The sequence below is a fragment of the Melopsittacus undulatus genome, chromosome 8, assembly GCF_012275295.1.
Source record: "Melopsittacus undulatus isolate bMelUnd1 chromosome 8, bMelUnd1.mat.Z, whole genome shotgun sequence".
In the NCBI taxonomy this organism is placed as follows: domain Eukaryota; kingdom Metazoa; phylum Chordata; class Aves; order Psittaciformes; family Psittaculidae; genus Melopsittacus; species Melopsittacus undulatus.
This window is the reverse complement of record NC_047534.1, coordinates 41,608,595-41,828,579: the sequence shown is the minus strand read 5'-3', so window position 1 is coordinate 41,828,579 and position 219,985 is coordinate 41,608,595. Positions and strand designations below refer to the sequence as shown.

The 219,985-nt window shown below is 38.4% G+C and overlaps 1 protein-coding gene across 2 annotated transcripts; it reads left to right on the top strand.

The window, feature by feature from the left end:
• The first annotated feature begins 59,448 nt into the window (after positions 1–59,448).
• Positions 59,449–212,154, top strand: RAPGEF4 (Rap guanine nucleotide exchange factor 4). 2 transcript variants are annotated; one of them, XM_031052201.2, is made up of 32 exons: positions 59,449–59,594; positions 72,112–72,254; positions 73,381–73,469; positions 81,314–81,460; positions 128,061–128,133; positions 129,196–129,260; positions 152,326–152,379; positions 152,678–152,784; positions 154,665–154,786; positions 156,258–156,441; positions 164,077–164,161; positions 167,157–167,217; positions 167,955–168,031; positions 169,149–169,295; positions 170,549–170,664; positions 173,911–173,999; positions 176,678–176,756; positions 180,936–181,086; positions 182,435–182,523; positions 182,986–183,016; positions 183,260–183,338; positions 185,149–185,295; positions 186,507–186,604; positions 189,461–189,586; positions 190,079–190,257; positions 194,798–194,888; positions 197,062–197,112; positions 197,748–197,835; positions 198,166–198,230; positions 207,677–207,731; positions 209,239–209,409; positions 209,741–212,154. In XM_031052201.2, the coding sequence occupies exons 1-31, from the start codon at positions 59,530–59,532 to the stop codon at positions 209,364–209,366; spliced, it is 3,081 nt and encodes a 1,026-aa protein (XP_030908061.1). In that variant the 5' UTR covers positions 59,449–59,529; the 3' UTR covers positions 209,367–209,409; positions 209,741–212,154. The 2 variants fall into 2 exon arrangements, with proteins under 2 accessions (XP_030908061.1, XP_012985381.1); XM_013129927.3 differs by having other exon boundaries at positions 209,239–212,154.
• The last annotated feature ends 7,831 nt before the right edge of the window (positions 212,155–219,985 follow it).

Below are 219,985 nucleotides of genomic sequence, written 5' to 3'. Positions count from 1 at the left end.
AGAGCCTGTAAAGAGGGTGATCACTGGAAAATCTATGCTCGCTGATATGCTGAGGAAGGGAGAGCGTGTACATCCTGTGGCTGTGGGTCAGCTATCCTCTGAGGTTCCCTTTCTACAGCGAAGTAGCAGATAGAGCTGCAGGAAGCATGACAAGATTTTATTATCCTCTGAGACCAAGGGGAGCACATAGAGTTCTGCCACGCTGGAAGCCACGTGCAACAGCCCAGGGCTCTTCTGCCGAGTGCTTCACCATGGCATGTGACAGATGTGCCAGGACATTTGCAGTTGAGTGCCTTCTCCTCATAGATAAGTGATCTAGAAGTTTAGCATCATGCAGTCTAAAGCAAAGACATGCTACAGTAAAAGTCTTTGTTCCCAAAGATGTATTTTTCCCCTTCAATAAATATTGAATAGAGACCTATGTAAGTAAATAGCATGGACCTATGAATATAAATAGCATAAGCAATAGGGTAAAGAAAATAAATCTGGGCAGCTTCAGAGCCAAGCTTAAAGTAGAAATAAAGGGAAGGAAGCATGTCCAATGAAGAGAGATGAGGCAGCTATTCCAGTAGAAGTGGAAAACTGCCAAGCTGAGATTTGCCACAACAGGCACTGGAAGTCTTCAAATGAAAAGGCCTGGGAAGCATTGCAATTACTGCGCCTTGGTTCATCTCACATGCTGCACATTTTAGAAAGCTAAATGCCTATCACATGTTTCTTGAATAGCATCCCTCATCACAGAGTTCCAGAACTGTTTTGAACAAGGAAGCTCAGAAATAAGTTCATATGCTTACTAAATCATCAATTCTGCTTGATTAAGGGGGGGGGCGGGGGAAGCAAACAAAAAAACTCTTCAAAAAAACTACATTCATAACTTCAAATAAGTTTATTTTTAGTTCATAAAAATACTGCATAAGCTCTTCAATATTAAAAAAATAATTGAAAATAAGCCTAATTTCAGTTTTGTGAAGGTCAGTATTTCAGAACAATGTTTTTGAGTATGTTTGGGGCATTTAGTAGTATTAATGTTTTTCCTTGGTGATTTTTAGATTTAATTTTAAATAACATATTGAAAGCAATATTAAAAGTTTAATGGTTAAAGGACTCAACCATTAATGTTAGTAGTGTAAGGGCACTTAGCCAGAACAATTCCACAGATTGCGATCTATATGGCACACTTTAATACTCAATTAGAACATACTATAAAGGCAGCTCACTAAGAGGTCTTTCTTTATTAAAAACTGCCCAGAAAATTGTTCAGAAAGTAGAATGATTTTCTTTTAGCGTATACTAATCAATTATAATTTATAGTTAGATATAATTTATAGTTAGACAGTTAGACTAGGAAGGCTATTCTTTAGTCTTCCAAAGTTGTCTTTGTTCTTTGGAAGATGTTTTGTCAACAGAAGACTGTTTGAATGCTTCTGTAAGGAAGGAGAAGAAGGATTAACACATTTTCATCATTTGTACCCTGCAAAGCCCTGATATAGGGATTTAAATGTTTGTTTTCTTCGACAGTGAATATATTAAGATATTATCTACTCTAGTGATGATTAACATAAGACTTGAAAAGTATTTCTCACCAAGCAGTCATCAAGAAAAAACAGTTTAAGAGGTGTGATAGGATGGCTGGACTGCCGTATGAGATATATCTGTTTCCCTGAGAATCACATCCAAATGAAGTAGCTTTGAGTACATTTTTAAACAGGGCATAGACTTTTGCAGATTGACACCATTTTAGGCAATCCCTTGCTAAACAGACAAACACATCTCAGAACTGAATTATTGTGCTGTACCATATGCTTACTAATCCTTAGGAGAAGTTGAAGGACCTAGATAATTCAGTGTTAGTCACCAACCATTATTAATCTTTCTGATATTCCTTCATTTCTTTCTGGATTTGGCTATCATAAGTAATGTTAGTTTTCCTCATGTTTCTTTTTACTGGATCATGAATACATGAAAAAATACTGGTTGCCACATTAATATATATTTGCTCTGCTTAGTATGTTATTAGGAGATTAATAAATGGAGAAAAAAATCCCAGTTCCTGACTGGTATTTGGTCAACAAATTACTGTTTGTGTACAATAATCTATGAGCTAATTTCTAGATAACCTTTACATGTAGGCAGATAGAAAAAGAAGAACCATTGGGATATGCAGTAGGAAGAATTCTAACCAGGCATTTATTTTGTTACAGATGTCAAATACAGAGGTGCTTCTAGGTTGTTTCCAGCTTGCAGACTTCAGCTATTGATTTAAAGTATTTCTACACTTACAACAAGGAGCTTTTTGACTAGGATCTGCATCAAATTAAAATGCCATTCTTTGGCTTTCAATTTACAGAAAGATTTAATTATACTTGTGAGGTTTTTAGACGCAGAAAACATTTCCAACTATGTTCCTGGATTCCTGGCTGTGCTGCAGCTGTTTACTGGCTCTGCTGTTGCATGCCCAGAAGCTGATATAGCTGAACATGGAGGGATTGTCTGTCACCAATACCAGTATGGGGCTAACTTTCTAAATGGGTCAGCTTTGTTTTTACTCTATAGTTCTCTGAGATATGGAGAATATCCACCCTGCTCTAGGATCCTTGCATAGCTGCTTTGAGAAGGCTTTGTGATTACTGCTAAAAAAGCTCTGAGGACCCCATCTGGGTCAGCACTTTCATCCAGGGGCATGGCTGGACGTAACCACGAAATCTGAGATCCCTCAGGTGCTTGGCTGGCATACAACCAAGCATGCATCTGTCCCACTAGCAGACAGTATCTGCTGCATAGAGGTACTGCTGGGTAAGAAGCATAGGCATAAAGTCATAGTATAGACTTTAAGCAAAGAGAATAACATTGTCCCTAGATCAGCAGTCATCTGTCCCCCTACACAGAATTACTTAAGGACTGCCAACAACAGAGAAAAATCTTTTTTTTCCCAACTTGTATTGTGCATTACTTATAGAATATAGGACTTGTAGAACAGTTGAAAATAAAGACATGAAAATAAACCTTGATTATTTAAATACACTGATAACTGTATTTTCTCTTTCTCCTGTGACATAAAATATGGCTAGAAGATGTGTTGATTCTTGCAGGAACCAGAATTAATTTCATTCTATCTGGAAGAAGTAAAAAATAGTAAGAATTAAGTTTTTACAGTTTATGTGGCATACGCAATACCAGTGCTTCTATGGCTTGCTTCGTGTCACACCCAAGCACCGCACTGAGACACTAGTTTTAAATGTCAATAAAGTTTTGAAAGAGATCTAGGTTCATTACTGAGAATAAGCTAAACCTTCTTTATTCTTGTGGTTTAGAGTTCTAGAAACAAAACCAGAAATGTTTTCTCTCGTCACTGGTTGAGCAGACTAAGGATTGATGTGGTTTTGTGGTTTCCTTAGTTGTACCAGGAACTAACCAAAATACCCACTGGTCTTGCTGTGTCATTCTCTTCATTAGTTTTCTTGAGTCATTGCTACACATTACAATATGAAATGGGAACCTCTTAGGCACCAAGGTTTTTTTGTTTGTTTCTATTTTCATTATATTGATCTTCTCTTTGTTGTGGACTTCAAGCTTGCAGTGTATGGATAGTTCAAATGTCATTACTGAGTCATAATTCAACATGTACCATAGAATTGTAAGATGCTAAATATTAATCTCAGTGAACAGTCTGACAAGATAAAAGCATTAATTCTTAAACACTCATCTCCTACCCTTATGCTATCTTGGTTTGAATTTAATGGTGACTATGTCTATGGCACTTTCCTCATGCAAGTAGGGCATCTGAAATTGAAGAAAGGGAGCTAAATTAAATGTTGCTCCTTAAAATCAGTTTGTATTTCCAGCGCATGTATCAAAATAAACAAGTAAATTGTAGGTGAACTGGAAAGTATTTAATGTTCACAATACTCTTGGTTGATGAGAGGGTAGTCTGGGAAAACATCACTAAGGTTTTGTTTTGCCCTGTTTTATTCTTCTCTAGGCATTTGCTACTAGTGCTGGTGATAATAGGCTAACACAAACTGTTGACCTGAACTAATATGGCTTCTGAAGAGGTGAAAGAGAACTTCAGATGTTAAGCTGAAAGAAACAAAAGACTCATGAAGTGGAGTCTGAAGTAAATGCAACTCAAACACAACTTCTGTTTTTGGAACAAAAATCTAAGATACCAGAGAAAGAAACACAAATCTACAAATAAGTCCAACACTAAAACAGATTGAGAAAAGGATTTTAAACTGAAGGCAAAAAAGGGAGCAAAGATACCATATCTATGAAGAGCTCATATATATACACAAACATCATGTAGGTAACATTTCTGGCTAGCTAAGGTTCTGTAGAATGGACCTCCTCCTCAACATTCATGAGCGTGAGTTACCCATGTGCATAACCAGTCAGAAATGTTGAATATATTTTATAAATCCTAAGATATTCCATTCTTGCAAGACATGTATACTGCCATGTCAGATTATTGTTTTTGAGGGTAAAATTTCCAGTAACAGGGAAATTTTATAATTTCCCAATAAAATTTCCAGGGAAGAGAACACAAAAGAACCAATGAAACTTTATGAGGTTCCTAATTGTTCTTGGCCCAAAGCTAATACAACTCTGTTTGAATTAGACAGAAAATAATACCTTGTATCAGTAGAGCGTAGTTTACATATGTGAGTAGCTGCATATTAATACTGCACTGGGAATCAATTTGTTGTCACTGCAGGGTGGCCATGATTCAGTATGTTCTAACAATTCCCAAGTGGCCCATTCTTGCACTTTTGATTTCAAGCCCACCATTTCAGAGTGAGTCCTAAGGAGTTATTAGAAAGGGCCATACCAATGGCAAATAACTGATATGGGCTCTATGAGATTAAACATAATTATTTCTACGTAACATTGGATAAAATAGTCAAATATACTTCACAAAGCTTTATTAGCTGCTTGAGGATTTTGTGGGATGAAAGACAAAAACCCTAATGGCAAAATTTAACAAGCTCTGTGAGTGAAGAAAATTATCTGTAACTAAACTTTAGGTGAAGCAAGTAAAGAAAATACTGCAAGAATGCCAAAAGGCTGACTTCATACCAAGTGGGAAAGAAAAATTCACAACAGAAAAAAGTTGGCTGTCTCTAAGGTACAAGATCATACCAAGGCAGTTTGTCATACACATTTTTTAGAGTCTTTCCTTTAATAGGAAGAAAAATAATTGAACAAACCCAAAGTAAGCCTTAATTCTCTCAAAGAGAACTTTCTGGTGACAGATGCAGGATGTGCTGTAGGGTCACGGAAAAGCTCTGGCTCATCAATCCACCTCAGTGATGAAAGAAAATACCTTTCCAAAAGCGTTCCTTCTGCACACAGTAGATATGGAGATCCTAGAGAGAAGATCAATATGAGTTTCAACATCCTGTGCCGGGCAGGGACACCTTCCATTAGACCAGGTAGCTCAAAGCCCCATCCTGCCTGGCCTTGAACACTTCCAGGGATGGAGCATCCACAACTTCCATGGGCAACCTGTTCCAGTCTCTCTCACCATAAAGATTTTCCTTCTAAAATCTAATCTAAATCTACCCTCTTTTAGTTCACAGCCTTTCCTCTTTGTCCCATCACTACAAGCCCTTGTAAAAAGTCTCTCTTCAGATTTCCTGTAGGCCCCTTTAAGTACTGGAAGCTGCACAAAACAGGTAAATCTGCACTGACTCTTCCACAAAGACCTTCAGTGATGGTGGCGGTAGCACTGAACACTGCCCACCTCAGCTGTGGTGAGCTGTCCTGTGTTTTGTGTATAGTGTCAGCTACTGTTTCAGGGGTTTTTGCTCCTCAACACTCTTCTATTTCCTTTTTGGAGAAGGAAATAAAGAACACCATTTCTGCAGCTAGAATTCTGTTCCAGTACTGTATGAAAAGTACTTTTCTTCCTCATGCCAACTACCTGGTATTGAGACATCGTCTCCCTCTAACCTGAGTTAATTTATATTTAAAGTTTTGTTTTGCCTTTTCAGCTTTTTAAAACTTTCATTAGAAGGTTTACCTAGTCCTCCAAATTATGTGAGTAAGTCAGCATAGTTTGTTTGTATAAAATCTTTAGTAAATGAACAACAAATTAAATTTGTTGCATAAATGAAGTGTCTTTTATGAAGTTAATATTAATTCATACCTCTCTCTGTCCAACAGCAAAATTTGACTGACTCAAATGGTAAACCTTTTCCACTTGCCTTTTTTACATCTATATGTACCCTTTATTTATTATTTAAAACTAGCTCCTTTGCAACTTAATCAGATTAATAAACTTTTATTTGTAAAACTGACTACTGTTTCAGTTTTTAACCCTTTCATGTTGCTTTCTCCACACAGAAAATCTACAAAATCTTGTTTTTTTTAATGTTTGCCCTTTCATCCACTTAAAAAATTCTTTAGAAATCTGTTTCAGCTCCACCTCTGTTTTCAGCTCCTTTCGACAATGCCCGAGTTCTTGTAATTGCCTGTTTCTATCCCAGGTGCACCTCAATGCTCAGACTTGTGGTTAATTGGCTGTGCAGGTGTACTCACTTGGAGTCACCCACTGTTCCAAGTCAGCAAGCCTTGCAGAAAGGTCAATCAAATCAGTTCAAAGGGGAAGTATGTTTTAGAAGTGGCCATTATAGAAGTGTACCTGGGTTGTAAAGCTGAACTATTCAAGTGCTACTTTTGAGTGCCTACATGAAGATTTTGTGATGTGACTCCTGCTCCTTCAAGTGATGAAGCACTCTGTAGCACTGTATCTCCTTGAACAAATTTAATTTCATTCCAGTTGTGAATATTTTTGTTAATTGGGTGGAAGATGTTTAAAGACTAAGAAACAAAATAACTGTAACTAAAATTTCCATTTCAACATAACCAAGAATTCGCAAAAGAAAGACACCGTCAACTCTGGCGAGCCAGGCCAGGTGAAAACTGGGTTCTGTTCTTCCCATCTTATTTGCATAGTCATTTGTTTTGTACTTCATATCTTAATTCTTAAAGAAAAAAATACTATTTTATTTCAAGCTAAACAAAACTGTGAAGTTACGTACATACACATCCCTGTTTGTTGTTGCCTTCTCTGGTTATTTTTTCCCCCTTTGTAAAACAAGTAGAAAAGGAGCAGAAGCAGTATAAAGTCAGGGGTTAGCATAACCAAATCAGAAGAATAATTTATTGCTTTGCTTTGCATGGATCTAATACCTTGTACACATGGAGTGAAGCAAAGAATCCTATTTGTTTTTCAAACACAGGTCAGGCATGCTAACACATGTTAGGACAGTTGTAGAGTACATGCTGTGTAAGGGTAAACAACAAATAAAAAAGTGGGTAGACTTGCTTGTTTGGTATGCATGAGGACAGCATAAACACCCCATTGCTCTCATTAGACATGCTTTAACTCTGCTTATTTGCATTAGTTTTCAACTAGATCACACTGTACAGACCTGGCAGAAAACACTGGAGTTAATAAAACCTAAACAGTATTATTCAAATACCCTCTCCATATACAAACACCTGAGAAGGTATTTAGCATATAATACCTTCCTGTTTCTTAGAATTGTACCTATAGCCCAATTTATTTGCAGAAGTTCAAACACTAGAAAAATGTTAAAATAGTTATGGAATTATGGAATCATTCCTTCACTCCCTCCACCTCTTCCTGAATCACAAACAAAGTAGCTTGGTTTGAACAAATGCGTGGAAATGATTTGCTATAATGAGAATGTGTGAAAGGTTTTGAGTTTGCCTCACTCTGAATGAAACCAAATGCAAGAACTTCAGATGTTCATGAGGTAGATGGCAGCTCCTCAATCCATTCTGTGCTGAGCGAGGCCTGTTTACACACTCCAACTGCCATGCAAAGGGGTCAATGTGGCTTGCTTGAGAGAGTGCCCTTGAGCATGCATGAATATAGCCATACCCTAGAGTGGTTTGTATTTATGTTCATATATTTAATGATGATGGGCTTAGGTAAACTTAACATGTATGTGTTCTAGCTTATGCTTTATATAAAAATCTCTAAATATTTTAGAAATATATTTATATAAATATGGAAAATCTTTATTCAGTCTGGTTGTTGTCCATTTATATTTTCTGTCTTGAGGGACTTTTATCTTAACTATTATTAAGAATATGTTCACTTTAGGCTCCTGGAATTGCAACTGGAATATATTTTATGCAGAACTGAAGATGCATTTTTCCCTAGCTTTCTTCTTCAGTACAATGTCTATCTCTCATTTAGCCCTGTTTTAAATACATACAATCTTATTTTTTAAAAGAGACCGAGCACTTCTTACAACATAAAAAAAAATAAATAAAATAAAGAGGTAGTAGCCAGTGTTACCCTAATGATTTAGAATTATTTTGAGGTTAGTGTTGATTCCAATAAAGTTGATGGGAATTAGTTGTTTCAGCTGGCTTGTGATCAAGTCACAAAGCTTTAATTTACAGACACACACACACAGAGATCTGATACGACTTGGACTATGACATAGTCATAAGTTTTCCATATATGCTGAGGTCTGTTGGCAAATGGTCCATGTTGTTGAGTCCATGTTGTTGATTTTTATTGAAGAATGCGGGATACATTCTTCCTTTATACTAGAAGGAACAAATAAAGTGCTGGATTGTAAACTATCTCCCTTTGGCATTTGTCTGCAACTGTATCTCTAACTTTGATGGCTGTTCTATCACTGCACTGCAGTAACTGAAGAATGAAATACAGTAATGGGTGAATTATGCCCAGCCACTTCACTGTAATTCCACTAGTGTTCTATTCTCACATCCTCTGCAAGAGATGAAATATTAACCCAACACCTACGTCACTAGGGGAAAAAAAGGGAGAAGTATTCTCATTAAATAAACAAGGGAGGAAAATGTTCAGCCCATTATCCTGAAAGCTGCATACTACAGGAGCTGCAGTCAATGCAGTTTTCAACTTCAGTGTTTTGCACATAATCCATGTTGCTGAAGTATTCTGCTTTTATTTGTTATTTCTTCTGAAATCTTTAGCCAGTTCTTGTTTCTGTGTATGTTATACAGGTCAAGGTGACGAAGTAAGTTTTGGTAGAATACAAAATGCATCTTTTTGCATTTATTATGTTAAACAGAATTCCTTAAGCAGAGTTCCTCAAAATTAACAGAATCTTCCAGTTTTATCTAATAAATACTTTTGGAGTGAAAAATAAATACTATCATAATGTTTCTGTCCAACTCAAATGTGTAACACCTGATGTTACAGAAAGGTCATATATATACAAAAGCACTTTCAGTTTGACAAGTGGGTTTCCTTCACTCTGAAGCTCTGCAATGCATGGAAACACTCAGCTGGGATTGCTCAATTTCCGGTGAGAGAAGACCTAAATCAGAGGACTTGGCTGCAACAGTGCAGGCTCCTCTCAGCTTCTTTAACCTGCGGCCCTGTGTGACAACATGTAAGTTGGCAACTGTACAATTGTTCTCAAGCTTTGGACAGTTTTTTTGCTTTTTTTGATGTTCTAAGCTGTTGAATATACTGTTGAGCAAATGTTTATTGACAGAAAAAGCAAGCAATGATACAAAGAAGTACTGTGATCTGCAAGAATGTTGTGATGGGGTAAATAACAACTTGTAAAAGCTAAGATCATAAATGGAGACCTGGTGTTGAAGAGTAACAACTGATAACATTGCCACCTTATTTACATCCCTGTGTACTCTTTACATTAGTGAATTCAAATGGAAAGATAGAACAGACTGGATGTGAAGAGAGATCTGGGCAAAGAAAGTCATTTAACAGAGCCAATCAATGTGAGCTTCACTACAGAAAACAGATACCTATTTAAAAAAAACAAACAACCAACCCTTCCCCCATCAGGTTTTATCAAATTACCTTAATGTTTTTGGATAAGGGGACAAACTTCTGTCATGATATAGAGATAATAAGCAAAGATTTTTATAAGATTTTTTTACCTGTGGCATTTTGATTAATAAAACAGAATAACAAAGGAAAAACAAACAAGATGAACATCAAATGGACTACAGCTGTCCCAGTGATAATTTTTAACATGTCACTGTAAGCAGCATTCAGAGGTACTGGAAGGGAAAGGAAGATTAGGGGATAGTAAGACTTTCCCTCTTAGCTCTGTTCCCTCCTGCTATGAGCACTGGAGCAGCAATATGACTGCTCTTGGTCATGTAAGGCTGTCACAAATGCTCAGAACATTTCAAATACCTTTCCTCCATTCACTTGCAGTAGGGAAATCGAAAGATCTAGAGAGCTGCTACATTCACAGTGGTACAGAAAAGAAATAGAAGTAATTTAAGGGCTGAAACCCAGCAGCAGAATCTTTAATGAAGTTCACACTATTTAGCTTTTAAAAGATAAGGTGCTTGATGACAATATATTAAAAAATATAGAAAGCACAGAAGTTTTAGACTAAGGATCTTCAGCCTACTGCTCAAATATAAAATAGGAAATTGTAGGTAGACCAGAAATTAAGGATATATTGTCAATGGCTACAGTGATTAATGAACTGGTAAGCAAAGGCAGTGGCTACCAGTGGTTCTGGTAACCCTCCTTTACTAGAAAATATTGAATCAAAAATGGATATTTTAGGAAAAGTGAGCTCTGATGCAAGCACAGCTATTGAAACTGAAGCAGGACTCAAATCACCATAGTCTGCTTACTGAAACTGAGACTAGATGAGTACATTTGTCCCTAAAGCTTTAATAATGTCCAGCATTTCAGGTAGAAGCCGTAGAGCTTCCTAGAGAGGCATTTGAGGATCATGGGGCCATGGCTTCTCACTTTGGGATGAGACATATTTGGAATTCAATGAAAATCCATATATTTTCTTACATGTGATGGGTACAAGCCCATTAATAGGACAGGATATGCAAGCAGTCCTTCTGAGTGATACAGAATGTTTGCAAATTCCCCCAGCATAAAAGACATGCCCTTGTTACTGGGCTGAAGGACCAGTTTTAGTCACGTGATTGATGCATGTGTGCTATGGAGGGCTATGGCTTCCTCAGGAAATGAGAGGAGGAAATAAGCGATATGCTCTGAGTCATCCCCAAGGCCAAGAAGGACACAAGGTACAAGCTGCATTGATTTCACTGCTAGTGTGTGGATTGAGAACTCTTGCCTGTATGCATGAGAGTAAGGATTCAGGAATCCCTTCTTGATTCCATCACTGATACCTTGCGTAAGAGAGGTCATTATATATGCTTTGAAGACAAAAACTAACATTAGTACTATAAATAGTTAATATCTGAAAACTTATTATTGTATATCAAAAGTATATCAGTATGGTTTTAAGTGATATAGGATGATTCTCTGTTCTAGCTCCTTAGAAAAATTGCTGCCTGGTAATGGCTGATGCATCTTTTGGAAGCCAAAGGCAATAGTACCCTGCAGAAAGAGTTGGACTGAGATTTTGTAGGTGAAGAATACTTGGCCCAGAAAGATGCTGAAGCAGTCATGTTTATCTTCACCACACACATTTTTCAGTAAAGACTTGCTGGTGGAAGACTCAAAGCACTCAAAGATAAGTAAGCATTTTACAAAATGATTAAAAGCAAACTCTATTGTCAATATCCAGTTTATAATTTCCCCGTGATTCATTGTCCTTACTCATCTTACTCACTTGAATCACTTACTGGCTTTTCTGACTCAGTTGTAATTTCTTCCTGACCAGTCTTCCAGTATCCAGCTAAATTCACAAATTTTGGGTGCACTTCTGTGTAGTAGGCTCCAGGGAGATCAAAGTAAAACATACAGGTAGGAGCACAAAATCCAAACGGTTCCAATTGCCTTTACCATAAGGCAAGACATAAACAAAGGCTACTGATATAAAAGCTTTTAGAAGAAACATAGAGCTCTGTTAGTGACCAAGGTGTTGCAGGACAGAAAGAGAAGATTAGGTAATGTAGTGGTATGTGATATTTCTGTTGTATGTTATGTTTGTCTTATATGGTACTCGGAGGAGATAATAATAATAGATGTACCAGGAAGGCACATTTTTCTGATACGAGATTAGACCCAGTGAGATGGGAATGAAAGGGATTTGTTGTCCTGAATGTTCCCTTGAGACTAAATAATTCTAATGGCTTTTCATGTTTTAGCTCTAAAACCATATGTATTTATAGTATTCAATTTGGTTTTAATCTAAATATACTGTACTTAAATAGTATGTAATTAATAATAAATAAATTAATAATAATTATTAATTAATAATAATTAATAAAAAAACATGTTATCTTTAATGAAAAAAGTACACCTGGAGTTACAGATTTAAATAGAAGGAAGAGAATCAGGGTGTACATATTTTGATTCAGCTGTGTTTGAGAAGGGTTTGGAAAACTCTAGTTCCTGGAAACAACCTGTTTGCATAGTTGATCTCAGGCCAGAAAGGATTCCTGTCAAGTGAAATATTAACCCAAAGGAATGCAGTTTTCTCAGGGCAATGAGCTCTTGGCTACAAACAAATCTTTAATGCAGAGCTAAAGTGACCATTAAAAAACATATATGCATCTAAAGGATTGGATAGCTGTCAGACCAGAACAGGATTATCCTATCTTTTAGCTTTAGCTTACCTGTTTGTAACTGGCCTGGTTCTGTAGTGCTGAAAAGTAATTTCTATCTGCTGAGTGGCCAAATGCCTATTACTTTGCTTGTGTCATTGCAACAGGCAGGTGTTCATATTATACAAACTATCAGAGCAGCTGGGAGCTCTATCAGTAATCATAATGTTTCAGGATAGAGAGAGCTCAAGGAATATTTCCTCCAGTTTCTCTCCTGGGCAGCAGTCTGTTGGGATTGATGGCCTTCCTGAGCAGGGTCAAATTTACACGGGATGAGAAAGGCATAAAAAATGCAGCAGGAAAAGCTCTGAACCTGCTGAGGGTGACACGTATAAGGTCCCAAGCCCCATTCCTTTGCAGCATGATGTGCTAGATCTGATAGTGAGTGCCAGGTTCAAGCTGCACCCACTGAACCCAGGAAATGGATAGTTGCTGCTCCAGGAAATGCTTTTTACTCCCCAGGAGGCATTTGTGATAAACTGCCAAAATACCAGCAGAGCAACTCTTTATTCCTCCTGTCAACTGAGACAGGCATAAGCCCCTAAAGCACAATCCAAACCATAAAGTTCATGGTAAACTGGGTGTTCCCTCTTTTTTCTTTTGTTCAGAGATCCATGTTCAAAATACAACTTTCTGTCCATGTGGACTCTGATGTGCTTTGCAGGTGTTCCTATGTACAGTTGGGGGAGGTCCAAATGTGCTGGAACTCACAACTGTGGAACTATATACGTGAATATAAAACCTCTGTTTCTCTGCAGAGTGGGTTTCTTCCTCTGAGTACCCTTCACTTCCCAGTGTCTTGGTGGCACTCTGGAGACACTAACAGTAGGACTGGTTTGCTGCTTTCTGTGGTGGGTTTCAGTTCATTCATAGGTTCTTGTAGATTTCTCAAGGCCCTTCTTGACTAGGAAGTTATGGAGAGGGAAGATGGGAGGAAGTAAGCATTGCATCCTAAATCCTACCCACTTGCACATTTCCCCATGGAAGTTATATGGCCTTGCAAGAAAAAATGAAAGGCTTTATTAATAGCAATGTTAAAAGTATCAATGATAGAAAGCTGGGTTAATCCACTCAGAAGAATGGGGTGTCGCTCTCTGCTGAGCTTTTGTTTTCTGTTTTTCACAGGGTAATTCCAACATTCATTCACTTTGGATGATTTTGCAGTCAGAGCAGAGAGAGTAAGAAAATATTTCCTCTGGAGTTTCTTCTCACATTAAATGTGTGACTATAGCCTTAGAGCAGGAGTGTTACAGACAGTGTCCAGGATGTGCCTCAGCTCTCATTAAACACAGATCATTAAACGTATTGCATGAAGAATCACTGTGGCTATCACATACGGTTAAGTCATGCTTCTGCTGCTACCACTATGCAAAATGCAAATGTTAAGTTTTAGTGTCATTACAGTTTTGACCCTAAAAAGATGGAGAAAATGAATCAAAGCAGACATTTTGCTTTCCCTTCCTTTTCCTTTTATCTCATATCTGTTAACATTGACTCACTGAGGAAATTCCCTCCTCAGCAAATAACTTGATTAGTGGCTTACAGGCAGAATCAGTTAAAAACTTGGCCCGTAATTTGTGTTTCTTTCCATGACGGGGAAACAAAGACTTCTAAGGGGCTAATTCTTTGGAACACTAAGCATTCCTGGCAAGGCCCTTTGAGTAGAAAATGGGGACCTGATCATCTTGCAGAACCAAAATGAGTGAAAGTTCCTTTAAAAAAGAAAAAAGGAAGACAATACAGCCTTAAAGGTTATTTGTAAATGCGTTCCCAACAGGAGGGACTACAGAACTCTTCTGACAGCATGCAGAGTTTTCATAAGATCAACTTTCATTTGGGGGTATATGGAAAATTTAGTGTCTGAAACTGCACCCTGTGCAGTCAGTGATAAAATTGCCATGAATTCCATGGACAGAAAGGATCCTAATGTGATGGACATCATTGCTACTGTTTTTAGTCTATATTTAAATAGTTCCAGAAGTCTTAAGCAGTTTACATCTCTATCCCTATCTCAGGAATTTTGTTGTACTGGCAATGTTTGTACAATGCACACTGCAGCTGGGATGCAAGCTTTCTTCCAATATGCTTCTGGTAATACAAGAGCAGAGCATTCAGTAACCTGTGATCCAAGTACCTCTGGAGGTTAAAGTTATTGCAGCATAACTAGTAAGAAAAGAATAAACTGTCTGAGGCAGGGAGTGTATGTTTGAATGGACAATCTCTTTCCTTAAAATTCCCAACTAAACAAAATCCTTCCAAGCCCCCAGATCTCACTGATTCTGTGTTCCATTTAGCTAGCTCTGCCTTTATGTAAAAAAAATTGCAACAAAATGGAAATCCCACCTCAAAACAAGCACCTTTCCCAAAGCCCCCAATTAAGGTGTTAAGGTGATTGATAAATTAACTAGTTGGATTTCACCTTGCTTAGATCTATGTGATAGCACAGACCTTGTAACTTGGAATGCCAAATATATGTAAAATAAAAATAAGAAAATCTAAATTTCAAAGAGAATGTTACCCCAGAATTTATGGAAATGGCATTTTGTTGTTTTGTCTTCATTATGATAGAAGATAAACAGATAATTCTGTGATCCAAATAGAAACACATTCTGGCATCTGTTCTATGCCAATAGTTGCTCTTGCTATGAACATGCTTACATTTTACTGCATTGGGCTATTTGCCACTTTATGTAAGCTACAGCAGCTGCTCTTGCACAACAGATTACTGTGTGCAGCACTCTTGTCTTCCCTAAAGCAGATAACACTTTGTAAAATCTGGATAACTAAGTCTCTAGGAAGTGACTGTAAGTTATATTAAAACTGAGCACAGAAACAGCCTTGAAGAACTGCACTAAAAGCTGCTACTCCAAAGGAAGATGGTGGAGTTTTAGTGTGCCTAATGTATGTTCTTGCATTCTTTTACCTAATACACTTTTTCTAGCACTTGCTGCTTTCCTTAAAATTTCATCTATAGTGCATCATGATGACAAATGTTAATAATAAACACCGAGCAAACCTCTGTTTTTATTTTTATGGCAATGAAATACACTGAAACCAGTTCAAATCTACCTGAAAATGAAGCCCCTGAATCTCCTTTGTTGCATTTCAGTGACAGGTTTTGTGCTCTGTTTTCTTGGCAACCTTTTGCATAGGAAGAGCAGCATTATGCAAATAAAAATTCAAATGGCAGCCACAGTGGGAAAATACAACACAATTTTTTTTTGACATCCTTGGTGGTATAGGTCAGACCATGCTACCAGAGAACCAAGATCTTTTTCTCAGGTATAAACTTTCCCTCAGCTACACTTTAAACACAGTTTTCCTAAGATTTGGATGCAGCATGGCTACAAAATTGTACTAATTCCAAATTTACAAATGCCATGCTTAAGCAGTAGTTGAACTTTGCTGGTTTTGACTAGGGGCTGGTGATTAAAGTGCTCATGAGTATAAGGTTGTGTATGCACTGCTGCTGCAGGAAGAAGTCAAAGTATAATTGGTCTGAGGGTGTGGAGAGAAGCAGCAGGGGATGCTGGTAGGGATAGTAAAAGCTCAACAGGGTTACGGAAACCTGCCAAATCTCCATTCCCACTGCAGAGAGCTCCTGCTGCTGCCAGGGAGTAAGGAAAACAGATGGCTGTTCCTTTTGAAGACGTTCACATTAATTTCTGTGCCTGTTGTGTATTTTTGTTCCTTTCCCTCAAGTTTCCAACTCCCGCAGTAGCTCCTGGAGCAACCAGGCATTGGCAGACATGTTGGAAGGCAGCCATGCAGGGGGGTGAATTTCAGCTGAAGATGATGGTTTCTTTGTTTTGTTTTTCCTTTTCCCCAAGTGGCTTCCACAATTTGGCAGAGAGATGTCAGGATTAGAAATAGCGAGATTGGAGGATATGCCAGAATCTATTAGCGGGAAAGAAGCAGAGCTATAGAAAATTAGGAGATGGAGCAGTGCCAATGGAGTGTGGGCTTGGGGGTTTGGATGCAATTAGCATAACCGGCCAAACATACCCTAACACGGACATTTCACAGTTATGTGCCGAACAGTCCTCTATATTTGTGTTTATTTTCAGTGGGGTATAGCCGATACCTGCAGATGGGGCCTTGTTTTTTTCCTCAAAACCTTCATTATGTGGATCCTGGTAAGTCTGCTAGAAGCAGTTTCACATAATGCTCTAAATCTGTTTCTAAAACAGAAAAGCATGAGAGCAAAAAGAAATTAATGTTTATGTTTCCATTGTATTTCAGCTACTCTCAATGACTGTAAAACCTTTTTTTTCCCCTTAGCTTTCTGGAACTTCGAATGCATTTGTATGCTCCTGTGAAGAGTAATAGAGCACCGGTTTGAAGGGAGACAGAAATGTGTAAAATGTTTAATTTTAATTTTGGACTAATAATAAAAGAGCTCAAAGAAAGATGCAAGTTTGGACTGAATTAGCAATCAAGTGAAATACATGCATAGGATGACATGCAGCGTAATGATAGCATATGACTGACTTGTCACCTATCTGAGGGGAAAAATCTGCCCTTGTGCAGGTTTCTGACTGTTGGTTTCAACCAATGAGTGATTCATGCTTTTAACAGATGTTTTTGATTTAGGCCAATGAAAGCTTAGGGGAGCTTTTTCTAGTCTCTGAGGACAGAATGCCAACCCAATCAAACAAGCAAATTTGGAGCTTGGCATCCGAATCAACTAGTGTAGCTGATAATTTCCTCTTGCAAAAGCCGTGTGCCATCATTATTGTATGACACCCTAAAAATTTGATAATTAGTACTGACTTGTTATTTTTGCTGTCTCCTGCATTTAATCATTTAGCCACTATTGCCATCTACCAAGAAAGACACTAAAGCCACTTTTTCAAAAGGCCTGTCTGGCTTGTCCAGAATGGTACACAATTCCCAAACCAGCAAAATATGATGCATACAGCTGTTCCAGCTACGTGAGTAATCGTAGAAAACATTTCTAGATGCACAGCCACAGAACAAACTCAAGATGGCTCTGTGTTAGCTGATATTTGCCTTTTTAAATTCAGTGCTATTGTCATTAACATCATAAAAGCAAAATAATGGTATAGGCCAAACACATCTGAAAGAAACTTGGTCAGTAATATAATATAGCAATAAAACCAAATTCATAATCAGGAGCTACACCTTGATTTTTGTCAGCTACACAGTTACTGCAAATTTTCCTCAAATTTCATTCGGATGATACTTGAATCTAGTATTTCTTGGATTTTTAGTTTGGCAAGGCATAATATCTAATTTGTTTCACACCTACCTTGTAAAATAGCCTGAAAATCAGTGACAATTCTGGAAGACAGTTTCATAATATTGAAAAAGATATGCAGTGAATCACTCTTCTCGTTGGAATCTTCAAAAGTAATTTGACAACAAATTTTTGGCACAAGATTAGCGGAAGTCCCAAGGGACTATGGTCCCTGTCTCCCTGTCATGGTGTATGACAGGCTTAACAGCTCATGGAAAGGGAGAGCAGCTTGCTTCATTTGCTTCCACTGCACTGCTGCTGCATCTCACCTGAATCTGTCACTTCAAGCACTCAGAAAACAATTCTAAAAAAACGTAGGTGTCAAATTTTGAAAATATTTCATGAATTTCACCAGCATCAGGCTCTATGTTCACAACAACACTTTGTGTGTGTAAATATTTGGAAGCCAAGCTGAAACTAAGTGTAAGGTCTTTAAGGCGGACCAACAAATGAAAGATAATGAGGGGGTTGTGGAGTACAGTTATTGCTATGGTCAAGGATCTCCAATGGGAGCATCTAAATCTTTCACATATTCATATTCTTTTACATTTCTCTGTGATGGCATAGTTTATCATTATTCTTTTGTCTGCACTATAGTTTATGAGCCTCATGTGGGAAAGCAAAATATAGCATAAAATAGCCATACTGCATTAAATCACAAAAAGAAAAAAAAAATCACATTAAGTCCTATTGAAATGGGACTTATGACTCAGTGCTAAGGTATTTTAGAGCTATAGATCAATATTTTTCATTAGTGCTGCAGAACATGCTCCATCAAACTACCGGTAGGTATATATGAATAGATTAAACCACCTGTAGACATTGATGGAGTCTACTTAGAACTGAAATTATCATTCTGTAAAATGCATAATATTTCTCAAAAAAAGGCTGTAATATAGATACAGATCCTTAATTTATGGTTTCCACTTAGGGATGGTCTGTGATTAAAGCACTACATTATTTCTTTGCTTGTAGCCCTGAGTAACCCTGTCTCCATTGCAGTCTTTGAACCAGCAAGCTGCTGAAGGATCTGATGCAGAGTGCAGAACACGCAGGAACATTTGAAAATGAGTGGCAAGGGTTTTCTTGGCTCATTAATATTAACATCATCACCTTGTGGAATTAGAAATAAGAGAGGCGTTGCTTTGTTACTCTCGGTTCTCAACAGTCTTGGAGTTTTATTTTTTATGTGCCATAGATGCAGGCTTTATTCCCCTGCAGAGGGAACTGACATTTTCTCCAAGCCCTTAATTTACAATGAGTCATAGTGGTATATGAGATAAGAGATAGTGGACCTCCTGAAGTGTATCTCATGACCAGTTGTGATGCTGCTGTTTATGTCCTCTCTCTGAGCCTGCATTTTTGGAGATGTACTCATGACTGCAGTTCCTATTTTGTGCAAGCATATTGATACATGCAAATGTGCTCTCATTTTTTGGTTGGGTGAGACAGGCAACCTTGTTCATTACTACCATGTCACTGCAGCAGTTGGTGCTGTTTCTGTGCAGGAACATAACTGTTTGGGTTTTGTGGCACTGATCCTTTAACTGTCTTTTGTGTCTAAATGTAATTTGTATATGAATTAATGCTTCATAGAGGTGCTGTGTAATGCCTTGTCCAGGCAAAGCATTATTACCTGGGTGGACAGGTAGGCTTATGAAATTTGGGAACTCTGAAATGCAGTGAAAAGCCTCAGTTTTTAGTTTGTTGTAGTTGTCGGCTTGTCCCTAGAGTGTAAAAAGCCCAACTCATATACCTTTTACCCAGCAGTTGAGGAAGATGAAATACGTCATGGTGGTGGGCTCAGGGCCTTAAAGGGCATTAATTTAACCAGTCAGAAAATGTGGAGTAAATTACTTGACTCCAGCCTACAGAGGGGGCTCAGCGAGCTGTGTGCTTTCTCACTGGTTTGACTTTGGGATGGGAAAATTTTCTCACAGCTGGGGAATTTAATAATCTCCTGGCTGCAGGCTCTGAACTGAAAATACACACTGCTATCAGAGCTAGGGTCCTCAGGCCCTAATGTGGGATTATGGTGATAACTGCATGGTTTAATAAAATGTCACAGCTGGGATTTGAGCAGGAGCTGTTCAGACCATGCTAGCATAAGCACCGGCCATGACAACAGAACGTGCAGCTCCTGGAACTGCTTAGAGCAGAAGGCAACAGGCCAGCAAACAGGCAACGCTTCTGACAGCTGCTGGGGTTTTAAAACTTACAGGTGTTTAAACCCAGGTTTTTATAAAAGCTGACATGGCAAAGCCTTGTGAGTTTATTTACAGCCACACTGCTTATAGTAAGTAGGCAGTTCGTGTAGACACTGAGACCTGTTCCAGTTCCTCGGGGCAGAAGGGGAAATCAAATGCTTGATTGAGTCACTGATCAAATTCACAGTGTGTGTGAAGAAGGAAAACCTGTTTGAAAATACTTGTAGTTCTAGAGGCAGAGAGTGAAATCCTGCAATGATTACTTCAGGGGAAGAGAAACCCTAAAGCTTCCAAGGTTTCTTTCCCTTCAGTTTATGTTCAGAGATAGAAGTGGAGGAGAGAAACACAACCTGAGCTTTCCTCCTATTGCTCATGTTGTGATGTACAAGTGCTCAAAAGCTTTTGTTTCAGTCACAAAGAAAATCGTGATGTCTTCAGAAGGAAATGTGTTCATACAAGGCAATGAGACTGCTCTCATTGCCTGAACCTTTCCTGCATTATAGCTGCTTCTCATTTTGACTCAGTTAACCAGGCAGTCCTTACTCATGGGGTCACCCTGGAACATTTTCAAGACAACGTGCTAAAATCCAGGATTCTACCAAGCTGCCCAATGACCAAATGTTGCTGAACTAATTCCAAGCATTGCTTGGAAATGTTTCTTCTTAAATATAGGAAATGTCATGTGGCTATAATGGGAAGCTGGAAGTGTCCTGCAAACCTATCTCTCTTAAGTTTTAGTGTATGTTTATTATTAAAAACAAGCTGCTGAGATTCAGGGTCACACCAGCAAACCTCCCTTCCACGGCACCCTGAAAGGCTTGCTTGTGTACTATAACCAAACCATTAGGAATTGTTTTTGAGGACAATACAGAAATAGGACTAAAGTAATTGTATGTATACAGGACTCCATAAGAATTTCACCTGGCTGTCTGCTGGTTGCTACTCTCTTGGGCTGAACTTAACAGGTAACAGAAAGACGAAGGATTATTGTACACTTTAATCAACCCCTCTTTAGCAGTGCTGTACAACAACATGTTTCTAGCTAGGAAGTAGCCATTATTAGAACACAAGACGCTATAACTGTGTTTTAGTTTAGTTTGGTTTGGTTTTTTGTTTGTTTGTTTTTAAATAATACTCATAAAATAACCACTTTCTGGTTACGTTTGTACTTCTGCATCTTATTTTTAGACATGATCTGGGACAGTGATGTTGCAGGCTGCAAGCTGTTCTTCCTATTGTATTCCTGTGCTCTCCTATAATTTTTCATGTGCATAATCTCCCTGTTGTTGCTTTTTTTCTTTCGTGTGTGTATGTGCATTCCTTACATAATATGATGATAGATTTTTGACTGGCCTGGCTTACTGACAAATTGCTGTTGTCTGTATGTGAGTATAACCATGTATAGTTTCTTTATTGAGGCTATTGGAAAAATCTGGTTTTGGGCAATGAACAAGCTTGCAGTGAAGGGATTATTTTGATTGCAACTTTTTAGCATCTGGCTCAAGTCCTTCCGTCTTTTTGGATAGTTCAGCCTCTCTGCCTACATATACAATTCATAGCACAGCTGTTGCTGACCCCTGCAGTGGACGCATAAAGTGACCACAAAGGTCATACACTCTGGGAATTCTTTTGTTTAAGAAAAAATGTATGAATATCTGGTTACAGAATATACTTTACATTGAATTGCCTATTTTGTTACCTAATATTTAAGAATTATCTAAATTGGTACTGAAAAGGAGCTTAGCTACTGCATGTGGCTGATGTGGAATTCCTTGTCATTCAGAATAAGGGCAACCTTTCACTTTATTATAGCTCTGAAATTCTATATGATGATGTAAATAAATCTGTAAGGTATAGATTTACAATTGCCTTAGTTACTTTTTGAAGCCTTAGTGACAGTGAAGTGTCATGTGGTTCAATATTTGGTTTTCAGTCAGTCAATTAACCAGGTATCTCTATGTATTTTTTAGTGTGACACCACTGGGACCACAGTCTCAGCTGTTGAGTCTTTCTTGTGCTTCATGTTGGGTGGTATACACATGGATAGGCAGAAATACTACAAAGAAACAAAATAAGCATATTCCACAATAAATGAGCATTTCTGTTTCTGGCTGGCTTTTAAATTTGGATCTGCAAACCCTTGGAGATCAAAGGCTGAGACTTCTGTATTTCTTTATCTAATTTTATATCCCATTCTTCAAATAGCAGAAGTATTCAAATTTTTTACAGATATCTGGACATCTCCCTTCATGGAGCACATCCAGGGGCATTCAGGAAACCTTATGAAGTGATGATCACATCTGTTTTCTGGGATGTTCTTTGTTCTTACAGTTAAAATTTCACATTTAAACTCCATCCTAAGATGCACTGGCAACTTCTGTTCAAAGAAGATTCATGTTATATGGTCTTTTTGGCATCAACAGATGCTTTTCATTTAAAATGTTTTCATATTGCTTCCTTTTTTGCAGCATTACTGGACAATAGTACCTTGTAGAGTTTTGTAATGAAGTGTATGAACACCCTGAAGCAATGTTTACAGAGGCTATGCTTTGTACTAGGTGAAATTATGTTGGTGAGGGTTTGGTAACACACAATTAAGTGATATACATCATACAGGCTTTCTTTTCTGGCAGACTGGTAGAAAGTGAAGAGAGAGGAAGGGTGCGCAGATAAGGGTAGCTAATAGTAAGCCAACTACGATTTCAGAGAGATCACATCTGATTTTATATGACGGCTCCCTCAATTTGCACCTGGGTATCCTGTAGAAATAAGGATTTCTTAAGTCCAAAATGCTGAAAATGTTAATAGTTTCAAGGTTTTCCATATATTTTTTTTGAACAGTAACTTTCCAGAAACCATTATAACAGGCATGGAAGTGACAGAAATGCTGCTAGAAGCGTTGCTCCACATGAGCTGCCTATTTTGGCAGGGTTCAGAGTTTCAAGCAAATTAAACAACTGATCTATGGGTCACATCCCTGGTTAGGCTTAGGGCCAGCTGTCACTCTGCATACATTAATGCATATTATGATGTGAGTCATCTCAGTGCCTAGGGAGGAAGTAGCTCCATGGGTTGGGGTAGCGTGACAGCTTGCTGGATATTAGAGCCAAGAGAGGGGCCCTGCAGAAGTTTATAAGCAGAACAGGTGACAGAAAGTCAGGGGTAATCACACCTTTTAAACTAAAATGAAAAAGAAATAATCTGTGAGTGTGATACGACCCCAGAATCTTCTGCTAGGTGCAGGAAGGCTCCAGTGAGATACAGTGCATCAGCCACCTTTGGCAGGCTGCTGTGTATCCAGAAAGCCTACTTAGTCCTCAGTAGGTGATTTACATGCTTCACTGCATGTCCACCTGCTGCATGTGTTTGCAGCAGCCAGCTCCTGAAGAGCCATTGTGAGTGCAATTGGGTTCTGGTGGTGTTTTTTTTGTCTTTGGGATAGACTTTTGTGATATATGCTGCAATTTCTTGGCTGCATATAAAGTATAATGAGAAATTAAGGTAAGAAATTAGCTGGAGAGTCTTGCTGCTTCTTATAATACGGGGTTCTAGGATGCAGGTCCTCAACTGCATGATGCACTTAGATCTTTTTTTCAACACTGACTGTTAAATTTCTGTTACTAGTAGGCCAAATTGGCCTGGTGAAACGGATTAGTGTCTTGTGCTGTCAAAGTAGCAGTGATCCTGAGCAATATAGGGAAGTCTAGAAAGTAACAGCAGTTCTATTTCTGACGAGCTGCAAAAACTCAATTTTCCTGTATTTTAAGAGTCTCTCCAGGTCTCATTGACAGGATCTCAATGTGGTAAGACTCTATTATTTCAGAAAACATTTTATTCTTGCATGCAGTTTATTTGGCTGTTTAATAAGAAGGCAAACAAAGGAATTTATTAAAAGCCTTGATTTCATTTATAGTACTTCCTCTTCTTTTCCCGCTTCCAGTTTGCCATGGCTTCAGCTCTAGGTAGCTGTGGTCTTTCTACTTGCCTTATCTGAACAGTTGTAAGAATTTTCTCTGTACCTTTCCATTTTTCTTTATTTTTTTCCCTCCTTGGTTGTTTTTTTTTTTCATCCTTCCTGACCACTGCTCATAGTGACTGACCATTCAACTTTTGATATATTGCTGGCATTTTTATTCTCCTATTCACTCTGCTTCTGAGCGCCCAGACCCTGAAAGTCAAAAAGCCAATGCTCAAGCGGCAGGTGGACAAGTGCTTCTTGTGCAAATACATTCATTTGCATGTGAATGTACTCATTTGCACACAAATACTTTCATTTATAGGAACAAAAGGATTCTCTCAATGTGCACCATTTGTGCAAACAAAAACTGAACTCATGAAACTGCTCAGAAAAGCCGAAGAGGTCAGGTTTCCTACCATTTTCACTTTAGTAGTATATTCACAATCTGATAATATACCTCTGAAAAGATAATCAAAATTCTATCTTCAAGTACTGTTGACTTTCCAACTTATTACTGCACAAGGTGGGGGTTGTCTTTCCATGGTGTGCATACAGTGCCAGATGGTGTGGATCTAAAGTGGTCTCAATCCAAACTGGGACCAATCCAAACTTCTGCAAGGAAGTACCATTGCATAAATAGAATAGAAACAATAATTATAGATATGAAGAAAGTAAAATACAGTTTCTTCTGAGAATGGTTGATATACAGCAGAAACTCTGAAGGTCTTTTGCCAATAAATACGTACTTTTTAGATCTATGCCAGATAAATTTATACTTAAGGATGTGGTTTTGTAATAACCCTTTACTCGATATCATCACTAGCATATTCCATCCTGCTTCCTTACCTGACTCACAATTCTCAAGTATACGAATCACTTTCCATTGGAAATTACCAGTCATGCAAATGCAAAGCATGGCAGGGAACCCAAACATTAGTATGTATCTAAATAATATGGGTGATGTCATCAGCAAAGAAGCAGGCAATGGTTAAGAGATGAGGTCAGCCAGTGCTAGATAACAAACTACTGGAAGCTCTTTTTAAGATGATTTGTACTTTTTAATTGGATTTTAGGTGGGATGGGAAGAAATGTTGGACAAGAGACCTTGTTTGAATTTTGGAAGTTTCCTTTATGAAGAAGATGTTGACCTGTCCAAGAAGTCTTAAAAAAAATCTAAAATTACTACTGCTCATCTTTGTCATGAACATCCCAGAGCCTGGAATCTTTCACTATAGAAGATCCTCTGAAATGTTTCCTTTTGGATTCTGGTTGTCATGGATCTGCTCAAATCAAAATGATCCGAAGGAGATTTTGAGGTAGGAAGTGGTTTTGCTGTTTCTTAAGGCATTTCATCCCAACACCCTGATTTTTTTTCCAGTGTTGGTTTAGGAGACTATATAGATTATGGAGAGGATATACAATTCTGTAGTACCAGTTTATTTCTGACATGCAGCCTCTAAGCAATTCAACTACATTGCTAGGTCAACAGCCAAAGATAAGTGCTGAAGATGCATATTCTGCAAGGTTTATTAATTGGCTTTCTGTATTCTGCAGTATGTTTGTGTGTAATAATGCATCCTGAAAACTTCTACTGGTTCAGTACTTGTGGTGATTTTAGAGTAGTCAGTACACTACAGTAAGAGTGACTATAGCTGTGTTACAGATGCTCCTTTTACATATGCAGGTTCCAGTGGAGTTCAGTAAAAGCTTGTATCTAAAACTTAGAAGCCTTTCTTAAGGAAGATTATCACCCAGAAGTTGACCATCAAGATGGTGACTATAGGGAGGCACTTGGCAGAGGTGACGTTGGCTAGCAATCTACTGCTACTTCTGGTGAAGAAAGAGCTTTGTCCACAGCCCATCAGGTGGGAAGTGATGTGGTGACACAGTCCTAAAATCCAGTTAACTTACAAAATTTTCAAAAGTTAAATATTTGCAGTGGTCTAAAGCAGAAGCAGGCATGGAAGAAGAAAGAATCTATCTTGTGGCTTGTACCTTCTCAGAGGCACCTGGTAGCAGCGTAGAGGAGCTCTAACACTTTTATAAATCCGACACATTAACCAGATGATTTATAGTCATTACAGTCAATATGTGTTTCAAATACCCAAGAAATGAATAGGATGGGGTTATTCCTGGCCAGTGTTTGGAAAGATGAAAAAGAAATAACAGGAAGACGTTTCACAGCTTTTTCAGAACCACAACTCAAAGGAATCATTATAAAGTGAAGAAGTAAAGGCCAGTGTCACAGCCTTGCACAGAAGGATCTAAAAAGTTTTTGTATTTTCTATCTCTGATTTCATCACTCCTAATAACTCGTTTCCTGATGGAAGGTAAAGAGGCACCTGAAATATAGATTTGAGTCCTTTTAGTTAAACCTTTATCCCTTTGTCATTGCAGGTTTTTTCTTCTGTAGTTTCATTCATCTGCTCTACTGGAACTTTTAGTCGCACAGTGTTAAAATATGGCTGTTCTAAGCTAATATGCATTAACTTTTTAAAACCTGTTTTATACATAACCTATTGTATTAATATAAAACGTTAAGGCCATTTTTTCGTTTCCTGGGAATGGCCCATTACATTGTGAGCAATCTACTCTTGCTTTTTTAGAAAAGACTTTGAACTCAATACAAAAGGAAAATATAATCATGTACAACTATAAAGACTGCTTTTTTCCCTTTTGTGCAGTTTAACAGAGGTGGATGAGTAGCATGGTAATGAAGAGATGGACCGTCTTTATTAGCAGGCTCGGTGAAAAGGGTTCTTTTCAGAACTTCAACTTTTCTTATCTTCTTAGTTTTCATGACGTCTATTCGGACTCTTTCCTTTTCTTGACTTTCTTTTAAATGTCTAACAGAGTGGCAAAGACAAGCTAGTTCATCCTTCTTTCCAAAGAAGGCTAGGTACAAAGTCTAGTGGTTTAGACACATCCATAAAAGTTTTTCATATAGAGTATTGCTGTTTCCATTGCTTAGGCACTAGTTACGTGTATATCTCATAGTTATTCTTTAATTTCTCTAAAACCAAACACAACAAACCCCTTCCTATGATATTTTGATACTGTAGTTAAAGGAGGCTAATGATACAGGAAGGTTCTCTGAGTAATGAAATTGGACTAGAAATATCACTTAACCCTCTGACCTAGAAATTGGTTAATATAGTAGATTTGTAGAAGACTATTTGATGATCTCTCGCCCTCTCCTACAATGTGCTCTACAACTCTTTTTGATATTTCTCTGCTCCTCCTCCATGCTCCCTATTTGTCTGGTGTTCCTTCCACTCCTGCTTCAGTATTCTTTGTTATATAGACAGTTCACTTTTAATCGTGCTCAGTTAAGGAATTCCACTACAATAAAAGGAAATGGCCATGCGATTGCAAAAATTCAATCTGGGCGGTAGAACAAATGAAAACTACATTTCCTACTGCCATTCTGGTGTGGAGGAAGTATCCCATCATCACTGTGTTAAGCTCTGAGGAAGGAACCTCAAAAATAACAACCAAGAAACAGGAAACACTATTTATTATCTGAGGCTGGAAAACTGGAACCTGAGTTTGTTGACTGCCATTCACTTTTATTACTATAAGGAATATCACAGATACATAGCATGTGTAGTTATATTACAGTCCTCTGTGAAGGTCCACTATTGTTGTACTACGCAGAGTGTATATTAAGTACAGGAGTGTTGCTGTTTAGGGTGTATATTTTCAGTGAACTAAGCTATTAGTAGATGTTGGTCTTGAAGGAATATGGCTTTTATACAAAGACTAAAGAGCAAAATTAAACTTAGCGTGGTGAGGTACTGGAATGGGTTGCCCAGGGAGGTTGTGAATGCTCCATCCCTGGCAGTGTTCAAGGCCAGGTTGGATGAAGCCTTGGGTTATATGGTTTAGTGTGAAGCCTTGGGTTATATGGTTTAGTGTGAGGTGTCCCTGTCCATGGCAGGGGGGTTGGAACTAGATGATCTTAAGGTCCTTTCCAACCCTAACTATTCTATGATTCTATAAAGAAGAAACAAATTGTGTAGACTGAAGAGGTGGAAGGATATAAATAGTGTCATTGTAAAGTTGATTCCAGTTAGATCTTAATGTCATTAGCATCTCAGAATAATGAGTATGATTAGTTAAGTTCAACAGATGATATGTTCCAAAGAAACCAATTACCTGCTTTGTATAAGATTTCTGAGGCACCGATCACATAAGGTACAGAAATGCATTCAAATTGTGTGAATATAGAAATAGCATTAAAAGTTGACTTAAAGCCTTCATTGTAATGGGTGAAAAAAGTGAAAAATTGTCAAAGTGTGAATCAATAAGGGGCATTTTGATAAGAGTCACCTAGTACATGCTTTAAGAAGGAACGTGGACTAGATGATCTCCAGAGATCATTCCAATCCCAACAATTCTGTGATTCTGTGAACCATAATTTTGTTCTACATATGAAATAAATCAATGGTCATGTAAATCTCTATATTTGACCATTTACAGGAATTTACCTGGAACAAACAACTTAAGAGCATGAATATATGTATACATTTCACCAATGGCATTACCATCCCAGGGAATTATATCTCCAAAACTGACATTAATTGGAAGCTTATCAAATCAACCAATGCAAAGTGATTTACACAGATATGTGTGAATTTCTCTATATACATATAGAAATCTCCTGTCATCACTGGAAATAAATCTGCATTTAGCCTTTCATCAAAAGATTATTTAAGTTATTGTTATTTAAATTAATTGGATGGGGTGGATTAAATTAGATAAAAGACAATTAAAACAATTTTAGTTTTGCTTTTAGTTTTAATCCAGAATGGTTACTATAACCTGCTCTATGTAGCATGGATTTGTTTTCAGGATGAAAAACATTTCTCCAAAAGAAAACAATTAATTATAAAGCAGACATTTTTGCCAAATCTTATGAATTGTTTAGGTGATCATCACTGTTTAAACTTGTCTTTAGATATAACAACCACATGTAGTTAAAATAGGATTTTTCTAGAAAATTTGAAATTATTTTATTGGAAAATAATTTTTCTTGGAAATATACTATGTGTTGAATGTTTAGGCAAGTGTCGATTTTTGTTTGACATTTGAATTCATGATACAGAACTAAAAGTACTTTCTGTTTCCTTTGCTGTCTTCTGCTCAGAGATATAAAACTGTTGTATACCTAGTGATGGTGGAGAAATATCAAGATGTAACTTGTGCACACCTAGCATGTACGCTCACAACAGTGTAACAAGGCCAGAGGTGGTTCTTTCAAACTGCCTACAGGACGTATAAAGTCATCATTCACTGCCAGTTCCCACTCTATTCTTCCTTAAGTGTAGCATGTATATTACTGTGTGGAAGGGGTTAACTTTTTAGTACAAGTACTCACCTGGTATAAGGCTTTTCAGGTGATTATAAAAGCTGTTGAGACCATTTTATTATACTGATATGATAATTTTTGTGCCATTTAGAAAGGAATATAAACATTCAGATGTAGTTTTTTTTCTAAATTCCAGATTATTAGTCTCTCACTGAGATGTAGGTGAGTTGATGAAGAGTTGTCTGGAAGGTAAAGCAAAATCTTTTATATGCTCTCCACAGAATCCCTGTTGTCCCAAGAGATTTTCTTTCATTGGCTCAATCCATGCTAAGAAGGTATCAACTTTTTTGCTGATATTTCATTTGGAAGGAGAAGGGCATAATGACAATTTGCATAATCTCTCCAAATGCTTCAGTATCCTTAATGAGAATTTTCTCAGCATTACTCTATTTATTGCATCTCTTTAGGTCAAGTGGTATGAATTCCTCTGTACAAAAAAAATGTGAAACTTGAGTGGAGCAAGAGGTGTTGCAACCACCATAATATTGATATACCATGAAGATTATGAAAATAGCTTTGTTTTAGTCTGTTGATCTGGTGAATTGGGCCTGTACTATCTCAACATGCAATACAAGCCAATACATTGTGTCTCAGATCTATTCACTTACATTTAAAAGCATTATATCTGTCAGTTCAAATGAACTGCAGCAAGAGCTGTTCAGGTCCAGGCAGCCCATTGGGACAGTATGGTTAAGGCATATCAGTTTCTGCAGCATGTAGCAAGCTTTGTATCCACCTGCCTTTTGCTTCCTGTAATAAGCATTGATGACACAATAAGGAAATCCCCACATACTTTGTACTAGTCTAAACAAGCCTGTGGACAGGTATAGTGAATATTCAGAAGGTAAAGCTGCCTGGAAAGACAGAGTATGGACACATTCCTTTTGCTCAGAGAAATGTCTGTGTTTCTGGGAATGTGCACATTACACATTACAAAATGTTTAGCCTAGCCACACAAACTGTAACACTGTGATTCCCCCTTCCAGTAACAGTAGAGATGAAAATGGATATGATCGTTTACAAAATTACTTCAGTCATAATACAATTTATGTAGTGTCTGTCATTGCAATCTCATGTATGTCCTGTTACTTACCAGCAGAAAATTCATCTCCCTAATGAAACCACAGTGTGTGCAGACTTTTCACTTGTATGGATAAAACTCCATAAATCTTTCCTGTGCCTTTAATGCAATAAAAGCATCAGGTTGGGTTGAATCAAAAGGACACAGATCAGTGTAGTAGTCAGTTCTTAGTTTAAATGGTTGCTAGTTCTTGCCTGACTGACCACATTGGTTCTTTCTAGCTAGACTAAAAGATGGTGATACTACAGCAAGTGGGCCTTATACAGGACCAGCAATTTAGATTGTCACTAAACAGACTCACTGAAGGTTCAGCAATACATTGTTAGATGATTCACCATCCTCCAAACAAGTATGACTTGGCATTTGGCACCACATCAATGCTGCCTGAAGGCATTGGCTTCTGGTGCTCAGATTTTGGACTAAGAGATGAAAGGGACCCCATGACGGCCCATTCTCATCAGATGGTGAACGTACCCCAAGTCCTGCTTGTCTGATGTGCAGCTGATTGGGCTTGGGCAGCAAATCTGTTTCCCTTAGCTGCTTGCGTACATGCAAAGACCTAAAATTTTGATCCTCTCTGAAACACTACATTTAAATTTTGAACACCTAGTATCAAAAAGCTGGTAAAATAAGAAAAAGGATCAAACACAAAGCAAAATGAGTAGGTTTCCAAATGAGATGGACTGAAAATCTGGAACTGTGTAGCTTTATGAAGATCCACAGACAAGTAATGTAGAGATATTAAAAAATAGGAAGATAGATTTTCTGCTTTCAATTACTACTTCTCCCAATCCAAGATCAGAGCAGAGATGAAACAGAAAAGCATCACACATTTGAAACCTAACTTTAAAGCTGATGAAACATATTTTAGATGCAATGTGTAAATAAATGAAATCATTCAGTAGTACAAGATATCTGCAAGCACAATAGATTAGTGGGACTGAACAATAGAATAATTTTTAAAGGATAATAAGAACAGCCACAGATATCTTGGACAAAATGGCAAGGTAAGTATTAATGGATTGGGCTAGAAAGAAAAAATATCTAGAATAAGGTACTTTTTATTGTCCCTTGTAATGAAATACCTTGTGATGAAATACCTAGTACTTGCTGCTGTTAGAAGCTGAATTCATGGGCTGGACAAACCAGTAATTTGATGAAGAGAGGCAAATATTTCTGTTTCAGAAGAATCACTTAACAGGCTAATTCCTGAGTTCTATTTTGGCATTCTCTGCTGAAACTACTGACAAAGGTTATTCCTTCTGGCAAATATCTGTTTGCTTATTGTTAAGCACTTAGAAGGAAATGCATTGACTGTGTAGTTCTCTTCAGCCACACACAAGTAATCTTATAGATATGGAAATATTTGCTGTGTATGGACTAGTGCTGGCTTTGTGACACACTGGTACATTACATTCCCAAGGAACATAGCTCATTCAAGGGGCTGTTCAAACCACATGGAGGTCACAGGAGAGGGAAGAGATAAGTGAGGCTAAATGGCACAGGCAGGTGAACTGCGAAAATCATGAATAGTGAAGTAACTCCTGGCTTTTTGTGGTGAGAAAAACAGCAAGAGTTTTCTGATAGTGACTTGTTTCATTTTCTATATCTCAGTTACAGTGGTAAGTATCCAAATATGGAAATAAGGTTAAATTTGGCTCAGCTTCTGAAAATTTGAGTTTGAATTTATGCTTTAAAATGCAGCTGCAGTGTTGCTGTGAAATATGCCTCTAAAACTGTACATCTACAATGAAGGAAAAAAGCATTCGGAATTTAGTGAAAGATAAAGCTGCTGGCTGAAGGGTGACAAGCTGCTGTAGCAGCATTTTTTTGATGCTAAGCTCTTGCTTGCTCTTGTTAAGTAGTCTGGTCACAGCCTTTTAAATAAATTCATAAATATTTCATTTGAAATATAGGCTTAGGTAAGCCATGGATTTAATCACTATAATGATAGGATTTTGCAACTAATTTGGATTCTCATTTTTAGCTGAATGTAATACTATTTTATGAACATGTATTTCACAAAGATTCCCTCAGACACTTGTAATAAATTCATTTATAGCTACTTGGTTGCATTCAATAAATAAACCACTGGCTTATTTATTTGGGAGAATGTGTACAAACTTTGTGTGATGTTGAACAACTGCAAGACAAAAGAAACAGAAAAACAAATATAATCTGTTATTATTCTTCTCTTTCCTAATCATTATTCAAGGAGTTGAATTATTCTAGTCCATATAGGGTAATTGCAAGTCCTGAATTAATGGGCTAGATTTATTGCTTTTTTAATATGAGGTCTACTGCAGGTGGTATTACATTATGCAAATAATGGCACCCTTTTTTTTTTTTTTAGCCAGGATGCTTGTGCAGTATTCTTTCCCTTTCTAACTGCTGGACCAAAAATTCATGGGACTGTGTATCCTCAGCTTGGAATTTTAAATCCCAAAAATTCTGAAGGACCAGAAATCCTGTTCTCATTGCTGATGATTGAGCTAAGTGTACTGCATCACAAATGTAAACCAAAACAGATGAGAATATTACTGAAAGGTAGTAGTACAGTTTTTATTCACTGGTATGTTGAATCTTAATATGAGTTCCTGGTTTCAGTGAGGAAATTGGGAAATAGTTTGTGTTAGAAGTATCTTTTTTACTGCTGCTTCGTGTAAAGAACAGAAAACACCAGCTTTCAAACAGTTCAGTGTGTTACTTGTGCAGGGTTTTGTATCGCTGTCATGCTCAGACATAAATTGTCTCACCTTCTTTCTTTTCCTCTTTCCTGCAGCTTCTGCCATCTGAGTGGGATTACCAAAACTATGTAACACATTTTAAAATGTGATTAAAATTGTTAGAAATGGCCTTTTCTTTGGAAAAAAATAGCCTCTTTTTTAGCATTAATATAATAAAACAGCATGTTAAAGGTAGCTATTTCTCATGGTGTATTCAGATGAGGGCTCTTCATGCTGTCTGGAGATCACTGATCATCAGGAGAGCAATTCCCAATAATGAATATCATGTGTGCAGGTATGTTAGCATCATGATCAGTGTAAAGAAAAACACTTAAAGCTTTGGAATTAAACTTAGGAAGTATTTTAAGTACATCTTTTTGTTAGTAACTTTCTCAGCCTTAGCATTAGTACATGTATAATGAAGATCTGAACAGTACTAGTATTTTGATATCCTATCTGCTTACATGTAAATGGTGTTTTGTGAGTGGAAGGAGAAGTTAAACATGGTGTAGGTAGTATTTAGAGTGCCTGCTTTCTTTTATACACCTACACAACTGGAAATATTCCATAACTTTAAAAGCAAATCTGAGGTCAACAAAAAGTCAGTTTTATTGTTCTAGTTCCAACAGTTCTATACTATCATTGTTTGCTCTAAAATTGTATTTTTGCAGAGGGGGAGCACTGTTCTTGAATGTTTTAAATTGTTGTTCACTTTAATTATGAAGCTGATTGGAGGTGAGGGAAAAGCCTAATGGATGGATTTAAAAAAAGAAAAAGAAAGAAAGAATAGGGAAAGAAAAGGGAACTAGCTCTGGGCCATGATCTGATAGCATGAAACTTCTAGTGGCTCTCAATTTGGACACACTGGACAGATAAGTAGGTTGAAGTACTAGCACAATCAGTAGTAGCACATATAATGCAACGGTAATTAAGACATTAAGCCACAAATGTAATATATGATCTGATTTTCAATTACTGAGTGACTTATTGCCTCTTCAGGGTAAATGCAAAAGATCCATTTGAAAACCTTGTATTTCAGTGATTAAACAAAAAGAGATTATTATTGATTGATATCTAGACTCTGGACAAACTTGTGCTGAAGGGAAACTAATACAAACTGAATGTGAGCAGAATCAGAATCTCCTCGTTCAGACATGGTACACTCAGGAAATTTCACAACTTACAAGGGAGGTTCATGTCTTAGTATGCTATCACTCCTCATGAATCATGGAACCATAGACCTGTAGAAACCTCCAGAAGTCACATACCCCATTCTCCTGCCCCATAAGTGGATCAGTTATAGTTCTGTCATTCCTGACAGACATTTACCTTATTTCTTCATGAAAAAAACTCTAATAGCAGACAACCTACAATCTCTCCAGGCAATCTATCCCATTCTTTCAGTATGTGCACTGTTACATTCCCCTTGTCAATGTAAAATTTTAAACTTTGTTCACTTCATTACTTCCTGCTCTGTGCAAAATACACAGGGAAAACACTCCTCTTCTATATCCTTGAAGACTGCTACCCTGTTGCTTCTAGTCCTCTCACACTGAATCCTTTCCAAAATACAGTGCCCAAAATTGGACATGGTGCTTTAGCTGTGGCCTAAGCAATGAGAGCAGAGGGATTATTTCCTGTGCCCTGCACATTATTTTCCTCTTTATGCCTCTCTCAAGATCATGTTGCCGTTCTGCTTTTTTTTGCTCATTAAAAGCTTTCCTTTTTGTTTTGCTACAGTGTGCTCAGATGTACAAAGATTGTTTTCTAATGCGTGCTGGATGTTGTACATTCCCAGGACAAATGTCAGTTATTTTTAAAATATGTCAAAATCAAAATCTGACTCTAATTTTAACCTTCTACATGCTGATTGTGAGCAGCACTACATGACTTGCCAAAGATTTCAGCTGCCTTTTTTGTCATTTTCCAAGCAATGAGAACACACAAAATGTTCTGATCTGGCAGCCAAGCCTGAATGTTAATGTGCAGAACAAAGTGTATTATATTTATTTATTTATTGTAAAGAATAACTGTGCAGGCATATATTTATATACTTTTACATAGGTTTCTGCATGGGTACATCCATACATAACCACATTTTGTTGTATTCTACCCTATGGGGTAAACAAGGCAGAGTAAATGCAGAAGTGCTGGAGCTTGGTTGGTCTGTCTTATGCTACTCTGCTTAGACTCCATTTTCCATTTGTTTTTGTGGAATCTGCTCAGTGCCTTTTACTTTAAGCAGCAGGATGTCAACATCGCATATTTTGTTCAGCCAGAAATACATCTGAATTTTAAAGTCTTTGAACTCTAACCCCTCAGTTGGATAGTTCCAAGAAATTCTTGACTAAGTGCCATTTGTATATGGTTCCATCCACGCTGGAGCTGGTTTTGAGAATGTTTTTATATCATATTCCCTTTAGGGTTTTCCCTGACCTCTGTCTCAAAAGAAAAAGTATTTCTTTGTTTAAAAAATATCATAAACTGTTAGTGATCTTCAAGTTATCAAAGTAGTGGTTATACGGAAGTGTTCGGTTCTGTAAGCATTGTCAATAGGTTTAAATGTGTCATTTTCATCTGAATCCAAAGCAGGTGAAGGTGGATTAAAGCTCAGTCTCAAGGAAAACTGCATTACAGGCAGTTGAGTCCTACTCAGCTCTTCCTCAAGTAGATGGAAAAAGTTCCCTGTATCCACACAGAGACTTCTAAATTTCTGTCCTGTGAATGTAGACATTAAGATCTATGTGGGTCTTTTGACCCACTGGACTCCAGAACAACTGGACTCCAGAGAGATCATACTTGTTCAGAATAGATCCCTATAGCATAGCAGGGATTTACCTATATTTTATATATATATAAAGGCTAGCCTTCACTAGGTACTATAAAAGAAGATATTATTTCTCTTCAAGGATTTCCAAAATATATTTATATCAAAAATTCTGATAGACCAGAACTCACTTGTCATGAGTTAATCATGTGATACTTTGCAATGTCAAAAATTTTTAACATTTCATGCATTTCCAAGTATTTCTGGAAGCACAGAATGGATTATAAGTGTGGTTTTAGCATTTAGTAGTAGTGACCTCGAGCTATATGATAGGAGTGCATTACTTTAAAAGACAGATAACTGCTTGTGGAAATATTCTTCCAGGAAGGAATACAAAGACAACTTCAAGAGGGTTTAGAAATCTCTTCAGCTTATCTCCTGGAAAACTTGGCTGCTCATCAGTCTCTCTTTTATACTTCTGGTTCTGAGTGATGTGTTAACTTCTAGTCATGTAAAAACAACTCCCTTTGTATATTTCCATGAGATCAGTACAGATGCATTCTTATAGCTCAGTGAGGTTTGCTTGACAGTCTGTTGAAAATGTAATTGCTGAATCACCACTGCCTGTCCATTATGAGTAAATCCCTCTTACCTTGTGAAAAAACATAACTCATTTTGAGGGATACAAAAGGTATTTATTATTGTTAGCACTTCTTAGCCTAAGTGCTTATCTGGAACTTAAGATTCTGCAGACTGTTTCTGTTGGAAGAGAAGCCCATGATAAGAGAAGGGGATCTCTGTCAAGAGCTGCATTGAAGAATGCATGAAGATCTGATTTTGTGCCTATAGGTGGATCTCAGCAACAACCAGCAAATTCTTTTGCCTGCAGCATCACCAGGTTTCAGCACAAACTGTATGGAAGTTTTACTAACAACCATACTCCTAGAGCTATTTTAGGATGCATTTCATGTTTTCATATTGTTTTTTTCCTGCCTGTGTGTTTTTCTTGTTCCTCCCTTATATAAATGTAGATAAGACATTTCCCCAAATCACCTCTTCCCAGTGCATTTCAAATCATCACAGTCTCACATGTACCTTTAGAATCATTACACATGCTTGCACTGTGATTTGAAACCTCTCTTGCTTAATTTACCTACAAGGCATTTGCTACAATAGCATACTGAACACTGCCATGCAATTATTATTCTGTAGCAGATTGAAAGAAAAGAGCATGGTGCCTGTGACCATCACCTGGACCACTGGCTCAGATTTATCATTGTCAAAATTCAGTCTCTTTTCATTCTATCTTAGATGTTCTGCCTTCTCCCTCTGTCCAGACCAGCAACCTTGCTGTCATATCAGATGGATTATGGATTTGTCTGTCAAGTCTATGAATTGCCCCTCTTCTGTTCACTGACCATCTTGTCTCTATAATGCCTTACAAAATGTACTTCTGAAAGCATATCAGTTCTGGTCTCCAAAAGAAAGTAAGCGTGGAAAGGATGGAAATGATGCTGCCATGAGACTGCTTCTACAGACAATATGCAGTATACAATGCTTTAACTGAATTTCAGATCTCTGTACTTCAAACTGCTCAAATTACATGGTGGGGGATTTCATGTCAGGACAAAAATTAGAAACAAATCCCTGTGCTTAAGCTGAGGTATTTCACTGATGTGCTGCTGGCTGATAAGCACTTGCACGAAGTGTGAAAATGTTAGTTTTGTGGTAAGGAAACACAACCACCTTGTGAATCCTGGGCCTTTTAAGTGAACACCTGCAGGCCTTGAGAGCTGATCTCCAGACCTGTACTACTTCTTGCAGTTTCTTCCCTCTAATATTTTACTTGCACCACCACTCACCTCTTCTCTCATTCCCCTTCTTAGATCTCAGCTGAGCAGTAAACAGTTCCTTAACTAACTCTGTCTGTGGTTTGGCCCTGGCTCCTCCCCAAGCCCTTTTCTGTCACAATCTTTGGCTCTACCATAAACAATCTGCAAAGGATCCAAGTTATCCCTTGCTCTTTTCTTCTCATCCTGCATCACACAACTCTCATGAGCATATGTGCACTTCAATCCTCTGCCTCCATTCCTGTGTGTGAGCCTTCTTTTCACTTACAAGGAGGCTGAAAGGTGGTCTAAAGAGGCCAGGTTTGCATACCCTTGCTTTTATTCCCTGGTGGGCTGGAAGGCTAGGACTTGATTGTGCAAATCATGAGGCAGAGAAATACACAGTACTTACACTGCAGGATGAGACAGTTGGCCAGACAGTGGCGGTTTCCTCTCTTGTTTCAGGCCATGCCTCAGACTCAGCCAGAATCGCAGAATGTGTGATGGAAATTGCAAATTGTATGGCTACAGGCCAGTTAAATCTGTAACTTGGTCAGTGAGAGCAGCCCACCTGCCTATGGCAGATGATACTACTGGATACTGCAGATACTGCTGGACAGTGATGGTTACCACTTTTCAGACAGAAAAAAACCTAATGTTTTTGAGTGAATGGATGTTGAAACCCATATAAATTGTTGTTGATCACTCTGCTTTTTTCCCTTATATTCCCAATTCAGCAGCCTGTAATTCTAGCAGAGGTAGATCCTATTGTCAGTAGAATTTTCACCCGAGGAAGGATTTTGTAATAGTGGTTTTTGCAAGGCACATTTGCAGCAAACAAATGCCGACCATTCCTCTTCTCTACTGCAGGGTAATTGTGTTACAGTGAAAGGCTTTAAACTACAAATCTGACTGAATTGCTCAACCCCCCTAGGAGACATTCCTGAAACATGAATTTCAGTCTGGCATGCTGAACGCACTGTTCCTGCAGCTGCTGCTATTGCTGACCAGATCCCCTGTAGGAGGAGAGTACTTAAAGACAGTAGAGGCAACGCAAACCTGAGAGAGTGTGAGAAAGAACGGTGCTGCTTTGGAGCCTGAATGGCATTGATTAAAAGCTTTGGCACAAAAAGTGGTATAAGAAGTAGCAATTTTATACGCTAAACACCCATCTATGTAGTCAGAGTTACTGACTGTCATTCTGCTGTCAGCCTCCTAACTGCTTCACTGTTCTATTAATCAGAGTAATAGAAAAAAAAAAGGATGCACTTTTAACTTTTCAAGTTAATTTCAAACCCAAAATCTATTAAGTTCTCTCCTGCTCTATACTACTTACAGTGATGATCAACTGTGCATCAAAGATTGCCTGTTCTCAGCAGCATCTGGTTCATATATTTATTTAATGAAAATAAGCAAGAAAAGGTGTTTATTACAGAGTAACTGTCATAATTTTGATTTATTCTTATGAAAGCATGGTGTTGGCACTAAGTTCCTGGAGCCTTTTGCCTTTCATCTTGATGCCCTACCCAAAAGAAATAAAAAACCCCTGCTGCAGTTCTAATTTTCATCTGGAAAACACTACAGAAACTTATTTCAACTGATATGATTCTCTGTCTCTAAATAGCTGAACACATACAGAAGAGACACAAGACTTAGAGAATTTTTCTATGGATACTGTCTTTTAACAGCTCTTTATCTGATGTCAATTACTGGATTTCCTTTGTGCTTTCCCAAACCGAGTTTGCTCTTTAGAAAGTTCAAATTAGCATTTAAAATGCTTTTGGCACAATTTAGGAAGCTCTGTACTGCTCAGAACCCTCCTGTCCCTGTCTGGGCTGACCACTCTCAAGCGAGAGTCTGTTCATGAACTAGTCCTAGCATACAGCACTTTAGGTAGTAAAACACAGCTAACTGAGAACAGTGTTTTAATTTCCTTATTGTATCATCTGTATACAAGTGTGTTTGTGTGATTAATCTTTTCTTATGTTCAGGAACAGATAGGTGCAAACCTAAACAAAGTGATGTACCACAGAATACTTACAATAAAGTTACTCTTCTCTTTATGGTTACTGGCCTGAGATGAAAAATAAAAGGCTTCTGAAGCCTCATGACACACAACCAGTGTCCTTCTCTGAGGGTACTTCAAAGAACAGTAATGCATGAGAAAATCCCTAAAACTGTCTAACAGCATCTTTCACATGATCAACTATAAGTCCATTCAGGGCTGAATATTGTTCTGATAAGCAAAACGTACCAACAGACAGAATTTTAAGGTTGCACTGGAAGATAAATGAATGGGCAAGGGCAATTTCAGGACACTTACCCACTGTCGCAATATCACCAAATCCTAGAGGATGTAAGGGCTCATTAATGCTCATAGGAACACGGGTGCCCCAACAGGCTGAAAGACAGAAAATGGGCAAAATTATGACAGCTTCAGACTGGAAGTCCACAACAAAAGTGTATTTGAAATACAGGATAATAGAGGAGCAGGTTAGGGAGCCAGGGGCATGGGAAATAGTCAAGATTGAAGAAAACCCATGACACACGAGTCTGTGGCTAGACTGGGATCAAGCAAGTTCTCTGTATCTTTTGGAGGCCTGTTATAAATGTAGAGGCCTTTATCTGGTTGTTGTAACTCAGGGAGGATTCATCTACACTACGATCTATCTATCTTACTCGCAAGGACCCATCTATCAATCTATCATCTATCATTCTTACAAGGAAATATAAATGTGCTTAAATATGCATGTAGACTATTAAGGCATATTTATTTTGTCATTTTCTCTGAAAAGAAATTTATTTGCTGTTTATTTTAAAAGATTATCCAAGAACGTAGCATATATCCTATGAAAGGCTGGTTTTGTCCATTCAAATTTGGACTCTTTCAGTTTTGTATGGTAATAAACTGCTGTCATTACCGGGGTACGAAGTGTTATCTCAGGGTGTGCATTGTAACTGCATCCTCATTCAGCTTGTGGGTGAGATCTGAGCACTGCACCAGCTACTAAGGAGACAAATGACTGCTACAGCTGAACCCAGGACAATTGGTCTGATAGACAAGAAAAGCTGAAAAATGTTTTGTTACATTACCCTTGGATATCAAGTATCCATGTTCTGAGCTGTAAGGAATCTGCCAGAACTCACACTTCCACTTTCAAGCTTAGTAGGAGTGACACCTACCTACTTTTCTCAATCCCATTGAATGACACAGGTACAGGTTACAGAGACACAAAGAACATTCTAGTTGACGGGATTGTTTAAAACCTAAACCTGGCTTTTGCTTGAGGTAGGAGGAAGAGAACTTTTATTGGCCTGAAAACAAGTCTCTGAAAAGCTGCTGGACTGCAACCAAGGAGAAGGATGACAGCCTGAGGAGAACACTAAGCTTGTAATTCTTTTATTTCCCACTTGCACCATTTACAATTCTGAAATCTCCTTCTCTTGTTGGCAGGTCTCTTTCTGAGCTGAGCCAAAAAAGCAGCCTATTTTATTTGCTTTGTTGAAGCTCTTTTTGCTTACAGTATCAGTTAGGGTGATGTTAGCTCGTAAAGGTAGATCTGAACTCTTTAGAAACCACCATGTTAAGTACCTGTCCTACAGAGGTACAATGACAATGATAAAAAAGAGCATAGAAAGGAACTGCCCTCTTCCAAATATACCCCAACACACCCCCAGAACTGAGCTATCTTATGGTGATATGATGTGTGTAGCCCATACAAATGATATTAATACATAATAAGTAAAGGGCCTGTGTAAGGTTAATTACTATGCCTGAGGAACACACATTATCCAACAGAGAACACAATAGCTTGATACCACTGGAGCTCTCAGTGAGCTAGTCAAAATACATGTAGGTCAGCACCAATGTTGTGTTTTTGCTCCCAGGACCCAAGATAGCTCAGATATCTCAATCTGTTGTTCAGTCTCTTAAAGAAGTACTAAAAACAGTTAGTACCATTGGTTAAAAAGGGATTTTTTTCTTAATGAAAAATATTTCTTTCCTATGAAATGCAAAATCACACCTTTTTAACATTTATATCAAAATACGAAAACAAACCAAGTTCTTAGGTGGACAAACAAGCTATTTTTAATTTTTATTTTAAAAATCTAGTGTTTTTTTTTAATCTGAAACTGTAATAAAAATTGGTATAAAAATCCAAACTCTATAACTTGTCCCAGAAGCAATTATAACAGCAAATAAAGGATGTCCTTGAGCATTTTTTGAACGCCCATTCTGTACCTTGACAGTTTGGGAAAAGAGATACAGTATTCTTCATACACACTAAAGTGATGAAGGCAGAGACACTGTCATATTTTAATGAGATGTTGAAATATAACCACATGTGCAGATGTATTTCTTTTTCAATTAAAAATCCATTCTGTTTCCACTTGAAAAAGACAAAAAATGTCTACCAGAGACCCTCAACAATTAAGCAGTAGCTGTAATTGCACATTTTCATACGTGAATATACGTACATTTCCACACAAGAGCTAATTTGATGTGACATCTGTGAAAAGCAAAACAGATGCTTTTTGTGGTTTTAATGACCTTTTGAACTTTCTATATTTGAGCTGATATTATAGAAAACACCTAACAGGTACAACCCTGCAGAATTCCCATAATACTGGCATTATTAATTTTTCTCACTTGGACTTTGCACATCTTCCAAAGCAGCAACTCACGCAGTTGGTAACTTCATGTCTGCTTAAAATCCTGGACTCAGAAGTAAATTTCAGGTGCAGCCCCCATTTTTTCTAGTGCAGTTGTAAAGTTATGACACTCCCTATAAACCCACTGGTGACTAGTAGCTTGGAAAGTATGTTTCACTGTGCAATGCTTACTTGTCCAGAGTCAGAAACTGAAATACTGGTGGAGATTGTAGAAATGTGTAATTACATATAGAATGACTCACGGGATAATTAGCATGGTGTTCTTATGGAACAAGCATTACTGACCATCTGAATCTCCCTATACCTGAGAGGTATAGAAAAAATTTGACTTCTCAATAAATGCTTAGATGACTCAGTTACATAAATCAGTATGTATACTATCCTGCCTTTGAGAGAAGTTGCTTTCTGTATAATGCTAAGTGCTCTATAAGAATTCCTAGCTCAGGACTGAGTTGAATAGTAGCTCTGCCTACCTTCCTTCATCCAGTGAGTCCCAGAGAAAGTGGAGAAGGAACAGGATTAGTAGGGATGGAGAAACAGCAGGACAAATATTTTGCATAACATACTGCCTTAAAATCACAGTAGATGACCACAAAAGTTCATACTGCCAGTGCTACTGTATTGTTGGAAAAAAGGTTTTTTGACCTGGTTCAAGCGATGGGCTACTGTGTCAGGCACAGATATAAGTCTGTGCTAATGGGACAGTAGTACTCCCATTGCCTGTGAAGGTGTCCTAAACCTCTAAGTAAAAAGTCACTTTCAGTTTTATAAAGAAAAAAATGTAAAGCATTTCTTTAATTTATTCCTTATCATGTTCTCTATATAATCATGTGAATCTATTTTAAGTTTATGAAAATGTTGTGACTGGATGCAACATTATCAAACTGTTCTACTAATTTCTGTGGTGAGGATGATTCGGTGTCATGTTGGCTTTTAAGAGTTTTATATATAACATGTTTCAGATTAGTGAAATAAAGCAGCCAAGTAAATCTGTGCATTTGAGTTTTAAGGTGAGGAGTAGGCAGACACTGGGTAAATTGTGTTTCTGAGTAATGAATAATTGAAGTGGTGTTTCTGTGTTGCTTAGTTACAGCTTCTGTTTAGCTGGCAGTGGAGTTCACTGAAAATATTTTAGCTTCTGCTCCTGACAGCTATAAACATGCATTCACATGTAACCCTCTAAACTCAGATACTGATAAATGCATGCCTAATATACCTCCTAAAATGTGAGCAATGGACAGATTGCCAAGTTGCAGAGTCAACACTGAACAGCACAGTCATGCTCAGCTAATTACAAGAAGTTTTCACTGGTTGGTCCATTTCTTCAGCTGTTAATAGTCTGCCCTGCCATATGCAGAACAAAGTTCAAGAGTAAACACGAACAATTTGCTGGTCTGGTTGGCAGAAGTCAGGCAGTACTAATGGCCTCAGGAGACTGATGCTGACTTCCTGCCAGCTTCAAATCTCTGCTCAGCCTCCCCATTTTACCAAAAAAGCTACTTTTCCTTACAGGCACACTGACAAGGGCAACATGCAGAAGCCTGGTATATGACTAATGCTTACCAAGTGTTACAAGGCTTGAACGGAGGGAAATATGAAACCTTGTGACCCTGACTCAGAATAGCCAAACTCCATCTGCTCTGGAGTTTCAAATGGTAAGATGCCTCTGTTTCTTACCGTGGACATGTTTTGAGGTAGTGTGAGGAATGGTGGTGATTTCAGTCTTGTTCATTTTAAGCTACAAAATTCATTAAAATAATAATAAAAAAATATTCTTAACTTTTCCGGGAAAAATTAATCTTAAAGAGATTAAGACAGCCCTCAGATTTGAAGCCTAAGTGATGTGTCAGATTTAAATGCAGTTAGAAGTCTTAAAGTAACCGGTAGACAAAAGACTTGGTTGTACTGTCTGAAGTTCAAGTAACTTCAGAGTTGAGATGGCTGCAAGAGCATAAAATGCAAATGGAGCAAATGGATCCACTTCCAACATACAGGCTACAAAGTATTATCATGAGGGATTGAATGACATACCCCACATGCATGTTGTCAGGACTGAAATATCTTTGGAATTTTAAAAGTTTTCTGGGAGTGTTCCACAGCTGAAGGAGTTGCATTCAATACAGGGAAATTCTGAGATCCTATTTTGAAAAATAAAGAGGGACAAATCATAGTGTTTAAAATTAGTGTCAGCTTATTTTGAAAGGATCATATGATCACACTTATCTGCAAATGGGAACTGTGAGAACTACTTAAATACGTACAGTTGGTGAACTTGCGGCTGAGACAAACAATCATAACAACGTTCTCTAACTTTCTTGGAGTATGAATCATCTTTCACATAGTTTTACATGGTAAGACGGTGATACTTTAAGTCATGATAAAATCAGTATTCATTTATTTATTACATATGACTTTATCTAGCAGGGAAAACTCAGAAACTGCAATTCTTGTAAAACTAGAGAAGAATGAACAGGTACTATAGGTTATAGCATATTTATCAGTGGCTGATAGGGCTGCAGCAAAATCTGGTATGATCCTTCAAGTTGGTATTTGAGTGGGGAAACATTATGACAGATATATTAAAAAAGCATTAATTTGAAATACCACCAATACCTCCTTACACAAGCTAAGTCATCCCAAGCTACTGTCAGTACTGCTGAAGCCAAGTGTCTATATCCACACTAGAGGTTGCCTGAAATCTCATTATTTTTTCCCCTGAAATACAAATATAACGTTTCTTTCACTATCTGGAATACTTAGGTAGTTTTAAAAAGAAAAATACTATAGGATCAATATGCTAGATAGGAAATACTAGTAACAATTCACTGTGATTGTGCCATTCAATCTTTCAATTGTTTTGTCATTTCCAAGTATGACAGTTGTCACTTTCGTGCATCTTGTTGGCTTCTTTCAAACTACTAATCAGGGAAATACTAATCATTGTGTATCATCTTTACAGGATGGGTTCTGTTTGGTTGAGGTCATTGGTTTTTTTTGGCAAGAAATTATTTATTTGTAAAATTAAATAACATCAATTTCTACAATGCTTACAATCATTGACAAAAAGTAGGTTTACTAACTGTAGTACCTTTCAGGTTTGGCTCTAATAAACTGTACAATAGTGTCTGATATTTCTTGTTGTTACTTTTAAACCATCACCTTTATAGTGATATGACAACAAAAACTTGAAAAGAAGTTACAAAAAGATAGGAATGACCTCCCTGGTCACATACAGATTTCAGCATATGCATACTTGACTCTCCCTATTCAACTGAAATCCAGGGAATTCTCAAATGCTCTAGTGCTACAAATGTGTAAAAATTTTCAGAAATGAACATAAAATGTTTATTAGTTTCTGTCTGATTTTAAGAATCATTTGTAGATCCTCTTTGAAGGATTATTTGTTGATCCTCTTAACACCCAGAATGAAAAGTAAAACACGTGTTTGGCTTAGAATAACCTAGGAATATGCTTCAATAGCCACTATATATAAATCAGACAATTATTTCCTAGTTCTGTATTTTTCCATATTCTTTTTCCTTGTTTCCACATTATTTGCAAAAGTGTAGGCTCCTACTGAAAGGCATTCTAATCCTACTTTTGGAGGCAGGACAGAAGGTTGGCTTTTTTTCTGATGATTATCAAGTCAGAGCATTCCCAGTGACAGCCAGAGCCCTCCTTAGCTCCAGCAAGCTATTGCCCAGCAGCTTGTGAGCTGATAGGTGTATCTGTCTTCAAACAGACTCTGATTTAGCTTTATCTAACTTTTTCAGTCTAAGAAGATTTGTTCTTTTTCTCAGGAATTGAACAAACCCTGTTTCATAAATGTAGAAAGTTATTTTCAGATACTTTCTTTTGAAGAGGATTTCTGGAATTCTCAGGATTAGCTTCTCAACACATTTCTCAGTCAGATGGTCTTTTCATTTCTGGTTTGATACATAGCTGAGCAATTCACTTAAAAGTTCTTCTGTCTACTGTCTGGAAAGCTAAATTTAATTATATTCATAGAGTAAAGAATAAAAGCATGAACCATGCACACTAGTGAATGCAATTCATTTTGCAAATTGTTTTTATGGTAATGTTGGAAAAGGTAGCAGGTATTCACTTTGCAGTGGTAGGAACAGGGAGAAAGTTCTTTTTCTTGCAGTGGAATATTAAACAGCAAAAACATTGATAATAATGATAATTATCATCATCATCATAATGATTTTTCTACAAAGTACCACTAAGGTCATGTGGCTGATAAGGTCACTTGGCCACACTTCTGAACTAATTCACAGTCAGTTCCTCATTGTTCTTTTTAAGTAATGAGAAATCTAAAAAGCTGTTGTTAAGATTGCATACAAATCCTACTTTGTGCACCCTAAGGAGATAAGTGGTTTCAGTTAAAACTAAAATTAGAAAACCAAAAATGACCAAACCAAAGAACAATAGTTAAAATTTCTAAACCAAGACAGAGTAAAAATTCATAGAAAGCAGAAGGAAAGCATTATCAGAAGTGATACAAATCTCATAAGCTTCTTGCACTACAAATGAAGACAAGTGAAGCACAAATATATTACTTCCAAATCCTTCTTGTACAGTGTCTTATAATTGAAGTGTCTGTTATGGCTTTAAGTATTCTACCAGAAAATGAGCATAATTTTCATAAACTGTGCTTTTGAAATAATTGAAAATGTAGAGTATATTAGAACATAGTATTAGTTAATCTGATTTCCTATTGTAACAGTTGCAAGTGCAAAAGCACTGTGCAACAGTACATACAATTTATATCAAGCATGTTAATCCTCTGAGTGCTTGTTAATAGTACCAAAACGATGGTAATTTTTGTACCTACAAAATGAATGTGTTTTTATTTCTTGTACACAGCAGCCTTGGGGTGATGGATTACAGATTCCATTCCACATTCTCCAAAATCCCAAACAACATAGTGATGAGCAGTGTTGTCTCTGTGTCCTGCGTTTAGGGTCTACAGCATCTACAAAGCCACTTCTGCATAACTGCCATGGGTGTAACATTTATATTCCACTCCTACTCCAATCTTACTTGGCTTAATGGCAAAACCTGAGTGTCCCTGAGAGCTTTTTCTTGGGCTCTTGGCACAATATGGAAGCAGTGCTGCTAGCTTGGTGTGGATCCCCCGTCAGATTGCTGCTGCACACTTGCTTCCCAGACAGATTTGTATAAAACAAAAGCTTTCAAGGTTTTCTTCTTCCTGTGCCCCATCCAGCTATTAAATAATATCTTATGAATAAATTTACATATTCAAAATAAAAAATGGGTACCCATGTCAGCTAGGAACATGTAACAGGTTTGTGAACATAAGTAGCTCTAGAAGTGAAGGCTGATGGCCCACTGGAATGCTTTTTAATACTGAGGATATTGCATTAGTAAAGTACGTAGTCAATAGAGGTGGGTGCTTCCTACTAAATATCTCCACTAAATATAACTGTGTTAAGTCTTCTAGACTCATCAGTGAGCAAACATAACAGCCTTACCTTATAAGTAATAGAGTTTACTATTTGGGAGTCACCACTCCACTGCTGCCTAAGATTGTAACTCATATGTGCTTGAAGAATTAACACCAAAACCCAAGCATGTACCCCAAAAAAGGCTATGTCATAGGATCAGTGCAGGTGCACTTCATCACCAGAGATAGTATTGTGACATCAAATATTTTCTTTGTAAAGAACAATACCAACAAGCTAAAGCCTGAAAATAATTTGGTAGGAAGTGTGTGTAGTGCTATGGCACTTCTATTTTAGTTTGATCTCACACCATGCTGTCCCTCCTTTCCTTCCTGCCCAATACTATTTTAGCAATATTCAAGGTTTTTAAAAGATCAGGCCAGCAATCAAGAGCCAGGACTTATTTCCATACTACTCACAAATGACAGCTGTAGGGCAAACACAAAATGTCAAGTGATCACAATCAGTGCCTTTTTTCCTACTGAAAAGACTCTTTTCGTATTCACATAGGGTAAACTCAAAGGAAAAGCACATAAAAATGCATTTTCTCTTCACAGTATTCCTTTGGCATGGATAAGAAGTATTTAAAGTACAGCAGATGTGCTTCTGCTGTACAATGGAAATGGAGTCTTTTATAACATCTGTTTAAATATTTTTACTTCAATACATATATAGCTGTAATTGGGCAGTGGCATGTTATCCTCTTTGTCTTCTTCCCCAGAAGGAAAGAAGCCCTGTGCTAGTTTCAAATATTTAAATGTTTTACCCAATTATAATAAGATGACATGATATTTCTTGGGTTATTGAGGGCAAAACCAAAAATGTCTTTAAAAACCAAAAGTTGTGAAATTTGCATATTTCCCTGGTTTGTCTGCTAGCAAATATTATCTGAAGCATTTTGGTGTATTTGTGTAATGTTCTCAGTAGAAGAATACTGTAACCTCATCTCTTCCAGAGAGTAGGAAGCCTAGAACTAATCAGTTAAAGTGAAATGAGGTGGGTTAATCAGAGGCAATGTGTGCTTATACACTATACAGCCCTAAAATCTTTTACATAAGTAAGCCTGAAAAAGATCAACAATAGCAGTGAATCAGCACTTTGCTTTTTTAAGCTTTCCTGGTATCATGCTGCAACAGAAAGAAATGTATAGTATTGTATCCTTAATCTGATTTTACCCTAGAAAATGTATTAGGTTGTGTAAAAGGCATAAACATAACAAAATTCCCCAAACCTTTTAATTACATTGTTTAGAAACTGTTTTGGTAAAGGTGGGCTAACAAACTAATGCCATTTTGAGGGCCCAAATTACTCAGGAGAGCAACATAGGTATTTTTATGAGCTTCTCTCTTGAGAGCTCTGTTAAGGAGGTAAAGGAGAAGGATGGGCACATGTGCTTCTAAAAAATGTCTAGGGGTGACAGGGTTTTCTGATCATAAATTGACCAGTTTTAGCCCTCATGCTGGGGCTGTGCCACATAACCATCCCTGGGGACGATGACAACATAAGGGCTGTTGGGTAGTCTGAATATCCAGTGTGGGCTGGAAGCAAGCCAAGATGGTTGTCTGAGGGCAATATTGCTGGGCTGTACATACTGAGATCTAGCCTGTAACTCCGGCTGTGAAGTAAAGGAATCACGGGATATCCTGGAGTGAACTGTCACCAAGGATCCTCTTCCACCCTAGCCCTCTGAGGTAGCCAGTAGGTTCATTTTGTCACCGGCATGATCAATGGTAGCTCTGGCAGTACTATCCATGAGAAGTCTGGCAGGTGAGGTCCCGGAATGCTCCCTCAAGTCTTACTTCCTTTGCAGCCTCCCATGGCTGGAATACTTTAAGAACTGTACAATGAAGTTTAAACTTTCTAGGAACAGTCATTGGAAGCAAACTCGTGGAATATTGCCTTTCCACAGGGAGCTGAGTGTGCAGGCCTTGACTTGTGAACTACAATGCCTTTCAAGGTCCAGGCTTGGAATAATGAAAGATGTTTCCCATATCCATTTTATCTCATTTTATTTGAACATGAGCCAACAAAGCACCTTTTTAGCACAGAAAGCCAGCAGCATTCTGGGCTATATTAGGGAAAGTATGGCCAGCATGTCAAGAGATGTGATTATTCTTCCCCACCTGGCACTGACAAGGCTGCATCTGGAGTGCTGCATCCAGTTCTGGGCTCCCAGTACAAACCATTGACTTACAAAGGAGAGCCCAGAAAGGGCAATAAAGATGATTAAGGGACTAGAGCATCTGACATACAGGAATAGGCTGAGAGAGATGGGAATGGTTAGCCTGGGGAAGAGAAAACTCAGAGGGAACCTTATCAATATTTATAAATACTTGATGGAGTGGAATACAAAAGACAAAGCCAGACTTCCCTCAGGGATGTCCAGATACAGAAATAGAGACAAAAGGCACAATTTGAAGTGTAGGAAATTTCACTTCAATGTTAGAAAAAATAATTATTGTAAGGGTGACTAAATAATGGAACAGGTTAGATTGAATAGAACACAAACACAGAAACCAAAATGTCAAAAAATGGTAATATGGAATGAAGCCCTGCCTTGTTAGGAAAAAGTTGTGGCTATGGGACAATAATACAAGCTGCCAGCAGTCATGCAGTATTTTGTCACTTCTCTTTGCTTTTTCAGGAATGCTTCCAAATACTGGATATTGATGAGCCCTTAGGTCAATGAGGAGATACTTCCTTACTGCATTTCCTGTCTGCTTTTAGAAACTCAACTTTGGCTTAGTGCCAAAGAGGTCTTTTGTCTCCTGTTACTTCCCCTGTAGTAACTTTATTTTTGCTTTACCTGCATGGAATTTTCTAAATGAGATTCTTCTCCACTGTCCTTGACAAATTCAGATCCTGTACAAATTTGGAATCAATGAACTTCTGACCCAGCAATCTCTTTTCTTTCCAGTCTGATGCTCACCTCTTGCTCTCCTTTTGTGTGGGCCTCTTATTTGCTTTTTTTCTTAGCTTTTATTTATCTGCTCTTCCTATCTTTCCACTATGAAAGAAGCATTAGAAGAATGGGCACTTTGAGATAATTTAAGAGCTGCTGTCAGGCATGAACGTTGCTAATTTCAGGGGACAAGGAAAAATTTGAAATGCGGGGTCTTTCTTCCATCAGGAAAATCAGAGAATACTGAAGACAACAGGGCATCTCTAAAGATTTGCTGTATGTTGTACAGTCTTTGCTTAAAGCTTTCAGATTTGTATAACTTTTCTCTAGAAACAATAGCACTTAAGTGTGAAAAAAACCCAATACTTCAAACTAGGTATTTATTGTATTTATGCTACTGTTTTGACATTAACATATTTCTAATCATCCAGGTCTCCTCTTGTTTTTACACACATGAGGTAGCGCCTCATGACTTCTATTTAACTACAGGGCTGCTATAGCCAGGTTTCCTGTTACACAACTCAACAACCTGTTTTTTAACCAACAGCCTGTACCAGCCAGGATGCAGCCCACAGCCATGGCAGATTCTTTTCCCACTTACAACTGGTTTGCTTTTTCTTCCCAGAATACATTACTAGGGCTGCCTGTGCTGTATTCAGCTCACTCTAACCATTTGGTTTGAATTATTTGCATATATAAGCTTTCAAGCAAACTTATTGCAAGGTGTATTTTCAAAGCTATTGAAAAGAAGACTATAAACATTATACATAATCTGAGATGTACTGTATCATTCTTAGTGCATAAATAGATTAGTCATTTTTTCTATCTTGATTTTCTATTCCATTATTTGATTTTTATGGGTGTGTGTTGGTGCCCCCAGCAGGCTCCCAGAAAAACTAAGTCTGTAACTCTGTGAACCAAACCTTGCAGAAAGAATTAACTTGTTTAGTGTATTGTGAGGAACAGAATAGCTGCACTGAATGTATATGTAGCTGCTCAATGACTTACTATATAAACCATGTGCAAAAGAGCTTTGACAAAGCTTTTTAGAAGTGTTTGGTTTATGATATGGACAATATTTTACAGATCTCAATTTTACAAACAAGGAATCAGTGGGACAACTAAGGTGGCTCACTTCTATTTAAAAACAACAGGCACTGAGAGCTGGCAAGGGAAGGCTATTGAAATTACCTGTGAACCACATGACAAGAAATTTATTTGCCAGAAATCTAAGTACCATATCCCTTTTTCCCTTGAAAACCTCTTAATTCTAATGAGAGGTGTGGTACATAAATAAAACTCTAATGCTAAGAGATAGTTTCATGCATTATCATGAAGGAGCTCAAAAGGGACTGCACTCAACTCATTTGATACCACACATCTCTTGAGCAAGACAAAAGCTTTGTTTTTTAAGTTCCTATGCATCAATACAAAACACAACTGAGAAAATAATTATAAATAGATAATATTTGATTTCTGGAACTGATTGCTAAGAGAAATGGGCAACAGGCTGCAGGAAAAAAATATCTCCTATAGCAATCAAGTAATCTTAAAACTGAAACCTATTTTAATTTAACCTGGAAAAAATCAATATGAAAATAAGGGACCTAAGAAGATTTACCTTCTACCCATTACAGATTTTCTTGCTGAGCTGCCATCTATAAGGACATAGCGACCACAAGGATGTTCAATGGGTACCCTGCTCCTAGGGATTCCCAGGCTTTCCCTCAGACTCCATCCAGTAAAATGATAAAAACTGGTTATTTCATAGTAACAAATTATGATAGAAAATGGCTTCAATAGAAGCTGTAGCAAATTTAGCGGCAGGCCACAAACTCATGCTCTTTCTGTATATCCATCTGTACCTAGCAGAGAGAGCTGACACTGAGTTGTAAACATAAAACTTGCCCCGAAAAGTTAAAAATACATTCATCTGTATCTGCAGCTAGGCAAACCCACCTTTCCTTCCAGCCTTTGATGGGAATTTATGATTGTTGGAATACAGAAAAACTGGCAAGGAAGGATAAAGGAGTAAGGAATTACACATATAGACAATAAGAACTTATATTTGCTTTTGTACCTTGCATGAAAGAATTAATAAATAATGACAATCCAATGATTAATTCCATTAGCCACAGTAAGCTAAGTATGTTCCAGAGACATTGCATGGTGGGTAAGATACACTGGAGTTTCTAAGTACATGCTGTTGTGTTACAAATGAATATTTGTATGGCCAGGTGAGGCCCACAGGCAGCACAACTGCTTTCAGGCAGTGAGAAGCTGAAATAATGTACCTCTCAGGCCCTTGTGAGTATGTGGAAAGCCAGTCTGTCACTCCATGAACCCTATTCCTATGACTGGGCATGACGTCAGACTCTTGACCACATCTGTGATTTAGCCCAACTAACCAGTTTGACTTGGGTCTGCTAAGAAGCACTGATGTGACTGTCTTGTACTCATATAGTACAGAGCATGGTGACAGGCTGCATGGGTCTAAGCATGGCATTAAGTTCTACTGCCTCTTGAAAGTTTTACAGGAAATGTACATAGTAAGGTCTGAGTCCCAGCCTACCTCGTATCTTTGGCAACTGCAAAGAATTTTCCTGGTGTTTATAATCTTGAAAATCCTTATGTTGTCCTGAGTTGTGGATAGAAAGTTACGTTTAAACCCATTATGTTGTTGTGTTTGTACATCTAGCCACTAATAAATTAGAAGAACATCTATGTAAAGCATTGCATCTTCAAAGAACTATACATCATCAGTTAATTAATCTTTGCAATACTCTTGTGACTAAGAATTTGCTGTTTATTTCCATAGACATTATTTCCCCTGCAAAATAGGATTCTGAGATTCAGCATTCTGTTCCCAGCCCAGATACCCAGGTCTTGACATAACTGGGGAAGTGGACTAAACATAATAGCCCCATTTATATTTTCCCCTCCTCATCTAGTTTTGTAAGACTGGAAGAATTTGACAAAAATCCTATGGAGGAAACTCTATTCAAAATCAAATAGTTAAAGTAAAAATATGACACCTATGCATACCCCTCATGTTGTCAACATTAATAATTCAGAGCGTATTTATCTGAGTCTTTTCAAAATTAATCTCAGGATATGGGCTCATATTTCAGGTGTGCAAATCAAATGACCATCTGTTCAAAATGCAACTCGATAGAAAGGCTTTCATATTGCTATAAACCAGAAAAATGTTTATAGTGCTTCTATGCAACATGCTGTTAAACCTGTGCCAACTAATAATACAGAAGGTGATTGCTGCATTATGTTTTCTTAACGAGAAATGGTATTGCTGAATCGTTGTAATTCTTGGTATTAATTTGAGAGTATTTTGTTTCAAGTATAAAAATCCTCCTTATGCTGGCTCTTGCTATGATATGGACAGTGCTTTTATTTTACATTAATTAGGAAGGACAATGTCAAATAAGGATGGATCAAATGATGCAGAACACATCACTATATGTAATGAATAAGTGGTCCTTCATTGTTTAGAAAATATACGTAACTAGTAAGACATATAAAATTGGACATATGCTGTAATTCCAGTTACTGCTCTTGCTTTCAGGAATTCAGGAAACAGTTCTGTTCCTGCTGAACACAACAGCGAACTGCCACCTAATTTTAAAGAGACCAGAATCTTAACTTCATTGATTCACATGAACATAGCTCAGTGGTGTTTTCTCCTCCTTACACCTGTGCTCATGCTACTCTTCCCATATAGGACACTGTATGTTTTCTTTCCAGTACACCTGTTTCTTACAAGTTTATCTGTATCTATTTTGTTGTTGGCAACACTGAGACCTTTTCAAGACTAGTGCTTGATAGAGCTGTCACTGGAAGTGTTTTCTGAATGGTGGAGGTGGAAAGGCTTGTGCTGTCAGTGGATTTCTGAAGAAGGTGCTCTTAAGGGAACTGGGGAGTTGTCCTGAATCAGTGAGAACAGGAGCAAGAAAAAGAGAATATGGAATCATGTAGAAAGTTAATTTGGGAAGGAAGTCCTTACTTGCTCTAAAAACCCCTTTACTCTTTCATTATATGCTGTGTTTAAGGATTAGCATTGGAAAAGAGAATCAATACGTTACTTATAGGCTTTACAGGACAGTCTAATTAATACATACTTTGGTTTTAAGTTTGTACATCATCATATCTTTTACAGCCCTCACAGTATACAAATCCTGAAAGAACTCATATGCAGGTTTCTCTGTCTTTATTCCACTATATGCTGATTAATCCTTTGAAGTCAGTAGGTGTTCTGTATGTACAGCTGAAGATACATTTTGGTTCCTACAACCTTAACCACACTGAATATGACACTGCTGGATTCTAAGCGCGCATCATAGTTCTGTCAGTCTTGATCTTACTTCCAGCACTTCTGAGTGATACATCAGCTTAAACTATTGTTTGACGTAGAATTTATGTTCTCATTCTGGACTTATGCTAATTAATTTGGATTCCATATAGCAACACAAAACATGCTTAAAATCAGCTCAAGTGACAAACTTGAGATTTCTATTAAGAAAGCAAATATTAACTGGTTTAAAGCTGCTGGAGCTGGCCTTATCTTACCTTGTCTCCCAGTTGTATTTTAGGATTGTAGTCAATGACTTGTGCTATCAATTAGATTCTGTACAGTCAGTCTGAGTTAGAAGAATTCTGAGGCTGAGCAATACTTCAACAAGACACAGAATAAGGGGAGCACATTGGTGGCTGGAAAGCCAGCTGTTTCCCCTAGGTACTCTTTAGAACAGAGACGGCCAGAACTGAGGACTGAGCTTCTGGGGTTTTGTGTGAGTTTGCTTTGAAATTAAACTGTTTTATGATGCCAATGGGCAGGTTATATATTCTGTGTCCACTAGTTCCTCACTATATGGTAACTGTAATCTCATTAGCATTGAGTATTATACATAGTATCCAAAACTGCTGTAGAAAATAGGGCAATCCCTACTGTTCTTTGTTTTAACAGTATTTTGCAGTTGCTTGAAACTTCTGAAAGTCCTTGATATAACTAGTAGTATAAAGAGGTTTCCACAGGAGCCTCTTTTGTACCCTATTACTGTGTAATGCACACCTTAATTAATAGATTTAGTATTTTTTTTAAGCTTTAACAACTGTCATTTAGTCTTTTGGATCAAGTTTTTCACAGCAGGCTCCCTTCTGAGGGGAAATTACTTTTCAGGAAGATTTTAGCAAGAGCTCTTCAGCTGATTTCTCATTTTCTGTGGCTTAATGGCTTCTGCATGGCCCTGTCACTCCTTTGTAAACTGTGGAAAGTTAAAAGGCTAGTTGATATTTCACATACCTCAGCTGGCAAATCTCCATTTCCCAGCAGCAATCTCCTTTGAAAGCAGCTGCCATTCCAAATTTTTGGCTGCATAATCAAGTCTCACAAATCAGATTCTAAAAAGTCCCATTAGCCTTCTGTTCAACAGGGATAAATTAAACCTGAAACATTATTGTGGAGTTCCACAAATGCTGAAAAAGAAGGATCTGTTTCTGAAAAAGATATTTTCACACCACTGGTCATTTTAATGATGCTTAATCCTTTATGTTTTCTCAGGTGAAACTTCATAAAAGGTATAATAGAAGACATATGTAGATATAGGTGAGACTAAGCATAAGTGGATTTTTGGCCATTTACAGTCCTGGGTCTCAAATATCTTTTGGGTCATCTCTTTTTCATACCAGTGCATAGCTTATAAAAGTAATGAAGAATGGGCATTATGAGGCACCAGAAGGAGCTATGGTCCCTACACTAATGAAGTGTGCTTAAGCATTTTCCTTCTAGCACATGCTCTTACAGGTGAGTGAGCACTTGACCCCATTAACATAAGGCCAGTACTCTCAAATGATGTTTCCCTACACTTGTTATGGTCAAAATCCTTAAGAGTCACAGGATAATCTGCATTCTATTTGGCTTGTTTTCATGTGAGCTACATACTGCTTATTTGGTACATTTTATCTCAGAACATGCACTGACCTGGAGTCCAGGATTTCTGATTTCAGTAGCCAGGAGCTCCTGACATTTCTGTGCAGTTTGGAGACCCTTTGTTGACACAGGCTGATATCTGAACCAATAACGTGCTTATTCCCTGCTGCTAAGTTTCACTGAGAAGTTTCACATGTCTTAATCAGAAAGCTACATGACTGCTCATAATTCAACTGCCAGAGGTATATTTTGCCTGTCTTGCTCTAACTGCTCTCTAATTGAGACACTTCTGAATGAAGTATGAATATATCCTGGGTTCCTAGCCCACTCTGGGCCTGTCTACACAGCCCACAAATTGTTAAAACTCTCGTTTAATGGTTACTCCACAAAAAGGCACATGTGATATCTGCCCACAGACAGACAGTGGAGCAACCTCCCCTTTGTGCCTATAGGCCCTGCATTTTTGAGAATCAATAGCATTGGTAACTGTAGAGGACTGTCCCAAGGCAGGTAGGTTGCTTGGTCAAGGGTAGGTTCATGATCACTGACAAAAGTTTTCACAAGTTGCATCCCAGGAGAGCATTCCAGAGGTCTTGTTCATTTGGACTCAGGCTATTTTGAGCTAGCTGCTCACTTCCCAAGGAAATATTCCTGCTTGCTACCTTTTATGGAGGCCTAGCCCGTCCTCTAGTGGTTGGGTCATTAAACATTATATGGATGGGAGAGGACAAGGGGTGGCTTGAGTGAACACTAAGCAGCTGCAATTGCGGTTTTGCTGACTGAGCTACACTGTTGCTATGTACAAAACTGCTGGTACTAGTATGTGTAATGCTGTTTGTGTCAGTGAAACAGCCCGTGAGAAAAGATAAAGGCCTACAGCTAAGAGTGATTTCTGGCTTCTTCTTAGACCCAATGCCAGTTAAGACAGAAGAACATTACTGCAGCTTAAACCAGGTTGAGGGGAAAAGGGCAGAAAGGGCCGCCTTGTGTGATTGCTCTGGAGGGAAACTATAATTATGTGGAATAATGCGATGAATGTTTTATAATGGAAGTACAAAATTAGTGAGCTTTATTGATTCATCTATAATGTACATACTATGCTATAAATCATTAATTTGAGAATTTAGGGTTTCTCACATTTGAAGCTCTTGTTCTGTTGGTTCCCAAACACTCACATATTGAGGAATGAATAGCATTGATTTTCCTCAAGTAAATTGATTGCTTAGATGCAAGAATTTCTCTTTTCCCCCCCCCCATGGACTATTGCAAAGGAAGAGCTGCAGCTTTGATCTCACTGACTGGCAGCCTATGCTATTCTTCTGGCATGCTTTTTAATTTTTTTAAGGTAAAATAAAGAATTGTCTTTTGTGGCATTCTCCTCTGCTATGCCAATTTCTTAGCTGCATTTTGTTAGCAAAAGGGATTTTTTTAGATACAATTCCTCATATTTTTCAGCATATTGTGCAGTGTCCTGATGGTAACATTTATTTCTCTTAGTTGCTGAAGAAGCTGTGGCAGCAGTGAGGCTCTTAAAAGCTAGATCTGAAATATGAAATGTGCATGTATGTAAGAAAATTACACTTGGTACAGCAAGAGACTAGAACCGAGGGCAGAGAAAACAGCCCATAGAGCACTGTAAAAGGCACTGGCAGACTATCAACATCTGAACAAATACTTTGCGTCCACACTGTAAAGCAGAGAGAAGTTAGAAGCCTGAAGGAAGGCACAGCTTTACTTTACTATCTACACCTAACTCCAAACATCCTGCTGAGATTTGTGGAGCTTCCTACCTTTCTCCCACGCTACTCAAGGCAGGTTGTGTTGACTGCAAGCTGAAGCTTATAGTTATTTATACACAGATTACTTGGGAAGATATGATCTAGATCCTAAAATATTTTGTAGAAAATATTTCACTTAGAACTTTGCAAAACAGGGAGACAGGGAGACCTGCTGCTCTGCATTCCTTCCTCTGCTCATCAGTTTTTAAATCACGTATGCATTAGCCCACTTAAAAAACCTGCATCTTGAAGGCCACACCATCACAACAGAAGGATGTGAATGGTTTCATCATATACGAGACTCACCTTTTTTGTACTGTGTGTTGGGTTCCTTCCAGTTGTTAAATCCTATTCAGAGGCTGTACTACGCAGCTCATTTTTCACCTACAATAAAACCAGAGCCTTTAGGACACAGTTTTATGGGTGATAACAGGATGGACAGCAGACTGGATCAAGGCTTCTGCAAAATTCCTGAAATGTGGACTTCACCTTCCTTCCACTCAGCTGCTGTGGGCTTACTACCAGGGGAAGTGTCACACAGGACTTCGGAGAGCTCCTAAAATACTCCCGAGCTGCTTATTATAATTAAAAAGCGTGCATTTCCTCCACCCCCTAAACCCAGTCAAGGACATCTCTGGTGAAGCAAGGGCAGAAAGGACCACTTAGCTGGGCTCAAGTGTGCGCACTGAGGAGCTCACGAAAGCCCGAGGGGGACGACTCCACCTTCCAGGAAGGGAGTAACTCCTTTCATCCCCCTCCCTGGTCGCTACCTGCCGGCTGCGGGTGCCTCGGGAGGCCGAGGCGGCGCCCGCTCACATCCCCGCAGCGGGCCGGGGCGGGCGGCGGGGAGACGGCCCCACAGCCCCACAGCGGGCAGGGCGGGCGGCCGCGGGGGCCTGGGCGAGCCCATCGCGCCGTGCGCGGAGGGAGCGAGGGAGGACGGACCGACCGACCGGCGGGCGGCGGGGGGGAGGGGCCGCCAGCCGGGTGCGCGGCGACCTGATCCCTGTCCAACATGGTCGCCGCTCACGCCTCCCATTCCTCATCCTCCGGCGAGTGGATCGCTTGCCTGGATAAAAGGTATCGGCACCTTCACGGGAGCTGCTGCGGAGGGATGGTGTGTGCATGTAACCTGCCCCCTGCATGCGTACGTGCGTGCATATATGTATGTATGTATGTATACGTGTGTTTGTGTGCGCGCTTACACCCGCTCCCCATCAGATCCTGCCTTACATAAGGAGGGTGCAGGTGGGAAGCAAAATGCCCGTAGGAAGCAGAGCTGGGGCAGGCGGGCAGGATGAGGGCTCTCTCTGCTCCGCGGACGCGCAGTTCCCGCTGGGATAGCTGCTCACTGCCGGGCTGCGCTGCCCGAAAAACGTGCACGTGGTGGAGGAGGGGGAGCTCCAGGGCGGGGAGAGGGCGCTGCGGCCCAGGGACGCCGGCCGGGGGTCCTCTGTGCGGCTGTGGCAGACCCGCTTCCCGCCGCGTTCGTGCCCCAGTCCGCACTCCGCCTCTCCTTACAGACCCTCACCCTCACCTCACCACCCTCTGGCCTCATATCGCCTCACCTCAGCGCACCGGCTCTGGCCTCATACCGCCTACCTTCACAGACCCTCACCTCAGCGCACCGGCTCTGGCCTCATACCGCCTCCCCTCACAGACCTCACCTCACCGGCTCCTCACACCGTCTCCTGCCCCCCACTTCACATCTGCCCCCAGAGCCGCCTCACAGGTCGGGCGGGAAAGGACAGACCCCCGCTTCTGAGCGCTCCGTGGCCAAGCAGGTGCAGGACTGTTAGCAGGAGGCGGACATAAACACAAATATCCGTTCCGAAAGAGGCGGATGCAGGCTCCCCTCAGCGGGGTCCTGGGGCCTGCGGCTCTGCCCCCGGCTGGCGGCAGCGTTTGCTGCGGGTCAGGCAGAGTTGGGCGCCAAGCACCGTGTGGGTGTGAGTTAGGGCTGGCTAACGTGTGCTTACTTCTAAAAATACAGGCAGATCATATATATATATATATATGTATGTACATATATATATAAATTTGGAGTTATTTCCCCGGGTGTTGCAGCAAAAAGTCTCGCAGTGTCGAGTTACACGGTGGGTGGTTTGAAAGTCCTTTGCAGTATTCCTACATTCAACGCTTACTGTATTAGTTCAGAAGTTACTTGGTTTCTGAACACTCATTGTGTCTCCTGTAATCTTGGAAAATAATTGACAAAAATTTACATCATAAATATGCTATACAAGTCAAATAAAGTTATTGGAGGGAATTCACTTACATGATGTAGAGCAGTTTAAAGAGCAGCATTAACCAGCGTTTGACAGTCGGTGCCATCTGGGGCTTCACTGTGAATAGGCGCCTTTGTGCGCACAGAAGGAACCATCCTCTTCTCATTTCTCCCATTTCCAGGTAACCTCCTAGTGTTACAGGGCTGCACCTCTAATTAATTTTTCCTTAACAGTCCAGGCAGGAGGCTGTAAGAAGTTAATGGAACTTTTGGTTTAGATACTGATCTAGATGCTGATCACAGTATCACTGACCCCCCTCTGTAGCATGGGATAAAAGTAGGCTAACCTTTTAGACATTAAATAATGTGTATAAATGTTGAAAGCTTTCTAAATGTAAATACAAACAACTGGTGATGGTAACATAGCCATATAAAAACTGAAGTAAAGCAGAGGGCCTGATTCTCTGCTCTGTAAATTGACATTGGACGGGTGTGAAGAAGCAGAGTGTGAGCCCTAGTATTTTTAGATAGATGATCCTGGCATTTCTCAGGTTTCTTAAATGCTATACATTGTGAGAGGTTCCTGCTTAGTGAGGTGCATAGTCTTGGGGGGTTAATGATAATTTTGCGAAACACATGTGAGACATTTAATTTAGAAATCTCTCTGCCATTATGTTTGTATCAAATTATTTCAATGACCATTTTTATAATGGGAATTTTATTACAGCTACTGAGATGAAACTTTTTCTTCAGTGGAAAGAATCAGTTCCAAGTGCCCTGAAGGATTGTGTATTATTGTCCTCCTTTTCCAGAAGGCAATCTGGATGTAGGACAAACCCAGGACATGAGAGATTGTAGTTTCCTGGTCGCTGTCATGCTTTGTTTTGTGATCATAGGAAATATACTTTTTGTTCTGTTTTTCTGTTTTAAAAATGCAGTTAAAGTTATGTTGGAAAAGTACTATAGGAATCTAAGTACTATTAGATAAAGCATTTTTTTATTTGCACACTCGTGTTAGTAGAGTGTATTTCTTTTCTGTAGATGATCTATCAGTGTACTCATTTGAATTAGTATGTAATTTGTATATATTTTAGGCCTTTAAAAATCTTACAGCATTTTCTAATTCAGTGTGGATTCTGTAAATATAGGATCATTTACTGAGTCAGTTCTCTGTAGGATACCATGTGTTTATTAAATAATAAATATAGGTTTAACATTTTTTAGTAAATATATTTTCTGGAGCAAGGCAGTTCTAAAACTGGAATGCTTTAGAATCTTAGGTGAGCTTCAACAAAAACAATTAAAATGGCTTATAATATGGATTATCCAACTTCATTCTTAAGAAAAAAGTGAATTAAACTCTAAATGGAAATAATAAAATACATTATAAACAGAAATTATGTATTTTGTATATGTTCTTTATGTTTTTCCCTACATCACATATAAAACTGGAACTACCAACATCCAAAACAGGAGCACATACGAAAATGAAGACCCACCAAAATATTTCTGGAGAAACATTGTTACTGTGTAGGGCCTGTGGGCTGGGACCACCACCACTGCTTTGAGCACGCAGCTTCCATGTATCATTACTAACCACAAAAGCCAAAGATCAGCACTTGAAATCAAATACACAGACAGTATTAATATATAAATTCACAGTGCAAAGGTAAGGAAAAGCAGGAACAGAAAATTTCAGAACACTGTGCTTTATCAAGAAAGCATTATTTTTGCAGGTGAGAAAAAGGATCAGCAGAGAGTGACTACATCCAAGTTGTACCTGGAGATGTAAATAGTTTTTCTTTTAAGGAAAACAGTCCTTTTATCTTTGAAGCAAACAGTTGCCTTACCACTGATTTCCTAGGGAGCAGACACATTCCTACCATCTTAGCATTTTTCCGTATGTCCGATCTGCACAGAATGAAAAGAAGTTTGCTGATTTCTGCAAGTGTGTATAATTAGCTTAGGAACAATGTATTCTCTCATCATTTCTTTAACACCAAAGACTGACCAGGAAATTTCCATGTTGACATATCTTCACTGAATGGTAGATGAAGTTTTTTTATGTAACTATTATTTCTCTAAACCTGATCACAGTTATAAACTCAGGTAAGTGTTTTAACTGGCTTGAAATGCAAACTTGTTAATGATGTACAGCATCCACAGCAGTCGGGGATCCCAGGCTTTCATACCTGCCTCTGGGATTTTGTGTTTTTCTCTGTACTAAAATAACCATCGGTACCTAAGCTGACTGAAGGAGCAGATCACAGAACAAAGCATGTAATTTTGCTAGCCTGTTGTGCTAAGAAAGTTATGATCTTTGGTCAGCTATTTATAAATTATTTAAATATGAATGGGTGTTTCAAGGAGATATTGTACATAGTGAGTTTTTATCTCCTTGTCATCCTTGTTAGACTTTTGACTTGGATCATTTCCATCTAACAAAACCAAAATAACACATACAGGATAGCGTCTCAGATCTGTACCTTAAGCCAAGCTCCTATAGATTTGAGTGTGAATTCAGACTGAAGCTATGTAGCAGCAACATATTTGAATTAGATTTTAGTTTATTGTAACATATATTTGAGATGTAAGTTATCTGTATGTGCTTAGTAGCCAACAGGTCTTTTGTGCATATACAGATATACTACAGATATATGGGCTAGAATGAAGAACTGATATTCTGAAAGAATTGTGAAAGAAATATGGAGACTGCTTGTCATCTTCTGTAATTTACAATTATGTCAAAAGTAATGGGATATAGGTTTACATTCAGGCAATATTGTGAATATTTTGCAATTGCTTTATGATGATATTTAATTTTAAAATGTATTATTATGCAATTGGTAAAACTTAACACTGACATATATATTTTAAATTTCCACCTTTACTTTTTACTTATAACAAATCCATAGAAATAACACTACTATTTTCAAGGAGTTTGGATCTGAACAAAATCATGGACATACACTGCAGCTGCTATTGACCTCTCTGCTTGGCATTTTCTTTCTGTATGTAGCTTGTATCAAGTTTGTGTGAGGATGTATCAGCAGCAGGCACTGTGGTGGGTGTGGAAACTTGGAGACAAAGCAATATAGACATAGCCTAAATGCTTTCTAGCGCTTATGCAAAGGTGCAGTCTTCTGAGAGTGATGAGTAATAACAAATTTGTCTTTCCACATCAGGCAACTCATTTTGTAGTTCAGTGCAAAGGTGGAGTCTTTAATGAATGTTAAAAAAGCCCTTTTTCTTTCTGTACCTCCTCAGAGATACCAAAATAACTGTTACTATAGCTTGCCATAAGCTTGTAGATCTGTACATTTTATTGAATATATGAATTCAGAGTAAGTTACAGTGAGACCAAGAGTTGTATTAAAACCAAATTGCAGCTTTTTTATTCTCTGCTCATGGGCTTAGGCATTACTAGTATCTGCTCCCTTTTGTTACATGGGGTTGCAGTAAGTTACACACTTGTTCTATGGACAAGTATTACAAGGAAAAGGAAGTGATTGCCCTAGTGTGCATGTGTATAAACATTGTCAGGGCCCATCAGAGCAAACTAGCATGTGCATATGCCTATTAGGTCATGATATTTCAGATTTAATTGGTAGTCTTGTGGAGTGGCCACATGATTGGTGTGGTACTTGTGCAACTCTAAGTTTTCTTTTACCAGATAATTTTGGAAACATGTCTAAACTGTCATTGCCTGAGTTATTTCTGGCAATTTCAGTTATTTCAGTTGTTAGGATTTGGTCTCTAAAATCCTGTATTCTGAGCATATAAGTTTCTTTTATTACAAAATCTCATGTTCCATCAAAGAAATAAAACCCCAACATGCCACCTGATTGAAACCATGCCCTCAAAATCAGGTGTCCACCAGATATTTTTCAAATACAAGTATTTTTCTTATCCAGGGTGACATCTATTTTCATCTACGTCTTACAGTTTACTGCATTTAACAAGCTCATCATTCTTGTGATAATTCCTTTGCTCTGTTAGCGCTTTCTGCACTTACTACTCCTTTTGCTTTATCCTCAATGAACATTTCCTAAACTGACTTTCCACTTCATTTTTGAATCCAACAGCTATCAAAATGTATGCCAATGTAATACTGTAGAAGTTATTTCATAGTTGCTGTAAGCTTTAAATTTACATTGGCTGTAACAATGCAGGTCCCAACTAGGTTAAGGTACATTTAGCATAGGGTATTGGTGAATGGCAGTGGCCAGAGTTCGAATCACTTGTGCATATTGTTCAATTATAAATTTAATTTGCAATGTATTTTGGAGTCTGTCTTCATATTGAAGTGCTTTTAATGTCTATTATGAAGCTGCAGTGCTGGTTAATGCAATTTCATCCAGATCTACTTCTGTCAAATGGAATTTTAACTGTCCTGAGCTCCAGTTCATGTTTATGAGCATTAGAGGGTTTATTCAGTGAGGTTTAGTCACACCTTGGTTGCAATGTATGCACCATACATAAAATTTTTCATAAATTAAAGGAAAAACTTTCCTTGCAATTTTATTTCTTCTCTTGAAGTATTTTGTCTTTTTAAAGAACATATAAAGGTGAAAAAAGTATTTTTTTAATGTTTTGTTTCCTATTATAGCTGTATTGTTCAGGTAGTGTAGTTAAACTTGAGACAAACCTTTATGTATATCGTTACTTAATAAATACATTTTTGCCTTTCCACTGTTGATACTGATCTAAAAATTGACATAGTGGAAGGATTCATAATTTTTAGAGCAGGGTAAGTATAGAAATGAAGTGCACTTGATTGCCCTGTCTAGCCCTCCAGTAATTTTCAGTGCATTGGCCAAAATGAGCTGAAGGCACGAATATAATCGAGTCCAATAATAATGAGTGTGTAGGTAAAAGTGAGTCCCTCATATTTTCATTCTTTTGGCTCTTACTGAGGAAGACAGAACTGTTATTACAAATTCCATATGTGCAGCTGTCACCCAGTTGGTCTACTTTTAACTGGCTGGTCAGTAAATGCCTGCGCAGATCAGGATTATTTGCAATATTTCTTGTGCCTTGCATAGCAGCACATGAGAGATTATCACAAGGGTTCTTAGTGTAGGTGACAGTAGTAATTTGTTGGAAACTAAGCATCAGCAGTTGTTCTTGTGTTGCTTTTTTTTTTTTAATAAACTCTGGAATGGTTTGTATGGATAAGAATCCCAGGAAACAGGCTTTAAATAGTATTTTATTTCCTGTGTGTCAGAGGAAATGTGAAAACTGGAATCCCAAATTCTCACAGAATGGAAATCAAAATAATTGTAATTTGATTATTGTTTGAAGGCTTCATGGTGAGGCTTTTCCCATGACAAGGGAAAGGGGAGTTGAAATGTGAATTTTGGAAACATGGATTTGGTAATACTACTGTAACAAGTGCAAAGTGCCTCTTAGGGAGAATTGCTTGCTTTCTGTCTCCATGGAAGTAATCCCTTATCTGGACATTCAGGTTAAAAGTGTTTTCATTTATATTTAGCATTAAGTCTGTTACCACAGGTCTAAGGTGCTTTGGTAGACCCCTGGTATCCCTGTCTTAAACTTGCCTTTCTCAAAAAGAAATTGAAAGTCAAAGAGTCTGGAGGAGAGAGGTCATGCTCTCACTAAGGGAAAATAGTATCTTGATACTGGTATTCTTCTGCATCCTCCTGCTTTGCTTTTCAGCGTGTCAGGAAAGAGTAGGGAAAGTACAAGATAGCATAGAAGAATGATCTGTTTTCAATGGTATTCCTTGCTGTTTTCTCCTTGCTCATGTTTCAAAGCAGAATATACCTTAAAATACTATTAGAATTCACCAAATGGTCCATGGTAGTGATTACTGGTACTTTAGAATTTGCCTTTGCATCTTTGAATAGAGGTTTTGGTTTTAACCCAGAGACGAGCTAGTTTTATTTGTCTATTACATTAGTATGTTGCTGTGTTTTCTACAAACAGCCTCACCAGTGGAAAAAATGCATCATATCTGACCATCATCTGTGGGCTGTTCATCGCTGTCTGAAATTAAATGTTGCCCTTTTAAAGAGTTGAAAAGACCAGGGGAAGGAAATAGATTTCAGTGTTTTCATTCAGTTAGAGCAGGGTTCAGATTTTTTAACAGATGGTCTAGAATTAAACATTTAAAAATTCTGGAGTCATCTTTGCAAAGATGGTAAAATTACGCATCTTCTATTTTTTCTTTTTCAAGTGTCAAACCAATTATGAGGAAGAACCTAAAAAAGGGCATATAGCAGAGAAAGTAATAGGTTATAGTTAGATAAACTTGATAAAGACAAAAAAACCCCTCCAACTTATTTCTTTCTTGTAGGTTAATAAGTCTTTTCATAGCATACATGAACATTCAAATATTTTATCTTAACATCATCAGAATAGTTTCTTTTATAAAGCTATACATGCTACACATCAACAGGAATACTTGCCCAAAATGTGTGAGGAATTGTAGCAATTGTCCTCTGTCTGTATTTAAACTTTGTGCCTGAATAGTCTGTATTCAAAAATATGAAATAGTCTTTTGAAGATACACTTTTGGCAGCTTTTTATTTTATGATCTCCTTTTCCAGATAGTCAAGCAGACATTGTCAATAAAATTGTTTTATCTCTCTAAAATACATGCCTAAAATCTTCACAACCAAGTAAATCAGGGGTAAAATATTCTTTAAAGAAACCTTATTGACCTAATTGAATAGAGATGTATAACTAGCACTTGTATATATATGCTGTGATGTTGTTGAAAAAGTGGGAGGGGATAGATGATGTCTTGTGTGAAAACATTATTGCCAGATAAAACTTACTATAGTTTGAAGAGGCAAATTAGTAGTAAAAGTAAGGAGCTGAGTAAAGTGCTCAGTGGTTAAGCATAAAGGCTTGTAGGGTAGTGAAAATAAATTAAAAACTCTTGCTGATTATTTTATAGCCCTGCTTTGCGACACTGGAAATGCCCACCTCAGTTGGGCAACACTGAAATGGGATGCCAGCTCAGTGCCTTCTTGAAGTACAAATTTAGGGACAAGCAAACTGAAGACTGGAGAGAGGGTGTAGGAGTGTCACTCATACATTATCCTTCATGGTAAGAGATACCAGCTGTGGAGTTTTAATTTCCATATCAATCATTTATCCTTCATGGTTTGGTTCTGATATTTCCTATGGTCATGGCATGATACCTACTCAATTATGGTTGCCAGGGCAGTTTGTGAAGTATAGTTACTGCAGTAGCTGCTAAAGCTCTCTCTGGGCTTGTACCCTGCAGACTTAAGGAAAATTGAGATATAGCAGCAGCTACCTCACAAAAATGTGAAAAGTTGGGAAAAAGGGGTGAGATGCTGGTTTTTTTTTTTTTTAAGTAAAAAAGATGAAGACAAATGTAACATTTCCACGATTTGTTTTACTTGTGGGGCAGCCTAGGGAGTGGGTGCTTCACTGAATAGAGTTACAGATCTAATTCAGGAAGTATAGCGTTGCCTTAAAATACTTCTGTTCTAGATCATGTGTTTACCAAACTGTTGAAAGCTGAAGAATTTTAATTGATTTAGGAGAGTTTTCCACAGTTTTTAGATTCATCTAAGCTAGAGCTTTCAGAAACAGGAATACACTTAGGAAAGGACAGCTTTAGCAGAAAATCCAGTGGTAGCTGAAGTCTCACTGAAATGCAATTTTTAACATGTTAGCTAATGGACATCCAGTTATAATTCTGCAGCATCAGCAGTGAGGGGACATTTCAGCAGCGTAACAACACCAGTCACAAAATACAACAGGAGAGCATCCTTATCAGCCCTAGCTTAGCAGGTGCTCAGTGGGATTGCTCTCTAGTGAACAGCAGTGGTGCTTTGATGCAGTCTCTGGAAAAGCCTTTCCAGGGGTGTAAGGAGATTCACCTCCTGGGGGTTGACTTCTGTAGCACATTGCCCTGTTTTGGGGAATGGTTCCTTTCTGAATTAATAGCATTGCCTCCTACTAGTGTGACTACAGTGACATTAAATTCTGCATCTGTCATCAGTAGCACTTTTCTAATTAATAGGTTTAATCATTAATCTTCTAGGGAATATATTATAATATTAGCTGTTTAAATATTATTCCAAACTGTACTTTTAAAAAGTCAAGTTTACAGCAATATAGTAAGATAGCTGCAATGAAGAAGTAAAATTATATTGTCCTGTACTGGTGGTGTTCCATGCTAGGCAGCTTGTACTTAGGAAATAAAAACCAAGATATGGCAGCATAAATATATTCAAAAATGTTAATTTAAGAGTTGCAGTGATGATAATTTTATTAAAGGGTGGTTTGTAGAAAGTGGTCAAACTTTGCCCGAGTTTTACAGGCATGTGGAAAAACAGTTAACTGATGTCATGGTATTTTATTATTCTTGTGCTCTCTCACTAAGTGAAACTGTTCCTTTGCTTTTCATAAACACTTAATAGAAATGAGTTTCAATGCTACTAATATTACTTTTATGCTGCAATCTGGAGTTTTTACACAGGCAAAATTCCATGTCCTAGTAGGATTAATTGCACCTCAGTTTGGGATACCTAGTATTAGTGGATTCCTTACTCCTAAACATCGAGGACATTTCTCAGGAGCTCTGATCAAATCCAAAGGCACTGTATTGTCAAACAATGTGGATCCTAGTTAATTTGGGTGTTTATTCATGATCTTAACGAAACAGCCAATTTTTACACTAGATGTTTGTATGTGTGTCTCATTTGAGAGACAATAGTTATTCCTGATACAGTTAAGACTCCTGGCATGTTTTCATGCTGGCTGTGGAAATTTAGTTGCACACAGTAACATTGCACTCCGTGTGTTTTGAAGAGAGGGTATTGAAACAAATGGTTTGCAGTACTGAATTATTAAGAAACATTGTAAGGAATACAACAATTTTCAGATTACTACTATGCATATTACTTAAAAGTTTGGATTCTTCTTTTTGTTCAAAGCATGTCTGTGTGTACCCCTTCAAATGTCCACTTAATGTACTAGAGGTGGAAGTAGCTATTGCTAATACAAAGTACTGTAGCACAGCTACTTGCTAAAGTAAGCCACTAGGAACACATGACTGTAATTTGTCTTTCCTGATAAATACGGAGTTTGATTTTTCACTGCTGTGCTGATGTTTGCAACTCTGAAGAGCATGGTTTAGCTACCTGTGAGAATGCTTTTCCTTCATGATGACTCAGTTTACTGGGGTCATGAAACAGTTTTGTCAGAAGAAAGAGCTTTTCCTGTACTTCATCTGTCTGACACATGACGCTCCTTGCCACACCAGTGGAAGTGAGCCCTGCTCTCACCTTCTGAACTACATGGAAACCCTGTTACTTGAGCCTTCAGCAGCTCTCAGGAAAAAAAGCTACACAGTCTATGAATTAAAGCCCTGCAAATTTTGTCTTTTTGACAGGAACAGAGTGGAAGAGGTTTCTGCACTCACATTTCAAAAAGAGCACTGAGAAAACGGTGTTGATTTAAGTTTGTACAACATGATGCATGTTGTTTGCTAACCCTGTTTACTTTTTCCCTGTTCAACTGCATCAATTAACAACTGCTAAACACTTGAGATCCTACAGTCAGTTCTATGCAGATGAACTGATGGACTTGAACAAAGTCAGTATGAGCAGTTGTATGTGTGAAACAGTTTATCTAGGAAAAGGAGATATTCTCAGAATTATTTCCCTTTTTCTTTTTTTTCTTGTAGGATTTTGCGGCTACTTTTAGGAGTCCACAAATTAAGGGAGTTATTGTTCCAGGTGCCAGTGTAGTTTGGGTAGGGATCTTGTAAAAATGTATTTTAAATCTGTTTGCAAGCTACACGTCCTAATCTTCTTAAAAGGCTTTTGACAAGAGATTTAATGCTTATTAGTACCTGTCAGCTAATGCACAGTTAAAAAAAGAAAAAAACGAGTGGGTAAAATTCTTACTTGAAATACTTAAAAAGGGAGCTACTTCAGTTGATTGTGGTTTGAGGTGGTAAGAGGATGGCACTGTGATGTAGAAGCAACTGTATACGAGGGTAAATTGGAGTATAAATTGGAGTATAAATGGAGGATACAGACTTAATCCCTCCTAGACTTAATTTACTAAGAAAGATGAGAGATAGAGATTCAATGTGAGTAGGATCTGCGCTCTTCCCTAGGACAAATTAGATCCCTTAAGTCTTTGATTCTGAAGAGGAATCTTTAAAAAAAAATCCTGTTGGAAGAAGTGCTTACACTGTGGTGTAACAATAAGATGATAATGATCTGTGTTTGTGAACTTAGCCTTTGCTCATTGTAAGCTACTTGACTTCTGTTCATTTAGATGTTCATCCACTGGCTAAAAGAATGTTTTTGTCAGTAAAATTAACTAGCAGCATTTGAGTGATTGATAGGTCTAATGATCAATGACAGTTGTCTATTGTTCTGGTACCCCTTTATACATAAATGATTTCTTGCATCCGATCCAGCATGATCTCCTGGGAATGTTCTGTGTTTTTTTCTGTGTGTAGTGGTAGGCATTTAATCTGTTATGAAAGATTCTTTCTAAAGCTGTCAGCTAGTGGTTGGCTTACCTGCCGATTCATAACATTTGATAACCACATTTAAAATGTATGTTACAGAGCTAATTTACTTTAGTTTCACAAATCTGTAGTAGTTTTCTGAGCCTGCTGAACTGCTGGTCTACAAGCTACTTTTGTTGGAGGGAGTTCTACAATTTCATTTTTCTTGAAATCTTGGGTTGGTTTTTTTTTTTTTTGAAGTTGTTGCTATCATAGGTGTAAGTATTTTAAATGTTTGAATTAAAACTCTTTACACTTACCAATGTACAGTTTAGATTCTTGCATGCATATTCAGTTTGTCCAACATTAAGAGACAGGAATTGCATGGAAAATTATGTACTTAGAACCATCAAGTTAGTTTGTACCTAGCAAAATGCAGAAGGGAAATGTGGGTATAGGAGTTACTGCTGATATCTGAAGCTTTTTCTTTTAGCCAGGTAGAGAACTTCCGTTTTGGGCACTGATTTCACAAACATATTTTTGGACATCTGTTTATTTGTGCTCCATTACAAATGTAAAACTATATATCATTCCAAGCTCTTTAGAATAAGGACTGTATCATCATATGTACTTTCACCGTAATTGCTACAGCAGGACTTTGTTGCTAAGTGAGGCTTCTGGACTCCGCCTGTGTTGAAATTATAATAATCGTGTTCAAGTTGATAATGGGCAGTTGTTAGGATGTTTTGGAAGGGTTTCATTATGTACCTGTGAAATGCATTTTAATTTGTTTATCTTATAGTGTAACATGTACTGCACAGATTTGTAAATTTGGTGCAGGTGGAGATGTTTCTCTGATAAAACCCTTGAGAATTTTGTCCTTTGTTTTCTTGCAGACCTTTGGAACGTTCTAGTGAAGATGTAGATATAATATTCACACGACTGAAAGAAGTGAAAGCTTTTGAGAAATTTCATCCAAACCTTCTCCAGCAGATATGTCTCTGTGGATATTATGAAAATCTGGAAAAAGGAATCACATGTAAGAAAGCTGCATATAATGAACTGTTTTATGTAGATAAAAAGGGGGATAGTCTGGGAATGTCTCTAAGAGATCAATGAGAAAACACAATCAGTGGAACTGCCATAAGAATGTTTACAGTCATAGTCATGTGGGGAGGCAGGACTAAAGTGCTGCTTGCTCTACAAATACAGTGTGTAGTGAAGCTATGGTAACAAGGCACTCATTATTTGATTTGGGACTCTGCCACTATTCTGTTGAAAGATTAGAAGCAAGCCATTGCATGTATGTCCCATTCTTCCCCTGTAAATGTGTTATTGATCTCTTGTAGGTGCTTTTTTGATGTCGGGGCAAAAGTGTATCACCTAGGTATATCACTAACAGTGTGTGGTTTGCAGTCACTCAGAATAACACACGACAGATTTTCAGAGCTTCATACTGCTGTGGGGTGCAGTAGCTCTGTGCCTGCTCTGGCAGCCCATCTGCCACATGAAGGTAGACAGCTGTGCTTGGTCTGTGAACCTGAGATGGAAGTAAGTGGTGGTCCTGTGATGAGGATGTGTATACCAGAGCTATACCAGGTGAATAGGTCATAGAGACCTGTGGTATTTAGTAGAGTCTTAGCTACCTCTTGGGTAAATCTGGCAGGCTTTAGGCACACAGCTCTGGGGTTTGCTTAGAATAATAGGAATTCTGATACTGTAATCACACAATTGGAATGCCTGAACATCAAAGTCTTGCAGTTGCTTCTCAGCCAGAACTCTTACTGAAGTCAGTGGGAGCTGTATCTGCATTGAAAGATTCTGAATTTCAAAGGGACATTGTTCAGAAAGGTTTTTTTTTTGTTTTTTTTTTTTTTTTTTTCATTTGTTAACTAAGATAGTGGTAAAAAAGAAGCAAACTGGGGAGAAGAGCGAAGCAATTCTATGTATATTAATTGTTTCTATAGTTTATCAACCAGTTTACTAAAATACATGATTTATAGTGTCATTGTAAATATTATTGGAACAGTAAGTGAGTAGTCTGACATAGCAAATTCTCTACTTCCAAAAGTGACTATAGTAGTACAGTAATACAAGGGAAAATACTTGTTAATGTTGCTGAACTTAAAGAGGTAGCTCTTATTTACAAGATTTAATCTTTCCAGTGTTTCGTCAGGGTGATATTGGGACAAACTGGTATGCTGTTCTCACAGGATCGCTGGATGTGAAGGTTTCTGATACAAGCAACCACCAGGTAAAAGAGATTTTTAATTGAAACCATCCAGTCAGCAGTAAAAAGAAAGGCTATGACTTATACTGACGTAGATAACATTTATCTACAGGTATTTTGTCTTACTACATGCGTGTTTCTCTGAGTCTCCTTTAGTCTCAGCTGTCCTTTGTTTATGGGGGCAAATCATACCATTGCCTCGAAGAAAACTGAAATGTAATGCTCTGGAAAGGGATCTACATTTTAATATGAAGCAAGACTCCACTGTCTTTCCTGATAGAGCCATATGAAATCACACTAGAGATCTAAGAGCTGTTAATTCATTCCCTATAAATGTGCCTTATTCAGAAAGTTCAAACCCCACCAACAGTGCAGTCTTATAACAGCATACTACAGTCTCCAGTGCAAGGAGTGGAAAGTATTAGAGTACTGGGACTGCTGCTGCACTAGACCAGAAGCCTGGGGGCAATACTTATTTAGTAGAAATAGAAGAACAAATGAAATTCCCAACAAATTACAAGCAGTTTCTCAGTATCTTGGCACTCCTTTATTTTAAAATTAGGAGTTTAGCGTAAATACAAAAAATAAGGATGAGATATTTTTCCTGGAGGAACTCTCCCACCTCTGTCATCTGATATCATGCTGACAAAGTCCTGCACTTACTGCTGTGAGCTGAGTCTTCTGGGAAGGCATCATGTCCCATTCCCTGCTCCCATGTCTGAGATATGGGATTGTCCCATCATATAGCTCAGCAAAAGGTTGGACATGTGACTCTGTGCCTTCACATGAATAGTATAGCTAACCAGGACCCTTTTCCCCACCTTGATTGGATGTACCATGTGTAGGGGATGTTGGTGATTTATTCTTTGCCCAAAGTTTGGCTGAATGGGGAAGGTTTATTGCTCACTTTGCTGAGCACTGCCTCACTAGTGAAATTGGATCAGAATGCAAGCCAGGGCAGTGTGTGAGCACTGGGTCTTTCTGCTTCTTACGGTAAAATGATAGATACAAAAGGATCTTCTTTCATATAATTATTTTTAGCAACCTCTTCACTGTAATAAGTAGAGACTGATAGAAAGTATAATTAGTCTAATTTTAGCAGTTCTCAGCATGGCCTGGCTGTTGTCAGTATTGTTACAATTTGGAATAGTAATGGGCTCTTGTGATAATACCTGTTTCTGTGCAGGTCTAAAGCAATCATGAATATTTTCCAGTATTTGCCAAAAGATGGCACTACACTGTGGTTAAGAACCAATGCTCTTTACTGAATCAGAAAGAAGTATATCCACAGAAGTGTTCTAGATGTGGAAGTTAAATTAAGAATCTGTTTGGAGTGTTGATTTATGACATTAAATGGAGGCTGGGACAGTTCAGCCTTTTAAGAAATCTAATGTAAATATTTTTTCTTCTTGTCGAGGTTCACTCCATTTTCCTGCCTATTGGAAACTACAGAACGACAGTTCTAGTTCTAGAAATTACATTCTGCAGTAATTTCTTAACCTCACATTTCCTTCTCACAGGAACAATGAACCGAGTTCTTACTACTGACTAGTTGCCATAGGATGCAGCCTCCCTGCCAAAAGAACAGCAGCTCATTAACCATTCCAGTGCTGGATAAGTTTAATTGTTGGGGAATCCTAGATGCTATTTTAGTCTAATATTTTCTCTGGTTTTGCTCCAGCTTGGTGTTTATACCATGTCCCTCCTTGTCCACCCTTGATCTCCTGCCTTTAACTGCTGGGTGCCCTGTTCCAGTCTTGCCTGTACTTCCTTATTGGCATGCTGCTGGTCATTCTTGAGCTTGAAGTGCTTGCTAGCACTCCCTGCTTGCTGTGCTCACTACAAACCTGGATGATGGAGGAAACAGTGGACAACATTATGCTCCCAACCAGGAATGGATGACCCATGCTTAAGATGTAGGGATGCTTGTAACCTACCCTGGAGCACGTCTTCCAGTAACAGCACCCAGGAGCCAAAGCTTCCTTTGCAAAGTCATAGTAGTGATTAAGTGCTCTGCTGTCACTATAATATTACAAATGGCACTAATGCTAATGAGAAGCTCCCAGCAGAGGAGAAGAGATACAGAAGTTTCAAGTTTAGTAGTTTGTAGACTCATGTAGTACAGAAGGACTATGACATTTTTTTTCTAGGAAGAAAGAAGCTAATTCTATATTCAGGTTCCTATTGGTTAAAAAGTCTTTAAGCATTACTAAGAATCTTTTAATACATAAGATGAGCAGGAGGTTGTACTAGATGTTTTCTTACAGCTTGAATTATCCTACGGTTATATGATGATGCCTATAGTGTTAATGTAAATATGAAAAATCAATTCTCTTGATGAAAAATATTGGTCCCTCTTTTACTAAGTGTTTATTTGTCTAACTGGGGAACTTATATTTCAGAAATCCTGGGAACAAATGGGTTGTGTAGCAGGTACCATCTGCTAACTCTCTGTGCAGACACCTTTGATGTTTGGTAGCTTTCTTCCATTAAATGTGCAGTAAGTTATTTTGCATTTGGTGCTTACTAAGAATGTCTTAATGGCCTTTGAGCCTACAGAGGCATGTAGTTACATGTCTTGCACTAGAAATTGTATCTAAATGCACTAATGGATCAAGATGTCAGTGTAGCTAGTGAAGTATTAATTCCTGCACATTCTTGCTGCACATTAGCTTACTCATGCAGACACCCATGATTTCTCACAGAAAATGTCACTAATACTGATAAGGACCAAGTTGAGAATGCATATAAACAGAAATGTTAAAATTACTTATTATTTGCTATTGTTTGAAGAGGAAGTATCCCATATACTGATTTAAATATTTTAATGCAAACATAGGTATTTAGGACCTCATAGATAAAGCCTTGCTTTCATATTGGTTTTGAAAAATCCTTTCTGACTGCTTGCTAAACTGTATTATGTCACAAGAGGGCAGTGTTAGAATACATAACAGAATGCAGGCAATGTTTGATACTAAAATGGCTAGTCTGAAAATCGTCTTCACCTGTTTACAATACACCTGGTTTGAAGAGTTTGAAGAGAGAACAGATTTCTCTGTTACTGTTAGTTCTGTGCTACTAAGGTGCCAAAATAGGCTAGCTGCTGCTGATCATGATGGTGATTTCATTTGCCATTGAAATAGACACAGAGATCTGGCAGTATTATCCATCCAGTACCTCCTGAGTGGTAACTGGTCTGCTTTCTACAAATTATTTATGAGTTTTCTGATTATTCAACAGTCAAGAAGAGACTGAAGAAGACTTTAGTTTTTAGGTAAAAAGGTCACACTATGAATTGCAGCGGTAAGTGAATGAACTCAACTTGTTTGTAACAAATACGATCGATATGGCATTTAAAAGTCATACAGAGATTTAGTAAGTCCCTTTCAAAATAAACAAAAAACACAGACTATTTAGAATCTGTCACAAAAAGGTCTTTATCCTCAAGTATGAATAGATTCAGAATTTATTTTTTGTTTGACATTGTTACCTATCTGATGTTACAACCAAGGTATATACTAATGGAAGTTCCTCTTCGAGATATTCCTAGTTTAGTGTAGTCTTAAAAATACTGCTGACTGCCCTGTGTATGTTTAATTTTTGAACTCTGTTTTGAAAATTAACAGGTTCTGAAAGATACCTGATGATCATGTCTCAGAATAAAGCTGGGAATAAATGCATTATGACAAAAGCATCAGTGTGACATCTTTGTTAGATTACGCAACATTGTGTTTTACTGAATTACATTCTGAGCCTTTTACCCCAAACGATTAAGATTTATCTTCCTACCTGGTAAAAGGAACGGAATGAAGAGAAGAAAGACAAAGACCAAATAGCATTTTAATCTGCAGTTTTGCTGTAGTCTGATGGATGAATCATCATGTGTGCTGGGGGCTTTTGCAAGTTTATCTTGCCTGTGTTTTGGTGGAGTTTTTTAAGTTGATCAGTTTTTAAAAACAGACCCAGCTGAACAGAGGGCATTGACTTTACTTGCCTTTTTTAGAAAAGCTTTAAGGAAGGAGCTGTGGGTGCTTAGGTGGTACAGCAGCATCAGTTGTAGGAAGATACAGAGGACTGGGCATCAAAAGCCAAGAAATTAGTGGAGTTGCTGAAAAGACTGTGAAGAAAGAGGCTCAGACGTCCATGTAGGAAAGAGAGGAATATCCTGGCTGTGATAAGATGAAGTGGAAACAAGGAAAGGGACTTAAACAGGACAGTCCTTGCAGTACTGCTTTCTACATGTAAATGCCCTTATGTACGTATACATAATACTATGTATTTTGGAGATGAAACAGTGCGAAGCCACAACATAGGTTTGTACTGTGGTCAGTCTGTAGTGTAGTGTAAATATGGCCAACCTAGCTTTAAATTACTTATTTCAGCATGAGAACTGCCCTACCCATCCGAACAGAAATTGGCTGGACTAATATACTCAGCTGAGAAGCAGTGTGTGTTGGCCCATGCTGAGCTCCATAGTGTTGTTGTTGTACTAATTTTGGGTTTGAACTTACTGAGAGTTAATATAGAGAAAACATTTTACTTATGTCTACTGGGTAACCTAGGAAGTAGTCCAAGACATTGCAGGTTGCTTTTAGAGGATTTGGTAGGAAGGTGCGGAAATAATGAGTATTTTATTACAGTACAGTTAATCTGATCTGTAAATAGTTTAATTAGGAACTAGAAGAGATGTTGGTTACAGTTTTTCTAGAATCATAGTGCCTACTTTAGGCAAATCAACTTGTATTGTGTAAAGAGGATGACCTAACATATGTTGTTAAACTGCAGTTCTGGAGTGGGAAGATATTTCTGTATTGTCATAAGAAGTAGTTTATTAAGGATTTCCTATCTGAATGGCTGCAACATACTTCAGTGGAGGTAATAGAACAGGAAAATCACATAATAGAACAGATAGTTTAGTTCATTTGCGTCCTTTGGTTTCTCTGTTATAAAAGGAAATTTTTGCTGAGTACAAACTGAAGTGAGTCAAAGTAATAGGAAGCAAACTTTTCAAAATGCCAGCTTTTGCAGTTCTATGATTAAACATGGAGATGGTATAGAATCCCGGAGGGGCACAGGTGCAGAGGTAAGATAAAGGTATAAGGTGTGAAAAACTTGTGACATTAAAATGAACCAAGCAAAATGATGAATAATATTTAAATGAAAAGTCTCAAATCCCTTCCAACCTAGCTCTCATATTTTTTAAACCTATTTTGAACACTACCATTTTATGATCCTTTTTTAATGTCACATTTTATAGTGCATTCAGAGGACAGATAGCAATGGAAACAATCACATCTTTTTAAGTCTCTACTACTGCCTTTTAAATAGCTGTGTGAATTTTAGCTGGTTACTAGCAGCTAGAACCCCCTGCTGTTCCTGGGATTGCAGAGGGGAACAGCAAACTGAGTTTTGAGCTGCCAGCAGTCCTCCTGAAGTCTACACTGAGCAGCAGGAGATTCTTGACTGTAAGGTTAACAGGTGTAGTACGAGATGCACACCTGATTCCTCAGGAGGCTGGAGATGTATAAACAAGGGGCAGAGGGAAAATGGGGCTCTGAATTCTTTAAGAAAGCAGATGGACTTGCTCCCTAGCTAGCTGCAAAACTGCATCTCTATGGAGAGCAATGACAGCTAGGGAAAAAGCCTGAATGAGCTTTCACTTGATAGAAGCCTGGACTCTAATGGATGTAGATAAGACTATTCCAGCTCCTTGACTTAGCACCCCACAACTGTTAATCTTAGGCTGAACAGCTGCCTTATCATTGTCTTAGGAAGTGATTGATTCCTTAACTGACACCCTTCCTTTTCTTCTGTGTTCTGTCTTTAAAGATATGTTCTTTAATGCTGTCTTTACAAAGGTGAGGTGTTTCAAAGGAGTTTATTTTTTTTTGAGTGAGGGAAGGGAGTGAGAAAGAAGCTGAAAAATGTAAATATTGCTGATTTACAATATGGAAAATTTTCTTTTTCTGCCAGGCTATTTGGTTATTCTGCCCTAAACAGAGATCTTTTGTCTGAACTTTCTAAATGAAGTTGAGAATAATGGAGATCTGCAGATTAAATTTTATGAGAGCAGTAGGTACATTTTATTTGTAATTCTTTTGAGTGCAATTGTGAGTATGGTAGCCTGCATATAGTATTTCATATCTGAAAGGTAAGCTTGTTAAGGCAGAACTTTAATGTGTAGCCTATGTTTTAGGCTATTTGTAGACACTTCTGTTTAGGTGTCTAGGTACTCATTCCCAAATATTGTTTCTTTTAGACAGTGCCTGTTCATATTTACCTTCCTTGAAAATATATTTTTGATAGTTGGTAAATTTTTCCTTGATCTTTTCTAAGAGGTAATTGATTTTTGTTTTCCTGAACACATGATTTTATATGGTAATATCTGTGCAAAAGCAATTTGCTATGGTTCAGGGAACTGGACTATTATGGGCATTTGTCTTTGTAATGCAATTATAAAGCTCCTAACTTGATCTTAATAACATTTGCCTATTACCACTTATTAGATGCATGAAAGGAAAACAATGCAATTTTAAACACAAAAAATAAGGCTGAAATATGCTCATGCGTCTTTCCTGGATTATCAGCCACAAGGATGTAGTGGATGGGATGGCAAATTTTTCTGCCTTTGTTTTTGTAGACATTTCATGAATCCTACATTTTTAGAGTTAAACTATGTTCCCAATGTTGTATCCAGTCAAATGAGCATGTGTTTTTGTAAGTTTATGTGAATTTGTCTGTGTGCATGTATGATTTCTTTAGTAAAGTGCCTTTTGTATCCATTTAAATTTTTAATGCTGTTGCTGTCTTTTTTAATTACTCAGAAGGCAGTCAGTTAAAGCCCAGCTTAGAAAGAGACATACGTAATCGTTCAGCTTCAAGCCTGTACTCAGGAACATAGCAATTTGTAAGCCTAAGCAGAACATGTATCTGAAGATCTTGATTCAGCAAGTTACTTAATCGCTAGTAATCTTGATTTTTTTTGGTTTTTTTTTTCCTCTACTGAGGCTCATAATTTATACTAGAACTATTACAGAGGAGTTCCTGGTCAAAGAGGCTTGATTTAGACATCTTTCTGTCACTTGAATAGCATGTGCTCATGTAGGCTCTTTTCCCCATGTTTGGGACCATCCTGAATATTCTATTCCAGGTTGTTTTGGACTTCAGTAGTTTTCTTGAAATCCCTGATTTATGTGAAAAGAATACTATTTTTCTTTTTGTTAGTCTGGTACTTAACTGGCAGGCATTAACAATTGAGAGATTTACTGTCATATTCAACAGAAGGGCCAAGAGTTGGTTAAATTGTACGATTGCACTGGGCACAGACCTTACACGGTAGAGAAATGCATTATAAATACAAGAGAATATAGCTGAAAGTTATGTTTGCAAAGAAAACAGTTAAATTTCCTTTGTAATGAGGGTAGTCTACATAGGGCAGAAATTTATATTCCAAGATTGCATCTAGTTATCTTCTCATCACCTCTGACATTTCAAAAGAATCCCATCATCGCAACAGTCTTTAGAGGTAGATGGACAGAGGTCATAACTTTCTTTCAAAGGTGAAAGTCACTCTTTTGTTCTCTGCTTTGCACACAGAAATGTCTAATACAACTGATGGTCATAGTAAACAGAGCTACTTGCTTCCACATTGAAGCTTTCTGTGTTGTTAATCTGTGTATGGATTTTTTTTTTGGCACTTTTATTTTAAAGCAAATTGCTGAAGAGTCTTAAGGCAGTATTATCAGTGAATGTGACATAAAGACTCTTAAAGCATCCTGGAATATTTAATATGTGTCCTTTTATTTCTTTTATTATTCCATAGTCCCTTTATTACATATTTATTAATTTTATTATTATTTGTTTCAAAGGATGCTGTGACAATATGCACTCTGGGAATAGGAACTGCTTTTGGAGAGTCCATTCTGGATAACACTCCTCGCCATGCTACCATTGTTACAAGAGAATACAGCGAGCTCCTTCGAATTGAACAGAAGGATTTTAAAGCACTTTGGGAGGTAGGTTCAAGTTTATTTGCAGTTTATGCAGAAAAAGTGATTTAACCTTTAAGTGTTTGTAATGAAATGTAAGCACATTTATTCTGTAAGCAAAGTAATAACCCTTTTAAATTAGTTTGGAGAAAAAGGAAAGTCCTTTTCTTTTTAGTACTTCATATTCTGCATTATTACATACTCCTGTATTTCTTTCTTGCAGGCCTGTTCTAATGAAATAACAAAGGTGAAATTTCTGGTGGAATTTATTTGCATACAGCAGGTGTTGCTGTTTTAGCCTTGAACATGCTTTTATTGTCAGCATTTCTGAGGAAAGTCTATCCTTAATATACTCTGATATTGAGAGATTAAATATGCTAGTGGCCTCATCTGTTTTAACATCTGCTACATTTGCCAATAGTCAGAAAGTTTTAATGTATGTATTGCTTTATAAGTTCATGATGGAGGACAATAAACCCAATTGTAGATTTCTCAAGTAACATGTTTACAATTCAGTTTTAATTGGTATAAGCATAGTCATTTCTTCTATGTATATGACTTTCCTGCTAAGCATTCAATTTGCTGGTTTTCCATCAGAACTACTGGGGAAGTGGGGGATAAGTTCCCTTCTCAAAAATTTTGAACCTTCAAACATTCAAAGTTGTTTTAAACCAAAAATGCCAATGTAATTTGCTCTTCTATCACTAATGCAGTGTTGTTTAACAATTTTGCTGATTTTGATGACTTTTTTGAGGATGCTTTTGGAAAAGGTCATGTGCATTGCAAGTATTGAGCTATTATAGAGAACCTTAGCACACATCTTGTATATTGCAGGTTTTATGAAGTTGTGCAGTGAAGCCTGTCCCAGGTGCTGCACATGTAAGAGACCACTTTTTAGTTTTGTGGTGCTTCTTTGCCTTTTGTGTGCAGTTTTGCAGTGAACTTTTAATGTATTCTGGTGTGCTTGTTTTCAAGGATGCTATGCCTGTGCTCTTAGTGAGTGGAAAATTATGCCACCAGCTGGTTATACTAACCAGCTTTGCTGGTTAGTCTGAGGCAGAATTAAGTTTTTTTTTTCAAGGCAGTATTTGTTTCTTTGCAATCTTCAAACCCCAAAGTCTCTGTAAACTGCAGCTAGGGTGTGACAAATAGAGAATATTCAAGACAAACAGAAAATTATTTAATAAATTCCCCCAAAATGCACTAGTAGTAGCAGCAGTTGGTTATTAGTATTATCTAAAATAAAGGAAATACTTGTCTTCAGGGAAAACTTTTTGCTAAGTTACAGATGCTCTATTGTTCTGCCTGCATTATCCTAAGATTCATATGTCTTTGCTGTGACAAAGCCCATATGGGGAAAGAGCTGTTGATACAATGACATGCCATTCAGGTGACTTTTTAAATTTGTTTTAATGAAAACGCACACCACGTCAAGAATGGACCACGGATACTTAATATCAGTGGTATCATGGGAAAAATGGGAAAAGGCACCCTTTTACTGTTATCACAATCCAGATACCATAAAACCTAAAATCTTGTGCATACAAATTTAAACTCTTCAGATAATGAGAATTTGATTCCATAAGGAAGTAGTTTCTTCATAAAAAGTAGTTGAATAATTCCAAAATAATGTAATACTGTAGTTTAAGAACAATCTAGATAAATGAAGGGTTGGAATCCTTCAAATGGTTACTGCTTTTATGAATGTAGGATTTTTACAATTAATAATAGGAGTGCAAAAAATGTATTTTATATAGAAATAAGATTAGTTTTGGGTTTGTTCTGGGGTATGGTTTTTGTCTACTGTTTTTGTTTTTTTCCTTTGTGAAATTTACTTTGAAGAGTGCAAGATATAATGCATAGCTATTTCTAAGTTTGGATAGACTTTTCAGAATCTATGTAACTTCATATTATGAATTTACAGACTTCTGAGTTTTGTTTAAATTGAAAAGTAGCTTTTCCTATATTAGCTGTGTTATGCTAAGAGACAAGTGCATTGATTGAATGTTTCACAGAGGTGGCTTATTGACATATTTAATGCATGATATGCAGCAAAGTGTATTAATTGCTATTAGTAAAGGAAGGATATGCTTTATCAAAAATAGAATAAGATGCCTCCTGTAATATACAGAACAAGATAATCAACCCTTTCAATACAGAAACTTTTTCTATGATCTTAAATTATAACAGTCAGGGAACACTGGTCAAAACAAGTTATTGACCTGATAAGAGCAATTACCAGTTAAAATGGCCTAGTATTTTCTCCTTTAAAGTAGCATCCTGTTTGGGAACATCTGTTAAACTTCTAAGCTTAGTCATCCTTGGAGAGTTGTTTTCTGTCAACAGCTGTCATAGCAGCTTGAAGATGATATCTCTGGTTAGGTTCTCACACAGCTGAACACTGTTTCCTGATGAGGAAGCTCTAGGAGGTTATGGGAATCACTGGTGACATGCCTTTGTGCACCCATTGTCTCTGTCCTTCATCTCTGAGGAGTATTAACAAACATGAAAAAAGTTATTCATCATTTTACAACATTGTGGACTTCCAAGGTACACTACGTATCTGTAGGAAGAAGTACTCTTCGTGTTAAGAACTTGCTTTTCCCCCTTCAGCATCAGTGAGTGTGGTTCTATCTACCTCGCCCTGAAATCTGTTTCAAAGCACAAAGGAAAATGCATCCAAAAATAAACATGAAAGCAGAAGGCTACACACGAGGTACGCTGGTCATGCACATCCTGTTGGGTTACTGACTTGCTCCACCCTAATAGCTGGATTCTTTTAAACAGAGTAGGAGTGATGTGAATGTATGTGAGCAGTGTTATCGTTACAGAAGTTCTCTGTAGTTCATCCTAAAGCTTTGTCCTTTCATGCAGTGGCAATCAAACCCAGACAGGAAGGGAGTGAATCTGCTGAGAGGTGACTTATTTTTAGAGGTCTTTCCTACCACAGTGAATTACTCAGCCTTCCTTGGATAACATGCAAATAACCAATTTCCTTTTGTGTGGAATAAGATTATGTTAGAAGTTACTGAACATGCCTTGAGAAACATTGGATCTTCAGGTAAATGGACAACGGCTATTACTTCGGCATGCAGTAACTTTGGAGAGAGGGAGACTTGATCCCTGTAAGGTCAGAATTAATACTTTAATTCTTTTTCTATTCATATTCAGCAGCACTTTGCAGATCTTGTAGTCTGGTAAACTGTAGCGTAACTGGCTTCCTGCTTTAGATGATCTGATGATAATTCAGTAGCCCTCAGCAGACTTCACTGCTCGGAAATAATAGCTTTGGGAGAAGCAATTTTCTTGCTGTCTTTGTTTTCTGAATGCTGGGAATGTTGGTTTTTAATGAGCTGGTTTAAAAACAGGTCATCTGTCAGAACAGAAGAAATTTTGCATACTGTTTTAGTGGGATGCTGTCCAGGAAATACACAGATGAACTGACTTAAATGTTGTAGCAGTTTTCAGTGAGATTCCTGAATAAGACTTAAATTCATCAGAATTGAGACCACAGATCTCGGTGCACTTGCATGTAATACTGGTTAGTTTTTTTAAGGTGTATCATATCCCTTATCAAGGTATAATATAATCTTACACCTCCTTTTATGTGTCAGGATTATGGCAGTAGGAATTACAGAGGCACTGTAAAAATGCATTCATGAAAATGAACATGTAAGGATTTTAATTTTTTTTAATCCATTTGGCCATGCTGTAAGTACATTATTCATCAAAATATGTTGCTGAATCTCATGTAGGTGTTTTGCTGTGTGAAGTGAGGCAGCCTTTTCCTTGCCTTAGGCTGCTGGAAAATATATGTTGCATTGTTACTTGAGAATGTTCTTGCTTCTTTCTCTAGTTGACTCCTGAATACTTCAACACATTTAAGGAGTATTAGGACTCTCATGTAAATGTCAGTACTTTCTAATGCACCAGTAAGTATTGCATGCCAGAAATTCTTTCCAGTTCATTTGAGTGAGAGATTAAATTTGATCTGAGAAATGAAATATTGGGAGGGGAAAATCAAACAAAAAAAAATCAGATTCATGTCCAGCCCCTGAACTATCAGCTTGATTTATGGTATACTACTCTGCCAGTTTATTGCCCAGTAATCAAATGCAGAAGTCTTTGCTCTGATTTACTGATTTCCCATAGGCAAACATAGTAGAGGTATAAAACTATAGTTAATAAAATACAGAATATTAGGTTTGCAGGATGGGTGATCATGTGATTTAAAACAGTGAAGTGCTTGGAGACCCACAAAAGTATAAAAGGTGGTCATGGAACACTCAGCTGTCTTTACCCGCTTCATGTCACACTCTCCATTGACTGCTCAAACTCTACGTTGATGATTTGTCTCTCTAATGGGGTTTTATTTGAGAAATGTAAAGGTGATCAAATTGTAGTAGCCTGCATTTTTAATGTAGCTGGAATACTGTGTTCACCAACCTCTCAAATAGCCATCCTGTCAGAATAAGGAAGAATTATTCTGTGTTATCAGACACAGAATTCAAGACAGCAGGAAGACATGAAAGGACCCAAGTGTGTGAAATCTGTGGCTTTATGTTGTCTGCAAATCTTCAGCTGATGATCAGTTCAAATCTGTGTGCAAAGTAACAAAGCTAGTGTGAGAGACATTGAAAAATGAAGTGATGATAGGCAAGCAGGAGATTTTTTCATAGAGTAACATGTGGAAGGAGGAGGAATATAAAAAGTCCTACTCCCCTTCCCAGCATTAGACAGTAAACACAGAATTGGCAAGATGTGAGCAAAGCCTTGAAAATAACTAACATCCCACCTTCATACCTTCTGGGTTAATACTGATAAAACATGCAAGTGAGTAGCAGGACAAGATTCCAAAATTGTTATCATACCAAAAAGTGCCAGATTGCACTCCCAGTTTTGCTGGTGTGAATTCAGCATATTTCAAGTGAATACAGTACCATTGCTTTGATACAGATGGTACTAAGTGGGAGCAGTCTGTCCTTCAGTGCTGCTGTTATATTGGTTTTGACCATCCTTGCAATATGCTTTTAGAGTTTTTTCTCCTGTTTTGCTTTGTCAAACATTTCTAATTTTAACAAATGATGCTCTGTCTGGTAGTACAGATTTAAACAAGTATGGAACGACATTCTATCCTCTGTAGCCAGACTTACATCAGAACAAGCTATGTTCATCAGCATAGAAACACAGTGGTTGGTGATTTTTATTACTTGTATTCAACTTATACTTTAAAAAAATGGATGCAAACACTGGTTAAGACACTGTAAGGTAACTACACTCCTAAGGTAACCTTCCTGGCCATTGGAGTGGACAAGCATATTTAGGAACTAGTTATTTCACTTCAGTAATGCAGCTTTTCTCTTGGCATGATATGTACTCATGGAAGCGTACAAGTCTTTTGATACAGTCTTGCTATATGTTCTTTGCTAAATCGTGGCATTATGACTGAAAAGTTTATTATCAATAATTGTCCACTGTGTTTCAGATATTTTGCTGTGTCATTATGTGTGATATTCAGTATTGTCAATGAGCTGAATGTCTGCAGAAGATATGGGGATCTAGTTAGTCTTAACTTGAATTTCCCTTTCTTTGTTGCTATCCTTGGTATACAGGTGATAGACACAGACACTTCAGACACCCCTTAAGTGACTGAAAAGATTGAAAAATAAGCTGATTAGAAAGACCTGATTCTTCCTTATGTCTCTCTGCAACAAACATTCTTGGTGCATGTTCTTGATCATCCCTACAATCAGTTTGCACCTCAGTCTCCTGGTTTATTCTGAATCTATTTCAGTAGCAATATTTTGTGAGTATGCCACTGATTACCATGCAGAGATGGAATTAGGCTTTGTAAACCTGAATTCTCTTAAACCATATTAGCATGTAATTTCTCTTAGGTACAATTTTTTATAACTGTAGTAATGTCCATCTGCTTGCAGTCCCCGTTGAATCCTGTTATACCAGACTGTGCAAAATTATATTGTCATTACTCTTTACAGCCCTTGAAAATGTTTATATGTTTATTAGCACTTCAAAGAGTCTTAAATTATATTGCAGAAAGCTTGACTTATTTGAAGTTCTTTCTTGGATAAAAAGAAATAGAAATATCCAGCGAGCACATCAGTCTCTCTGTTAAGTAATGCCTTTATTGGTTTCTTCATATTTTAGCATGGTTAGAGGTGAAGTTGAAAAATATGAATTCATCCAATTTTCAAGAAAAGAAATTATTTTGATTAATTCCTAAAATATTTAAATTATAGAAGAACATCTGACAAACTGAAATGTACACACTTAAAGTCTGCAGATGTTTTTGAGGCTGCTATTTTTCTTTGAAGCTTTACTGCCAAACTTGCACTTTCTATAACCAGCTTTTTTATTAGCAAAGAAACTGCTTTTCATCCTCAGCAGATTGTATTATTGAATGTGGTATCTCTAAGCATGATGTGCTAAATGGCAAAAACATATATTGCAAAGCACAACTGAGAGCCTGTGAATCTTATTTCAGGGAGCAAACTTCTGGTCTTTCATTAGTTCATTTTCATTAGGTAAAAATGTCTTTCAGAAGAATAATGAGATTTGAAGCTTATAAAATAATTTGTGGCTTTTTTTCCAAACATACATTTTAACTATCAAGCATGTGTCTCATTCTCACCTGTCACAGAAAGAAAAAATGCATAACGTAGAATTGTCTTTGTTGATATGTGTGTATATGATCTGGTATCTGGTATGTGTTCTGTATATATATTACTATGTTATGATCATATTTGCCTTGTTATATTTCTGAGTCAGATTGCCTGGAGCTTTGGTTAACCTACATGTGTGGTTGGCAGTATCTTTTCGTGCCTTTGAATGAATACCAAGGTGACCAGCTGCATAAGGCTTTGCTTATGCTTCTAAACTTTTCAGTTTGGCACAGACTGTTCCTTAACTTCATCCATGGGGTATATGTGGCTGAGGTTATTTTGGAGATTGATACTTTCTGATTTTCTGGTCTTCCTTGATTTCTTTTCAGATGAGTTGTATTTTTTCTTCCTTACACAAAAGGTTAATCTTTTACTACTGGTTCCTCCAGGTTCTTGAGAAAAATAGTAAGCCCTGGGAAGCTTCCATTTAGCACTGACGTTTTTGTTGCTTTAAAGCAATGGATATGCTTGTGTGTTCCTCCAAGGCATTCCTACAGAATGCATGCTTACGTGCTGCATTTGAGTAGTTGCTTTCTGCTTGTACAATATAATGGGTCATGCAAATAATGTGATACCACTTATTAGATCGATGGATATGTTTTAAATATTGACATTTTAAAAAATCCATTAGCTTAAACATGCTAGCATTAAAAAAAAATAGAAATCTCTAACAATAAGATTTGTGCTGTGGAAGATCTTACACAGATTACCACAAACCAAAAGCAAGGCTATTTTGTTTTATATTATTGTTTTGTATCCTGACAGTCTTGTTTAGTTTATAAAATATTTTGTAAAAATATTCACTTTCCTGTAGCAAGAAAAATAAAAGTTACAAGTTCTATTTAGTTGAATGTAAATTCTTCCTTCCTTAAGGAAGCATCCCTTGAATGAGCATTCAACACCTTAAAACTAAAAATGTGCTAAACCCCAGACATTATTAATTTATTAGGTATATAGATTGGTAAATGGGCTCAAAAAGAGAGTGTCATTTGCTGGCCTTTGATAGTACAGTTCTGATAGATGTCTTTTTTTGGTCATAATCAAAGCTGTAAAGGTCAGTGTTTGCCCTGTCCCTTAGACTGTTCCCTTCCCTTGTTTCATCCATGGTGAAACCCTACCTTATTGAAGTCAGTGAGCATTGTGGGATTTCAACCCAGGTAATTGCTTCCTTCTCCGTATATAATATGCAGCACAGGCTGCTGGCAGTAGGTCTAAATCCTCTTTACCCTCTTACCTTCTGTAACAGTTTCTATCTACTGACATAGGTGATGCAATATAAGAGCAAGAGGCTGAAATCACCCAAGTGATTTTGTGGCTTATGAGTTCAGGGGTGTTTAACAAAATGGTCAACTCAATACTTGTATTGAGGTAAATTGTATCAAAGACTTAAGAACCCTAGGCATCCCAGAGGTATGCTTAAAAATGAAAACATAGAAGTCTAAGAACTGAATGTGGAATATCTATCTGTGGCAGAGAATAGGAATTATAGGGCCTAACTTGTCATCTGTGCTTGTCATCTATGGCCAGTTCCAGATACTAGGAAGAGAAAGAGATTTAAATAACCCCAAATAATCAATGTGCTTCCTCTTTAATAAATCCTTGTTTCAGTCAGAGCAGTGGAACTCTAAGTCTTACAGTCCTTGGGGTTAGTGGGTGTTGCTCTAATTTCATTGGGTCAGGGAGCTGCAAAAGTCCATAAAATTGCGGTTTTAATATTTCTGTTACACACTATTGTTAAAATCAGTGGTTTATCAGAATTTGTGGACTCTTACCATCAATCTGATGTGACAATTAAGGCCAGATTTCTTTATCCTTCATCTCATGCCTGATTAGATAAAACCATTAATGTGTATTTTCTCTGAACTCTGCTTAAAATAGTTTCTCACTTAAATCTCAAATGAAGAAGTTAAAAGAAAAAGGAAACTCACAAATATGTTCTGACTGAACTTGACTTCTGTTCATTTTAAATTACGCTGGTAAAATACTCTTGTCCTTCTAGATGCTGTGCTTAGATCTGAGCCAGATTTATATATCATTTGTTTGAGAGTAATAGTCAACATTTAAAATTAAGCCTCGCCATCCTGCATTTAGTATTTATTGATATAATATTGATATAATTGTGTGCTTACATTTTAACCTTTGTTTCCTGAGTAATTTCTATTTAATTTTGCATTCCATCTCTGTCTTGACCTTTGAAAAATATATTTTCTGACTACCAATGCAAGCCACTTCATTTTCCAAAATAGACAAACGTTATTCTGTTAATTTCTACAAAAATCTATCCAGACATTCCTAAGTACCTATTAGTGGAAACAGGCACAATATCATCACTTTGTTTTAGCAGAATAAAAGTATACATTACAATACGATTTTTGTATGACCTAGTCTTTAAGAAACCAAGTCCTTCAAAGAAATCATGCTGTTCTGAAAGGACCGAGTTACAAGGGAACTTGTTTGAGTTACTTAGGCTTTTATGCTTTATTCTCTCTGGGGATAATGCTGGAGACTCTCAGTACAATTAAGGAAAGATTAAAAGCTCAGTGCAGGCTTATTTTCTCTCTTCTTTCTTTCTGCCAATACCCTTCAAGTCTGTATCCTCTCTAGAAGCATGAAACATTTTTCAAAGACCTTTTTTTTTTTTCTGCTATCATTTCTCAGGCTGTTTTCTCATTTCTTCCACAGACTTGGGATTATGGTTTCTCTTTCTGCATTTATTCCTGCTAGCATTTAAAGCCAGTTTTGTTGAGCTGTTTTTAAGAGTTCATTGGGTATTTCTCCTTAAGTTTACCTGTGACATTTAGATCTTATCAGATAACTAAGGATCACCGAGCAGTTAGGAAAATATTCTTGCACCATTGGAGTTGGTGAGAATTATGTCAAGACCTGTTATTTCTTAGTACATTCACTCTGCAGAGCTAAAGGAGTGGAATGTAGTAAAAGTGTAAACAATGAAGCAGATATGTCTGAATATACTGGTGAGTATCAGATTTTATTACTGAGAAGGTACCAATTTTACATAGTGCTTTATCAAAGAAGACCTACTTCTCAATCTCAGTATTTAATGCTGTTGCTATGGTATGGTTGAAAGATTATATGCTCTGGGATTACAACAGAAGTTCACAGGTTGTTTCTCTTCAGTGTATTTACATACATCTGCCATATGGAGTTGCCTTACAGAGGGTGTTACTTCGATTTGATCTCATATGCAAAATGTACTTTGTGTCATTTTATTATGAGAGACAGACCTTTCCTGTTTTAACAACAGAGTGTGGATTTTTCTGCCTTTTAACCTTTCTGAAGAATTATTCGATCTGACTTCAAAAAATGATGCATGTTACCAGTCAGTCCACAAGTACTGATAGTGGAATGGGTTGTTGTTGATTTTGTACTCTAGAATTGTGTAAAGGCATGAGGCACAGGAAATTGTGGAAATGCTTCAAGCTTTAGCTATGATAGGAATACCAGTTTTAGTACCATAAGAAATCTATAAGGGATTGATTTTACATGAGCATCCATACTTTTAATGCAAGTATCATTACAGGAGGGTAGGTAAATTACCTTTCCAGGTATCAATTATTAACAGGACAGTCTCTTTGGATGAGAATTAAGTTCATCTGTATTGAGTAAACTGTAATGAATGGTTGTGACATCCAGAAACAGACTCTGAGTTATTTTCCTTCCCTATTTAACAAAATAATTCATACTACTAGTATGAATTTTATGGGCTTTAATGTGTGAGAAAACAGTAGCTCCACAAAAACCAACCCTTCTGATGCTGTTCTGTGGCAAGTAGCTGTTACAGGAAGATGGAGAGGTACTTCGTATCTGCCTGCTTCCCTGAGGGGGAATAATGGCAAAGCTCATCCTTTATGGTAGCATATGTATGTAAAAATAATATCAAATGCCTAGAAAGAAATAGTTTCTTTGCTGTGATTGACTATTTATTCTTCCTTGTACTCAGATAATGCAAAGCTTTAGCATGTTTCTTCTGTCCCTGCCAATTAACACTTCTATTGATTGTTCCTTTTGAGTATACCTTTACTGCTAAAACTTTCTCTTTATTTCAGTCTACATATGCATATCTTCATTATCTGATAATGCTATTGCTACGTGTACAAATGAAAGTTATTAATTGAATATGCTAAAGAGGTTTATACAGAAGGAAAAAGCAACTCTCATTTTGAAAGCTCTTAAAGTAATAATGAATGCTATCTTTATATTAGCTGTGTTTTGTTTAAAAGAACATTTTTGAATGGCTTGCTTTGTGTGAGTAGAATTTGCTATAAGAGTTGCCCATGTGACTGTTCAGAAAATCAGATTGCTTAGCATGGTGGAAATAAAGAAGTTTTGATAATATAGAAAAGAAAATCCCTTCATAAGCAGGGCATGTGCTGTATTACTGGTCATGAACGCGCTGCCTTCTGTAGGGACCTTTATCTTGGCATTTGACTGCCACTGCAGTGCTCACCCATTTACACTGGGCATTAATCATAACCTGCTGCATAAGAAAAATGGGGGGGAAGATGTCCTTATTGTGTTAGAGACTCTGTGTGGTGAAAGAGTAGCAGCCTGGATTAAGTATTTGGAATCTTGAAACAAGATGGTGGTTTTCCATTGAGTTTTGTTTACTTTTGTTAACAGTATATAGAAAGGCAGAATATTCTTATGCCAAAGCTGTCCAGCCACACTAATTTAATTGCAGTAATGGACAGTAGAGTTTGCCATACCTGTGGCAAAAGGCTCCACATACTGTGTCTTCCATATCTTGCTGTGACCGATACCTGCTGCAGTTTCAGAGAAGCTTGTAGAAGACCCCTTGATGAACTGTATATGTACTGTGAAAATTGAGTGTAACACCATAGCCTACTGCATAAATAAGAAACTGTCATGCTTGCTCTTCATCAGTCTTTGAGAGCAGGACTGGTTCTGTCCCTTCTTCTGGAACTGAAATGATGTCTTTATTTAATGAGCTCTTTATTTCCATTTCTCTCATTCCATCCACTCTCTTATCTCTCTTCCAGAGAGCTATTGGTCTGCACTGTATGCTCTCTAAAGTTTTGTCTTTGATCATCTTAAATATCCATGCCAAATGGCTTATGAATAGGTGCTGCTTTTGGAGAAACATTCCACTGCCAGGTGCGTTGCATGCATAGATTTATTCAGATATCTTCTCTAAAATTTGTTTTCAGAGTTCATTCTTTGGTTTTTGTCCGTACTGCTTTCATGCCTCTCATTGATTCCTCTGTGTCCTCAGTATTTATATCCTTCACTATGCTTCTTTGTATGAGCTCTCTGGAACACAAAATTATATAACTTTGTCTTTCATGCATAGCTAGAACATGCCTAATCTGATGTTTACTATCAGTTTTACATGTCAGAATTCAATAATTGCTGAGACTACAGCTTTTTGCTTTTGTATTAAGAAAGACTGTCAGTGAAGTCAAACTTACAGAAATATCTGTACATAGTTAGGAACTATGGCAGTGGGGAGATGTGCTATATAGTCCAACTATGTTCAGGACTGTTGCTTCCTAGACTTTGCTCACTGAGTAGCTCTATATAAATGATGTCTCCATTGAATTTTTCCAAATGAATCTTTTCCTGAACATTGTTAATTCCCTAGAGACTTATGTATTATAATTATTTTTGGCCCAGTGTTTTTATCTTCTCATTCTCTAGTGTTTTCATGACATGTTAGCAAGTTGTTTATTCTCCCTTTGAGATTATGAATTAAAAAAAAAAATCAGAACCCAGCTCTTCAGTACTTCTTTAGACACCTCCTTTTTATGTGTTGCCATGTTTTATTATCTTTTGTTTGCAGTCATTTAGCCAACTGTTAATTTGCATGACAGTGCTTCTACCCACAGCATTTTCAGCTTTTTTAAGATGAGGTATGACTACTAAATTTTTTACTGATATCCAAATATGTGACAGATACTGCATTCCTTTCTTCAACTACTTTAGTGGTTAAAAAAACCCCCAAACCAACAACAACCATACGTAAAGCCTTTAACTTTGGTTAAATCAGTTTTGCTGCTTTACAGAATTGTTTCTGTTAACTGAGGGCTCTCTAACTGCAACGATGCTCACTGCTTCACACATGAAAAGTAATTTCCAAGTACTTTTGGTTTTATGATAATTATAAGGTACCTTAGTACAGGGTGCTAGATACAGCCTGGTCTTAACTAAAGTAGTTAGTGGTGATGTAAATTATTGCATCTGTGTATACTGGATGGAAAATAATGGAAAATTACTGCAGTTCTGGTTTTGTAAAGATTTACAGAATTGATTGTGAAAACTCACCCTCAAATGAAACAAGGAAAAGTATATTAGAAAATAAGGTATTGACAAGAATGCATAATTCCAGTTCTTCTTCTCTCATGTTCACCTCTCCTGAATTATTCCTGGCTGTCCCAGGACAAAATTCACCACAGCATAAACTGGTGTCCATTCCATTATCCTCTGCCACGTCTGCTAACATTTAAATTAAAGCAAATTAAGTTTTTAATGGCACTGCCTCACAATGACCTCTTAACCAGGATTATTGTTCTGCTACATTTGTCCCTCTACCAGTAAGTATATCATTAAATAAATTAAAAACCATAAACTTTGAATGATCTCTTGTCTCAGTGAATACTCTTGGTTATTCTGAAATATGATGAAGTCCACATATGTTGTGGTTGTGGAGTATCCCTTTGTGCCCGTCTTGCAAGAAAGCATGAAGAGGAAGGAGTAACCCCAAACTTGCCTCCAACTTCAGCTTTTGCCTCTTGACATATTTTGATGTCCAGTTGAAAACTGACCAGCTAACTTCTTAGTAGTTAATCAAGATCAGGAAGACAAAGCAGAAATATAATAATTGCACAGTATATTTTGCAGAAGCTGTAACATTCAAAATATGCACAGGTGATTTCAGTGACCAGTAGAAATTATTTCCAGTCTCCTTCTGTGCAGGATTTCTGTAAATACTTGAGTGTAAGTTAAAGTATAATGAGAATTAACTAATGATTATTAATGTCGTGCTCATCCCTTTGACATGGCTGAAGCAAGTAACTCTTGCTTCTGTGCCCACTCAACAACCCTGAAGCTTGTTGGCCTCCTGACAATTACTCATTTATGTTCTCACGATGTCTCTGATTTCCAAAATGCCATAATGTTAAACAACCATGGCTCATTTTTCAATAACATTTTGGTGCTATGTTCAGGTCCAATTTGGACTCTTGGCTTTTTACTAGTGCTTGATTGCCTTTACCTTTTGCAGCACACTTCTTTGAGAAGATTGCCTTATACAAGTCTTACTGATTGAGATTAGAGGGTGGTGCTAGAAGCCAGAAATTTATAAAAGCTTTTCTGCACAAGAAAGGAGAAAAAACACACTAGGTGCCATGAGTTCTTATAATCAAATCATAGAATCATAGAATGGTTTGGGTTGAAAGGACCTCAAGGTCATCTAATTCCCACCCCCCTGCCATGGGCAGGGGCACGTCACACGAAGCCATGTTGCCCAAGGCTCTGTCCAACCTGGCCTTGAAAGCTAGGCTTGTTTTTGCTTTAAAAAAAAAAAAAAAGTGAAAAGCATAAAGCATCCCCACTGAAAGGAAGCAGTGTACTTGGCATGTCTAGATTTGTGTATTCCAGACTTGCAGATGGAGAAAGCTATCTTATGAACAACTCATGGCATTTGTCTCTGCATAAGTAACCCGTCCCACATTCACTGTATGTAATGTTACCTCTTTGTCTAGGGTAGCTGTCTACATTTGCCAGAATTTTTTTTCCCTCCTCTCTTCACCCAAGTTTGACCTCTCTATTTTTTGTAAGTTTGGTCTAAAATATGTCTGACAATAGCCTTTAAATATGAGCTTTCTGAAGCTTAACATCTTCTGGTGAGGCCGTACCTGTCCACTGGGCAGATGCACCATTCTCAATTGAGGAAGCTGCTTCATCTGGCTGGGTTTGAAGGCTTTAAAGCTAAGTTTATCTCTCTTGGTTATTAAATATACATTTAATGTTGTTTTCAGCATGCCAAAAATTCTTTTAAGGGAGAACAAGGAATAAGCCACTTATAATATTATGTTGCCATGCATGCAGTAAGACAGTTTATAACTGTCATCCTTCATTTCATCTTCAACCTGTAGTCTGATCTACAGTGGGAGGTGGAAAAGGACATTTCACAACACTGACACTAAAATGCAAGCAGACATATAAGGCCATTTTGAGATAAGTGAGAAATTCAAGTTTGTTGTGATGCTGTTGTAACACAAGCTCTTGGTGGAAGCCTGTTGGGAAGGTCAGCATCGTTCTGTCCCCTCTCTGCACTGAATCATGAATTTGTTTTTGGTATTGTGGCATGTTTCTCTATAGAAAGAAAGGAGCACTCCTAGAGTAGTAGCTGGAGCACTGCTTCTGTAGCAGAGCTCTTTCTTTAGGACACTGTGCTGAGGCGTAAGAGTTGGGAATTCGAATCTCATTCCCCAGAGAAGATAGAATTACTGCTTTTCGGGTGAGTGCAGTCCTGAGGAGGGTTCAAAGCCAGACAGAAGTGCAGCACCATGCCTCCATCTTTCTTGAGAGACCTTCAGTTCTTTGAATGTGTAGTGGTAGGCCCCTGTCATCTAGAGGGACTTAAATTCAGAATCATAAGATGTTTGCTTATTCAGCATTTGTAAGGAGCTGCATGAAGGCTGGGAGGGCATGAGGCTGGAGTTCATTAGCTCCTTGGTGTTTCCATTCAGCCAGCTGCTGCCAGCTCAGTATGAGGGATGCTTTGAAACTTTTTTTCAGGTACCTTTCCTCAGGAGATTCTCACTGTGGCTTCTAGATGCGCTTCTGCAGTGACCGACAGAATCCCAGAATCCCAAGGGTTGGAAGGGACCTCAAAAGATCATCTAGTCCAACCCCGCCCAAGAGCAGTGTAACCTAGAGTACATCACACAGGAACTTGTCCAGGTGGGCATTGAATATCTCCAACGTAGGAGACTCCACAACCCACCTGGGCAACCTGTTCCAGTGCTCTGTCACACCCTTTTCATTCCTTCTCAACATCACACAAGAACAGGGGGAAAGCTGGGGGAACTTGAAGAAATCATGTGTGGTCCCACACTTAGATCTAAAGCTGCCATAGAATAGACAATTCTATGCTAATGAGTATGCTTAGGTCTTTGTTACATTCTGTTCCCTAGGTTGCTGTTCTCCTGTGGCAGGTGTAAATATGAGTATGTGTAAAATCCAGAAGATACTTTAAAATGGATGTTGCTGCATTTTGCCACAGTAGATTTTCATACTGGAGCAAAAATAGCCCATTATTCGGTTTAGGGTTTATTATAAAGTAATGACTTAATCCTACTTCTTTCTTTCATTCCTGGTTTCACATTTGAGACACATGGGATGTACTACCCTAATATTTTCCTAAAATGAATGCTGGTAATAGAGAATAGGTCTTTATTAGTAGCTGAAATTCTTCTGATATTCAAATATACTAGTGTTTGAGAAAACATATTTCTTGTTTAATATTCAGGTATGGTGTTTGTTTCTTAAACCCAGGAATACTTATTTTCTGTGATCAGAAGAAGTAGCAGCTAGGAACAGCAGTGATGTGAGTCATTTTGACAGTGAGCAATCTTGTCAGAATGTTCACATTTTCAAGACTAGATGGTCTAAGGCATCCATTTTTTCCTAAATATTTTTCAGACTCCTAATGAAATTTTAAACAGCTGTGTCTCATGGTGTCTTGAATTGGAAAGATCATGAATTAACAATTACATTTTACTGGTAAAATACTATTTGTTTACTGGAAAGTCAAAATAGTAACAACAAGATTCAGTCAGGTTCTTTGTAATACTTTTAATAGCTGAATTTGACAATCCCGTAGTGTAAAATATGTCAATCCTAAGGAGAAAAGAGAGAATATGTAATGAACAGTTGGACTATAAAAAGACTGAAATAATTTTTAACCAAATGGAGTTCATGTTATGTCCCTTTAACATACAAGGTGCTAACTTGCTTTTTCCATAAACCCTGTTTGCATTAATTAATTTCACATTGTCCTCTTCTTTGGGATTAACTCAAATTCTACTGTGTGTATATAATACCTTTATGTTACAAAGTGATTATTGCATGGTTTTGGCTGAAATGTGGGTGTATTACATCCATCTCTTCCCTAGGGCCATCTGCATAGGATAATATTTCTTTAACAGAGCAAATCACAAAAAGACTGTAGCAGACTTATTGGAACTATTTGTCTGTATCTCTGACTACTGTTCTTACCAAATATGTTTAAAAAGAGGCTCAGGGGGTAAAAACATGGTATTTGTGTGAGACTATGTGCTTTAGTTTCAGAAAGAAAAAAAAAATTGTGCTACATTGACTGGCTCTTTAATTTGGATTGCCAATGATAATGCAGAGTCTACTGCTAAAGAAAGGTAGGATGCAGAAGCAGAAACATTAGTGCTAATCTGCTGCAGAAGGACAAGATAAAACAGCACAGCTCTCATACATCACTAAGAGAGAAGCTGATTGCAACTTGACCATGTGCCTAAGTGGTCACATCAGTAACGAGAACGGAGCATGGATAAAAAACCTAAAATGTACCCTTAGGGCTACTTGCTGTGCAGGACCTATAATAACACATCAATGTAAGTTTAAGATTTCTTTATTTTTTGTTGCCTTCTGTTGTAGTTGTGGTTGTTTACAAGGTTATTTTTGTATTTTGCATAGATTTAGAGGAAATATAATGGACCTAAGTATAGTACTAAGCAGATAATAGTTTGATACTGTTTATGTCTGTGAATAATAATGTGCTTTATTGCTGTGTGTCTCAACATCGCTCTTTCTTTGGAGATGTTTTAATTTTTAAACCTAACAATCATATCTCAGAAATTGAGTAAGATTTTGGGAAAGATGATAGTGAGATCTCTCTTCTGTCATCCTGTATTTAAAAAAGATTTGAAAGACAATGCTACAAATATATATGTTTATATTACTTCTACCATGAGAACTTCTGCATTTTAAAAAAATTCTTTCTGTTAAGAAAAATGCTCATTAAGAGTGATTTCTCTGGACATTTTATCCCTGAATTAAGTGCAGATGGTAATTTTCCTACAATTCTTAAATTTGTGCAATTGTTTAATGTCACTTAAGCATCTGCAAAAAGGGAGGGAAGGGATAAGATGGAAACTGAATAAGCATTGATTGCTAGTCTGAAAATTGAATTTTAAAAGTTTTTGCAGTAAATCTGATTTCAGTTCATTTTTTACCAAATTAGATTATCATATTTAAATTGAGGCTACTATGCAGCAAACTAATGTGTGAAACTATCCTGGATAGCCACATTTCCTGCTGTATCAGACTGTAAATATGTTGTTGATTGTAGCTACCCAGGAATACCCTAATTGTAGAATTCAGAGCAGCATGTTTAAATAATGCATGGGAAAATAAAAAGGTGGAATTTTACTATTCAGATGTTAGTGATGCTTTGTTCAAAGAGAGAAATGTTCAGTGAAATCTCTTGATGTGGAATCTCAGGCTTTCTCTCGTGGCTTTAGGGAAGGAGGCAGGGAAACCCAAGACAGGTCTTGCTGTGCAGTCTGAAAGAGGGAAATTTGGAAGCACTTCTAAAAACAAACAAACATTTCAACCCCCAGTAACACTTTATTTACTTATTTCTAAGGAAAGATAGAGGGCTTCAAGCAAAGAAATTTATGAAATATGAAAAGGAGTGAAGGATGCTTCAGTGATAGGAACTTGATAAAAATACAGAAGAACATCCATTCATTTTATAGTATTGTAGCTGTGGCCAAATATACTAATGTGAGGCTTAGAAACAGAAATAGTCTGTGTGTGTTTAGCCTACAAATATTTTTATTTGTGGCAACTGGAAAATGTAAGGATAGTTATATGGCTATTGTCCCCTTCACAGAGTTAAAATACTGATAATGTGGGCCAGTTTCAGTTCTTGAGATACAGATATTTTGTGTAGGTCTTGGCAAAAACAAAACTTAAGATTTATTTATTCATAGTTGCAACTTTACTACAAGAATGATAGATGGGCATGAAGAAAGGGGAAGGGAAGGCTTTATCGCAAAAAGGATGCTTATTCTTCCCAACAAAATAAATAACCAACCTGCCAAGGCAGATGAAACATGGATGGAGAGTTTGTTTTGTACAAAATGATCATGCAGGCTCCTGGTTGTTCTTGTCCCGTGAGGCTGAGGACCCATTTAGGAACCCAAAGCTTTAACATTCTGACTTAGAAAATAATAAACACAAAAATAGTGGAAAGCTGTATGGTAAGAGAAAGCAAAGAGGATAGGTGATTTCTTTGACCTTGTTACTTCTGTTCCTATATACCCATGTGGTATTAAGTTCTAAACTTCATGGCAAAGATTCCTGTATTTTTGTCCTGTATAATAGTCTCCTTTCACATGTGACTCAGTAATACAATCAATCTGGCTCCTCTTAATGGAGCTGGGCTTCTGTTGGTAAAATAAAGACATCCTTTTTTTTTTCTTTTTCCCCTGTGATCTGTGTTCATTGGAGCAGCAAGAGATTATGCTGATTTACAAAGATGACTAATAAGTAGTTTTCCTGTTCTTTTAACTGGACACAATTTGTAAAGATTCCTACCAAAGTTATTTTGAACAGTTAGAAGTGGAATGTCTGCTAAGATAGTCTGAAATTGTGTTCATATTGCGATCTCGAACATTTGCTTCTGTGTTTCTGTGGAGTTTCATAATGCAGTCGCACTAAAATTGTATGCTAAATGAATTGCATTACATATGACAGAACTGGACTTAGGTTACTGCATCTTTTAAGTTTCCTTTCTGGTTGAAGAGACAAAAGTCTGTTGAGTGTCTTTTGTAGGCTGAATTTGATCTTGGATGCAGTTTCTACTAGTCAGAACAAGACACATTCCCTAGAGTGAAATTCTGATTTAACTGTATATTATGGTGAATGCTTCACTGTTTACCTGTAAGCTCTTCAACTAGACTCCAACCTGGTCCTCATTTCCACCTTCAGTTTTAGTCAATAAATTTATGCTAAGTATACCTTCTTGTGCTCTGGAGAAAAACTGGCTAATGGACACTAATCCCTGCACTTTCAGAGCTGCAGGGGGCTCACTAATGCCAATTGCAGTATATTGAATTTGCTTATAGCTACAATATTCAGGCAAGCAACATAAAAAATATTCTTGCTCCCATTGAGTTTAATGGCTCCTATTAATCAAGGTTACCAAGGCATGGCCTGAACCCTTAAGGCAACATAATCCCTGTGATAGTATCTCACACATACAAAAAGGCTGTTCTGAGAAAATTGCCAGAATATAATCGTAGGGGTTCAAACTGTTTTGATTAAATATCATGTTTTCTAGTTCTCTGTCTATAAAACAGCACAACTTCCACTTGAAGTATGGCCTCTGCTATCTCTGTGATGGTCACGAAAGGAAACACCATTTCCCCAAAGAAAGGACCTTCAAGTTCTATGGTACTGCTGTGTTGCTGCAATGAGTATGTGGTGTTCCCATCCTGAAGCTTACAGGTTCTGCTGGCCAGGACAAGGAGTGACATGGCTTTCCTTCTTTCTGCTTCTTGTTCTTTCTGGGCTCTAGTTGCTTCTGATAAAAGGAGACACCATTTCACAACTATTCCAAGAGGCCCAAGAGCTCTTTGAAATATGCAGGAAAAGCTCCTATCTTGCTTTATGCATGCAGGCCTAAGAGCTTTCGTGGAAAGATGAACTTGTGGAAGAGATTTCTTCTACAAGTTCAATAATCACTAATCCAATACTCCATAGCACAACCACCTTCGGGCATAAAATATTAACTCCCAAGCTGCAGTGTATAAAGCAACCGCATGTCAACTCATGTACTTTCATAGCATGGAAAGGGCAAGAGAATTTTACATGCAAGTTGACTATGAAAGAAATACTACCAATACAGCTTACAAGAACAAATTATTTTGTACCGCAATTGTGTCCTCTAACCAAATATTGGAACCAGATTTAACAATTTGGAACCATTTAACAGGTATAAACTGTTATGGAAGATCATACCTGGAAACAGATTTCCTTGGTATCTCTCCTTCTAGCTTTCAGATAGCCTTCCCAGCTTTTCTAAATGCTGTTTCTGAAGTGGATTTCTTCCAGAACATAGTGAACTACAGGGTATCAGACTCTGCTGGGGCAAAAACAGCAATGACCTCAGACAGGTAGCTCCTAAGGACAACTGCTTGTCTGATCTTTCAGTCTTGTTTAAGGGAGACTTACAATGAAAATATGTTCCAAAAGGGAATCGTGCAAACTGATGTCTATAACTCTATTCAGTGAAAATCAGAGACTCCTAGTTAGGGGGACAATGCCTCATGAAGTTTTGTGAAGCTTTTAACAGTTTTCATTACCTCCCTGTTATTATCCTGGAAAGTAAATAGTTACATATTGGATAACCATATGGATGATGTGTTAGTGTATTTTAAGAAGATTGCTCAGATGGCTCAGAGCCCATAATGGCAATGCCAGGATTTTTATGTACTGAAAATCTAAACAAATAACTGAAAGACGGATAGAGCAATCATTGAAAGGAAGAGTGTACAATAAAATGTAGAATTCACCTTTAGCATCGGTGACACAGATCAAGGCTGTGGGACAAGTATAGTGTGTCTTCTCATACTGCACTTGGACCAAGTCCCTGTTAGCTTTCCAATTTGAGCTGGGGGAGCAGTATGGATGGTTTGTTCCTTGTTTCCAGTCACAACACTAAGCTGCCTTTTTAATGCTCTTTTTAAAACTCCATGTTACTGCCTCTGTTTTTTATTTCCTCAGTGGCTCCAGCTGAAATTCCCAGCAGGAGTGAAGACCCAGATTTCACTCTTCACAAGTCCATACAAATCCCGTTTCTCAATTTACCTGCTTACCGTAACAACTTCTTGTGATGAGATCATTGAATAACCTGGCATTATTTTCCTTGGGTGGATGATGAGTGATGGGAGGAAGAAAGGAGGCAGAAAGAAAGGTGTGAGGAATAATGCAAGGAAAGTTGTTGAGGGGACTAATTCCTTCAGGGAGGTGTCTGTCATAATTTTTTATTTGGTGCTTGAACACTGCTTATACAACATATACCTATATTTTCCATCTGTCTGAAAAAGGACCCTGTAATCCAAGTCCACTTATTGCACTGTAAATGTAACATCACTGAAGGAAAGGAACTGTTTGAAACGCTGACACTTTCATATTTTTGAGTCAGGATTTGTCATAATCTGTAAAGCACATAATTCTTACCACGGGAAGGCTTCAGATGTTTTAAACCCTGGCAAATTTTCATCCAGCAAAGAGATATGAGAAATACCCCGGCAGCAAGCCTTCTCTCAGATGAGACAAAGTGGGATGTTTTATATCAGGAGCTGCATTTCCTACTTTGCTTCCTCTGCCAGAAATTTCTTGCCAGAACCTGTAATTTCAGTTTTTATCTGGTTTTGTGGGGAAGGAAGTTAACCATCCCAGTAACATCACCATCACTACAACAAAATGCCTGCAGACAGTGAAGGGCTGTGGAAAACGGGTAATTGCACACCAATGCATGATTTCCCTAAGCCATGATAAGCAGTGCTAAAATTGCCTGCTCCATTTTACAGTGGGGAGGTACTTCAGTACAGATCTGTGCCTTTAATATTAATCTGTGGACAATTCTGAAACAACAGGCTGGCAAGTATGTTTGGCTTATGTCTGTTACTACTTCTGCTGCATTGCTATGTAGATAATTAACTATTACAGCCAGTACCATGTTCTGGTACTGGATCTGTGTCTTTGAAGGAACATGCAAGCACAGGTTAGATTTTTCATGAGCTTAAAAAAAAGTAAATCTAATATTGAAAATTTCCAGTGTTTGACTACAGGAATCAAAAGTTTGTCCTCTGTGATCTAGGTGTGTATGCACAGAGATTGGCTTCAGTAGGAAAGCCATTGAATGCATTTGATGGAGAATTTGACCGAGAGTGGTTGATAACCAAGCAAGCAAACTGAAAGCTTAAACACACATGAGACAGCCTATTTTTTTATACCAGGTGCTAACAATGTTTCTGATGACTGAGTTTATTACTGTATGGGTAGGCTGTGTGTTAGTAGAGAGTGTATAAATGTAAGTGTGGAGCTAAGCCTGCTGAAAGTTACTGCCTTGTCTCAGCAATCAGAGAGACCTTGCTGAGTTTCATTTGTTGCTAGTCATGTTAAGAATTACTGCTGTGGTGAATGGCAACATTCCAGCTTACATCTCTGTCAAATGGATTATTCTTCAGAGCAGTGCTTTTCTGGGGAAGAGAATATCCAGGGTCCAGGTTTGAAGGGTCTTCTGCAGTTTTCGTGAACTCACCTGAGAAGTCAGTACTTCATGCAAGTGTAACTGCTGCAAGTCTGTAATGTATTTGCTGTCTAAGCCAACAGGCAGTCAGTGGATGCTTGCAAAGTTAGTTTTTTAGGTGAGCAATAAAAACGTGTAACTGGAGAGAGACTGTGGCAGGGAATAAAGTAACATACAATGTATCACATCTATGTATCACCTTTAAAAAGAAATGAAAGTCTGTAGTGTGCTAGTAATTTCATGGCAATGATGATTAAAATGTTTATTATCTTTGTTGTACATGCATTGTAGCCAATTTTGAAAGTACTTTGCACCTCTCTGAAAGATTCTGTGTCATTATACAGCAGTGGTGGTAGTAGTGATAGTGGTGTGGGGTGCTGCAAAACAAGGGAGTTGAACAGGGGTGAAGCACAGACATTCTGAAGGATCTGGAGCACTGGACTAACAAACAAAAAACTGTTATTTCTCTTCAAATATGCAGAGAGCCTGCTTGTGTTCTTTGTTCTCGGAAAGCATTTGTTGCCTTTGCGTACAGTTTTGACGTCTTTTCACCCCAATACTGCTTTTCACCTCAGTATGCTCTCCCTAATTCACTGTATTTTTACGTGTGTATTGAAAGTCCTCCGAATAATCTAAGCACAAAAATCCTGCAGAGAAAGGATTTTATAAAAAAAGCTGGATGTTAATGCTCCAAAAGAGACCAGAGTATCTCCTGGGATTAGTGAGTAGGTGGGAGGAGTTGATTGCCTCAGGCATAACCCAGGGCCATTAATTCAAGCTAGTCATTAATCCCCCTGTAATGCCCTATGCTGATGCCACAGTTCCTGTTATACAACAGAAATAGAAAGCTGACTGACCTATAGAATTTGATGGGCTATGGTATTCATATAATGATTGCTTATATTCCCAAATGCTTATCACTGTAGTGTTAGACAGTTTCAGTTTGTAAGCCTCATGTCTTTCCAGAGAGTTAATGCTTAGTTTGCTACTCACAGAAAGACTGCACCAGTGTTATTAGTATTGCATTCTGTCTGAGCCTTTAAATAAATCTTGAAAATGTTATAGCCTGTACAAGGTATGCTGCATGTAGTGAGTCCTGGGAAAACAAAATTCATACTAGTACTTTGTAAAGATAATTAGAATACATTTTTCATATCTAGAGAAAAAGAAAAATGGGCATGTGGTTCCTTTACTCTGTGGTTGCCACATAAGGCAAAGTGTGGCCTAAGCTGTGTTTATTTTAGGGTTTTGTTTGATTGTTCAATTTTTTTTTAAAAAGTCCACAAATTTTAATGGATTTATTTCAGTACCCAAAGAAATAGTAATAGAGGATGGGGCACTGCCATCACATGCCCTTTACATGCATGTGCTTGTACTCAGCAGTACACAATGAAAGTGTTGCTGGGCAGATCTTAAAGTGCAGGAGGAAAAAGTTCAAGAGCAAGGGACAGCCCCCAGCTTAGCAGATCATGTGAACACACATGACTCTAAGCACCAGAGTTTAGGTAGCAAATAGCTGCTATGAGAATTTCCAGAATGCTAGACTTGTGTGTCTTTAAATTTTCCTGAAATGATTTTGCTCAAGAGGAAAATCATTAATCTGACCTTTGTGCAGAGCCTTTCTTTGACAGGGATCCTAAAGTGTTTTACAGATGCAGCGATTTAGTACTGACATGCACATGTCAGTGGGAAAATTAACAGGCTGACTGTGCCATGGTTGCACAGAACTTTGGCAATGCAGGAATATGACTACAGATGGGCTTCACTACTACATTCCCCGAAAGACCATACAGCAGTACTTCATAGCAGCTCAGGTCGGGAAGTGTGGGATACTTTACTCAGCTGAAAACGTAGGTGAGTTAACAACAGTAGTCTGTAAGAAAACAATGGTACTAGACTACTTTAAAAAGAGAAGAAGAAGTGGCTGAGCTCTCTATAATCAGCACTTGTGGTGAGCCATAGATAGTATTGTTGAAATGTGAAATTCCAACATTACACTGATTCCAAGAAAGAGGGTATGAGGTTGTTTGAGGGTTGGTTTAGGGTAAATAACCACTTCCTATGGTACTGTCTGTGTTCATTATTTACTCAGCTGGGCCTTGTTTAGTTTATGAATTCGAAATTGATCACAGCAGAATGTTTTGGCATATTAGAGGTGGCTTAGGATATTCAGAATATCCTAAAATGTCCACACTAAAAATGTCTGAACTTATAGACTATATTCCCAGGAGAAATTGTACTTGAAAGTTTAGCTACAGCAGTCCAGTAGAAGGTTGGTATACAGATTTTTTTTCTTCCCTCATATGTGAAATCTCATTGATCCTTGTTCCCATCTCATATACACAGAGGGAAAAGAGCCTAGAACAAATGTACTTTCATTTTAGAAAGACTAGTTGGAATTCTTTTCCATTTGGTTCTAACATTTCAGTATCTATCCCTAAAAACCAGTGTTTTCAGAATGAGTGTTTTTCAAATGCTTTATGGCATTCCTTTTCCTTCCTCTGGCTTTACTGTTGTAGTTTTGCTTGCTGCTGTGCAGGAAGAGGAGAGATGAAGGAGTGAGGAGATGGTAACCTTACTGCCTATTCTCCCCCCTTTCCACTAGCTCAAAATAAAAAGAGGGGTAGGGGAGAGGAAGAGGAGAGGAGAACAAAGTGAGAAAGGGAGGAAACCTTTGCCCTCTGGGGTCATTGTGAGGCAAACATGCATCCATTCACTCATCTGAGAGTCACTGTAATGTAAATTAGACCATTTTAGTGCATAATGAAGGTTTACTCTCCTACAATGGGGGATTTAGCTAATAAAGTCTTAATTTAATTTCTCTCTGGCCCAAGAATTTAAAAACTGGAAAAGTTAAATGACGAATTGACTCAGCAAACTAGTCCCTTAGAGACTGCATGTACCAGGTGCATCAGGGGAGCTGACTGAGGTGATGTTGCTGATGTTCCACAAGGGAGTGGGTGAGGCTTTATGAAATATTTCCTATTGGCTTGAGCAGTCCTGCGGAAACCCGTGGGGACTGTGCTAGGTGGCAGTGTACTCTTGTGGAATTAGGGGGTTGTGTCTTTATTCCAGAAACCTGAAGGTAGCTTCCTCTGTTATGATTCTTTCTCTTAGCAGATCCCCTTTTCTGTTAGCTTTGATCAACTCTGGAGTCTGGAGAATTCCAGACTCGTTTTTCAAAGGTTATTCTATAGATAGGAGTGTCTGAAGGGAGGGTGTATGGAGCTCTGTGCAGACCTCAGCAGAATTTAATGAGTGTTGGACACAAATAGAGGTCTTCAGTACTGGAACAGCATAAACTGGAATTCACTGTGCTAAACCATTCAAAGATAGTAGTGACTTCCTGCTCCCTGACCAAAATGTTCCAGAGAGGGACGAGCAATCTGTGTGCTGTTTCCAAAAAGACATGTCACAGCAGTTTGGTGCTTACTTTCTGCTATTTGAATTTATCTGGTTTGAGTTTCCTTTTTCTTTGAAAGGTCTTTTTCCCAAATATTTTTAAACTTCCTTCCTGATGTTTGTCTTTTTTCCAGATTCCAAAATTAGAGCAAATCACATTTCCTCATGGAACTTCTGCTGCAAGGAGGCATTGAGCTTTTGCAGACCTAGTTTGAAGGTGCCTGCTCCAGTGGATGGCCTGCTCTGTCATGCACAGCTATCCCAACACAATCAGACAATGGCAAACTTTAAAAATTAATGCATTTCCTGATTACTGTCCCATCCCCCTCAGCTTGTGCTTTCCAACTCTTGCTTCATGTTGCTGAGTCCTATTTGTTGAAGGTGCTACTTAATCTATTACTTGCCTGCTGCATTCTTGTTTGACCTCTTAACTGTTAAAGCAAAAAAGTTATTTTAAAATTTGGCTTGTCAAAGAGATCTAATCTCCTCCCTTCAAAGTCCTCTGATGATTAATATTTGATTAAAATGTGGTTGCAGCATTAAAATGGGTGCCCTGTGTCTTTTGTAAATGAATGACTAGCAAACCTGTGGATTGTCTCGTTCTTCATTGGCAAATTACCCAGCGAATGTTTCAAGGGGAATTGCAGGGGAGGGTGAAGAGTTAGTTAACTAAATAATTTCAGATAAATTCAGATAAATTAATTACTACTTTTATTCCTAGATACAGTCTGAAGATATCTAAATCCCCAGATCCATCCAAAGATTCAGTTTTAGTTTTTTCTCTGGAAATGAGAAAGAGGACATGCTCTAAAACATAGGATCCCAGCTCCCATAGGAACCCATGGGAACCCAGGTCCCAGCTCTCATAGTCCCACATCAAAACCAGAAGGTTAGGTTTGTGGTCATTATAGTGGTGGCTTATGCATATGACCTGTGCAGCAGCTGCACCATTCTTCTCGCCTGCTTCTGTTTGCTTGCTGCTTTCTTAACTCCAGTGACTGGCTGCTGATGAAATCTGCTCTCGAAAGGGCTTGGAGATCAAATGCCTGTCCATTTTAATACTCTGATAGATCATAAGGACAGCCAAATCTTTAGATATGAATATATGCTTTACAGAAGACTTTAGGACAGTCAGTACAGAGAGGGAAAATAATGGTCAGGCAGACTTATTGTACAGCTACTGAAATGTTACCAGTGGAACTCATCAGTCTACTGGAAAATACTGTAATATGGGGTATCAGGATAAGGAAAGAAACATAGCTTGAATCTGTTTAGTTTTGAGTTTGAAAGTCTTCATAGCACTTTGCAAAGAGAAGAGACTGTCCTCGTTGATGTTTATGAGTTTGTCCTGGTCTAAGCTGTGGAGTTTGATGTTGCTATCTTTGCTTCTGTAAGTAATGTAACAGAATATATCAGCTCCTGAGAACTAAAAGGGCTCCTGCAAAGGTCTTAGACTGATTTTGTTGTCTCAATAGTTGGCTCTTGATTTCTTAGAAACAGAACAGCAGAAAGTATTTTAAAATGAAAGAACAAAGCCTGAAAGGCTGCTGTTATTTCCAAAGTACTCTCTTTCAAATCAGAAAGCTTGGTAGAAGTGAGATATTTGGGCAACCTCTAGTGCCTAGATTTTCCCTGTCCTGTGAACAGGACAATGAGTACTGGTGCCAGGTAGAGATTTTGTCTTTACATGCTCCATGATCTGGAAGGCAGATTACTGGGTTAGAGACAAAGGAGACATGCATGCAAATTCAGGGAGGACAAGAGTCAACTCTTGGTTTAGCTTTTCTTTCAGTGGAGAAGGCACCATTATTTTTAATGAGAAGAAAGATTATAGGAATAGATCTTGAGTTGCCTTCATGTTACATTTTTATTTTCTGGCTAATGTTAATGAAATTGCTTCAGTGAGGTACTCTGAAATGCAGTATGGACTAGAATATATGCAGTATGTGCATATGTGTTCATCTCTCTTTCCATTGAAAGACTGCCACAATGTTACATGTAAGATATAAAACCAACTTATTGAAACATTGGAAAGCAAAACTAAATGCTCTTTTGCCTTTTTAAAGTTTAATTCTGTTCTTTGATTACCTTTGTAAATGGCTAATTGTTTTTGTGCAGAAAAATGTGTCTGTTTTCTGAAGTTACAAAGAGGCAGGTGTTGTTTTAAAATTTGCCTTGCCCATTTCTGGCTATTCTTGCTCAGCTCTGCAGCAATTTCTTAAAGACCCAAAGCTGTTCTCTGATCCATGTTCACAGTAGGGGTGTCTCCCCAGTCTTTGCAGACCTGGCCAAGAAGATGACATGATGGGCACAGGAGTAGGAGCCAGTGGCTCTAATAGGCCATTGTTGCGTTAAATACTTTGTATTGTGAAACCATGGCCATTGGCTGTGGGCTGCATAAGAATGTGTGAAGGGGTTGGATGTAATCTGGGTTTGCTCTGGTTCTTTGGAAAGGGAATTCAGGGAAAAGAGATTTACAGACACTGTAATGTCTGTAAATGTTACAAGAGTAACATTGTGCATTGCCTCTTGATGTCATAGTGTCTGCTACAAAGTTTTAAAGCTGGGAATAAAGGCAATTAGATGCTGATGAAGAATAGACTGCAGAAGGGAGGGAAGGGGGTGCAAGAGGGTTACGAGAGGGCAGTATTGAATAGCTGCAGCCATTACTGACTTGAACTCCTTGAATAGTAGAGTTTATCTGAATTAAAGCTTAGCATCTGAGACCTTTGTTGAAGTAGGCCTTTTCCCATATTATGTTAAGGGGAAAAGAACATTTCCAAAATTGTTTTGTGACAATTTTTATTTAGAGTTTCAAGCTTAAAAAAAGGTGCAGCTGCCATAACTTCTATAACTGACAGAAAAGTCTCAGCAGGTTCATTCCAGGTGCACTCCCCTCTTAACACTCCCTGATTTTAGACAGTAGCTTTGGTTTTACTGATATTGATGATTTCTCTCACCTCTTAAGAGGACACTGAAGAGTCAGGAATGGGTTTTCCAGTGATCTGCAAGATATATTTTGAAACATCAGACGAAGGTTTTGAATCTGGGCTGACCTTCTGTTGGGTTGCAATGGCCCAAACACAATAGACTGGCTGTTATCATCTTTGTAGGGCTTCTCCTCCTGGAAATTTCTAGGGTTGGACATATGGCCTGATCATGAGACATATGCAGTAGCAACTAATTGTTTTTAACATTAACAATTAGAACTCATTGTCAGCTGTATGTATCATGTACCCTTGTAATTGAAATTGTAATGGTGTGCAACAACAGCAGTAGCTCAGTGAAAATGTATTTAGAAAAACATGCATATGGTGGATTAAATTATCAGTCTAACTAAACAGGTATGTTGTGCTGAATTTGGACAGAATGTGTTCTTGGAAGGAATATATAGTTCTTGTAATGCTGCTGGACAAGAAATCTTTTTAGTCACAATGGAATTGTATTTAAAATTCCCACTGACCTTTTACAGCAGGTCCTGGCCATCCTCTCTGCAGAATGCTTCTGAAATATAGTTTATCATAATAGAATTTCTTCAGTTTCCCCCCAGCTTATTCACAATGGGTAAAGGTTTTCCAGACAGCCAGGAGAGCCTTGTAAATCCCTAGTTACACTTGCACCCAAGCTTCAGTTTTTGTGACAGCTTGCTTGCTTACCCTTAGCCATATTAGTCTCCTGGGAAGGCTATGCTGGTTTGCCAGACTGGAGTTGCCTGGAACAGCCAATGTAATGCTTCAGGTTAGGGCTACTGTTTTTGGAAGCTGCCTCTGACATTAAAGGAAACAGAACTGACCCTGTGCTTACCACTTTGGAGAAGCCATCCTCTTTGGAAAAAGCATTTTAATTCTGAATAAAACATTGGGTTGGCTTTTAGCTCATGAATAGCACTTTATTCCGCCTCAATAAATATCAGTACTGACAAGTAACCACATCATGTCATAGTGTTATGTAAGTGCATGGCAACTTTCCAAGTTAATTTTGGCTATTATTTCCACAGCTGTGTGGGATAGGTTTTTGTAGGCTTTTGGTTCCTAGTTTGATGGTGCTTTTGCAGATAGGGGCTGTAAAACAACCTGACAATATCCAGGCTTCATGGGCTAGTTCGGGCTTCAGACACAAACAGTATCTCAGGTTCTTCCTTCGTGGATCCTCCTAAGGAGTTTGCTTCTTCGTGGAGCACATGGCAGTTGAGTGTTGACAGACAACTGAAGAGTTAGGATTTTATGGAAAGATCTGGAAAGCAACATCACCTTACTAACAGGGTAAGTTCAAGCAATTAAAAGTCACTGGAAGACAAATGCCCTCTCATCCTACTTGTGCTTTTCAGAGCCCAAGAGGATAAGGTATCTACTAGTGTGCAACCAGGAAAACAAGTTCTCTTCTTGCCTCACTGGGCCTGTGATTCAGGCAGCCTGCTGCCTGAAGAATGAAGCTTCTAATGCTGCTGTAGGATTACTCCTATCACAGTCCCGAACTGGCAGTTGGATGCCCTTGTCGTGTGCTGTCATTGCAAAGGTGAACTTCTCCATCATGGTTCCCCTTTTTGATTGTATTTGAATAGAGTTATTTCTGGAGTTGGAGGCTTGGTAAAGATAGGAGTTCATAACCTCACATGGAAGCCCTCTAAGTTGTAATATGCTGCTTGTGGGATTGTTAAGAGGGTCAGTGCTTAGGTAACTGTGTCTCTGAATGCTTAAATATCTCAAAATTGTGTCCCTGAGGTCACTGAATGTCAGTGGTGTGTAGCTTCTGAAGTGCCTAAGTCATTGCTATAAATGGAATGTGGTTACTTAAGTCATTCTGTTGCTTTGGGATATTTTGTACCCCCAGCTTGTTTGCCAGTTAAATAGGGAAGGTTATTTTGTTGCAGATGCTTTGTGTAGGCTATCACTCAAAATATTAACATTAGGAAGTGTAGGCTTCTGCCATATTTCTCTTGACATTTTTTATTGGCAAGAGAAAAGCAGATTGAGGTTCATCATTTAGCGTTTGATGGAAGGCCCTCTCTATCTCAGTGCTCTGTTTCTATACAGCAATCAAATCCCACATACTATACTATATTCTGCCAGGAAATCTGCTAACCTTTCATATAATATGTAATAGATTTTATAGCCAGTGCTGTAAAGCCATTTTTCATACACCAGTTTTTTCAGCTATTTTTTTCTGCTGCCTTGGTAAGATTTGCAATGGTTCTTTCTACAGTGCCAGATGTTGTACATAAAACAGGAAATTATATACTGTTCTCTTGCTTATTGAGCAGAGAGAAGAATCTACTTTTAAAACCTAGCTGGGAGAGGTTGCTAGAAGTGCCAAGTTTAAAGAGACAGATCAAGTATGTGAGATAAGAAGGCAAGACAAAACTTACCCGAATATGATGATGAATGCTAAATCTCGAAACACAGTTGATGTACTGACATTAAAGGGAATGTACTGAATATATAATCATTGTGGATATATGCATGGGGTTTTGTATTATAAGATAATCAGATGAATAGTTCTTTGTACATACATTTACTGAAACTGATGGAATCTCAGGAGAGATCTGATGATCTCCATTTAAAGAGATATCAGCCTGATTACGTTTGTCTATTCCTGAAGGAATGCAATGTCAGAATGATTTTATTTTGGTTAGCAGCTGGGATCATTAATCTACAGATATTGAAGTGTTTTACAAATATTAAATACTTAATTCAGTAGCATTCTAGTGGGCTGTGTACACAGGAATGGTGATGCATTGTTTATAGGGTTCCTCATGAATAACCCGGTGCCCAACTGGTCATGCCTGGCCTGCATGTTCTTTTTGCTTGGCCTGTGGCTTTTTCCTGTTGAGTAGCAGGCAGGGAGCAGCTGTCTGGCCACCATGATGCATAAAAGCCAAGTGCCTCCTGCTGCCCTTCAGGCTGTTTCAGTGACTGCAAACTGAACTCTGCCAACTGTCCATGCAGAATGAGAGCATGACTGTGTGACAAGGGGTCACCAAAAAACTGGCCTCTGGATGCTGTAAGTGCAGAGGTTTGACCATTCTGCCACAAGGCATGAGAAGAGAACTGTAAAGGAACGTATCAAACATAGTACTAATTCTCATTAGTAAGCAACACCTTACATGTGACACTGAGAATTACAGCTCCAAGGGGATACAACTTTTATCTTTCAGAAACTTCAGAAACATACTGATAAATTCAGATTATTTGGGTCAGGCTCTTTGTGGAATTTCTACTAGATAGAGCCACTTTAGGAATTGTCCATATGCAAGTGTGTTACTGTTATTCATACTGATTAGGGCAATGGTGAGACATCTTCATAACATGTAGCTCTGTGCAAGTTAGAGAAAAGACAATCAACTTCTCTAGTGGGAATGCTGCTCCAACAAAAAAAAGTGTCAATAGAGTCCAAACTCTTACTATTTTTACCTTTCATCTTCTGGTCACTTGAAACAGCTTTTTTGGCCAACATCATCTCCTTCTGCTACTAACATACACTCTGGAAGCCTCTCCTGAATTATATATCTGTTGCTGTAATTAACCTTACATGTGAGCATTACCTTAGTCTCTTGGAAAAAAAGTCACACTGGCATGAAATCAGAGTGACACGCTGGTGCTTCAGACCCTTAGTTTCTGTCCTGAGGCAGAGCAAATCAGCAGGCCTGTGCTGACAGTGCTGTTCTTGCTTGACATCTCAGTTAATTTTGCATCCTCTTCTTTTTCCTTTTTTTTTTTTTTACACTTCTTTTTTATAAAGGCACCTTTGGACACTTATAACAATTTTACTTTCTAAGAGGCCAGATTTGATCCGTACTGTAGTTGACAAATGCCTCCCTATTAAGTGTTCAGGCACGTGCACTTTTCTCTCTTGTCTGGATTTTTCTCTAGTCTCTGTTTTCAAGAAGGATTAACTCTCTCGGAAGCTCATGCTACTGACATCCGCTGAGCAGTGCAGTCGTTCAGTAGGTCTGCAGGCCTGCTTACACTGCTCTTTCTAATCATGTCAGATTTGTAGTACCTGTCAAGTTTGCTAAATTTAGGTGATATCAGTGATGTGAATGTGTTGCGATTTTACCATGACAAAACACCACCAGGTGTTTTTCAAGACAGTGGCAAGAGCTGTCGTACCTGCTTCACAGAGCTTTTGTTTACTACTTTTGGATCCAACTGTGATTTCCTAAAGCTTGGAGGTAAAAATTTCTGAAATTGTTCTGAAATTATTCTGTGGCGTCAAGGCTGTGATGGGGCCTTTTAAGACCTTTGCTTACCTGTTGGTAAGGGTGTCTGCATGTGGCCATTCCCAAGGATGAAATTGCCCATTGCAGAAATGAACAGGAAGTCTCCTAAGAGCTATAGGGTAGTCAAACTGTCAAGCTTTGTATTTCTCAGTTTGAACCTTTTTGGGTTCAAGTATCAGTTATGGTTTGTGAGTGGCATACGTGAGAGTATGGCAGAGCTCTCCTTTGGTCTAGTCTTCAGTACTACACTGGTCAGTATGCTTTTCCTACAGAAGACATGTGATCATTAGTGCAATTGGAACAGGTCAGTAAATACAAGTCAGTTTTGCTATGCCAGTGAAGCTGTTAATTTGTGTCAGCTAAGGGTCCATTCCAATGCAGGTGTGTATCATTTGACTTCCACTCCATAGGAGTTATGCAAATAATAATCTTATATTAAAGACAGAAATTACAGTGGCTATCTCATTTAAAAGATGAGATTTCCACAGAAGTCTGAGGTTTATAAAACTGAAGAGATAGTATGATATGAAAACTGTGTTTTGTGATGCTCCCTAAACAAGCAGCTTGCAGTGTGTAGGGGAATACTTCATAATTGAAAACTAGTCAGTCAAATCTGTGAGATGTATGTGTCCAGCTTCCTTATTCTGTAACATTGAATTCCCCTCAGTACTATCAGACAGCAGATAAACAGCAGTTACCATGCAAAAAAAATAAAACTTGTATGGAAAAAATATTTTGCCTTATTTCCAATGTATTTCATTTTTATTACAATATGGCTTGCAAAACTTGTCTCTAATATGTTTTTAGAGTTGTAAGTTAACAAAAGAATTATGTGAAATGGATTTAGATGTTAAGACAGCTTTTTCTCCCTGTTAATGAAATCTTTCTTAAAGGCTGTTCTATAATTACACTTGTGGCTTGGTGGATAATGTCTGTTCTCATATGCAAGTCATTTGATTCCTCTGGTGCCTCATAACACTCAAGAAGCATGGACTTTTGCAGTGTGACTCATGCTGTAGCTTATTTTACTGAATATTCTATATAAAGACTTTCTTTGAGCGGTGAGTAGGTACACAATATCAAAGTGACAGTAACAAGCTTTGTCCATCCTGCTTCTCAACAGAGAAGGAGACCTACAAAAACAGAGTGGAGTGCAGGTCATTGCAGATTAGGTAGCCCTTCAATTAAGAAGTGTTCTATCTCTAGTATCACCAGTGACCTTGTCCTGTCTTCTAGAGTGACTGAAAGTCTCTTCCCAGTATAGTAACACGCTTGCTTCAAGAATTAATCATTCTTGCTATCATAAAGGGCAAAGTATAGCAGATTACTTCTCAATAAAACCTGCCTCTCTTCTATCAGGAGTGCAAAAGAATGTCCATATATATTTTTCAGCGCTGCAACAGCAGGTGATGTCAATGCATGACAAGCCAGAGCTGTCTGTTTTGGATGTGTCCACAAAAACCTGAAAAGTTGCAATTTTAGGACATCCGTGCATGGCCATAATGAAAATGCATAGAAGAATTGCTGATAGTAAGAATTGAAGTTGCCAAATAAGCTTAGAATATGGATATAATCACAGTCAATGAAAATGTTTAAAAACTTTTTCTGTCAGTGGAAGGACTAGAAAAACTTCCTTTCAATTTCTGCTCTTTCCTGCCACCAATACTTAGCATGACTTCCATGATATATCTACTTGATGGTGGACTATGTGTGTGGTGTTAGGAGTCATATGCTCGAGGAGCTGAGTACAGGAGGTCTGGCACATTGTGACCATGACTGTAACCCAAACAACTACTAAAGTTTGTTCAGATATGCTTTCAATGAGAAGGCTGGGAAAATTGTTAGGGACAGTTCAGTGTAAGAGAAATGGACAGAAAGATGAGTAGATGAGATACACTCTCCTCTCAGCTGCCACTGCACAGCCAGAGCCAGGGTTATTTACTGCATCCTCCTAGCAAGGTGTTTTAAAAAGAATTTTGAGATGTCCTTGTTGAGTCTCTTCAAATTTTCAAAATGTGCTCACTTATAAGACTTACAATCCATTCATCTTCATTTGTTGTTCTACAGGAATGATTTGAAATCATGGTGCACTAATACTGTGCACTGTTATTTTTCCTTCTCTACTGAAAACCAATTTAGTTAGCTCTATATGTAAAACCAGTGTATTTATCTAGTGCTGCTCTTTGCTTTGTGTAAATATCCCTTGTAGTACACTGTTTCCAGTGGGTTTGGAACAAGAACAGGCAAACAGGTGGTGGAGCCTCCCCAGCACAGCCTGATGTATTTATTTGAATACCTTTTTGTCATCCTTTAAACAAATAAATGAAAGGTGATTTCATAAAGAAGGAGCAGGAAATACAAAGGTATCTAAGAAGTGAACAGTTGAAAGCAATGGACTAGAAAGATGCTTTATTTTAAAAATTAATGATCTACTTGTACATCCTGGCTGTATTAAGCCTGTTCATCTAGTGGGGTAAGTTAAGATTTCAATATGCCAATGAAATTATTTTCAGCCATGTGCGAGGGAACATCCAGAATAAATGGCTGCAATGGGATGGAAACATACAGGTTCAGAAAATTAATTCAGTTCCTAGTGAGATTCCTATGAAATAGATTACTTTTTAAGCCAAGTATAAGTTTTAGAATATACTTTTAAAAGCCAGGCCTTTCAGGATGCCACAGACATTTCACTGAGAGTATCTTTAAGCCAGCTTGACAGAAGTTGTCTCTCACTGAGAGACCAGTACTTGGGCGTTTGTGCTGACAGGTTTTGGATGCTGGGGGTTGACAAATTGTTTCTGGAGGAATCTTAGCGCAGGAATTGGCTTTTCTCATTGCCCATCAGATGTGGGATTTTTTTGTTAAACTGCTTAAAGGGGAAAGGGACCTGGGAGTCCTGGTGGATAGGAGGATGACCATGAGCCAGCAATGTGCCCTTGTGGCCAAGAAGGCAAATGGCATCCTAGGGTGCATTAGAAAGGGTGTGGTTAGTAGGGCAAGAGAGGTTCTCCTCCCCCTCTACTCTGCCTTGGTGAGGCCGCATCTGGAAAATTGCATCCAGTTCTGGGCCCCTCAGTTCAAGAAGGACAGGGAATTGCTTGAAAGAGTCCAGCGCAGAGTCACGAAGATGATTAAGGGAGTGGAACACCTCCATTATGAGGAGAGGCTGAGGGAGCTGGGTCTCTTTAGCTTGGAGGAGACTGAGGGGTGACCTCATCAGTGTTTACAAATATGTAAAGGGTGGGTGTCAGGATGATGGAGCTAGGCTTTTTTCAGTGATATCCAGTGATAGGACAAGGGACAATGGGTGTAAACTGGAGCATAGGAGGTTCCACATTAACATCAGGAAGAACTTCTTTACTGTAAGAGTGACAGAGCACTGGAACAGGTTGCCCAGGGAGGTTGTGGAGTCTCCTATGTTGGAGATATTCAAGGCCCACCTGGACAAGTTCCTGTGTGATGTACTCTAGGTTACCCTGCTCTTACAGGGGGGTTGGACTAGATGATCTTTTGAGGTCCCTTCCAACCCTCGGGATTCTGTGATTCTGTGCTTCACACAACTGCTGTGTTGTTAACATACGTAGTATATGACCAAGTTTAATGGTCTGTTAGTGAGTCTTTAAGCAGCCCCCTTTTTCTTTTTTCTTACAGTTCATTGCTTATAGACTTCGATCATCATAATTTGTATAGTCCTCTCATGTAAACTTAATAGTAATAACTGATGTACTGTTCATCTCAGTCTGCAGAATCTTTAAGCCTAAACTGTCTCAACTACAGCCAGATACAAAGAGCCTCACTTCTGCCTCTTTTAAAATTCCTTATCTGTTTCTAAGACCTCAAAAGGTAGAACTGCTTCTCCAGTGGCAACAAGAGAGGAGAAAGTTCATTTGTTCAGCCTGTCAGCCAGGTACATTGTCTGGTTTTTATTTCTTTTTTCTTACAATGTGCCTTTTTCCCTGAAGTCTCTCTACTCCCTGTGATAACTATTCAGTGGACTGCAGGAGTCTTTTTAGTCTGTATATTGCACTCCCCCACTACCCTTCACCCATTGCTCCCAAACACATTTTTACTTATTATTTCTTGTCAACATTTATTTCTTTCCTAATGTTTAACTTTCTTCCTTCTTCCCATCCCTGCTTGCCTCCTTTCCTCACCATTCACTCTCATGATGAGGTTTGAAAATGTTTTTAGCACTGAGGTGAAATGAATAATGTTACTTAACTTTTTGCCTAAAGAGAGGATTGTGTGAGAAACAGCCACTGCAAGACTCTGGAATCACAGAACAGCATTTGGTGTGCAGGCTTTTTTAGTCTCGGTGAGGGACTGGCAGATCAGTAAAATGTCTTTTTGAGAAAGTCACTTGCACTGACTCCGTTTAGAGAGAAAAACCTTGAACTGCCCCATCCAAATAACGCTGTTGCATTGCTGGTTTAATGCAGTTTACCTGATCCTTAAGTCATGGCACAACTGAATTGCTGTTATTAATGTTGTTTGCATTTCAGTTGATAAAAGTCAATAATTTCCATTTAATACATTTTGGTTTCTTCAGATAAAATGGTGTTGAACAAGTCCGTCATGTTTCACAGGCCAGGTTTCACATGCCTTTATATAGGGAGCTTCAAACTCGAGGACCATGAGATGTTGGACTGTGCACGTGGATGTAAGATAGTATAACTAGGCACTGTGTTATAAAATAACTGAAATATTATTGTAATCTCTGGTGAGAAAGTACCACAATGCGGCAGCATTTACTATACAGCACTGTGCAAGAATGGGACTCTGGATTTGAGCAGCTGGACCCATGAGAGATTTATGCTAGCAAGGTAATTCCAGTGGTGCCATTGCATTGACTGCTTGGCTGAGTTGGAGGCCTAGGTTAAGTGATACCAATCTGATTATGAATGATTTTCTGTGTCATAATGCACTCTTTTCCATGCACTAGGGGGAGTGGACTATGTTCAATCATACCTTCTGAATTATAATTATTTAGTTTGTCTTTTATAATTATTTAGTTTGTCTTTTCCCTCTTATTTTGTATTGTACTTGGTTTGATTTCATAGCAGTGTTACTGAGTGAGCTGCACAAACTGCTTTTAAAGCAGCTCACATTGTAATCAAAATAGTATTTTAAAAGCATTAAAGAAAGGATAATGTTATAAGGGAAATTCCCTTGTGTGTTTGTTTATTTACACTTATGAGATATCCTTATTATTGTAAGGCACAATTGAGTAGAAACAATCACTTTGAGGAATTATTGATGAAAAGGAAGCCTTTAATATTAGAAGAGTATTGGAAGTTGATACATGCTTGGTTCTGTGAGAAGCAAAAGCACAGTGTTAGGCTGACCCCACTGAACTCATTAAGAGGTTTATATTGATTGTACAGAAATTAATATTTAACCCAGAGTTTCCTTACAGATGAAAACGAATTTCTAGTCCAACATACTTCTGCGCTTAGAGATTTTAAATATGACAAGCAGAGTTACAGATCAGCTCACCATTTTGCTGCTTCTTTATTTGGCTCAAATCTCCTCCTAGAACTATATAAGGGGAGGGAAGAAAAGAAGCTGTTTATGAACACTGGAAAAAGGCATTGCTGCTCACATTGTCAACATAAGGAAAATGTGTCATTTCAGCTGCACTTAAAACTTATTTTTAGGACTTAAGTACCCTACAGGTCTGGTGCTGACCTTACAGAATTTCACTAGACAGGATCATGAATTCAACTCGCTGTCAGATCACAGCCTGCACAGGGAGGTTTGCAGCGTTTCTCTAATTTGGTTGTACACACCTAGTGCCACGTATATTTCTTTAGATGAAGCCTTTTTCAGAACATTAATGCAAAGATATGTTGGCCATTTGTGTCAGGCCTTGTGTATTTGCAAGGTGGCAATCTCAGGGTGGAAGGATAACTTTGTTTAGAGGCTCTTGCTGACTTCTGAGTGGTCTAGTATACACAATCCTTGCTTTTTGCTTGATCTGTAGGTTAAGATATGTCATCAGAAACAAGACATGTATGTTGCTGTGATTGCAGAATTTGTCATTGTGTCAAAACACTTTACAAACATAAATGTCTTCCTGGTGTGACCTTTTGTCTCAGCTGAATTACTGCTCCAGAAAAATGCTAAAGATCAGTTTAGGAAGGCACACCATAAGGAAGAAATAGTGTAAGAGGCAGCCCATAGGTGCTGAGGTGAGGGGCTGAACAAAGCCAGCCCCATGCTGTATTTGCCAGTCTCATACTGTCTCTGATCTTCCTTGCACACTGTCTTCTTGCAGCACACTCAGACTGAGCTCACCTGAAAAACCACATATTTACTTCTCCCATCATTAAACTAGTGTATCTGAAAATAGGAGGTATGACTGCCTGAGGGTAAAAGGAAGTATTTTGTGCTCAGAACTTTAGGAAAATGTTCTATGAACAGTTTTTTCTTGTGCATGACCTATGAAATGATGCCAGACTTAGCTTGATCTAAGTCCTGTCAATGTAGGTTTAAAGGTCGGCTGTAGCAGTTAGAAAAATTATGTTAAAATGGTACTTTTTTTCTTAGTAGTTTTGATCTTTGTTCTTGAGACATATCTGCTGGCTTTGCTAATAAAGATGCAGGTTTACAATTGGAGTCACAGAACAGTTTGAAAAGGAACGAGGTACTTGTCTGCAGCTTCCCTCATTCAGAAAATTCCAGCTAAGGTGTGATTTGCTGCCTCTTTCCTACAAGTGATAATGAAAGGGGAAGAAAGAAGAGCACAGCTTTATTCTCTGATCTTGCAAAGCACTGCTATTGACAGTCATCATCATCTGATTTTAAAGTGACCAAATTCAACACAGATATTACTGGGAAAAAGTAAACATGGAATTATATAATGCTCTTTTTCAGCCACTTTTAAAAACTTGAACTTCATGTTAAAGGCAGTTAAACAGTTATATTTTTTTTCCTGTAAATACATCTTCTATTCTATAGTTACAAAGGTGTAGTAAAAGAAAACACGTAAATCAAGTGGCCTGTTTGTTCTTTGTAGGTTTTCTTTGCCCTTTTTAAGTACATGCAATCTTTCCCACCCCTCCCAACCAAGTTCTGTCTCCACCCAACTGCATTTCCTGAGTGGATTCCTCTAGGAGACAGAATTGGAGGGCTGCATGATGGCATTTCTATATTTAAATTAGATGGAGCAGAATAGGCTGTGTAATTTGTTTAATCACTGCTCATGCTCTAATTTCCTTGGATTTGATTTTTGCAGTGCAGTCTTATCTTTGGGTTTCTATCTGGTAGCCAAGCCTGCTATTTGGCATGATTTCAGGGAGCTGGGTGCATTTTTCTTTTCGACTAAATAGCAAGGGGATTCTGTGATCAAGCAAGCTCTGCATACAGAGCTTTTCAAGCATGATAAATTGATTTAAGTGGGAATGTGACAGAAAACTATATGCCTCCAAAACAAAGATCAAATAAAATCTAAAGCATAGTTGATTAGAGCCATGCAGGCACATGCAGAAGATGGTAAATGGAAAAGATGCAGATTCATCTGCTATTATATAAACTGTACTGATTCTGGGATCAGGATTCAGCAAATTCAGTACAGGCATTTCCTGTATTTATTTTGTCTAAATATGTCTAAATGATACTTCACTTCTGCTATTTCAGGCTTTGTCTCTCTCATTGCAATGACTTGATGGACTGACGTATACAAAACAGTTTCTGTTCAGTAAGTTGTGGTGAGATCTTCACATGGTTTATTTTCTGTTTTTCCACAATATGTAAAGATATGTTCTGACTATTGTAGAATTATTTTTTCCTAATTTGTCTTTATCTTTTCCTTTAGAAATACCTCAGTTCTGTTCTCTTACCTATACTGTGACAGTGAATATACATATTTTGTGAATGACAAACACAAGTATTTAGTAATGGACAGGATACTTGGTGTTCTAGAGTGAAGCATCAGCTTCAAGCAATGATTTGCTATGCGATGTTAAACAGCCAATTGTCATGTTCTTTTTGTGATATCCAGTTAATTGGCATTGACCTGAAAAGTTGGAAGTTTTCGGACTGAGCTTGATTAGAAGAAATACACTTACTAATTCATAAACATACTAAGGTGGCAGTATGTGAAATCAGAATTATGCCAGAGTCTTCTTGTGGATGTCAGCACATACTATTGGGCAACAGTGTGTCATTTGTTTTCCCCTTTGTAACAAGATTTGGGTAATAAACAACTACGAATATGATTCTCAGTTATTGCTCTTGTGAAATTCTGTAAGGACACATTAGGCACTTTTTGTTGGAAAACACTAACAGATAACAGGAAGATGATCTAGGATTTAACCTGTCAGTTCAGTGAAGAGCAATACTTGGACCATCAGATCTAAAGGCAAAGATCTAGACTCTGAGACAGCAATCTTTGCTTGGTTTGGTGAGTGGAAAGGGGACTTCTTTCACATTTTCAGGCGCTCTTTCACATCTCTGCTTTTTGTTCTGGGGAAAAAAAAAAGAAACAATGCACCATGGGAGTGATGCACCCTTCTGAGTAATGCTCACAAGGGAGATGGTTCCTTGCCAAAATGGAATGACTGGCACAGCAAACTTAGAGGAAGAAGAGAGTTGTACTGAGAGCATCAGTAATCAATTATTTATTGTCAAACGAAAATAGAGAAGCTGGCCCGCATTGTCAAGCTACAGCATCTATTCCCCAAGAGAAACCATTGCAGCAGTATGAATAGCTAGTACAGGAGGCCTGCAGAACTGGGATAACAGTCAAAATAACAGCATTTAATAAAATAGTTAACGTAAGTTTTTGAAAAACCTTTGTGGAAGGGGCACCTCAATGTTTGGTTTAGGATTTCTACAACTGAAATGAATTACTTTGTGTTACTCCCAAGTTTGCAAGTAAAGCAAGCTCTCCCCTGTCACCTTCTCAGGTGCCAGTGGTAGGCAGGACAGGAGGCAGCAGAAGTGCGTCTGGTCAGAAGTGACACTGTGGACTGAGGTTGTGAGTGGGCGAGAAAGAGGAGGAAGAGATCTGTTGGACATTGGACAAAACCTTGCCCAATGTTACAAGACAATTCCTAGTATTTGGCCACATGTGGGTTCACCTTGGTATGGGGAAGCATCAGAAGCCTGACTTCCTAGTGCTACAGAACATCATTACCTGGGTCCTTATTACACAGCCCACCAGATACTCTTTGGGGACTGGAGAGCTGCTATGCTTGGGGGTATAGAGGAGTATGTGGTGTGGAACCTGTGTTCAAAGCTGTACCAAAGAGAGGTAGCGAAGGAGATTCTTCCCTTCATCAGTCTTTCCCATTAGAATGCTGTGGTTTAGCTATGCAATGCTCATGGACAGCAAATGCCCATCTGTTTTATTCACATCTACCTGGCTTGTTTTGGAGTGTTTGTATTTTTAAATCTCTTTTTTTTTGCTCCTTATTTCCCTTTAAACATGTATTAGCTCTGCAATACTTGCAGTAGAAGGGGCTAACTAGAAAGACATATTTCATATACCCTATATACACTAGAAAAAATTATATGGAATTTAAGAGATAGTTTGCAAAAGAATTACAGTAACTGCCTTTCTAAACATTAGCATATAAAAATGTACCAAATTATGTTCATGGAGTAGAAGAAAATCTTTTGTAGTCATGAAAACCTTCAAGACTTAACTCCAGGTAACTGCAAATAAAGTCTAAATAAAAGCATGAGAAGGAACACACTGAAAAGCTTGACAATGAGTGGCCTTAAAAACTGTTGATATGAAAATTCTCCCACAGTACCTCCCCACTAAAGCAAGCATGTGATTTTCTCCCATCACCAACTGTTCCTTGTCAGCACTCTTCTGTACTTCAGGCTATAATAGTGGCTGAAAAGGTCGTGTTAATTTTCACCACTGTGTGGATATGAGGTGATCAGTAAATGGAAGGAAAAATACTGCAGGAAGTATCTGATCTTTTAGCTGTTGCATGATAGAGTTGATAAATTGGTAGAAATTTGGGGACAAAGTGAATAGGTCACTGAATATAGTTTTAAAACCTGCTGTCACGTTGGATTTACAGAACTTGAACACTTCTGGCAACAAACAAGCTTATGATGATTTGATAACTATTGCTGTCTTTTATAAAGAAAGCTTTTCCATGCTTCATACCACCAGTAGAATACATTTTCAAAAGCCTTTTGTCAATATTTAGGCTGTTAATCTTCAGGATGATTTTAAATGCCACCTAGGAGTACAATTTAACTTTCTGCATTATCTTTTCATTTAGAGATGTTACAGTAACAAGATAAGTCTCACAGTCAGGATTGTGTTTTCCTCATTATCTCAGCTTCCAGAGATCTAATGCCTGGAACTTCATTACACCATCTGATACTGTAAATCTTTATGCAGTTACTTAGGTGTTTCTTTACATAGTTAGGCTTCCCAGCAAATAGTGTTTGCCTGATTTCTTGACAAGTAAGTGTCCCTTGACATTTAATTTAGCTAATGAGCTGACACAATTTTAGGCATGAATTATAGCTTCTGTGTCAGCCCACACCCTACCGAGGTACCTTCATGGGAGACCATGTGTAGGCAGTCATATCAGCCTTCTCTCCAGATACCCAAATATACAAGTTAGTTTCATTTCTGCAGAGGTCCCCTGGAGGAGTCTGAACAACTGAGCTTTCTGAGGGCATATCTTGAATTAGTACCTCTTCTGGTAATGCTGCCTGAACTCCTTCATAGGCAACACTGCTCACAGGGCTTGCTCTGTCAGACTTGTAAGTAGACTCATCACATAGCATGAAGTGGGACCTCCATATGGAAGATGACAGAGTTGAAGTCCTGGGCAGTCTGTGCTTTTGCTCCTGGTGGGTGTTGGCATCCTGAGCATGAGGTGGGGCTGAATGGGGTTAGGTGCCTCCTTTAAAGTGTTATAGCAGTAATGGCTTATTCCACCTGTAGGTATTTTTGTTAAGCTAAGCCCCCAAATCTTTTGGAAATTATAAGGTGTTCTATGGTTTGTTTCATGAGAATAATGATCAGGAAAAATATCTATTAATAGATAATTAAGCAGAAGGGAAGCTGGCATACAGTGTATGATGGCTGTGGACGTGCTATAGGAAATAAAAGAGAAAATGACTGTCTTCCTACAATTCAAGTTCATTATCAAGGTGGATTAAATGTGGACTAATGATGTATTTCTGGGAAAATGCTATTTAGGGAAAAAACAGAACAAAGAAACTAATACAACCTGAATGGTGAGGAAGAGCAAAAGAAAAAAAAGCTATAAAATTTGATTTTATCATATCTCAAATGAAACATTTCAATTTGCCATTTCTAAATCACATTTCAAGACCAAATTCAGTTGAAGGTAGAGCAAAATGCTTATCTACTGTTTGAATAAAACAACCCCTTGTGACATGCTTTCCTTTTTTCATTTGGCCAAACAAAATGAGTTTTTTTCCTTGGTTTATGTGTGTGATTTACTAGTTGAACTAAGAAAATAATAATCTTTCACGTTCTTCCTCTCACTGAGTTCCAGGCATAGGACTGGGGCAGTGTATGGAAAGTGAATGGTTTGGAAAAGAAAATAGGAGAGTTTTATCCTCAAATGAAGTAGCATTTATTCTTTGTGACTGACCAGGGATATAACATAGTTTTGCTCTTATGAGTTTTCAGCTGGATTATGGGTAAGATTTAAATAATATTTTAGTAAGCTTTAGGATGCAATTGCTTGTCTAAAAATAGGATTGGATTATTAAGATTAATGTAAGCTTTGTAGCTTTTGTTATTATACATAATGCAAGACGTTGTCTTTAGTGGGAGAATTAGTGATATTTGCATATCCACTTCCAAGACAAATAAATGTTAAAAGGATAATTCAAGCATTGTTAAAATCCAGCAGACAACATTTTAAAAGTGAATGCATCCAAACAGCTCCATAGAGCAGAGGATAAAACTTCTAAATTAAAATTGCACTATGAGGGAAATTTTCTGTCTCAGTTATTCTGTGTGCTTAGTTGAAACCTACATGCATTTCGGCTGGTTGGTTGCTCACGCTCAGCTCACTGCACATCCTAAGGGCTGCACGACACATTTATACTGATCATCAACATCCCTGTTGTGCAAACTTGTTTTCTGACAGTTCCAAAAGGGAATTGTAATTGTTTACCCTTAAGAATGACAGTAATATAGTTTGATTGGAAACAAAAATGTGTCATTTATTGAATGATTTGTATTTGATAAAAGGACATTTTTTTCCTTTGGTGTCATTTTTTTAGCTTCTGTGAATTGAATTTCTTAAGCCCTAGACAGAGCTTTGAACTTTATCGATCATGTCACCAGCATTCACTGAAGAAAAATACCAGTTACTGGCATTAGTTACCATTATGTAGTTTACAGTGGTACGAGGAACATTATTTTTACAGTTACAAATTTTCATCTCTAATACAGTTTGTGTGTGTGTACACATAACATGAAGTGCAACATTTGTGTGTTTCATAAGCTTGTGGTTTCTGAAAAGCAAACTTACTGAGGTGTTGGAATTAAACGTTTAGAGTTTTTGCACTAAATTCTGTCTATTTCAAATCTGACCCCAAACTTGTAGTGATACATGATGCTGATGAATCCTTAGTTAACAACCTTGTCTCCATCCCTACAATAAAGTAGCTTTCTAGCTTGAGTTCAGCTGAGCAGTGTAATTTCAAATAAGCTATAAAACAGCCTTTATGGGAAGTCACACAACTGAGTACAGTACTGATTTTGTAGAACCCTCAAAGTCATGCTTTGGGGAAGATGAAGGAGGGAACTGTTTTAGAACAACTTTTGATAAAGGCAGTGTGCGCCAGTCAAGAAAGTGGACTTTGTAATATTAAGAGGAAAGACATGTCTGACTGCCTCATATTGCATGTGAGCATGTGAAGCACAAGACAGCAGACTCACAAATGTAAATACCACATAATCCATCGTATGGCTTTATACATCTGTACCTGACTTTATGTGCCATCGTTGTCTTTCAGAAATACCGACAGTATATGTCTGGACTTCTCACTCCTCCTTATGGTGTTATGGAAACTGGCTCTAACAATGACAGTAAGTATGAGAAAATAGACATCAGATGTCAGAGAAAAGGGAAAAGAGGGGAAGATGAAAGTCCTCTGGTTTTGGCTGTTGGAATTTAAAGTTTAAATTCAATTCAGTATTGCAATTGTATTAACACTGCATATAGTAGGGAATACTTTGGAACTTGGCTAATTGCGTTCCCACTGAACAAGTGCACATAGAGCTGTACACAAAATCTTCACTGTGGGCCAGGCCTATTGATTAAAGCATACTGTATGATGTCATGTAGCATTTAGCTAGTTCTAGTTATTACATGAATTCCATGGAACACGGTCATTAGTGTTGCTAGTAAATTAAATACAACAAACTGGCTTATATTTTTAGTTAGGATGGGCTACACAGCTTGCTTGGGAACATAGGCTAGTTCTTGGGCAGGCAACCTGCAGTAAACATACTGCTGTCTAACCTTAGTTATGTAGCTAAATAGATTTGGGTACATCTGCCTCATGAGAACTTGTTAGGCTGTGGGATAGTGCTGTAAACACGAATCCAAGGGCAGCCTTTGGAACTTGTCACTTCTGTAATGAAAGTACTTTTATTTAGTTTCCAGAGGATTATGTAGGTGCCAATCAGGGCAATATCTGACAGCTAGCAATTTCATCTGCAAGTTTTGTCCCGTATGTTATATGTTCAATGTGTTCCATTCGTGAAACCATAGCATAGCATAGCATAGCAATGCTAGTTAGTGCAATTCAATGTTACATTTGGCTTTCAGGTACTAAATCACAAATAATGTTAAATGACAAAATACAAATAATTCCTGTAAACATACTTCAAATATTAAGATGTGAGAAAGTGCTGTGTTTAGTAAGCTGTTTATAGTATTTGTACAAATTAGCTTTTTTGTCTTTTTTGTGTTCACAGGGGAAAAGCCTTTGTCTGAACAAATCTGTTTTGCTCTTAAAAAATCATAGATTAATGTTTGCCTTGTCAAAGTATTGAGCCCCCCAATTCCATCTTCTATTTATAAATATCTCCATTGTTACTGAAAGAACGCACAGTACACATTTGTTTTTTGTATTCTTCTTTCAGGAATGCCAGATAAGGACAGCATGTCAAGCGGTGCTCTTTGCCAGGTTTCTAAAAACTGCAGTAAGGTAAACCACACCTTTGATTGGGGGAGGGAGATTTGGTAATGAAAAATACTGAAGTACAGCATGAAATTGAAAAGAACTAGGTGCAAATGCAAAGCATGTGGTTGATGCATGTGAGTACAGTATATGAATTGTAAGGATGCTTTAGACATTGTATTGTTTAACTGGAGAAAGCAACTGGTTGAGGATCAGCATTATTAGAAAGCGTGCTGCTGACGAAGTTTGTGTCATAGTCTGATTGTCCTGTCTTTGTCAGAAAGTGCTAAGGGTAAAGAAGAAAAGCAGCACTGTGGCAATACCAGTGCTTAACCAATGGATCATAAAATTCACAATTAAATCCTATTTTGAGGCTTAACCAAGTATTAACTGGTGCACAGGCATTGTTCTGGCCTGTTGCTCAGGGTGAATTTTCTCCTGTGTTCACGGGGTAGCTGTTCTGCTTTGTAAGATAGGTCTGTGCCTTCAGTCTCACCAGATGAGGACCCACATGAAAGCACTCATGAGTATAAACTATGCTCAGTTTAAAGTGATTATAATAGTGGGAAGAAATACTATCAGACATTGCTCTAAAGATTAATAATTTTTAGAATTTTTTTATGGCAGAAGTAGAAAAGTTAGAGTAATAAACACCTCCTTGGATGTCTTCTCTCTGGACGTAAGAGTTTAAGTGGATGCATGTGTGATGTCTTTAAAAGGTTAAAGGTATTTTTGTTACACAAAAACATCTCTTGACAACAGATAAAGACAATGAATATTTTAGTGTGTTTCCTTAATGCGAAAATAACTACTTCCACCTCTCCCTGTCTGTCTGTCCTGCTTCCTCAAGGGTACTGACCTTTCTTAATTGTCATATTCAGCCTTTATTAAATGTATAAATGTAACAGTTCCTTTCTCTAGAATCTTACTAATGCTATACCATTTCCTGACACTGCCTTATCCTGTAGGAAAATAAACATTTTTTCATGCACAAAGTAATAATTCTTAGATAGATAGCACCTTTCTTGCTGTAAGCATTTTACAGTTAGTTATGAGTTACATCTCAGTGCTTCTTTGAGTTGTTGGCATTTCAATGCTACACTTGGAGTTAAGCCAGGGGTCTTGCTTGACTGCTCACTGAGAGCACCAGGCATAAAATCCAAACTAAAATATTTTGTTGTATTTTCTGAAGCAGATAGAGATAACATGGTAAAAACATCCATCTTTCCTAGAAGGTGGTATGCCCCCCAGAATGGGCAGTGATGCTCAGCTAAGGGTGGTGTACACTTTCAAGTACAAACTATTTTAGAAACTGAACAAAATTTGTTGATGAATACTGCTGCCAATAGCTGGGCTTTTCTAGCACAACAGGACTCTTTCTGCACCTGAACCAGTGAACCAGTGTTCACCTGAGTCGGAGACAGAATGTGTTTGGGGTAGGCTCAGACAGTCCACTGACTTTTACAGGAATAAGGTCCTTTGTAAACCTTATTAACTTCCTTTCCAAGACACATACAAAAACCAGCCATCCTTCTCCCTCCCACACTGCACACATTTCTGTGGAGAGAAGCTGAGAGGGTAAATATGTGACAGATGCTTCTCACCTTGTTTCATCCTGGAGGAGCTCAGACAGTCCCATGACAAATGTGGCAGAACCTCGCAGCATAGAAGTGTTTCATGAATCCTAGTTTTGTGGTTTTGCCATATGGCCATGGATCTCTTTAATTATACTAAGTGAAAGGTAAATGTAGGAGAGATAAATACCTGAGTATTTTGTTTACTGCATGCAATCTTCATTCCCTCAATTTTAAACTGTACAACTGTTACAGTGCTTACACAACATGTTGATCTTCATGCCTTGCAGTCAGTTTTGAATGATCAGGGGTATACTGGGACTGCAGGGCCAAATTCCAAGAACTGTTGCAGTTATTCAAAGTACAAAATAACAGGGTACCAGAAAACAGCCCTGTTTGTAGTTTTTATATATTTTGTTTTTTTTAGGATGATACATGACTGTCAAAATGACTACTGTATCAGGGAAGGACATTCATCCAGGGAAAGGGAAGTGTCTGTTAGACATCTTTAGGCTACTTTAAATTGCCAGAGTGATGCCTGTGGGACTGGCCGCAACTACAGCTCAGAGAAGCCTGCAGGCTACTTCGTGATGTCCAGAAAAAGACCGAGAGAGGAATTTCCCGAGATTCAGAGAAAGTTCCTCAAAATCTTTCATATGATAAGAAAATATTACAGTCTTAGACAGAAGGCGATAACGTCTTCAATAGTTCTGATCATGATGATGCATTTATTTTGGGAGAGAGGGCGTTGTTTTAATTTTCCAGGGAAATTTATAACTATAAATAATTTACTTCAGAAGAAATTTAATATATTCCACTGTTGAAATATGAAATGTGTATTTTTTCGCTTTTAGCCTCTGCCAAGCCTTTTATAAGCACTGTAATAGATGATTCTCCATATTTCTTAATTATTTGAGTTTCATCTTCAGCTTATTTTTTTTTCTCCTGTCACATCTATTAGTTTTTGATGAGTAACAAGATCTTTCTTTTACTACGTGCCTTGAAATTTTCTTACCATATGGGGATGTTTGGTTTTCCTAGTTCATTAAATTCTATATTAAAAAAAAATCTGTTTGGAGATGGCAGCAAAGAGATTTTATCTTTTTTTTTACTGAACATGAATTCATTTGCATTAAGGGTTACATTATTGCACATCATTTAATGCAATATAGCAGTTAAATTGAGCATAAAATACTGAGACAGAGTATACTACTGTCCTGAAAACAAAGTCAATTTAAAGCTGTCTTACATAAAGGAAAATAACACAGCTTTGGTCTTTTTAACTAGGCTGTCTAATATCTGTACACTGTTCTTTCTAGCTCTAGTTTTCAATAATTCTCATGGGGTACAGTTGGATATAGCTGGATCTGTGAGACAAATATAACCCTAAACCCAAAATGACAAAATCAATAATAATTTCAAATACATTTTTGGAAAAGATGCAGAAGAGTACTTGGAACACAGGGGAGGTCGGGTTCCAGCGTGCAGGCAGAATAGGTAGTGGTTCTGTTTCCATCTATTACCAGCAGAGCTGGCAGCAGGGTTGCATGGTACTTCCCACTACAAGATCCTGTTCTTACAATTTGGCCACTTTTTGACTGTTTACACTGAATTTGCCATGCTGAGAGTGTGCTCCTGGCTGATTTTTAAATTGAAATGGATCAAACCTCCCTGACATTGAGTTTGGGGGAAAACACATAGCACATATCAAATAGCTTTCCCCAGTGGTACACTAGCAATCCCATCCTTTGAACTAGGAGCTTGACATCTGGGGCTTGTTCTGACAATTAGGGGTGTCATTTGTGACCCCCTATAAAATCAAACATATTGAAAAATCTCAGTTGAAACTGGCTCACTAGAGGCTTATTACAGTTTAACTGCAGGCTTATATACACAGGCTGTGTGCATTGTGTCTGAAGAATCCCTACACTGTTCATCTTTGGTCCTGGGCTGCTTGGGCATTCCTCTGTTGAAGCTTAACAGTGTGGATTTTCTCAAAATCACTCATTTTAGTTGCTGGAGCAACATTTTGGTTATTACCAAGCTGGACACTGACAACCACAGTTGTCTTCTCTGTGCTCTTACATCCTCTACTGGTGCCCAAGTAGGAAATGAGTAAAGAAATAGCTCATTCTACTCTAAAAGACGTGAGATACATGATCCCTTTAAAGAAGATAGCATTGCAGAAATTAATTAGAGAGGCGCAGGAATGAATATGGGAAAGAACAGAGGACAAACCAACCCATCAAAAGCATGAATCTCCACTCTGTTATGGAGTGTGGTGCTAAATACCTTTTTTCTGTTAAGATGTCTAAAACTCCTTTGTGGGTGCTATGCCAAAGAGCATAGAAAAATAGGTATCTGTGATGAATAACAATTATTGTATTTATTCAAGTAGTTGATAGTCAAAACATCCTAACCCTGCTAATGATCCTAGCTGAAGTTTTATATTGTTTTCCATAATGGAATCTCTATATTGCAGTTTCCTTAAAAAACTCCAAAACCAACAACACATCTTCAAGAAACTACACACACACACACAAAATCTACTTGAAAGGAAGGCTGAAAAATTAAGTGCTCAAAAGCAGAATATTTCAATACTGGAGGCTGACTGAGCAGTGTTAATGAAGTCCTCTTACCTATATTTGCTACAGTACAGACTTTAGTTCTTTGTGTTTATTATGGTACAGACTGATAACTTGCTCACATATATTTTTTCTGTGACACACTTGATTAAAATTACATCACATATCAAAACCATGCTAGCTTTGTTTTATGCAACTTGATCTCTGTGACTGTTTAAAACCTACATAAATTCATGCTTTTTTCATTGGGAAGTGTGCATCCCGAAAGGGGAAAAGTGCTTCTTCATCTCCTTTGTACTGAGGAAACCATACTGAGCACAGAAGATATAAGCAGATTAAGTTGTGCAAATTCATACAGTCATTCTTGCTAGTGGCAGAAGAGTATGTCTTTTTTCAGAAATCTCTCATGCTGTATTTCCATAATGTTGCCTATGTTGTCCCCTGGTTTCTATTGTGCTAGAGAGTTGCAGGAGCTCCCCCTAGTGCACGAATTAAGATTCGAGAAACACGTAAATCGAGTCAGTGAAGCTTGCAAGCTGAAATATCCCCTTTATGTTTTTCATATAATGATTCCAAATCCCTAGCTTATTGGACGTGATTTATTTGAAGGTATTTTGTATAGAAAAACCGCTATAGGATATGCTGAAATACTCCTGAAAGTCACCTTTTCATCCATCCATCATTTTCTCTGGTTAATTTGATGTGATAAAATGTAAATTGCTTTTCTTTACTGAATTTTCAATAAGACTTAGGTTCTGTGCTGGTATTTATGCATTTAAATAATTGAAGCAATTGTGAAAGCATGATTTGCTATTTTGTCAATTCTAAATGCATTTACTAAAATTATATAAAAAAAATCTTTCAGTTGACAGAGAAGGACATAATCTGTGTGTTAATCCTCCAAATATTGCAAGTTTCAACATTGCCAAGCAAATGAATATTCATTTATTTCAATTTTCAAGCACTTAAGTATAGCTCTGGGTATTTGAAAGTATACTGTTTGTAAAGAGGAAATTACAATTCGCTAGATGCAGTCTTGAAGAGACCACACAAGACACCAGTAATAATTGTGTTTGTTCACCATAAACAGCAATAATCACAATAATTTTACTTCTGATTTCCTTATATTTCAATTTACTTTTCCCAGATGACCAAAAAGAAAGCTTATCTCTTAACACATTCAGTAGATTGTCAAATATGGACTTTGACAGAGCGTTATTAGACTGCTAGGGGAAATGTTTCACTCGCTCATGAACATGTGAGCCTACAAGAAAGAATGAACAGAGAGCACAAGCAGAAAAGAAAGCAGTGTCCTAGCAAGGTGCAATGACAAGGTGTTTGTCTAGAAGTAACCTCTCCAGTAGTCACATGAAAACTGTTACAACAAAATTGATTTTCTATGAGGATGGTTTATATAACTGTCCAGTGATAGGTGATAATTCCTATCCTCTCCTGGGCTCTGTGCAAGGGTCAGTTCTCTTATACAGTGTTAGCATAGGGTTAAAAAAACCCTCCCTTTCATTTTCTGGTTTTGAAGTGATTGCATAAAGCACTATGTGCAGATATTTTTAAATAATGTCTTCATGCAGTCCTAACAGTACCAATTACTTTTAGGGGCTGCTCTGATATCTTGGCACCAATTTCATATATATGAAAATAATTTGCTTAGAGGTCTGTTAAAGTTCTTCATTTCACTCTTAGTGGAAGTGCTTAGGGTTCAATCATTATCACAGCCTGTAACAATTTGGCTAGTGCAGAGGCTGTGCATATAGTCCCTGGCAATGAGTCACATGGTGACAACATATGGCAGGAGAGATAACAAAGACAGGAGTGTGAGATGAGTAGGAGTCTGTGAAAAATACATTTTTCATATGTTAGTAATAAACTTCATCATAAAAAATGTGAAGGTCTTTATATGTCATCAGAGCTCTTTAATGTAAAAAGATATTGTTAGTAGGTTTGCTGGCTTATATAAGTAAGCTTTGCATAAACTAAATTATTGCAGAACCACCAGGGGAAGTTTTGGTACATCACTATCTCCAGATCCAGCCATATGGAGGTGGTACACAGCTGTAGGCTTCCCTTCCAGATTTCAATGTGAATAGCGATGCCTTAAAGAAAAGGTTGCACTGTGCCATCTTCTGTTAGACAATTCAGCTACCTGATAATCTGTGAAATATCTATGACCCATGATTTTGTTGTGTAAGCTGAATTCTGGAGACCCTAAAGGCAGTTTCTACTGGCAAGATTTTCTTCTACTGTATCTAATCATATAATTGAGTTCAAATCTGACCAGTACAGATCTAGCCACATTAGTCCCAATATGAAACCTGCAGGTGTGATTAGTGATTCTCATTTGATCTCTTACTATGTAAGAGTGTGTAGCATTGTGGAGAAAAAAGAACAGAATCTTTGTTCCGGGTTGCTGTGCATTTACCAGTGTGCATGTCAAAATAACTTCATTTCAGTGCATACTTGATCAAGTTAAAGGATCTCTGGCCCTTGAAGCCTTTCCATGAATTTGGAAGAAGAAAAATATGGTCTCTTCTTTCTACAGTGAGCAGTTTCCATTGTGGTGGTTCTAAGGGGGGTCTGAGGATGAATCAAGCTGTCTACAATTCTAGTGAGATTGGTAAGAGATGGAGGCAAGATCTCTGACGAATTAAACTTTTTGCAGAAAAGGGCAGAATTTTGCAATCTACAGATGCTAAAGAAAAATTCTTATTTTAAATTTTACTCTCATTTTCAAAGAGTAATAACAACAAAAGGTTAAATATATGTGGGTATGTTTCAGGTTTTAAATATAAATAAATTGCTACATTTATTCTGAGAGAAGATGAATAATGGGAAAAATAGTTAATAGTGTCCAATAGCAGCACAGTTAGTAGTCAGCACCTGAAGGCAGCCTCCCTTTCCTGTCACAGCTGCAGAAAATTCCAGTCTTTGATCAAAACTGAAAAACCAAGCTTGAAAAAGTATATCTGCATCTGTATCCTCTTTTAAGTGCTGCAGCAACTTTCTGAGTCATTGTGAAACTACCTGTGAGATCCAAATCAGGGGAGTGTGGGTTTTTTTCATGAGGGAGGAATGAAAAGGTAGAGAATGAAAAGTATGGGAGAGAGAGATAAAGAGACCTCCTCTCTTAACAGCAGGACAATCTATGTACTCGAGTCAATGTTAGAGCTAAACTATGTGAGGTTTTAATTCCGTGACTTTTACATCTGAGTATTAATATGTATGATCTCCAGGGTACTTGTCTCAATGAGGAATCCCCTCAAGCGGTTACTGTTGTTATTTTGATGCTCTCCACTTCTCTTGTTTTGTTTTTTGAACTATTTTCATGTCAGTTTTTATTGCAATTTATGTGTATCCTAAAGCCCTGCAATTCTTGTTTGTGCTGGGTGCTGTGGTGTAAAGGAGAGATGGATGTCCCTGTTAAAGAGCTTGCAGTCACAGAAAAGATGGAGTGACTGTCAGAAAGATGCTGCTATACTCAGAACATTGTAAGGTGTGGGATTCATATGTGTTCATACATTCCGAATGAGTTGTCTTCCAGGAGCTTATTGTAATCAGACTTTGACGTGAAAATCTTAAGTGACACTGGGAGTGGGAGGAAGAAGTTTGGAAATCAGTAAACAAATCAAAACCTGATGTGTTTATTTGTTAATCTTGTAATTTGGATGGGATCTAACACACACTGTTGGCCTCCTTCAGAGTAACAGAGTAAGCAAGTACTGGCCTCCTCCCTGACTAACCTTCTCCCCATAAAAGGGTTACAGAGGTGCTTGGGGTAGCATGGAAAAGACAATTTGGCTGAAGAGATGTTTTCCCTTTCTGACTTCTCTTTCTATGTGACTGTTACTATCATAGTTTACATAAATAAAGAACAGAAAAATGAAAGAATTTATAGAAAATACTATAATTTGTAAAATACTCAATATTGTGAAGTGGTGTGGGACCTTCTTTCAATAAGATCATCACTCTCAGTTCCAGTTGTCTGGGGAAACAGCATATTGCCTTACCTGCCAGTGCTGGCAAGGGCAGTCTGATAATATATACTGTGGAGGCACATTTGATGACTCTTGCTCTTTGGCTGTGTCTTTTGTGTGATTCTGTCCCAACCCATAAAAAACATGCACATATGCTCCATTTATCTCTGCAGTTGAAAGGCAGAAAGAGTGGGTAATTATGCTGAGAAAAAAAGATAGTCCTTTTCAAGGTTCATGTCTTCAGACAAGTCAAGCGTATACAAGTAACACATTTGGCAGTTATATTTGAAACAGCAAAATGATTTTTTTTGAATCTTGTAATTATTTTCTCAAGTTTGGCAGAAAAATTGGATCAAGGATCTTAAAATCAGATTCCTTCTAGTCACTCATATAATCTCTTGCACAGCATTTTGACTGCCTGTCCTACAATCCATGTTGGAAATTGGTATTCCAAAAAGTCAATTATAGTTCTGAGTCAGTAAGAAGTTATCAATATGTCTGATCTGATCATTTAGCATCATCTTTTTTTTTTTGTCTGTGTACAGATGACAAAAATTGGAGAGGTTAATAAATGGTGGGGAAAAGCTGTCCAGTGATTTTGTCCTTTCTGTGTTAGCTAGTCAAGAGCAGGAGCCTGTTGTGCTGGCTCCATGTGGAGCAGCACCACCAGAACAAGTGTTTGGTTTGTGGTGCTCATTTAGAGCTATGCTGAGTTAGAATCGCTAAGACAAAAACATCCAATATCTACAACAGAGCCGAAAACCTAATTAGGACCATTATCTCCAGTGATGGCTAAGGAGAAAATGCTTCTTAAATATTTAAAGATTTATGGCTTACGACTTTTATTTATTCTTTTTGTAGATTTCTTTCTGGAAGAAAGCTTGGCACAAGACTGTGAATACATTTGATCTTGTGTGCTTTATCATCAGTAATGCAGCTGTCTTAAAGATAGCAGTTAGTGAGGAAATACAAATACACATAGCTGAGTTGACTAGTAGAGAAATGAAAAGAATATGTAATTTAGGTTCCAAAATAAAAATGGGAAATAAAATCATCTTTCTTCCTGTACCAGTTATAACACTGCTTCTAATTAGGGTTACCCAGCGATATTTGTTTTCATTTTAGGAAATGAAATTATAAAAACAATTTGTATAATAACCTTAAATATAAACTGGACAGAGAACAAACCAGTAGCTGTACAAGGAAGAGTTATGACTAAGTCTTTGTAAACGTCCCAGTACTGCTTTGTCCATCCTCACTCTTTAATATAGCTAACTTCAAATACTTGAATCTGAGGGGGCTAAAGAAATAGCTTCTTTCATGCCATTCTTTCCTTGTAGCCTTTTTCAGAGTGGCTCAGATGTCTGCTTTTCACCTGAACCTATTTTCTGACCCAGCCCACCTTAGAGCCGCATGAGGGCCAGCATTGACACCAGGAGTGGTTGCTGTGCAATAAGAATATAGTGGAAGCATCAGCTCCCAGAGCAGAACCCATTTGGGCCTAGGAAGAACTGTGTGGGGCTGTGGTTGCTGCTCCACAGCAGCTTCCCGTGACCTGCACTGGGACTGTAGGGCACCTGTCCTCCCCCATGTCCTTCCTCCAATGTCCCTTCCCTCTGCATCCCTCACATCTACACCTACCCTGTCCTTCATCACTCCTGCTTGTCTGGTGGTAAGGGAGCAGAACTGTCAGAAACATGTAAACCTTTTATGAGAGGTTAATTTTCTGCTGGTTTGGATGAAAATTAGCTTCCTAGCCAGGACCAGCATAAACATCAGTGCAGAGCCTGGGTGTAGGGTTCAGGAGCATAGTGGTCTTGTTTTAGACTGCTGTGAACTGTCTGCAGCCTTATATGTCCAACTTTCACACAAAGCACTATCAGGTCTGTCAGCTATAGATTGAGACTCTCTCCTGCCCCAAACCTGGCATTTCTGCCAGCTCACATCAGCTGCAGGGGACGCAGAAGGACAACTGGCAGGCGATTGTTTTGCCAGGCCAGATTGCAGTTCTATTGCAATTCACTGCTAAATCACAAATGAATCTGTGTGATTTCAGTTTCCTGTGTTTAAATACAGATTTGTATGATGTATTCATGTTATTGCTGTATACACATACAGATCCAGGCCAATATTTGCTCCTCTCTCCCTCCCTCCTCTTGAGTTGTCTTGTCTTCAGAGCCAGTCTAGATTAGGAAGTTTTAGCTTGTGGTCTCCAGGCTGCTGGGTTCTGGCAGTTATTCCAAATGAGTCTGGGAAATGAACTGAAGAAAAGCCTATTCTGTGCAGGGTTCCTTATCTTGACTGGCAAAACTATAGGGGTCCACATGATAAAGGAGCCTAACACACCATTCTCCCCTTTTGTTTCCTCTGATTCAGTTCACACTCCTTTGAGTGTCTGTTACCTGCTGCAGATTCCAGGGCAATGTTGGAAAAAACCTGTGTTGACAAAACTGTAGCAGTAAGGTTTATGGCTTTCCTTATAGGAGCCACTGCTCCACAGCAGTCCTAGGCCTGTGTAATAGAATGGCTCTCTTGTCTTCCTGCCACACTGGTGGGAACTGGGAGAAGGAGGAAGAAGAAAACCAGGAGGTTGCCTTGCTAGAGCTCCTGAATGCTGCTTAGTCTGTTCAGTTTCTTCAGTGCTACAGTCAGTGTTCTTGAAATGCTGGTTTTTGTGTTTTGTCTGGCTTTTCTGCTATGAGGTGTGGGGTAGAGAACCAGGATTGCTGCCCAGAAAGTGCTGTGTGGCCTCTTGGCAGTATGGGCACAGGACAATCTGCAACAATATTGGACTACATTGTACCATAAATTCTTCTGGGGAGGATGCATCTTCCTTCCCCCAGGGCAGACTGCTGGACCAACTGTCATGTAGAAGTTGAAGATTCCTAAGAAAAAAATCTATTTCAGCAAATGATGGAGTTTTTAAACACTGTTTGGCTGGGAACACATTCAGTATTTCCAGGCAAGATGGTTTGGATTGCAGTATTTAAACTTCTCTGGAACAGCAAACACTTTCACACTGTGATTGGCTTAACATGGTGCAACAGTCCTTATCCTTTATACAGCCCACAAAGAGTCATTGAGGAATTGGTTAAGCCAAAGGCGATTTTGAGATTATGTTTAAAAAGGAGAAGAGTGCTTTGACAGATGGCAGGACAGAATTTCAGCTGGACGAAGCAATATTTTTAGCAATGATGACAAAATTAACGCTAACATTAAAGAGAGATAGGAGAAAGAGGATAAATTACAAAATACATACAATAGGTCCCTTTCCATTTCACAAGGACAGGGCTGGTTCTGTGATATCCCTAAAAGCCAGACATCACAGAATTTACACAGCTTCGGCTACATACTGAGAGAGGTAAAAAGAGGTCATCTCTTTCAGAAGCATACTGTGGTGAATTATGATGTAAAGAGATGAAGCTAGCCAGGGAAAATGTCAGGTAGAGTAATTCCACCACTCACTGTCTGTCCTGGGTTAATTATTGCAGTGGTCTGTGTGCATTTGTGGAGCAGATTTGTTCTCAAGTTGCAGTAAAGATTCATTTAACAAAAAAAGTAGTTCAGAATATGTTTGGAAATGTCTGTCCTTCACTAGTAATCAGGGAAGATGAGGTGAAATTAGAAACAATAAGAACAAATGTGAACAGACCTTGTTTAAATGGTAGCAATTTAGGCGGCTGCAAGCTCTGTAGGAAGTTAGGAGGAGGGAAGGAGCAAATTTACAAATATTTACTATTTTCCAATCTAATTAAATTTGTTCAGATTGTGAGGAATTAATAATATTATACTTTTACTCTTTTCTTGGGGAAACTCGCTGTTCACACAGATGCACGTTAACTCAATGTTTGCATTTTAGGTACTGATTGTTTCCATCACATTACAGAATTAATGTGAAAACCAGCATTTTAATCTGTGTCATTCAGATCTAATAATTTGATTCCAAATGCCTTTGTGTGTTTTCAGTCAATAGTTACTACCACTAAAGTATCTGGAAAACACTGAATTAACTGATTAATACAGCAGTTATGAATTTCATTTTAAAATAGTTACATGTGTGAGACTACAACTGGATTTTACTGTAAAAGAAAAGCCCTTACCTTTCATAGCCAGTATTTTCCCCCTGAATTTATTTTTTATTTGCTTTACCCATTACTGAGTCAGATAATGATGTGCTCTCAAAGCAAGAGGAAGTAATGAGGTTGATGAGTTGTCTTCAGAAGATGCATGCTGTCCCTTGTGGCCAGGTCCCTTCTGTTTTGGTTACATCTGTCTGGCTATGAAGGTTCACTGTGGTTAGCAGAGCGGTGGTGATGCTAATGCATCACTGTCAGGGACTTGAACTGCATCTTACATCAGAAGCAGTAAGAAGAAGGCTACAATCTAGTTTTGAAAACCACACAATAGATAAACTACACAGTCTGAGAAACTTGAATGTAACAGGGTAGGTAGCGGGCTCAGCATACCAGCACCCTCCACTTTGACAAGCTTTTTTGTAGACATCATGGGAAAGAGAAGTTTTAAGGAAGATAAGAGGGTTGTTTCGTGGATATTTGCCAGGAGCAGAATGCTTGTCTTTTCCACTGACGCACAAATATGTAAATTAAACAGAAGTGCTTGAGTGGTTTTTATGTTTATGACAGAAGACTTAAAGCTGTTGAAGTAAAGAAATAGTTGGCTGAGAGTAGAATGTGCTTTTTCAAAATGTGTTCTGGTCTAGCTATCAGTGTGGTATTCCTTTCCTCTGTTTACTTTCATATACTACAGGAAAAAAAAACATTTACCTTTTTTAGCGAATATGTTCTATGTAGTTGGAAAGCACCAATATGAATCACTAAAAATTTCCTTCCACGAAGTAGGATAACAAAGTTTTGCTCTGGATATTGTTAGATTATTCTTTCCCAGTTTCATTTCTAGCAAAAATTTATTTCTGAAATGAGTGACAGAAAGAAGAACAAGGAGTAGACAGGGAAGCTGGAATCTGAGGCAGATGTGCTGCACTCCTTCAATGCTTCTTCATTTCATGTATGCTCACACAATGTACTGTCCTGAACTTAGAGAAGAAGGAATGTGGAATCACCCAAAGAGACACAAACCAGGTTTAAATTAACTTCTTTTTCCTGCTTGCCAGCGACTACCTTGTTGCTGCCCTCCCCAGGGAATTCAGGAGGTAACCTGCAATGCCCTCTAGTCTTGGCTCACTTTGACGACTTTTCCTTTCTGTGTTATGAATCATTATAAAATGCTTGGAATTAATTTGTAGGCACTAGACTTCCAGGATTTCAGTTGCAGCATTCAACAGTGTTTTCAGTTGCTCATTCTTGCCACTTGTCAGAGATGGAAGTAGATACTGTCATCCCCATTTTACAGATGGAGAAGTTGAAATACTCAGAGGTGGAATCACTAGCTGTGTCACGCAATACCTACACTGTTATCAACCAGGAGGCAGTGGTGCTCTTGCCTTACTTGGGTGGTGTTTTGACTATACTAAAGAGTTTCACCATCAATTTTAATAGGTTCACAATTTCACCCCCTAATTCCCACTCCATCCAGTTTTTGTCACCCTTACGTTTATCATGAAACAACTTCCTATAAAATTGCACCACCTAGTTCTCAGAGGGCAGCTCTGGCATCTGGGTGTAATCAAACCATAGGAGAGCCCATCCACGTGTGCAGAAGTTATAAAGGTGTCTGGAAACAACTGAAATAAATCCTCCAGAAGCTCATGAATCTTTAACTTCCCTTCAGTTTGCTTTTGAATAGTTACTGTGTACTTACAGTATGGGCGAGGAGCAGGTCTTAAAACCAGTAACCTTGCTGCCTAGTACATATAATTTCTCACCTGCATCATTATAGTTTGTTTCTCAAGAAGTGAATAATTTTGGGTAAATACACTATTAAAGCCATGGATACCAAGAAACCAGTAATTTTCATGAGAGATAATGAAAAAAATGCTTTGTTCTTTTATAGGTAAAAAAAATTTGCAGCAGCAGAGAAACCTGTAACAATGCTGTCTTGAAATTCCTTATGACAACTGTAGTCACACCTCCATCAGAATATCAGGAATGCTCACAGCCCAGTTAGCATTTCCTGACATTTTATTCAATGCATGCAGTGTAGTTATAGCAGCTGTTTCATTGTAGCAGGGAAGCAGAAAAATGACAGGAAAATAAGACATCATTAGCCATGTTCTGGGGTTTTTTGTGCACTGGTCATAGTCTGTTTCAACATTCTTTTTCCCTTTGACATTCACAGTGAAGTATCATTTTTGGTAATGGCTGAATCATTTTGTGTTAAAAGGATGGACATTTACAGTTTGTCAAAAAAAAAAACATCACAGAAGTGTTAATAATGCGATTTCAATTTAACTTTCTAAAATAAATTTGCTACACTGATTGTATTTGAGAATTTAAAGGGACACATTTTCCTGTTTATTCTATTAGTACATGTAGATTACTGAAGAAAAGCAATTTTAGAATGGATTTTAAAATACAACTTTGTCTTCACACTGTATTACATCTAAAGAATACAGATTTTTAAACAGTCATCATTCTCTGAATATTTTGATAGTAGCCCATTTGCTGACAGTATTCAAAGCATTTTACAAAGGTAGAAATTATTAGTATTCCTCTCTCCAAAAAGAAGAAAATGAAACCCAGTGTGATTACATGATTTGTGAAAGGTCATGCAGTCAGAAAAAAAAGAATAAACCTGAGCTGTTATAACCACTGGTCCTGAAGATTTCTGCTAGTTAATTTTGCTCAGTTTAGTTAGTTTGTAGTTAGCTAAATATATGGGTATTTAGACTGCAGGGGCTGTATCTTATGAAACTCTGAGGATTTTAAAAATGTGATTAATTCCTCTTTCTGTGGAAGTTCCCTGATGTTGCAAATGTCCTTGTGTCTGTGTGTTCCTCTGTTCATACCTTCCCCTGCTTCTCATTTTTGCTGTTTACAGATACTTCTCAAGAAACTGTGGTTGTTTTTTGTGATTATGGGTGGTTTGAAGATGCATTGGTAATACAATTTACACTATCTAGACTGGCTACAGGTTCTTTAAATACTTTCATTGTTTGGTAAACATAGATAAAGAGCAGAAACAAGTGCTCTTTCTGGGTAATTTGTCCTTTGTTAATTGCAAAGTGTTGTTAAGTCACTTACAGGCCTGGCATGAGGTCAGTCCCTGTCAGTTTTGGACTTTTCCACTTAGGAGACATGAGCAGGCACTTTGCTCTTTGGCTGCCAGTGCTGTCTTGTGCAGTGTGCTAGGGAGCACAGATTGGATTTCTCAGATGCTACATGTATTTATGAGAAGATAGTGAAGAGGTGACTGAAGTGGTTCCAGCATGGTAGTGATGATTGCATTTCTATTTCCACTTTTTTTGTCTTCTGGAGGAGCATGGTGAGGTCTCCATGTAGATAACAACTGTGGTCTGGCGTGGACAGAGCTCAATCCTGGTAGCGTGTCCCATCCATCTGAAGTCCCTATGGCAGGGAATGTGTGTCAGGGTTTCTTACTGACTGCACACTGCAGGGTTTGTTAGAGGTCATGACATAGGCTGTTTTCTGATTACAAGAGTTGTGATCAGCGTGTTCTACATAATGCTGCTACAGAGATCCAGCACAGGATATCAGAGCAAAGAAATTTCTACAATATAGGTTACATCTTCCTTCAAATGTTGTCAAAGATGATTTTCAAATGATCTTTTTTTATAACAGTGTCTTTGGTCAGCTGCTTCTGTAATGTTTTTCAGCAAACTGCATTCACTAAGTGTATTGTTTTACCTTCAGCATCCTAGCAGAGGTTGGTGCAGTCTGCATAGGTACGCTCTTTCTCTCTATAGAAGCTCGCATCTTTGCAATTCTTATCTATGCCTTTGGTCTGATGTAGCTTAGGTAGATGACATACTGCCAAAACAAGGAAACTTTTGAAATAGGTATATGGTTTTGAGAAAGAATGGTAAGAATAGAAAGAGGAGGTGTTGTGTGGGAGGGCTGTGGAGACTTCTGCTAATTGTCAGCTGTATCTTACTGACTGGCTATACTTTCACTAGTGTTGTGGGAATGGTTTTTTGTATGTTTTATTTCCTCTAGTGTGAACAACATAGGGCACTGACAGCCTTTCAGGAGACGTATACTAGGATATTCAAGCATGTCAGTCATAAATGGCAGTCATCAGAAATCTCTGGGAATCATTAAGAACTGAAGATGCTCAGTTTCCTGAAATACAAAAGGGAATCAAATGCGGTGGGCCTGACCCAAAACCCTTTGAGGCAATTAAGGACTTGCCAGTGATTTTGGTGGCATTTGGATTAGGCCTTAAATCACCAATAGCAGTAAATACTGAAGATGTAAAACAAACAGATTTCATAGTGATGTGGCTGTTGCTGCTGCCATCTTTTGTCCTTTGTTCCTTCTGGATTCCCTGCCAGCCAGCAGGAAAGCACAAGTCACTTGCAATTCTTTTCAGTGTCTCAGTTAGAAATAAAGGGATCAACAGCAGTGCACAGGTTTATCTAATCACCCAGGTAACTTCACATGCCACACTTAACTGCAGTAAACACCAAAACTTGTTCTATGTTCAGAGATGAGCTACATGAGGTCATGGGAAAAACATGATTCATTTGCTTTAGTTTTATTTCTTCTTAGTTCTTTGCAATACACATCTCCTGGGTTCAGCAGTAGCAGTCATTTTTTCTCCTTCTTGGTAGCTGGTGCAGTGCTGTGCTTTGACTTTCAGGCTGGGAACAGTTGCTGATAGCAGCGATGTTTTTAGTTACTGCTCAAATGTTTGGTTTGTCCAAGGACTTTCGGAGCCTCATGCTCTGCCAGGGAGGAGGGGAGGCTGGGAGGAAGGAGAGACAGGACACCTGACCCAGGCTAGACAAAGGGGTATTCCATACCATAGCACGTCATGCCCAGGATGTAACCGAAAGTTACCTGGAGGGGCTAGGCTCAGGGGGTTAGAGGAGGTATTGGTCGGTGCTCGGTCAAGCAGGGTGGGGTGAGTTGTCTGTCAGCAGGTGGTGAGGTGTCATATTCTCTTCACTTGTTATTTCCTTTATCATTATTGTTATTATTGGTGGTAGCAGTAGTGATTTGTGTTATATCTTAATTATTAAACTGTTCTTATCTCAACCTGTGGGAACTACATTCTTTGGATTCTCCTCCCCAGCTCTCCGGGAGTTGGAGGAGAAAGGGGGGAGTAAGTGAACGAGACTGTGGTTGGGTTTTAAACCACGACACTATGCTAACATTTGAGAGTAGTAAGTTAGGTCCCCTCCATAATTTGATTCTGTAGATCTGAAGCATTCATTCACATGTAAAGGATCAGAAGAAACATCCCTTTACAGTTATGTAACAAGGGGAATAGAAAAATGTATTTTTATAAGAGATGTTCTTGGTTTTTATTTAACTGATTCAAATAACTTGACAAATACAGCCCTCATGTTGGGTCTTTATTATCATTGTTCATTATATTATTTACTTGTTTGCATATGGCTTGCTTGGTGATATAAGAAGCACAGAAATAAAGGAAGCCCTTGCTGCCTATAGTTTGAAATCTAAGACCTATTTCCCCAAAGATTAAATGTGTGCATGAAATTATATACATGAATAGTCCTATTTAAATCTATGGCATTGCTCTCATGCGTAAATATTTGAATCTTCAAACAAATGGAGGCTAAAATTGTTACTTTCCCTGCTTCACCTCAATTTAAATAGGGAGTTTTGTGATTGGCTTCATGAAGGGTTTGTTTGAATGGCCCAAATGTGATTCCATAAATGTACAGATATGGATTTTGTCAGTATTAACGCTGAAAGCCATTTTGTTGCAGTTACTCATTATCATTTTCTGCTTCCCCCTACCAAACACCTGCATTTTTTCCCTTCTCTACCTTCCAGACCCATATGCACCCATATGTACAGGGGGAATCAGCAGATCATAGTAAACTGTGTGCGTACTGGCTGTAAAAGGGCATGAAGTAGCTAAAACTCAAGATGGTACTGCTGTGTTGCTTTATCTCACACTGAAGGACAGCTGAGAGCAGGTACACTTGTCACTGCTGTGACCAGGAGATGGGTAATAATTTGTAAACTTGACTTGTGTATTTGAGCTCCTCACATGTTAACTTTTCCTTTACCCAGATGTCTTGTAAAATGTGATCATCAAGTAGCTTCAGTCATACAGCTCTGTGCAACATGTATGTACTTTAGTCACATTAATTCTTCAAAGATATCAGAATGTGTTAGGAAGGTAATTAAACACTTTGCTCACTCTCTGCTGTATAGGAGGGAAAGCTACTTCTTTTTCCTAAGTGCTTTCTAAGTATCCTCTAATGGGCGATTCGAGACTGTAAGACTTTCAAAACATTTCTTGGTCTTCAGCCAAGTCGTGACTATTATCCTAAAATACAATCCCTTACATAATCCATTTTTTATCTGATGGGAAGTTCTTGCTGGAACACTGTGTCTCCTATTAACTAGCTGATGTCATATTTCTCTGCCTTTGAAGCATGACTTGCCTTCCTATAGCAAACTCAGTCCAAGCCTTGTCCATTTGTTGTATTTCAGTTCATCGCTAGTGCAGCCAGAGTTCACTGCAGTAGCTTTGAAAGGCTGTAACCTTGAGGGGACTCTGTTCTGGGCAGGACTTTTGGACGGCAAGGAGGTTGTTCCTCAGTGGGAGTGACTGCCTTGCTCTCTTGTCCGGGCCTGCAGCTTTGGGGGTTGTTATTGCTGTTCATCTCTTTTAAGCACCACCTTGTGGTTGAACTTATTTTAGGCATGTAAAGTTGTCATCAAAAATTGCACTGTGCCATGCAGTGAGGCTAAAAGCACTTCCGGAAAGCCTCCAGTTTATCCCTGAGCCACATGCCACATTCACAATTCACTGTAGCTGTGTCTCTCCTGGCAGATACCTTAACATATCTTCCCAAGCCTCTGGAGATGGAGGAACTACTCCTCTCTGGCAATCTGTGGCAGTATCCACTGTTCACACCGTTAGAAAAGCTTCACCAACGCCTAACCTGAATCTTTCTTACTCCGATTGAAACCATTTCCTGAAGTCTGAACTGGTGGACTAGGTCACTTTCTTCTTTTCAAAGGCTTTTTAAATCTGAGGACTTTTTAAGCACACTTCTACTAAGACTTGCTTTCTCCTTAGCTGAGCAACTTTGATTATTTGTGTTGTGCTTTCTGACTGTTCTTGTTGCTCTTCTGTTGTATTAGATGCTCTTAAAGTGGGACACAATGCTTTAGCTTAGGTCTCATCTTGGATGACTAAAGGTGAGGTACATTATATATCTAATCTCTTATTACACCCCAGTACAGTATTTGTTGCTTTCACACAAGTATGGCATTGCTTACTCAGTTCTGTTGAATATCTGTTATGAGCCTTCTTTTTCAGTGTAACCGTTAGAACACTAGTTCCCTACCCTGTTCTTATATAGCTGATTCTGCCTGTTTCAGAAATGTAGTCAGAACCGTCTGTGTTTCATAACAGCATTGTTTTTTCCAGACCAATGTCTGAACTGTATCAGATTTTAACCTTACTCTCCAGTGTGTGTACAGTCCCTTCCATCCTGAAATCTTCAGAGTCAGTGTACATCCTACTTCATCCCCTGTTAATATTTAATGTTATCTGATGGGATATAGTCTTGAGAACGCTGCTAAGAGCAGACCTCTGGCATTAACACCAGCCTGACTTTGCTTCACTGATAATTGCTTTAAAAATGTACTTTTCCAACTGGCTTTGCACCTATTTTGTAAGAATTTAATCTTCCCTTTGCAGAAGAGAGCATCTTATGAGGCAGTTGTACTAAAGTAGAGGGTTGCAAATCTACTTTTTCTTCCCTAATCTATCAGTGTTGAAACCTGGTCATGGGAAAATAATTAGGTCAGTGCAGCATGGTTTGTTCTTTGTTAATATACATTCTGTGTGACTGATCTTCCTGTTCTTTTCCAGGCACTTACAAATGGACTTTTTCTAGGAAGACAAGTTTAGCTGATATGTCTATATTTTTTCAGCTCCTCCCTTTTCCGTATTTCTGATTTTTGCTGCCTTCTTTAGTCCCAGTGAGTTGTCAGAGGTGGCTGCTGATGGTTCCAAGATGGCTGCAGCCCTCTTTAAATTCCTTCAAACTTTTCAAGTTCCTGCATGAAATTCTATAAGCCCAGCCAAACTGACAATAACAAATTTAACTCATAGCTAGTTTAATATTCAGCCTTCTTTTTTCTTTTCATGCTGAGATTCTACTCCTGTCACTCTATTACTTAGGATATTAGCTGTCTCTCTGCCACTAATCTTTCTGATGAACGCTGGTACAAAAAATATGTAAATGGTTTCTGGCCTTCTTGAATTATCTGTCAATACATACAGCAGATCAGCACTTGTTTTCTTTGTATTACTACTCAAGAACTTGTGGAATATTTTTTGTTCCTCTAGTATATATTGTATGTGTGGTTAGTATTGTTTCCTTAAGTAACTTACCAGCTTCTTTTAACTCCTTTTACCTTACATGTGCTCTCCCATAACCTGCTTCAGGAATTCAGCTATCAGTGTTCAGGCTTTAATGAAATTTTTCTTCCTAGTCCATTGTTTCTACTTTGATGTTCTTACTTCCTCCTGTAAAGTTCTGACACTGGATCAATTCAGGATCATCCTAACCAAGTTACCTTCTGTCTTTGCAGCTGATCCTTCTGTATTGGTCAGGATCAAATGTAGGTGAACAAGCAGCTTTCCTGCTGCTTTCTGTGCATTCTTGTGCTGTGTCTTAGTTTTTACCTTGTTTTTTTTTCTGTACTTCTGGGTTAAATCAGATTTCTTCTAAATGCTCTCTTTTATTCTGTTTTGATTAGGATGGAGATTTATTGACAATTTTTTTCACTTATTAGTTTTATGCATTTTTGTTGGAGCTTAATGGAAACTCTAAAGACCAAAAATGTGCATTCATTTTCACTAGTCTATTGCTGTAAAAGTCTCATATTTTTTGTCTTACACATTTTATCTCTTCTGTGAAATATATTCCTAACTAGAGTTAAAATCTGGAAGATGGATTGAATATATTGAGCTTTATTGATCTAAAATATTATATTTTAAGAATGCAGAATTTAAAAATAATTTTCATCATGACCTCTGTGCCAATTTAGCCAAGCATATAAGTGTGTATTTACCTTCAGTCTCATTGAACTTGATGAGGACTTGAAATCCTTTTAAAAGAAAATGGAAGAAAAATTATTAATACTCCGAGTGATATCACTGACTTCATTATTTATATATCTGTTTGAAACTGTTATTTGACGGTTTTGTTTCATTAGAGGCATCTTTCAAAAGATTCTTGCTATTCTTAGCATGCTTTAACTGCAAACATAGACTGTCTAAAGCAAGCTCCACACAGTTGCAGAAACTGAGAAGTATCAAGGGATGTAACACTGTCCTTCTGTTGGGACAGAGAGGTTTGTAACTTAAATGAGTCTTCAAAAAATTGTTGCCTTATTAATGAGAAAAATCAGGAATCACAATTTAATTGTATTGATTTGCCTTTTCAGAGACTTCTTATGAGGTATGAGTAAAAATGAAAACCCATTTGCGCTGGTTCTGATATACAGGCTTCTCTGTTAATATTATCTTATCTTTATTGATTTCCGTCATGTGCTTCCCTCATTTTCCCATTCCTGGCTGACCTATAGTCTCCTGGTACATTTGTAGCTGCCAGGGCTATTTGATTACCACAAGGACTTTGTCACATCATTAAAAGCCTGTGGGAGCTAATGAACAGATACCCAGCTTAAGAAAACGGATACTTGGTAACCCAGCAGTAAATGGAATGTGTTTCACCATATTTCCAGCCTCGCTGTCCTGCCTTTGCTGTATGGGTGTAAGGGAACTGTGGCTGCCATGGGCTGAAGTGCAAGGTCTTGCCCTTGTGGGACAACCCTATGATTGGTATGATCTGTCCTGTCAGCAAGTCCAGAACACCAGCCAAATTCAGCCCTCATGTCATGTCTCCTGGCATTTCACACTAAAAGTAAATTTGGTCTATCCTGTTAAGTACCAGTCCCTACAAAGCAAAACAGCTTCCAATCACTCTGAGGTGGCTGTTAAGTTTAGTTTTGTTCTTTGTCTCTGTTTCTGCTGTCCTTTAACCCTCTGCTTTCCTTTTTCCTCTGTGCTGTTCCGGTGCTTCCTGTCTCCCCTCCTTTCATCTGTTTATTAAGTGCCTGTTTTCCTGTTTCTCTCATCCCCTTCTCTGCTTCTCTCTTGTAGAGCCCTGGTAATATTCCCTTTCACTCTTCACTTTGCAGAACCAAGTCACCTGCTTTACTCTTTTATATTTTCTTCACCAGCCCCATGGAAGTCCTTGCCCAGGTGTCTGTGAGTGGCCTGCATGCTCTTGAGTTTCAGAGAGCGGCTACAAAAGGGTTGCCAGCTAGGCCAGATGATTGTTTAGAAAAGACAGATAGTGACAGCAGAGCTCTTCATTCATTCCTGTTTCTTCTGCGATGCTGCAACATAGAAGGGAGCTGAATAGAAAAAGGTGCTGAAAGAGGAAGGAGTTTCCATGGTAGGAGACTGAATGGCAGAGGCAGCCATGTGTGGTGGAATGTTCTTATGCCCACTGTGGGTTGAGAGCTAGCAATGCCTGTGTAGTCTTAGATCTAGTGTGTTTGGCCACTGCATACTTCATTAGTAATTTATAAAGTATAACATGTATTTGTTATTCATCCTCACATGTCATTGTCCCTGTTTTAATTTGCTGAGCATTAAAAACCAAGTTTATCTTTAGAATGTCTTCAGAGAGCTTTTTCTACTCGCATTCCTTGGGCAGAGCTTGGACTTATATGTTATTCTTTGTTTTTACACCTTCTTTGTTCATTTTTTTATTTTAGCCTTTATTTTACTGCTTAACCTTTAAAAATATATTTCGTTTCATTTTATTTTTCAGACACCTCTTATTGAACCTCACATCCCACATCGTTCTACTAAAACCATTACACAGGTAATAGGACATAGGTGTGCTGTAGAGCCAGGTTGCTAGACAAATGGAAATAACTCCTATTTCCAACGGTGTGATCCATATCAGCTGAAGTGATGCTTTCTGTTAGATGTGATAAATCTGTGAGACTTAAAATCCTGAATGTATGCTACATTGCTCTGCAAATGTAAGCATCTGTGAAAGGGCTTTTAATTTAGGGAAAAGAGAACTCGCATTTTGCTTTGCAGAATCCACTACAGAGATTGCAGAATGTTTAAAATCTGTGTGTCTTGATCCCTTTTTTTTCTCCATGACCACCAAGGTTCCTTCAGAAAAGATCCTCAGAGCTGGAAAGATTTTGCGGAATACAATTCTGTCCCGAGCCCCTCACATGATAAGAGATCGTAAATACCATCTGAAGACTTACAGGTGTGTGAGCTGATTGTACAGAGATCTCTGAATTTTTATGCCTGCCATCCTCTGATTTGTGATTTAAGCCTTACCATACTTACAGGTCTCAAAAGGTCTGAAATTATGCTGTGATTCTGTTTGAGTCTGGATGTTATGCGTTCTTTAATAGGACTAGTAAATCTTTTCTGAAGTAATTTGACTGGAAATAGAGTCCATGGTTGTGAACAGAGCATTCACGTACATAAACTCGTCCAAAGTTAATAGCATAATTAGCTGGAGTATTCTGTGCAATATCAAGTTAAAATGTAGATTTTTTTCTCCTCTTATATCAGTAAGAGAGAAGGGGAAATTTCATTAGTTTATTTTGTTATTGTATGGATTGCTGCAGCAGTGTTGCTCAGTGAGGACTTCTGAAAATTCACCTGGTGAGCAATATTCCTTGTATAGATTTTCTGCCCTCTTTAAAATGATTTTTTTCAATGTATTGCCAGGCTTTCTTGTCTTCCTGCTGGTGGCAGCACTGTATTGCTGAAGTGGGATAACAATTGCTCTTGCAGAATAGGAATCTTCAAGGAGTCAGGCTTATCTACTGTTGGCTTAAGAAACAATCAATTTGTTTAGTGTCTAATGTTTAAATCAAATACCTAATGCATTATTCAGAATATATTTAAATAAAAATTGCTTTAAAATCTCCAACTATGTCTTTTCCTAAATAGTAAATCAATATGTTGCTGATCCACTTTTGAGATAAGTGCATTGATTTTCCATATTTTAGCCCAAAATATGTTTAATATGATGCAGGGTATTTGGATCTTGTAAGCTGATTTGAGAATATATCACAACATGACATTGCTCATTGTTCTAAAAGAACAAAAGAGCATGTATAACAAATGAAGACTGATGCTGGTCCAGGCAACTGCACCTGCAGTTTTCATCTTGTAGATAACTGGGAAAAACTCTTGTTGTTCTGTCCTTGAGGTTTTTAAGTGTGGAATGCTAAAATGTCAGTTGCACCCAGATGAGGGGAAGTTTTGTTACCAAAATGGGATTTTAATTGAAGGAGCATTATTCAAGCTAATTTTCAGTAATTTCAGTATTGTATATTTCCTTGGTCTCTGGAAGTGATGCATGATGAGTGGAGCCAAAAGAACCTGTCTGTAAGGACTAACCAGCTTCCCCTCTGTTCTGCATGTGATCAGTTATAGATTTGTAAGTTTTTGATCACATTGCTTATTTGTTTCTTTTATCCTGAGCTAGGGCATGTTATGATAAAGAATTTTACCTAGTGACCATGTGGTTTCTTGGTTTTTTCCTACTCTTTGGGCATTCTCCAGAGTTTAAGGCCTGCTGTTGTCTGCCTCTGGGTCAGTCAAGCTGTGAGGTGACTAACCTAACATGAGAAATCCTCAGAAACACTGTAGACCTGCAAACCAGTGCTCCCAGATACAGTATGGCTAGAGTTTGGTTACAAAGAGAGGAACACCCTCATAACAGGCAGTCTGCCTTTAGAGGCTGTTCTCATTGGCAAAGCTTTTACAGTGTTAGATTATTGTTTTCATGCAGAATTCTGAAAAGTGTGAGGATTTTGCTATCCCATGGTGTGAAGACGTTTTGTTTGAAATCTGGGTTGGAAGTTGGTGCAGTGGTGCAGCAGGTTTTGTACCAGGCGGCACAGGCTCACTGTGATCTTCTGAACTTTGCATTTCCCAAAACACTTGTTCTGCTGAGGTGATTCTCTCAAGACTGTATACCTTCAAGCATGTATGCATAGATGGTGACACTGTGTTTTCTGTAGAGAGATTTGACTTAGGTTATACGGAGTTTAAGGTGTCACTATTCTTGGCAGACACTGTGATCTCTCTTGGCTAGCTCTCTTTTCATTTCTGTTTGTCCTTCAGGCAATGCTGTGTGGGGACAGAACTAGTTGACTGGATGATGCAGCAAAGTCCTTGTGTCCATTTACGAACCCAGGCTGTTGGCATGTGGCAAGTGTTGCTGGAAGAAGGTGTTCTGAACCATGGTAAGAAAATCAGAATCTTAGAATCTTCACTAAAACATGGGCAATGTGTGACATCATTGCCTCTGTAGATCTCTTTCATGAAAAAGAAAAGAATCATGACCCCAAAAGGAATGATGTAGAGCAGCCTTTTCATTCATAAGTGCAAGTGCAGAGACAGTATTACATAAGTCTTGCTACCAATATACCTTTTTAACTTACAAGAATAATGAAATGTAAATGAACAATTTATAATGATAATTCTATTTATACTCTAATTATATTGGCTTGTGCTTATATTGCAAGAGCTGGATATCAGTCAGGCCAAACCCAAGAGTTGTATTACCACACACAAAACGGATCTTCATTGAAGATTTGCAACATTTGGAAGTGAATGTGAGCATTTGTACTTGCTCAGATCCATGATTTTGGAATTATTTTCAGTGTTTTTGGAATAGTTCCCAATTTCAACACTTCAAATACTCCAGTGCAGAGACCTGGGATTTCTAGTTTTTTAACTGTATTTTACATTGACTTTCAGTTTCCATTTGGCAGGATTTATTTGGTAACAGGATATTATAGCCCTCAAAAGGGTAGCTTTCTAAAGTAATATTCATACTTGAAGCTTTGTATGTAGTTTTATTAAATTCAGAAGAGCAGCTCTGTTACAGTACACTTCCATTTATCCTCTGTTGTGCTTCCCATATCCCAGGGAGAAATTTTCACACTGAGAGACTGTTTCCCCACTTTCCTTACCGTAAGGGCTATAGCTTTAATTCCTGCCAAATACTCCCTTGAACATCCAGGGGCAAGCTGCTGCAAGCCGCATCACAGTATCCAATACATCACTCTGATGTGCTTGGAAGACCAAGGGTTTGTCCATCACTATATCATAGCCTTTCTTTAGAATTCTTCTCTTGGTAGTCTTCCCAGCAAGTTCTTCCACCAAAACAGAGGTCAGTGAACTTGCCCCTGGGATTATATCTTGATGATGTATATTTCTGCTACATCAGGAGTTTAGATGCTTTTGTTAGCTTTTAACCCTGTCTGAAACATGCAGGGGGAGGTGTTCATGCTATAGAACAGCTCTTAGAAATTAATGATGTAGCTGTCCCCCAGTGTAAATTGTTTGCTTAGATGAAATGGTTTGAAACAATAAGCACAAAACCGAATCCAATAAGAAGAAAACCACACACATGCGCACACAGAGTTATGTACATGATACAGATATATAGAGTACAGATATAGATATAGAATACAGATATATAGAAACCTTTTGGAGAGTATTTGTAGTACACAATTTAAAAGTGTACCCTTCAAGCTACATAGTTTGGACATATATGACAAGTGAAGGTGTTTCATACTCGTGCAATTTCCCTGTAATTTTTTTTCCTTCTTAACTCAAAGATCTGTGACATATATGATGCTACATAGATTTCTACGAAGTTAGTTTTCATGAGGAGAGCTTAGTGTTTGATATATTATGTTGTTTCAGTGGATCAGGAGCACCACTTCCAAGACAAATATTTATTTTACCGATTTTTGGATGATGAGCATGAAGATGCACCTTTACCAACTGAGGAAGAGAAAAAGGAGTGTGATGAGGAGCTACAGGACACTATGCTGCTTCTGTCTCAGATTGGGCCAGATGCTCATATGAGGATGATTCTCAGAAAACCGTAAGGAGATTAAGGAATTAATATTATACATGGGTTTTCCTTGTGAAACAAGAGAAATCTACATTTATTAACAGGCATCCTTTGGCCAGTTATTTTGCTTCAGTGCCAATTTTTTCACCTCTGAAGTTTTTAAGTCCATATTAAGTAATTTCCAGTCCTTATTAATGCTTATAAGTTGAATTGTGTATTGAGAATAGTCATGAAAGGCCATCAATGCCATTATACTCACCTTGAAGAAAATGCTGCACTATGAGCTTTTATGTTATTTCTGAGTCTCCCCAAAAGTAAGTTGCAGGGAATAGAAGAGTCCTGCTCCGTTAGCGCTGCTTGTGTAGGCATGCCATTCAATTAACTATGCTCCTTTCAGTTACTATGAGTGGTAGGATGGCAGTGTAGCCAGTACCTTTCAATTACAGTTGTCAGTGGCAGCCATTAAGCAGATTCATCCTTTTTAGAACTTTACTGAATTAAGATAGGCTGGATTTGGCCTGTTGTAGTTTGCTGGCAAGGTGTGCAGTGTGGCTTTGTGGGTGTATTTATCCATTCTTACTGTTATAAAATAAATACATAAAAAAAATGCTTTCTGTGACTAGGCCTCAGAGGATGCCAGCCTAACCTTTTCATACCTATCAGATCATGTCCTCTCATAGGCTGGCTAACTATTCTTTCTGCAGTACATTCTGGTCATGCTGAAAACTGTCCTAAAGGCCTTTTTTGCAGGGAACTTTATAGTGACTTCAAAGAAATCGGTATAAACTCTTGTTTGTCCCTTTAGTTTGGTTGTTGAAGGCAACCTCTTTATTATGCAGGTAGCATTTAGAGGTCACTGAAGACATACTTTACTGCTGATTAAGCACACTAAGAATGATTAATTACTGAAGCTCATCTTCACCAAAGACGTACTTTTAAGGGTCAGTTCAAGAAAGACAAGTACAAAAAAGCTGGATCCTGCTTCTTTGAGGCCAGTGGTAAAGTTTGTCTTTGCCGTGGGATAGGATTGAGCCCTGCCTAAAGTCTGAGAACATTTTTTATACTAAAAATAGTTTGAATCCACTTAACACAGTTTCTCGCCCTTTTCTGTTTCCACTTTTATCCTTTCTGTGTTCCGTTCTTGTCCCTGTGTTGTCTGTTTAGATCATAAGCTCATTCAGATGGCACTTTTCCAAAAACTCGCTATACAGTGACAATGCTAAAAACTTAGAATGTCAAAAATTGCCATCAGATACGTGTGCTTATAAAAATAAGTTACACTGCTATGCAACAGTAGTTTTAAAAGTACAAATCCTGTTTCCTCTAGAGGTCTAGTCAAATACAACCAAAGGAGCACTCACTCTGTGTCACACAAAATACATAGACAAACCAGACTGGGAGCATGGTGCTTCCATAAACACGGTGTCAGGGAAGTGTGGTGTTTTCTCTTCATAGAGATGTCTTGTGCATTCTCCACTGAGGAGTGAAAGAGGGCACTTGGACCCTAATGACTGGTGTCTGAGTAGGCAGACACCGGTCATTAGGAAACTGTGAGCAGTGCTATATATGCTGTGACCCTTTACCTCTGCACTGCCTCCTTTGTTTCAGGCTGACTGAGCAGGTTGCCTCTTGGAGAATTGCCTCCTTAGGTTATCATGGGGTTTGGCTGCCTGCTACACTTGCTTTCCGTCGTGACTTTCAGAGCAGTTTGTGTTAAGTTTACCCTGGCAGGATCAATGTTGATTATCAGCCACACTGCTTGCAGAGAGCTGAAAGGCTGGAATGGCGCTGTGGAAAGTACTGCTGTCCCCTCTTGTCGTCACTTGCACAGCATCGTCTGAAAGAATATTCATAGGAGATTTTTCATGCGATATAGTGAGGGGAAGGAGGTTTTCTCAAGACTGACAGCCATCTGACATCTTTCCCTATCCCTGTCCCTGAAAGTGCTTATTTTTGCTGCCCTTTGCTCATGGAAGCAAGCTTGTACTGCCAAGCACTATATTAACTACTGTTCTAGTATTTAGTTTATATGTGTTATAGAATCATGGAATCATAGAACAGTTAGGATTGGAAAGGACCTCAAGATCATCTAGTTCCAAGCCCTCTGCCATGGGCAGGGACACCTCACACTAAACCATACCACCCAAGGCTTCATCCAACCTGGCCTTGAACACTGCCAGGGATGGAGCATTTACAACCTCCCTGGGCAACCCATTCCAGCACCTCACCACCCTTACAGTAAAGAATTTCTTCCTTATATGCAATCTAAACCTCTGCTGTTTAAGTTTCAACCCGTTACCCCTTGTCCTATCACTGCAGTCCCTAATGAATAGTCCCTCCCCAGCATCCCTGTAGGCCCCCTTCAGATACTGGAAGGCTGCTATGAGGTCTCCACGCTGATCTTCTCCAGGCTGAACAGCCCCAACTTTCTCAGCCTGTCTTTATACGGGAGGTGCTCCAGTCCCCTGATCATCCTCGTGGCCCTCCTCTGGACTTGTTCCAACAGTTCCATGTCCTTTTTATGTTGAGGACACCAGAACTGCACACAGTACTCCAAGTGAGGTTTCACAAGAGCAGAGTAGAGGGGCAGGATCACCTCCTTCGACCTGCTGGTCATGCTTCTTTTGATGCAGCCCAGGATATAGTTGGTTTTCTGGGCTGTGAGTGCACACTTCTGGCTCATGTTCATTTTCTCACTGACTAACACCCCCAAGTCCTTCTCTGCAGGACTACCATGAATTTCCTTTTTGCCCAACCTGTAGCTGTGCCTGGGGTTGCTCCCACCCAGGTGTAGGACCTTGCACTTGGCATGGTTAAACTTCGTAAGGTTGGCATCAGCCCACCTCACAAGCATGTCAAGGTCCCTCTGGATGGCATTCCTTCCCTCCAGTGTATCAACCGAACCAAATAGCTTGGTGTCATCAGCAAACTTGCTGAGGGCACACTCAATCCCACTGTCCAAAGTTGTATTTCATTATGAATTTTGTTAGTTGAAAATCCACCCTTGGCTAAACTGTATCAAAACTGTTAAAATCTCCATGAATCCTCAGAGTCCTGCTAGTTTTGACTCAACACTGTTAAAGCTGCCAAAAGTTCATGGAGTTGTGAGGGCTTCACCTGACCTGAGCAGGACCCACAATTTTCAAACCAACACAGCTGCATTTTATAATAGTTGCCATTTCCAGAGAGGTTGCAGAACTCAGATAATTACCCTGAAAGAAATAAGACAATATTCTTTGATGAGAAGATTACTTTGTGCATTTGATTGTATAATGAAGCTGTTGCTTTGAAAGGTACTTTCTATTGTTCAAAATCTGAAAATCTCTAGCAAAAAGTGTCACTTGTTTTGACAGCCAACTTAAAAAATTCTCTGTTTATTACATTAACTGCAGCATTTTAACTGTCAAACTGTGAAAGAATGTTCTATAGTTTAAAAAACAGAATAGAGCTCAGGGAAATTTTTGGCAGGCTCTTGTTGCTATTGGGTGTCTTTTTTTTTCTTTGGAAACACATACACTGAATGTGAAAATAGCTTTTTATGAAGTAGCAAACACAGCTCTCTGCTCCTTATAATGGCTGGAGCACAGGTGCAGACCTTGAACAAGTCCCTGGAAAAAATATTGTAGAACTATCAAAGCTCTTCCATACAAGTTTTGCAGTCCTTCAGTATGAAAATTCATCCTGAAGACATTTTTTCTAGTTATTTTTAATTGATTTTAATGGTGTTCAGATACAGCTAACTTGATGATAAATCCTAATTAAATAGGGTGCTATAATACAAAGCTAAACGCAATAATCACAGGAGTGATTAAAGGGAGAATGATATTCCTCAGACAACAGCATTTAACTGAGATGATGTTATGGATTATATTATTTTTCAATAGTCTAGATTACAATAAGTTAGCAGTATGACTGAAATAATAAATCTGTGTTACATATTCTTGGTGACTTCACTCAGCAGATATTTTTTCTCAGTAGAAAGAATTATTCGAGATGTAATCAGTAATCAGATTTTAGTGTCACTTGCAGAAGTAAGCTCGACAGGATGCTAGGGAGAGGAAGTGAAAACATCTAAACATGGTAAACAGCTCAAAATATGTATGTAATAAAATAGCAATTAAATTATTACTAAGAATCTATCACTTCTTGAAGGTCTTCTAAAAATTAAGCAAGATATATTTATTCTCTTGTTTTTAAAATTTTTTATTTAGATATTCCATGCAGCTGTAAGTAGTGAGAACCACACTGAATTTATTCATAAAGACTGTACTAAGTTCCATAGTCCTTGGTGGAGTTTCCTGCCAATGGAATTTAATAAACCAAGTGGTACTTGTAGGACAGGAAACATAGATTATCTTTCCATATATGGGTTCACTAACATTTATGGATATTATATGTGGTAAATGGTATTTCTGGAGTTAATCAAGGAGCACTGGTGCAAGTACAAAGATTACGTAACTAGCTTCCATGCTAGAGTAAGTGTACATTCACACTCAGACACAGGTAGTGGGTAAAATTATTAATGTCTATTATACATTCTTTATTGTGTTTGAAAACAAAACTTGCACTCTGGAAATGCATGCTTATTTGATGCATAATCACGGTGTTATTGGGTCTCTGATCTTTTGCCTTGTTCTTACTATCTGGGAATTTTCTGGTTAGCTGTGTAATAAAATTAATCAATGTACATACATGGTTTATCAATGGCAAAGTACAATGTTATTGTCAACATCCTAGTCACAGAGAAGCTCAATGTCTCTGACCTTGATAAATTCTCCAAACACTGAACAGTTTTTATTGATCACTTAATATCACCTGAGTTCTCCTGTCCATTAATGTGTAGCCTTGTTCTCTACCTATTCCATTTATTATCCTGTCTGTAACCGGCTATTGCTATTAGAATGTGTCCCCTGCAGAAACTAGGTCTTTACACAGCAGGATCCTACAAATCAACATCAGTGGGGCACCACACAGGTTTTACAGAAGCAGTGATGCCTAATATCTCTCCACGTGACATCTGCAGGAGCAAAAGTAAAGACTGGGTACATCCACTATAGATTGTCAGTTCTCCCAATGTGCTAACACAGGAGGCAAATGGACATATTGAAAGAAGAGTGTACCCTTTTGTCATGATAGAGATCTGATGTAGCATGACATTACCCTTTTATATTTTAATTTAATATAGAAATTTGTTAATTTGTTACACTATGTTTTACATTTCTATGACATGCTGGGTTTGCAAGCAAGTAATAAAATTAAAGTTTTTATTTCCTATGGGAAGTATTATTTTAAATCCTTACCTTGTGTTTCTTTAATCTTCAGTGAATGGTAGCTAGTACTGGCTTAGCTTTTTTTCTGTATGTAATTAAGCTGCTACTGCCCCACATAAATCACCAGGAGTGGCAGCCTTATCATTTCAAGCCAGATTTAGAAAGAGTGAAGAGTATTTTGAGTCACTAGAGGGCATAGCAGTACCAAACCAGTTTCTGTTTCTCCTTTAGCAGTTTATTTCATTCTGTATGAGAAAGAATAATCCAATGCCAAATGGTCTTTAAACAGGGTAATAACAACTGCATGTGATTGGTAAGTGATGAACAGATGAAGAACATAGCTTGCTTAGCAAAGAAAATGTCAGTTGTCCTTAATGTTTTCTATTACTTCTTCAGTACTTTTTTCATCCAAAAGAAGTCTCCATCAAACTTCTTTTGTAAAAAGGTTCAATATAACTCTGGAGTCAGATGATTCCTGGTACTCTTTCTACCTCACATGATTTAGACAGACTCTTGAATCAAGACATGATTAGGCAGAAAGCCTGTAGAGCACTGTATTTCTTTATATTACTTTATCATCTAGATGTTAGACTCTCCTGTAATATTGACATTATAGGAGGAAAACTTCTGTCAGAAAGGTTCATTGTGATGTTTCTTCTAGGGCTGTCCAAGGACTCAACTGTTTTGACTCTACACATTGCAAATAGTGGGTTTTGGAACTGCACACTATCCTGTTCTTAATGTGAGCATGTAAACTTCCTCCTTTGAAACTCCTGCCCCTGGACTGACTTCCTTTATACCGTTTCCTCACACCTTAAATTTAACCTCTCTCCCTTCTTGTGACTAGTTTGCTCTTTTCTTCTTTTCTTGGACTTGAATTACTTACTTACATTCTGCTTTTCACAAGCCTAAAATCTCACTGGCTGGTAAAAGGGAAACATAACCCCCTTTTTTAAAAAGGGAAAAAAGGAAAACCCAGGAAACTGCAGGCCAGTCAGTCTTATCTCTGTGCCTGGCAATATCATGGGGAAGATCATTCTAGAAACTGTGCTAAGGCACATGGAAAATAATGGGTGACAGCATGGCTTCACTAAGGGTGAATTGTGCCTGACTAATATGGGGGCCTTCTATGATGGGGCCACTGCCTTGATGGACAAGGGAAGAGCAATTCATGTCATCTACCTGGACTTGTGCAAAACTGGAAAAGGATAGATTTAGCTTAGATTGAAGGAAGAAATTCTACCCTGTGAGGGTGGTGAAGTGCTGGCACAGGTTGCTCAGAGAAGCTGTGGCTGCCCCATCGCTGTTCAAGGCCAGGTTGGATGGGTCTTTAAGCAACCTGGCATAATGGAAGTTGTCCCTGCCCATGGCAGGGGAGTTGGAACCAGGTGATCTTTGAGGTCGCTTCCAACCCAAACCATTCTGTGACTTTATGAAAACAGTGTATGTAAGGATTTAGCCCTATAAAAGTAACTTGAGGAAATTCTTTAAAGGTTTCTTTTTTTTTCTGTGTGTGTATGTAACTCCAATGCAATGTCTGAAATTATATCATAGGAGAATTCATCCTTTTAGAAAATAAAATAGTGCTGAAGTGAATCTTGTGCATGGGAAAAAGATTAGGAGTTACAAGCTCCTACAATTCCTTCTCATGGGTACTGTTTATTAGATCCTAAAAGCATCTCTGATACACTGGAGTCCTCAGAGTACTTGTGTCCTTTTTTAGCAATCAGAAAATTTTCCAGTGTGTAGAATACAGAAATGCAGTTATTTCAGTCATGGTGGCAGCCTCTTTCCATGTGGTGCTATAGGAAGATTATTCTTTCATCAATGAATAGCTTCTTGTATATTTCAGTGAGAGAGATTGAAACTACTGAGTGGTTCTCACTTACCTTTGTGGCTAAACAACAGCCCTCAGCATTAACTCTTTCAGTCATTTACTGTCCTCCAAGATGCACTGCTGCAATTTCCAATTTGTTCAGCAAACATTCACATACTCCCTTACAAACCACTACTACTGACTGACTGCTACATTAGTGCCATATGTGACAAATAGTGCAGGTAGCCCTATTGAAAGCAACAGAGTTTTATGTACCTTTTCTGATTTATCTGGCCATTCAACATATAGAACACTTGATTTCATCAGGAAAGCTGCCTAATCAGGATCTCTCTAGGTGGTTGCCATGGCTGCTGCTCAGTGTCATTCAGGTGGTTTCATAGCACTTCCATCCTTTGTGTGTTTCAGTCCTCCAGCCAGGACCATCCTTCAGTCCCTGTTTAGTAAGGAGGTACCCTTCAATAGACAGTTTGCCAGCATTTTGTGTTGTTTGTACCTCTCTCAAGAATTTATTTTACGAATTTATTGCATTTTGCTGTTCTTTTTGTCTTCTCTCTATAGGCCTGGCCAGAGAACTGTAGATGACTTAGAATTTATATATGAAGAACTTCTTCACATTAAGGCCTTATCTCATCTTTCTACCACAGTAAGCATTTTAAAAAATGTACCTTCTCACCAACAGGAAGATTGAATTTTGATTTCTGGTGCTTTATTGGAATTGTTGTACCTATAACCCTTTCAGTTTATACTTCCCATGCAAAGTAGTTATTCCCACCTGTGAGGACTATCCAAGCACTATACAGATAAAGATTGTCTTTTGGATATCAGATGTAATTCTCTTCATGTGTTTATACTCAGCCCACACCCCATTCACTTGGCACTGGTGCCTCCATCTGGATCCATACATGAGTTTAAATTGAGATTCATTTAAGCTGACCTGACACCTGGGACTGAATTTTGCAGAAAGATGTCTAATTTCTGAACTGTAAGAACAACTTAGATGGAATGACTTATAGGATACAGAAATGTGCACTGTGCAGTGCTGGCTGGTTGGAGTTTGGCCATTGAGTGAAAGAAGCCTCATCAGACACCTTCTCTCTGAGTGGGCAAGAACAGTGCAGAGAACCAAGAATAAATGAAATGGAAAAAATACTTGGAGGAGAGAATGCAACTGTTCACAAAGTCTCAACATCATTGACACACTGTGCAGGCAACAGAAACAAGCTAAATAGCACTTTACTTGGTAGCAGCAAAGTATGGATGCTTTCAGAAGGAAGCCACTCAGAAAGTAAATTTCTGTTTGACAACAGCTTCTTTGGAAGCTCTTGATATTTTCAGTAATTCTCAGCTAACTTGGACAGATGCAGCTAATTATGAAGCTGTATTACAGAAAGATAGCACCCCATGCAAACATGTAACACCTGAGAAAATCAACAAGAATATTCATCCAGAGCTGGTACCTGAACTAAGACGGAGCAGCCAGCCAAACTCTTGAAGCATCTCTGGGATGTAGGAAAAAAGTGTTTAAAGAAAGACTTCTGTAAGATCCAGAAATTACCCTTTTCAAAGCAAACAAAAGAAACTACCCAAGTTAGACAGATAGCAAGAGGGAGTGGAGAACATTCTTGACACTACAAGAGAGAACCCAAACCACAGAATATTTCCAGCTCAGAAGAAATTTAGACTCAAGGTTGGAATCCACAGCAAGCAGCATACAGAACAAGTATGGTAAATGATACAAACTGTGAGAAATACTTGGCATTTTGAAGAAGTGCAGCTGATTCCATGTCTTTACTAAGAATTTATAAATGCCAGCCTATTACAGTGCAGCATGAACTAAAGCAGAGGACAGAAACCATGACTAGCTTAGAGGAAAACTTCAGAGGAGCAACAGGAAGCATTGCTCCTATGAACCAGTATATTAATGGTCAATTGACTTGAAAGCAAATGAAATGTTTATCAATTTTAAGCAAGGTATAATTCCTAAAGTAATAAGTTTTCTAGATACGCCACAAGCAGAAAGCAAAATAGATAAAACTCAAGGCTCATGGTGGTGAACTAATCCCTGCTAGAGAAGCCTGTAAAGTTAACGTATGAACGCAAAATGGTTACATAATGCAGTGTTAAAAACAGATCAAATTCTTCGCTTCTTCAAGAGGATTCATTCACTGTGGAGGCAAATGACTGAAACAAGCAAGAAGATATTTGAAGACGTACATGGATAGGAACACTCTATAATACATAGAACAGTGCTGATAAGGTTCTATTTCCTGTCCTTATCAAAGCATCATTCCTTTCAGGCAGAGGTTATAAATGAATTTGGTGAGCTAATTATTACAGAAGTCACAGGCTTGTGGATGTGTTCACTGGTGAGTGTACTATAAACACCTCTACTTACCCCTCTTCTCTGGACTGCAGACAGGGAATGCGTTGCGCTGGCTATCAGGAAGGAGTTCTGGGAGAGGTGGCCGGTGTGTTATGTATATAGTTGGTGCCTGTGCAAAGGTTTGGTGGGTGCCTTCAGGAAGTCACAGGCTAAATTGGTCCACCTGTCTTAGGAAATGCAGCCACCTGACTCTCATCTGGATTGTGTCTGGGATTTGAGAGTTCCTCCCCAAGTTTTTCTGTATAGCCTGAAAATTTTTCCAATTCAGTTGGGGAAGTGGCATGAAAATACTATTACTAAATATGTGTTGAAGCCAGCAGTCAACCTGTATTGGGCACAGTTAAGTTACATGGTACTACTTCTGAAACATGTATTATCACCAGCTCACATTTTCTGAAAACAAGAATCCCACTGCTTGGAAATTGGCCTTCGAGTCTGTGAAGATTTGTGGTTGTACAAAGGGAGACATGCAGCACACAGGAAAACTCAGAATAATATGAGGTTTCCAGTGCAGCTGTTATTTTGTGAAAGTAACACTAATAGCATTTACAGTGAGAAAAACTGGTGGTAAACAGTGCCTTAAGAGTAAGTAAGAGTCAGAGCTAATCACAGCAAAGCAATGCAAACACAATGAGGAGCGGGCGACACCAAGGGCATTGTCACATTCTCCAGTCTTGGAAGAGCTAGTGAGGTGAACTTTTTGGCTAGGAAGCTGTTAGGTGGAGAGGGGCCTTAGCAGGTCCAGATGGCAGTGCCTCACAGCTCAACACAGTGGAAGTGGCCCAACTTAGGTTATTAAGGGGAAGGATACTGATTTCTCAGGGAAGAACAGGAGTAGAACAGGAAGAAGAAGTTTCTTCCTGAAAGAAGTTCTCTCTTTCAGGAAGAACAGAAGCCCCATCTTCTGTAATAGATTAGCTATTACCGTTTGAAACGTTCCATCATGTTAATGTTAATTGTTAATGATGGTTTCACATGTGTGTGTATAAACAAAGATGTGGAGACCTGTATCTTGAAGCCCTTGTCTGAGCCAGGAGCCAGGAAATTTAGATGCTCATGGTCTGTGAAGTAAATCAGTAGGAAATAGAACAACAAGTGAAGCAGACCACTCTCTGGCTGTGTGAATCTGAGTGAGTGCTGAATAATGGAGAGGGAAGGAAAATAGCAACTGAGGTATATGGTGCGACTTTCTCTCACCAGGAGGAATAAGATACCTATAAAACCTATTATTTTTTTTTTCTCTCTTTATTTTAAGGTAAAGCGAGAATTAGCAGGTGTCCTCATTTTTGAGTCACATCCCAAAGCAGGAACAGTCTGTAAGTACATGTAGTCCTGTCAGATCTTCTTTCTTATCTGGGGCATGAACATTTAAATTCTTAATGTTTAAATGACAAGAGCAAAACTTGGATGCTCTCTTCAAACCTGACTGGCACTCTGTTTAAAACCTGGGGTAATAGGTGTTGGTTTAGTCTGTTACCAGTTGCAGGGACAGTACCAAAATTAATTCTGTATCTTCAGTTGGATGTATGTGTCACCCACAATTTGGGTGTGTTCTTATCTAGAATTTCGGGTTGTACCAATTTCTACTGAAAATGTATTTTAGTATTATCTTTTTATTAAAGAAAAGACTTGCTGCACAAGATAAATTATTTAAAATGTTAGATTACTCAGACCTATTTATACTGAGGAGTTTTAGCAAATGAATGTCAAATTCACAGCCACTGGAGAGTTGGGTTAGAATTTTGTGCTACTGATGGGATCCAAGTCTGGTTAGTAATTGATGACCTGGCATGTATTGATAAAGTAGACATTGCAGTTGTCTTGTAAATGCAACTTTCACATCAGTGTAATAAAATAACTACTATATGAGTGTGGGTTTTTTTTTCTAAAATCGGAAGGCAATTGCTTTTAGAATCATAGTATGTCCTTTGTCAAGGTAGACATTAATATGACTGCAGTAGAGTTACCTTGAATTTTATTGAGTACAGAATCAGATCCATTTATATTTTGAGTAACTATATTCTCACCATAAAATCTTTTCTCTCTCTTGCAGTGTTTAATCAGGGGGAAGAAGGTACTTCTTGGTACATTATCCTAAAGGGATCAGTAAACGTAGTCATTTATGGCAAGGTATTTTTTCAGAAGCCTTTTTATATGATTCTTATTATTGAAATTGTAAGAGTAAACTTTGAAGGAATACAGTTTAATTTAGAGCAAAATTGCTTTGTCTGAGGAAATAAATTGAATGTAATTTTATTAATGATCCAGTGGTTTCACTGGTTAAACTTCAAGTTGATTGCTCTATAATTTTAGGATATATTACACACTTTCTGAATATAATTCAGGAGAGCTACATCAGTATATTTAAGACACAGTAATTGGCTGGAATTTGGTGAATTGCTAGGCTTCCTTCTCATGGGGCTTTTTGCCCTGTCCCTGTACCACCATATTCTTGCATGTGTGTGACTAACTTCTCTCCTGCATCAGGAGTGTCTGACAAAAGTATTGCTTTGTGACTAGTGGTTCTCAAGTTGGATGAACCCCTCCCACATTTATGCCAGCTCTTCATTTTAATCAAGTTGTAGACTGAAAAGCATCTCTGTTATATTTCTCATTTATGAGAGATTTTCCAAGGTAAAAAGTAGGAATTTGGTGCACAGGAATCCCTCGTGTCTTTAAAAATCCCTACTTCTCTATTGTATATTTCATTCAGTGACTGGGAATACTCCATTCTGAACACGAAGCATTTCACCAAAATCTAGCATAGAGGTCCTGGTGCTAAAGCCTATTCCTAAGTAACTCATATTTAGATAGTGTTTTTACATCACTGGGCAAGCCAGATCCTCTGTTACTATAAACTGTAGTAAATGGATCACTGCTGATTTACACTAGCTGAGGATGAGTTGTTATATGTTATTTCTGCAAACTTGATCTTATTTTTTAGGGCCTCTATGAATAAAAAACCAAACAACTCAACAACTTTCTTTCTTCAGCAGGGTTGGAAGAGTCCTTCAAGCTGAAAGTAATTTCAGAGAACAAGCCAATTCTTTTCTATTCTTGCTTTTCTTTAGTAATAGTAATAACCAGCTATCAAGTATTGTTTCCTAGTCATTATTTTGGCTGTTGATTTCCTGCCAAATTGATTTGTTTTGGTATTTGATTGTGAAGTCCAGTGTTTGTACAAGGACTTTCAATAGAATCTAGAGTAATGATGGGTTTCTGCATATAAATGTTTTGCTCTGTGCAGGGTGTGGTATGTACTCTACATGAAGGAGATGATTTTGGCAAGTTAGCACTTGTGAATGATGCTCCCAGAGCAGCATCCATTGTTCTGCGTGAAGACAACTGCCACTTCTTGAGAGTAGACAAGGAGGACTTCAACAGGATCCTTAGGGTAAGAGTGGGAAGGGCCACTCCAACAATGTGATATCAGAAGTTGCATTTTTTTCTAGTCTGTCATATTTCTATGGATATATTGATCCTGATAACCATGTTTCAACTGTCCCTAATTACAGAACAGAGATACAACAGTTTAGAAGATCAAATAAAGAATATATAAATCATCTTTCCTCTTTTTCTGTTCCTAGTTCAGCCGTGAAAATGGGACAAAATAGTCTATTTTGTCTCTCACATTTCTGTGGTCTAGAGTTTGCCAAGTGCTTGGTTTTTTCTTATTTTGTCCAGGATTTCTGGGCAATCTTCCATCCAGATACTGGGTTAAACAGGATCACCTGTTCTCCCAGATAAATCAGTATCTGGTACCTTAATAGATTTAAGTCAGAATCAAGTGGCAAATTAAATGAGCTACAGGTAAATACACAGCTGTCTTTATCAGAGAGCTCTAATTTTACAGTTATCCATGTTAGGGCAAACATGTTTCAAAGTCTGTAAATACAGGCTGGTTTGTGATTGATTATTCATGGTATAGGAAGTCAAGAGCAGTATCATCCTGTATTTGAATGTATACATGCCCAGTATTGTAGCAGTAGAACCAGTCCAGACAGAGTACTGTGCTAGATGACATAAGATTGTATTTACTGTACAAAAAGGAACAAGTATCCCACTGGCAGTAAGGTTGGGTTTGCCGTGGAGACTCCTGATTTAGCTGATTTAGCTTTGATTGGTAATTGAAAGAAGGTCGAAGTCCATGGTCTTACTTATTTTCATGTGTGTTATTTGAATGGACATTATATTTAATTCTTTTTTTTCCTTCTGTGATCTGGTTGTAGAAAATGAAGTTCACTGACAGTTTAAACTGAGCCAAGACATACAATTTTTAACTGACATTTTCTTTCTTTTAAAAAAGAAAAGTCAGGTTATAGATCACAATGTTTACATATAAGTAGGAGCAGAGATTACATTACGTATGGAAATTTTGGGTTCAGCATTCTGGTTTTTGGGAAACCTTTTTTTCCTTTGCCATAGCCAGAGATTTCTCACACGGTTCTTGCTCCCACAATTCTCTGCCTCTTCCCCCAGTGCCAGTGCTTCCCTCTTGATTCTGCCCATGAGAAATCAGAATAGATAAACACAGGGGAAAAGAACCAACCCCAGAGTATTTTGTATTTGAAAGACATGCACTTTTTCAGAGTAACTAATCAGCCAAATTGGGTGTAATTACTTTATTAAAAGTAACTTGTATTGCAGGATGTGGAAGCAAATACAGTAAGACTCAAAGAACACGACCAAGATGTCTTGGTGTTGGAGAAGATCCCAGCAGGAAACAGAGTTTCTAATCAAGGAAATTCACAGCCTCAGCACAAGTATGTTTTCATTCAATAGTGCAAATGTCAGACAATGATTAACCTTTTCATATGGTATTATTATCCAAACAATAGCATATTCCCTCTTTCTATGGAAGAATGCAGTGCATGTGAATTTTAGTTCTTTCTAATCATCAGCTGATCACATGCCCCATAAGATAATATATCCATTTCCAGCAGCACACCAGTTCTATGTCTTTACACAATAATTCCCTAAAGATCTCACTGTAAATACTTATCTCATGTAATAGCTTCTAAATAGACTGCACACAGAGAATGCTGAAACCCTATTAAGCTGAGCTACTGTGTAAAGGACGCAAGGAAAATACATTGTTTTATTGTTAAGAACAGAGATTTTCATTTTGGATTTTGACTCTGGATTCCAGTAAGAGTTTGCTATGTACAATTTATATACAAAAAAGATCTCATGCAATCAAAGTCACACAGCTAGTCTTACAGAATAGCTTTGAACTGTAATAACAATATTCATTATATTTGCTTTACTTTCTTACTGAAAGGGAAAAAGTACAATTCTGTTTGGATACTACTGTGATAAGAGTAGAGTGAGGCTGTTATCATTCCAAATGTTGGTAAAACCCCTAAAGGTTTGTAAATGTCTTATTTGCAAACGGATGAACAATTTTCTTCTAAAAAGCTAAAACAACTCCAACAAAATAAGCACCAAGAAGTTTTGAATTCTTTACCTTGGACCTTACTTTTTCTCAAGGAAAGAGCTAATTTACTGTGAGATATTTTGGGTACAGTTTTTGTATACCTATACAGTTTCATATACCTATTTTATCTGCATGAGTAAAAAAATTTGTGAAGATTTGTGAAGGGTTGAGTAAACCATTCCTTGTATTTTATATACACATTTCACATATTTCAGGAACCACCATTTCATCTTCCACTGGATCTATTAGAAAAACAAACTGTGCTACCAGTAAAACATGTACTTCTACAACACATTTTTCTTTGTCTACTTCAGACAGTCTAAATGGACTGCAGCCAGTGGATTTGCACTAGCAGCTGGAATGCACAGAAACATGGTCATAGATTTAAATCCAATTTCTTAGGTCTGATATATTTTTCATGCTTTCAAAAATGAAAGTTGCATTTAAACATATTTCAAACACTGCCTTCCTTGCAAATCTTTACTCCAGCATTGTCTGTGTTTAATGTTTTCTTGTTCTATGAAAATAGCTAGAGAATTCTATGAAAATAGCTAGAGACATTTATGGTCCCTGGTTAAGTTGTATTTTAGACCTTACATTCCAAGAATATTTTCAGGTAAAGCTCAGTATTTCATTTCTGTAAATATTTTATGCATTTGGTCAGCAAGGGAGCTTTTGAAAGAAGATCAAATGTGCCATGAGGGGAGCCTTTGCTGATAACAACAACAAATGGACATAAGCTACAGAAAAAAAGGAAGCTACCTTGAAAGTTCACACTCTGTTTTCAGCAGATTACTTTGTTAATAGTGTGTTGGAAGTGTCTTTTGGTTTAAAAACTTTGGAAGTGAGTTCACTGGTTTTGAAGATAATGTTTCTTTTGTTTCTTTTGTTAGTAAATAGAGTAAGTGGCTACATTTCTGCTTGAGAGTTCAAATCAAAGTTACTGATGTGGACTGATTTCCAGAATGTATTACTGGAATGTGTTAGTTGGCTGTTCAGTACTTTTGAAGATGTACCGAAAAAGAAAGCTTTAAAGGGACCTCTTCTTAAAGGCTTGCTGCTTTGCCTTACGTCACTGATACCTCTTCAGCTGAGCTGCCCTTTGGGCTTTGCTTCCTAAGCAGGTACATAGAATTTTGCACTAGAGAAATATTCTGCATCCCAAAGTTGATCCCTAAGATATCCTGTCAACAAAGAAACTAATCTTCTTCATCTTAGTCTTGGGGAAATCTTCACTTTGGGAGCAGATCCTCTCAGTTGCAGTTTGGGTTCTACTACCTGCTCTACTGAGGAAGCATAGCTCTTACATAGCTCCCTGAGCCACACTTTCAAACAGTGACAGTTTTGCCTCGAACGACTGGCTCTGAAGTTCTCACTCCCAAGATCTAACTCTTCATGGGTGATCACACTCATGCAGGATGAATTCAGCAGCCCCTGTAAGTCACTTCACTGTTCATTTTCACTTTCATATTCAGAGTACAGCAACCTGTGATTTCTCCGCTTCACTCACTTAGATACATGGTTAGTATCTCTGCGAGAATGTGCACTGGCTTAACAAGTGTTTGTGTTCTTGGGACATCAATACGGTTCTTCCAAAGGGGTTGGCAGGTAAAAGAACTGTGGCGGTCAGCACTCAAAGTGAGGAGGAGCTCCCAGGAGCTCAGCTCCACCACTTATTTCTCAGCAGGAGCAGAGTATCTTCACTTCTCGGGGGTTTTTTCTCTCTCGCTCTCTCTCTCTTTTTTTTTTTTTTTTTAAGTTTCATACTTTATCAGTTGGATTAAAAAAAAGAGAAAAAAAGATGCAAAGATTGAAAAAAAGTGAGGGAAAGATGAAAAAATCTGGCCTGCAAGAAAAAGAAAAAAAAATTGACAGGCCAAGTTTAGCAATATCAGATGATATTTTGCTGGTACTTAATATATTGCCAGTATTTCTGCCAGAAAATGACTGTTGCACTATTCTCTTACCTCCCTGTTTACTCCACGAGATGGTACAATCCTATGTTTATCCACTTGAAAAACTTATTTCCGCTAAGGCATTGCACAAACTTGAAGATACAGTGTGCTATTTCATTATCTGTCCCCATCTTCTCAGACCCTGTTAGTGATGTGAAGGAATTTGTTTCCTTGCTCTGACACTAATACATACCAGTTCTCATTTCGTCTTCATAGTAAGTCTGTTAGGGCCCTCTAATGCTATTCAATTGCTGTCATTACTGAGATACTTTTTCTGAGTGGAGAAGCATTTCTGATTGCACTTCCTCAGGTCTGCACCAGTGCAGCTCTGCTGACTGCAATGTAACTAGGGTGATGTTATACTGGAGTACTTGTGTGGGGAGGAGGCTGCCTGTCATCTCATATTCCCTGGGTAAGGTAGAGAGTGTTACTGCTCCCACTTTACAGGGGGTAAGCCACAAAGGATGTCACTGGTTTTGTCCTAAACCACACCAAGATCCCAGTCAGAGAAGGTATTTGTATGCTGGTACTTGGCAATCCTTGTCTTTTGACTGGTATACAACTCTTGATTAGCTGTTTTGCTTATGAGACACTAACTGTTCCTTTCCCTCCTTCAGGTATATTGTGATGTCAGGAACCCCAGAGAAAATTTTAGAGCACTTTCTAGAAACTATGCGCCTTGAAGCAACTCTAAATGAAGCAACAGGTATCCACATGACAAAGGCTGTGTTATTATTACTCCGTAAGATGTTCTTTCTGGGTGAACACTGGGTGAACTTTTAAAAGCAGATAGTGGTAGGTTTTTTTCCAGAACAAGAACTATCCACTGCTCTGAAACAACCCTAAGAAAACCTAGGAAATCTAGAATTAAAGATAACAATCTAGAAGTAAAATCTAGAAGTAAAGATAACAAACCCAATCTATTGTATCTGTACTTTTGGTTCAGAGTAGAGTGGTAAAATCCCAAAAGGTGCCAGATCACTGGTCATGACTTTGATTAGGCACAGCTCTAAGGCCAGGATACAGCATGCATTACCACCCAGTGATACCTGTACTCATACTTCTAGTTCTGGATGTCACTTAATACTGAGAACTAGCTTGATACCTTCAGCCATTGCATTATGCTAATATAAATATTCTCAAATTTTCATATCCATATCACACTTAAAGTATTATAGTTTAAATTACTGGTTTGTGATACTTTCCCATTTTCAGGGGAAGAAAAATTGTTACTCAGAAGAACTCAGAACACCATGGGTCAAGTCCAATGAATGCAGGTTGCTGCAACTGCACTTAATAGGCTGCTTTTCATTAGTGCAAAGAGAACAGAGGACATATGTCCAGGGATACAGATAGTTGCTGACTTACTGTTAGTAGGTACTTTAATTTTTAAAAAGAGTCAGACACAAAAAATTTCTTCTAATTATGATAAAATAATTATGATAAAGTAATGGACAGAGTTTTATATTAAGCTACATGATATCACTTTAGCAAGTTCTTTTTACATTGCAGATGTCTAAGAAGTGTATATTCAAATGTGTTCTTAAATCCAGGTAATCTGTTAATGACCTCATCATACTGGAGAAACTTATGTAGTGGTTCATAAATGGTAGAAGAATTGAAAGATTACATAAATCCTTTTACCGTGTGTGTTTTAACCACTTTTAAGAATAAAAATTATAGTCTTCACAGATACTTGTTTATTAGGATTACAATCAGAATGTTGTTCTGTAAGCTGACAAGTATATAATCACAAGTGTGCTATTCATAGGATCTGTGTATTATACAATTTTCTAAAATGAATTATTTTTAAAATCTTTTAAAACTTTTCCCCAAAACATCCAATGACCAGATTATAGTAACATCCTAATGGGACACAAATCATCACAATTCACAAGCAAAGCTATATTTAAGGTATAGAAGCTCAGAGTGCTGTAAAATCATAGAATCATAGAATCATAGAATAGTTAGGGTTGGAAAGGACCTTAAGATCATCTAGTTCCAAGCCCTCTGCCATGGGCAGGGACACCTCACACTAAACCATACCACCCAAGGCTTCATCCAACCTGGCCTTGAACACTGCCAGGGATGGAGCATTTACAACCTCCCTGGGCAACCCATTCCAGCACCTCACCACCCTTACAGTAAAGAATTTCTTCCTTATATGCAATCTAAACCTCTGCTGTTTAAGTTTCAACCCGTTACCCCTTGTCCTACCACTACAGTTCCTAATGAAGAGTCCCTCACCAGCATACCTGTAGCCCCCCCCCCCCCCTTCAGATACTGGAAGGCTGCTATGAGGTCTCCATGCAGCCTTCTCTTCTCCAGGCTGAACAGCCCCAACTTTCTCAGCCTGTCTTCATACGGGAGGTGCTCCAGTCCCCTGATCATCCTCGTGGCCCTCCTCTGGACTTGTTCCAACAGTTCCATGTCCTTTTTATGTTGAGGACACCAGAACTGCACACAGTACTCCAAGTGAGGTTTCACAAGAGCAGAGTAAAGGGGCAGGATCACCTCCTTCGACCTGCTGGTCACGCTTCTTTTGAAAATCAAGTTTTTAGTTTATGTGTTCCTTTAAGAATTGTTAATATCCACTTTGCACTGGATATTATGGAAAGAAAAAGTCCCACCCTTCTGGAGGTTAGTTTTGTCAACTGAGAGGTATTTTCATACATGAATTACAGTGAAAGCTGTGATGTAATACTACATTCCACAGTTAACATATTTTTCCTCACATCCCTGTTACATGCAAGGTTTTTAAGTGTTTCTCAAAAGTTGCACATAGAAATGATACCCCAGGGTATTGTGTTTATTTTTTTTTCAGTGGTTCCATATAAGACTTGCATAGTTTAAAAGTAAAAGAAAGTTTAGTCTCACTGCCAAACTTATTCTGGCCTGTGCAGCCAGGCTTCATAAATCTTTCTTGTTGTCACAAATACAAAGACAAGGCAAACTGGGATTTACACCAGCGCTACCACAGATCATTTTAACATTAAAAATAGCTTGCTGTTTTTTTGCCAGAGAAGATGTCAGTCATATTGGTCATATACGTTTTAATGTAATTGTATCCAAATGTTTCACTGTAGCACAGATGTTGTTTTGTTGGGGATTTTTTGCTGTGCCAAATTTCCCTTTGACACAAGCAAATGCCTGTTAACAGCAGTGCAGTAAAATTCATGCAGACAAGAATGAAAGCTTAATATTACAGCTTGTATTTGTTCATTCCCCATTTTCATACTTAATACCTACAAACAGACTGCAAAAAGACCCCTTTATTATCAGCAGAGGGAGAATAAGACTTCAGTGGGAAGAAAACTCACCCTTGTGATCCCCAAGCTGTCTGCAAGGGCTTAATGGCCTGTTTTCTTTCTTCTCTTTTCACAGATTCTGTTTTAAATGATTTTATTATGATGCACTGTGTTTTTATGCCAAATAGTCAGCTCTGCCCAGCCTTGATGGCACAATATCCTTTTGTAAGGGAAAAGTTACATGCCTTTAACAGCTATCCCTGTTGGTGATGAGACTGAAACTTCTCTCTCTCAAGAAGTACATCACGTTTCATGGAGGCTGTGCCTTGTGGGTAGGTTATCAGTGTCTGGTGAACAGCTATGCATAGTTCAACAACTCTGAAATAGACAGTGTATACCCATGATGAGATACATTCCCGGAGCATGAAAACTGTATCTTTCCTGTGCTGATTACTATTTCAAGGGAAAGAAATGTACTGTTCCTCCACCAGATAAATGAAATTACATAAAAGTTTGGATTACTCTTCCTGTATCCTTTCTTCTTTTTTTGTTTTTATTTTCTTTTGCTGAGCTACAGCATCTAGATTTTAACTGAGATCATTATGTTTTAGTGATTTCCATGGTCTACTTTATAGATTACAAGCTGCAAAGTCCTTCAGGCAAAAGGGTACCTAAACTAGTAGAATAATGGATAAGCAGTTACTAGATGCTGTCATAATAGTTATCAATAAAAATAATAATAATCTCTAATAATAATGGTCTATAACAAATGTTTACAAACTGCAAGAAACTTCAATTGCATGCGAATACTTATGAGATAAAAGCTTACAATGGATAGCATTGATTGCTGGAGGTGGTTCTCATACTGTTTGCATGTTTTACAGGAGGAGTCTGTGAAATGTCCATCAACCAGTTTGTGGCAAGTTATTTAGTTTGGGGAGCTGCTGGGCACTGAGAGTTTTCCCTGTGCACAGTGACTTGAAGCTCTCAAGTGACTGGGAGCATTAAATAAACATATAATGTTTTCTGGTTTATAGAATTCTGACAGGGGTATAATAACTTCAATTCCCTATTTATTTTTTAGAATCAGATTGGTGTAAAAGTGTGCTTTCCTTGAAGCTCAGTGGGGCGAATGACATCTAGCAAAGCTAACTCCTTGAAACCACAAAATAGAGCACCATGTCCTTGTCTGGCAAGCTTGAAAATCCATTTGTGTTACTCCTAGCAAGAACAGTAATTGTTTTTAAAACCTTTGAACCCATAAAAGTGGTCTGCAGAAAATTGTTTGTATACCTGAAACAAACACATTTTCCAAAACCACATAGTTTTGGATATCAAAAGTATATGAAATGCTGTTGCTGACAGCTTTGAGAGGGGAAGGAAAGGACAGAACTTTTTGTGTTTGTTTTGAGGTTTTTTTTTCTGATTTATCTACTTCGTATTATTCAGTCAGTCCATTTGAGACTCAGATTTTCCTATCCTCAGTTATAATAATATAACTCTGATATCTAGTAACTGGGAAAATCAGATCCATAAGCAAAATGTACTTCATTGTTTATAGGGCAAAAGCTTTTCTGAAGGTAAAAGCAATAACATTACTTATGTATATGTACTCAATTGTGATGAAATGTATTCTGCAAACAGGATAAGACTACAATCTTAAGTGGGTTGTGGCAAGCATCATGCTAATTCTTCTCAGAGAGGGAAAGGGGGGCTGGAAGTAACTGGTATTCCACTGCTTTAGCGTCAGCTTTTCCTAGAGCTGAATTATTGATATTTGGTCCATTGTGAATATGGAAAATCAAACTGTGCTCTGTTTATTGTACCATTGAAATTTATAGTTAGAGTTGAAAGGTTGCTAACAAAGCTCATCTTTTCTGAGCAAAATCATTCTACAAAAAGGTTTGCTGGTGCTGAGTTACTAAGGAGAGATTAGTTATGCACAGTTAGGAAATCAAAACACAAAAAAGAAGAGAGATGATTCAGTCAGAAACACTGGTTTTGCTCCACCTCCAATTTTAAATCAATACAAGTCTATTTTCCTATACCAACTTAGGTTACTATTTTAGCTGGCAGCATGTGAGTATGAGTACAGCTAGACAATCATAGAATGGTTAGGGTTGGAAAGGACCTTAAGATCATCTAGTTCCAAGCCCCCTGCCATGCTGTCTGTTGGACCAAGGCCACTGTTCCCTTATTTTCTACACAGAGATGGAAATGGACAAATTCTCAGAGCTACAGCTTGTCTGAGGGAGGGAGGACAAAGTCATAAAGAATACTTGAAATAGAGTAGCACTTCCAAAAGTGCACCTGGGATTGTGCAAGTGTGTGATCATGTGTGCAAGTGTGCATCTATAAAGGAGCACTCTCTAAAAGCTTACAAAGTATAAACTCGTCTTTTGCTTTTTGTAGATGGTAGTCCTTCAGTGTGTTCCTGTACATATATTTTGTGAACCTCCTTTACCATCATACCAGCAAAATAGTTAGCATTCTGCTGTAGTAATGGGTGCTGATTTTGCACAGCTGTTCTTATGGTTAAGTATTCCCATGCAGGGAAGAACAGACTTCAGAATTGCTTCCATTTCCTAGCATATACTAGACATAGCTAGAAACATATATATTGAACTCTAAACATGTTGGTGTTGATAAATATTTTACAATTATCTGCCACTTGTTGCAAGTATGCGTGATCTCTGCCATGAAGCTGCATCCTGTAGGCCCCTCATTGACCATTCATTGACTCTCCCTATGATAATGTTAATAGAGGAGCAGTTACTGTAAATGAACAGTGAAAATACAGAAAAATTACCACTCGCTGTGGTGAGTCAGTTAATAAAGTAAAAATACATTAAATAATTACAGTGTTTAAAAGGTAAAAATGGCATGACAAAAACTACTTGGCAGAATGTTAGACTTGTTTCCTGGGACATTAGAGTACATAGCTTACCATAAATTATTTACTTCTTATGACGCTTTGACTTATGTACTCCCATAAATGTACTGACATGTTTAGTCATTTAAACCTGTCTGGGTGAAATTAAAATGCAGAAATTTTGTCAGTCAAATGAGTGCCCCCGTAGCCCTGGTAGCATGTCAAATCACTGCAAGGGATTTGGGGCAGGAGGATCTTTTGGAAAGCATGAGCTGCTTTTTCACATGATATTTTATTAGTATTTCTTAGACAAATGCTTTTATATGAGAAGCTTAAAATAAGTAGGTACCTTTGATTTCTAATTAATATTTAATTTTCTAATGAATATTTTAAAATCTTTTGTTAGAACAACTGAAAGAGCACCTTGAAAGGATGATGGACTTTGCTGTGAGTGAAAGCATGTCAGCTGTTAATATTGAACATTGCTATGTAACTGGGAATAATATTATTCATGGCAATCAGAATTTTGATACCTGGGAGGAAAAGCTGAAGATGTAGCTGCACACATTCAGTGCTTGCTTCACATTCAGCTATCAGTTTATTGGGAAGCAGATTAAATATACATTGATAACTTCTGATCAGTGAGAAGTAGGCACACAAATCTTCATGTTCTGTTTCTGCTGGGGATTATTCTTCATTTTCACGTAGGTTAAAAGCTGGAATTGTCTCAGTTTGTTGCCCATTGTGCCTTTAGTTTTTTCTTGGTTTCTTGCTTTCAATAAATGTCACTTTTGGCCTTTTTGCCAAAAACATTTGCGTATTTTTGTTACGTTGACACTCAATCATGAAAAGTGTCAATGAAATGTTTCCCTTTTTTTCTTATTGTTTATCACAAAATAGCTATCACAAAATATTGTGTCCCAAATGTGCTTTATTTGATAGAGTGGAAACTTCTGCTTTCCTCATGTGTAAGATGAGGCCACTACAGAATTTTTTATTTTACCCCATATCTCTATGGGGTAAAGTTCCTTGTCCCCCTGCCATAACGGGACTGAGGTTCACCTTGGATTACAGTGACTTCTAAGAATAAAAAGAGTAACACTTGTGCTTCAGTCCCATTCACAAATGGAAGACTGGAATTGTTAATAAACACCAAGGGTTCTTTTTCTTCAGCTGCCTCCAAAGAAGAACAAGGAGAAATGCCCTTCTTCAGTCTCCATGATTAATCCTCTTCTCTATTGTTCCAAGTATCATTTCTGTCCTGCTCCCCTACAGCAACTGTCTCTGTGGTGGGATTGTGATCATTCCTGTGCTCTTTAGAGAATTCACTGTCTTTTTACTTTTTAGTATGAATGTGAAAGGTTCACAAGTCTTTATGCTAGCAGCAGTCGAAAATCAAAAGTATATATTGGAAAGTTACGTTTGAACACCCTGAAAATGGTTGTTGGAAGTCAGTTGTTTGTGAATTCACACTGGTTTTGATATTTTCAATCATTGAGCGTTTTCCTTGACACCATGGCACCTATCATGCCCAGCCTTCCCAGGGTACAGAGCAGGAAAAAATGGATTATGCCCTCAACAATAAAAGGCGAGTCATTCGACTGGTTCTGCAGTGGGCTGCTTTATATGGAGATTTACTACAAGAAGATGAAGCAGCAATGGCCTTTTTGGAGGTATAAAGGAATTGTATCATTGTACTGAAAAGTACCTACGATGCAAGATAAGCTGAAAGCCTGTTTCTAGTCTGTAGAATTCTGTTATGAACTAAAGAGAAATAAGTAATTTCAAAGTGCAAACTCATAACTGTTTTATCGGGTTTAGCTGCAGACGGTATATGCACTACAACAGTGGTTGAACCATTGTCAGACTCTGGACCTCTGAAAATACCTGCCAGATTTGCAGAACCCTTTCAAAGCACTGCATGGGTAGATACATTATAGGAATAGATAAATCTGCTTTATTTTTTAGTATTTTTCTTGTGAATAGCTCAGAGGCTGTATAGGTTGAACTGGGGGTCTGTTTATGCCTTCCTGAGGTGTGCCAGGAAGGAATGTGGAGGGTTCCTACTCTGCAAAACCAACAATCCATTTCATTTGAATGAAAGCAGTCCTGCAGCAAATGGAACTTAAGATCTTTGTCTTCAGAACCTTTCTGATCCCTTAAAATCATTTAGTAATTCAGACATTGCTTGTGTGGTATGTGCTGTAGTCTTGTATTTCTAAGGTAAGATGCATTGCCAAAGTCATGTGAAGTTGTCATCATTGCAGTTAGTATTATATATTGTGTTTATGGAACACTATCATGTATGTTACTGGCTGCATTGAAGTTCTTGCCCCAAATCACTTAAAATGAATCGAATGTAAGAGTTAGGAGAGGGGAATAGAGAGAGGTCTTAAGCAGGACAGATGTAACAGTAAACTGACATGGGAAAGCTTTTTATAATAGAAAAGCTTTGGAGACAGACATAATCTCTTACATTAGTCTAGAAGTTAAAGAAAAGTTACTAGTTGAAATCATATCGATCCTTCTTTGGGACAGTGTGATGTAAATGTGTGGCAGGAAGAGATTTGAGTAGGGTTTAAAAGCGGTAGTATTGTAGTGGATTGGAGTAGGTGAGATTCAAACAACTCAGTAACAAATTAATCACTAAGGATTGCAACATTAGTGGGTAAAAAAAAAAGCTATCACACCAGATTATATGTGAATTTTGTAGTCTACTCTTGATAATCTGAAAATGCAGCTTTATATTTCAGTGTGCAAAGCACACTGCCAAGCAGTCAGTGGTTACACAGTGTGTGGAGGAGCCTCATCAGGCTTCCCTTCTGCATGTGTAACTTGCTTTAAATCAGCTGGAGATAAACAAGTAGAAGTAATAGAGGGTTGAGCTCAGCATGTGTTCCTCTATGCAGATTACAATTCTTTATAATCATTAAGCGATCAGATGTCATCTCATAATCCTCTATCCTGAGTACTGCTCATTTACCCCATAGTTATTTAAAGACAATTTTGTGTCATTTACAGGAATTTTATGTATCTGTATCAGATGATACTAGAATGATTGCAGCACTAAAGGAGCAACTTCCAGAGCTAGAGAAAATTGTAAAGCAAGTGTAAGCACAGTTTTTGCTTCTTTACTCCCCCACCCTTTTTGTCAGTAAATAAATGAAGAAAATTTATTGCTTATATCTATTAAAAAACCATTCTGCGAATTCCAGTCATACAAGATTAAATGTTTGCATGCAAGTTTGTTTGAATGAATGTCTATGACTCTCTTTCCACATCATTCTTTCAAATGCCAAAATCTTGTTGAAAGGTTGACAGAAGGAATAAGAAATTATGTACACACCATTGAAACTAAACTGGATGCTTATTTCATGCTTACATGGACTTTGTATAGTATTTTCCCTTCATAGTCATAGATAACTATGGTGTCATCGAGTCTTTTCATATATGCGAACATTAATATGTTGATATTGTATTTTGACAAGTGGTCTATGTTCTATGTGTGATTTTGTATACAAAATCTTCCCAATAATACATAATTACACATTGTGTGCTTTACTTTTTGATAGTTCTGAAGAACCTAAAGCACCACAGAAGAAGGTAAGATAATGTATTTTTTTTTCCATTTTCTGAAGTCAGAGCTTTAGCACAGCAAATCCATAAGCATCTACTCTTTAGAAATCGTGGATATATTAAAACAACACATTGAGAAATGGCTTTTAACATTGTCAAATTTTGCATTGCTACTCTTTTTCCTGTCATTGATAAGAGATTATTGGAGTTCATGTCTACCCCATAACGTTTCTTTTTGCATTAATTTGAATCCTGATGATTCATTCTCAGCACAAAGTTCTTCTGCAGCTGTTCAACACAAGTGATGACAGAGCACAGAAACGCCAGCCTATCAGGGGTAGCGACGAAGGTGAGTTCCTTCCCTGCAAAGTTTCCTTCAGCCACTGAGATTTGCAGTAAATTTGTCTCTCTCCCAAAACAGTCTTAAAATAAAAAAATAAGCACCTACCTACAGTTTTGAAGTCTGGCCTGAAGGAAACTCTGCTTTTGCTAGCCCAGTATTCTCCAACATTGATTTGAAGTGTCCTGGTCTTTTCCCTTAGTTACTTGTGCTATCAAACACTGTGCTTCCTCAGATGTAGAAACCTCTAAAATAAGGAATGAACAAACCAGGTAAGAACCAGTACAGACAGTGTTCTGCAAGTAATGGCAGTGCAATAAATAGTGGGTGCTGAAGGTCATGTTTGAGACTCTGTCTCCCATATGTAGTTTAAACTAACATGTACAGCTGTTCCTTTGAGAGACAGAAATGGAGTAGATAATCATGCCGTGGATTTCTGCCCTGTGGCACACTGCCTAGAAAACAAAATCTGCTGGTTTGCCCTATTCTATTGTTTCATTCTCTGAAGAGATTAAGATAACATTTAGAGCAATATATCAGAATATCATTTTCAGTTGTACTTGCTTTTCATGTTTTCTTTTACTTCAGGCAGCTTAAAGCACTGCTATGTGAGCAAAATCCTGAGCTCTGCTGATGAGATCTGTTCATTGCTTATACAAAGATATATGCCCCTTAAAACTCATAAATCTGATGATTTCTTTGGAACTGCTAGAACCAGTCCCTCAGTGATTGTTTTGGTGCATCTTCATCTCAGAAAATAGTTTCTTCTTCAAGGTGTTTTATATTAAAGGATAGCTCTTGCTAGTGAACAATAGTAAAAATAAGGGAACAAAATGCAAGGTCATATAGCTGAGAAAGCTGGAGGCATAAATCAAACCAATGTAAGAGCTCTTTCAAAAGCTGAAACTGCCTGTGTACAGCAGACATCCTGCCAGGCATGCAGTTTCTGTTGTCCATAACAGTGTTTCTTCTAGGTCTACAAGAGTGAAACAGTTGCCGCTGCCAGGAAAGTACGACTTGTGTCTGTGGGGATAGGCAATAACTGCTCCTTTCCTGTTGCTGTGTGAAGCTGGCAGCTCGCTGACCATTGAACTATCCATGGACAGCTCATACCCCAGGGGCTGCTTGGCTTGGCTTGGAGGATCTAGCATTTTCTCTCTTAAATTCTTGTCACTTTGAGCTTCCTTGCTTTTTGCAGGCTAATGTACATTGCATGCTAATAAAGGCTAAGTGATACTGATTTCTAGGCAGCCAGAGGCCTGGGTATTACTCTGTGAGCCAATTTGTACTGTACACTCAAGTGTATTCTTATTGTCAGGGTGGTTTTCTTCTTAGTCTACAACATTCCTGATTGAGGAATTACATACTTGCTTGTACAAACCAGGTTTCAACACAGCTGGATTTAAGTTCTGTTTTTAACAAAAATTATTTTCAAATCTATTTTGTAAATATGAAAATTATTTTCCTGTAATTAAGAGAGTTTGCAGCCAGTTTTCTGACTTGAAAACAAGTATAAATTTAAAATATTACAACGTCTGGAGCATAACAAAGTGCCAGATTAAATTGGCATCCATAAATAACATAGCACCACTGAAACACTAGTATGCATTGTTTGCTAAAAGCTCTGGGAAATCAGAGATTTCTGTCCTAGAAATTGTAGAACATCTGAGGAATGGGGAGCTATCAAAATTGTAGTGATTTCTTGTTGCTTTGTTTTGTTGTGAGGAGTGGTTGCTGAAGTGATAGTAATTTGTACAATGAAGTCTCTGTAGTTATTACATGTGGCATGCACAGCACGTTTTGTTTTTTTTTTTTTTAGTTCTGTTTAAGGTGTACTGCATAGACCAAACCTACACCACTATCCGGGTGCCAGTTTCTTCCTCTGTGAAGGAAGTGATCAGCGCAGTAGCAGATAAGCTGGGATCTGGAGAAGGCCTCATCATAGTAAAGATGAGCTCAGGAGGAGGTATTGTACTTGCATATCTTAAATTCTTCTTGCTTACAGTGAAGCAGAGCTTTGGAAGGAATTTAAAGACTAAGTCAAGTGTTTTATGTCAATGTGCATGTTCAGGCTCTGGCTCAGAGGCAAGTCCTTTGCCTGCTGCAGGCACAGGCTGAAACTCATAGGGAAGACAGGAAAAGCTTGTGTATCTGCATGTTACAGAGCAGAGCTACCCCAGGTTTCCGTCACTGTAAGATTTGCAAGAGATTTTAACAACAGAAATAGGTAAGTGTGGGTAATGTCAGGCTAGACATAAGAATCAGCAACAGGAGAAAACAAGGCAGTGCAGACATTCCAGTACTGGTCACTGCCATTCTGACTGCTCCGTCCATGCAAACCATTACTGAGCAACTTAGTGCCAAGTCCACTGACCTAGTGTTTGCAAGGGGTCAGGAGTCAGGCCCGCACCGTAAGCTGTGGGAATGGGAGAGTAACTGCAAGGTGAATTCTGCTGCAGAATTGGTGTTGCTGAAGTGCTCTGGTTGAGTGTGACTGTGTGGACACACACAGAGCTAATAAGAGCTGTGTTTGAAGGCATTTTTGCAAACAGTGGTGCCTGCCAAATCCAGCTCACTTCCTGAAAACTGACACGAGGCGGCTCTCCTTTTTGCAGTTGCAGCAATACTTTATTGTCAGATTTCCTGAATGCCAGCACATGCTGGAAGAGACTGTTTTGTGTTACTTTATTATCTTTTCTTTACCTGGGAGTAAAAGCTCTTTCAGAACTGCTGTAATGAGATTTGAGTACAGTTGCATTTCATCACCTCCTTATGCAGTTACTGTCTTCTAAGGCAATTTCTATTAAGAATAGCTCTCTGAATGCTCACAGCTCAGAGAGGAATGAATTGAGTCCCTAATTATGGTTGAATTTTTGCAGACAGTTTCTAGAGGTGGCCGTACAGGCTTCTTGACCTGTCTGTACAGTTTGGGGCCAAGATTCTGCTTACATATTCCAGTTTTGTAGGAGACTGGTTTGGGCTGAGCTTGTTGTCACATTGCTTCAATAAAAAGAACCTTGTTGTTATCTATTTTCTATCCTGGACATGGGTTAACTGTGGAAAATTTGTTCCCAGAAGTGTGATCTGTGCAGCTGTTGGATTAGTCCTGCTGTAAATTCTACATATATATATCATGACTGTTTATATAATAAAAAATCTGTTGTTTCATGGTTACAGAAAAGGTTGTGCTCAAACCTCATGATGTTTCAGTGTTTACAACTCTGAGTGTTAATGGACGGCTGTTTGCTTGCCCACGTGATCAGTTTGATTCATTGGTATGTATGTATGCAGTTCTCAGGAAGTTCAGTTCTTCTCTTTATCTGAACACTTGACCTTTTCTGCATTATCATGCTTTAGGTAAAAACTAGTGGAAACATTCACAACAGAGGGCTTATCACAGTGCTGTGGGATGAGCCCCAAAATTAAAACAAGGTAATTCCCTAGACTAGAGCAGAAATCAACCCAATCCACATGACAGCACTCGATCTCAGTATTCTGACACAATGAACATTTAGGTAGATCTGAATATTGTCGGCAAGATATGCAGGAATTCCTGATTATAGAAGTATCTACTCAAGGCCACAGATAGATATTTTTGAAGATGGATCTTACTAATTAAAGCATTCTGAGGACTTGATTCCAACAGTAAATTGCTAAAAATATTCTATTTCTCAGCCCCACATAATACTGATGACTCTAAGTGTATTCACAGAAAATATTCCTGGTAGAGAGTCTGATTTTTCTTAGGTAGAATTGTTCATAAGTACTCACGGTTTATACAGTAATTCTAACAATCTCCGTGGGGTCTGCTTTTATAGAATTTGATTTGACTGTGCTTTTTGTTCCTTTTATTTCATTAAAAACAAATGTCATTGCCAAGTCATGTCAGCATGAACTCTATTACTGCTAGCCTTGTTTCAGCCTCCTGTATGCTTTTAACAAGCCACTTAGTATGTATGCCTGATTTCTTTTATAGATCTGGTAAAATCTGTGCTTTGCTGCTGCTTTCAATTTAGTAACCAGGGAATGTACAACCAGCATACTGTAGTGCCATGCAGAGATACCTCTTGTTCAGTTTATTAAATTCTGGTGTTCCCTTAAGGTTAATTAATCCTGCCAAGTAGATACCCTCATGGGGCATGGTACTCTAAAGCAAGGGTGTTGTGTCAGTGCAACTGTGCTGGGTACTTTTATATGTCTCTGCATTGTCTGTGTAGATGTAGCTTTGGCAGGAAATTGTCATTACTTTCTATGCCTTTTCCCACATGCTATTTACCATGGATTAAGAACTCAGAATGCTAGAGTGAGCTTTAAAGTACAGGGATGCAATGTGCTAGTTTTCTTCAACGGGACTGACTTCAGTAGTAGTTAGGGAAGAACACTCAGCACCTTAAAAAAGGTTCTCAATACTGCATGACAGAACACATCCCTTTGTTAACTGCATTTTTTCAAATAGGCATAAACAAAGTGCAAATGTTACAGCCTCACTTGACTCCCAGTTTAATCCTTTCACATTTCAATTTGTGGCTGCTGCCTATGCATGTACGTTTATTTGTGTTACACTTGGCGATTCCCGTGTGAAAATTGTTCTGGGTTAGATTAATTTTCAGATACGCAATGAGCTTACTTCTAAGTGCTTCTTTCCTAGCCTTGGAAAATATGTGTTTGTTATGGTAACAGCTATGTTGTGTTTGTCTCCAAATAGGGGAAAAAAGCCTTCTTTCAGTCTTTGGGCAGTTCTCTTTCCACAGATCTCCACAAACTTAGGATTTTCTACACAAAAATGCTCAACTTTTAATTCGTACTCTTAGACTGAAAAAGTGTTGTGTTTGTGCAGATCTCGATCCAGAGCAATCTTCAGGCTGTTATAAGATTGATGGCAGTCCTGGATTTTTTTAGATAATACCTACATACACTATTTTTTTTTCTTTTTAAATTGTAGATGGAGCTTTTAAGGTAATAATGCCTGTGGTTTAGCTGAATAAATTTAAATTATTCTATGATTTGAAAGACAAGTTTTCGTTAGAGCATAAAGCAGGAACTCATACAGAAATGCTCCTACATGCTGTGTTATCGAGGAAGTGATTTGATGTATTAATCCATTCGGTCCTTTTTCTATTGATAATATAATCTTCCTACATAAAAGGATAAAGTAAGTATGATCTGTTAATCTTGCAGACTCTATTGAGTTTGTCCTCGAAAGGAGCCTGTTGATAATTCCCTACTCCGTAATTATCTAACAAAGACCCTATGAGAAAGTGAGAAACTTGTAAGTGAACTCTACTGCCCTCTCCTGGAAACAGAACAATTAAAACGTGGGTTCTCAGAGAGCTACTACTTCAAATCTGACTTGATCTCAAGCCATGTCTTAAATCTCTTTGATACAAGATCTACTTGTCTGCAAAACTGTGTATCTCATCTCAATTTTTGCGTGGTATGGAAGTGTCTTTCAAAAATGTTCTAACTTGAATGAGTTAAAGGATTCTTTCTCCTAAGACTCTGGGTGTATAATTCTAATTATCATAGCCAGGAGTTTTGCAGTCACAAATAGTGCATCCCTGTGCTGTCAGAGAGAAAGTATGAGGCTTATTTTATAAATGATCAGAATATCTTGCAATCACTGTAGATTTCTGAAATATGGCAGATGTAATAATTCTCATCACTAGAATCAATAGTTTTGCAGAAGCATTTGGCTTGTGCTTTGTGGTCTAGTTATTTATGTACACAAAAAAGGAAACTGATAACAAAAGCTTTGTCGAAAGACCTATGCTCCTAAACAGACATGCTTTAGTTAGCGTAATGTGCATTGAAGTATTTATTTCTGGCTTCAAATTTTAGAACAATGCTAAAAATAACACACTGAGAACAGTCTGTGTTATTTCCTTACAGTGCCTCTGAAGAGCTTTCAGAATTTTCCTGACTATCCTGTGCATAATGGATACTGATTTTGCACAGGGCTTCTCATTTTCTAAATGCCAGCCTGTGGTTAAAAGCAAATTTCAGTTTTGCTGTTAGAAACATGCTTGGGAAAGTGGTCACATAGGGAAAAAAAGGTCAGAAATGTTATAGAAGAAGAATGTCATGGAATATAGTGTTTCTAAAATATTTTTATGGCATTTTTCCATTTGTAGGCACCATTACCAGAACAGGAAGGACCATCGACAGGTACAGTAGGAACATTTGAACTGATGAGCTCCAAAGACTTAGCACATCAGATGACAATTTATGACTGGGAGCTCTTCAACTGCGTGCATGAGGTATGAGGATGTATTTATTCGGCAGATTAGAATCTGTTCGAAAATGTTTAGCTGTACATTGTAGGTTTGTGCATAACTTGCAAAACTTTCTCTAAGCTTGCTCTTCAAAAATACTACAATTAAAGCCACCTACAAGTTATGAGGCATCCTTAATGTTTTAGACAAAATGCAAAAATAAAGTTAAACTTATCCTGCACTTGTGCTGCTTACTGAATTGCTTTTGTATGTTTTATGGTATTAAACTATTTATACATATATACATATTATACTTTTATACATATTTATACTACAGTCTGTAGTTATGCTTTTAGTATGCCTCAGCTATTGTCTACTGGGTTTGCAACCTGCATCCTCGTCATTTACAGCAATAAATGCAAACTGCAGGGCAAGTGTCAGGCTAGATACTTACCTGGTCATTCTTAGCCTTTTTCCTCTATCCAAAAGGTGAGATTTCTAAAACAAAATATCCCAAACTATTTTCTTTTTTCCTAGCTGGAATTGATTTATCACACTTTTGGGAGGCACAATTTTAAAAAGACCACAGCAAATCTGGACTTGTTTTTAAGAAGATTTAATGAAATTCAGTTCTGGGTGGTCACTGAGATTTGTCTTTGTGCTCAACTCAGCAAACGTGTTCAGCTGTTAAAGAAATATATAAAGATAGCAGCCCAGTAAGTATACAATCATCTGTGAGCTGGAAATGAGGTTCGGTATAGTCAATTTGTTGTCATTTTTCTTTTTTGTTTTCAGATAGCCACACACAGCAGAGGTTAAAATGTTCTGTATTTGGTAATTCTGTCCATTTTCTTATAGAGTTGTATCGAACCTTGTTTATAGTCTTCTTTCGTGTCCTACTTTCCATTGCTCCTTGATCTGTGATCTCTTAGGGCCATGCTTTCACATCAAATTTGTGAGTAAATATATTTCAGTTCATTAGGAGAATCCTTCATTTACCCTTACATCCATTAGCAGATATTAATATGCGAACTAGTAAATATTAACAAAATTGAACCTTAGTTTTCCTAAGAACTGTTCAGGAAGACTGTTTTCAGAATTGCTCTGAGTGGGAAAACCAAGAGGGAAGAGCAACAAGATGGAGTATGAAGATGATGAGGCTTATGTTACTTTCAGTCTTCTTGGATATTTTTCTAATACTTTTTTGAAAATACAATAAGAATATCCTTTTTTTGTTACTAACTCCTGGGTCTGAACTTGGATAGCAGAGAGTTCTTGCTTTTTTCTATTCTTTGATTCATATTAAGATGTAAACTCCTTGGTGCCTTCATGCCAAAGATGTTGGCCTTGACTCATCACTGAAGCGTATGTGTGACAGAGAGGGAGCAGGGACATACTCCTGCCCCCTGCATAGCTATAGTTTTATATCACTGTTACCTGCTTCCTTACTTTGCAGTTCATGGTGTATTTATTGCATTCATCACTGTCTGAACAAACAGCTAGCAGAGGTGTGCAGTGAGAAGCTGCCTGTGTGTTTGTCTATGACTTTGGACACTGTGGCCATTAGACAGTCTTGCTGAACAAAGAAATTCTTACTTGCAGTTAAACCATGAGTTTGTATCGTTGAATGTAGCCACCCTCCTCCCAGTTAGTAGTTCCACATAGCTGAAATCAGGATTCACGTCAGAACTCTGCATCAGCGTGCCTACCTTCTCTGGGAAGCACCCTGCTCTGCCAGTACTGGCTTCCTCTGGGAACAGCTTTGGGCTCTCTGGCCGGATTACAGTTGGTCAGAGCTGACGATTTCAAAGTCTAGTGATGGGCATGCAGGACCATGCTTATATTCAGAACAGAGGACAGAATTTACCTCTCTAGTTTCTAAAGATATATATACTTCATATTCCATTATGTCATTCCTCAGAGCGGAACTGGGAAGCAAGCTGCCGGCCTGCGGGCTGTGTCCAGGAGAGGGCACTGGCACCTGCACAGAGAGGCATCTGGGTCTGTTCTGAACTCAGACATGAAACGGTAAAACGTTGAAACGTGGCAAATTAAGAGACAATAGTCATTTCCATAAACACTTGAAATCAAGTATCCTAAAAATTGCAGTTAAATATCTCCTTAATAAACTACCTTAGCCCGTGGGTTCCTCAGTGTCATGGATTTAATCCTATGCTATTTACAACAGCTTGACAACCTCCTGTTTACTTCCATGTTTCTGGTATCGCTACAATGCTAAAAATAAACAGCTAAAAGAAGTCAGCTCTACTGAGCCCTCTTTGTCTCCTACTGGCAGAGCAATGAGAGGCACAAGGTTTTCCTCCATGCAGACAGAGCAGGCAGGTTGAATTGCAGGCGCTGGAAAGGCCACAGGGAAGTTTGGCAGGCTGCTGCCCTCCGTGCAGTGCTGCCATGGGAACAGCTACCACAGCATACGGTAAAACAAACACAAGTGCACTGAAGTTAGTGGGACAAAAAGGCAAGGAACTGGATCAAAAGATGGTGGCCCAGGCCTGGAAGCAGTGTCTTTGAGGAAGTTTTGCATGTGAAGAGACCTAATGAGAACTGTACCCTACCTAGAAGCACTAGGCTCATTAGAAAAGTGTCTGGGGAGAACAGCTCAGTGCTGCACTATTAATTTTAGGCATGACTGATGGTAACAAGGGGCCTTGCACGTACTGATTTTCTAGCTGAGAGCCCTGTTTCAGTTCTGCACCTCGGGGCTCAGGAACCATCACAGAAGGCACATCGTTCTGTGTCTGCCACCCCATGCACCTTGTGATGTGTGCTCCCTGTCTGTGCAGGCAGGCGCAAGGCCAAGTGCTGGCTCCAAGTGCTGTGCACATGTGCTTTCAGTTCCAGGAGCTGCTATTGTCTTTGCATCTGCAGGGAAAGGATGTAGAGGTTACCAAGTTCATCTCTTTTCTCCAGTCACTGTAGGATTAAACTTTCAAACAAAGGGGAAAAGTGAACTATATTTTCTACAGTGAGTTCTTCCCATATTAATTGTATCAGAAAGGCCTTCTAGGATGTACTTGCACATATGCTCATGGATATGTGCAAACCCAGTTTGCACATATTTACGCTTTGCATATATACCACAGGCTGTTTAGAAACCTTCTTGTGTATCACTATACTCAGACACTCCCATTCAGTTGCTGAAAAGCATTCTTTCTATACACATGCATATGTTATAAGCCCAAGAAGCCTGTAAGTTTTTAAGGGTGTGTTCACAGAGAAAATGCCAGGAGCAATATGCTCATATAAGTACTGAGAGATTTTAAGCACGCATGGTTGTGTTGGAGACAGGTGTGTGCACATGTGTATTTTCATGGTTCATACTTACAGGAAGATTTTTCCAATACAGTCTGTTCTGGGGGGCAGAGAGGGACCTCTGCTCTGTGCACACTGGGGTGCTTTGGAGGATCCACTTTCTGACATTTTGCAGGCAGTATACATGCAGTGGAGCCATGCAGTGCTGTTTCTACTGCCTTACAGTGGTCCTCTATCTGGAACTGAGTTATTTCGTGTAGAGCCTGTAGAATTTACAGACTATTTGATGTAGAATGTCATACATCTAGATGGATTTTAAATTTTAAATTACATTTCTTAACAGGTGTTTGGCTAAACTTTTCCATTTTAAAATGAGATTGAAATTACATATTGTAGATGCATTTGCAGCTGCCTACCATGTTTCAGCACTACTGCTGTGTAGTACTAATTATTTTCTCAGTGCCACAATTTATTCTCACTGTCCCAGGCTGTGGACAGATATCCCTTCCTGGATTTAGTTGTGCCTGGGGAAGAGGTTATCACTCACAGCCTATCCTGGCTGCTTCTCATCCTCATCTCCCCTCAGATCCTCTAACAAGGCATTCCCTGACCTGCCCTAGTCAGAATAAGTTGGCTAACGTTGCTCACTGTCCCTAATCTGATGGAGAATTTGTATGAGCAGCTCTGCTGGCAGATCTGAGGGGGCAGCAGTGTCCAACAGACAGACCATCAGGTGGGAGAATTCATCTTTTCACGTGCTCGGTGTTCACACAGGGCAGGCACAAGTAAGGCTTGGTCTAGAGGACTCACCCACTCAATACACTGAGTCTGGTGAAACGGAGGGAGAGAAAGAACAGAATTAACAGTAGGGTGATGTGGCAATTATGGAGTCCACCACTGGGATTGATGATTGTACTGATTTCATCAGGAGCTGAGGATTCCTCAGAGGAGCTTAAGAGCTTCAGCAATGAATAAAAAAAAAAAAAGCTATCTGAGAATCATAGCTTCAATCTTGTGGAAGTGTTCTTAGGAAACAGCAAAAAACCCAGCAGACTGAGGTGCTGAAATCAGATCTTGGCAAATGTTGTGAAAAAGAAAATTATTTGCAGTAACCTAGTGAGACACAGATTTATGAGATACAGGCTTTGTTCTCTCTCTTTCCTTCCCATTGAGACAATGAGACACCTGATGCAGTCCCAGCTGAGAAGTTGCGTGGGCTGTTCCTGTCAAATTGTGTCTACTCCTGCATATGGTGTATTGGATCTTCCATAATACTCAGCTACATGTTCCAGTTTTCCCTGCTGTTAACAAAATTTCTCTTTTGCATTATGGATTAAGCATGATCTAGAGCTCCTAATATCCAGGACCTATTTAGTGATGCTGATAATGAATGGCAGCTTTTTGCTTGAAACATCCTAAAGAGTTCCAGAATCTATAAGTCCTAGTTAGAAATCACATCTAGTGAGAGAGGTCACTGACACACAGGCATCTCTAGACAGCTGGTCTTCTCCCTTTGAAAAGACTCAGTGCCCCTGTAAACTGTAGTGAAGATTGTCTAGGGACAACTTCTAATGTTCAGTAGCTGTTCAGAAGCTGTCAGCAAGTTCTGCAGCAAATGAGGTTGTAAACCAGTTGCTGCCACTGTTTCTGGTATTCCCTGGGACTGAATTGAGCCTAGTTTGTGTTCTAGGACTGTGTTTCTGGGCAGGGTGGAGCTTCAAAGACTCTAATGTCCTTGCAGAAGCTGTCACCCAGTGAAGTGGAAGCAGGAGGTCATTTTAGGAGAGAGGGGAAAGGAACCTCCAGAGTGTGGTGAATTACTCACATGTTGGTGAAGTGGTGTGCCGCAGGCATGTAAGGCCAGGGCTGCCCAAATACAGTCAATCTATGCTAAATGCATGGGTTCAGCTCTCTTAAGGTTGTCATGTGTACTTCTGCCCTGATTGATACATACAACTTAAAACCTGCTCCTTTGTGTTTCAGCTGTAAGGAATACAAAAATCTGAATTCCTTTTTCGCTATTATTATGGGACTGAGCAATGTTGCTGTGAGCCGTCTCTCATTAACATGGGAGGTAAGTCTCCATTAAAATCCAATTCCAAGAAGTTTGACTGGAATTTGTGCTTTTAGTTAGCAAAAAACATGATTTGGGCCGTTATTATTGATAATAATTATATCTACTAATTCAGCTCCTTTAGCTTAGGCTGACAATTTTTATTAGTAAGACAGTATGCCCATAGGTGTGTTGAATAGTCACAAGCAGTTCATAAGAGTGGCAACAGCAGCTTCTGTTGATGCACCAAACTGCCCAACAGGATGAGCAAGTTAGCCAGTTAACCTCTCAGATCAGCCCATCCTCTGACTCATTCAGTCATTCAGTGAGATCACTCCATAGATACTTCTCTAAAATCTATCCTCTGTTTATACGTAGTATTTTCTGATCTCCATATGGAATCTGTTGCTCTATTAAAATGTGGGTTTGTCCTAACCAGTTCTCGTTTTTTTATCTGACATTCCCCTGCTTACTGTCAGTTGGGTCTTCATTCTCAGAGCTTCCACATTTTTCTATGGCTTTGCTCTTTTGTATGTAGTATATAAGAAGGGTGAAACATCCAGCAGGATGAGATAATAAGCACATGTAACCACTAAGAACATGGTGGTTGTCCACAGCAGTGCAGATCTGAATGTGCACGTATTTTGTTCATTAGAAATTCAAAATCATGACTGAAAATGGGAGATCAAACTAATCATGCTCAAATAGGAGATCAGACTAACACATCTGAGAAGGCACCAGCCTAGTTTTCAATAGCACATTTTGCAAGTGGCATGTAGAATCAGTGTTAAAGGCCAGGATTTGCAAATCAGTTTCTCAAAATAATGATCATTTGTGACTACTGAGAGGAACAGTTGGGAGATCTGAGTTGGTACAGGAGTAGTATGAACAGAGAAGAGAGAATTTAATGTATATACTACATACAGCAATCTGAAGTGGGTGCAGGGTCTGTGCTGGAGTGGCACAGATCATTTGTAGGTGTGGGGTATGAAATGTTACCATGCTGTGGTTACGTAGGGTACTCAGTTAATCAAGAGAATCTCAGCAGCTTGATTTTTAGCCAGATAGATATACAGACTATACTTAAAACCAAACATATCAAGACCTGACTTTTGCTATATTATCATGCATTTACAGTAGTTGCATGCACAAATTAGATATTTGCAGGTGCAAATGTCCAATTATACCACTTATTTCACAAATACCTAATCTGCATGCATATGCAAACTAGGCACACAGTTGTTGACACACATCATTAAAAATTAGGCCCTTGCTGTGGCACAGTGTAAATAGCTTGCTAGGGTATACACTCCAAATGTAGGAAGTATTGCAAAAAATCATTTCTGCACTATAAAGTCTCTATTAATTTTTTGTGTTACACGCTGTCAGTAATAGTCAGATTTAATCAGCAAATATAGAGAAATTTCTTATTAAAATAGTCTGTGTGTGGATAAAACATTACTGTGATCTCTGAAACTAATTTATAACGTATCTTATAATCTTCATAGTAGAATTATTTGATATTTATAAGACAACATGATAAGGAAAGAAAATACATAGTAAAGCCAATCTCGTCATAATCACTGCGCGATCAACTGACCATGAGTTATTTGCGTAGGTATTGTGGACTGAAAAACTGTTAATTAAGTTATACCCCAGAAAGCTGCTGGCAGCTGGGTATGTCAAGAACTTAAGCAATAGCTGATGATACATCAGCATGAACAAAAAAAGTCTCCTGGAAATGCCCAGGCATGGATTTGAATGTTGCAAGGGCAGTTCATTATAGGTATGAATAATTAAGCTGAGCTACCCCTACGCAAGCTGTGTGTAAATCATGTTTTCAGATAGGCTATAATCAGGAATGTCCTGAAACCAATGACTTGAACTTTCACGTACATTCTGCATTCAGTGATTGCGATGTGTGCCAAACGAAAATCTGAATCTAAACATCCCAAAGGAGTAAATTCAAGTTGGGGTTTAAATCAGGATCCAGGTTTCATGGCTGGTCCCGTCTCTATTTATAATCTGGTTGCTAGGAAACGTGTTGTATTTTAGATTAGCACATTGTTAGAAATATCTGGCAAAAAGAGCACTTTCCTGACTTAGGGTGTTGTAGAAGGAACTAGCATTTACAGTAAAATCATCACACAAATTGGATTTAATTAAGGTTTTCTATTTTTGTTTTTATTAACAGAAACTTCCAAGCAAGTTCAAGAAGATCTATGCAGAGTTTGAAAGCTTAATGGTGAATAGCAATGGATCCCTTATTCTATGCACAATCTGAGCTAATTCAGTTTCTGAGTAACTGATTTGAATTCCTTGATTCAGAACATTTTATATGTCCTTGTTTGACTTTAAGAAGTTTATGATCCCATTTTAGAGCTGCTAAAACAAGTATGTATGACTAATAAATTATACTCTTAGGAACCTACTCTGGGAGAACTTATGTACCACTCAAAGTTAATCTGGGAACTCAGAAAAGCTTTATCACATGTTTTCCAATAGTACATATGGGAAATTATATTTTCTAACCTGGATTTTTCCAGGCATTACATTTTAGTGTTACAACATAAGCAAAACTGGATCTGCAGCTGCAAGGAGGGAAGAGAAATGTGTGGTTCCTCTTATGAGCATTTTTTTGTAGTCATACCTTACCTTGCTATTCGGCATGAAAAATGTTTGTGTTTAGTGGCTGCATTCTCGTCACGTAAGTTCTATGGGAGAATGATAAAAGACAGCTGACTTTGCAGATACACTTTAAAGCCACAGGAGAAAATAATGATTTTAATAAATGCCATGACATCTAAATGAATGCATACAGTGTCTTGATACATATAATAATACATATTAGTAATTATTTGATTTCTCTTTTTTCTTAAGGATCCATCAAGAAATCATAGGGCCTACAGGCTAACTGTAGCTAAATTGGACCCTCCAATAATTCCTTTCATGCCACTACTTATAAAAGGTAGGCTTGGATGTTACCAGAATTATTAACTTGAAAGCTATTTGTCAAATATTTGAAGAATAAGAGTAGCAGCAAAAAAAAGCAAAAATCAAGCTCAGTGTGAGGTATGATCTTTTTCCATTATAAAAAGCATGGCACAGAGACAAGAAAAACTGCTTTAGTACATCTGAATATCATACCTCAATTTTACTAGTCTCAGAAATGCTGCAAATTAAAAACTAAATGTTTTATAGTTGCTTTGATTTTTCTAAGGGATAGATAAAATGTTCTGCTGTTTTGTATGATCATGATTCAGTAATGGGCTTTTATGTGGCTTTTATTTCTATCCAGACATGACGTTCACTCATGAGGGAAACAAGACATTCACTGACAATCTAGTAAACTTCGAAAAAATGGTATGTATGCCATCCTTTAAATGAAAGACCTCCCTATTCATCTCCTCAAGAGAGAACTTCTCAACAATGATTTCCAGGGTTAGATAAAGTGAAGGCAGGACCAAGAGCTGGCAAAAATAGTCTGTGTTGTGCACAGTGCCTGGGACCTCTGGGTTTCTGGAAAACCTCACAGAGGTGGAGAAGAAGCTGTCCACTGAGCCACGCATAGCCAAAATGTTTCCTAGGAGAGGCAGCAGCAGTAACAGGAAGCAGAGCTGCTAGAGACAGTTTTTAACAGCCATTTTGGGAGCAAGCTGAGATTTTAACTGCTGTTTCTTCAAACTGGACTAAGCTGCCTCAGGCGGGGATAATTCTGCATTGCCCCTCAGAGAATGAAAGCAGCTTTAATACAAAACTTGCACATCATCTTGCTTTCTTCTTTCCTTTAACAGTGAAAGAAGACTTTGGTGATTTGATTGTTTTCATATTGGTAAGGGGGATCAATAATAGGAGGTTAGACTATGGTCAATCTGATTTATTTTAAAACCTGCACCTAAGCTCCCATAATTTCAGACACTGCTGTCAAACGCTGCAGGCAGGCAACTTCCCATGGCAGAAATCTCAACTGAAACTCAAGTTTCTTAGCAGTGAGAAGCCTTTTCTTTTGATTGCAAAGGTCAAGTTCTTAATTAATGTGGTTAATGACACCTGCATCTGAGAAACCAGGGTTAGCCAAGCCCAGCTATGAGCAGCTGCACTGCGAAACCAAAACTGACTTAGTGTTCTGGCAGTAAAGTTCCATTCAGGAGCTGGGGCAGATCTACTCTGGCACCTATATCTGCTTATTCTTAGTACTGCAGTAACCAGAACCACTCCATGGTTATTTCCACAGCACTGCAGAGGATCTTGTCTTACTTTCTGAGCACTGGCACCGTGGGGGGGAAAAAGGAGGACTTTCAGGTGTTCAGAAAAATTTACAGAAAAGTCATTGTCACTCTGAGTGAATTCTTCTCTTAGATTTTAGTCTATAGCTCCGGGACAGCTTCTAACCTAGGGTGAAAATACCAGTCTACTAGGCTGAGACTCTTTTGTGAGTAAATGGAAGTACTAATGCCTGAGTAAGGTCCTGACTTCAGTTTGCAATAATAACATTCCCTAATTGCATACTCAGACTGTGTTGCCATCTCCTTCCACAGGCTGTGAGTCTTCTACCTGCAGAAAGGATTTTTTCCTGGACTGCCTATTCTAATTAGATAGATAAATATATACATGTATTAGTGTAGGCAGTAAATATTTTGGGGAACACAAAGGGATCTCAGACTTGGCTGGAGCACCTCCAAACTGGGAGGGAAGGCAGATGCATTGCTATAGCCATGGCTGTGTGGCTGGCTCCATGTTGTCCACCTCACCTCCTCACCTGGCCTACTTACATCTCCTTGAGCCAGAAGAGCCGGTACTTCAGCAGGCACAGAGCTGTATGCCTCAGGCTGTTCTTTATGCCTGATACGTGTAAAAGCCATTACAGGAGGCAGGAGCTCTCCTGTGAGTGCTTGCCCATAGGCAGAAGTTCAACCCAGGCTTGTCATTTAGAAATGGTTGTGCGCCACTCTGTACTACAACTTGGCACTCCCAAGGCCAGGACTGAATTTTATAGCAGCTTAAACTGATCTATAGCTAGGCTGCAGCAGGTCTGCCCTTTTCACCCTAGTCTGCACATTGCCTTATCTTCTATGCATTATCTCCAGAACATGGATTTACTGCTAGCACCCAAAAGTTTTAAATAAAGTTGCATACTGCATGAAGGTAATAGCACCCATTTTGATTAATAATCCGAGCTTTGAGCATGTCCTTTAGGAGAGGTAAGTGAAGACAGGTTAATCTATTTTTGATGCTATACATTTTTCAAAGAATCAATATAATGTCTTATGTTCCTCCACACAACAGAAAGGGAAATGTTCTTCTTTCTCAGTATTCTAAACCTTTCTTCAGTTAGTGGTCTGCCTAAAAGCCCACTCTGCTTTTTCTCCAGGCCTTACTACAAGTATATCTTTTGCCTTTTTAATGTTCTTCATTAGCTATTCTGCATGCTTCTATGTTTTTACTGCTTCTCTCAACCCATAGCTCTTCAAAGCAACATATATTCAGATTCCACCCACATAATTCATTCAAATCCTAATGTGGACCTGGCAGTTTTTAGCTTTTTGCATGTGTCATCAGGTCAAGCAAAGAAGAAAAGCCTACTGTTAAACCTCAGTTGCTACCGCCTACTTGTGTTAAGCTTACAACTGTCATATCCACACATAATTGCCAGATATTAACTGGTGAAGACAAGACCACTCAGCCAGATAACTCTCAGATAAACTCAGCTTCCTTTTACATAAGTATAAACTCAAGGTAAATCTGTGATGTTATTCTGCTATTCTGTTATTTCAGGAGAAATGCAGATTTCCTCACAGGAATCAAGTCCTGCCATTTGTTGTTTCTGCCTTTTTGTTGTGCTGCATGATATTCTGTCAGCACATAGAGGTACCTCTGAATATAGCTGGGAGCCACTCTTACTGATCTGACTAAAATGTATTTGTTCTTTGGAAAATTATTTCCATTGATCCATCCTAACTTTGATGCTTGCTGAAGTTTACAAATAAAAATATCTGGGTAGTTGCCGTTGCTGGTGCCACTTGCCACCAAAGGAGCTGGGTTCCTCCAACTCCCATGTAAGCACAGTGATGAAACAGAGAACTGACACTGGCATCATGTCTACATTCTCACCACAGAGCTCTGATCCCGACAGCTGATGTGCTGCTGACAACTTTATTCCTGTAACTGGCAGCCAAAAGTAGAAGTTTGATCTAGTGGCATCTCTGCAGCTGAAACAGCTTCCTTTAAATCTTTTATGTTCTCTGAGGTTTCTGTTATTATTTGTATTAAACGATGCATCTTAAAACATGCAGGAGATGTCAGACAGTGTCTGAGCCAGGAGTTCTCTGAGTGCCAGAAACAGCGAGGCCTTGTTTCCTGAACGTTTGTGTTTCATGGCTGCCTAAGCTCTGCTCAGAGCTTTCCTCATGGCTGGGGCTTGTGTGGTTTCTTCATGGCTGGGGAATTCTGTGTGAATAGGCTTTTGTCATAACATAGGAACTTGCACTACAGCCTTTTCCCTGAAGGAGACAGAAGAAGGCACTTAGACAATCTTCCTCTTGTTCACAGCCATCTATTTTCACAGAAAATTGGTAGGAGCTTTCTTATGTTTGAAAACTCTGGGTTCTTTTTAAAGATTTGACAAAAATATCTAGAGAAGAAGGGGAAAAGAGACAGATGGTGTTAAATCACATTAGCCTAGGTTTTTTTTTTTAGCAAGTCAAGCTAAAAAGGAAAGGGACTGAGTCAATTTTTCCTGCTACACTTCATTATAAATTGGTCTTTTTCAGGGGTGTAGTGACAGAACTGTGGTATCGGCAGCAAGGGGGGATATAACTCTGAAGAGCATTGCGGAGCTTTACCTGCTGCTGCCTTTGTAAACTGCCTGTTCCTTCCTCCCCTTCGCTGTCTCCTGATCTCCATGGAGTCTCTTATTTGGATGAGGCTGTGAGGAGTGGGAGGGCAGGAACAGCTAGCCAGGGAAGAGAATACTGTGCGTATGCTAGAGCCACAACTGTGTGTAAATGGGGAAGTTTGTAATCGAACCCATTTGGTCTGTACAAGATGTGGGAAAATAATAGTGAATGTGTCAGAAATAGGTGTGCTCTTTGTATTTGCACTGTACTTGTGCTCTTTACTATGCCATATATTGCATGAAACAAGGGGGGAGAAGAGGAGAGTTGGAGGAAACAAGCACTGGGCCTTAAAATCAGCCTGGAACATGTTATTTATACTTTTGTCACTAGGTTGACATTACTGGTATTAGCAATACAAGTCTTCAGTACCAAACAAGACATGGTTTTAGAGAAGTACTGAAGTTCTTAATTCACTGTGTCCTGGTGGCACCCTGTAAGAAGCTAATGGAGATAAGGTACAAGCTGTTTCCACAATGATGCTGCTCAGATGTACCTTCTATGTTGGCATATGCTGTGTGACCTTATGTCGTAAAAACTGCCTTTGTCTTTTCTCCACTTATGAGTTGACAGTCAATGTTAGTTGTAAGTGCTGCCTTAGAAGACCCACCTGTGTAAAAACTGAAGACATGCTTGTCACAGAGGAAGAAGGAATGAATAGGTTTCTAAAGTTTTTAAAATGCTGTAGTTGTAGTTTTGCCTGTTGAAGACATTTTGAGCGCTGCAAGTAGGTGAAAGATTAAAAGATGGCAGTAGACAGCAAACGCAGTTTATGATCTGAAATACACATTTGTCTTTTAGGTCCATTAATGACCCTCTTTTGAGGTGAAGGACAGCCCCCAAATCTGCCAGCGGTATTGGTTCCTATAAACTCTGTATAATTAGCAGATAAGTGACAAGCTACAGCCTGCAGTGTAGTACATGGCAACATACAAATAACACTGCTTTTATAGCTATGTATTTAGAAGAAAATTTAAAAACCTTTTCCTAGAATTATGTCTTGCCAGGGAGAGAAGAGAGAGGAAAGTGAGGAAAGTACTGAGTATGAATCTCTGTAAGAACACACGAAAGAGCTCTGAAAGTGCTGACCTGCCATGGCAGCACAAGGCAGTGCCATGATGCTGGCCACTGATGCTTCTTTTTGTGAAGCCTCTTCACCCTTCAGGTGTGAAATGAGGATTAGAGAATTGGCATATATTGGTTTTCGGGTTTTGTGGATATGAACAAAAGGGAATTCACTCTCTGATCCTTATGCAAAAAAAAAGGGCAAACATTCATTTTTGGAACATAAAGATTATGCAAAAAGCGCCTACTAGTTTTCTATGGCATATATGAATATTTATAACATTTAGAAACCTGGGTTTGGAATGGATTAGAAGATAATGTGCAGGCCTGCTGCCACTATTCCAAACTGCGTAAAACTTGAAAGGGTATTGTTGTGTATATATAGAATGCTGGTAGTAGTGGTTGCTTGTCTATTATGCAATTGGTTCTATTTCAGAAAAACCCAAATGGAAGTTTGTATAGCTTTTCCGTAATGGTCTTTCTTTGCACAGTGAGTAAGCAAAGGTTAATTTTTGCAGGCACTAACTAGAGGTAATCCCCTAATTAAAGAAAAAAAATTAAAGAGCTGGCAATTAAACTTCCATCTGAACATTTTCTCTGTACATGTTTCTAGTTTTCTTGAATCAAAGGAAGACAATCCAACTTATCTACAAGATTTGGGGAGGGAAATTCACTTTCAGTTCATGTTTTTATGTGCACCTTCCAAAGAGGAGCTCTTCTGAGTTTGTATTAGACAGTACAACAGCACTTGGAAAAAAAGCAATGCAAAAGGAGCTTTTCAGGGATACATAATACTCCAGAATCTTCTCATTGGGTTGCAGCTCTGTCTTCTGGCCACAGATTCTCCTTTTATTCTGCCTTAACATCCACTTCCTTATTCCTTTGTCGTTCCTCATTGCCAGGATACTTCAAAATGCACAGACTGAATGACAGTATCCTGAAGGATAGGCAAAGGTAACTCCTTAAAAATGAATTCTTTTAGCCAACAGAAGGAAGCCAGGCAGTTCAGCCTCTAAACAGAAGTCAGACAAGATCATGGCCACTTTGGTTTTCTTTGCCTGGAAAAGCCCATATGAAGATAAATTTGGAAATAGTAAAAACTTTTTAAAAACCTTTGCTACACTCATACTTTGTCTTTCCATACAATGCACCATTACAGTATTTATTCTAAATGCTATGCTTTTTTACAGAACCAATTCCCCACATAAATAAAAAGAGTAAAAAGATTCCACAGAATACACTTCTTTGATAAGTCTAAATTTTCACTTAAGAAGCTTAACACTAATCAAACACTGAGCCTACAGCCTAGCTCCAAATTTCATCATGAAATGAGGCTGCAAAATATAAACAGTTACAAGTATGAAAAATTACGGTGTGTATTAACAGTCCATCCAGAGGGCACATCAAGCAACACTAGCTATCTTCATAAAAATGAAGTGTTCTTAGGAAAGCTTCCCTTGACATTAGATGCTCTTGAAACTTCATCATGTTGGCTGGTCCAGTTTAACTTTATGGTCTTTCCTCATATTTACTTTAGAGGAGTACTTTTTGAAACGGTGTAAGTCAAAATAGCAGCATCACATAACACAGTTAAATGTGAAACCATAAGAGTTATGAAGCATCCATGTTTATATGGATGTTCATGTTGTTTTGATTTTCATTTGATTGGGTTACACTTGAATAACTAACACTGTAATATACAGTGTGTTCTGTCTCAATCCAATACTATAATGGGTGCTTATCCTTTAGTATTTAAGAGGTTCCACTGAAGTCAATGAGGCTTATTCACATGCTTAATGCCAAGCACATATGAGAATGTTTGCAAGGGAAGTGCCTCAGAAAATCTGCCTAGTAGTAATGGCTTGAAGAGGTATGAAAATTAACATAGGATAAAAATTACCCTTACTTGAAATCTACTTATTTTTCACATATAAATACGTATGACTCTAGGAAAAATATAAGCAGATGCATATACAAATTCCCTAGATCTTTTGGGAACTTATGTTTTAGAATTAAAATACTTTAGATTAGTTTCAGAATAGTTGCAATTCATTTGATTATACGATGTGTAATCCACAAAAATTTGGTACATGATATATCACTAGTGTTCTTAATGCAGACCACCAGCCATATCCATTTTTGTATGCTTGTCAGCAGATTAAAATGTCTAGATTGTTCAGTGTGTGTTAAGGAACATTTTACATTGGTGATTCCCCCTTTTGGAATGACAGATTTCACAATTTTATGAATTTTATTTATACCATCATTTTAATGTAAGATCATAATAGTGTGCTAATTCCGGGGAGCAAGAGTGTGCTGTGTTAAAAGATGTAGCTGTGTTTTAATTGTTGAACCATGTTAATGCTGGAACAAACATTAGACTCTGATTACAAATAGCATTTCACTTCTCTGCCTTTTTCTTAATCTAAGCAAAAGAAACCAAAACAAATGTTGTCTTTATAACAGTGATTGACTCAATCTAGCTAAGGGTTCAGTTTTACTGCTGAAGTTTCAGTTTATTTGATACTATGCAGAACAACTAAGTTTGCTCCCACACTGGTGGGAGTATTACCTGTGTGGTGCTAATCACACAACCCAGTTACAATTTTGCAGTCCAGAACTACATATGAAATGTTTGGCTTTATTACTTACTTCATTTCTGTTCTTTAAAACTATTGTAAAATAGCATCTGGTTTATTGGAGTGAAATGTATTAATGAATATTTTCTTAGCCAGGTGAGTGAAATAATGGCTTATTTACTGAAGAGAAAGCACAGCCAAGAAGGACTGAAGTTACTTTTGCTTTTTTTTTGTGAATTGCCAGTAGAGGTGTCCACCAAAAGTGAATCCCCTTTCATGTTGGATTAGATACACTTGTGCAAGCTAGCACTGTCTGACAATTCTGTTTGATGACACTTGCCTACATGACAGCAGTTCTAATGGTGGCCTTCTCACCTATGAATCGAGCATACTTTCAGAGGAAATCAGTGAACATGCACTCTCACATGCTGATTTTACACTGTCATTTTATGGGAAGGCTGCATTTTTAAACTCAAATTCATATGAAAGGTGAATGCTCTTCGATTGCTGAATATGTTATAGAAATGGCCTTGCTGTTAGGAACTGATGGTTATACCAAGCTGTTCTACATGACGTTCCTTTTACTTATGAATGTGAGATGTTATCAAAGAAATGCACATTGAAGGGTCTGATTTTCATTCTTAGTTAAGGCCTTTTACAGCATCCAAGCAAGGGTAAGGGCTCTCTGAGCGCACGTAAATTACACTCACGCTCATTTAAAGCCTGTGTAAATGCAAATCACACCCTACACATGAGAGTATCAGCATTAAAATTATATTTTCATTCATATGGCTGATTTTACTGGCATATGTCTTCACCCTGAGGCACAGTTAGCATATACAGTATTTCAAATTCATTAAACACCTTTGCTGAAAGCATTTCCTACTAAGCAACATTCCCAAATAATCTTTTGAAAACCAAGGCTAGCCTACTGTAGGCTAGTCTAACCCAGGCTAATCCAGGTTATGCCAACCCAGTCTAGGCTAACCCAGGCTAGGCTAGGCTAAACCATGCTAACCCAGGGTAACCCAGGCTAGGCTAAACCAGGCTAGGTGAGGCTAGGCTAGTGTAACCCAGGCTACCTGGGCCTGGCTGGGCTAATCCAGTCTAGATTAGGTTAGGCTAAACCAGGCTAGGCTAGCCTAGGCTAACCCAGGCTAAACAAAGCTAGGCTAGGCTATGCTAGGCTGGGATATGGTAACCCAGGCTAGGCTAGGCCAACCCAGGCTAACCCAGGCTAGGCTATGCTAGGCCAGGCTAATCCAAGCTAGGCTAAGCTACTCCAGGTTAACCAAGGCTAGGCTAGGCCAGGCTAACACAGGTTAAAAACAGGCTAGGCTAGGCTAACTCAGGCTAACCCATGCTAAACAAGGCTAGGCTAGGCTAACTCAGGCTAACCCAGTCTAATCCAGGCTAGGCTAACCGGGCTGAGGAGATGCTAATCCAGGTTAACCAAGGCTAACTCGAGGTAACTCAGTTTAACTAAACTAAATTAAGCAGGGTAGGCTAATCTCACCCAGCTAATTTTACCCGAGCTAATCTCACCCGGGCTAATCTGAGCTGGACTAAACTGACCCGGGATAATTCTGATCCGGGATAATTTTGACCTGAGCTAATCTCACCCGGGATAATCTGACCCAGGCTAATTTGAGCTGGGATAATCTCACCCTGACTGGAGCTTCCCCAGGCTAGGTTATCCAGGGTAATCCAGGCTTGGCCACGTACCTGGCCATGGTAAATTAACCCAGGCTACTAGGCTAGGCCAGGCTAACCCAGGGTAACCCAGGCTATGCTAGGCTAGGCTCATCCAGACTAAACAAGGCTAGGCTAACCCAGGCTATGCTAGTCTCACCTAGGCTAGGATAGGATAGGCTACGCTAACCCAGGCTAGGCTGGGCTAGGCCAGGCCAGGCTAGGCAAGGCAAAACCTGTAAGAGGTCAATGGTGCATTTTTAAGTGCCAGTCATCCTTTTGATAAAATCCGAACCCAACTACTACGGCTTTAATAAGCAAAGTCATAAATACTGCTGTTTCACAGAAATGGCATACCATTAGTCTTTTTAGAATGAAACATATTAATGCTTTGTGATGTCCTTAATTATTTCTTCATGAGTAAAAGTTAAGCAGTAATTAAAAATAAACTACCAATTTTAATTAAAAATAGTGATAATTCAAAAGCTATTACTCAAATTCATAACATAATTCAGCTTCGTTTAAATGATGATGAAATACAGTGCTTGTTCCCTGATTGCATCCCATCTTTTCTTTCCAGCGCATGATTGCCAACACTGTCAGGACGGTGAAATTCTGCCGAAGCCAATCTTTCAGTAAGTGTATTACAACATCTGCACAGTCAGCAATATCATCAGTAGCTACAGTAATTACAGCTAATTCTGTATGTACCAGAATTGAACAGCCTGGTTTTCAGTGATTCTTCCCTGTTTGGATCCTTCAATGCTTCGCAGGGTAAAATATCCTTTGAGAAGCTCTAATAAGCTCCTTCTCCTCCATCTCTTCTCCAAGTTTGTAAAGGAGCTAAGTATCAGTGAGGTCTCTACACATCTGTCAAGTCAGAATTTGTTGAAATAAGCCACTGGGTTCAGAAGTGGTTGAAATCAGGCTAGCAGACAGAACAACACACATACATGCAGGATATTTGCTTGGATAAACCCTGTTTTTATAGGAAACAAGAAACATGACGTTTATAGGTGACATAACTGCGTCAGGTGGTGAACTTAAAACCTGTTTGTCAGTATAATTACCAGAACTTACTTGAGGCCATGAAAGATGACAGAACTGCATGGTCAAACAGGATTGCTCTGTGGGTCTCATCCCATCTAGGTGCACTGTCAGTGCCTGTCACATTGGCATTTCCTCAGCACCTCACTCATTTTGCTACACAGTAGCGTTCCTTTTCCTCAAAGAACAGAAGAAATACTATAAAACAATATATTATTATAAAAATAGTTTCTTTCCATCTGGACCAAAGCTTAACTCTGGAAGATCAGGATAAGGGAGCTTTTTAATTTTTTCTCCCACTATTGAAGTTTTTCTAGCTATGTATTTTTTAATTTTAATGTGTTAAGAACTAGTGAGACCTCCACATGTTCAGAAGTGGAAGTGGATTTTCACTATACACGATACAAAAAAATCTCAATATATATATGTACCGTATCTAAGTCCCATGCTTTTTGTGTATGTATTTATGCATAGTAGATGCTTCAGTATCTTTCTTTTAGAGAAGTTACCTAACACATATTCTATTGAATTGTAAGCTGTTCACTGCGAGGCTGAAGACACTCAGATTTTAACTCAGTGGTATTTCATAATTGTTGAAGTAGATATAATGAGGTTATGTTAAGTAAGGTAAGCTTGAATGGGGCAGTCACAAAGCACTGCAGTGTTACAGATATTTAATGCTGGGTTAGAAATGGGAATATTTCCTGAGAGGAGGCTTAAATCAATCATAGAGTTCTGAATCCATGTAAAAGCTGCTGGTTCAAAACCAGATGGGCAGCTTTAAATCATACTAGTTAGCTATGTAATTTATAGCAATTGACTGGTAAGGTGATGTATAAAACTGTAACCAAGAGCCATTAATTTGGGGACGTGCAGCCAAGTATATCTGAGAGAAAAAGTTAATTTGTGGGGGTAGGAACCAGAAAGACACTCAGCTATGGAGGAAGGGCTTCAAAGAGAATGACTTCTAAATATTTTCTTTTTAACTCACCAGGATCTGGTGTTTCCTGTGACAGCTTGTAAAGAGTTACCGCATTCTGTTCAGGCATTTGTTCATTTAAGTGTATCAATCCTACATCATTTCTCTTTCACCAGATCCCGATGCAGCCCTAACTAATAAGAACCATCAGGATGTTCGGAGCTATGTGCGGCAATTAAATGTGATTGACAACCAGAGAACTTTATCACAGATGTCTCACCGACTAGAACCGCGTCGAGCATAAACATTTGAAGCCGTGATGAGAAATGATCTTTTATCCTGTCAAGGTCACTTGTTAAGAACTTCACTTTCTCTGCTACCGCACTGCCACTACAAAAATAAGCAAAAACATATTCTAAGGTCTTAGGCAATGCACAATGTACCAGCCTGCCAGAGAACTTTGGCTGAGGAAGAATATATATGCACTATAGCTGCACGGGTGGCCGTGTTGTGAACTGTTAATTCATCTTATAGTAAATGATTTCTCACATGGATAAAAAAGGCAAAGGATAAAATAGAACAGTTAGTGAAAAACGCACAAAAAGCTTGTAACAATCCTAAGGGAAGTAGTGTTTTTCTGCCTAATTAAAAATCTGTATTTCATGATTTATTCTCCAGGTCAGGACCAAAACTGATCACCGGTTTAGCATGCCCAGCTACTGTTGACCTCAGTAGAAGATGCATGTAGACATTTGATGTAAGAATGTAGATTCAAGAGATGTCCAAGGTATAATAAGTTCAATTCAGAGAAGACTTAACAAGTATTGCCATTTGAAATATAGCAGATACGAAGAAAAATTTCTAACCTTAAGTGTACTGCCTACTATTGCGAGAAGTGTGGCCATTTCAGAGAACTGACAGGACTGAAAACATTTTGAATGATGAATAGATTAACCTGTGTTTACATTTGACTTCTTTTTTTAAACTACCAATCAGGTTTTTACAGAATTCCATTACAATAGTAAGGCTGTCAAAATCAATAGCATAAAGGTAGCAAAGGACTGGTTCAAAAAGAGCACAATATGCACAAACAAATTTCAAGAGAATAATTTCCTGGACATTAAAACCTTAAACTTTAGCTACAATTAATTGTGGCTGGTTAACACATATTTTCTGGTCTTAAGCATTTACAAATATCTTAATTTTCAGCCAATTGTTTTGCACTTTCAATAGACTGTAAATAAATGTTAATTCATTATGTTCTGGAATATTTATTTATGTAACAGCAGTTGTGCCAAAATAATTCTGTTTTATTTATTTAGTTTAGCATGTTATGAGAGTGATGCTTTTGTCACTCTTTTTGTGTGCATTTTATGTGTAGGAATTGTGTGATGTATGTTCGCTGTAAATAACATGCAGTACTTTATTAAATGGATTTGCTGGAAAGGTCTCGTCGCTGGCCTTGTTTGCACTGTCAGCTTCATTCCTGCATAAATACTGATGCTGTTAATTGGCTGATAAAGCAAACTGTGCTTGTCATTTGCTGGGCCTTGAAACTACTGTTACACAATGACCATTGTGATACAGGTGACCGGTTTAAAGCCAGACAGATCCATCCCTGCCACAGCAGGGATGTGGTACATCAGTACATGTAGTACTGCAGGCTTGCAGTGATGTAACACTATGGTTTTATTAGCTGGTTTGTTCAGAGTTTCTAAGAAGGCTCCTACCGTCCCATGTAAACATATAATACATTTAAATTGGAAAGGTTAAAATGAAGAAGGGATGTATTCTTCATTTTAGCTGACTAATTTGTCCTGCTCAGTTGCTAATATGAGCACTACAAGTTACCTTTTCTTGGACAGCATTTTACCTCAGGTAGGCTAACTCAAGCTGACACCTAGGCCTCAGGCTTCAGTCACCTCAGGGAGGTCTATCAGGTCCTGCAGCCTTGAGGGAAGAGTTGATCTGGCACGTAGCCTTTCCTCGCCAAGATCATTTGTGATGGCCTGATCACTCCACGGGATGGAGTACTGTGCTGCTGCTGGGCAAACACTGACGGGGCAAGCATGTGCCAATGGAATGATGATGTTCAAATGGCAAAAGTCTTCCCTGCTGCATTCACACTGGCTCTGCTCTCAGAAGCCGGATGTCATAAAGCTGATTAAGCCTGAAATTAGAAGTGTCACCTATTATCACATGATGAAGCTTCAGCGATGACCTGATTGATGTAGTCTACATTTCACCTCAGCCACAGTGTATACTCTTCTTGGCACTGGCCAGGACTGAGTGGAGTCAGTATACCCATAAAGATTTTCCTTTTTTATCTGTACAAATAATTGCATCCTTTTAGTCAAAACATAAATTCTGCTAAAGCTGAGCGTCACCAGGGAAATGCTGACACATAGAACCACGATTTGCTCAGTACCTGCCGTCTGCAAAGGAAAGAATTACACAGTTAAGAAACATTCTTCAGCATGATGAAATAATTTATTTTAACTTTGCTGTCTGACTAGAAGTTCAGGATGATTCAGAGGATAACCAGCTAATAACAGAGGCAAATCTGTGTCTTGTTATTTCAAATGAGAAATAGTTCCATTTGTACTGCTTTATGAATATACTTCATACAGCTTCTTCAGATACAGGATCTTCCCAGAAGCAAAGTATGCAGTCAAATAAACTATAGGGACACAATTAATTCAAAAGATGTTTTTATTTTTACTTTCAATTTATAACATTTGTGAGGTCATGATTTTATTTGTTCCAGATTTGTTCCTATTGTTTGGACTTTCATTTATTTCTATGTTAACTGGTTTATAAAGCTGCCAAGTTTCAGCTTGGCTCTGCACAGAGACCGATTCTTCATCCATTTAGTATGTTTTTATCCCCTTGGTTTATTCTTTTATTTCTCAAAACCTCTAACTGTTTTACTTATTGGTTGCCAAATAGTCTTTGTTGTGTAGATATATCCCAGTGGTACAGACAGAGGCTTTATGGCACCTCCATATGAACAGATGAATGCAGTTTACCTACTCTATGAAACTGGTATCTGGCATTTTCTAATTTTCCAATAAAGGGTGCTGTATAAGTAACGAGTGTTGCTGTTTCTGTATCTAACTTATTCAAGCGGCTCAGTTGCTGTTGTGCTGATCACAGTCTACATACCTAAAGATTAAATTAATAACTCTACCTTCTGGCTCAGGGCTCCAGACCAGGCTTCTCTTGCTTCCCTCACTGACTTCACTGCAAGCAGGCAGCAGTCAATATACTGCTCATGCTGTGTGAAGTCCCAGTGCCTGTTGCAATACTGTGAAGAATGAATAGGAACTTGGGAAACACGGAAGTGTTGAAACACCCATGCTGTTCTCACCCTGTGCTGGCAGCTGCGAGTCACAGCTTGATCCTGTTTCAGTGAGGAGACACCCCTGACCTGCTGGCTCTCAGGGCCAGTTGCAAGCTTGGGCGCTTTGTCAGTGCAGCCAAGCAAAAGGGGGTCAGTGATCCAAAGCACTGTGCCACTCATGGTCCTTACTGCATTTGGACTGATGTTGGTCCATGCCAACTAGAATGGCTTGAGAGCATCCAGCTGTTATGGAGGGGGAGCATGCACCAAGGATCATTTCCAGTGGGGAATATGGCAAGCCTGTCCAGCCTGTCTCCATCCCCTCCCACAGTTCTCCAGTGGGAGCCAGGATGCTTCATATCTCAATCATGCCCACTTGAACAGCATAAACATTACAGCACAGCTCCTTCTGTATTTCAACTCTACAGACTGAAAAAACAGAAACCTGCTCAAAAGGAGAATCATTCCTGAGGGTCACAGGTCTTGCAGTGCTGATAGGGCTGGTCTGTGCTACTTTGCCTCAGGCCCCAGAGCCCTGACCCTATTTTACTCACTGGCAGAATCGCACTGTAGTTTTTATATGAGAGCTGACGAGGAGGCAGTGCCATGATAAACACCCACTGCTGGAGACTGCAGAGAAAGGGTGGTGGCACCTTGGGCATTTTGGAAAACATTCAGCATTACAGGGTTCCACTGCTGACATTTTATTTGCTCAAGCAGCAGTACAGAGCACAAAACACCCCTATTTAGGGCTACAGAAGCTCAAGAGTCACAGGGTTCAGCTCTCCCCTGTTCTGGAACTTTTCACTATTGATGCTTTGTTAGGATTTGCTGTTTTTCTCAGTGACCATGGCCTGTGTTGGCCATCCCTAGACAGAACCAGGGAACAAAGGTTAAATCCAGGGAGCTGAATCCAGCCTACCAGGAGACTACAACTGTTTGGTAAAGGCAGCATCCAAAGTATAGTATTTTCCCCAGACACCATGTTCTAAGCTGATCAGCCACAAAGACATAACAGTGCCAGATGAAAGAGTTTGAATGTGTTTGCAGGATTCTGCAGATGGAGGGTTGAGGTTTTTCCCTCCCAGGGAAAATGCTGTGAAGGTGCACTGCCTCTGCAGACCAGGTACAAAGAGACAAAAAATCCCCTATTTTGAAGGAGAGACTGGCAAAACAACCTTTTAAGTACAAGGAGTTTAAATACAATTTAGAAATCTTACAAAATAAGTTAGAGAGAAATCAAAAGGTTTAACCTGCAGGGGGACTGAAAGAGATAATGAATTTTGGTTTAAAAAAGTGTTTTAACAAAATTATAAGTCTAAATTGTTAGCGTAGCTTCTTAGTAAGGTCAACTGCATAATATACAGTACCTTAACCTCTTCCAGCAATTTTTAAACATCATGCAGCTTAAATAGACTACTTCTGAATTCGGTGGTATTTCTTCTGGGAGCTCTGAATGCAAATCAAGAGGTAATAGTGGAAGAAAATTAAAAGATGTGCTATTCTCATTTCATTTTTTGTACTGATAATAAGGAAAGCAGCATAGAGAGAGATACGGCAAAGTGAACCTCTAACTTGAATAGCTTTTCTTTCACTGTTAATCTGAAATGCATTACACCCTGCCTTTTCAAATAATCATAATGTTCTTTACTGTAGCCTGCATTAAAGTTTAGCAGGCACAAGCAGCCGCTGTCACCAGAGGTCAAGGTATTAGCAATCAAAGAAAAAAATGACCAGATTAAAAAGTTAGCATTCAAATTACTAAACCAGAAACTTCCACAGCAGCCTATCCTCAGAGCCCTGCCTCCTTAGCTGTGCCCAGGGAACTCCCAGCACTCCCAGCAGTACTGTGGGGCTGGCTGGCCCCTGGCTGAGGTGACAGCAGCCGGAGGGGACCCTCACTCCTTCGCTCTCTTGGGAATGGGCACTGCTGCCCCAAACCAATTCCCGCAAGAAAGGGAGCTCCCCAGCATAGCTCGTGGCTAAAACCTGACCTCCAGCTTCTCACCATGGGGAAAGTCTGTGGTCAGTGTGCTGCAGGAGCACCCAGGGTACATCCTCCATGCATTTACCTACATGACGTATAAGACTGGCTCTTACTTCATCTATGCACTGCTTTAGCAATAAAATACTTATAAATTCACAAAGGAAAGTAATCCGACCACAGCCTTGGCCATTTATGACTCAAGTGATGGGGAGACTCCTGTAAAATGGAAGCTTCTTGTTATTAAAAGGGAAAAAAGAGCATGCACAGCTACAAAATCCACCACTTACATTTAACTGCTGAAGGATATTTCACAAAGGGTTTGTTTTTAATAGGTTTGGCACTCACAGGTGATTTCTGAATGCAAAATAAACTCAGAAAACTACATGAAAATGCATAAAGAATGCATAATTACTGACGCAAATTGGGATATTTTTCTTGGAAACTCCATGCAATAAAAACGTGACACACAGGGGTACTGGTAAAAGACTGACCTTTATTTCCTGGCCCTAATCCATTTGGGTCAGAGTGACAAAAAGCAAAGCCTTTGTCACATGGCAGGGGTCAGCCAGTCGTGTTTAATTTTTTTCTCCCCTTTCTGTTTTCAAATGCAAATAAAGGGTATTACCAATGAAAATAAGGATTGTAAATGAATACTTCAATTAAAGGAAATTTACATAAAGATACGTCGGATAGAGCTGACGGTAGATACTCCAACATCCTAACAGACAATAATCCATTTCTTAATCAACTTCTGTCAATAATCATAAGCTTTCTGCTCTCCATGGTTTCCTCATTATAGCACCACCTCTTGTGTTTTTAAATAGTTCTTTCTTCAGATGCTGTCCGAGCCAGCAAGTGAATCCGCTGGCTGTATTTGCCGACTCTTTGTGGTTTTTCACAGGTGTACATTATTTCTGCACAGGAGTACTGTTGGCAGCATTGTGGATGTTCTCAGATAACAGAGAGCCAGTGTTGCCTTAGGTTTTCTTTAGATGTCCTCATTCTCTGTAGGACTGACCCTTGAGGGCTGCGGTACTGGCAGGTTGCTGCCTAGAGTCTGTTTGAAATCTAACATTGCCTTCCATTTGTAATTCCTGCCCTAATGTTTCTCCTGTTCCAGTTGTCTGGCATGTAACTCCTTTGTGATGCTCCTGATCAGTTAGCTCTGTTGCCAGGAACTAGTTAGAGGTTTTCACAGATCTATGTTTTTCCCTTCCTGTCACAATTAGCCATTGTTAATAGTGTGCTAGTGTTTGGGGGGGTTGAGCACCTTTTTTGGGAACACTGGCAAAGGAACTGATATGATACAGCTAATTTATCTAGCTGATTTACCTAGAATACAGCTAAGTCATCTAGCTGATTTACCTAGAATAAGGGCTTTTCTGAGGCAGTCTTTTATTAGGGACATTTCTAGTCTTAATCTCTAAATCCAAGAGAAAAAGATGTGATCTTCAACAGACAGATTTGTTTCTAATTAATGTACTCTGAATTAAACAAGTATCAAAAAAATGTAAGCTACTGATACTATAGTACATCACAAAGAGGAGCTAATATTTTCTTTTCAGTTCAAATTGACTCCTTGTCAATGGTGGATGAAATTTTCATGATTCCAGTGGCTGCCTTTACTTTCCAATAAAGGTAAATGTATTTAGAAACTAATTATTTTAATAAAGAAAATGGCATACAATGCTTTAAACCAGCTGTTGAATGTTCTCTGTTGTCATCTCTTGGTGGTCCTCAGAGGGGAAATTGCACCTGCCTCTCCCTGGACTCCCTACAACTTAGCAACCTATTGGAAGAAGATTATGAGGGCAATGAAGGGACTGTTGCTTCAGTGCAGCTCACAGTGGTGCAGATCAGAAAACACAGAGTGGCACAGCTAGACTAAATTCAGTCCAGCTTTAAAACAAAGACAATAGTGCTAAGCCATACTACATTTTAGAGGAAGAAGTACCAAAATCAGAACAATGGATAAAGTCTAATTGACCACAGAATTTGCTATAAGAAGGAGTATGACCTTTCTCTATATAATTAAAAGTAGGTAATGAAACAGTAACTGAGAAGAGTACTAGTGAGTGGATTACAGCTGAGTATAATGCTCAGCTAAAACTGTGGTGCCAGTAAAAGATAAGAAAACCATTCCTGTAAACCAATCAATACATATATTTCATGTTAATATTTTGCCATTTCATTACTATCTCCTTGTTAATTATATTGACATTTTTGTAGAAGCTGTATGTGCTTTTATACTGCACACATGCCTGATCAAAAGACAAATAGTGTACAAGCTGCAGCCTGTCAGTTCTGAAAACCAACATGCACAAAGCAGGTATTTGATCCACATATAAGACACCCGTTGCACACAAACCTTCTCTGCCACATGAATGCCTGTATTTTATCATTCTAACCTGTATTTAATAATACTAAATTTTCTAATTTTATAATAATTAGTTTTATTATATTTTATGTTAAATATGCAATATAGGCAATAGCACAAATTCCTTATTTTTCTTTTTAATAAAAAGAAAAAATAGAAAAAAAAGAAAAAGTGAAAACAGCAGAAAAAAATACCAGTTGTGTGGATCTAAGAGATGTCTGATGGTTAGCACAGGCTCTGTCTTTCTTCATTCCCCATGAAAGTCGAGAGCCATTACCCACAGCACACCAGCAACTGGGCTGCTGCAGCAAACAGGAATCAGAGCCCTGGCTGTGGGCATGGGGGCTGCATGTAGTATCAGGTCAGCGTTTGTGGGTTCACGGTAACCATGTTGTTTACAGCAAGAAAGGCAGGACTGCCTTGGAGGCAAATCCAGAGGCAATCCCTTATATTTTCCACTTGCCATCTCTCAGAAAAACTAACTGCAGCTTATTTTGGCTGGCAGTACCACGCCACTTCTCTTTTAGTCATGAAGAAGCCAACCCTGCTAGTTATGTTTTGGGGTGTAACTGCAGAGGTGTGTGATTGCAGCATATCTGAACATACCTGCATGAATTTCAGTCTGTACAGTGCAAGCAAAAACAGGGATGCAGACAGGGGTTTCAGGCAAGTCACTCCTGCACCTCTCCCAGGTCACAAACCTGATGGTACAAATGGCATGAAATTAATGCTAACATATTGTTACTGCTAATGCAGCTCAAACTAGCTAGATTAACACTAGCATACACTAGTGCTATAACTTCTACAGCAATGTGTGCACAACCTTCCTAGTACATTCCAGGCATGCCCCCCACCATGTTTTCTGTTTGATTGCTAAACTAGAAGCAGAGCAAGCCATAGCAGCCAGAGGAACAGAAGTGCTTCAAAGGAACCTCAGCACTAAGCCTGAGCTGAACTCTGAGCCAGTCCTGAAGGAAGATTGAAAAATACGGAGCAGGTGTCCACCTCCAAATTATCCGTGTCTCGAGTTTCACATACAGTTTAAGCTGGCATAACCCATCACTACTGCTATAAAAGCACTTCCAGGCGCTGTCCTCTCTCAGCTGCTCCTATCAGCCCTTGCTCCTCTCCTGCCTTTGCACTGGCACGACTCTGTGCAGTTGCCTGATGACCTGCATTCAGGTCTGGGTCAAAACCGACTGCTTTTCCCTGCAGCTGCCTCACCTCCTCAGCCCCATTCCCTCTGCAAAAGCCGGTGGGCAGCACAGCAGCAGGAACAGGGCTTGCCAGGCAGGGGAGGGGTGTGACTGCTGCTTTTGGCAGGGAGGATGATTTAAAATGCCTGAACGTATACATGGAACTGTATTTTCCATGTTGAAAGGCGGTGAGACGTCACTGCACACCCAGCGTGGCAAGGAGATGTAAAGAGACAATTCACAGGAATCCTTTCAACTCTAAAATTGAGTTAAAAGTTGCTAGAGCTGCCTTTATCCTTTACCAATTGTTGTGGCTTTGCAATAACTTTTGTTGGCTTTTATGTATTTTCTTTTTCTCCTTCTTCCATGTAAACTGAAGAGGCCTGAGATTACAACTGAGTTCTCCAGAGGTAGCTCAGAATTTCTCAGTTTGAATTTGCTGTCTCAAAAAGGGGGAGAAACCATGCCACCACACGTTGGTTCATTGCTTTGTATGGTATTTTGACCATCCAAGAAACTCTGGTTTCTCCGCTTTCTGGCCTTTTCTAGATAATTTGTTAGTTTCCATGACAATGGGAAAAAAACATTAAAAGATGCAAACACTCCGTAGCAGAGGGCAGAAAGAATACAAGCCCCAAAACACTCTTAAAACCTTGTTGAACTAATTCCAGTTTCACAGTGTACCACTGGGGTTGGACAGTCCTTGTGCAGGGTCCTTCGCTTTCGCTCTTTTGCCCTCTAACAGAGAAAGTGCAATTACATGTTTTGAACAGTGGCACGTTAACACAGTGCCTGATGCAGACTCTGCACTCCAATTCTTGAAGCAGGAAATATTAACCACCCCCTCGTTTCTCATGCACTACTGAACAGGTTATTTCTTTCTGCAACCAGGACCTGAAGGCAGACATGATAAACTCTAGCTCTGCACATACACAGCCATGGACAAAATGCATGGGCAAAGAGCCCTAGGCAAGAGACCTCTCAATGTAAGCATTCTGTTCTCCTAAGCAAATGCCTATGAATCATAGAATCATAGAATAGTTAGGGTTGGAAAGGACCTTAAGATCATCTAGTTCCAATCCATGGCAGGGACACCTCACACTAAACCATATCACCCAAGGCTTCATCCAACCTAGCCTTGAACACTGCCAGGGATGGAGCATTCACTACCTCCCTGGGCAACCCATTCCAGTACCTCACCACCCTGACAGTAAAGAATTTCTTCCTTATATGCAATCTGTTTAAGTTTCAACCTGTTACCCCTTGTCCTATCACTACAGTCCCTAATGAATAGTCCCTCCCCAGCATCCCTGTAGGCCCCCTTCAGATCCTGGAAGGCTGCTATGAGGTCTTCACGCAGCCTTCTCAAGTGATTTAACATTTAGGTAGAGTTTTAAACCACTTGACTAATTGGCAATTGCCTCAGAAAGGAAGGATAACACATTGGTCACAGCACTTAAGAGACTGAGTATGTGGCACCTGTTGTCCTCCTGAGCATGAGTTTCATGTGGTTTGCATTGATAGTTGTGCTTTATTTTAAAATGTGGCAGCTTTGGCTTTGCCTGCAGACTTCTCCAGGCTCACAGCAGATCAGTGCATAAGAAAGTACAGGTGCTCTCAGACCAGACAGGCAGTGCCTGAAATGCCATGTCCAGGGGAAGCCAGAGCACGCTGACCTTCTTCATTGCTTGTCCTGGTAATGCTGGACCTGTCAGGTGGGGGAAGGGGGGGGTCACCACTGCCTGCTTTTTGACTTTCTTAGCATCTTCATGTACCTATTATACCAGGTGCTTAGATCTCGTTGAACTTTACTCCAGTTATTATGGCTCTGTTGAATATGTCTTACTTTATGGCCAGAAACGTACAATTGTGCTTCACTGTTTCAACTGCTTTTTACCCTCCCTTGTGTCAAAATAACACACCTTGGGGAAAAGCCTCTGATGTTTGCAAAGATTGTATTTGATTCATCAGTAAAGTGTTCTTCCATGATTCACCTCGATACTATACATCTTTGTGATGT

Coding starts and splice junctions, on each gene's coding strand:
- RAPGEF4 (XM_031052201.2), top strand. CDS start 59,530: ATGGTCGCCGCTCACGCCTCCCATTCCTCATCCTCCGGCGAGTGGATC. Junction 128,134..129,195: donor AACTGGCTCTAACAATGACA/GTAAGTATGAGA, acceptor TTCTTCTTTCAG/GAATGCCAGATAAGGACAGC. Junction 182,524..182,985: donor GAGAAAATTGTAAAGCAAGT/GTAAGCACAGTT, acceptor ACTTTTTGATAG/TTCTGAAGAACCTAAAGCAC.